General features: G+C 37.1%; 4 protein-coding genes, 1 non-coding gene and 1 pseudogene across 7 annotated transcripts; 2 read left to right on the top strand and 4 right to left on the bottom strand.

Annotated features, from left to right (window-relative positions):
* The first annotated feature begins 70,691 nt into the window (after positions 1-70,691).
* WWP1 (WW domain containing E3 ubiquitin protein ligase 1) lies at positions 70,692-182,839 on the top strand. Of its 2 annotated transcripts, none has more exons than XM_044245365.1 (25): positions 70,692-70,836; positions 92,326-92,421; positions 102,652-102,742; positions 109,719-109,857; positions 110,502-110,626; positions 123,918-124,055; positions 124,153-124,216; positions 127,191-127,375; positions 136,828-137,164; positions 148,108-148,203; positions 149,965-150,139; positions 152,259-152,313; positions 152,399-152,483; positions 152,613-152,741; positions 155,475-155,550; positions 155,657-155,728; positions 157,525-157,613; positions 161,266-161,425; positions 164,410-164,543; positions 164,636-164,776; positions 167,194-167,314; positions 172,157-172,261; positions 175,167-175,263; positions 175,699-175,771; positions 181,251-182,839. In XM_044245365.1, exons 3-25 carry the CDS (start codon positions 102,673-102,675, stop codon positions 181,348-181,350), a joined length of 2,766 nt encoding a protein of 921 aa, XP_044101300.1. In that variant the 5' UTR covers positions 70,692-70,836; positions 92,326-92,421; positions 102,652-102,672; the 3' UTR covers positions 181,351-182,839. The 2 variants fall into 2 exon arrangements, with proteins under 2 accessions (XP_044101300.1, XP_044101299.1); XM_044245364.1 differs by having other exon boundaries at positions 70,693-70,836; positions 124,150-124,216.
* On the bottom strand, positions 96,153-98,968 carry LOC122905319 (annotated as a pseudogene).
* Positions 182,840-185,802: 2,963 nt separating the features above from the next.
* On the bottom strand, positions 185,803-229,171 carry RMDN1 (regulator of microtubule dynamics 1). 2 transcript variants are annotated; one of them, XM_044245367.1, is made up of 10 exons: positions 228,939-229,169; positions 221,676-221,793; positions 212,719-212,815; positions 210,775-210,934; positions 203,361-203,450; positions 194,048-194,103; positions 192,529-192,616; positions 191,006-191,036; positions 188,357-188,490; positions 185,803-187,758 (listed from the first exon to the last, which is right to left on the bottom strand). In XM_044245367.1, the coding sequence occupies exons 1-10, from the start codon at positions 229,065-229,067 to the stop codon at positions 187,708-187,710; spliced, it is 954 nt and encodes a 317-aa protein (XP_044101302.1). In that variant the 5' UTR covers positions 229,068-229,169; the 3' UTR covers positions 185,803-187,707. The 2 variants fall into 2 exon arrangements, with proteins under 2 accessions (XP_044101302.1, XP_044101304.1); XM_044245369.1 differs by lacking the exon at positions 203,361-203,450 and having other exon boundaries at positions 228,939-229,171.
* On the bottom strand, positions 202,299-202,405 carry LOC122905703. The gene has a single exon (XR_006384397.1). It is a non-coding gene; the product is annotated as a U6 spliceosomal RNA (small nuclear RNA).
* Positions 218,092-219,286, bottom strand: LOC122904467 (L-lactate dehydrogenase A-like 6A). The gene is given in 3 exon segments (XM_044245366.1): positions 218,092-218,205; positions 218,208-218,587; positions 218,589-219,286. Coding segments are annotated over 3 exon segments (1,116 nt in total). The 3' UTR covers positions 218,092-218,167.
* A 4,876-nt stretch (positions 229,172-234,047) lies between the features above and the next one.
* On the top strand, positions 234,048-283,418 carry CPNE3 (copine 3). The gene is made up of 16 exons (XM_044245363.1): positions 234,048-234,147; positions 247,425-247,562; positions 247,838-248,017; positions 249,980-250,054; positions 251,668-251,739; positions 257,610-257,693; positions 259,749-259,838; positions 264,127-264,225; positions 266,635-266,721; positions 268,119-268,178; positions 268,657-268,790; positions 274,883-274,937; positions 275,017-275,068; positions 277,263-277,396; positions 278,509-278,745; positions 280,305-283,418. Exons 2-16 carry the CDS (start codon positions 247,431-247,433, stop codon positions 280,413-280,415), a joined length of 1,602 nt encoding a protein of 533 aa, XP_044101298.1. The 5' UTR covers positions 234,048-234,147; positions 247,425-247,430; the 3' UTR covers positions 280,416-283,418.
* The last annotated feature ends 4,940 nt before the right edge of the window (positions 283,419-288,358 follow it).

Genomic DNA, 288,358 nt, shown 5'->3' with positions numbered 1-288,358 from the left:
TACACAGGAAAATAAGCAGTCAATAGAAAATTTCCCTGAAGAAGCCCAGATGTTGGACATATCAGATAAACGTTTTAAATCAGTTTTCTCAAAAACATGTTCAAAGAAATAAAAGAAACTGAATTTTAAAAATGAAAAGAAAGTATAGGGTGCACCGGGGTGGCTCAGTGGGTTAAGCCTCTGCCTTCGACTCAGGTCATGATTTCAGGGTCCTTGGGATCCAGCCCCGCATAGGGCTCTCTGCTCATCAGGGAGCCTGCTTCCCCACCCCACCTCTCTCTGCCTGCCTCTCTGTCTACTTGTGATCTCTGTCAAATAAATAAAATTTTTAAAAAAAGAAAGAAAGAAAGCCATCTTGGGACACAAAATAAATAAATAAAAATCTTAAAAAAAAAAAAGTATGGCAATATTTCAGCAAATAGAAAACATTCATAAGGAGATATAAAGTATTTTTAAAAACCAATAGAAATTCTGTAGTTGAAAAGTAAAATAAGCGAAATGAAAAATTCAGTAGAAAGACTCAAAATCCAACTTGAGCTGACAGGAAAAAAAGAATCAGTGCACTTGAAAATAGATCAGCAGGGTTATACAGCCTAAGGAGAAAAAAAACAATTTAAAAAATGAACAGAGACTCAAAGACCTGTATGATACCAGTAAACACACAAACACATACATATAATGGAAATACTAGAAAGAATGAGGAGAAATGGGAAGAAAACATATTTAAAGAAAAAATGCCTGAAAACTTCCCAAAGTTGAAGAAAAATAAATGAACCCCAAGTAGAATAAACTGAGAGTTTCACACCTAAGCACATCATAGTCAAACTGGAGGAGGACATAGACAAAGAAAGAATTTTGAAAGCATCAAGAGAAAAAAACAACTTATCATGAATAAGAAATTCTCAATGAGATTAATGCTAACTTCTCATCAGAAATGGAGTCCAGAGGCAGTGGGATGAGATATTTAAAGTGCTGGGGGTGTTTGAGAGGAGGACCACTAACCAAGAATTCTACATCCAGCAAAACTATTTTGCAGAACTATGGGAAAAATTAAGATATTCCACTGTAAACAAAAGCTAAAGGAATTCACAACCATCATTTCTGTCCTAATGGAAGGCTTTCGATCTAAAATGAAAAGACACTAGAGGGTATCTGAAATCCACATGAAGAAATGGAGTATCAATAAAGTAACTACATAGATAAACACAAAACACAGTACAAATGAAATTTTGCAGCTTCTTTTTCTCCTGTCTAATTTAGAAGACAACTATATAAACAATTAATATAAACCTGTATTGATGGTCTTATAATATACAAAGACGTAATTTGTATCAATACTATCGCAGAAGAGAAGGAAGGGGATACAGTTGTATTAAAGCAAAGTTTCTGTATACTACTGAAATTAAGCTAATACTAATCTAAGCTAGATTCTGTTTTAAAGAAAGATTTTATTTATTTGAGAGAGAGAAAGAGAGAGCACAAGCTGGGGGAGAGGGAGAAGTAGGCTTCCCACTGAGCAGGGAGCCTGATGTGGGGCTCAATCTCAGGACCCTGGGTTCAAGACCTGAGCCAAAGGCAGATGCTTAACCAACTGAGCCACCCAGGAGCCCCAAGCTAGATCACTTTAAATTAGGATACTAGTTATCAGACTCAGGACAACCACTAAAAAACAGCTTTAAGAAAAGAGTAAAGAGGTAAAATGTGATGCTGGTGGCTGAGCAAGAATAGTGAGGGAAGGTGACCTTGCAGTTTCCTCTGTCCTCATCCCTTGAGACCAGCTTGAGCTCCATCTCCTCTAATGGTCCAGTGAACAGAGAGGCTAGGCCAGGGAGCCCAGGAAAGCAGTAATGGAGCAGAGACCATGGAAGAGATTGTAGGGCACCGCATATTCAGCTCCTGGGCATCTCCATGTCCCAGCCCACCACAGATCCTCCAAGCACACAGCTCTGGCTCTTTCCCAGCACCGGGGACCTCAGCATTGACCCAGAGGGTGGTGGTAACCCAGATGTGCTACAACTCCAAGTGCATGGTGAAATATTTTAAAATACAAAAAGGAATTTAAATGGTACACTGGAAAGTATTTAACACAATAGAAGGAAGTAATGGAGGAACAGAGGGATAAAAAAGAAGTACAGAAAACAAAGAGCAAAATGGCAGGTATAAATTCTACCTTATCAGTAGTACGTTAAATGTAAATAATTGAATGTTCTGATCCAAATTACAGACACTGGTAGAATGGATTAACAAAAAAAAGATCCATAATCCAATTATATGCAGTCTATAAAAGAGCCCTTAAATTTAAAAATAAAAAATAGGTTAAAAGTAAAAAGAAAAAAAAATGTGATACAAATAGTACCCAAAAAGGAGCTGGAGAGGCTATACTAAAAAAGACAAAAAGACTTTAAGAAAAACTTGCTCCTTGATAGGAGAAACATTTTTTGATGATGAAAGGATCTACTTAGCAGAGAGTAACAAATAATTATAAGCTATAAACACCTAACAATCGAGTCCCAAATATATGAAACTAAAATTGAAAGGATTGGAGGTAGAAACAGAAAATTCAACAATAATTGTGGATCTCAATACTCTACTTTCAAATTTGATAGAAAAACTACAAAGAAAATCAGCAAGAATATATACAGCTTAAAAAATATCATGAAACCATTTGACCTAACACCTATTAACAGCAGAATTCTTTTCAAGCACACTTAGAACATTCTCCAGGACAGAGCATACATACGTTAAGCCATGAAATAAGTTAATAAATTAATTATTTAATTAGTTAAAAAGGATTTAAATCATACAAGTGGAGTTAAATTAGAAATCAAAGACAGAAGCTACAGTAATCACAACTGTGTGGTATTGGCAAAAGAATAGACAAATAGATCAAAGAAGCAGAAGAGAGTCCTGAAATACAGACATACAAATATAATCAACAGATATTTGACAAAGAAACAAAAGCAATTCAATAGAGAAAATAGAATCTTTTCAACAAATAAGGTTGAAACAACTAGATATCCAAATGCAAAAAAAAAAAAAAAAAGGAATCCAGAGACTGTACACCTTTCACAACAATTAACTTTAGGAGAAAATATTCGCAAAACACACGTCCAATAAGGAACTTGTATCTAAAATATACAAAGAACTCTTTAAAACACTCCCCGCCAAGAAAACAAACAACCCCTTTAGAAAATGAGAAAAGAACTGATTAGAAATCTTATCAGGTAAGATATACAGATGGCAAATAAGCATATGAAAAGATGCTCCACATCATATGTAATTTGGGAATTGCAAATTAAAACGACACTACATACCTCTTAGAAAATCCAGAGCACTGGCAATAGCAAATGCTGGTGAGGATATGGAGCAACAGGAACTCTCATTCACTGCTGGTGAGAATGCAAAAAAATGGTACAGCCCCCTGGGAAGACAGTTTGACAGCTTGACAGCTTCTTAAAAAACTAAACGTTGGCCTACCATATATGACCCAATAATTGAATTCCAATACCAATTGAATTGGTATTTACCTAAATGAGTTGAACTCTTACCTCCACACAAAACCTATACACAAATCTTTACTCATAACTTACTATAACTTAGGGTGCTTGGGTGGCTCAGTGGGTTAAAGCCTCTGACTTCGGCTCAGGTCATGATCTCAGGGTCCTGGGATTGAGCCCCGCATCGGGCTCTCTGCTCAGGGGGGGCTTGCTTCCTCCTCTCTCTCTGCCTGCCTCTCTGCCTACTTGTGATCTCTGTCTGTCAAACCAATAAAATCTTTAAAAAAAATAAATAACTTACTATAAACTTGGGAGCAACCAATAATCCTTCAATATGTGGAAGAATAAGGAAACTGTAGAATATTAATACAATGGAATATTATCTAGTGACTAAATGGAATAAGACGTGGGGAAGCCGTAAGTGAATACTAAGTGAAAGAAGCCAATCTAAAAAGACTAGAGCTACAACCTAAAAAGGATACATACCGCATGATTCCAACTATATGACTCCTGAGAACTGAAATAAGCTACTCCACAGTATGCTGCCTTGGCATCTATTTTTATTTGGCCAAGGGGCCTTCAGGTGCTTTAAACTGACATTAGCCCCTCATGGAAGCACATGCCCCAGAAAAATATAAGTTCCTGATTGGGCTTCTCCAATACCCCTTGTGATGAAGTCTTCACTGCCTGTCAGGGCCTTCCCCTTGTGTAACCTGAGATGAAAGACCATGTATCCTATCAAAACACTGCTGTTTTGGTGTGAGTTGACCAATCTGACTAGAACCTGGGAACCCCAAAGTACTCCATCTCCGGACCTTAATATGAGCATGTGCCCCAGATTGTTACTCTCTGCCTACACTCTGCCTTGACCACTCCATGTGGCCCCTCAAGGTATGCTGTGTACTTCCTCCAGACCTATGAGTAATGCACTTCTCTATTTGAATTTTTTTTTTTTTACAAAGGTGCCAGAGTAATTCATTGAAAAGAAATGACAGTCTGTTTAGCAAAAAGTGCTGGGACCATTAGATACCCCATACAAAAAAATTGACTTAGACCTTCATCTCAGACCATACACAAAAATTAACTCAAAATAGGCCATATATTCGAATGTAGGAGTTAAAATAATAAAACATTTAGAAGAAAATCTTCAAGACGTTGTGTTAGACAAAGACCAAAAGTGTGGTTCATAAAAGACAAAACTGTTAAAACTGACCTCACCAAAGATTAAACCTTTTGTACTTCAAAGGCATCATTAACAAAATGAAAAGACAAGCAATAGAAAGCAAACAAATATTTTCAAAACACATACCCAGTAAAGGACTTGGCCCCAGAATTTACAAAGAATGCTTACAACTCAATAATAAGACAGTCTATCAAAACTGGACAGACATGTGGACCGAAATTTATAAAAGAAGATACATGAATGGTTAATGTAAAAATGGCACAAAGATACTCAATAATATTAATTATTAGGGAAATGCAAATTAAAATCACAATACGATATTATTTCACACCTCCCAGAATGGCTATAATAAGTCAGGCAGGCAGTAACAAGCATTGACAAGGATGTGGATAAACAGGAATCCTCCTACATTACTCATGGAAATGTAAAATAATGTATTCGTTTTGGAAAACAGTTTAGTCATTTTTCAAAATGTTAAATGTTAAACTACCATTTTACCCAGCAATTCTACTCCTACAGCTATATTTTACTCCTACTCCAATTCTACTCCTACTCCTATATTTTAATGAAAATATATATCTGCGCAAGGACTTGCACAAAAATGTTTATAGCAACATTATTTATAATAACCAAAACTTGGAAACAATTTAAGTGTCCATCAACTGGTATGTAGGGAAAAAATGTGGTATATCCATACAATGAAATACTATTCACCAATAAGGAGGGCAACATACCGACACATCAGGGATGGCCCTTAAAAAATTACGCTAAATGAAATGCTAAACCAAAAAAAACCCACTCCATATGACTCTGTTTCTATGAATTGCCTGAAAAAGACAAATTTGAAGAGATATAGAGTAGATTAGTTGTTTTCTGGGGCTAAGGGTGGGAAAAAGAATGAACTGTAAATAAGCATGAAGGATCTTTTTGGAGAAAAGGAACATGTTCGATAACTTTTATGGGAATGGTAATGCTACTTGGTAAAATGGCTAAAAACCATTGAGTTATACACTTGAAAGGGATGAATTTATGATATGTAAAACATAGCTCAATAAAATAAAAAATAAAAAAGTACGGTAACATGATATGTGAAGTATTAGTTGGTAATTTCCCTTATCTTTCCTGGTTTCCTACTAATCTTCCCAAATATAACTACATGCAGAAATCGTATGTATTTCTACAAGTGATTTCAAAGGCAAAGGGGGAAAATGGATGTCAAATTTATTTCTAAGCTTCAAAGACCCTTTCCAGACAGAAAGTATTTAAAGGAGAAAAAATGATCTGAACCAGCCTCCAATAAATAAGGAATCTTCTGAACAAAAAGGAGGAGACTTCAGAGGGGGAAAAGAGAGTTATACACACTGCAGCAGATATGCCTCCTGTAAGGTGACCAGCTCAGGACCTTCTGTGTTTTCAACCCAAAAGTCCTGCATCCTGGAAACCCTTTACTTCTTGGGAAAATCTGGAAATTTAGTCACCCTACTTTTAGTTCACACCTTCTGAGTCATATCCTGGGGGATTGGTGCAGGGGTGTTAGTGGGAAACCAAGAATAAAAGAAACTTGTGTCCTGGTTTCTACTTGGGATTTCTGAAAAGTCAGGAGCCACTGCACCCTCAAGGAGATAGGAACGTTGGGGAACTAGACATGGTAATGAGGCTTACTTAGAAGTTAAAGAGACATACACACCATCCCAGGACACCTATGGCAACCATAGGGTACGAAACGGGGTCTAAAAGTTCCTTTGGGTCTCGCATGGGGTATGGAAGCTAACTTACGGTTTTCTTTGTGAATGTCCAAAATTAGGATGAAGAGAGGCATATCCAACAGGGTCTATGTTGGCCATCCTCAAAAGAGAGGATAAGAATGGCCTCAAGGAATCACCAGTGCTATGAAGCAGGGTAGATGCCAAGATAAGGGCACATTCTACCTAGGTTGCTGTTTGAGAAAGCATCATACTTAGCTTTTGCCATGAATCCAGTAAGGATCCAGTTTGGGAGTGAACAAATCAAGACCTGGATGAGATGCCCTTAAAACTGAAAAATCCACCCAGGGAAAAGTATAGGAAGAAAAGATGGAATTGACAGGGAGGTAAAGCTCCTGAATATAATTAAATTTCAAAATTAAATACTGAAAAATAACAATTTATTTTTACTTCAAAATGACTAAACTAAGACTTCTGCCTCAGGCAAAATAAGAACTTTGAGACAAAAATCAAAGTGAATTATAGACAATAAAGGAATGGACATTTGAGTTTCTAAAGCAAGAACTCTGCCTTTCACTGAGGTTCTCAAACTTGAACTTTCAGAGAATGTGGCAGAACAGTTGGCCTGTAATTTGCATGAAGATAAGTGCTGGCAGTCATTGAATCCCTGTGTATCCTTTGCAAATAAATCTAGAAGTGCCAACACCATCACTAGTAATGAAGTACCAGAGAGTGAGATGTACCAGGAAATAGCTCATTGTATGTACAAGAAGATTTAATGAGGAGACCTGGGAACTCATTACATACTCATTTTAATAATTTACAGACTGGGAACAAAGGTTTACTTCTACAAACAGTGATTTTAAAATTAGAGATCTTTCAACAGTCTTTCCCCTGAACTTTGGATTCTGGTTAAATAATGTCTGTTCAGGTTTTCAGATTAATGTGGGCAGAGAAACATTGTTTCAATGCATTATTCTAAGTTTTCTTGAATTTAGTGAAAACTGGAAAACGTGTTCTGTTTTGTTTCTCTTATTAATAATACTGTCTAAGTTAACCATTCTCATGCAAGGAAATGGTATAGGCTTGCTTTCAGTATGTTTTACTCAGCATTAAGCATGTTTTCTGATCCTGTTCTGTTTAAAACATTTAAACATACCAAATATCTTTTTTCTCAGACACTGATGGAGTTACATCGTTTAGCCAGTAGGTATAACATTGAAATACACGGTATTTTTGTACACATGAGTGGAAAAATATTGGCAAATAATCCAATGTAATTATCATTTGTGATCTCATATTTTGGCTTAGACAAAAAATCCACGACTGTGATGTAACGGCATGTACTTCAAACAAGGATTGTATTTCTACAGAAATAAAATGGGGGAAAATTATTTGAAACTATTTTAAAAACGTTTTCACTACTGGCTCTGTTGTGTAACATATTGGCAACCCCCCACACACACACAAAATGCATAAGGACAAAATATCTGTCTTGAAGTACATAAATACTAAGAATAATATCTTTATTCTTTGTGAAAAATATATCACATTACACTGGTATTCTAAGAAAGATAGAAACATGGATAATGAGAAGACTAAATAAAGAAAAGCACTGAGAGGAAAGAAAGAGTTGGAGAAAATGAAATAGAGAGGAAAGGATGGGGAAAGAAAGATCTAATTCATCCTTTTGTTATTAATTAAATTTGTACTATTCAAATCTCAAGAGTTCTTTCAAAGTAGAAGTTTTTATATTGATCTATAATGATCTTTAAAGGGAAATGCTAATATATAAAAACCACCACCTGTATAAAATACATACAGTTTCTCCAGATCATATGAGGTGGTACTTGCAATTAGACTTATAAAGACAAAGATGGTAAATGGAAAGGGGAAACTACTAAATGCACTTTTCAGTTTTGAAATTGGTCTTGAAATTTTTTCATTGCTTTGAAAAAAATGGGACCCTGTCCAATTTGGCTTCAATATCACCATCTTCTAAGTCTTTGGTATAACCATATTTGGTATAATTATATTTTATTGTATGAGCTAGGAATACATACACATCAACTTCTAGGAAAGCTGAGTGACTTTTGAAAACAGCCATCTTTTTTCTTGCATCAGAGGAAAACTGAGGTAGACATCAGTTCCATGGCTTACCCCTGTTAAGGTTCCTAACAGTCACAAGATGGCTGCTAGAGCATTGGCGTAGCACCCAAAACCAGGGCAAGAGGAAAAGGAGAGTGGCAGTGCTAGCTCTCATGTTTCTTTTGTGAGAGAATCAAGGAAATTCTTGAAAATTCTCCAACTCCATGGGTAGGAAAAACTGTTGGGTCATCCTACCAACAGTTGTTAGCAATAGTTTTTTAAGATCTGTTTTTAATTCTTTGTCGTAAGATCCTAATTATGAAGTAAATCATGTTCAACAGCTCCATAATAAATTATAAGAAATTTATTTCAAAAGAACTAAATACTCAAGGAAGTAGGTTAATCTTTAGGTTTCTACTTTGTATTATACGCAAAATGTCAATCATACCTAGTGTTACAAACCTCTTTCTAGGAGAACTTGCTTTCCTTCAACATCTGTTCTACCAGGAAAATAGCTATTGGCCAAATAAACAGTGTTAAATTCCAACCAAATCACCTAGAAAATTAAATCCAATCCCATGTTGATTAACAATATTAGAAGATCGAAACCCATGATTTCATAGGAATATACCAAGTTCTACCAGGTGGCAACTTAGAAGTCCCTTTACAGAAAAGAACACTGAAACACTTTTTTTTTTTTCTGGAGCAAAGTAGCATTATTTTTTTAAGTGGAGAATAGTGCCAAAGTGTGGATCCCTAAGTATTTTGTATATTTATTTCTATTTTTATGTCATTTCTTTATCTTGTTTTACAGTATTTCTACATGACTAGCATTCTAGAAAATATCTCAGCATTGCAATCATTTTTCTTCTTCTCCACTGGCTTCACATACAGATGTTGGTCAGAACTGTTCTCAGGGGGAAAGCTCACAAAATAGATTCAGAAACATTGGAAACTATCTTTCCAGGCCTAACAAGAAGGTAGAAAAGCCATTGCATCATATTAATGCTTCTTCCAGGAAATTTTTAGACAAGACAGGTAAAATGAATTAATGAATAATATTAGAGATTCTCAAGTTGTCTATAGACGAATCTTCAAGCCTCTCTCTATGACGGTCTCTGTTTCTGGCTAAATATTCTGATGGAGGCAGGACCTGACCACCAAGGCCTTGTTCTTTACCTTAGAGGCATTTTGTAGAGAGAGGGGTTTTACTGAATTCAGGGAAACCCATGGGCCTCACAGGGCTCTATGCTCACTCCATGTTTGTGATTATACAGATTTTTAAACTATAGCTCATAGTTGAAAAAGTCATGCGTTTGCTCTTGCATCCAGAGAGGGCAAAGGCAGAATAGTCTTTATGGCTCCGTGTCTGTGGCCAGGGAAGGTCACACACATAAACTAGGAAACTATTTTTGATAACTTGGACTTGGAAAGACCAGCTGAGCTCTTTGTAAGCTATTTAAAACCTGCTCTGGATTCTCAGGCAATGCCAGATCTTCTGATTACATGTTTACAAGCCAGTCCTTAAAGATCCGTGTGGCTCTTCACGCCACAGCCAGGACATATAATGCTATTCACCTTTAAAGTGAAATCCAGATACTATTGGAATAATCTCCATAAATAACTGTGCATACAGATGAGTGCAGTTTTAGAGACCAGCCAATAAGCTCTTTGTCTAGTGTCATTAGGAGGACTCACATTCTGAGTTCAAATCTTACATTTTTCCAACTTAGTCAAAATGCTCAGCATAAACTTGATGTCCCAGAAACAAAGTCTTTGAAGAAATATAAGATACACCTTTGGGAGCATGAGAAGGCAGTGGTTAAGTTCATAGACTCCAGAACCAGACCGGCTAGGACCCTTGGCAGTTTCCTTGCTCTTCTGTGCCTTTGTTTCCCCCATTTTATTTTATTTTATTTTTAAAGAATTTATTTATTTATTTAACAGAGAGAGATCACAAGTGGGCAGAGAGGCAGGCAGAGAGAGAGAGAAGAGGAAGCAGGCTCCCCGCCGAGCAGAGAGCTCAATGCGGGACTAGATCCAGGACCTCGAGATCATGACCCAAGCCGAAGGCAGAGGCTTAACCCACTGAGACACCAAGGTGCCTCTTGTTTCCCTATTTTAAATGGGGCTGATGGTAATAAGCACAGAATAGATTTGTTGTTAGTACAGAATGAGTTTAGTATCTGTAAAATGGTGAGAACAACTCTCTGGAACATTGTAAGTACATCATAAGTATTAGCCACCATTAGCAGAAAGCAAGAGATCATGTTCTCCAAAATTACTTATTTCCCCCAAATAATTTCAGATACATATTCTCTCTGAAGAAAGAAAATTGGCATTGCTCTTCTGTGAGAACAATGATCTTTTTCTTTTATCCTGCTCTAAAATAAAGGTGTCCCTATCAATTGTGAAATAGTGGGTGTGAAGTTTTGTAACTAAAAATATTGCAAAAGTCTGCAAATAACTTTTATTTCTCCACAACTGAAATTAATTTTACTCTCAAGCCCTAATTTGCTTCTTTGGTGGAAAGTTCTTTCTTACAAATTCAAGGTCACTTAATCACTTTCAGTTTAAAACTCAGTCTCTTGGGGCACCTAGGTGGCTCAGTGGGTTAAAGCCTCTGCCTTCAGCTCAGGTCATGATCCCAGGGTCCTGGGATGGAGCCCTGCATGGGGTTCTCTGCTTAGCAGGGAGCTTGCTACCCCCTTCCCTCTGCCTGCCTCTCTGCCTGCTTGTGATTTCTCTCTGTCAAATAAATAAATACATAAATAATCTTAAAAAAAACTCAGTCTCTTATGACTCTTAGCTCTCTCTTGTCCTTGTCCCCTATACCCCTGTGTAAAATTTGTTGTTGTTGTTGTTGTTTTAAGATTTATTTATTTATTTGAGAGAGAGAGAGTGGGGGTAGGGGCAGAGGGAGAGGGTGAGAGAATCTCAAACAGACTTCACACAGAGCCTGATGTGGGGCTCAATCCCATGACCCCGAAGTCATGACGTAAATTGAAACCCAAGAGTTGGACATTCAACCAACTGTGCCACCCAAGTGCCCCCGCTGTGTAATGCTTTTGAGATTTTATAAGTTCCTGAGAGATTTATTTTGTGCCTGTGGGAGAGGAAGGGTGTTCTGAGCTCTCTCATGTGTGACTGCAGTCAGGTAAAGCTTGGGCTGCTTGACCTTGGGCTTTGCCTCTGTCTCCACTGTCTTCCATATTGTCCTCAGCTGGTGTAACATGAAGGCTATTGCCTTAGCATGCTAGTCCACCCCACAGACCCTAACATAGGCTCCATAACCTTAGCACTAAGCTCCTCTCTCGAATCTAATTCCTAACCAAAAAGATTTGGGCAGGGGGGTGAACTAGCTCATGCTCTTTTTTGCTCAAACATGCCACACCACCATTTCTATCACAGCCGCCTCTTGTTGGTGCTAGATGACATTAGTCATCATTGCTGCATAACTTATTACCCCAACACTGAGTGGTTTAAAACAACAAATACGTATTTCCTCTTTTTCTGCCACTCAGAATTCAAGAGCAACTTAGCTGCGTGGTTGTTGGTCAGGGTCTCTAATGAGGCTGCCGTCAAGATGTCAGTAGGGCTGCAATTATCTGGAAGTTTGGCTGGGGCTCGTGGACTCACTTCCAAGGTCACTCATGTCACTGTTGGCAGGAGGCCTCAGTCCTCACTGGCTCTTGGCCAAAGACCTCGGTTCTTTACCATGTAGGCTTCTCCCTAGAGATTCTGAAGATCCCTCACGATGTGGCAGCCGGCTCCCCCAGAGCGAGTGATTTGACAGAGAGAAACATGTAAAAGACTAATGCATTTTACTTGTAAAACAATGTTACATGAGACTCCATTGTTTATGAGGCTTCTAAAGCAATTAAGGGAAGTTTGATATCTAGAATGAAAGAGATGATAATCCTGCTCTATGATTATTCTCATTTGTTATTTAAATAGCTGCCAGACATTGTGAATTTGATGCTGTGAGACTGAATCTGCAAAAAGGGGGATAACAACAATAAACTTTAAATTACAAAAATCAAGTTTTGCCATATAATTATGGTACTTGAACAGGAAATTGATATGAGTGTTATTTTAACCCGAGTCACACACAAAATAACATTGTTTCTATAAGGCTTTTCAGATTTTTTTTTTAATGCACACAGGAAGAAAATAGATATAAATATCCTAATGTATCAGCCTTCTCCCAGGAATAAAATAGAGCAAAAATGTTGATTGGGTATATGGCATTACCCTCATCTTCAAAATAGTATCAGTAGAAACGTTCAGGAAAGCTGAAGAGAGCATTTTATTTTATTGTAATTATTTCCTCTTAGTTAAGCATAATTTACAAATTCAATAGTGAAAATAGAAGAAAGGACCGAATATGAACAACTCTTTTATTTAATGGAACAATCATGCAGAACATTATTAAAGAAATACACATTGTTTAAAATAGTATGAACCTATAATAGACAAAGTATGAATTTAGGCACATTTACATAGTATCTCATTTCAGAAATAATGTATTCTAGTATTTTCACCATTATTGATCTAGCAGACATTTAATCTTTATTGGGAACATGGGCCATCCTCACAAAGCTGTGTTGTTGTTGTTTTATAGCTTCCTGCTCTGGTAGCAATTCATCAGCTACATCTGATAAAGAAGCCTTTGATAGCAATTATAAATCAATGATTTTCATCAAAACAAAATGAAATATAATTGAAAGAATGCTGAAAGTAAATGAAACATATCCCGTAGGGAAAATATTATACACGGATCGTATGGAGGCATGATCATTGGTATTTAAAACAAAACAGATGAACAGTTTAGATATGAAAACCCATTAAAAGGTATCTGCATATTTCTCTGATGATACAGAGAACAACATCTGGATTAATGACCTAAAGCAACTTAAACTACCTCTGAGATTCTACAGTGAAATTGATTAAAAGGAGTTGATTTCAGAGGGCATCTTTGTCCAAATTTTGGTTAAAGGGAAGGAGCATTTGTGAGCCATCAAACCCCATGTGTGTGTCACAATTATGGCCACTTACTTGCTCCCCCAACCCAGCATGTGCTTAAGGAGATTTTGTTCAAGGCAACACAAGTCATCAAATCTCGTGCTAGAAAGTGTTTAGGTTGTTAACCTAAAACACATCATCCAGCTGTGTGACAGTCTGAATGTAGCAGGTTACTGGTGTGATTTGAGAGGTGTGTGGTGGGGGTGAAGAATAAAAAGAGATGCTTGCACCGACAATTTCCCTCCGGACAGTTCTGAGCTTTCTTTCTTCCCCTCCCCCAAATTCCTCCACTGCTGGTGCTGCTGTTTCAGCCGCTATCTCAACCATATAATTAAGGACTTAGCCTTCTGGTGTTGAATCATTCTGTGTCAGGCATTTTCTTTAATTCTTAAATATCAGTGTGAAAGGTAAACCTTTCACCTAATACATTAAAATGCAGTCAAAAACAAAGACTAACAAAGAAAGAGGACCAGGCAGAAATAACAAGGACACACAAGACAACCATTAGCTAAATCTCCTTAACTCAGGTTAGCTTTGCTACTTTTAAAATGCAAATGTATGTCAGGAAACAATGATGATCATAAAAGCTCATCTTTATTGAATGTGTACTATGAGCTAGACACTGTACTAAGTGCTTTGCCATCATGTATTCATTTATTTAGTCAGTTACTAAGTGCCCAATACTATTCTTTGTACAAGGGTTATGGTAATGAAGACAATAGATACTATCCAGGCTTTTCTGGATATAAAGTATTTACTAGTGGGGAGAAAGCAAACAAACTGATAAACAATGTATCAATAGGTGATGAAGGCTATGTTGAAAATAACAGGAAAGATGGTTTGAAATCAATGTCACTATCTCATTTAATATTCCGAGCAAACCTAAGAAGTACAAGTGAGAAAACATGAGGTTCTGAGAGGTTAAGTAACTAGAGCAAAGTCACACAGTATTTTTTTGACAATGGTTTAATAAGTTCTTTAGTAAAATTTTACAAAATGAGTATTTAAGAATTTTCTCAGCTTAAATTGTTTTCCTTTTCAACCCCCAAAGAAAATGCAAAATTATCAGCACCTACACACATATACACTCAAACTATAGTCATATTCTCTGCACAGGACTACGTTAGAATTTAAATTGCTGAAAAATCAAGACAATTCCAAGAAATGATTGCAGGGATGATTTTTTTTTTCTTTGAAAAACAGGAGACAGACAGTGAAGCTATTTAGTAAAACTATTTTCTGTGGTTATCAGAGGTTTCTTGAAGGTCACATTTCAACTAAAAAAGGATCCAAATCCAAGTTCTCCCTACCTTCCCCCTACTAACAATCTTTAAGGATACATTTTCTGGGCGCCTGGGTGGCTCAGTGGGTTAAGCCTCTGCCTTCGGCTCAGGTCATGATCTCAGGATTCTGGGATCGAGTCCCACATCGGGCTCTCTGCTCAGCAGGGAGCCTGCTTCCTCCTCTCTCTCTGCCTGCCTCTCTGCCTACTTGTGATTTCTGTCAAATAAATAAATAAAATCTTTAAAAAAAAAAAAAAAAAGGATACATTTTCTTCCTGCTCCTAAAAGAAAAAAATGGGATCGCTTAATATACTCATTTTCTATGAACAGTTGAAACTTGGAGCAAATGTGTCCAAATCAATGTGAACTTGACTTTTTTTTTTTTAAGATTTTATTCATTTATTTATTTGAGAGAGAGAGAGAGAGAGAAGGAGCAGGAGGGAGGGGCAGAGGGAGAAGCAGACACGCCACTGAGCAAAAAGCCTGATTTGGGGAGTGCCTGGGTGGCTCAGTGGGTTAAAGCCTCTGCCTTTGGCTCAGGTCATGATCCCAGGGTCCTGGGATCCAGCCCCGCATGGGCTCTCTGCTCAGCAGGGAGCCTGCTTCCTCCTTTCTCTCTGCCTGCTTGTGATCTCCGTCTGTCAAATAAATAAATAAAATCTTAAAAAAAAAAAAGCCTGATATGGGACTCCATCCCAGGACCCTGAGAACATGACCTGAGCAGAAAGCAGATATTTAACCAACTGAGCCACCCAGGTGTTCTGTGAACTTGACTCTTAACCATTGTATGGCTTTCATGGTCATTTTCATTTAATTATGTTCACTATTTGATGAAAGAGTGGGACAAAGAATAGCAAAGAAGAAAGGGCGAGACAATACTGTACCTCTTAGAATTTCTAAAGAAGGAAGAATCGTAGTGCAGTGCCCCCACTGCCAGTCATAAAAGCCTCCTCAGTGCTAGCTGTAGGGTCCCTAGCACTCCTTGCTTGTCCCTACATCCTCCTTACCATGCTATATTTTCAATTCTTTATTTTCTTTTTTTTTTAATGAAAAATGTGAAGTTTGTTGTCTTGTAATTAACTCCTTTTATCAGTTTCTACAGAAGAATACATAGAAAAACCCAAGATGTTTCATTTTCTAACCATTCCACTGGGCCATGAACTGCTTGCTGGAAGGGATTCACTTCCATTTGTGATAAACACAATATCTCACAATATCTAACACAGTCTCAAGACCAAAGTTGGTGGGCAACAAATAATGGTTGGATGAATAAATTAGCAATTAAGTTAGAATCCAAGATAAAACATTTTTGAAGCAGGCAGCCCAAGTAATCTTTGTTCCAGATGTTCTTTCCTATAGCCCATGATACTCACAGAGCATAGGTTAAGAACTCTGACAGCAGAGTCAGAAATCTAAGGTGAGATTCTCAGTCACAGAACTTGTTAGTTATATGCTCATGTCTCTTTACTCAACTTCTCTAAGCCCCAGCTTCTTTATCTGCAAAACATAGACAATAAAAGCGTCTAACTTTTTGCTGATGCATTAGATATGATAATTTATGTTGCATTCTTAGCAATAGACCTAATACTTTGTAATTGCCTCACACATATTAGCTATTATTATTATTATTATTATCTTAGGTACTTGACACAGCTTATAATTAGAGCATCTTGCCCTGACTAGTTTAAGTCAATAACTTTTTAGCCAATAATTCTCCATAATAAAGCCATTGTTAACTACTCATTCTTTCTGTTGAAATCCTCCTTATCCTTTGAGGTACTGAAGACCAAACAGTTTTTGTTTTGTTTTTTTCAGCATAACAGTATTCCTTGTTTTTGCACCACACCCAGTGCTCCATGCAATCCGTGCCCTCTCCAATACCCACCACCTGGTTCCCCCAACCTCCCACCCCCCTGCCCCTTCAGACCCCTCAGATTGTTTTTCAGAGTCCATAGTCTCTCATGGTTCACAATTTCCCCCAACTCCCTTCTCCTCTCTATCTCCCCATGTCCTCCATGCTATTTGTTATGCTCCACAAATAAGTGAAACCATATGATAATTGACTCTCTCTGCTTGACTTCTTTCACTCAGCATAATCTCTTCCAGTCCTGTCCATGTTGCTACAAAAGTTGGGTATGCGTCCTTTCTGATGGAGGCGTAATACTCCATAGTGTTGCAGACCCTAAGGTAAGAAGGCTAAGATGGAAATTGTAAGTTGATAGGTTGACATTTTGGAGTAGGAGTTCTCAGAGTACCACTTAAGAAGGTACCTACTCTACTTGCTATATGGTTAAGAAGAAATACAGGGAGTTAATTCAAGAGTGATTCCTTCGTGCCATTCAAAGTCTTCTGCGTGACTGGCTGCATAACTGCTCTTCAGAAGCAGAGTTAGATCCTAGGCTACAGAGTGTCCCAGGGGTGTGTTTGCTCTGTCTGGTGCTCTCAGGAACTCAGTAGCCCCAGTTTATCTTTGATGGCATTGACATATTGTCCTCTCATAAAAACATAAAAATTTTCAGCGTGATGAAATTAAAATGACATCATATGGTTCAGACACTCTAATAACGTCACTGAGTTCGGTTTTTAAAGGTTTATGAGGTGTTTTTGTTCTCTTTCGAATGCAGTAGACAGATAGTCTCATTCCTTTTTTTTTTTTTTTCAAATAGTCTCATTCTAACTTAGAGTTTCTTCCTTTCTCACTTATTGTTCATGTCCAATAATGATATTGATGCTGGTTGCTCCTGGATACCCTTCCTTCTACACATTGTCCTTCTATACTTTTCTGCAAAATCATGGTCTATAAAGAATTTTGAAACAAAACAAAATAGTTTCAAAATTGTCTCCCCAACATTTGACTAGTTGAACTAAAAAAAATAAATAAATAAAGCTAGAAACTAAACTAGACAATAAAACAGGTGCCCTCTAATATTGTGTTCTTAACAAAAATGATGAGAAGGAAGAAAAACTCAAGATGCTGAAGCAAAATTGGGCAAACTCATACAGTAAGACTCCTAGCTCTCCTGTTCTGACCATTTCCTATTCATCTCATTAGTAAAAGAGGGATCCTTTGCCCTAACTAGTGTGAGATGGCTGAACACATGACACCTAACCCTGGAGAAATGAGAATGATAGCAGTTCATTAGACATGTAACTCACACCCCAGGAGAGGAGGACTCTACATGCCCTGCGGGGGTCACACAGGGATTACACTCAGGAGCAGAGGGAACCAACATAAGCTGTGGAAGTCAGGCTTTGCAGTAACAAGTAGATGAGGCGTCTTCTGCTTCTCACTGGAGGATGTGACTGGCTTGTTTGAAAAATTTTGCAGACTAATATGGAAGTAAAATTCATTAGGTTGAGGACTAGGTGTAGTGCAGCTGGTCCAGCTGACAGAGGAACTGGTCAGGTGAGAAACCTCTCCCGCTAGGTGGGAGTCATTTCTGTCTGGCAAGAGCAGAACTCCCCGTAAGGCCTTTGGGGCTTGTTGATTGATGTTATGACAGCACTAGACGTTTTATGTCTTACCCTTCTACTACTGAGTCCACAAATCCCTGAGAATTCTCTCTGATACTCCAATACTTAGCTTGTGGAGTAAAGCTAAGTGAGTCATCTTATTTTGTCATAGAAACGAGTGATGGGAGAAACTGGTTCAGTAGGGGAAACTAACCACAATGAGTCACACCGGATTGAAGAATGGATCAGCGGCCTGATGGTACTCACTTTTTACAATGATTTTATGGTTACCAAAGCAGGGAGTAAACCTGTGTTCAACAAATCCATCTACTGTTCCTCTAGAACACACATTTTCTCTCCTTCTCCAAGCCACTTTGCAACTATCTTGGGGCCATGAAACTGAGACTCAGCCAGTGGAATGTGGTAAAAGTTACAAATGCCACTTCCTGACCTATAGCAGATCCTCTATTTTCTCTTCCCTTTCCATAATGACCATAAAAGTCACAGGCTGAGAATGATAACCTCACAGGATAAAAGGATTTTAGTCCCCGAACGACTATGGTCCTTTTCCCCCACAATATCCTCATTGGACTAGAACATAAGTGAACTATTATAAACTTTTATTATATTAAATGTCCAAGGTTGGAGAAATACTTCTTACAGCAGATAACTTATCCTAATAGATAAGCCCAGTACAGAACATTAAGAAAACAAGATATGAGAGCACAGCTTAGGTATTGTTACAAATACTGGATACCATTTCCTCTGAGTAATCCCTTTCTCCCTCCCAGTATGCCTTGTGCTGGAGGAAAAAAAAAAAAAAACCCTCTACATTGTATCACAGAAAAGAAAGTCAACTCCTCTTAGGGACAGTGGAAAGAGAATCAAAAATTAAATAGAGCAAAGATATAGTATCCAAACAAAAGTAAGGTGAAAAGAAATGGGAATACAGTCTACTATGTTAATAAATAAAATAAGAACAACAACAAAATAAACCACCCCAAAATGATAAGAGAAGAATAGGAGAATAAATAAGAGATTATAAGCATTGAATTGAGGGCCAAAACATCATCATTACAGATAAATTAGAAATAGAATAGACAGAGATGAAAATTGGATTACTGAAATAGACAAAAAATTTGAGCAAGTCACCAATAAAATCAATCACCAGATTAAAAAATAAGAAAGGGGTGGTTGGTATTGAAACAATCAAATATAAACAAATAGATAAGGAGCATAAACACCCACAATTCAACAGAAAGCTTCCTGAACCTAGAGAACTTAACAAATGCAACCAAAAGCCTTCAAAGAATTATTACCAACAAGTAACCTTCAAATAAAGAATGATTCCAGCACACTGAATCCATCTGATTACCACTAATTAAGTCATAGCTTAGTACAATCATTATATTTTTAAAATAAAGAACACAGAAGAAAAAAGGGAGGGGATAGAGAAAGAAAAACAAAGAAAGGAAAAGTGAGGAAAAGAGGAAATTCTTCAGGCCTCAGGCAGAAAACAAAAAATCTCTGAAAAGGAAAAAGAAAAAAAAATCGAGGAACAGTGTGATCCAAGCCAAAACATAGGGGAGAAATATATGAAGAAATTTTCTAAAGGAAAAAGAAAAAAACATACACCCTAAGAATATTATACTCAATCAAGATGTCAGAACATCAAACAGACCATACAAATTTGAAGGAATTCTAGGAATATAGGACTCCTAGGCTCTTACTGGACAAAAGAAGGAGAAGAAGAAGGAGGAGAAAGAGAAGAAGAAACACACACACGCACACACACACACACTCACACACCCCAAAATCAAACTACTCATCTCAGAAATGCAAAAGCCATGTAAAAAGACCAGGGATGGGATGAAATCCACCTAACTACAGAATAAATACTAAATAGTATGGTCAAAAAGCAATGGCAGGGGCGCCTGGGTGGCTCAGTGGTTAAGCTGCTGCCTTCGGCTCAAGTCATTATCCCAGGGTCTTGGGATCGAGTCCCGCATCGGGCTCTCTGCTCAGCAGGGAGCCTGCTTCCCTCTCTCTCTCTCTCTCTGCCTGCCTCTCTGTCTACTTGTAATCTCTGTCTGTCAAATAAACAAATAAAATCTTTAAAAAAAAAAAAAAAAGCAATGGCAGGTGAAATGGTAGAAATAATATAGTCTGACTGTGCAAAATAAAAAGTTCCACTGACCTGAGGGGATGCAGGCACTAATGTGAAAGGAGACAAGTAGGAGTTAGGACCCAGGCCTCTGGGCTCAGATCAGAATTCTAGCCTTGCTGCTTTCTTAATAGTGTGGCCCTGGGCAATTATGTGAATTTTCCTTAGCTTTTGTTTTCTCATCTAAAAAACAGGGATGAGGAGTGCCTGGGTGGCTCAGTGGGTTAAAGCCTCTGCCTTCGGCTCAGATCATGATCCCAGAGGCCTGGGATCAAGCCCCGCATCAGGCTCTCCTCTCTGCCTGCCTCTCTGCCGACCTGTGATCTCTTTCTGTCAAATAAATAAATAAAATCTTTTAAATAAATACATAAATAAATATTTTAAAAAATTAAAAACAGGGATGATACCTCCACCTCTTGAGCTTGTTTCAGGGATGATATGGCTTACTACACTTAAGGCATTGTAATCACTCAATAAGTGTTAGCTATTGTTAGAAATTACCTCATTTCCCACTGCAAGGACTTCAATCGATACTGCTTAAAATGGAAATAATTTTTAAGAATGACTCCAACTTCTTAATGTGTTTTATTATCTCTTGCAAGCTTAGAGAAATCTCTTAGAATATCCCAGCATTTTCATTTCTCTTGAACTCAAATTTAAATTAAATATTTTCATTTAGACTATAATCTCATTAAAAAGTTGTTGCCACCAATTTATATTCCTATGTGTCCATATGTATATATATATGTGTGTAGAAAGACATCTGGGGTAAAGCTTTTTTTTTAAGACTTTATTTATTTATTTATTTATTTTTCAGAGAGAGAGAGAAAGAAAGAGTATGAGCACATGAGCAGGGAGGAAGGGCAGAGGTGGAAGGAGAAGCAGGCTCTCCTCTGAGCAGGGACCCCTGTGTGGAACTTGCTCCCAGGGCCCTGGGATTTGCATGCAGGAGGTTCACAGCTGGGTGATCTCAGGAACAGCCCCCGTGGAAGAATAATGGAGACAGACTGGACACAGGGAGAAGTTGAATCCTTTTTTTTTTTTTTTAAATTTTTATTTATTTTTATTTATTTGTCAGAGAGAGAGAGAGCAAGAGAAAGAGCACGAGCAGGGAGAACAGCAGGCAGAGGCAGAAGCAGGCTCCCCGCTAAGCAAGGAGCCTGAAGCCGGACTTAGTCCCAGGACCCTGGGATCATGACCTGAGCCGAAGGCAGACACTTAATCGACTGAGCCACCCAGGTGTCCCGAGAAATTGAATTCTGATGCTAAGAAGATTGGTATCCAGGCCACTCTTGGCAACCACAGTGATTTTACACAAATTGATAGTAGCCTAATTTACCCCGCCCTTGCTACCAGAAGTTACTTACGTATTAGATTAATATTCAAATCCATTAATGAAGTAATGCGTAAACAAAAAGTTCACCGCTCAGATTATGTGCCAGGTATAAAAATCTACAAGAATAATAACCTTGTATCTTTTCTTTTCAATCTTCTCTTTATTTATTACTGTTTTAGATAAGTTGACCAATAAAAACACACTGTGTGTATATTAGTTACTGCTACAGTAACACTATATAACAAACCAAACCAAATTCGATGGCTTACAGAAACAAGCACTTACTCTTTGCCCAAAGATCTACAGGTCAATGGCATTTCATCTGTTTAAACTGGGCTTTTCTGGGTGGCTCTGCTTCTGGCCTGGGTGCAGACTGCAAGAGAAGTTCAGGTTTGTTTTACATGTTTGATCTACCCAAGGCGTGCCAAGGCACCTAACTGGAATATCAGGACCAAGTCAAATTAAGAACCAAGCGCATTTCAAGTTCCACTTACATCATGACTACTAACATTCCATTGGCCAGCAAGTCACATGGCCAAACCCAATATCCTGGGATTGCTGAAGTATATTCTGCCTACAGTGTGAGGGGGAGGGGGGGTGAGTACTTGCTGAACAACTGTACAAATTACTACAGACTAGTTTGCTCAACATTATAGCTGCTCCCCTCAAGGCACCTAACTGGAATATCAGGACCAAGTCAAATTAAGAACCAAGCGCATTTCAAGTTCCACTTACATCATGACTACTAACATTCCATTGGCCAGCAAGTCACATGGCCAAACCCAATATCCTGGGATTGCTGAAGTGTATTCTGCCTACAGTGTGAGGGGGAGGGGGGGTAAGTACTTGCTGAACAACTGTACAAATTACTACAGACTAGTTTGCTCAACATTATAGCTGCCATTCACAGCTCTTTGATGTCATTCGTTGTTTGAAAACATTCACTCCAGCATTTTTTTAAATTTGGGGAAAATCTGATTGGAAATAGCTTTTCCAAAATAAGAAAATGATGTATAAATAATTTAAAAATACAGTATAAATAAAAATTGCCCATAATAACATGAACAACAAATCATTACTCTTACATTTGGTATAATTATATGTCCATAACTAAATCTATTCTATAATTATATTTATATGTTATACAGCATGTCTCAGTTACCATTAAGTTATTAGCATTTTATTAGGTCGTTAAATATTTTACATAAACATGGGATGTGTAATATTCCATCACATGTTGACACTCTAATTTTTTCAATAATACCCATTATTGGGCGTCAATACACATAAATCTTTTGTGCACCTCTGATTTTTTTCTTTAGTACTTACTGCCTTCTCACTCCTTCCTCTCTTTATTTCAGCCACACTTGTCTCCTTGCTTTTCCTCAAAATTTCAGGCACATTCCAGCCTGAGGTACACTGCACTGGTTGTTTTCTAAGTCTGGAATACTCTTCCTCGAGATATCTCACATGACTTCATCTCTTACCTCACTGAAGATTGTTCTCAAAAGTCACTTTCCGGGACGCCTGGGTGGCTCAGTTGGTTAAGCAGCTGCCTTCGGCTCAGGTCATGGTCCCAGGGTCCTGGGATAGAGTCCCACATCGGGCTCCTTGCTCAGCAGGGAGCCTGCTTCCCCCTCTGCCTCTGCCTGCCATTCTGTCTGCCTGTGCTCGCTCTCTCTCCCTCTCTCTCTCTGATAAATAAATAAAATCTTAAAAAAAAAAGTCACTTTCCCTATAAAACCTCTTGTGACCCCTACCCACACTTGAAGCTGTCACCCAAACTTTGTCCTTTTTCTCATTCCCTTCATCCTGCTTTTTTAAAAAAGAATACTTAACATAATCTACTTATTTGCTATATTCACTGTTTGTCTCTTTCTTTCTACTAAGATATAAGTTCTTTGAAAACAAAGATATTAATCTATTTTTTCACTTAAGAGATCCCAGTGCCTAGGAAAGTGTGTAGTGTACAGTTAGTGTTAGCTATAGAGATTATATATTAATAAGCATACAAAAGTAGAATTAAAGACTATATAAGACCCTGGGATCATGACCTGAGCCAAAGGCAGATGCTTAACCAACTGAACCACCCAGGTGCCCTCAAAGACTATACTAAACTTCTAAAAATTTAACTAATTTAACTAAAAATTTAACTATGCCCAAAATTGGTCTAACTCTTGGGTATTTACCCTAAGGATACAAATGTAGTGATCCAAAGGGGCACATGCACCCAAATGTTTATAGCAGCAATGTCCACAATAGCCAAACTATGGAAAGAACCTAGATGTCCATCAACAGATGAATGGATAAAGAAGATGTGGTACATATATACTATGGAATACTATGCAGCCATCAAAAGAAATGAAATCTTGCCATTTGCGACGTCGTGGATGGAACTAGAGGGTATTATGCTTAGAGAAATAAGTCAATCGGAGAAAGACAACTATCATATGATCTCCCTGATATGAGGAAGTGGAGATGCAATGTGGGGGGGTTGGGGGGTAGGAAAAGAATAAATGAAACAAGATGAGATTGGGAGGGAGACAAACCGTAAGAAACTCTTAATCTCACAAAACAAGCTGAGGGTTTCTGGGGGGAAGCGGGTAGGGAGAGGGTGGTGGGGTTATGGACATTGGGGAAGGTATGTGCTATGGTGAGTGCTGTGAAGTGTAAACCTGGCGATTCACAGACCTGTATCCCTGGGGCTAATAATACTTTAGATGTTAATTTAAAAATTTATAAAAATATTTTTTAAAAAGAGTAGGCATTTTAAACAAAAGTAACACAAGTCATATTTTATTCACTATACTTTATACTTTTATTTCCACATCCAAATAAAACTCTTGTACTACATAAAAATTCCTTTCTACTCACTATTCATTCTTCTTGAAAGTTCATTGATAATTATTCATACATAATGTTTTCAAATTTTGTTACCAGAAAAAATCAATCCTGCTTTTGTCTAGTTGAACATGTTCCTAGCATGGCTAGATCATTAAAATCCAACATATTTTACTCTTCACATAATTTAAGAACAGAAATAAAACTAAAAAACCATAATAGAGTGTCATATAAATTTACTCAAACAAATGTTTGAGAACATTTAAGAAACATCAAAATGTTTGTTAAACATTCACTGAAGAGGTAATAGTCACATATTCAAAGAAATTTTCTTTCAGTGTTTATAGTAGAGAAGTAAATGAAGTTTAGAGTTTTATTTAGGAAATTACTAATTTCCTACTTCCTTATCTCTCTCTTTTCCAAATTTCCTTTTCTTCCTCAGATATGTTACTCTTGTTCTTAATATATGTTCTTACCTTTGAGATTTCTGTGTTGTACTTTCTTATTTTTTGTCCATTTTCACTACTTAACAGGGACTCTAAAACACTGCTCTATCCAATTGTCATTACCTTAAAAACTCATTTTCAAACTGACTTTACATTAAATACCCACAAGGATATCAGGAATTACTGATTTTCACATGTGTTTCTATTAATCTTCAGTATATAATCTTTCGAAAGCAAACTTGTAAGAAGAAATAACTTAGAACTATTGTTGATAAAGGGAAAAACATTTTATTTATTTTTAATGTTTATTTTTAATGTTTAAACATTATCATCTATCCTTAAAGCTTAAACCTAAGGGACAATAGAATATAAATTCTTTTCTTTTTTTCTTTTTAATTTCAATCCTAACTGCCTTTACATTATCCTTGTAGAGGAAACATTTTATTTCAAATGAAAAATACCACCCATGCCAGCAGTGAACACTGACATTTTTCCAACTGCAGCTCTCTGACAGATTCATTTCTACTGAAATAACAGTAGTGGGGAACAGACTAGAGGATAATTTGCTTGTTAATAACTTTTCTAAAACGGTCTTTAGGGAAAGTGATGTTGACTTCCATCCTGCCCCATCTAACAGTGGAACAAGAAGAAATTGGCTCTGATTGCAGCCAGAAAGATTTACTGTTATTATGGAAGTTTTCTTCTTTCTGCTCTCCCCTCAAATTACCATCTTATCATGCCTTTCTTTCATCACAAATGTCACAAAAATAACTCCCTCTTTCTACCATGTAATCCATGCAATGTGGCTTCCTTCTCCTTCATTCTCAGAGATCACTAGTAATCTCAGAGCAATCCCAAATGCCCTCTTCCTATTTCAGCCTCTTTAATTTCTGTGTGGCATGTGACTCCTTTGACCTTCCTTCATGGAACTAGACTAGTTCTCTCTGAACATAATTGTCTAGTGTCTCAGCTGGATCTGTATCTTAAGAGTAGGTATTCCCTATGTCATCTTCCCTTTGTCTCCTTCATCGCACACTTTCTTCAGGGTTTTAGTCATTTCCGTGGCGTTTAGATGCCCTATATTATTGTGTGCTTGGGTTAAATGCCAATTTCAGTACATATCCTGTTGTTTTGTTTTGTTTTTTCCTGTTTCCACAGCCTCCCTTCTATTGTTTGCTCTGGCTAAAATGATCTCTTCAAGATCATTTTTCAAAACTCAGCTTAAGTTGCCACCTTCTCCATAAAACCTTCTACAAATGGAAGTGAGCATTCTTTACCATGAACACCCATATTAATTTTTTTCATATATTTTTTAGTGAGAACATGAAAGTTCTCTCTTAGAAAATTTCTCTTGTACAATACAGTATTAACTATGCTTACCATGTTATACATTAGATCCTCAGAACTTAACTGTGAACTGTTACAAAGTGGGCTGGGACCTGAACATCCAAGCTGCTTGCAAGTTTTTTGTTTTCTTTGAGCAATGCTGTCTCAAATCAGGGAATTCCACTACGAGAAAGTGCCCAAAATACAGAAGGAAAAGTGAAATATCACCTGTCTTTCTTCAGAGACTTGGGCAGTCATGGAGGCAAGCAGAAGATGGTAGGGATGGAAAGCTGTATCTCCCTTTCCCTGTTGGCACAGCAAGAAGGCAAAAAGGATGCTGAAAAATGGGATCTAAGCTGTAGGTAAGGCCCATCTGAGCTCTCAGAAGGTCATAGACAGGACTTCTTTCTTTGATAAGGTTAAAGAATATTCCATTGTATGTATACCAAATTTTCTTTATTCATTCATCCGTTGGTGAACAACACTAAGATCGTTCCCTTGGTTGTTGTGAAAATGCTACCATGCATGGGAGTACAGATACCTCTTCAAGACAATGGTTTCATTTCCTTTGGATATATACCCAGAAGTGGGATTACTGGATCATATGGCAGTTTTAATTTCTTGAGGAAACTTCTTACTGCACCAGTTTATATTGGTTGCATGAATGTAGTTGCACCAATTTTCATTCCCACCAGTGTACAAGAGGTCCTTTCTCTCCACCTTTGTTATTGTATTTTTTTATACTAGATATCCTAACAGGTGAGGTTTTTATACTAGATATCCTAACAGGTGAGGTAATAATTCTTTGTGGCTTTGATTCCTATTCTTCTGAAGATCAGTGATATTGAACACCTTTTCATATACTTGTTGGCCATTTGTATGTCTATTCAAATTCTTTGCCCCTTTTTAAAATTGGATATTTGGTTTTTGCTGTAAGTTGTATGATTTCCTTTTATATTTTGGATGTTAACCCCCTTCTTGAATTAGTGCTCTGCAAATATTTTCTCCCACTACACAGATTGTCTTTTCATGTTGTTGCTGGTTTCTTTTTCTGTGCAGAAGATATGTAGACTGAGGTAGTCCTCCTTGTTTATTTTTGCTTTTGTTCCCCTTTGTTTTTGGTATCAAATCTAAAAAAATCATTGCCAAGACCAATGTCAAGGAACTGACTCTCTATGTTTTCTTCTAAAAGTTTTATGAAACAAAATTTTTTTAAAAAATTTATGGTTTCAGGTCTTATATCCAAGTCTTTAATACCTTTTGAATTAATTTTTGTGTATAAGGTGAAATGGAACTCCAATTTCATGATTCTGCATGTGGCTATCCAGTTTTCCAAACACTATTTATTGAAGACATTCTTTCTCCATTACATATACTTAACTCCTTTGTTGAGACGTATTTAACCATATATGTATGGGTTCATTTCTGGGCTCTCTCTTCTGCTCCATTGATCTATATGTCTTTTTTGATTAGAGTACCACACTGTTTTGGTTACTGTAGCTTTGTAGTATAGCCTGAAATCAAGAAATATACCTCAAGCTTTGTTCTTCTTTCTCAGTATTGCTTTGGCTTTTCAGGGTCATTTTAAGATGCATACAAATTTTAGGGTTATTTGTTCTATAGGAATGTCTTTGGAATTTTGCAATGTTTGCAATAATGTCTTTTGTAATTAGATTGCATTTAATGTAGTATGGACATTTTAACAATATTAATTCTTCTGATCCATTAACATGGAATAGATTTGTATTTATTTGTGTCTTCTTCAATTTTTTTCATTGACATTTTACAGTTTTCAGTGTACAGATCTATTACCTCCTTGGTTAAATTTATTTCTATTGTTTCAGCAACCCAAGCTGTGGTACTTTGTTATGGCAGACTAGCAAACCAGCACAGTACCATGGAATTAAAACATAAGGTATTGATATTACATAATTACAGAAAAAAATTTCTATGTGATAAAAGTTAATTACCTTATTTTTTTCTTATCCCTTCCTTTTGGCTGGACTAAAAACTTACAATTGTAGTAGCTAGAATATACTCCAAAAAATTTCATTTTGTCCAGTAGAGATATTAAAAAAAAAGTAGTTAGAAGTTGAAAATCTGGAAATTCTCCTTATATTTCATCTGTTTCATAGCATGCTGGTAAGAGCTCTTAAATCATGAGAGAAAACCTGTCTGGTGCAAAGACCGATAATGTCAGAAAGAAAACACCTGGGGAAAAAACATTTATATATGGAAAAAAGTCACATTGCATCATAGAATGAACCAAGTAAAAGCAAGATTAAAAGTTAGAGGTTAAAATAGAAGAATAAAGGAAAGAAAGAAGGAAGAAAAGGAAAAAGAGAGTGAAGGGAAGGGAAAAAAGAAAAGAGAGGAGAGAGTAGAAAAAAAGAAGAAAGGAGTAGGTTAAGAGTGAGAGAGAAAGTCTATTAAATAATTTTTCTTCTTTCTTTAATGTTACTAATAAAATCTCATGGAGTTCTTCCAGAGTGGAAGTGTTTGTATTGGTTGATAACACTGTTTTGGTGAAAGTGGTCACTGTGCAAAAAAATAATACTGTGAATGTTTATAAAATAACACATTGAGTTTGCTCAGTTTTTTTTGCAGAGATGTTCATAATAGCGATGAAGAGTGGAGAGAAAAAGTAAATGAAGAAGCAGAAGGAGATCTCAAATATGATGATTTTTCAAAAAAATTGTAATGTATAGAAAACCAGAGACGTTTTTCCTCTCTGTAATTGGTTTTAGCAATACTGTGCTATTATGCCTTCCAAGCACTGGTAAATATTGTTGCCAATAACCTTTATATTTTTTGTTACTGGATGATAACAACTAATGGCTGTTTCCTTCTCCAGAATGTCACCCTCAGCCAAAGTAGAACCACCTTGCCTAGAAGGATATTTTTAGAAAGGAGACATGATGACACAATTTCTGCTGTAGAGCTCCCCTAGGGGAGATTGAAGTTGAAACCAGTTTTGCTTAGCTTTTTATACACTGCCCTATTCTGCCTCCTTCCTTCCTTATTCTGAGAATATTCCTGCAGCAAATCACATCAGTAAGATCCTCAGACTCAGGTTCTGTGTTCTAGGATACGATCCTAAGAAGAAGCCTCTAAGGATGAGATTCTGGAGTTGGAACTCTTCCCTGCTAAATGGCAATGAGGACACATCATGGGTTACATGTGAAGCATTCAGAGTCACTGGCTTGCTATAACGCTGCTGTTGTGAAGTTTCATGTTCGGTAAACTGTAAAGACTTCTAAGGGCATATGAAAGCTGGTGCTATGTTTGGGGCATTTGAGAAGCATTAAAGAAACAGCAGATGAAAAAGATTAGAATGAATTGCTAAGTGTTATCAATTGGCTAGAAAGAAAACCTAACAGTCTCAGATTTATTAATCTATAACTTAAAGCAAAACATGAAAGTTAAAGGACCTCCTTGGCTGTAATTTTTTTTTAATTTATTTATTTGTTTTAGGAGGGAGGGGAAGAAGGAGAGAGAGAGGAAAAAAATCTCAAGCAGACTCCTCACAGAGCATGGAGCCCAGCTCAGGGCGTGATCTCACAGTCCTGAGATCAGGACCAGAGCTGAAACCCAGAGCTGGACACTTAACCGACTACACCACTGAGGCACCTCACTGCTTGCCTGTCTTTAGAGATAACTTCACTTCCTGTTGTTGAAACACTGAACAGTAGATACAGGATTTGACTGTAAAGTGGTAGAACCACAGAGAAGTCAAAATTTCTCATTCTGGCAAATCTCCTGTGACAAAGTCTAGGTCCGATGGGGAAGTAGAACCAAAATTTGGGATGGGGATATCTGGGTAGATGCACTTCAGAACCTTAAATCTCTAAATTGACCTGAACCCTTTGGGTCCACAGAATTGACCTACATTCTCCTACTGGACGATAGATCCACTTTCACTTCCTTGCTTGAAGCCTACGTGGAGAACTCCAGAAGCTTTAGACGACCATATTGTCCTCCTCAAGATCTGCCTCCACCTCCCTGGCTACAGACACGTAACTAGGGTCAAATCTCTATATAACCAGACTGGAGAAGTGCAGGGCCTGCTGAGGGTGGAGAGAGGGTATATGCTGAAGTGGCTAGAAGACCTGGCTAATATGTTCAGCACGAACTGAGAAAGTGGGTGTATCTGGAGAGTGTCACATCAAAAGAGATGGAATATTAAACTGAATATGGGTGTTTGTCAATATGGAGACATTCTTTCATAATGCAGAACTAAACATCTTGGTCAGGCAATGGGTAAGTGCTCTAGTATACTACTGGGATAGTTCCTGGGAGCTTAGGAAAAAAAAAAAAGATGTCCCTTATTATTAAACAAACTAAAGGTGCCGTTCTGCTATGTCATTTTAATGGAATAAGAGATCGAAAGGCTTAGAGAAGTGGGCACACTAGAATGGGTTCACTATATAAGGCTGGAAAACCCTCCATGTGACCATGTTCAACTCAGATACTTCTGATTTTAAAGGAAGTAAATTCAAAATTTAATCTTGGCCAGTGCAAGACTCTCAATTTTGCTTTGATTTTATGTCATTCCCAGTAATGGTGTGAAAAAGATCGTGATGGGCCAAGGGGATGTTTTATACAGCTTTATGCAGAAGAGGCATAAGGAGCAGATGTCCCATTCCAATGCCTTCTTCTGGTCCTCAAAGGTCTCCACAGAGGTATTGCTTCAGTAGGTTAGTCTTCAGGCTTTCTGATTATTGTCTCTATTAGCTTTACATAATTTTTCCACAATTAACTAGGAAAGGCTTTAAAAATACTCCTCTGTTTTGGGGCACCTGGGTGGCTCAGGTGTTAAGCATCTGCCTTCAGCTCAGTTCATGATCTCAGGGTCCTGGGATGGAGCCCCGTATCGGGCTCCCTGCTTGGTGGGGAGCCTGCTTCTCCCTCTCTCACTCCCCCTGCCTGTGTTCCTTCTCTCACTGTGTCTCTCTCTGTCAAATGAATAAATGGAATCTTTAAAAAAAGAAAAAAAACTCCTCTTTTTTTTAACTATTTGTGCAAAACCAAACTTTCTTCATATACTTCAACGAAACAGTATACTGCAAAAGATTGAATAGAGAATAGATATGAGAATTCATCTGTCTTCCATCAAGCCAAATATTTCTAGTTTGTTGTTGGGACAATACAGTTGTTTTTCACCAAAGTATGCTATCTATGTTAACATGTAATAAGCCCATAGTGATATTGTAAATAAATTAATAAATGAATTTTTTTAAATGTCTCACTTTTAGCTTATAATACAGTAAATAGAAATGAATATAATCCATATTAACAGAAGTTCTTTGGAGTCCTCAATAATCTGTAAGAGTGTAAAGGGTTCTTAAGAACAAAAAACTTGATAAGCCTCTCTGTTCAGCAGGGAGCCTGCTTCCCCCCCTCTCTCCACCTGCCTTTCTGCCTACTTGTGATCTCTCTCTCTGTGTCAAATAAAATCTTTATAAAAAACAAAAAGAAGAAGAACAAAAAACCTTGAGAACCATCGATCTAGAGGATAGTTATTAGGGTCATACTTCTTCCATAAACAAGTTGAACCAAACAGAATCTTGAACAGAGAATCATAGACTCTAAAAATGAAGAGAATGCATCCCATTGGGTCAATAGCATCCAGAGAAGACAATTCCTGCCATGAGCCCATTGAATATGTGTCCTCAGTTCTTGCCCATTCTCAAGTCCAGTTCTTCAGGATAATATCCCATATCTTTCCAATAAGTTGACTTTCCTTAAGTTAACTAAGGTTAATTTCTGTTGGCTGCCATTAAATCATGATAACAGATAAGAGTGTGTAATAATACTCCTTTATTAGGTCTGAGTCTAAAATCTTTTACTTCGCTTATAGTCCAAACTCTATTGTGTCAATGAGTTTCTGCCTGTGGAGACAAGCATCTGTGACACCAGGGGATCCACAGCAACAAATGTGGAATTTAATTGAAAAACTTGGAAAACCCAATTCTGTTCTCCCCAGACAATTTTAAACCAATACTGAAGCTCACAAGATACCACCTCTTTTTTTTTTTTTTAATTATATGTTGACAAACCAGTCATTAAAGATGTACTTTACCCCAGAGTCAAGGTGTCTGTTACATTTTATCTTCAAAGCATGGTACACAGATCAGTAGAGTAATCTAGACAACAAATATGGGTATTGCTGGAAACGCTATTAGCCCCATCTAGGAAAGTGTAGCAATTAAATCTCTTCCCTCAGGTCCTCAAGGGGATATGTATTTAAAAACCCTGGCTCCAAACCTCACACCACTCAACATAACCATGGCTCCCTGAACAAACATGAATGTTCAGAATCTGTACAGACAGAATTTGAAGACAACGAATTTACTGAACAAATTTTCTGTGAGGGCTTATTTTAAAGTACGATAGGCAATTCATATTGCAAATTTACTTTACTTCCCTCCAAAACTAATTTTATATTTCTCTTTTCTGACATGATTATCTAATTTCTATATTTTTCTGAAAGAAGATATTCCATGGGAGGCCTTATTTGCTAACTTTGATTAATTTAACAATCAGGCTATAGATTTTGTAAAAGATTTATGAAATCTAAGAACCTATACATGAACTGAGGGTCAGAACCCGTATTATCTAGAATTAGCAAAGATACATTCCTGCTCTACACTTCCTTTGTCAGATTGTATCTGAAGAAACTGCATCTGTTCTTGGGCATGACACATTTAAAAAGTGTATAGTATGAAGAAAATTGAGCAGGTTGATAAATCAGATCAAAAGTAGACATTTTGGGGCACCTGGGTAGCTCAGTGGGAAGCCTCTGCCTCTGGCTCAGGTCCTAACTTCTGGGTCCTGGGATCAAGCCCCACATCGGGTTCTCTGCTCAGCAGGGAACCTGCTTCCCCCTCTCTCTTTGCCTGCCTCTCTGCCTACTTATGATCTCTCTCTCTCTCTGTCAAATAAATAAAATAAAATAAAATAAAAAAGGTAGACATTTTACAGAGAAATTTGGAATAACTAGCCTAGAGAAATGTGGACTAAGAAGCATGACGATGATTGCCCTCAACTATTTAAATTAAAAAATCATTAGACCTCACCAATCTGAGAAAACACAAGTAGACAGAGAGGCAGGCAGAGAGAGGAGGAGGGAAGCAGAACCCCTGCTGAGCAGAGAGCCCATGCGGGACTAGATCCCAGGACCCTGATATCATGACCCGAGCCAAAGGCTGAAGCTTAACCCACTGAGCCACCCAGGCACCCTAGACCTCAGCAATTTATCACCAGTTTGAAATGTGATTGTGAAAATAGAGTATTCCCCATCACTGGAACTATACAAGCTAGGCATGCTATAGAATTATAACCGTCCTCCTCATTCTGAGATGTTCTTTCTAACTCTTCTTGTTTGTTATTTCCACGTCTGAATCTGAAACTGATGTTGAATTGATGGGAGCAACTATGTAATTTATATCATACGAAATAATTTGGGGCTTAATGTTAGTAATCTACAAGGATAAAATAGCTCTAAGTATGTATTTATTTATAATTGTATGGGGGGGGCGCCTGGGTGGCTCAGTGGGTTAAAGTTGGTTAAGCCACTGCCTTCATGACTCAGGTCATGATCCCAGAGTCCTGGGATCAAGTCCCATATCAGGTTCCCCCTGCTCTGCAGGAGGTCTGCTGCTCCCTTTTCTTCTGCCTGCTGCTCCCCCTACTTGTGCTCCCTCTCTCTGTCAAACAAATAACATCTTTAAAAAAATTAAAAAAAAAAAAAAGTTACCACCATATGCTTGACACTATATATTGTTAAAACAAAAAAGTACCACAGCCCCAAAATGGAGTCACCTGCTCTAAGCCCCATGTCAGCAAACAAAGAATTAATACCTAACTTAACTGAGTTTCTGCCTGTCCCAGGAATATAACCTTTAACTAGTCAGTCTGGAATTACCTGGTCAGCACTAGTGAGGTAATATGCTGGGTAGACCACTGCTGTCCCCAACAGGAAGGTGACGTTGCCTGAAACAATCAATCCATTTTGTGGGGGAAGCTTCCTTTTCCTACCTTCTTCTGCCTATAAAAAGCCTTCCATTTTGTACAGCTCCTTGGAGTTCCTTTCTATTTGCTAGATGGTATGCTGCCCAATTCATGAATCACTGAATAAATTAGACCTTCAAATTAGATCTATTAGATCTTCAAATGTACTCAATTGAATTTTACTGTTTAACAATGGTTTAGGTATATACATATATGATCTCACTCTTTAAAATAAAAAAGTTTATAGAACTTTCACATCAATGGTTTCACCAAGGATTTATCTTTATGTAAAATTTAGAGAATCCATTTCCAGACACTTCAGAGAGGGAAGCATTCAATAATAACTTTAAATATTAAGTGATTTTTCCAAACTAAGTGGAATAAAATTGAAAACACTTCAAATAAATTTCAAAAAAAAAAACTAGAAAAAGGAAAAAAACAAAGATTAAAATATATCTATGGAGACTTGATCAATAGGCTCAAAGTCAAGCAGAAATAAAGTCATTCTCAACAATAGAATAAAAACAGCTTTTAAAAAATGCTATTTATCAAAACCCAGATATCTTTTTATATATCCTCTCCCAAAGATATGAGAAATAGCAAATGATCTAATGGGTGGGAAAATGAGCTAATATTAAGTTGCTGGCTAATACTAATTTTCAAGGGGACATTATAGGTTATTTTTTAAAGAATATTGGTCCACAGGGTCCTGGCATCGAGTTCCGCATCAGGCTCTCTGCTCAATAGGGAGCCTGCTTCCCCCACCCCCCGCCCCCCGCCTGCCTCTCTGCCTACTTGTGATCTCTGTCAAATAAAGAATATTGGTCCAAATATTAACGTTTAAGAATTAGATTGAAAAAGCAGTGTCCCTTTTTTGGAACTACAACAATCAGGCTAAACATTTTGCTGACCAAAGTAGAATGATCATTTATGGGATTTCCTGTGGAGCCAATATAAGTACCAATACGTTTCCTTGGACGAATCTCAAGGCAGGAAAGCATCAGTGATGAAAAACACAAGTAATATATTTGTGTCTATTGTTACTCACAGTTGAACAAGATCGACACCAAATGGTATAATTTCAGGCCTGTGAAAGGGTAGAGTGTAGAGAGGAGATTTTGGAAATCTGGCCAAAATAATTCTCCTTAAAGCCTGCCAGCAGAAACATAAATCTCCACTATTACCCTCTCTTTGATATGGCGCTTTGAGAATCCTGCACTAAACTGTGAAGTTTGGGGAAAAAAAACAAAGTAGGCATATAATTTGATAAAAGCAAGCCCTCTCCTCTACCCCAAAATATCTCCACGGCTAGTCTCAGATTTTGTACCCCATAATTAGATGTGCATTCTTTCTGTATCCAGAAGGGCTTTTGTGTTTTATTGTCTTATGCAACTGGAAAACATTCCTGGGATGAGTAAATCTGTCAATTAACACTTTAGAGAGAAGTAGTTTCTAAATGAGGGAGTGAGAGGTCTGAAGCAACACTAAAGGAAGGCACTAAGCAGGGTACACCTCAGCCAGATTTCAAATACTTTTCAGCTGTTCCCAAAGCTTTGTAAATTTACATGCGTAATACTATTAGTAACAATAAATAATGCTAACTGAACACATTCTATATGGCAATGAACCAACCCCTCACATGGGGAGCAGATTTGAAATTTTCCAGTCAAAATGCTCTCTGATGCTCCAAAAAAGCTTCATTTCTTTTTCTAGAATTGAATACAAATCAGTCTGTAAGCACCTATGTCCACAAATTGAGGAAAAATTTAAAACATCCCCAAAGTAATTCCAGGCACTTCTAATTTTAAAAGAAGTCAATTCAGAATTTAATCTCAGTCAGTATAAATTTTCAACCTCTCCCTTGATTTTATCCTTTCTCCATTAGTGGTGTGAGATGGGGCAGGCCCAACTCAATGCCTTCCTATGGTGTTCAAAGGCGTCCACTGTGAAAGTACGGTTTCTCCAGCCTGATTTTCTGGCTCTCAGGTTAGTGTCTCTATTATAGATTTTAACTGGCCATTTGGAAACGTAAAGTTAAGCAATACTTTGTAAATCTAGGCTGAATCCTCCATCTCTATATTGACTCTAATGGGGAAGCCCAGGGCCGGTAGGTAAATCCCAGGAAATAGCAAGAACACAGAATGTCTCTGTTAATATTATACAAGGATTCTTCCACAGCACATACATTATTTTACTTAAAACTGTCCATGGTTTTAATGGCTAGTGAGTGAAAAATCTGGGATTTTCCTCAAGTAGAACTGACAGCAGGGTCTGAGACTTACTTAGCCTTATTTATACTCTCACTCAGGGAAGCAACAAAAACACCATCCCCAGGCAACCCTCTTGGGTCCCCTCCTTCCTCAGGAGCTTTGGTACCCTATCATTCAGCAAACTTCACTATCACCCAATTAAAAATTTTTTTAAACCACCATCCATTATTAACACCTCAATTTTTATTTCACTAAGTTTAATGACCAGTTAGGTTTGAAGATCTCACCAAGGTCTAGGGCACAGAAAAGCAAAGCAAAGAGGGGGAGAAAAATACCGTGTGTTACTCTTAAAGAGAGACCCTAGAAATATGCTAAAATGGGGGACCATGAAAACCTTCTTGTCAAAGTTAGGTACTCTTCAGGGATTGTATTTATTCAAGGAGACCATTCTCTAGGGGTCTCTCATATATTTTTTTAAAGCTTTTATTTATTTATTTGACAGAGAGAGAGAGATCACAACTAGGCAGAGAGGCAGGCAGAGAAAGAGGGGGAAGCAGGCTTCCTGCTGAGCAGAGACACCCCCCCCCCGCGCCAATACGGGGCTCAGTCCCAGGACCCTGAGATCATGACCTGAGCCAAAGGCAGAGACTTAACCCACTGAACCACCCAGGCACCCTCGTCTCTCAAACTTTTACACTGGTGTGCAGAGTCACTGATGACTTCTGTTCTGGTTTGTCTTTCAAGAATTTTGTGTAACAGGGAACCTGGGTGGCTCAGTGGGTTAAAATCTCTGCCTTCAGCTCAGGTCATGATCCCAGGGTCCTGGGATCAAGCCCCACATTGGGGCTCAGCGGGGGAGCCTGCTACTCCCCCCCCCTCCCCACCCCTCTCTGCCTGCCTCTCTGCCTACTTGTGATCTTTGTCTGTCAACTAAATAAATAAATATGTTTTAAAAAAAAGAATTTTGTATAACAAACAGCCTTGGAAGATAGAAGTGGTGTCTTCCTCTAGAGACGGCAGGTTTGTTTATTGTCAAGCATAATAAAGATAATGTTTCCCTCAGGGCAAAAGTTGGGGAGGTTTGTTTGCAGTGCATTTAAAAAGATTTAAGTTTCCTTAGCAGTGACAGAAGCTCATTGCCTGTACAATTACCTGGGCTATTCCACTTCCCTTGTGACTTTGGGAACAAGGAAAACCACACATAAACGTGAAGCTTATGCTGCTTTTTTTGCTGTGAGTAATAGTCCTTTGTCTCTGATCCAGGAGTCCCATGTCCTCTGCCAACATCCATGAAATTGGCAGGCTAATCTGTGAGCTTGCAAGAAGGGTAAAATCTCAGATCATTCACAATTCCTGACACACACAAAATCTTATTCTTGTCTTAAGGTAGATCTTACTATAATGTTATTCTATTTTTGGCCTATGAATGAATGTCTACTACAGTTTGTAAACTGTTTGAGAACACAGTATCAGACGACTTAGGCAAAGTTGTGAAGTGGTAACAAACAACCTCAAGTATTAGCAACTAAACATTGGAGTATTGATAAACATTTAACAACAAGCTCTCCAGGAATCAAAGTCTTGATTTGTAGTATTTGGCAATTTCCAAAATGTAAATACTCTCACCTTGGCCAATTTTAAGCTACTAATGTGGTATTACCTAATGCAGAATTGGGAGGAGAAGAGTACAATCATTTCCCACAAGCCAGTACAAGCCAACTCTAGGACACTACTGGCTTTGAACAACAAAGGCTTATTTCTTGCTCATGGTACATACTTTCTGCAGTTTAGCTTCTATTCTGCCTAAGGTCATTTTCATTCCAGGATATAGGCTGAAAGAGGTGCCTTTATTTGGGACAGGCCAATCAGTGGTAGAGATAAAAGAGTAAGAGTGGAACCATGGGATGATTCAATGATTCTGCTTGGAATTGACATAAGTCCCTGCTAGCCACATTTTACCGGCCAAAGCATATCACTTGAGCAAGCATAACATCAGTGGGTTGGGAAGTAGGCTTCCCCCATCAAGACAGATCCAGTAAGAAGGGACAACAAGTATTTTGACACTAATAGAATCAACAAAAATGTGTCTCATGTCTTACTTTTCTTTAAATTCACAACACCCAAGATAGTATTTTGTACATCGTTAGTACTAGGTTAATAATGGTAAGACTAAATAAGCAGTTAGTGATCACTGAGTTTTAATAATAACATGAGAAGGTAGGCTAAAATGTTTGCTGTAATACCAGCTAATACTGTGATTTGAACTTTGTTTTCATTTTCCCCAATATCTTCTCAGAGGATAACACAGCCCTATCCAAGGAATGCAATATAGTACTTAAGACCGTTCTACATTAAAGAAAAATTTCTTGAACTCAAACTTTGTGACAGACATTGTTTGGGAATTGTGAATAGATGGCAATATGAAGAAAACAAATTTCTTACTCTTGTTGAACTTAAAATCTCCAAGGAAACATACCATAAGCAAATAAATACATTTTTCCATTATATTATATATTATACATTATATAATATATGGCATTTATTATATGTCATATATAATATGCCATTCCATGATAAATTCAGTGAAGAAAAATAACAAATATTTATGAACATTTATTCATTTATTTAACCCATTATTTATTTATTTATAACCCATTTATTTATAACCCATTATTTATTTATATAAATAAATAAACATTTATTTATTTAACCCATTATTATTAACATTTATGAAATCATAGCAAGAGTACAAAGGGAGGACCACCTATATTGTCTTTGTTTTAATTAGTAACTAAACCTTCATTTAGCAAAGAATATGAAGATTATGAAGTTGCACAGATTAATGACATGTATAAGTTGTGAATTTGATAAGAATAATTTCCCTATTTGTTTTTATTGTTTTGATCATTAATTAATTCTTTATTAAATAATTTATAATGTGTTTTCATAAATTTTATGTGGGTTTACTTGACTTACTGTTTCTAGTTTTTAAAAATTTAAGCAGTCTGCTTTTTTGGTTTTCCTATTTCATCTTTCTTTTCAGGTTCCTTTTATTTTAGGGGATCAGCTTTGCTTTTTTTTTTTTTTAAGATTTTATTTATTTATTTATTTGACAGACAGAGACCACAAGTAGGCAGAGATGCAGGCAGAGACTGAGAGGGGGAAGCAGGCTCCCCGCTGAGCAGAGAACCCCATGTGGGGCTCAATCCCAGGACTGTGAGATCATGATCTGTGCTGAAGGCTGAGGCTTTCATCCACTGAGCCACCCAGGTGCCCCCAGTTTTGCATTTTTGAATTTCTATCATGCTTTCAACTTGTCCTCATCCTTAAAGACCTAAAGAATAAAAAATACATAATTGTATTCAATGTTCTCATAATTTGAATTTACATTTTATCCAAAAATAAAATAAATATAAAAATTAAAATTATTTTCTTTCATGTTTTTAAAAGTGTTCTATTTTTTCTAAAATGTTTAGAATTACCCATTAACTTTAAAGGGCAAAATTGAAAATTGTGATTAATGAACATAAAATTTTTAACTAATATTACATAAGTAAAGCTAACATTAGAGTTTTATTTTTCAAAGTTTTAATGAAATCTTATTAAATTTTTGTCAAAGAAAAAAACTATTTGCAACTTTACATTTTATGTCTAAAGCCAATGTAAAGAACTAGTATCATGCTTTGTAAATTATATTTAGTTCTCTATACAAATTTAGAATTAATATAAATTATTTAATATTGCAAATATCTCTCAGGCCCCATATGCAATTATTGTTCCTCAGGTCCCACATGTCATTTTTCTGAACCATAAATTGTAACAGGAAAACGATGCAGGGCACTATTGGGAAGTAGTGTTTCATTATGCAAGAATTTATTGTATCCATGCTAGCTGAGAGAAAGGATTTGAGAAGTTAATGAGTCTTAAAATTCTTCCACTGCCTTTTGAAGTCACTTCAGTCTCAGATGTTGGCAACAGCACAATCCGCAAATATTCACAGCACTCTCGGCATACAAGTTGCCTTTTATTTTGAAGACACAGGTTAAAAAATGTGGACAGACATTTCCTTGGGGCCTGAATATGTAAGTTTTAAGAGTGTATGTTTACGATGGGGCTGTGTTGTGCCAGTGGTGAGATCTGGCTCCTCAGAGATAAAGATTGCGTGTGTGTCCCTTCAGAAATCTGTTTTTGTGCTTTTGTAATATAGGGGCACCTATAAAGCATGGAACCATGTAGCAGAGGTTTTAGTAAGAGTTTAGATTTTATTATTATTTTTTAAAGATTTTATTTATTTATTTATTTGACAGAGAGATCACAAATAGGCAGAAAGGCAGGCAGAGAAAGAGGGGGAACCAGGCTCCCCACTGAGCAGAGAGCCTAATCCGGGGCTCTATTCCAGGACCCTGAGATCATGACCCGAGCGAGCGGAAGGCAGAGGCTCAACCCATTGAGCCACCCAGGTGCCCCTATATTTTATTTTAGATGGAAAATCTTTGGGGAGTTTTGAGCAAAATGTGACCTGATCTTATATCAATTTAAAAAATATTTTTCTGAATGCAATGTGAAGAACAGACTATTTGAAAGCTGTTGCAATGGTCAGGTGTTAAATGAAGATGGTTTAGACAACAGTGATGAAGGTGGTAAAAGTGGCCCAATTCTGGAAATGTTTTAAAGGCAAAGCCCAAAGGATTTGTTGGTTCAAACCTCCACACTTCTAAGATTATTTTTCTCCACTTTGAAAGGGGATCATCTTTAAAGGTTGGATTTATATAAAGAGTAAACATGATAGTCCATGTAAAGTTACTCTTGTGAATGTCTGGTATATAATATACATATAACAAATATTAACCATTAAATTACTTCAAGTTATCATCTAATAAAACAACTTTTCCCAACTATCTTTTTCAGGCCTCTAGATTTTTGCACACTTATCTTTTTATAATTAGGAACCCATTGATGCTCTTCTTTTCCTTTCAAATATTCCTATCTACCAGGACTTTGAATACCAAAAAGTTTTCCAGTCTCAAAAGAATGAAGACAAAACACTGAAAATGTTAGGAGATGGGTTTATGTCTACCAGAAAGAAGATCTTAATTTTCACAGGCAGTTATCTATTCTACTAATTATTGTTTAATCTGAAACTGACTATTGCATACTAGAGAATACTATTTCATTAGCAATTCATTAGGTTTTTTTTCTCAATTTCACCTGTATGCATGAATAAATCCACAAAAATAAAAACTAATCTTCTTGTCAAGAGATTCATAATGATCTTTGCCTAACTGCTCCAGGAACCATCTCCCTTCTCATGAGAAAATATTTTGCACTGAATTACAGAGACCTTATATTGAATAAGGCCTATATATGCTATACACCAGTGCACTGGAAAATTAGACCTAGACTACATTATCACAATATGTTTTACAATTAGTTGAATTGCAAATAATTCTTTATATTGAGGTTCTGAATATATTCTTTCAGTATCATAGAACTAAAGTTGTCTTTTCAAACAGAAGACAAGTTATAAAGTCTATTACAACAAAAAACTGGGTCTTTGGTTTTAACAGTCCTGTCACTAATTATGCAGTACAAAGGAGATTTGCAAAGTATAGATAATTTATCAAAGCAAATAAGTGGATATGATAATCAAAATGGTTGCCACCATAGTCATTATGATACAGTCATAGCTAAATAAGAGGGAACTTCATTATTTGTTTATTTATTTTATTTTTTTTTACTGCAGCATTTTTTATTTTAATTTTTAATATTTTATTACTTATCTATTTTTTGGAGAAGAGGGAACTTTAAACTTTGTGAATAATATAAGCAATTGGCCCTTTTTGGTGGCAGTTTAATTCAGTTTTTGTAAGGAAAATACATCAGTCAGAAAGGCACTAAATTCTTAGGCAAAAACATGCAAAAAAATGACCCATGTTATTGAGGGGATAATTCTGTTAGCCCGTGAGACAGACACAGAATTGCAGAGAAGAAAAATATATATTTAAAAAGAATCACTGGGGCGCCTGGGTGCTCACTCGGTTGAGCTTCTGCCTTCGGCTCAGGTCATGATCTCGGGGTCCTGGAATCGAGTCCCACATCAGGAGCCTGCTTCTCCCTCTCTCTGCAGCTCCCCCTGCTTGTGTGCTTTCTCTCTCTCTCTCTCTCTAAGAAACAAATAAAAATCTTAAAAAGAATCACCAGTGATGCACGCTTTAATCTTTTTTTATTTTTTTAAAGATTTTATTTATTTATTTGACAGGCAGAGATCACAAGTAGGCAGAGAGGCAGGCTGGGGGGCAGGGGAAGCCACTGAGCAGAGAGCCCGATGTGGGGCTCAATCCCGGGATCCTAGGATCATGACCTGAGCTGAAGGCAGGGGCTTAAACCACTGAACCACCCAGGTGCCCCTGCTTTAATCTATTTTTAAATTATCAGAGGATATCCTTCCCTGACGAAGAACACTGACTTTCACGTTTCATTGCATTTAGTGCCTTCTTAAACATATATATCTTATGCTTAACTCCATGAAAGCATTAATACTGTTTCATAAATATTGATTTTTATCTATTTCTTCTACTAGATTATGAGCCACTTATTGAAATAAGGAACACTAAAAAAGCTTATAATAAAGATACGAGTGGCTCAGTTCTGGACACATTAAGTTTGAGATGCCAATGAGGTAACGTAGCATCTTATTTTACCACATAGATTTTTCAACTCCCAGACACAGTCATCTTTCTTTGTATGCTGAGTACACATCTCAGACCATTTTATATAGTAGATGTTCAATAAATAACTGTCAATTGACTTAATCACTAATGAAAATTTCATTTCTGAGTTTTAAAGCTCATTATTTCATTATGCAACTTAATAGAATTTATTCTAGCATCCTGCTTTCAAAGAAAGAGATCACATCATGATCATGATATAAAATAGATGCTCTCTTGGTATCAGCAAAACTAACTTTTGTTAACAGAATGCTATTTTCACTTTGATTACACCATCGAAAGAAATGTGTATTTCAAGAGGACGGTGTTCATGCTCATGAACATTGTTACACTACCTGTCAAAAAAGTGCTGGGCCAAGTTGGATGCCTGCAAACAATCTTCTAAGAAAGGAAAAGGAAACAGGGAGAGGAAGGAGGCTGACTCAGTGGGAGGCTGTTTGCTAATTAGTAAATATGGGCTGTACACATATTGAGCCATGCGGCTGTTTTTCAAAAAAGCAAAGTACATGGAGAAATTTCAGCTGTTTCCTGAAAATATGCTCACTCACAGTTCCGCAATACAGAGATTGTTTATGGCCTATTAGAACTGAGGACTTTGTTTTATCGAGAAGAAAGAGAGAAAATGGGGAAGGGGGAAGTAGGTACTGGGGAGTCATCTCAGAAGGAGGCTGAAAAACAGAAAATGTTTGTGGCCAAGGGCTTGTTCAACAGAAACAAGTAGATGTGATTTTTTTTTTTTTTTTAAAGATTTTATTTATTTATTTGACAGAGAGAGAGAGATCACAAGGAGACAGAGAGACAGGCAGAGAGAGGGAAGCAGGCTCCCTGCTGAGCAGAGAGCCCGATGCGGGACCTGATCCCAGGACCCCGAGATCATGACCTGAGCCGAAGGCAGCGGCCTAACCCACTGAGCCGCCCAGGCGCCCCAGATGTGATTTCTTACCAGAATGGCACAGTCACATTTTTTCTTCTCAGAACATTTGCAAAATCAGAGTTGAGGACAGAATTTGGGTGTGGATGCGGTGGGAGGTCGATGACAGTTGTTGGCACTCAGTTAAGTTTTCCAAGTATGTTTAAAATGTAGACAGTTTAATCAAGAACTGTCAGGATCACCAGGACTTGGACTGTTGTCCAGGCCCTTAGCTCATGACCATGTCACCAAGTTCATGGACTTTTGTTTATTTACTTAATAAATATTTACTGAGAACATACCAAGAGCCAAATATTGTTCAAGGTGCTAAGAACACAGCAATGGGTGGCGGGGCGGTGGGTGGGGGGACAGATTAATGTCTCTGCTCTAAAGGAATTTATATTTTCCTAGGGGGAGACGGGACAACAAGCACAGAAACAGGATTTTCTGACGGGTGATAAGTGCTGTCAAGAAACTAAACTAAGGTGATGTAACAGGGAGTGACCTTGACAATCAGTAGAGTAAAATCCTCTTCAAGGTGCCAGACTGGCTTCATTGGGGTGTGACCCATCAGAGCCCCTATGGGGATCACGGACCACTCAAAACCCAAGTCTGCGCAGAAGACAGTGTATTCATCCCTATGGGACAACAGCCCTGAAGGCTCCTAGACCTATACTGGCTACAAAAGGCTCTTCATGATCCAGAAGCAACTGCTGTCCAATAGCTCTGAGCTGCTCTGAAATTATAGGCCTCTTTCAGCAGATGCTCCTGACTAAAATAACTGCTCCCTCCAACCATGCCCTGATTTACCGCCGGCTTAGTTTTCTTGACTGCCTTCGTGTTGTTGATATCAAATTCCACTTAACCTTGAGCCTCACCTCCTTTCTCTACTGCCCTACCTAGACCATCCTGCTTTCTTTCAGCAACATGGCAAGCTTGCCTAATCCTATCCTGGACCTAACTCGGTCTAGTTGTAACTTGGATGAAACTTGCTACTGACATGCTGCACAATGATGACATCCTGGCAGAAGCTGGTCTTTGCTTTCCCTGTGCCAACACCCAGGACTTTTGCCAACCTGCCTATTCTCACAAATGCTCCAGCAAAGCTTTTGAAATCTATACTATCTAGGATATTTTGCCAACTGAGGTTGAGATGTTATGCTTTGAATACCTGGTAGCGGAGGGTCCTGAGTAAGATATCCAAACCAAGATTGCTGATTGGCAGAGAAAAACTCTACCCATCAATACCAAAAATATTGACCGTCTCAGAGGCATACCTCAGGGCACAAGAATTCAAACTAAGTGACAGAAAAGTCTGACTTAGAAAGCAGTAGTGGTAACTAAAGGAGGGCTAGTATATCTGTGCCAAAATGGCTCCAGGGTAGGACAGAGGCTCATGTTAAACTGAAGTTACTCAGGAACAGAAACTAAGAGCCTTTTGAAATAAACCTGGCTGCCTAAAGGAGAAAGAAATGTTGGTACAGATAGAAAGACACAGAGAAGAGAAATGGTGCTGCCTGAGAGAAAAAATTTTTTAAAGGTCGCTTCTCTGAAGTTGTTTTTTCCAGCAGTTATGAGGCCTGGTCGTACTATCTACAGTGGGATTATGTGAGAGTCCCACACAGCATTCAAATAAACTCCCTTTCACCTGGTCTATTGGGAAGTTTTTTCTCAGCACCCTAGGCAAGTATCCTTGGAGTCAGACGCTACATAGGCATTTCAGGGTATCTCAAATTCTTTGGTATAATGATCACCGCCCTGGCCTAATAAATCATCGGGAATTATTCCCATGCTACCTTCACTACTTCTACCTGTGCCCGTAGGTATACCTCTCAGATGGTTGACATTTTTTGGTACTAATGGGTAGTTTCTCTCTGCCAACTAGCAGGCCCAGAGCTTGGATATTGCATTCAAGACTCTACCACTAAGCATTCAAAGCATAACATCTTTGGCCCAAATGTGCTTTGGGTTGTTTTTCTCCAAGTTATCTGTCCAGTCAGCTGTGGTGACACCCTAGAGATAAGGATGTTAAGACCCGTGCTACAAACATGGCAACCATGGGTGTGGTCAGGGGAGAGTTTTTCTTAGATGGAAGGCAGGGTGAGGTAGGCAATGATTAGCCAACAAGTTTAGTGATGCTATAAAGTACAGTCATCACCCACAACTACCAATGAGGTCATACTTTCCAGGCCAATGACTATTCATAAAGAATCTCATGTTTCCAACTTACATGAATGCTTTAAATGTCCGTTGTTAGTGAGAATGTAATTCTAAATATTTCCACTTCCCAAAGGCAAACTGAATTGTAGTCACGCTGAAGACAGACATCTTGTAAATCTTGATCTAACAGAAGAGTCTAGCTAAGCAAGAAGTTGTTAAGTAATGGTGAATAAGAACGTGAATAGAAAATATTTATAAGGGGCTAGAAAATGGTGGCAGGCTTGCTTGCGCTTACTTATGATAGTTCTCCCTGGAATGTCTTTCCTTCCACCATCTTGGCAAAGTCTCACTCATTCTTCAAGACTTAGATTAACCATCATTTCATCTGGAAAGTCTTTCCTCTCTTTGAGGCAAAGATCATCAGTCTCTCCTTTGATCAAGTGCAACATGTATATCATTTTAACTGGTTTTTTAAAAAGATTTTATTTATTTATTTGACAGAGAGAGAGAGATCACAAGTAGGCATTGAGGCAGGCATGGGGGAAGGGGAAGCAGGCTTCCCTCTGAGCAGAGAGCCTGATGCAGGGCTCGATTCCAGGATCCTGAGATCGTGACCTGAGCCGAAGGCAGAGGCTTTAACCCACTGAACCACCCAGGCACTCCATCATCATTTCAGTTTTATTTCAGCACTTCTCATGCTAACTTATGTGTATTGCTTTACAACACGATGTCTGCAATCTACTTTAAGTACCTTAAAGACAGAAGCACTGTCTTATTTGACTGCATATTCCTGGACACCTCCCTTGGTGCCTGAAACAGGTGCCTGAAACACCACAGTATTCAAGAATTGTTGACTGAATGAGGAAGAGTAAAAGAAAGTATATTATTGATTTGGAACAAATGTAGTCGGAAGAATGTTCCAGATAATCGAAGTTTATACCTCCAGCAATGAAAACTTAAAATGGTTTATAAAGACAGAAATCTTAATAAATTGCCTTGCAGATTTTTCTGCCTCATTAAACAAAATGAAACAACATCATGAATACTTTCTAATCTATTCAAATTTCTCATTTTGAATCAATTATACGATTCTCTAATGTACTCTCAAATAAGTTTAGTTTAGGCACCACCTCTACCAGGAAGCCTTCTCTAGCCCTATCCCATCAGACTTCACTAGATATCATCTTATATTATTCATAGAACCCCCTTGTATACTGCTTACAATACTTTATGGAAATTGCTTTCCACTACTTCATATGGTCACACACCTCTATTTTCCCCATTAGACAGTGGGCAACTCTGGACAGAACACCCCATCTAATTCATCTTTCCATTGCCAGGGCCAAGCAGAGCATACTAGGTACCCAACAAATGTCGAACTGAAATGAACATAGTCGTGTTACAAGAGGGTTTTGAAAAGTGTAAAACTTTATCTCTACACTAAATTATTCTCACTTTTTTCTATTTTATAATATTAGAATTTTTATATTGCTCCTGTTTTTTTCCCCAATTATATCATGTTACTCCATCAGAGTACATCTAGAAGGCCCTTTACATCCCTTTTACCAATCCAATGATTTCCAATTTTTTTTATCACATATCTTGATCAGTAGAAAATATTTGAACCCATACCTTTACTAAATGACAGACAGTAAATTTGTGTATACATTTATACACATTTATTTACAAATTTGAATGCATGTATTTTAAACTGATATTTTATGTACACTCACAACCAGAAGGGAAAAAAAGAGAAAGATTAGATGATAATAAAGCAAATATTTTTAAACTAAGTGATATTTTATTATGTTTATCAATAACCTGAAGTTTTTTGCTCTTACTTTGTAAGACCATCTTCTTTTAACCTTGTTATAATATTTAATGATAGAATATTTTGAGGGTTTGGATTCTAGATTCAGTTGATGTAATGCTTAATTTTAATGGCTACCATAGATGAAAAAAATACTTCAAATGGACAAAGTATAACTTAATCTTTAGTTATTTAAGTACAATGCTCATTTTCTTATGCCCAGGCACTAATTACATAAAACTTTTTGTTGAAATTCAAACAGGAAATTCAGTTCTCCTTGAGGTCATCTTGATGTAGGCATTGTGTTTAAAAAAAAAAAAAAAGTAAAAAGATTCAAAACTTCATTTGGACGATGTTTAGATAGGGTAGAAAATTCTATTTCAAAGATTGTATTTGTGACAACATGGATGGACCTAGAGGGTACTATGCTAAGCAAAATAAGTTAGACATATAAAGACAAATACCACATGATTTCACTTACATGTGGAATCTAAAAAATGAAACAAACAAAACAAAACAAAACCCAAACTCATAGTTACAGAAAACAGACTGATAGTTACCAGGAGGAGGGGTGCTCAAGGGGAGAATTTACAACTTCCTGTTGTAAAATAAATAAGTTACAGGAATATATTGTACAGCATGGGGAATATAGTTAATAATATTGTATTAGTATGATGCATGGTAACTGGACTTCCTGTGGTGATCATTTTGTAATGTATACAAATGTCTAATCACTATTATATACCTGAAATTAATATTATATTGTATGTCAATTATACCTCATAATAAAAAAGGTTGTAAAGTTTGCAACCATAAGCATCCTTAGAAGTGACATACTTGCATCATTTTTCAGCCACAATATCACATATTAATAAAAATATATTCAAACACTTGTTTTTCAAATACCTTTTCCATAATACCATTTCCCCCAAAATTGTTTACTTTCTCATTTACTGGAAAAAAAAAGTTTTCTTTATTTTAATAATACTTAAAGAATAGGCATGCTTGTTTTTAAATATTTGTTAAGTAGCATTTTATTGATAAATATTTTGTTATCAGGGAAAGGGTCAGCAAATTTTAAAAACCTTTTTGTAAATTTGTCTTTGAATTCAACAGCAGTTTTAAGTATTTTTCAATAAAATAACCAGTAAACTCTCTATGGTGCAAATATTATTGTTATTTCCTATTTCATTAAGTCATGTAAATATTTGACAATATTTTAAAGGCCCATGTTTTTATGAAATTAAGAACTAATGTTGATGTGCTTCTGGCTTCACTTTCTCTGATGAAAGAAAAGTTTGCTTATCAATGATGCAGTTAAGAGAATTCACATATAAAAACATTACCTAAAATATTTTTGAATTTTCAACTGCAGGCAAAGCATCAGCTCCATCACAATATGTGTTTCCCATAAAACATTTTTAAAAGAAATTCAGTAAGCCTTTTCCAGTAAATTCTTCTTTTTCTTTAAAGTTTTTTCTTTCAATTCCAGTTAGTTAGCATACAATATGGGCTTCAGGCGTACAGTAAATTCTTCTTTTAGAGGCACAAAATTGTGATCAATCGTGAATTTTTTTTTTGAAATACAATCTAGCCAATAGAATCTGAGACAGAATAGAAATGCCAATATATTCACCCAGCTCTATCATGACATAAATTCTAATGCTATATAATTTGTCTTACCTGTTTCTCGAAGTCTTCAGCTTTGGCAGTGTTTTCTATGTATCTTCCAACACTGGTGACAAAGGAAAATGGATGTTAGTGTGCCTTATTGCTTCGTGAATTATTCCAGTCTTATTCACTCTGGAAGGGAAAACAGTTTTCCAAGTGGTCTTTTTTTTTTTTTTTTTCTTTAAGAAAGTATTTATTTTTCATCAGCCTTATTTCCACGTTGTTTGCCTTTGCGAAAGAGCAGCTTAGGACCACTTAGTGCTCGTTCCTACCCTTTCAGAGGCCTGAGCAGTGGGAGAAGCCTTCAGAAGCCGGCTGAGCACTCCAGTTTTCAGTAGGGAACTGCTGAATCAGCACAGAGGGTGCCTGCATGCCCTCACACCAGTCTCGGACTTCAGGTGGAGTACCGGTGAGGACTTCAGGTGGAGTACCGGTGAACTCGTGAGCTGGAGCAGTCTGTTCACCTTGAAATTCCTCCTCGGTCACAATCTCGCCAGCAGCAGCCTGCTTTTCCTTTTCCATCTCTTCAAGATCTCTATAGAACTAGAGATCAGGTTTAACTTCCAAAGAGTGTTCGCGGGAAATGGTGCCACACATGCATAGAACTTCCCAGCCTAGTATCCACCACATCAGACCCACTGAGTGAGCTCCTTTGTTGTTGCAAGGAGCGGCCATGTCCACACAGTGCTGAGGAGAGTCTGTGTTACACAGAGCGACAGTAGGCAGGTTAATGTAAGATGCCTCTGTGAGAGGCTGGTGGGCAGCCCTGGGTAACCACCTGAAGTCTCAGCTCCCAGAGGCTGCCTGGCTCTGCGTAGTGAAGTCTACAGGAACTAAGCGGCCAGCAGGAATAATGGCTCTGGAAGCAGCAGGGCATTTCAGCTCACTGGCCAGTATCCCTGGATGATATGAAATTGACAAGAGCCAGGTTTTCAAGGGCAACGGTGGTACAAGCTGCCAGCAGGAGCTTCTCCCAGCTTCTCTTCAGATTTATGATAGAGATGCCATCACATTTCCTTTTGTAGATGCACTGTTCCATTTGGAAATCAAGGTTGGTGCCAGCTGAGTGGGTTCCTGATGCAAGGAATTTGAGGACATTCTCCTTCTTCATTTACAGGACATCAGGGGCTCCAGATATTGTGAAAGATTCCCTTTAATTTAAGACAATGCCATAGGGAGCCCTCCCTGTGTGGTATGGAAAGCCAAAGTGGTCTTTTTTAATAAGTAAACTTATTTGTTATTGAGTTTAGTAAAGTTTCACTAAATGCCAGATTGAGTAATTCTTGACTTTGAAAACTTCTGGAAAAATTGCAAAAGTTTGTCCTTATGTTTTGGATGCTTAGTTTTTTAATATCTTGCTAATCATGAGCTATCTCAAGGCACAGTATATGACACGAGGATCTTCATTAGCAATAACAAAAAAAAATCCACACTTCAAATAGTTTCATCATAACTTTGAACACGAGGGGAGGTGACTTTTTATTATATCTGAATAAATCTTGTTTAATACTGTAATTGCCAAAAAGCATGTTCACAAAGAAAAGCATCACTGCTAAGATTTTCTTTTTAGTCCAATTGTGCTTATATTATTAATTTTATCTGCTGTTCCTTTGAAGGATTTTTTAAGTCATTTGTCCATTTCATGAATGTTAGTTTAGGTAGAACTTATAACAACCCAGATAACCTCATGATGAAGAAATGGGAGGAGGTGCCCCATTGTTCTGGGGAATGCAATTCCCACTACTTTGCTCCCATGTGATACGAGGTTAAATCCTAACACCAGACATTCACGAGCTACAGACCGTGATGGCCCGTTGTCAATCTTTTTAATTAAGTGTTAGGAAGGACTCGTTTCTTTTAAATTATTTTTAAATAACTAGAAGTTTTAATATTTTTTTCCTAAAGTACAATGGACAGCCTAGTGCTCTCCTGAAATACATATACCTCACTTTGGAGTAACTGTTCTAATGTTTGATTGAGTGAAAAAACATGCTAACACTTTGGACGATTTCCGTCTGCTGAAGCCCTGAGAGTCTTACCTCTTGAGCACCAGAATGTATCATTTACTGTTTGGTATTATTTTCATTGTAAGTATATTTGTCTTGTCTCCTCACCTAAATTATAAGTAACCGGAAGTCATGGTATACTCTTTTCTTTTATTCTTCACATTACCCAGCACAGGCCTTTGTCTAGAAGATACATGATATGTATGTTTTCTTGTGCTAAATGTTTAGCTTCTCATATGCTATTATCTTGTTTGCCCGAATTACAATTTCTGCAAAGGCAGGAGACTTACTGTTCTTCTTTGAATCCCCCACATCTGCCGCATAACTTAAATGAACCTCCAATGAACATTTGTTGACTAAAACCAGATAACAAAATAGATTTGACTAATAACCTCATTTTACACAGAAATTAAACCAGTAAACTATGGATCATGGCTCTAATAAAATTCATTTATTCTTTCACTCATTCATTCCATCAAATAATGTTTACAGTGCGTTTTCTATGTACCACACATTAATTACAACTGTGGCATAGCAATACAGAAAGTGGAGAACACAAACTAAAAATATGATAAACATGCTATATAATCATTATATAATAATCCATATTGAATAGAGGCAAAAAGAAGCTGTTACACACTCTCATAAAACTCTTCAATTTTATATGTAACATCCAATGTGCTTATAAATTATTTATTCAATATTGGTCTGTTTTCCTCACTGGAAAGTAAGTCCCACTGAGGCTCGGACCACAAGTAGACTTGTTACTACTTGTTACTACTCCACCCAGGGGTGTAGCACAATGCTGGCACATAACCAAGTAGTCAGTAAGTCTATCTTGGATGAATACATAGTTGAATGTATGGGGAGAAAACCAATACTGACAGCATATATTTTAAAAATCCAAAAATAGGGAGAATTATAAAACAGAAGATTAAACTTTTGTTGAAGACAACTTGTGACAGACAAATTGTTCAAGAAAAGTACTCTATGAGTAAATTAAAAGGAGTAATTTAAAAGATAAGTTTCTATTGGATTTTGACAATGGCCGCAAGTTCAAGAATTCAGTAATTTGCTTAACAAATACATACTGAATTCATATGAAATTTCAGGCACTGTACTGGGTGCTGGGATGCAGAGGAGTAAGATAAACTTGTTCTCTGTCCACATGGAGTTTACAGATATGTAGAAGGTATTAAAAGGCATAAAGATTATTTTTCCAATATGTAAAATAAAACAAAAATCTCTATTACCAAAAATAATTGCATATTTGATAACACAAGCAAATACCTAACAAGTATTTGATTGTATTTTGGCATACATATGTATTTTGGTTACATTTGTGTAACTTCCAGTTCCCACATTATGTTCTGTGGTTTCCTGCATAACTGAGGCTTTTCTGCACTTTGGATCATTATTCATGCTTTGCTCCTTGCTGGAAGACTTTCCCACTTAAGGCTTTTTTTTTTACTTCTCTAAATCTACTTATCCTGTAACATTTTTGGACAAGCACAGCCCCCACTCACCCTTTGATACCCCCTCAACCACCTTTGTGTGTGTGACCATCATTGTATTTACAATAGCATTTATTTGTCTATCGTGATTTATTTGTCTCTTTTCTGAACTCTAAGTCCTCTAGGGCAGAGGCTAATTTTCACTGATTTTGTATTTATAATGCCTGGTACAGAATAGATGATCAATAAATGTTTGTTAACTGGAGCTGAAACTCCTACTCTTATTTTGAAAGAGCTATCTGTCTAATATAAGAGTAGGACTTCACCTGACCACGTGTATTTCCATCTTTCTTTAAAAGGCATTCTACAATCTGCTCGTCATCAGGAAAAATCATAGCTACAAGCATTCACAAACCTGATTACATTCTCATTTCTTTTCACCAACAACTTAAATTCACATGAGAATTTGAGGCAGAGAATGTAACGTATCTTTACCATCCTGATCGCATGAAATCTATTTATCTTCTTAACACTTCAAGTACTAAAAGACTGCATAATAAGCAAAGTCACACTTCTTTTTTGGCAAGTATCACGTCTAAAATGCTGCTAAAGTGCTACAGGGGAACATTCTCTGTACCATTACCACTCCTGGGGTAATAAATGAATTTTTCCAGAAACACAATACAAAAAGAATTATGAGTGTATGAAAATACCATCTGTGAATATTATCTCTGACTTGGTACATCAGATACATAGTGAGGTATACATAGTGAGGTCCCTTCACTGATTAATTATTACGTTGGTATCTCTGTATTATCTGTTGTCACAATAATGTTTCATAACCAACCACCAAAACCCAGTGTCTTAAAATAATAAACATTTATTTAGTTCACTAAATAAAAAATACAGGTTGTTGATATTGAATAGGTTTAGCTGGAAGTTTCTTCTGATCTCATCTGGATTTCCTGATGTATCTGAGGACTGGCTGGCAATTGAATGAACCAGGATGGCCCAAGCTCAGATGTCTGAAATAACTTAGTCCTATTCCTCATGTCTGCCATATCCTTCCTACAGAGCAGCTGGACATGTGCTCATAGCAAGGCAGAGGGGAAGAGTGACTAGGGCCAATCATGCAAAAAGGCAACAGAAAAGCACATTCATCTTTCTATAAAGCCTCTGTGTCATGTTGGCTAACATCCTATTGGCCAAAACAAGTCACATGCCCAAACATAGAGTCACGGTGAAGTGGAACTTTAAAGTTATAGGAAAAACATTGTGGATTCAAAGAAGTCATTAAGTGGGGTCATTAATACAACCAATCTATGGGCACCTGGATTCCTGAACCTACCATGATATTACATTGAAAAATTGCATGACATTTCCATATAAAGAATTCTGGATACTTCAGAAAGTAGAGTTTTCTAAGAAATATACTACAGTGTTTTATTTATTTATTTATTTAAAAGATTTTCTTTCTTTATTTGAGATAGAGGAAGCAAGAGGATGCACACAAGGCCGGGGGTACAGAGGGAGAAGCAGGCTCCCCGATGAGCAAGGACCCTGACGTGGGGCTCAATCCCAGGACCCCAGGACCATGACCCAAGCCGAAGACAGCCACTTGACTAACTGAGCCACCCAGACCCCCCAACTACAGTGTTTTAAAGTTTTGAATTTTATTTGGCATTTGGCATTCAGTTTCACAAAGCTATAGGTTTTTTAAAATAAATTCTCCATCTGATATACTTTTATCAAATTTAAGGGAAAGGAAAACTATACAATAATAGCAATTATAAACTACAACTGATTTTGTGAAATCCAGCAAAGTAAACCTGTTAAGACAGATAATACAAGGGGTCCACTAAAGAAGGAAATCGATGTAACAGAAAAATATTTATTTAACCTACAAAGAGAGTGTGTACGTGCACGTAACCACATGCACATACACACATGAAATATTAGAGCCAAAGCTTCCAAATGAATACTGGAAAAAAAATTGCTTAAACTAGAAAATTAGACTTTGCAATACTTTAAGAAAACAATGCATGAGTTAGGTTTTTCTGGGAGCAAAAAAGCCTTACGTAGGTAACTTCTGTGGATACGGAAGACCTATGCAAAACAATCTCTCAACAGTCATACGGTCAGGCTTCCTGAAAAACTGAAATGCCTTTCAAGATCCACTGGTGCTCAGTGTCTCTTATAACTACAGTGATCCAGCGGCTGTCTGGTTTACCCTGTTGTCCTTCAGCACCAAGAAAGAAAGTGCTTTCTATTCTAGGTTCTCTCCCGTAGAGCTAAACTTACCTCTCCTTCTGCGATGAGTGTTTCTGTCTCACTGTCACTTCCCTCTACCTGTTTTTACTTTTACCTCTTGACTTCTGATTACTGTGTCTTTCTATGAAGACTCTCTGTTTCCATGTCATCCGGCTACCTGTATCTTTCTCAACAGTGTCTAATTCTGCCATCACTCTTCAGAAGGGTGTTGGCAAAGTCTTTATTCCAGGCCATGTCCTAAGCTACAGGCTAATTTTTAAATGAGTATCTTTGGCTACAGAACCCATCATTGTTCTGCTCAGCTATTGGCCAATGTTAGTGTTATTGGGGGAAAAAAAAAAGGCCCTCAGTTGAGGCCATAATTATTCCATGCACTCTGCAGCCTCTCAGAAGAGGGTAGCCTATATGTCAAGGGATTTCAACGTTGTTTAATATAAAAACACAACAAACAAGAAAAGAAGAATCTAGGAATGCAAAGATATATCACAATAAGGTAACCTATTAATACAATCTTGGTGTGTGTTTTATTTTCAGCACCAAGCAAATCTCCAGTTCTCAGAGGACACTGACAGAGTATCTGACAATTTAACTCAGTTCTGAGATTATTTACCTGGAGATAGCATCAGATCCCATAGTTTATGAGGCGAGCCCTATAAGACTGCCCCCTGCTCCTCTACAGCTGCGGCTCCCAAGTCCAGGTTGTCACCTGTTTTTCTAACCTATTGGCTAGAGATAGGAGGTTCCCAGCATTCCCTCTTTGGGTTTGATTAATATGCTGGAATGGCTCACAGAACTTTGAAAAACACTTTAGCAGTTTATTATAAAAGAATATAACTCATGGGCGCCTGGGTGGCTCAGTGGGTTAAAGCCGCTGCCTTCGGCTCAGGTCATGATCCCAGGGTCCTGGGATCGAGCCCCGCATCGGGATCTCTGCTCAGCAGGGGGCCTGCTTCCCTTCCCCTCTCTCTGCCTGCCTCGCTGTCTACTGTGATCTCTCTCTGTCAAATAAATAAATAAAATCTTTAAAAAAAAAAAAGAATATAACTCAGGAGTTGCCAGATGGAGGAGACGCATAGGGCAAGGTATATGGAAAGGGGTGTGGAGTTTCCACGCCCTCTTCCAATGGACCACTCTCCTCAACTCTTCATGTGTTCACCAACCCCGAAGCTCTCCAATTTTGTTCTTTGGGTTTTTATGGAAACTTTTATGGAAACTGTATAGACAGGATTGACTAAATCATCAGTCATTGGTCATTGATTCAACCTTCAGCCTCCCTGGCCTTCTCAGAGATCAGGAGAATGTTTTTGTTGTTATTGCAATCCCAACTGCAAACCTGATGAGTTTTTTTTTTAATTAGACAAAATGACACATATAACTGATAATAACCATTATGTGAGAAAAAAACTAGAAATTTTGAAAATGAAGAGTAATGACGAACATTTTCCTTAAAGGTAGCCTGTACGTACCCTTATGGTTATGCTTTGTGATCTGTGTCAGCACTCTGTTGTGATTGCTTAGTTCATGTGGTTCATTTTTGTGCTTTACCTGTTGTTAAGCATTTGGTATATTAACCCTGCTTATAGGTAGTAAACTATATACCATAGCTATAGTAATTAAAAGTGTGATATTAATGATTGCAAAAATAGAAAGACAGAAAAAAGGAAGAGAATAGATGGCCCATAAATAGATTATTGTTTAATGAAATGGAAAAAAACTAATTTTAACATTTCACACTAGAATTTCTCTTGGGAAAGAAATCCTTTTGTTGAGAAAGATATCTTAATATATTGCACAAGGGTAAAAGGTGAGAGCCTTGGGGCCTAGGCTGGAAGAAGATAATGGAACAAAAAGAAAGACACATTACTCTGCCCCAAAAATTAAAAATGAAAAACTTTTATGAAAAGAGAGTAAATAGAGGAAAACTCACATGCTTGTGGAGAGAGGTGGTCAGTGAGAAATTTCTGGCTGTAGATTGGCTGAAGCCTTGAAGACAACAGGGAGTTTTTAAGATCAATGTTATTTATTTAACTTTGCTTTTTCAAGTTTTTATTTAAATTCCAGTTAGTTAACGTATAGTGTAATATTAGTGTCAGTAGTAGAATTTTGTGATTCTTAAGATCGATTTTAAATTGTTTGTATTGCTGCATGAAGATCCCCTTTGTCTCCCTCTAACTGTCAATGAAGAATGCTGCACACAGAGGATTACTCTCACAAGTGAGATTTTCTTTTTTAAGGGGGTGGGAGTAGTGAGAAGGAATCCAAAAAAAAAAAAAAACTGGAGATTCATGTCTGGTGGGAAGCAGAGAAGAGGCCAGCCATGTGGGATGAGATGTATGTAAAAGCAGAAGTTAATTAGAAGCTGACTCACAAAGCCAGAAGAGACCATGTAAATAAATTCTTTTGGAGATTCGGAGAATTTGTAAGAGGGAGATTGGATTTCTCATAGGATGTTGACTAAGGGGTTGGAACCAATTTTATTTAAATATCAAAGGGTAGGCCAACCTTAACTGACAACTGGGTTAACTAGTACATGTGGCAATTCAGCCTGTGATAATAATAATTTTTAAAGTTGGCGTTATGAATCAGTGGGAAAAGGAAGTATAAAAAAACCACCTTTTCTTATAGGTTTACCTAGGGAGGGATAAAGTCCTATCTTAGAGTTTAATCAGATAATAATTTGTATAGTCAAGGGATCATCATTAAGAGTTATTCTGCCTAGGACCTACTCTATGCTAGGCTCTGTCTTAGGCACTGAGGATACTGTAGTGAACATAGTAGACAAAACATCAGCTCTTAGAAACTTTTCATTCTAGAGGATGGAGATAGCCATTTTTTAAGCGAGGGGCATACATCTTCGTGATACACTATTTTTGGTATGCTGAAAAATGTATTTGGGACTCAGAGAAAAATGAATGAAGAGAATTTACATGGTCAGCAAAATGACATGAAAAACTACCTCTACCTCAAAGTAGCAGGGGAAATGACCTTGAAATGATGGAATAATTAATTTGTGTATTTTTAAAAGGTTTTATATATTTATTTGTCAAAAAGAGAGAGCACAGTCAGGGGGAGTGGTAGGCAGAGGGAGAAGAAGGCTCCTTGCAAGGAGCAGGACTTGATCGCATGACCCTGGGATCATGACCGGAGCCAAGAGCAGATACTTAACCAACTGAGCCACCCAGGCATCCCTAATTTGTGTTTTAGAACAAGGTCAGCAAACTTATCCTGCCCCGGGTTAGTTAATAAATATTTTAGGCTTTGTATACTATACAGTCTATGTTGCAACTACGCAACTCTATTGTAGCTCAAAAGTAGCCACAGATAATACAAAAGAGAATGAGCATATGCCTGTCTTGGTACAGAACTTTACTTACAAAAATGGGTATCAGTTTGCCCACCATAGTTTACCAACCCCTCCTCTAGAGTTAGGATGCCTGTACTCAAGTTTGACTTCTTCTGTTACTGGATGAAAGGCTTTGTACAAATTACCCAAATTCTCTAATGTTTGTAGTTCATAAGAGGAAAATGAAATAATGCATATAAACTGGTTTGTTGTTGTTGCTATTGTTGTTTTTTTACAGTTCCTGGCTCATAATAAATTCTCAAAAACTGTTAGTCACTATTACTAAATTAATGTTTTAGATATTTATTTATAGCCTCTGATAATACATTTTGTCCACATGTGTGCATACAAGTATTTGGCTGTATATGCATGCATGTATGGAAATGTATGTTTGTGTGAGATTGATCATATCCATATCCATGTCCTGGATTATAAAATGAGTTAAGATTGTATAAATGACACTGGTGAAATAGCCACCACAACAGAAGGTATTGGAGTTTTCATGGCCACAGTAGACTGAGTACCAAGCACACCTCACCTTCTGAGACAATTCTACTAGACTTGGAGGACCAAGACTAACATGAATGGAACTTCTGGGGCCCCAGAACACTGCTCTAGACTGGAAGACTTATGCTTGGGAGTTGCACTGCTTCAGGAGTAGCAGTAGGGAAAGACTGGATATTAAGGTAAAATTAACCCCCTGAGTTGAAGAGAAAGAAAATATATTTTAGGAAGATTACTAGACTTGGTGGGGTAGAGAACTAGAGAGGAGAAAACAACATGAAGAAAAGATATTAAATCCTGCACGGTGACTTGAGACTGTTATTGAATATAATTAACACATGCATAAGAAGAAACTCTCCAAGGCCAGACAAAAAAATGGACCAGAGAACTGTAAAGTGAATAATTCTCAAAGTTCAAAAACAGCTTAGAGGTGTTTGAGTCTGGCCAGCCAGATTCTATGAGCCTTTTTGAATACCCAGATTACAGTCTACATCAGCTCACCAAAAAAAGCTTAAAAACAAGACTCAAAAGAACCTAGCTGATTATGAAGTAACTTATCTAGTATGACAAATTTTGAAATTTAGCATTCTTAAAGAACACACAAAGCAGCACTCAACAAAGCACACACTGACAAGGTCCAGCAGGCAGCTATTACTAGACATGCAAAGAAGCACAAATATGTTTCTCACACCAGAAGAATGATCTGTCATAGAAATAATATAAATAATATATTCATATATTATATGAAATAATATAAATGATGGAATTAGCAGACAAGAATGATAAAAGAGTTATTATAAACATGTACAAGAATTTAAAGGAAAAATAAATATAATGAAGGCAGGGAAGATATTTTTTAAAATACCAAATGTACTTTTCTAGGGTTGAAAAATATAATATCTGAAATAGGAACTATACTAGATGGTCTTAACAGTAGATTAGGTACCACAAAAGAAAAGTTAAACTCAAGACAGAGCAACAGAAACCCAATTTGTGTTTCTGAAGTGCAAAAAGAAAAAAAAAGTCTCTAAAAATGAACAAATCAAAATATCAACAACAAAAGCAGAGCCTCAGTGACCTATGGGGTGGGGGGAAACTGAAAAGTAATGATGTAATACATATTTAATTACAATATATGCAACTGGAGTCCCAGAAGGGAGATCAACAGGAAGTAGAAACAGCATTTGAAAAAATAACAGCCAAAACTTTTCTAAATATGATAAAACATAAAAACCCACAAATCCAAGAAGCCCAGTGAATCTCATGGTGGATTAATCACAGAAAGGTATGTACTAATCAGATTGTTCAAAACCTCTGATTAAAAAAAATTTTTTTAAGGAAACAATAACAACATAAAAGGAGCAGAAAACCTCCAATAACAACAAAAAGGTGTACTACTACAGAGAAACAAAAATGTTAAATTATTTCAGAACTTTCATCAGAAACTGCAGGCCAGAAGACAAAGTACAGTATCTTTAAAAAACTGAAGGAAAAAAAAATAATCAAAGTAGAATTCTTTACTAGCAAAAAAATTCCTTAAAAAATGAAAGTGAAATAAAACGTTTTTTGACAAATAAAATCTGAGATAATTATTATCAGTAGAACTTTACTACCAGAAATATACAAGGAAGACCTTCAGGCTAAAGGAAATTGAATCAACTTGTATACAGACCCACATAAAGAAATGAATATTGTTCAGGGGTGCCTGGGTGGCTCTGTCAGTTAAGCAGCTGCCTTTGGCTCAGGTCATGATCCCAGGGTCCTAGAATCGAACCCCACATTGGCCTCCCCGCTCAGTAGGGAACCTGCTTCTCTCTCTTCCTCTGCTTGCTGCTCTGCCTGCTTGTGCTCTTTCTCTCCATCTCTCTAATAAATAAATAAAATCTTAAAAAAAAAACCTTACTTGAAAAAAAAACTTTTAGAAATGAATATCGTTGGAAAAATATATATGTGCAAAAATATAAAACTTTTTTATTTAAAAAAGTGATTCTTTTAAAGTAAAAAAAAAAGTACTTCAACTTACAACAACAACAGCACTAAGAAAAAGAAGGGAAAAGTTGAAGTACACTGCCATAAAGTTCTTACATTAAATATGAAGTGGTATAATAGCATTCGGAGTTAGACTGTGTAAGATAAAGATGCATTCTATAAGTCCTAAAACAAACCATAAAAAACTACTAAGAGCTCTAGGTAATAAGTCAGTAGTGGAGATACAATGGAATATTAGAAAATACTCATCTAGGGGCACCTGGGTGGGGCAGTCGGTTAAGCTTCAGACTTTTGGTTTCAGCTGGGATCGTGGTCTCAAGGTCATGGAATCAAGCTCCACGTGGAATCCCAAGGGACTCGTGGGGCTCTGTGCTTGTTACAGAGTCTGCTTGGGATTCTCTTTCCCTCCCCTTGTACCCCTTCCACTCTTGTCTCTCTCTTTAAAATGAATAAATAAATCTTTTGGAAAAATCATCTAATCCATTGCAATGCAGAAAAAAAAAAAGAAAAAGAAACAAGAAGAGATGGTATAAAATAAAAGAAGTTTTAAAAGACAAATGTAAAGCTAAATGTATCAATAATCATTACATTTAAATGGTCTGAACACTACAATTAAAAGGCAGAGATTGTCCTGATTGGATAAAAAAATCAAGTTTCAACCAATGCTGTCTACAACAAAACGACTTTGAAATATAAAGATAAGGATACGTTAAAGGTAAAATATGGAAAAAGATATTACTCAAACACTAATCATAAGAAAACTGAAGTGGATAAATCAATATTATTATTAATTCAAAACAAATAATACTAACAGATTATGAAGGAAATTTTGTAATGATAAAGAAGAAAAAATAATCCTAAATAAATATACATCTAATAACAGACCTTTAAAATACATGAATAACTAATAGAACACAAAGGCAAAAATGGTGTTTCCACAATTACAGTGATAGATTTCAATATTCCTCTTAGTAATTGATATTAGCATGTAGATGAAATTCACAAAAGCTATAGGAAGCTTGAAAAATATTATCATTCAACTTGACCTAATAACCATGTATAGAACAATTTTCATTCTCCCCCACAACAGCAGAAAATATACTATTCATGTGCAAATGAAAAATTCACTGAGAAGCTGAGAATAAAACAAGTATCAATAATTTAAAAAGATAGAAATAATAGAGCACGTTCTCTGACCATAATAGAATTAAATTAGAAAACAATGACAAAAAGATATCTGGTAAGTTCTCAAATATTTGAAAATTATGTAACATACCTCCTAATACTTCATGGGTCAAAGAAGGAATCACATAAAATATAAGAAAATATTTAGGACAAACAAAAATAAAATCTATCAAAATTGGGGGGATTAAGCTAAAACAATGTACAGAAGGAAATTTATGCTCTACATGCTAATGCCAGAAAAGAATTAAAGTCCCATGGTGCCTGGTTGGCTTAGTCAGAAGAGCATGCCACACTTGATCTCAGGGTCCTGAGTTTGAACCTCATGTTAGGGGTAGAGATTACTAAAAAAATAAATAAAAACTTTTAAAAAGGTGGGGGAGGGGCACCTAGGTGGCTGGGTGGGTTAAAGCCTCTGCCTTTGGCTCAGGTCAGGATCCCAAGGTGCTGGGATTGAGCCCCGCATCGGGCTCTCTGCTCAGCAGGTTCATTCCTTCCTTCTCTCTCTCTACCTGCTTGTGATCTCTGTATGTCAAATAAATAAAATCTTAAAAAAAAAAAAAAAGGTCAGTTCCCAGGACAAATGTACACTTTAAAAGAAAGAGCAAATAAACCCCAAATAAGTCTAAATATGGCAATAAAAAAGGTGAAAGCTAAAGCAAATGAAACAGAAAATGGACAAATTAATGAAACCAAAGCTTTGTTTTAAAGAGATCAGTTAAACTGAAAGACCTTTATCTAAACTGATAAAGTAAAAAAGAAGACACAAAATACTAATATTAGGAATAAAAGATAAGACACTGCTATATTCCTACAAATATGAAAGAATAATAAGTAATATTATGAAAAAATTTAGGTCAACAAGCTGACAACTTAAATGAAATAGAAAAATATCTTGAAAGACACAAAACACCAAGACCAGTACAAGAAAATATGAAAATTTGAATTGTATTTTATCTACAAACAAATTAAATTCATAATTAAAACTCTCACGGAAAGAAAACTCCTGCCCCAGATAGCTTCACCGGTAAAATCTCTCAAACACTTAAGAAATAAATAATAAAAATTTTACACAATTTCTTTCAAAATTAGATAAGGAGTCTACATTCCCAAGCTTATTTTATTAGGCCAGTCTTACCCTGATAATAAACCTAGACAAAGACATAACAAAAAAAACTACACCAATATGTTTAATGAACTTAGATTGCTTAAAATCTTTTCAAGTTTAGCAAATAAAACCTAGCAACAAATAAAATGTCTAATACACCATGGTCAAGGTAGTTAATTTCAAGAATGTAAGGTTGTTTTAACATTTGAAAAATCAATCAACTTAACCCATCATATCAAGATGGGTTCATACCAAGATGAATCCATCAATAGTTCATCTCAACAGATGCTCCCTCCTAAAGCATATGATAAAACTTAACACTCATTCATCATAAGAACTCTCAGCAAACAGGCAAAGAAGAGAATTTCCTCAACCTGGTAAGGGCATAAATAAATAAATAAATAAATAAGGATAACATAATACTTACTGGTAAAACACTGAATGGTTTTCTTAAAGTCAGGGCAAAGGCAAGGATGTCCTTTCTCACCATTTCTGTTCAGCACCCTGCTGGATGTGCTAGTCAGTGCAATAAAAGCAAGGAAAGGAAATAAAAGCATACAGAATGGGGGTGCCTAGGTGGCTCAGTGGGCTAAAGCCTTGGGCTTCAGCTCAGGTCATGATCCCAGCGTCCTGGGATCAAGTCCCACATCCGGCTCCTTGCTCGGTGGGGAGCCTGCTTCTCCCTCTGCCTCTGTCTGCCACTCTGACTGCCAGTGCTCACTCTCTCTGACAAATAAATAAATAAAATCTTTAAAAAAAATAACAGTTATAATAGCATCAAAAGCGTGAAATACTTAAGGATAAGTGTATGCAATACCAATACTATAAAAAATACAAAATATTGCTAAGAGAATTTAGAGGCCATCTAAATAAACTGAGATCTATGTCTGGGGATTGGAAGACTAAATATTGTTAAGAGGTCAATTCTTCCTAAATTGATCTACATATTCATAATCCCAAGCAAACCCCTCAAGGTATGTTTAAAAAAAAATTAATGAGTTAACTAACAATCATACAGAAATGCAAAGAATCTGGAAGAGTCAAAATTATTGTGAGAAAAAGGAACAAACTTGGACTATTTATACTTCCTGACTTTCAAGACATTCTAAAAATTACAGTTAATCAATATAGTGTGATAATTGCATAAAGACAGACATATAGTTAAATGAAATGGAATAGAGTCCTGAAATAGACAATGCATTTTTACTAAAATTGGCAAAGTTGTTCAATGAGGAAAGAATTATCTTTTCAATAAATGGTGTTGAAACTGTGTACCTATTTGGAAAAGAATTAATATTGGCTCTTACCTCACACCATATGCAAAAATTGATCTTAAATGTATTATAGACTCCAAGATAAAAGCTCAAAGTATAAAATTCAAGAAGAAAGATTAAAAAATCTTCATTATCCTGGAGTGGGTAAAATTTCTTAAATATGTCATAGAAAACATAAGCCACAAAACAAACAACTGATAAATTAAAAACTTCTATCCTTTAAAAGACATAGCTAACAAATGAAAATGCAAATTTATCTGTTTCTGTGTAAAAAATTCTTCAAAAAATAGTGGCTGAAAACAGAAATAAACTATTATCTCTCACAGTGTTTGTGGATCAAGAGTCTGTGACTTGTGTGGCTGGCCATTTCTGGCTTACAGTGTCACAGCTGTGACATGAGAAGGCAAGTTGCTCTTAGCTGTTTATCAACAGGCCTTAGTTCCTCTCTGCATGGGTCTTTCAAAATACTGGCTTTCTCTAGATCAAGCACTTCAGGAGGGCAAGATTGATGCTGCAATCTCTTTTATGACCTAGCCTCAGAAGTTACGTATCATCATCCCAAGGAGGGGAGGGGGCTCTACAAGAGTATTGATACCAGGAGGCCAGGATCAGTGAAGTTCATCTTGGATAGGCATGTGTTTGTATATGTAGTTAGACCACCATAGTAAGACACAATCTGGGAGAAAAGATTTTACACATACATACCTCATGAAGGACTGGTATATAGAATTATACATAGAATAGACAAAAACAATTTGAAATGGGGAAATGATTTGAACAGACACTTCACAAGAGAAAATATACAAATGACCCATAAGTAAATGAAAAGATGCTCAACATCATTAGTTATCAGGGAAATACAAGAGAAAACACAATGACACAATGACCAATACACATCCACTGATGGCTAAGATCAGAAAGGACTAACATTACTAAGTGTTAGAGAGGAAATGGAACAACTAGAACATACACTGCTGGTAAGAATGTAAAATGGTACAACCACTTTAGAAAGCAGGTTGGCAATTTCTTATAAGGCTAAATATGTACTTCCCATGACCCAGCAATTCTACTCCTAGGCATTATTTACTCAAGAAAAAGAAAACATATGTCAACACAAAGACTTTTAACCACATGGTCATGGAATCTTTAGTCATAATAACCAAAAATAAGAAACAAACAAAATGTCCATGAATAGAACAAACATCTTAAAAATTTGGCAAATCCATGCAATAGAATAGTAGTAAACAGTAAAGAAGGAATATTGCTACACACAACAATATGAACAAATCTCTAAAATATGCCTAACTAAAGAAGCAAGACACAGAAAAGTACATAGTAAATTATTTCATTTATACCAAATTCTTGAAAAAGTAAAATTATTATCCAGTGGCAGAAAGCAGAAAGCCTACGACTGGGGATAAAACAAGGTAAAGCAGCACCCAAATGAACAAAGGATATGAAGCAAACCCACCTCTTTCATAAGTACATGTGAGAAAGGGAAATTTTAAGGTGCAGGGAAAACAAGTTAGTGTGAGGTTTCTCACCTTTGGCACTATATTGCGATTTGAGTCTGATAATTCTTCATTGCTGCAGGGGTGTGTGTGGGGGGTGTGTGTGTGTGTGTGTGTGTGTATGTACTGTCTCATGCACTGAAAGAAATGCAGCACTCTCTGGTTTCTACCCACAAGATGGCAATGGAAATCTCTGCCCCCACCTCCCCATCAGTTGTGATAATCAAAAATATCTTATAATATTACCAAATGTCCCCTGGCATGCAAAATTGTCCCCAGTTGAAAACCACTGGGTTAGTGTATTTGTTATCTATTGCTGTATAACAAATTATCCCCCAAATTTGGTGGATCAAAACAATAAACATTTATTATCTGACAGTTACTATGGGGAAGATATTTGAGAGTGACTTAGGCAGGGGATCTGGTTCAACTTTTCTAATGGGGTTGAAATCAAAATGTCCGCATCATCTAAATGCCCTGGGGCTGGAGAAACTGCTTCCAAGATCACTCAATCACATGGAGATTGGCAGGAGGCTCAGATCCTTGTTGTTATTTGGCAGGATATTCTGTTCCTTGCCATGTGGGCATCTGATAAAGTTACCTGACATGTCCTCACGACATGGTAACTGTCTTCTCCAGAACAAGTGATCGGAGAGAGAGTAGGGAGGAGCCACAATACCTTTTTAAGATCTTCTCTTGGAAGTGACAGTCTGTCACTTCTGCTATATTGTACACATTTGAAGCAAGTCACTAAGTACAACTTACATTCACTTGGGAGGAAGTTAGTCTCTACTTTTTAAAGGAGGGAATAGGAATAAATATGTAGACATATTTTAGAATATGTGGAGAAGGATTCTTTAACAAACAAGCTAAGGAAAATCACAGACTACTTAGAGAAAATAAAAAATAGATCATCATTCCAAATGAATCTGAAAGGATTAAATTAATGAAAAATGTGAAATCACCAAATAAATAGAAAAAAATAAAGACAGATAATGATATGATCTCAGAATGAGAAAGGACTTGTGAAGCATTAAATAACAGAAGACAACAAAAATGGAAAAGGCCAATCATTTCATCTGGGATCAATATATTATATATAAGTTGACTTTTTTGACTACTCCAATAAGGAAATGAACAATGGACTAACAGTAGGATGTCATATTTGTACGTTTCAAAATATACCATGATGTCCTGGGCACAGTAAAGGACAATCATATACTCTCAAACAGTGCTGTAGGAAAATTGATAATAACAATATAACAACAGTAATTTATTATGTGTCACGTAATTCTAGATATTTTATTTGTAGCAATTCATTTGCTTTTTGTTTCAACATCATGTGGTAGCATTATACCAATTTTCTGGTTGAGGCACCGTCAGATTAAGGAATTTGGCCAAATCTCATAATTTATAGGTCTGCAGAACTGACTTATCTAATAGTTAGTAGGTTCAGTACCTCAGGCTTATCTTACTTTTAGGGTCCATGAAAATTTTTACGTTTCTTTCAAAATCAGAAGGGAATGGCTGAAGAAAATGTTTTCATGTATAATATTAATATATTTGTTTTTATATCAGTGTAGTTATAAATATAATTTTTAATATTATTTTATGGAGGAAGAGGCCCACAAAGGTAAAGGTATCTGGGACCCATGAAAGTCTGAATGTGGCCTTCCTGAGGGGTAGAGCTGCATTTTGATACCAGGCAATGTGACACCGAAGCCTATTTTCCTTCTGGAAGGCAGCTTGCCAATATGTTTCGAAAGGGCTGAAACTGTTCATACCTCTAATTACTTTAAAGGATTTAAACTCAAGATAACATGTAAGGACACAATGATTTAATAAAAAGATAGTTATTTATAACAGTATTCATTTGAAACCAAAGAAATATTTAAGAATGAAAAGCTGGCTCAACAATGACCGTCAGTTTAGGGGCCTAGGTGACTATTAGGAGCTTCTGAATGGAACAGAACTGTGGGGAAACTGAGGACTCAGGGGACCTGAAAGTGAGCCGGAAGTGGAAGGAGGCCTGTAGGCATTTTGGAGATGGCGTGCAGATCTCTGCGGGGTATGTGTGTGTTCTATTTGAGATTCTTGAATTCATTTTTAAAGGGAGGGGGCAAACAAAACAGTGAGGAGAGGGTTAGAGGAAACAGTATTCATTAAAACAGAGATGAGTGAACACAATCAGGGAACTCTGAAAACAGTTCTGAAAGATGGAGGGACTGAGCCTGCAAGAGTCAAGTGGCCTTGAAGATCATGTTAATCCTTCTCTTGAAAGTTCGGAAGAACCAGTAAAAGATTTTAAGCAGTGAAGTGACATTCTCAGATGTGCATTTTAGAATAATCATAGTGGACATGGTATGCATTGAACCCTGGTCTGAATTGAGTGCAAAAACTGATGGAACAGAGAGTAAGAGAACTTACATTCACTCAAGAGTTATTTATTCAGGGACACCTGGGTGGTTCAGGTTAAGCGTCTGCCTTTGGTTCAGGTCATGATTCTAGAGTTCAGGGATGGGGCCCAGCATCCAGCTCCCTGCTGGGTGGGCAGTGTACTTCTGCCTATGCTTCCTTCCAGTCCCTGTCCCCACTTCCACCCTCTCCACCCTCCATCCCTGCATCTCCACCCACTCCACGCCCCCAACACCCCCACCCCCAGCTGCTGCTCATGCTTTTTTTTTTTTTTTTAAGATTTTATTTATTTATTTGACAGAGAGATCACAAGTAGGCAGAGAGGCAGGCAGAGAGAGAGGAGGAAGCAGGCTCCCTGCTGAGCAGAGAGCCCGATGCAGGACTCGATCCCAGGACCCTGAGATCATGACCTGAGCCGAAGGCAGCGGCTTAACCCACTGAGCCACCCAGGCGCCCTGCTGCTCATGCTTTTTCTCTCCCTCATGGTCACTCTTCCTCTCAAATAAATAAAATGTTTAAAAAAAAGTTATTTATTTAATCTTACAATTATTCATGGGGTGTTGATGCTGTTCTTGGTATGCAATTCTTTCAAGAGCTTAATTAGGATGGAAAAAGAAATAGAAAGGTTTTAAAGTCAAGGAAAAATTTAAGACAGAAAAGAATTAAAACATGATCGTGATGATGGGGGGTACAGGAGGTAATGGACAGTAAAGAGGTTCGCTTTGGAGAGGAGCAGGGACACCCAGTCTTCGAGAGAGAAGGAAAACTAGTAAGCTTGGGTGTGGATGTAGGTAATTTGTGGGGCTTGGGTGAGGCAGTTGGGCTAAAACTGTAGAAAGCTGTGCTTGATGGCGTTTATCATTGCTGAAGTAGAAGACCAGGTCATCTGGTGAGTAATGTGGTCACCACTGATTTCTACCTGCAGCGTGGCCTTCCTTCTAAAAGCGACACACAGAACCAAAAATACTTCTAGAGACTAGTTGACTCGTTTGTATAAATGAGGATAATAGACCCCTTTTAATGGTATTGCCGTATGACTTGTTGCACTGACACATGTACTTGTTTAGTATTAGTTTTAGCATTGTACTCATATAGGAGTAGAGGGAGTGAACGTTTTGATTACTAATAGAAATAAAATGGAAGTCTTCTGGCATGGCCATCTGTTATAGGCAGTATTTACTCTTGCAGTGGGTACTAAGTCAGATACTCAGGTTAAGGACTATTTATTCACAGCCTAATTTTGCTGTAAAGAATTCAAGAAAAGAACGCCAGTGACCGAGGACTTGACTCGCGGTCAAGTCATCCACCGGTTCTGCTCCGAACCAGAAAGTTAAGTCAGCAGCACCCACCTCCGCCTTAGAAATGCCTCTTACCAAATCTCAGCCGCGGCCCCGCCCCTTCCACAGGTTTTGGCCACGCCCCCCTCTCCTATTGGCTGGCCCTCCACCTCTCCTCGACCGCTCCGAAGACCCGGAGGAGCGGAGTTTTCCAAAAGCATCAACCGGGCGCCCTCGCTGCGCATGCTCGCGGGAAGCCGGATTCCGGGTCCGGAGTTGGTTTTACGCGGCCGCGGCACAGCGCGCGGTGCGGGGCCGGCGGGGAGGCGCGCGCTCGCGGCGCGGCGCCGTCGACGGGAGCACGCGGCGCGCTGCTGAGGAGGGAGGTGTGGGGTCTGCTGGGGGTGGCGCGTGGCCGGGGTGGGGGTGGGGGGAGGGTCGGGTGTCGCCGAGCGCGGCAAGCGGGTTCCAAGTGGCTGCAGGCGGCCTGGGTTGCCGGGGCCGACGCCTGGGTGGCTGCTGCTGCCGCCGCCGCCGCCGCCGCGCCTGCTGCGAGATGGCGATCTTGGGCGCGGAAGGGTGAGGGCGCCCGCCGCTGGAGGAGGCGCCGCTGCTGTGGCCGCCCGACCGCCGGGAGCCGACAGCTTTGCGTCGGGTAAGGACGCCGCGGTGGCGGGCGGGGGGCGCGGGGCGCGGGGCGCGGGTGGGGTGGGGGCGCCGGCCCAGAGCCTTAGCGGCGGTGCCGGTAAGTCCGGCACGGTCCGCCCCGGGGCGGGACCCTCTGAGGGTCGGGGACGGTCTGCGCCGCCCTGGCTGCCTTCTCCAGCCCAGGGGCCGGGAGTTTTCTGGGGTGGGGTCACGGGTCTTGCCCCGAGTTGGCCCTGACACAGGCCCGAGATAATGATACTGGAGCGAAGTGTTTCCGTGACTCTGCAGCCGCGGTTCTCAAGCTTCCTTAGCCCTGTCTTAGCGTTCTGTCTACCTTCTCTTCCTTTCCCTAACGCCTCTCCAAAAACACAGCACTGTGTGGACTTACTGCCCGTGCCCTGACTTTCACCGCAATTTCGCCGTCCCAAACCAAAGACTCCCAGCCTTAGAACGTATTTTTCTGACGTGTTTTTGTCACTCCTGCTTCACTGACTCTGCAGTCACCACCCCCCACCCCCGCCACAACCCCCACCTCCACCTTTGTGACCTGGTAGGTCCCAGTGACCTTGCAGTTTTTACTAGTCTTTATCTCATCTGTGACTTGGACCTTCTTTCATCTTTTAAAAAAAAAAAATGTTTTGATTTTGTAGTTTGCCCATTGTTTTTACAGCCTTTAAATGATCAGTCCTTTCTTTACTCCATCGTTTGGAGTTGAGCGTCCTATGCTCCTGTAATTACATGAAACCTTCCTTACCAAAGACGAGTATCTATTATTTTGACATCCTTGCTCTTCCAGGTTAAAATATTTTCCAGGGGCTTGATGTGGCTTTCTTTTTCTGCTTGGTAAGTTTTTATCTTTTTGTGTAGGCTTATGTGCAAAGAGATTTGAGTTTCTGCTTTAAAAAGCTACTGTTAATAGTGGGAAAGAATAATGTCCAAAGTTAGCTTTTTGCCCCCTTTGGTGTTTACCTGAAGTGGCTGGTGTACACTGCATGCAGGTTTGTGCAAGAATTCATCCATATGTATAAATCCACTTTACCTGTCTAAGTAAGGCTCTGTGTACCATACAAGCAAAATGCTCCTTTTGAAAAAATAAAGGCATTCTTTTATTCATGTGATTTGTTTTTGACCATAAAGCAGATAATTAGCTGTGACTGCAAATTAATCACTTTTCATAAGTAGTATTTTTTTTAAGCTGAAAACTTAGTAGCCAAGTGTTGGGAGCTACTCAAATTGAGAAGTGTAAGTTATGTAGACTAGTTATTTGGTATGTAGCTTATTAAGGTTTTCAAATAGTTCTTCCCTTAAAATGCAAAACTGTTTATAAAACATCCAGTACCAGGAATTAAAAAGCAGTAAGTAAGGGTTATGTTTTTTTGGAAGCCTGGGATGATAGAGGTTGTCGCAAAGAAATTCTCTGCCTTAAGAGCAGTCGTAATCTTTGCTGTTTACCCCACGAAGGCTGAAATATCTTTTACTTCCTTTCACAATTATTAAGCATCTACTGCATGACTGTGTGAGGTGTTTGGGGGAATATTAAGGATTATAGCAGTTTCTGCCTTCCCAGAATAGTTAGGTAGGACTATACACAAATGGCTTATTTATCTTTTAATACATAGTTAAGTTTCATATAGAATTCAAATTCAGAAGGGGTTGAGCTCCCATCTTACTTGGCAAGGGGAGGTAAGAAGGGATTCAGAGAGCTGCTGGCTTACGAAACCTTTGTTTTGAAGGATGACCGTGACTTTCTATAAGCTGAGAACGGTAATGCAAGCAAAGATAAGGGACTAAGAGATTAGAGCGTACAGTTTATATATTTGGGAAGAGGCAACTATTATACTTGGATGAAACAAAAAGCATTTGTACTAACAAAGGATGATAAAACTTGAAGTAGAAGTTTGAACCAGTTTATGATTGCTTTTAATGCCAGGCTAATGATCTTGGATTTAGTAGTAGGTGTTGGGGGTTTTACAGATGATTTTTGAGTTGTGACTTACTAAACTTTGGTTTTCAGAGGATTAATTTGGCAGCAATGTGTGGTGTGAATTGAAGTAGAAATCTGGAGGCAGAAAGATTTTTTTAAAGATTATTATTTATTTGACACACAGAGATCACAAGTGGGCAGAGAGGCAGGCAGAGAGAGAGGAGGAAGCAGGCTCCCCACTGAGCGGAGAGCCTAAAGTGGGGCTCAGTCCCAGGACCCCAGGATCATGACCTGAGCTAAAGGCAGAGGCTTTAACCCACCGAGTCACCCAGGTGCCCTCAGAAAGACTTCTTGATTGCTGTGGTCAAAAGTAATGAGGGTTGGAACTGTGGCTATAATACTAGGAAAAGAAAGGAGGAAGGAAATTGAATGGAGAGAATTTGATGATGAGAGAGAAAATGAAGAAAGTAAAAATAACTGAGATTCTAATCCAGGTTGGGAAAAGAATGGTACCATTTTGGGGCGCCTGAGTGGCTCAGTGGGGTTAAAGCCTCTGCCTTCAGCTCAGGTCATGATCCCGAGGTCCTGGGATCGAGCCCCACATCGGGCTCTCTACTCACTGGGGAGTCTGCTTCCCTTCCTCTCTCTCCACCTGCCTCTACTTGTGATCTCTGCCTGTCAAATAAAGTCTTTAAAAACAAACAAAAAAACCTTGGGTTTTTTTAAAAAAAAGAATGGTACCATTTTGAGCAATATCAGTGGAAGCTTTATCTTTCGCACATCAGTGTTACTTTACAGTAGTAGTTCTTAGCCTTTTGGTGTTTACTAATTTTTGGTGAAACTAAAAAAAAAAAAATCTGGCCTGGAAAATTTCCATATGCACCTGTGCTTTCTGGATATAATTTTAGCAAAGTTTGTGAATCCTCTTGAAGCTCGCTCAGGAACCTGTGAGTCAGTGGGTTGGGCTAAGAGCAGGTCTCAGAATTACTGGAGGCTTTTTAAAAAAATAGAATCTTCAAATGGAAATGCTTCCATTTGCTGATATCCCCTACTGTAGAGACATACCTTATATACACTTAGATACAGTATCTCTTTACATTTGTGCTGTGGTGTACAGTTCACAAAGAATTTTGACAATGGTACATTATTTGCTATTATATAACAAACTAGACCAAGAAGTTAAATGATTTGCCCTAAGTATTTCAGTTAGCAAGTGGGTAAAGTGGAATTAAGAGCTAATTGACAAGGATTTTTTTTTTTTTATTAAGAAGGAATATGATTTACCATCTGTTATATATAGTTACTGACTTTAAGTGACCTCATCAGTAAGACTGAATGATCCTGGAGGTTCCTTTCAGTTTTCACATTTTGTGATTCCTGGGTCTTTGATTTTCATTGACTTTCTATACCCTTCTTGTTTTCCATATGCAGGAGAGCTGGTGAGAGGAGACATGAATTGGGTGTATGGAGAGCATATAGCAATAACTATATTTATTTCCTTTGTATTTATTTATATTTCCTTTGTATCTTAGTTTGGGCTTGGGGGAAGGTGGAAAAGTGAAATAAGAAATCTTAAACATTTTTATCTTTATTGTATTTCTGTATTCAAGTATGCCTTCCTTAAGAGTAATCCTTTGACTTCATTTATGAAGCCTTATCAAATAAAAATGGAAACTTCATAAAAGAAATGAAGTACAGGGTCCTAGTCACTGCTTTTCTTCATTGGATTAAGGAGCTTACTCTCCCCAGTATGGTTAAAGCATAATTTGATTAGTAAATAATTGACTTTTCTCCACGTATAAGATTATCTTCCTAGTAGGGAACTTGAGCAAGTTATTACTTAGTATCTTTTATAGCTCTAAAAGCTTTGATTCCATAATTATAAGAAAGACTGGGGTCTTTTTACTCTTTCTATAAAAATATGATGTAATAACAAGTAGTGGAAAAACCAGTAAATTGGCCTGTATAGTAGTGTTGAAGGAACTAGTTGGTAATACTTAATGGTAGAAAAATGTCTAGCAAAAGCACATACACAAATGATTTTTCTACTCGTTGCTGACATTAAGAAGAATATCATATCTTATATTTGTATGGCATTTGACATTTTTCCATAATGTCTGTATAGACTTTATCATCTGATTCTCATGATAGCTGAGAAGTAGGTATGTCAGGAGATAATCATTGCTTTTTAGATGAATATACTGATGCTCTACGAAGTTGGAAAAAATTTCCAAGTATATTACTAGTAAGTGGCTAAAATTAGAACTAGAAGTAAACCCCCTATTTTTGTTCCTAGGTCAGTAAAAATTTTTTTTTTTTTTTTTTTTTTGGCTAACACTTCATCTACATGGGAATTTAACTGAAGGTGATATATGGGGAGTGTGTTAAAATGGTAACCTCATTACAGTGGCTGTTGGTGGATAATTTTGAAATTTTAAGTATTTATCACAAATTAGTTATCCTCCCATTAAGAAAAGAGCAGAAGTTGATTTCTTATCTGAAAAAGTACATGGGTGAAATGTAAGTTTTAATTTCCTTCTGAAAATCTGCTTATAAAAGCCTACTCAATGGAAATTGGTATTTTTGGAACATTTAATCAGGATGTGATTTCCAAAAGTTTGTATCATGGTATTTCATGATTTTTACTATTACATAAAGAGCTTTATCATTAAAAAAATGATTTGCCATTACAAAACTCTTAGTATACACTTCAGATACACGTGATTAAACAACTTCGGAACATATTGTGTAAAACCATATGCCAGATAACTCCCAAGTTATAAGGAGGACTAACATTTGTCTTGACATTCCTTAAACCTATTGTTTGTTCGTAACACCGCTTGCTGTGCCTATTACATGCCAGGTATTGTGCTGGGTGCTGGGGTACAGTGCTGAGAGGACAAACATGAAGCCTGTCTTTTTGAAACTCAAGAGTTTGGTATGGTCACTAACATTTAAAAAGGCTAAGACTTATCTTCTGAGTTTGTATGAATGTTTGGAGTTGTAATTACTTAAATCTCTCCTTTTCTATGAGTTTTGAACAAATTATGCAAAAGCAAAAGGGACCAGGTAAACATTGTTTTGGTCATTTATTGCTGTGTAACAACCTAAAAGTAAGTGACTTAAAACAACTGTCTTATTTGCTTATAGTTTTGCTGTCCTAGGCTGGACTGATTGGAGCAGTTTGGGTTTTGCTGGTGGTCACTCTAAAGGCTGCTTTCAGCTATAGTTCAGCTTGGAGCTGGTCTTCTCTCTTTTTTTCTCTTACTCCATATTTCTTACAGTTTCAGGGTTCTGCCTTCTAAGTGGCCTTTCCAGCAGTGTTGCTGGCCTTGCATAGTGGCTTAGGACTCAACAGGGCAAAAAAAAAAAAGCAACTAGGGCTTCTTTGGGCACAGCATCATTTTCGCCACATTCTGTTGGTGAAAGCAGTTCACAGGTCCATTCCAGATTCAAGAGAAAAGGACTAGAGAAGTATGAGAGTCTGAAGATTAACCCAAACAGCTGCATTACACCAAAAATGGGGCACCTAGAAAACTTTATGAAGCTGAGATTTTAAGCTTCCTAGTACTTTTGGTACTTGGAGCCTAGGCTTGTCAGAGAGAAAGTGGAGTCTGAAATTCAAGTAATAGCGTATTTGGCTTATTACATAGTTGGAAGTAGCTGGCACTGTCCTGTTGGGTAGAAAAGAAAATTTTGGACCTTTGGGTTTAACTTTATATGCTACCTTAATGGGGCAGGATTGACTTGCTCTGCTTGAGGGCATTGGGGTCTAAAAAAAGTGCAGGACCAGGACCTCAGGCTGCTCTGTAGCAGTGATTTATCCAAGTCTCACAGATTGAATGAGACAAATACTGCAGTCAGCACTCTGTGCAGAGTGGGCTGTGGGTGGGCAGAGGCCCATCCCCCTTGTCCTTATGATTATGTGACACTTAGGTAGCAGAGCTCCTTGGCCAGTCACTCTGGCCTTGACAACCCTTGAGCAATCTAGTGCCTCACACTAGTTTCTGTTTGCAGTGTCTTAGAAAAAGATTAGAATGAGCCACTCTTCCTTGGTGAGGAGTCCTAGTGGAAAGAATACCTTTGTGGAGAATGGGATATAACTTCTCTGTCCTTAGGGAAATGTGAGGCATAACATAATGCTCATCCTTACCAGGAACAGGTAGATTCATTGATTGCTTAGCTGGATTTCTCTCACTTTATCTTCATCACTTGATCAGTTTATCTTAGTCTCAGTAGTGGGTGTCCCCCCACCCCACCCCCCGCAAAGTTATCTACTGTGTAATGTTATGGCTAACTGGAATGAAGAAAATGAATGTTACATTATTATTACATTATAGCTTCTGAGTGGAATAATAGATCAATGTATTTCATTTAAAGAATTTAGGTAGTTTTGAAGCATTTCATATATAACTGAGCAATGAACCCCTGCATTCTAGTACAAATATCTTTGCAAATTTCTGGAAATAATATGTTGGCTGTTGTGGGGAGGAGTTTGGTAATTGGATGTACTGAGGAACACGATTTATATATATAAATAGGAAAGGCTAGGGCACAAGGAAGGGGACAGATAGAATTACCGTAAGGTGTTTCTTTATGACTCTTCCCTGCCCAAAGTTATATGGTAGTTACAGGGTAGTTTAAAAATGTACTAGCATTAACAGAATTGTAGGTGTGATGACTTTTTTTTTAATTTCACTAAGTTCTTTTGATAGCTGTTTAGTAAACCCATAATTATGATTAAATAGAATGGGTAGAAACAAACTGTTGATTACTGACTTGAAGTAGGATCCTCTGGCCCTATATTAGCCCCTGCTTGCCAAGTTGTGCTTCGTTAGTGTTGAGAAGAGACCTGGTTAAATGAATGTGTTCTATATAAATCAGGACATACTTTACCATAGAAGTAATAAACTAGATCGCTGTACTCTAAAAGTTCTAGAACTAAAGGCATCCTGGCATGTGTTAAGTGCTGTAGCTTTAAAGTCAGGCAGAGCTTGTCCATGCTGCTTAACACAGTATTACTTCAGTTTCTTCTGTAAAATGTAGAGAATATTTTTCTTTCTGAATTTTTGTAGGATTAATTGAAATGATGTTTGTAAAGCAGGAAGGCTGGTCCTTGGGATGTAAGCAGCTCTTAAATCATTCTTACAGCTTTTCATTATTATTAATAAGTTAAAATTCAAACAAGTAATCCACTTTTTCTGTGAGCCACTCATTTCAGTCAGAGATAGTTGTAGCTTAACTTTGGCATTGTCAGAGTTGCATGTCTAACTTCACCTCCTAACCTAAAAAATAGGTGCTAAAACGTTAGGAATCAATCTGAGAATGATACTGACTCAACGTGGCTGGTAGTCTGTCAGCTAGTAATGGTTTGGCTGTGCAGTTTGGGATCTAGAATTTGCTAACCCCATCACTGGATGAATTAAAGTATAGAACAGTTTGTCAGTGTGCAGTCTCTGCATCACAGTCATCTGGGATATTTGTTAAAAAGCAAGATGCCTGAATGTTTGAGAACTGGTATAGTCCTTGATAGTGTAGCTCAGGAGTCTTCATTTTTAACAAATACCTCAGATGATTTTATACATATTAGTTTGAGAACTGCTGTTGGAAACCGAATCAGTAATTTGGGGTTCTAGTGTTCTCCCAGTCCATTTTTTGATCTACAGTGTTCTGTAAACACACATGTATAGTGTAAACAAAGGGAGCTTAACATCTGAACCTTTCAAATGTTTAAAGAGGCTTAAGATAATTGCCAAGGACTTGATCCAAACAAACTATAGAAACCTGATACAGAGTGATTATATAAGGAGTAGGCAGAAGTAATCCTGCAAAAAGGCATCCATCAGGCTTCCTTGTTAAGAAAATTTCCCCATGCTTCTTCAAAAGAAAATACTCTTTGGAGTGAAGATACTCTTCTAAAAAAAAGTCTGCTGAAACAGTTAAATTAGATACTGTGATCATCAAATAATCTGAATGCTTTTTCACTTAGCTAAATAATCTACTCAAAACAGATTCTGATTAAAGTGCATCTACTTTAGAATTTGGTCTTTTGGGTAGAAAGTAGGTTGGCTGGGGGCCGTAATCTGTCTCTTATGGGGAAAAAGCCATTGCTTAGTTTAAGGGCATTGACTTATGAAAAACATTGTGAGAAAAAATTTAAATTTTAAATCTTAAATTTTAAATTGATTAACCAGGAAAAAAGTTGATGCTTATTTTCTTTAACTTTTGCTTAGAGCCGTGATGGTGACAGCCTGGGTCTATGTCACTTAAGCCTTTCTCAGTCCCTTGACTATATCTGAGAGTGAAACAGCAGATCCTTATGTTTGAGCTATCCTGGAAAACCTTTACCTATGTTTGTAACAATCATATTTATATTGTGTTTAGTATATTGTGGTAAAAATGGTAAAAAAACAAACAAACCAAACACACCAAACACACCAGATCCATGATTCTTTCTAAATTTGATTGGAAAGGATTAGTTGGCATTTGAGGAGCATATTGCTTTTGGGTTTGTTTTCACTGACTTTGTGGCTAGTGCTTTGGGGAGGAAAAACAACAGTAAACTAATCTCTCTTTGTCCTTTGAGCTGTGAAATAAGGTGTCAGTGTTTAGATTTGAATACCCAGGATGGAAAGTGCACATTATACTCAGGAATTTCATTGTTCTAAGTTAAAAGTTTTGGTAATTGTAACTTAAACTTTCTTTGTGATTTAATTTTCCTCTAAAATGTTGGCTTTTTAATTGCTTTAGGCCTTAAAGTGAGATTTACTTAGATTTGAGTTCTCACATTCTTTTTTTTTCCAAGATTTTATTTATTTATTTGACAGAGAGAGAGATCACAAGTAGACAGACAGGCTGAAAGAGATGGGAAGCAGCTCCCCGCTTAGAACCCCATGTGGGACTCGATCCCAGAACCCTGAGATCATGACCTGGGCAGAAGGTAGAGGAGTAACCCACTGAGCCACCTAGGCGTCCTGAGTTTTCAACATTCTTTATTGGCTAAGTGATCTTGGTCAGATTAACCTTGGATTAAGCCCTAGTTTAATAATATGTAAAGTAGGTATTCATATGTAAAGCAGTAGTACTAATACCTAATTGATAGATTTATTGTGTGACTTAAACCTAGCACTTAGAATTAAATGAATATTCACTGGGATGTGTTCACAGTACTTTGTGATGTCAAATGGGTTTCAGAATTTATTTTATTTTTTTAATTTAGAAAGGTAAAGCACTCCATATATTATGTTGGGTAAACCCCCCAGTGAACTCTCTGGCAGCACTCTGTATTGTCTTTGGCAGATGTTAAGGTGTGGATAAATAAGGCAATAAAAAGCTACACATCAGTCAGATTTTGCTGTTAAATGGTCCAGGTCAGTTTAGTTTTTGCCACCAAATGAGTTATGAAGTAACTTGATGTTTTTATAGCTTTCTGGGTTTTGGATTTGTGGATAGATGACCGGTCCTCTATTTTTACCGTATTTTAAACCTGAGAAGAATTACATTATTCTAGGAGTAAAGTTTTAGCTGCTCAGTTGATTTTCTTATTTTGGACAGTTCTGGGTATTTTGGATTCTGATATTTTTCTCTTAAAGAGTGGGGATATGTTGTGAAAGTTTGTATTTAGCAGTCTGCTTAACTTCTTAGGAAGAATATTTGTGAGTAGTAAACTAACATTGTGTATCAGTTACTTGTAGCTTTAAAAACCGGAAGTTGTGTGTATTTATAACAAAACATTTAGCAGTACTATATTCTCAAGTGTTATTTTGATCTGATCCTTACTGCAGGTATGGGGAGGGGTTACTACATAGCATTTTGCAGCATGGCCATGTGACTGAAACCAGCCTTTCTTAACTACTGTCTGGCTTCAACTGCTCTCCTCTACAATTGTGGAAGGATGGTAGAAAAATACTGGAGTTCTTCTGCTTCAGAGTATTGAGAGTGTGGCTAGAATGATGGTGGTGATGGGATGGTGTTAGGAAATGAATACCCATTGCACACCTCTATATTCCAGGTTTTAGAAACAGTTCTAGTTTCCTAGAGTTAATATTAACACTTCCTTTCCCCTTCTCAAAATTCATTTCTGTATCCTCATTTTACAGAAAAGAAAACTGAGACTCAGGTTAATTATAAACAAATCGTAGAGTTGAAGTTTGGACCTAGGTCTGTCTGACGCTAAGATATTCTCTGTATTACATTACTCCAAGATGCTCTTCTCACACTAGGAATTTGGAATTGAAGAATTTGCAAATTTCCATGGCTAGTTAAGTGTTAGTAAATTAGAATCTTTCATGTATTAAAAAACAATCAGGAAATATTTTGGCATGAACTTTGCGTCATAGTATCCTAGTGAGCAATGCAGTGCAGAACACTAGCCTCATCAGCTGGCCTGGGTTTAGCCTGACATTGAGAAGCTTTGGGTCCCTGAGTAAGTCTCTTAATTGCCTCTCAGCTTCCACTCTAAACTTCCATGAGATGTAGCAAATACTGTGTATTTGAAGAATACCAAATGTTAAAAAATTACTGGATTCAAAGGAAACAGGTCTGGAAAGCAAGTATTAATGCTATTAAAATACCATGCTTTGAAACAAACAACCAATTATTTATGGAAATGTTTGTGCCATTTTGAAATCTGAGATTGTACATAATATAATTACATTAAGTTTGATCCTTGCAAAAGTAAGAATGTTATGTACCTTGGATGTTTTTCCCAGAATTTGTGAATCATGATCCCAACAGCTTACCTCTTTAATTGTTAGCGTGTTTATGTTTTATACATTATCTTTTTTAGATTACTTGTTCTTTGTCAATTTTTAGGAAAAGCATTTTTAATGACTAACTTAAAAACCCCACAAACCACCCTATTATGAAGTTGTTTAATCTTTAAGTGATTAACATAAGAGACTAGTACTGTCAGATTGATAGAGTAAAATGCTCAGTTCAAGGCATAGGTTTAGCTTAGCATTTTGTTTTTTAAATTCTGTTTTTGTAGTAAAAAAAATAGTAAAAAGATCTGGGTTCAAAATCCTTTCACTGGTTTTATGGCCCTCAGCAATTTACTTAAATTCTTAAAACCTAATTTTCTTCATTTGTCAGTAGGGATAATTGACTCTAGGATAATTGAAAATATTAAAGATGGGTTTTGTGGTAAAAATTTTGATAAATTATAAATATATTATTTTGATAAATAATAGGAGTCAGATAGATGGTTATGGTATTCTTACTAGTTTTGGACTCAAAGACCTGATTCAGATTCCAGGTGTAAGACTGGCTATATTTCTGCCTCACTGAGACACTCATGTAGTGCAGATGGCCCCAGGTAGTTATACTCTGTCATCTTAGACTTCTGCTTAGTAAGTGTTTACACAGCTCTTTTTATTACTGAACGTTGATTCTGTGAGCGTGGAACTTTAGTTTTAAGATGGCTCGGTGTTACTTTAATTTTATTTTGTTAGTTGAATAAAGCAGCACAGGAGTGGGAGACATGTTTTCTGCTGATATCCACTAAGACATGGGAAAAAAAATTATCAAATACAAAAATGTTGTGTTGGAAAAGTTTTGGTATTTTGCTGTTGTAAACATAATATTGCATATTATGAGAAACAGAAATTATAACACATTTTAGAAAAACTGTCTCATTCTCATTACTGATAACATTCTGGTGTAATTTTCCTTTGTTGATGTAAATAAATATTAATGTCAATTCTTTTAAAACAAAAATAAGAATCATCTCCTGAAACATAGAATAATTATGAAAAATAAATTTAGTAAATGCATAAGCAAAATGTGTATCATTTTTTTATTATGACCTGAGGAGGAAGAGGACAGAGTAAGGAGAGAAGGAAGGATTGATGAGATAAAAGATACAGAAATAGTGCCAGAGTCCTGTGTTTTTGTTTTATTTTTAAGGACCATAACTCTTCAGCTTATTTAGAATAATTCCTGCTAAACTTCATGAATGTTTTTGTCCTCACTATTGTTTTGTAGTAAACAGAGTACAAAGATTTTTTTATATTTCTTACTTCCAGTAGAGGAAAACTGTTAATTTCATTTTTGGGGAAGTGGTTATAATGCATTTAATTATATATTTTTTAAAGGTGCATTTTATGGAGCAATATCCCCATCTTGTGGCCTTCTAGAAAAGTAGCAACACTTTTAACACTTTTTACGATCATAAGCTTTCTCTGAAGTTGGCCAAGGGTTCAATCAAGTTTGTAATTAGGCAGTTCTTACTATAAATGGGGTGGGGAGGAGAAAACAAATGATTTGTATACTTGGATTGTAACTTTGTCAAAAAAAAAAAAAAGAAAAGGGTTTTTGGAGGAAAAGAATACTATTTTAAAAATGAAGACAGTTGTGGGTTGGTTTGGTACAAAGATCATGGATGACTTTACTCTTATGTTTTCATGAAGTATGCAGTGTTTTTAGATAACCATTTGTAAGCTGGAAAAATCTCAATATGTTTTGTGCTCTATCATTTAATAGGATTACCAAACCCCAGAGAAATTTAGGTGGCCTGTCTCACTGTGCCATTTAGTGAGACTGTTGCCTTTGAGCAGTGTTTTTCTAAGCTGGTTACTCTTAGAGGAATATTTTCTTTTCTTTTCTTTTCTTTTTTTTAAGATTTTATTTATTTATTTGACAGAGATCACAAGTAGGCAGAGAGGCAGGCAGAGAGAGAGGAAGGGAAGCAAGCTCCCTGTTGAGCAGAGAGCCTGATGCAGGGCTCCATCCCAGGACCCTGGGATCATCACCTGAAAAAGCAGAGGTTAAAGCAGAGGCTTTAACCCGCTGAGCCACCCAGGCGCCCCTAGAGGAATATTTTCAGCATGAATTTTTATACTTTTTTTTCACTTTGATGATAATATTAAAGGGGAAAAAATAAATCGAGAAGTTCAGTAGTTCACTTAAAAGTGTACCTAAAAACTAAATAAGGCTATTTCATTTTCACCCTGAGGTTATTCAGTTGTTTTTGAGGTTCGGTTGATACTAATTAACCTTCATTAACAAGCAAGTATTAAACACTTGCATTGCAGGCTTTTTGGTAGGCAGGGTAGATACAATGGTGAAGATTTGTCCTGCACTCTTGGAATTTACAATCTAGAATGCAGATGCAGTAAGAAAAATAAAGCTGTTTTGAGGAACACAAAAGGTAGAAAACAAGGATTCTGGATAAAAATAGCTGTAATTTTTTGAGTTTTTACTGTGTGCCAGGCACTACGCAAAATGCTCTCAGTACTTTTTCAGCGTCAGAAATTTATTTTGGAATTTTTGCAGTGATGGTGCATATACACACAAATAATTGTTTGTGGAACCTCAGAAACATCTCTGTGGAACAATAGGTTTCCTTGTACAGTACAAGTGGTTCATCTGTTATGGGTCTGGTAGGCTTTTGTGGCTTGGTCTTGTTATCTTACCACCATTTATAAAATTTCTGTGAGAAAATTTGTACTGTGTTGTAAGCAAACCTCTCCGTAGACTTTTAGGGTCTAACTGGTATATAATTTGGGCATTAGCATATGACTTCTGAATTATTTTGCATGTTTAGTTAGAGCTAGAAGTTTTCAAGTTTAAACCTGAAAGTTGAGCTTTCTCTTGTTTTTATACATTTGGATGTTTAAGTATTTAATAAATCAAATGGGTATTTTAGGTGACATTTATGCTTTATTTTTGTATTGGATATTTTTATATTGTGCTGCTGTTGTGGGCTGTGGCAATGAAATCACATTGGTAAGGTGGACTTGGACTTAGACAAGCCCAGAATTAGAAGGGCAAAGATGGGATAGGGTATAGGTGGTTTATAAGGTCTTACAGGATTTTTCTTTTTCTTTTTTTTTTTTTTAAAAGATTTTATTTATTTATTTGACAGAAAGAGTTCACAAGTAGGCAGAGAGTCAGGCAGAGAGAGAGGAAGGGAAGCAGGGTCCCTGCTGAGCAGAGAGCCCTATGTGGGACTCTATCCCAGGACCCTGAGATCATGACCTGAGCCGAAGGCAGCGACTTAACCCACTGAGCCACCCAGGCACCCACAGGATTTTTCTTTATAGAATGTTAAAGTTTTAATTTTGTGCTATGTGGGTTTTTTTTTTTTTTTTTAAGTCTAACCACCCTAACCAGTTCTATAGGGTTAATGTTTTATTAATTGTGATTCTTCATTGAGTGTTTAGTAAGGGTTGAGCACCAGGCTAGGGGCTGGAATTATAAAGGTGAGTTGTAATAAAGAAATTTATTGTGTAATAAAGGAGATAAAGAAATAAACATGGTTACAGTGCTGTGAAACATGTAGCAGCTAACTAGTCAAAAATTGGAGAGATGACACTTGAGCTGAATCATGATTAGAAATTATGTAGATCAGGGTTGAGAGTACCCAAATGTTTCTGTGAGAATCACCTCAAACCACCAGCAGAGTTCCCCAGATGATTCTTCATGCATCCAGGTTGGGGAAAACTGGTAGTAGATTAGAAATATGTGTCATTAATGAGTTTGGGGTAAAGAGTTTTTCTGGAGAATACCAATTACTTTATTTCCTATAGCTGAATTTTAATGCATGAAGGTGGCAGAAAGCATATGTATACATGATGCATTTAAATAACGAGGAGTTGGGTGCCTGGGTGGCTCAGTGGGTTAAGCCGCTGCCTTCGGCTCAGGTCATGATCTCAGGGTCCTGGGATCGAGTCCCGCATCGGGCTCTCTGCTCAGCAGGGAGCCTGCTTCCTCCTCTCTCTGCCTGCCTCTCTGCCTACTTGTGATCTCTCTCTGTCAAATAAATAAATAAAATCTTTAAAAAAAAAAAAAATAACGAGGAGTAGTTTGATAGTAGCTAGAGTATGCCCTGTTCTCTTCTGGAACCTATGCTCTAAATGGCTCCAATAATTAGTGTCATTGCTTCAATTTTATTTATTTGTCAGAGAGACTACACAAGCACAAGCAGGGGGAGCATCAGGCGGAGAGAGTAGGAAGCTCCTTGCCGAGCAAGGATTCTGACACAGGACTAGTTCTAAATACGAACTATTAAAAATGAAATGGAAAAAAATTCGCGTGTCTGGGATTGTTACTGATACTCCCCTGGACCCAAGTCTCTGCTGTTTTTGTCTCGAATTCCTTATCTAGCCATATGCTGTTATAACAGGTAATGTATTGTATTCCTAGTGTCTCAAAGATTGCCTCCCTCGGTGAGGAAGCTGGTAGGTAAAACCTCCTTCTTAACTTTCTTCTCAGACACTTGTGAGATAATTTGCATTCTCACCCCTTTCTTTTCTCTGTCTAGCCTCAGTGCAGGCTATTTATGTGTATACCTCTGTCAAATCTCAACAGCCCTGCCTTCTCAGAGCTCTTGTCACTTGTTCTGTGACTTCAGCTTCTTCCTGTCTGAAAATATGTTCTAGTCTCTTCCATCTTCCATCAAAAACAAACCTGTGAATACCTCACTTTAACTCTGTCTCTTTTTTTTTCTTTTACAGTTAAACATCTAAATAGAGGTTTCTTAAGCCATTGGCTTTTGGTCCTACCACTCTGTTAAAATTGCCCTAAAAAAATGCCTGCTTAAATCCATATTGTACAGTGGACAGTTTTCTCTTTTTTCCTGAAGTCTTACTGTTACCATCACTCAGAAGCCTTTCCTGACATTTTTTCACCTCTTCCACCAAATCTGATTTAGATGCTCCTCTTCTGTACTTCTGTAGTCCTCTGTACAACCCTGTCAGTGAGCTTAAAGCTGCTGATTTCCTTGTCTATTTCCGCTGCTAAATTATAAACTCACTGAGAGCAAAGAGTGTATCTCAGATGATTTCTGTATTCCTGCTGTTTAACACATTACCTGAAAACATGTCTGGATATATACGCTGAATGACTTAATTCAGAAAAACTGTTAAAAGAAATGCCCAATATGTAGTTTGTTTATTGTGTGCTAAGTACTTTTCTTAGCACTTTGTCAGTATTAACTTATTAACTCATAAGATGGTAGGTATGAATTCATTTTATAGATTTAAAAACTGAGGCACTGTGAGGTAAAGAAGCTTGCCAAAAGTTGAATGTAGTAGTCAAGTGGAGCCAGAATTCGCGTCTAGGCAGTCTGGCTGCAGAATGTACACTCTTAATCACTATCTGCCACTTAGTAAACGTGGGAATAGAAATTAAAATCCAAATTCAAACTAGACGTTGGTAAATGATAGCTTCTTATTTTCAATAGTTTGTTACTTTCCCCACCTCATTAGAAATAACGGGACTATCAGACTGACAGGCGTCTATAAGTGACAGTTCAGTTGTTCACAGGACTTGATTCTGTTTCTTGTAACTTCAAATGTTGCTAGATGTTCAGAGTCAATTAAGTTTGCAATAAGTGTACTTTTTTTTTTTTTTTGGAAGATTTTATTTACTTATTTATTTGAGAAAGTAGAGAAAAGGAGAGAGAGGGAAAACATGAAAGAGGCAGAGGGAGAGGGAGAAGCAGCCTCCCCTGCTGAGCAGGGAGCCCGATGTGGGGCTCAATCCCAGGACTCTGGGATCGTGACCCAAGCCAAAAGCAGATGCTCAATGACCAAGACACCCAGGCGCCCTTGAAATAAGTGTAATTTTTTTTTTAATTGTTAACATCAGACTTGGAAAAGAGTGAAACTGGCACTTCTCTCAGTTTAGAATATTTGCTTTTGATCCTCTGGACTGGCCTTTATTTCGGTGTGTCATCATTATTGTTAGTTGAACCTCTAGTCTACTGCCCAGATTCTATTATTAATTATTTATTACCTTTTTGGGAGGGAATTTGCATTCTGTATAGGCCAACAGACCCTAGGAGTTTTGCTGGCTGGAAGTTTATATGAAACTCCTTTTGCTTGGAAGGATGGGTGGTTAATTTTGCTGTGGATAGGTAACTATTTTGTAACTATTTCTCATCAATTGAAGGCAAGCATCTTGATAAGAAAAGCAGGTTAAGTTACTGTGATCATGTTTGTGCTGTGACTGGAGTCTTGCTGGGTGCAATGCAGGGGTGTTTTGAAGGCAGGGAGGTAGATGGAATTTGAAGTAACCAGAATCAAGAAGTAACTTGATTAGAACTAACTAGAGTGAGAAAAAGAATTAAGGTAAGTAGCTTGACTAGCTATTGGACATGATTTTAATAGAGTAATTTTTGTGTGAAGAACAATGAGGAAGTAAATTGCAGGAATTTAATGGGCAGCAGTTCATTAGGGTGTGTGCAATGGTAATTTGAGGAGGCATAGGTTGGATTTTGCAAGGCTTTTGACTGTCCTCAGTAAGGGAATACAGTAACAGTGTGAATGTTGATAGGAGGAGGGGAAAGAAGTTTGTATTAACTGTATAACCAATGTTTATGTTGGTCATAGAGTAATTTTGAGAGCGGAGAGTTCACATGGTTTGGAAATGGTTAAAATTGGCAATAGACAGGGAATCTGCAGATGGATCAAGATTTAGTGCTTATCAGGAAATTAAAATGGTGGTGTATGGTATTTCAGTGTAAGATTTGTATTTATTTTTGCTTGTTAGCTTGAAGTGTCAGATAACATTAATGAGAGGTAAACTTTTAGATCAGTTTATGGTAAAGCAAGTTTTCTGTGTAACTGCAAGGAGTAACACTTAAAAGATACAGTTGACTGTAACTCACTGTACACAAGAAATTGAGATTTAAAAATAGGGTAAATTTATGAAAGGGAAGATGTGAAATATCTGGAAGAAGAAAGTCAGGAAAAGAGGTCTAGATTTGTTTCTGTTTTTTTTTTGTTTGTTTGTTTGTTTTGTTTTTTTATTTGTTTTTAAAGATTTTATTTGTCAGAGAGAGAGAGCGCGTGAGCATAAGCAGGGGAAATGGCAGATAGAGGGAGAGGGAGAAGTAGGCTCCTCACAGAGGAAGTAGCCTGATAGGGGACTCAATCCCAGGACCCTGGGATCATGACCTGAGCCAAAGGCAGCTGCTTAACCTACTGAGCCATCCAGGTGTCCAAGAAGTCTAGATTTATGTTGCTGAAAAGTAGAGGTAAAAATTGGAGAATGAGTGAAAACAGAACCAAAAAATTGGGGGAAAATTAATGTATTTACCTCATCTGGTTGAAAATCTGAAATTGAGTGGAGATAAATAATAAGAGCTGGAGAGAGTGATTTAGGAAATTTGGCATTTTGATGATAAATACATTTTTTTCATTATTTAAAAAAAAAAAAACCTTACTGTGTTCCTTCTGTGAAGTGCCATAATATAGTTCACTAAAAGGAACTTTAAAATTGACTGAAAGTGCAGAAGGATGGAGGAAAGGTGAGTTTATTAGAGCCTGTGATTAGGTGGGCATTTTTAGAGTAAGATAGATACCCAGACCATAGTCAGAATTTACAAAGTACCTGTGGATGCCCATCTTTATTTGTCCTTTGTCTGATAGATACTGCAGGTGCTTTGTAAGTCACTGGAATGACAAAGTTTAAAAGTGTGGTGTTTTTTTCCCCCCCTCTAACACAGTGGCGTTTGAAAATTATCAGGAGAGTGATGTTGCTCTGTTTTGCGTTTAAGAGGATTAATCAGTGATAACTTAGGTCAGTGTGGATGAGTAAACTTTTAAGAAATCAGCTGACTTCTTTTTTGAAACTGCAAAGAGCTGTGAAAACAGAGTAGTGATGATATTGCCAGTAGGTGCTGGTAGAACAAAGAAGAGCTGGAGAGACTGGAGACTCTGAGTTAAGTGGACAGATTGTAAAGGGAGTGTGCGGTGCTAGAGCTTTTGGGCCAGCTGCTGGCCTATGGAATGAGATTGGTCAGTGGAATACAAGGCCCTGGAGTTGTTGGAATACATGCGGAGACAAGAGTAAGGATGATGGTGTGTGGTGTGGGGAAGAACTATGGGCCTGAGTATTAAGAAGCTATTCAGGAAGTTGGAAATGCTTTTGGATCCTTAGGAGACCACAGTGGTGATTATTTGGAGCGCTAAAAGCCTTGCTCCTTCCTTTTCCCTTCCCCTAACATATAGGCCCAGTGGTGTGATACTGAAGTCTGCTCATGAGTTGTTGTCCCTGTAAAATTGATTTTTCCTTTCTGAATATTTAGGTCATCCAAAAATACAAAATTTAACAGGATGATGCTTTATTATTATAACACGATTCCACAGAAAAATCTCTTTGAGATACATCAGAAAAGCTGCTTACACAGTTAGAGCCATTATACTGTTTACTAAGGTTACCAAATACCATGGTGTGCCCTGAAGTGAGAGGTTTGTGTGGGAACAGAACTAAAACGTGGATGGTTCTGGCAAATCTGTATAAGTCAGTCACCCTCTCATTTACTGTCCCCTTTTATAAATGAATTGAAATGATCAACAATATCTTTTTATAAATGATCTCTATATAGAAGCAACATTCCTGGGTGCCTGGGTGGCTCAGTGGGTTAGGCCGCTGCCTTTGGCTCAGGTCATGATCTCAGGGTCCTGGGATCGAGTCCCACATCGGGCTCTCTGCTCAGCAGGGAGCCTGCTTCCTCCTCTCTCTCTCTCTCTGCCTGCCTCTCTGCCTACTTGTGATCTCTCTCTGTCAAATAAATAAATAAACTCTTAAAAAAAAAAAAAGAAGCAGCATTCCTATATTATTAAAATTAAATCCCCTACTTTGTACTTTCAGGAAATACTTATTTTCTACTTTAGAGTTGCTAAATCTTGGGTATTTTAGGGCAGGAAAGTTGCTTTTTTCATTTGTATTTTGGCCACTTTCATTGAGTTTTAAATTTTGTGCCATTGATACAATAGCTTTGCTTAACTGCAGGCTTTCTAATCCTCCAAGTTCCACATTCATTAGGTGGAACATCTCTAGCACCTGATTCTGTACCATCCTGTCTTGTTTCTAAAATTTTACTATGTATTAATATTGTCTTCAAAACTAGACTAAGTACTGAAGTTGGGATTTTTGTCTTCCACCATTTTTATGTCCTTACCATGCCCACTTTACAAACTAGGCAGTCCATTAAGTGTGAAATTGATTCAGGCAGGTAGATATGTGACAGTATTTTTCTGGCTTTTCCAACTCTTGATCCCATGCATAGCATGCAAAATGGATCAGATTTGTTGGTCTTTTTTCTTAATATTGCTTCTGAAAGTAAAAGTGTTCTTTACTTAAGAAAGCCAGTGGCACCTGGGTGGCTCAGTGGGTTAAGCCTCTGCCTTTGGCTCAGGTCATGATCTCAGGGTCCTGGGATTGAGCCCTGCATTGGGCTCTCTGCTCAGCAGGGAGCCTGCTTACCCCTCTCCCCCTCACCCCCCACTTCTCTCTGCCTGCCTCTCTGTCTGCTTGTGATCTCTGTCAAATAAATAAAATTAAAAAAAGAAAGAAAGAAAGAAAGAAAGCCATCTTGGGACACCTGTGTGGCTCAGTTGGTTAAGTGCCTGCCTTCGGCTCAGGTCATGTTCCTGGGTCTTGGGACTGAGTCCTGCGTCTGGATCCTTGCTCAGCAGGGAGCCTACTTTCCCTCTGTCTCCGCCTGCTATTCCCCCTGCTTGTATGTGCGTGGTCTCTCTCTCTCTCTGACAAATAAGTAAATGAAATCATTTAAAAAAAAAAAAAAAGCCTGACTTGAAGTAAGCAGGCAATTAAGGTACATTTTCTGAGTGGGGATTCAATAGGCCTATAACCTTGGAGGACTGAAACATAGTTAAGTATCTGTATTCAGGACTCCCTGTTCTTTGCGGTTGAATAAGAACTCAGACAATTCTGTGGCATTTTTAAAGGCTTGAGCTGGACAGAATCAGCTTACATATAACTGGCCATATCCTCTGGGCATAGTTTATGGCCTAAATTCATTTGGATGAATAACCACTTTGCTCAAAAGTTCGTTAAAACTCAGACTTTGGCTTTTCCTTTTGCCATAGTTAGTCACACAGTTGTTAAGGGGTAGAATAGGAGATGAAATCAAAATAGTAAGACTGAGGAGTTGGCTTCTAAACTTCGTACTGTATTGTCTCGCACAATTTGCTCCTCTTCTCCCTGCCCTGGTTATGGCACCTTAACCCAGACAATGAAGTGGTAATTTTAGTTGTTCAGAATCCTTTCTAACTCTCAGCTGTCCCAAAACCATCTAGTCAAAGATCTCCCATATTTAGTGAGTTTTTTCCCTCATGCTACCTGCTCTGGTTCAGAGAAACTCGGGAAACTCAGTTATTTTAAATGTAACCCCGCTGCTGCCAAAGTTACTTTCCTGAAATGTGATTCTCGTTGTTGAAACCCATTGTTACCTATCAGATACTTCTATGATAAACTTCAAACTACTATGCTTATTATATTTTGAATGCTGTATAAACTATTCCCATAGGATCCTCTACAATTTAGATTGCTCTGTTAGCCTTATCCCTTGATAATATCCTTTACATTTTTCAGGTATTCCAATAGCTCCCTGAATGCTCCATGCCTTCTGTAGTTTTCTCTTAAAGAATTACACTTGAAGACACAGTTCATTCAAAAATTGGTTATCTTCTGTGAACCCTTTCCTGATTCCTGTAATTTGGATTATCCACTTTTTCTTATGTGCCCCAGATGTACTACTTAACATTTCACATTTGTTTCAGTAACTGTTAACACTGAAAGCTATTTATTTGTTTACAGGTTTGTCTCCTCACTAGACTATGAGCTCCTTGAAAGAAGGAATCGTGTCTTACTCATCTTTATATCCCCAGTGTCTAGCACAGTTCCTGGTACATAGTAAGTGTTGAACAACTTCTTTTTTAACTAAGATTTTAACTAAGATTTAGCTTATTTAGCACTCAGACTCCATATATTGATAGTTAATTCTCTAGACCTACATTGTCATAAAAAATATGACTATAGACTTAAAACACTTTTGAGGCACCATTTCCTCATCTGTAAAGTGAGGGAACAGTGCCTCCCTACTCATACTGCATTATTGTAATGCCAGATTAATGAATATATCTAGCAGTACATTGTATTTTAAGTGTCACACAACTTCATCTTATTAAGTGGAGTATGGGAACTAATTGTATGTTGAATTTGATTATTTTATTTGCTTTGTTCCTTCCCTTTTAGGACAAAAAGGTACCAATTTTGACAATCTCTGTTGTATTTTGCAGTTTAAAGGTGCAGTTACTGATGATCAGTAGCATGTACTCAAAATAACAAACCCTGTGCTTATTTATCTTCTTTATTCTCAAGCAGTTAACCTTTCTAATTCGGTAATAAAGTTACTCAATTTTCTTTAATCTGCCTCCAAGTGAATTAATATCTTTGCCTTTCCTTAGATCCCTCGTCCTTTGTTCAGAGGAAGAATTGTCTTTTTCTTGGATGACTAATCACATCATCTGTGTGAAAGCTATGTCCTTTCCTTCTTTTCCTACATAGGCTATAGACGTATTCCCTTACCATCACACTTGATGAATTAATGATCTGCACTTTATCTACGTCCTTGCCTTCCATGTATTCTTGAAATTCTTAAAAATTCTGTAATTTGAACATGTCGGATTATGTGTAACATACGGAAGTTAATAATAAAAACAAACATTTGGGAGCTAACTACTTAAGAACTAACTGGGTGTACCAATACAGTTGAAGAGCTACCTGTGAGCACCTCTGGAACCGCATGTTCCTATTTTTCCCCAACCCCTGAAGTAACTGCTATTCTGGATTTTTTATATCCTCTTTTTCAAATTATAATACCACAAAGGTTTTTTTTTGTTGTTCTGAGTTTAACAATTGTTTATAGCTTTTGTAAACTTCACACAAATGGTATTTTATTATAGAGGAGGGCCTGTTTTACAAATCTTTATACGTTCCAAAGGAAACACTCAGGTGGTATCATAAAAGAATACATAGAAAAATTTTTAGTGTGCCCATCCTAATTTACAACAAAATAGTGGTGGTGACTTATTTTTGGACTGTGTGGTTATTGCTGTGCCACATACAAAATAAAGTGCTTTATCCACAATGTAGAAATACAGCAGACGTATTTCCATACACTAGATTTCTTAGTTTGTGCAGAAATGTTTCGATGAGATTCACAGTGTACTCCTTGGAAGAGTGACAGCATGTCATTCTATTGCCCTTTGGACCTCAGCATTTCTTTAGTGGGTTTCATTCAGTTGTTTGTTAATTGTGTAAGCATTTGAGATTCAGGATCCACAATGTTTCCATGTATCTGAATTTCTTACTCAGTCATAGAATTGTGGTATTTTCAAAGGAAATGCATAGGAAAAGATGAGGTCATGATGACTGCCAAAATAACTCATTTCTTTCTTCTTTGTGTTTAAGAGTTGGAAACATTTCTTGATGACCTCAGTGTAGAATGTTAAATCTTAGAGGAGGGACTGAGTGAGGGGAAGATGTTAATACTCAGAACTCCATTTGTGTTTGTATTTGTATTTTGTTTCATTCACTATCCTGTTTCTAAGACCCATTCATGTTTCCTATAGCTATAGTTCATTCTCACTGCTGTATGGTGTTCCGTTGTGGAAGTCAGCCTAATTCATTTAACCATTTTTCTACCACTGGACATTTGAGTATTTTTTTTTTTTGTTGCTGTTGTTATTTTTAAGTATGCTTTTATTTGGCACACAATTACAAAATTTCTGTACTATGTACCTAGAATTGTTCATTGAAGGACATACAGATTTTCTAGTTGTTTTCCAGCAACTATACCAATTTTAACACCTGCTAGGAGGATTTTACCAATTTAAATAACTAGTAGCAGTCTGTAAGAACACCTTCTTTGCCCTTTTTTGGGCCATTTTTTGGTACTGTCAACATTTCTAGTTTTTATCATCCTAGTGAGTTTATTTTTCTAGTGAGTTTAAAAATAACATCTCATGTGGTTTTAACTTGTATTTCACTGATTAATAATGTGATTCTCCATCTTTTCATATACTAATTGGACTTAGAAGTTTCCTTGATCTATAAAATTTCTGTTCAAGTTTTTTTGCCCATTTGACTACTTGTGTTGTTTTTATCCTGCCCTTTTTTTTTTTTCTTTTTTAAAGATTTTATTTATTTATTTGACAGACAGAAATCACAAGTAGGCAGAGAGGCAGGCAGAGTGAGAGGAGGAAGCAGGCTCGCCGCTGAGCAGAGAGCCTGATGCAGGGCTTCATCCCAGAACCCTGAGATCATGACCTGAGCTGAAGGCAGAGGCCTTATATCCTGCTTTTGTAGACTTTCTCATGTAATTTAAATACAAGTCTTAGTCAGCTTTGTGTTTTATAAATATCTTCCCGTTTGTAGCTATCTTTTTAATTTGCTTTTATTATGTTTTATGATAAACAGAAGTTCTTGGTTTCCATATAGTCAAAATACTCAAACTTTTCTTTTTTGGTTGGTATACATGTTTAAGAAATCCTTTCCTGGCAGGGCACAAAATTTTTTTTTGAGTTTTCTGGTCAAATTTCTTCTAAAAATTTTGAAGTTTGTCTTTCATATGTACATCACTAATCCATCTTGAATTGATTTTGTGTATGATGTGAGGATCCAATTTAGTTTTTCCATGTAGATAATTTTAGTACTATTTAGTTGTCCCTTTTATTCCTCAGATCTGCATTGTTACATCTGTTACGTGAGGATATCCGTACGTACCTTGGGTCTCTTTTGGGGTCCCTATTTTGTTTTGTTTTACTTACGTTTCATCAGTCTTGTCAGGCATTTATTTGTTTTAGTGTTTCCTAAGAATTCAAACTTTGTTAATTTTTTCATTTTTTTTTTCTTTTTTCTTTTTCTTTTTTTAGATTTTATTTATTTCAGAGCATGTGTGTGAGCAGGGGGAGTGGGAGAGGGAGAGAGAGAAACCTAAGCAGACTGTGCTGAGCACAGAGCCCAAAGCAGAGCTCAATACCTTTACTCCAAGATCACCAACCAAGCTGTAATCAGGAGTCGCATGAGCAACTGACTGAGCCACCCAGGCTCCCTTTTGTTAATCCTTTGTTATCTTTCTTCTACTTCATTAGTTTCATTTCTTTATTATTCTGTACTTTTCTGGGGTTAACTCTGTTGATTTCTTTCTAGCTTAAACAAACTGGCCATTAACTTACCAATTTTCAGCCTTTCTATTCCTAGTGTAAATCTTTAAGGCCATAGATTTGCCTCTAAGTTAACTTTTGTTGTATCCTACAAATTTTTTTGTGATACCTTCAGTTCTTAATATTTAAAAAAATTTTTTCAGCATGGTTTCTTCTGACCCATGAAATATTTAGAAGTTTTATTTTCTATTTGTGTTTTTAAAATTATCTTCCATTATTGCTTTTTTAAAAGATTTTATTTGTTTGAGAGAGAGAGAGAGAGTGAGTGTGTGCGCATGTGCATGCAAGCGGGGGGGGGGGGGGGGCAGAGGGAGGCAGAAAAGTAGACTCCCTGCTGAGCAGGGAGCCCAATGCAGGGTTGGATCCCAGGACCCTGGGATTATGACCTGAGCCAAAGGCAAGCCTTAAACCAACTGAGCCACCCAGGTGCCCCCTATTATTGTGTTTTTTGTTCTGTTTTGTATTTGGTCACATGCCTCAGAACAACATTATACATATTATTTGAATTCAGTGAGATTTTCATTATGTCCCAGTATGTATTCATTTTCTGTATGTTCATTTATGCTTGAAAAGAATGTTTATTTTCTAATAGCTGGGTATAAGGTTATGTATATGTTTGTTAAGTCCTGCTTGTTCTTCATTTTTTTATTTTTATTTTTTGGTTTATTTAACCTATGAAAAATTAGAGTGTATTGAAATCATCCACAACAATGCCAGTTTGTAAATTTCTTTCTGTAGCTACAAAAATCCTTTGAGGCTTTTCTCCCCTCACCGAAATGTTGAATTTGTCTGGATATTTTGTCTTGTTTGGATAGATACTTGATTTGCTCAGGAATGTTTCAGAGTAGCTAGAGAGTAGGAAAAAAGTGCAGGATGTAGAGGTCTATTCTTTATAACCCCCCCCCCCCATTTTAACCTAATCCATCAGCTCGGAGAGTGACATACTTAGAGTACCGAACTTACAGGCTGGGTTCCTCAGTTGTCTTTGGCTCAGGTGCAGATTTGGACCTTTTTTTTTTTTCTTTCTTTCTTTCTCTCTCTCTCTCTTTTTTTTTTTTTTTTTTTGGCGTGGGCTCCAAGCTTATGTGGAGCCCCACACAGGGCTCAAACTTAACAACGATGAGATCAAGACACTTAACTGGGGCTCCTGGGTGGCTCAGTGGGTTAAGCTGCTGCCTTCGGCTCAGGTCATGATCTCAGGGTACTGGCTGGGATCGAGTCCCACATCGGGCTCTCTGCTCAGCAGGGGGCCTGCTTCCCTTCCTCTCTCTCTGCCTGCTTCTCTGTCTACTTGTAATCTCTTGTCTGTCAAATAAATAAATAAAATCTTAAAAAAAAAAAAAAAAGACACTTAACTGATTGAGCTACCCAGGTGCCCCCAGATTTGGAATTTTGATCCTTTTTGCCATGTTTCTTTTCAGACTCCTTCCATTTGTCTTTGTTTCCTTCATATCTGGGGCCCTGATGGACTTCCCGCTTCTACCTTTTTGGACACTCACCCCATCTAGTTTATTTTTACCTTTCCAGGTTGATCTTCCTGAGGTGGTTGAGCTGGAGCTACTTTCCTCTAATCCTTTGTAGGAGATTGTGGTTCGTTTGAGCTCTGAAATCAGGCTTAAGAATTAACACTTCACTTCACCCAAGCATCCACTTGTGATGGAAGGGGCAGCATTACCTTTAGCAGCTGGTTGAGTTTGGGAAGATGAGAAGTTGGAGAGTGGCAGTCTTCTGCTGTACGAGTATTTCATTTTCCAGATTTCTCACTTTCTCTCCTTTGTGCCTCCTGTTCTGACTGCTGATGTAGCTGAGGTCCCAGTTTGAGATGAGAAACTTCCTGCCCTTGACCATTCTTATTCCCGAGTTTTTTCACTTTGCTAGTTCGAGTGTTTCTTCTAAGGCCGTCATTCTAGTTCTGGTTCATCTAGCTGATGCTCCGATTTCTCCTGTTCTTCCTGGAGCTGCTTTTCAACTTGTTGTTCTCTTATAGCTGGGTTAATAGGCCTTGCTGCTCCAAACATAGAAGCTGCTTGACTAGACTGGGAGGTAGTAGCCAAGGAGTCTTCTTCCTTAGGAGTACTCTGAAGCTTTAGATTCAGTTTGGTTCTTTAGGATGACCTCTGTCATCGCATCTTTAATCATCCCCAGAATAATCATCTTTGGAGCTCCTCAGCTGAACATCATGTCTGTCATATTGGTCTTCCTGGTGGTCCCACTTCCTCTGTAGTCATCATCCGTGTCGTACCCACTACCACGTTCACTTCTGCTGCTGTTTTTCCTGGAGTCATACCCTCAATCATAGTCTATGTTAGTAATCATAGCAGTCCTGGCCTCCATAATAATCATGATGTTTGCCTTCAAAGCTATCATCACCTCTTCTAGGTAGATAGTCACCCAGGCTGTCTGTTTGGGTATTTTGTGAGAATCCCGATTCCTTGCTCTGTCAAGAGAATGAGCATTCTTGTCTTTTTTCTTTCTTTCTTTTTTTTTTTTTAAGATTTTATTCATTTCTTTGACACAGAGAAAGATCACAAGTAGGCAGAGCAGCACAGAGAGAGCAAGGGGGAAGCAGGCTCCCTGCTGAGCAGAGAGCCCGATGCGGGGCTCGATCCCAGGACTCTGGGATCATGACCTGAGCTGAAGGCAGAGGCTTAACCCACTGAGCCACCCAGGCGCCCCAGCATCCTTGTCTTTATCTTGAGCTTGGTCAAGAGTGTCCATTGGAATTTTGTTAACCAGAGACACTTGTTTTTGAGTCTCAGGGTACCAAGCAAGGAAGGCAGGTTTTCAAACTCTACACAGTCAGAACCCTTCAACCTCTCTGATTTGCTGGGTTCATATGGTAAATGCACTCTACTGATATTTAATTCTCTTAAGAATTCCTTAATGTGGACTTCCCTCATGTCCTCACAAGTTGTGTTCCCTAGAGAAGCAGCAGTTTGGCAAGATAGCTCTGCTTGATACTAGCTTGCCAGGCAGCCTGTGGAGCAGTGGTCAGTTGGAGGTGCCTTACACATATTGTCATCATTACTGTGCCACGTGGTTGAAACATCTTCCAGATCATTCCGGCTTACTGGTTTGGGGACAGATAGGCTTCCCCCACCAGTGCTGCCATCCTCAGCCAGGAAGACTGTTAGGGAGATAGCCTTCCCCATCTTTCTTGCTGAGGCCACTATGTGAGGAAGCATTTTTTTTAAAGCATGCAAATTTACAGTTTTAGATCTACTTATTTGCATGTTGTATCATTTTCTTTGTTCTCCTTAATAATGCCGTTTGTCTGCTATTATCACTGATCCCAGCTTTCTGTTACATTTGTCTATTTTCCATATTTTGCTTTCTTCTGATCAGTATCTTTACTTGATAGGTATTTCTTTTTTGAATGTATCTGTGTATTTGTTGTGATTATTTCGATATTTGGACTCTCTTACTTTGTGCTTTCTGATAGTTTTGGTTATTTATGCTTTTTTTTCCTGTCTAGACTTTTTGGATGGATTGAGTTGTTAGTTTTTTAAATTTTTCTTCTACACTACTAGCTTGGAAATTATAGTCTATTTCTATAATTTTATGATTACCCTTGGAATTCTTCTGGGAATGCAGTACAGTCTAAAATTAAAGCAGATTGTAATCCTTCTGCTGAACAATTCAAGGATTTACACAGTTAACTCCTATCCTTTTCTCCCCTACCCTGCCCCCTCTTTTATATGCTTCTATTCATTGTTCCATATATTAATGGTTTATACTAGCTTTCTTTAAATACTGTAATAAGAAGTTGCTATTTTATTCAGACAAAATTTTTTAGGTATACTTGTATGCTTACAAGTTTCTTCACTCATCTTTCCCTTTTTGCCTCTTAAAGAATCCTTCTGTGGTAATTTTGTTCTTTTATGAAACATGTTCTTTAGGCTTTCTTAAAGGTCTACTGTTGATAAACTCTATATTGGTTTTTCTGGCAATGTCTTAATGCCTTTCATATTCCCCAAAGAGAATTTTGGTGCTTGAATAATTTTTGACTCAGTTCTTTGTAGATAAGCTTGTTCTCTACCTTCTACACCTTCATTGTTGCTGTTGAGAATTCTGCTATCACACTAGTCGCTTGTTTGGTGTGCAGTGTCTTTTCTCTGACTGCTTTTTATCCTGGTCCTTTTTTGGTGTCCCGCATTTTCCCTGCTCTGTGGCCACCTGTGAATGTCTTTGTTTATCCCACCTTTTATTTATTTATACATATATACGTATATGTGTATATGTATATGTGGGTGCATATATGAATGTATTTATATACATAACATATATATGCTGTATTTCTTCGAATTGTGGATAAATGTCTTTCATTGTTTGTAGGGAATTAAGTCATTTTCTCTCCTAGTGTGGCCTCTTCTTTTTTCATTTCCAAGGATATAAGTAGAAATATATGGCCAATTAGCTTCATGTCTTTTAGCCTTCCTTTGTTTTTTCCATCTCTTTATTTCAGTACTATTTAATAAATGACTTTTTCAGATTCATATTCAGATCTGCTGATTCTCTCAAGTTCTATTTAATCTGAGAAAAACCTGGAATTTAATTAATAATCATATTGACATTGGCTCATTAATTATGACAAATGTGGCATACTAATGTGAGATGTTAATAGTGGGGGAAGCTGGGGTATATGAGAATTCTGTTATCGTCACAACTTCCCTGTAAATCTGAAACTATTTCAAAAATAAAGAGTTAAAACAGGGGTGCCTGGGTGGCTCAGTCTGTTAAGTGTCTGCCTTCAGCTCAGGTCATGATTCCAGGGTGCTGGGCTTCCTGATTGGGGGGGACGCGGGGTATGGAAGGAGTCTGCTTCTCCCTCTACCTCTCCCCGCTGAACATGCTCTCGCTCTCAAATAGATAAATAAAATCTTTAAAAAAGAAGAGTTAAGTTCTGACTCTTTTTCAAATATGCAATGCCATTTTTCTTTTTGCTTGACCATGTTTTATCTTTCATTGCTAAAACTAAATTTTAAAAGTTTATACTTAATAATTATAATACATAAAAATCCATGTAGGGTCAGAAATTATTATTTCTTGTTTCTGCTCAGTCGTGTGGCTTGTTTTCTTTTAAGTTTGATTTTTTTTTTTAACTGTAGGCTCATAATTGGTTGCTCTTTGTTTCAGATAACCCCAGTGGCTGAAATTGGGGTGCTTTCCTACTAGCGTCATCTATATGCTTCTTCTGTGTTACAGGTTACAGCTGATTTGGGCTTTTGCTTCTTGTGGGAATCTCAGCTCCCTTACCTTGGAGCAGGCCCAATGCTTTCTCTCTCCATCCCAGTTCTACTATCAGCTTGCACATTCGGGCAGTACTCTAGTTAAAAAAAAATTTTTTTTTCACTTACCACTACTCACTGTCCTCTTCTTTTTTAACTCAGTTAAAAAAGCATTTTTGCTGCTATTACATGGGGTGGGTATAAGCTTGATACTTTCTTATACTTCTTGAGAACATAGCAGTGTTCAGAAATAAATTACACTGGTTTTAATTTATTCAGGATCTTTTATACTGAAGCAGGAGGACCTTTCAAAATATTTAGTATACCAGCTGCTTGAAATTGAAAACCTTCAGTTTCCATTGATTTTCTTCATTGTCCATTGATCACCTAAAGCTTCTATTCCCATTGCTTTTCTCATATGCACATGACATCTGAGGTATCTGCAGGTGATGTAATCTTTGAGCTGGTTTTCTCATCTGCAGAATGACAGCATTGGTCTGAATGACATTTCACAATCTGTGAATTTGTATTAACTAGAATTACTTGATCAAATATTATGCAACTGTTCATCTTTTTATACACACAAATGCATATATACAGGCACATAATATATGCAACTACAAATAAGAGAGTGTAATGATTTTAAAGTATTAGATTCCTGAACTTGGGGGAAGGATCTAAATGGAGCATAGAAGATACTACAAACAGGGAAAAACAAGACAAATGTTATATTCATTAGTATTTCTCAGTCTTGGGCAGAATGTTCCACTTCATCCTTTAGTGGGTTAAGGGGGGAAAGAAGTTTTAGCTTTAAAATTTTGTCATGAGGAAGAAAGACAAAGTAGCTCAGCTACTTTGTATTTTATCTAAAAAGTAAAAATTGAAGTGGGGGAAGGGAGCAGAACATGAAAACAATTAACGATAAAAAGAAACGTGTAAAATTTACTGGGGACATGACAACTAATGCAGTATATAAATCTGAACTAAAGACTGTGGTGAAAAAGTATGATCAAATGTTTGGAACAGTTGATGAAATTACAGAATGTGGGCTATATAATAGAGAATAGTACCGTACTAGTTAAATTCCTGAATTTGATCATTGTTCTGTTGTTAAAGAGCATATTCTTATTAGGAAGTATACACTGAAGTATTAAAAGATGGAGGGGCAATTTACTTAGGTGGTTCAGGTAAGTAATCTAGCAACCTAATAAATAAATACAGTATATAATATGTAAAAATTGTGTATTTGTAAGTCAACAAGTAGAGAGGGGTTGGGGGTGGGGTAGCTGGGTGCTGAGTATTAAGGAGGGCATGTGTTGTGATGAGCACTGGGTGTTAATATGCAACCAATGAACTGTTTAATGCTACATCAAAAACTAATGATGTACTATGCAGTTGCTAACTGAACATAATAAAAATAAATAAATAAATAAACGAACACGTAATGCAGGATTCTTAGCATCATTATGTATTTTGTTCAAATTGACCCAGATATTTTTCATTGGCCATATTCTTCTGTAATGCTTTAGTACTAAGTTATAATTTTAAATGAAGGACAGCTGTGAATATATCATTTGATGAGTTGAAAATATTATATTAGGTTTGGTTTCTTAATTGACTCAAACAGTTTTAATCCTATTGAAAGTTATACTCTTATCTAACACATGAATAAATTAACTTTTTAATAGGTATAAGCTGAATATTGGGACATGGCCACTGCTTCACCACGGTCTGATACTAGTAATAACGACAGTGGAAGGTTACAGTTACAGGTAACTGGTAAGTTATGTTCGTAATAACTTAAAATAGTGATTCCCCGATAAAACTTTTTTGAGACCTAATTGAGTAAACTTACTCCGCAGTTATCTTTTCTTTTGGATTCATACTGTGATGTATTTGTTGCAACAGGCCTTAAAGATAGAAACTTCCCAAAAGTTTTTTATTTATTCAGTAAATATTTTATTTATTTATTTATTTATTTATTTTAAAGATTTTATTTATTTATTTGACAGAGATCACAAGTAGGCAGAGAGGCAGGCAGAGAGAGAGAGGAGGAAGCAGGCTCCCTGCTGAGCAGAGAGCCCGATGCGGGACTCGATCCCAGGACCCTGAGATCATGACCTGAGCCGAAGGCAGCGGCTTAACCCACTGAGCCACCCAGGCACCCCAGTAAATATTTTATTGTACCTGTGCTGGATGAAGAGAAGATAAATCCTCTTTGGTGGTGGGAGAATTTGGGTATTAGAATAAGCATCTTTGAACTGGTCCTTAAATGGTTATTAGGATGGAGAAGGATGCTGAAGGCCTTTTTGCATCTATTCACGCATCCAATCATTGGGAAATATTTAAGTGGCATTACATGTATGAAAACAAAAGGCTCTAGTTCTCCAGGAATTTACTCTGTAGTGTTGAGACAGTTTGTTTTATGTGGAGAATTGTCATGCAGAGTGACTAATAACTTGATGCAGTGAGAACTGAGAGGAAGGTGTCTTTAGTCTGCTTGGGATCTGGATGGCCTGCAGACACAGGAAAACAGGGGGAGAGAAGAACTCACAGGGCATAACAGTTTTAACTCCTGGAGGAGTCAAAATTCATCTCAATGCAGAAAGTATTAGAGGGAGAAGGAACATTTGCAGAAGATGGGAGAGTCTTGGTTAGGAGATATCAGATAATTCATTCATTTTATATAAACAATATAAATACCTGTAAGATTAAAAAAAAAAAATAACCTGGAGGTAGAGTATATACTGGAGGGGTGGGGGAAGAAAGGGAGAAAGTTTGTAATAGTGAGAGACTGGCAATGGAATCCTAGTTAGACAATGAAATAAAAATATGTGCCCAAAGGAGCCAAGTTCTAAGATAGTATTGTTAAGTCAAAGGTGTAGAGTAGTGTGCATTGTATACAACCATGTGGATTTAAAAAAAAAAAAAAAAAAAAAAAAAAGGAGGGCTGTGTATGCAGCTCTGTGCTTAAAAATACTAGAAATTATATTTGTCTCGAGAGGGGTGGGATTGAAGCCAGAGTGGGAAGACTGTAATTCCTATGGTACTTACTGCTGTGAGGTCTCTAGGAATTTTCAGTGACCAGAGCTAGGAAATGTTTATTGTCTTAGAAAGAAAAAACAAATCCTGAGTTTATGCTAATAGTTCAAAGTCAGAATAGCTGTAGTCTCTAAATACCATGTTCCATTAAAAGGAGAAAAGAGATATATATATATTTTTTCCAATTTATCTATTTTCAGAAAAACATTATTCATTATTTTTTCACCACACCCAGTGCTCCATGCAAGCCGTGCCCTCTATAATACCCATCACCTGGTACCCCAACCTCCCCCCCCCCCCCCCGCCACTTCAAACCCTCAGATTGTTTTTCAGAGTCCATAGTCTCTCATGGTTCACTTCCCCTTCCAATTTACCCAAATTCCCTTCTCCTCTCTAACGCCCCTTGTCCTCCATGCTATTTGTTATGCTCCACAAATAAGTGAAACCATATGATAATTGACTCTCTCTGCTTGACTTATTTCACTCAGCATAATCTGAAAAGAGATATTTTTATCTTATTTGACTTTGTATTTGTTGTTTTTCTCTTAGCCCAGAAATCTTAATTCCAAATGACAATAACATAATTGTATCTGTGTTATCCTGAAACACACACACACATTGGCAATGTTAAAATTACTGAAAACAGCAGGCCCACTCACTGCAGCTTAAGAGTTCTTTGTGAGTCCCCCCCCCGCCTTTACAGGATGTATAACCAGAATCGCACATTTGAAAGTAACTTCTAATGTAATTTTCCATTTGGTTTTACTATCAACTGGATAATCGGTTAGCTTTATTGCTTTCATTTATTTTTATTAAGTTTTGTCTGTTGCATGTAAAGAAAACATTTATATAGCTCTGGAGTTAAAACTGTTAAATCAAGGTACATTTGAAGAGGCCTGGTTACTCCATGCCATCCCTTCCACCTCTCTCCATTACCTAAAAACGTACATAAACATTTTTATTAGTTTCAGTTTATTTTCCCATTTCTTTTTGAAAATATAAGCAGATGTGTACAATATATATATTCATACATCTCCTCCCAGCCTGGCACTTAAGGTACTTTTCTGCACCTGACTTTTCCATGTAACAGTAGTAATCTCCTGAGGTTTGCTGCATAGTAGGGTATATACCTTTTTGTTGCTGCACAATAAATACTCTGTTAAATAGATGTACCAAAGCTAATTCAACCAGTCTTCTGTTGATGGACATCATGGTTCTACTCTTTTGCTGTTACAAATAGTACTACAATAAATAGCTTTATGCAAATGCCATTTCTTGTTTTTGCTCATGTTTCATTAGGATAGAATCCAAGAATGAGATTGCTGAGTCAAGGAGTAAACACATGTAATATTGCCAGTTATTGCCGTATTCCTCTCTATAAGATCTCTACCGTTTTCTGTTCCCAGCTATCTAAGAGAGTGCCTATTTCCCCATAGCCTCATCAAAATATGTTATCAAGCTTTGGTTTGTCAACAGGTAAAAAGTGGTATTTAAGATAGTGTCATTGTAACTGTCTCTTCTCTCATTATGAGTGAGGTTGAGCCAGGTTTAAGGGTTATTGTATTTCATTTTCAGTCAACCGTTGGGATGTATATTTTGAAGTAATTCCCTGGATGATTCTGATATGTACTCCACTTAACCGCTTACATAATTCCAGATATTTCTTCTTTTGTTCGATATAAGAGACTTAGAGCCACATTTTTGGTTTTCAGTGTTATTTGTGCAGGACCTGCCTGCGGCCACCTTACCTGATGTGTAACTTTCTTCCTAGTTTTGACCTTTCTGTGAGTTCTTAGTTGAAGTAACAAAAACCTGATCTGACTGAATTGAGCCAAAAAGAAACTTACTGAGCAGCTACCAGATAGCTCATGGAATCACCAGAAGTCTAGAGAACCAGTTGGTAAATAGGTGTGGACCAGAGAAGTGCAAGTAGTGCCAGTGTATGGTATTTATCTTTTTGAGTATCATTTACTGTTCTTTGAAATACGGTGATGCTCTTGGGAAACTGAACTGGGGCATATGCTAGATGGTACCAGATTTTAGGCTTTTCTCCCTTCTCTTCTTGTCTTTACCTTTCTTTCATTTTGTTGATCTGATTTTTTTAAATACAAAGCACCTTAAAATCCAGTCTTACTAATTTAGCAGTACCTTTTGGAATAAATATTTACTGTTTTTCCAGTTAAGACCAAGAATCAGAGTAAGTTCCTTCTGTTAGTAATAGGAAAGCAACCAAGATTTTTGGACTCCCAAGTTGTTGCTCCTTTTATTAGAGAACAGTGACCTCTGTGTTGATTTATCTTCCTTCCTTCCTTCCTTTCTTTGTATTGATATTTCTTTTACTTTTAGAATAATCAGTACCATGACTAAGGCTCTTCTGCTATTGCAGTCTGGCAGATTATGGTCTGTAAACTGAATTACTCTATTAGCTGATTTATTTTTATTCCTATTTTTAACCCATAACTGATTTGGCAATAATAAGATCATGAATATTGATCATGCAGAGCAGGAAAAGTGTAACAGAAGAAAATAGAAGAGAAAGCTACCTACCATAATACGGTATCAATACTGGAATGAAGCATGCACATAAACATAATAGCACCCAGACGAGTATCAACCTTAGTAGTTGAGATTTCAGGCTTTCTGCAGGAAATGCAAGGCATGTTAAAACAGACTTGAGATTGAAAAATTAATGGGCTCTTATATTCACATTCATGATTTGTTTAGGTATTAGGTCTCCTAGTACCTTACTATCATTTTTTAAATTTAATTGTGCTCATATGTATCATCATATTTTTGTATGAATGTGGTGAATTACGAATTTAACTTTACTCTTCTCAAATGCTTCAACATTTATGGAATAATCTGTCTTTTCCCACTGATGAGAAATGCCACCATTGTCATACACAAATATTCTCTTCTCTTCATTTCTGTCCTTACATCATAGTCAGACTGTTTTAATAACTTCCATTTTATAGTACTTTATTTTTTTCTGTTGTATAGTACTTAAAAAGTATATTGGGAAAAATCTCTCATTACTTGGTAATTTAAAGTATATCTTCATTATTCTTGAATTTTCTTTACCTTTCATTTGAATTTGAGAGTCTCCTTCCCTTTTCCTCTGTTGTGCCCCCCCAAAACCTCCTCAAAACCATGTTAATGTTTTCGTTTAGGTCATTTAAAAATAATTTGTTAAATTAGAGATAATTGAAATATTTCAGTGTAAAACTTCAAATCCAGGAATATATCATGTCGTTCCCTTAAGTCTTTCATGTCCATCAGTGAAGTTTTATAGTTATCTTCATGTAGATCCTATACATTTATTAAGATTATTACTAGGTTTTTTTTTGAGGGCAGGTGTTACTGTGAGTGGGATTCTTAAATTCTCTCTCTTTTCATACACATATACAGGACTCTCTTTCTGATAGATTTTAGGTATTTATATAATGACATTTTGTGTATAACACAAAGGCAACTTAATAAATGAGAAAATGAAGTTTATCCTATTTACTTCACTAACTAGGATTCTTATTTGAATTAATAAGGTTTATCTTTACTTAAAATGGTAGCGTTTGTTACTTATATGTACATTTTTTTGCCATCATATTATACTTTTTTTGTGAAATTAAAAATTTTAATAATCACTTTCCTTACCTTGCCGACGCCTAGTATTATTGAAGACTTTGCCAATAAAAGGTATACAGTGGATATATTTTGAATGTATCTGCAATTAACTCAGAAGAGTTAATACATGTAGTAATTAATAATAAATAGAATAATAGTTGCTAGTTCTTAAATACAGTATTTTCTTTTGAGTCTCTCTTTCTGTTCTTGGGATATTAATTGAAGACTCTAGGGCACTTGGGTAGCTCAGTCAGTTAAGCATCCAGTTCTTGGTTTTGGCTCGGGTCATGATCTCAGGGTTGTGAAATGGATTAAGCCCTGCGTCATGCTCCATTCTGGGCCTGGAGCCTGCTTAGGATATTTTCTCTCTCCCTGTGTGTCCCGTTCTCCCACCCTCTTTTTTCTCTTTCTGAAAAGAAGAAAAATTAATTGAAGACGCTACTGTATTTCAAATACTCTTCTTCTGCTGCAGCATTTATCACTTCGTATTTCAGTGATTTCTTCATGTGACTGTGTTACTGTTCTTTCATCATAGACTAGAAGCCTACATTAGCTTATGTTCCTACTTGAACATGTGATACAGGCATGGCATGGAAGGGGAAGGGTATTCCCCTTTCTCAGACTCACAGTATTCATAAGTAATAAACTGTAGAGGTGATCTTGCTAAGTTGTTACTGCTGCTTGGTAGTCAGTACTTTGCCCTGAAAATTTGTACTCCTCATTTGAATTAGTAGTTGCAAAAATAATATTTAAAAGTAATTGTTGAGCCTAAATTAAACAGGTCTTCCTCCAAATCCGTCAAATCTGATATAAAATTCACTTCATGAATGGTTGGGATTAATTTCTCAAATGATATTTTGAAATTAATGTTTTTATTTGAAAAAGCAAGTACTTCCCCCTTTTTGGAAACGAACTTTCCTGGTAAAGCATTTTTTTGAAATTGCTGAAGTTTATCTAATTTTCAGTAGGCAAGTATGAAACACTACCTGACAGAGAGGTTCATAGGTATGTTGAATCTGAAAATACTTCTTTCTTTTGAGGTTTGATGCAGTTCAGTATTAAATTCAAATTGTTGGCAAGGATGTGGAGAAATTGGCATCCTTCTATCCTGCTGGTGGGAATGTAAAATGGTACCACCATTTTGGAAAACAGTCTGGCATTATTCCACAGAGTTATTATACCCAGCAGTTCCACTCCCAAATGTATGCCAAAAGAAATGAAAATATATGTCCACATAAAAACTTGTGCACTAATGTTGAGCAGTATTACACACAATAGACAAAAAGTAGAAACAACCCAGATCTCTCTCAACTGATGAATCAGTAAATAAAAAGTATACCCATACAGTGGGAATATTATTTGTTAGTAAAAGGATTAAAGTACTGATACATGCTACAACATGGATGAACCTTGAAAGCATACTGAGTGACAGAAGCCAGTAACAGAAGACCATGTGTTGTGTGAATCCATTTCTGTGAAACGTTCCTGTTTAGGCAAATCTAGAGAGAGAGAGAGAGAGAGAGAGTGTGTACCTGTGGGTTGCCTAGGGCTGATGTGGGGACTAGGAAGAAATGTGGTGACTGGGGTTTCTTTTTAGGATAATGAATATGTTTTTAAAGTTGCTTGTGGTAATGGTTGCATAACTGTGAGTATATTAAAACCATTGAATTGTACAAGTTAAATGGGTGAATTACATGGTATATGAATTACATTTCAGTAAAACTGTTAAAAATTCAAGTGGTTCTCAGGCATTATCAATAACCTTTTGTATTGTTTCTTCATTCTCCAATGAAAAGAGTAATTTAAGTTGCTTAAGAAACAGTTCTTTTTTTTTTTTTTTTTTTAAGATTTTATATATTTGAGAGAGAGAGAGCAAGAGAGGGAGAAGCAAACTCCCCCCCCCCCCCCCCGAGCAGGGATCCCGAGATGGGCCTCGATCCCAGGGCTCCAGGATTGTGACCTGAGCCAAAGGCAGACACTCAGTTGACTCAGCCACCCAGGCTCCCCAACAGTTCATTTTTATTGATTGATTCCTACAAAGTACTACTTTTGGTGCACCTATATTCACTAGTGGTTATCATGTTTCTGTTAGTTTCTAGTGCCAAACTAAAAAGAAAAAAGAACTGGTTTGGAACAGCAGTATATACAGAAGTAATTGTAGATGGAGAAATTAAGAAAACAGCAAAATCCAGTAGTTCTTCTAATCCAAAATGGGATGAACAGCTAACCGTGTAAGTACCTTGTATAGAGAATGTAGGATTTCCAAAAGGTGGGGGGCAGCGTATGCTCCCTTAGAATGCTTTTGGTTGTTCTTCTGTTGTAGTTGTAGGATAATCTGGAAGTAAGTAGTGTTATTTTCCAGTGTGAATAGATAATTTTAAGTATGAAAACATTTTTGGTTAGTTTTGTTTTCTTTAGAGAGGAAGCATTGTAATTCTTGCTTTTTGGTTTATTAACTGAATTATTCCATACAGCCATATTTTCTGTTACTGTCTTGTAAAAAAAAAAGACAATCACTGTTAATTTTTGTCCTTTCTAAAAGATAATGTTATAAATTTTATATAGTAAAATTATTAAAAATAACATCATCAGTTCTCTTAAATATTTAGGAATTTGTTCAGATAGAACTAGTGTTACTGTGAAATCTCAACAAGACTCTTACCTGTTCGTGGTGTTTTGGTTTTGTGATTATAGGAATTCTTACCTAATTATTGAAGTCCTAATGCACTTGAAGGGAAATAATTGGTTTTCTTTATAATTCAGATAGTTTGCTGTTTCATACAATATTTTTTCTCAAAACTGAATTCATGGCTTTTTAAAAATTACTGAAATAAATGTGTATTCCTGTATTTTTGTTATAATTTTACCCTTACAGAAATGTGACCCCACAGTCTACATTGGAATTTCGAGTTTGGAGTCATTATACTTTAAAAGCTGATGCTTTATTAGGAAGAGCAACAATAGATCTGAAACAAGCTCTGTTAATACACAATAGAAAATGTAAGTTCTAATCTTTGTTTCTTTAAAAATTTATTTTAGGTACTATTCAAAGTATTCTGAAGTCCAAAAGCAAAAATAGTTTTGTATTTATAAAAGAGAACTTGAGTTATTGCTGTTATTGCTCTTAATAGAGTTTGTGGCTCTGTTTGAAATAGGAAATACATACCTCTGGCCTTTTTCTAACAGATTTTACAAAATGGTCTTAGTCATCCACGAGTACCCTGTTACCAGTGATAAGAATGATTTATTATTTACTAATTTTGTACTTTAAAACTTGAAAAATGATCATAATCTGAGTACTCTAACTTGGTTGATAATTTGTAAAAATAAATTCTAACTCTTAAATTTTCTTACTAATAACTAGTTGATTATAGAAAATATAGAGAATATACAAAATTACAGAGGAAAATAAATTGTTATTCCACTATCCAAGATTAAGCATTCCTAATAACTTAGTCTCTTGTCTCTTTCCTGTTCATAGATATAAACATATTTTTCTTTGTATCTACTCATTTATCCCCTGCTTGTTTTCATCTAATAATTTAATATGAATATGTTTCCAGATAATGACAATTTTCTAGCCTGGGTAAAATGGTTTAAGCTTTACTTATTTGTAAATCTATCATTGTATGCAAAAATTGGGAGGTCTAGATACTTTTATAATTCTGGGGTGAGAGTTTATTGTTTTTAATGATTTAAAAAAAATATTGTGTGATCCAAAGATTAAAAGCCAGAGTTCCAGTTTATGATTCAACTGATCTCATATTTTTTGACATTTAGGCAGTTTCACTCAAACCAATGCCTCTGTTCATCTTATTTTCTTAGAAATTTTCTTATTCCTAAAGGTATGCTGAGTTTCAGGTAAAAATGCTAATGTTTTAAATAATAAGGGGATTAAAAAATTTTTTGTTGTTGTTTTTGGTGTAGTTTTTGGACATAAAGAGTTATGAGTCAAAAAATGTAAAAGCCATACTAATTTTTATATACACAGATTTAAAAAAAAATTCTTTTGAAGCAGTGAAAGTTTAATTCTCTGCTGTGCCATGGCTTCTGTTCATGTAGTTCATCTTGGTTATAGAAATGTCTTAAAGGCATGTAATACCTTTCCTGGTCTTATGGTTGCTGTATATCTATCTATTTTTTTCTTGGCTTTATAGCATTATTGGTGTAAATACACAATACCTCTGTTAACTTCTGTTATTTCAGAATTAAATGTTTGGTTTAGCCAGTTTATATGCTGTTTCTGCCCTGGATTAAGCATTTACATGAGGCTCCCCCCCCTTTTTTTAAACAAGTATAGTTGACACACAATATTATGTTAGTTTTAGGTGTATATATAGTAATGTTAGCAAGTTTGTAATTATGCTATATTCACCACTAGTGTAGCTACCATCTGTCACTATGCAATGCTGTTACAGTACCACTGACTGTATTCCCTGTGCTGTACCTTTTTTTCTGTGCCTTATTCATTTCATAGCTCGGAGCCTGTGCCTCCCGCTATCCTTCACTCAGTTTTGCCTATCCCTTATCCTTCGCCTCTGGCAACTATCAGTTTGTTCTCATATTTATGGCTCTGTTTCTCCTCTTTTGTTTGTTTTTTTTTAGATTCCACTATAAGTGAAGTCATATGGTGTTTGTCTTTCTTTGTCTTGTTTCATTTAGCATACTAACCTATAGGCCTATCCATGTCACATATGGCAAGATCTCATTCTTTTTTATGGCTGAGTAATATTCTGTTGTTTATTACCACATTTTCTTTATCCATTTGTCTGTTGATGGACACAGATGGTTTCTGTATCATGGCTGTTTCAAATAATACTTCAGTAAACATAAGGGTATATATGTATCTTTTTAAATTAGTGTTTTTGTTTTCTTTTTGTAATTGCCATATAGTAGAGTTATTGGATCATACGGTAATTCTATTTTTAATTTTTTGGTGAGTCTCTGTACTGTTTTCCATAGCAGCTGCATCAGTTTACATTCCCACAACAGTGCATAAAGGTTCCTTTTTCTCCACATCCTTATAACACTTGTTACTTCTTGTTTTTAAAGCCATTTGACAAGGCTGAGGTGATATTTCATTGTGGTTTTGCTTTGTATTTCCCTGATGATTAGTGATATTGAGCATCTTTACATGTGTCTGTTAGCTATCTGTACATTTTCTTTGGAAAAATGTCTACTTAGGTCCTCTGACCATTTTAATCAGATTACTTGTTGGGGTTTTTTTTGTTTTTGTTTTTGTTTTTTTTGGTTGTATAAGTTTGTGTATATTGGAATATTGGATATCAGTCCCTCATTGGATATATCATTTCCAAATATCTTCTCCCATTTGGTAGACTGTTTTGTTGATTGTTTGCTGTGCAAAAGCTTTTTATTTTGGTGGTAGTCCCAGTAGTTTGTTTCCCTTGCCTAGAAAAGTGTTGCTAAGGCCAGGGTCAAAGCAGTAATTGCTTATGTTTTCTTCTGGGAGTTCTCAGGCCTCACATTTAGGTCTTTAATTCATTTTGAATTTATTTTTGTGTGTGGTATTAGAAAGTGGTTCAGTTTCATTCTTACGGAAGTAGTTGTCCAGTTTTTCCAGCACCATTTATTGAAAAGACTATCTTTTCCCTAGTATATCTTGCCTCCTTGGTCATAGACTAATTAATTGACCATATAAGAATGGTTTTATTTTTGGGCTTTCAGTTCTGTTTCATTGATCAATGTATCTGTTTTTGTGCCAGAACCATACTGTTTCGATTATAACTTTGTAATATATCTTGAAGTCTGTGATTATGGTACCTCTGCTTTGTTCTTCTTTTTCAAGATTGCTTTGGGTGTTTGAGGTCTTTTATGGTTCCATACAGATTTTAGGAATGTTTGTTTTAGTTCTGTGAAAATACTGTTGGTAAGGACTGCATTAAATCTATAGATTGCATTGGGTAGTATGGATATCTTAACAGTATTCTTCCAATCCATGAGCATGGTATGTCTCTCCATTTGTGTCATCTTCAGTTCTTTCATCAGTGTTTTATAGTTTTCACAATATCAGTCTTTTTACCTTCTTGGTTAAATTTATTCCTAGATACTTTATTATTTTGGTGCAATTGTAAATGGAATTATTTTCCTAATATCTCTTTCTGCTACTTCATTTTTAGTGTATAGAAATGCAACAGATTTCTGTATAATAGTTTTGTGTCCTGAAGCTTTATTGCATTCATTTACTAGTTGTGATAGTTTTTTGGTGGAGTCTTTAGGGTTTTCTGTGTGTAGTATCCTATCATCTGCAAATGGTGACAATTTAGCTGCTTTCTTATCATTACTTTTTTACTTTCTTACCTTTTTTTTTTCCCTTGTCCAATTGCTGTAGCAAGGATTTTAAATATTATGTTGTGGCAAGAGTGGACATCCTTGTCTTGTTCCCGATCTTAGAGGAAAAGCTCTCGGTTTTTCACCTTGGGTATGATGTTAGGTGGGTTTTTCATATATGGCTTTATTATAGTGAGGTATGTTCCCTCTAAACCCACGTTGTTTAGTTTTTATTAATGTGTATTGAATTTTGTCATACGCGTTTTCTACATATATTGAGGTAATCATATGGTTTTTATGTTTCATTTTGTTAATGTGGTATATCATATTGACAGATCTGTGAATATTGAACCATCCCTACCTCCCTGGAGTAAATCCCGCTTGATAGTGGTGAATGATCCTTTTAATGTTTTATTGAATGCTGTTTCCTAGTATTTTGTTGAGGATTTTTGCATCTGTCTTCATCAGGGACATTGACCTTTCTTTTTTCATAGTGTCTTTGGTTTTGGTATTAGGATAATTCTAGCCTTATGGAATGAAATTGGAAGTTTTCCCTCCTCTTCTGTTTTTTTTTGGAGTAGTTTGAGGAGAAGAGGTATTACCTCTTCTCTAAATGTTTGATAGAGTTCACCTATGAATCTGTATGGTTCTTGACCTTGTTTATTGGGAGTTTTTTGATTACCAGTTCAATTTTGTTACTAGAAATTGTTTTGTTCTGATTTTCTGTTTCTTCCTCATTGAGTTTTGGAAGATGGTGTTTCTAGGAATTTATCCATTTTCTTCTAGGTTGTCTGATTTGTTGGCATATAATTTTTTTAGTAGTCTCTCTTAATCCTTTGTATTTTTCTGGAGTTGGTTGTTACTTCTCTTTCATTTGTGATTTTACTCTTTTTTTCCCTAATGAGTCTGGCAGTTTTATCTTTCCAAAGAACCAGCATTTAGTTTTTGCTTTTGTTTTTTTGAAGATTTTATTTATTTCTTTAGTTGACAGAGAGAGAGAGAGAGATCACAAGCAGGCAGAGAGGCAGGCAGAGAGAGAGGGGGGAAGCAGGCTCCCCACTGAGCAGAGAGTCCAGTGTGGGGCTTGATCTCAGGAACTTGAGATCAAGACCTGAGCCAAAGGCAGAGCCTTAACCCACTGAGCCACCCAGGTGCCCCAAGAACCAGCATTTAGATTTATTGATCTTTTCTTTTTGTTGAAGTTGTTTGCTTGGTTTTGTTTTGTTTAGTCTCTATTTTCATGTATTTCTTTAGGTTATGCTTGGCTTTCTTCCTCTCAGTTTTTTGTGTAGCTATTAGTTTTGGGGTTTGTGGTTACTGTGAGGTTCACAATTAAATCCAAAGTACATAGCAGTCTGTATATTAAATTGATGTTCACTTATGTTGAAACACATTCTTTTTTTTTTTTTTTTTAAGATTTTATTTATTTATTTGACAGAGATCACAAGTAGGCAGAGAGGTAGGCAGAGAGAGGAGGAAGCAGGCTCCCCGCTGAGCAGAGAGCCTGATGCGGGGCTCCATCCCAGGACCCTGGGATCATGACCTGAGTGGAAGGCAGAGGCTTTAACCCACTGAGCCATCCAGGTGCCCCATAGAAACACATTCTAAAAGAACTTTTTTTTTAATCCTCCCTTCCAGGTTTTATGTATATATTGTCATATTTTACACCTTTTGCTCATAATTTTCTTACTTGTAATTATAGTCTTGTCTTTTTGATTTAAAGAAGTCTTTGTGACATTTCTTATTAGGCCAGTGTAGTGGTGATAAATTCTTTTAACTTTTGTTTGTCTGGGAAACTCTTCTATTCTGATTAATAACCTTGCCAGGTACAATATTCTTACTTGTAGATTTTTTCCCTTTCAGCACTTTGAATTTAAAAAAAGTAAAATATTATTTATTAATTAATTAATGGTCTGCAAAGTTTCTTCTGAAAAAAAAAAATCAACTGATAGCCTTGTGGCTTTTCTTGTATACATGACTAGTTTGCTTCTCTCTTTCTGCTTTTAAATTTTTTTCTTTATCTTTGATCTTTGATATGTTTTATTTTTCTTTATCTTTGATATGTTTTATTATGTTGTGGTGTGGACCCTTTTGGGTCATCTTCTTTGGAACTCTGTGCTCCCTGAACCTCAGTGTCTTATTTCCGTCCCCAGGTTAGGGAAGTTCTCAGCCATTATTTCTCAAATGAAGTTTTCGGTCTCTTTCTTCCTCTTCTCCTGGGACTTCTCTAATGTAGATGTTTGTTTACCTTATCTAAGAGATCCCATAACTTACCTCATTTGTAAAAAATTCTTTTTTTTTCTTTTTGCTGTTTAGCATGGGTGGTATTACCCGTCCTTCCATATCACTGATTAATTCTTCTGCATTATGTAATTGTTTATTCTCTCTAGTGTATATTTTGTGTTTTGGGGTTTTTTTTGTATTCTTCATCCCAGATTGGTCCTTCTTTATATTTCCTATGTCTTGTTGAAATTTTCAGTAAGTTCATCCACTTTCCTCTCAAGTCCAGTGAACATCTTTATGACCATTATTTTGAACTCTTTATTAGGTGGATTGGTTGTTTCCATTTCATTTAGATTTTTTGTGAGGCTTTGTCTTTTTCTTTTTTAGAGCATATTCCTGTCTTCTCATTTTGCTCGATCTTCTGTGTTTAGAATGTTTTGCTAGACCTTCTCTGTTCATTAATTTCTATGAGTAAATCAGTGTAGCTGTCTCTCCTTAACTTGAAGGAGTGGTCTTGTGTTTAGCTATGCATGGCACCTCTTTTTAGTACACATAATTATTTCTTATAACTCACAACCCAGAGATGATAATTGCTAACAGTTTGATGAATTTTGTTTGTGTGTACATGAGTATAACAATTGGGACTTTATTCAGTTTCATGTTGTGCTTAGCTCTCTTAATATTATGTGCATTTCCCTTATCATTCAGTGGTATTCTTCGCAAAATTATCTTCCTTACAAAGATTATGATATTTATCTGCCAAAGTAATTTTGTAGGAAGGTCAGAATGTCAGTATTCTTTAAAAGGAAACTTTTGTAAATTGTATTAACTTGAAGTTATTTCTTAGAATTTAATTGAGCAGAATATGCTCAGAGGAAAAAAAAAATTTTGTAAACATTCATACATGTCTGAAATTGATGGTTTCAGAAATGCTAGTAGTAGCATCCTATATACCCCTGACAGTCCATCTTTTTTTTTTTTTTTTTTTTAATTATTGAAAGGTATATTAGTTTGCCTGAGCTGTCATACCCAAACACCAAAGACTGCGTGTCTTAAATAACAAGTGTACCTTCTCACAATTCTGGCCATTAGAAGGTTGAAATCAAGATGTCAGCAGTGTTGGTATCTTCAGAGGACTTCTCTCTTTTGGGTTATAGATGGCCATCTTCTTATATCTTCACATTTCCTTCCCTCTGTGCATGTGTCTATATCAGAATTTCTTCCTTGTAAAAGGACACCAGTCATTATTGGAAGAGGCACCTCATTTTAATTACCTTTTCAAAGATGCTATTTCCAAATTGAGTCACCTCTTGAGGTACCAGGGGTTAGGACTTAAACATATGAATTGTGGGGGGGTGGGTAGCAGAACATAACTCAGTCTATAACAGAAGGTAAGTAAATTTAAAGCTTGTGAATCATAGTGCTTTAAAGGTAAAAGAACCCTTTGGGCATTAATCCGAGTGACTCATTTATTAAGTAACTTTTAATGTAAGTGGCTTGCTCAAGAACAGAAGTTTTGACTAGAACACTGGTTTTCTGAACCTTAGCTTTTAATTTTAATTAGAATAAAAGAAAGTTAGTGTAGTTCTAGGTAGCCTTGTAGAATTTAAAAATGCATTCATAATTGATAAAATTCTTGGGTGCCTTTGATTTAGCCTCTTGGTTTGGCACTTAGACATTGTCCCTCTTCAAATTTATGGCCTAATTTCTTCTGTACTTAAAGCCCTGACATTTTCTTCTCACAAATTCATGTTTTTCTATCCCTTCTCCTGATAAATTTGAGGTGAGAGTAGAGGCTTAATTGATTTGAATAGATATATCTCCCAGTTTTGAAGATACTTCTTTGGCCTTCATGGTTGTTTTAAGTTGTTAAAGCCTTAAAACCCACAACTAAACCAACCTAAAATCATCTTATATTTTCCCCAGAAATACCCAGTAGGAGCTTACTAGGGAAGTTCTTTCATTTCTTCACATTTAAATCCGGGCAAGCCTGAACCTTCATATTTTTTTTCTTGTCATAACCTGGTTGGATAATGACCAGAGTTTTTGCTTATGCAGTCCTCTGATACATTGTCTGAGAAGTTATGTAGGTTTAAGCCCTCATTTGCACTCCAACCTTTAGTTATGTTTTTAGATCATGCGGATGCCATTCTAAATTATAGAAGTTTTCTAATTGGCTATGCAGAGGTATGTGGTATGTCATCAGCCGTGGATACTGATATCTGAGATACATTTCTTTCTCTTAATCCCACTATTTCCTAAACTGTGAAGGAAGAATCCCTCCATTATTAAAGGTAAAGCCTGATACTAGTTAAAATGATAAGGACAGATTTTAATCAGTAATACACTGTTGCAATAAGGAAGACGGTCCAGCTTGAACTGAACTAAATTTGTATTTGTATAGCAGTAACGGTAACTGGGATTTCAAAGGGACAATGAGGAAGTGGCAGGGTATGGGTGGAAGCTAAGTAGAGTCAGAGAAGTAAAAAATGATGAAGGGTTTATTGGTATAAATGTGATAGGCCAGTTTTTTTTTCTGCTGGTTGGAATTCTCTTCTCCCACATAGACAGTGAGTCCTAAGCCTTAGCCTTCCTGATGATTACATTCCCGAGGAGTGGCTTTCACATCGTGGACAAAGACACTCCCAAGTTACAGAGGATAACATTACAATTGCCCCTTGAACAACACAGGTTTGGATGGTACGGGTTCCCTTATATTTTTGGATTTTTTACATTACAGTACCATAAACACATTTTCTCTTCTTTACGGTTTTCTTAGTTATATTTTTCTTTTCTCTGGCTTAATTTATTGTAAGAATACAGTATATAATACATATATAGCATTTTAAATATATGTTCACTGACTGTTTCTGTTATCAGTAAGGCATCTGGTTACCTGTAGGCTTTTAATAATTAAATTTGGGGGGAGTCAAAAGTTAAAGGGGGATTTTCAACTGCACCAGGAGTCAGTTCCCCTGAACCCTGCGTTGTTCAGTGGATGAGCTGTAGATCACAAAAGGAGAGTGGAAGAATTCACCATTGTAAGCCCTTTTTAGTAAATGCTCTAAGGTTGGGGTGTCCGAGTCCTCTCACAGGTGTAGACTGGAACAAACATGAAATTTTTTTTAACAGCCCTGAATTTTCTCAGGTAGGCAGTATAAGTGGGGCTACAATCATCCTTGCGTTGTTACAGCTCTGTTAGTGTGTGTTCAGGTTTTTTAATGTGGGGAGAAATGATGGATAAGATCATTTGTGCTGAGCATTTGCAGTTTTTATAGGCCAAGGTTGAGGCCCACTCAAGAAGAGGACTCCGAGGAGTCTGATTGGAGTTTGCTTAAGGAGAGAATCTTTGTCACCATTCGTGGGTGAAAAATGTAAGAGCAGCATAGCTAATATCCAAATCAGAGTGTGTATAGAACTTGGTCCTATATTTCAATTTTGAGTCTGATGGAGCCACTTTAAACACCTGAGGGAGGAGTCAGATAGCTGCCACTCAAATCCTGGGGACTACACTGTGTTAGTTTTCGTTTGTTTGTTTATGGTCTTAGTAGAACCAAGAACTTAGCTTTTGTTGAGGAAAGCATTTCAAAATCCATTAAGTTCACTTTTTTTTTTCCAATTTATTTATTTTCAGAAAAACAGTATTCATTATTTTTTCACCACAACCAGTGCTCCATGCAAGCCGTGCCCTCTATAATACCCACCACCTGGTACCCCAACCTCCCACCCCCCCTATTAAGTTCACTTTTAATTGAATTATGTCCCAAGTGATTTACAGTAATCAGATAATTTGAAAATTACCCCTAAACATTGAATGGTAGGGAGACACAGCAGAAAAATGTGTCATTTATGACAGAGGACAGAGCATAAGTCAAATTTAATTTTATTTAAAAATTTGCTTTCGTCTTACTTAGGTAATACTAATTTGTTTAGTTTGCTAAGTCACGAGTTCTTTTTTTAAATTCACTTCGTACCAGCACAGACTAAAATATGTTAAAACCAAGCTTTTGAACAAACAATATTCTCATGCCCAGTGATATAAATGCATTTCTATTCTTTAGAAAGATTTTTAGGATTGAAATGGCTAGGTCAGAGGGAGTGAGCAGTTTGAAGCTTCCAGCTGTGCATAGCTGTCTCATTGCCTGGTATAGGACCGGGGCTCCTGGGTGGCTCAGTGGGTTAAAGCCTCTGCCTTTGGCTGGGGTCATGATCCCAGGGTCCTGGGATCGAGCCCCACATCCGGCTCTCTGCTCGGCAGGGAGCCTGCTTTCTCCCCTCTCTCTCTGCCGGTCTCTCTGCCTGCCCCCTCTGCCTACTTGAGATTGCGTCTGTCAAATTAATAAATAAAATCTAAAAAAATAAACAACAACAAAAAGTAATGGTAAAGGACCTCCTATGCTTGGTCATAAAAGACATTCCAGTATTTGCCTTGGTCTCTTGGATTATGTACCTAGAAATTACCATTGTGAAGATCCAAGAAGCCGTATAGAAACACCTAAATGGAGAGGAGCTGAGTTCTCTTCTCAGCTCTCAGCACTCAGCTTGTTAGCTATGTGTATGAGCCATCATTTAAGCAGATTTTCTATCCCCTCTCAAAATTCTAGCTTTCAGAAACTGAGCCGTAATAAATGATTGTTGTTATTTTTAGTGACTAAACTTAAGGATAATTTTTTACTTAGTAATAGATAATAGCAGTTTTTAAAAATAGCTTCAGAATATGACTGAGTTAAATCTAAATATGTGAGAGGCCGAGGCAGGGCTGGATCCCAAGACTCTGGGATCATGACCTGAGCCAAAGGCAGAGGCTTTAACCCACTGAGCCACGCGGGTGCCCAAAGTTCTAAAAAATTATTAAGAAAGGACTGTCCTCAGGAAACTTACAATTTTACAATTTTTAATCTATAATCTGACTACCTTAAAAAAGGTATAATTGGGGCGCCTGCTTCCTCCTCTCTCTCTGCCTGTTTGTCTGCTTACTTGTGATCTCCTTCTGTCAAATAAATAAATAAAATCTTAAAAAAAAACCTAACAAACCATTTATTAAGCACCTACCTCTGTCAGGTACTGAGGATAAATCACTAAATTAGATGGACACAGTTTCTGCTCTTTCAGAGACTTCAGTATAGTTGGGGAGGTCAGGTCCTCTCCACCTCCCCCAAAATTCTGGTGATACATCTATTAAAAGAATTAAGTGGAGTAATGGTATGGAGGTTTACTTTAGGCTGGTCAGTGTTTATCCTGCTTTTTCATTATAGTATCTGGTACACATTGGGCATTTATATATTGAATAGATGAGTATGTCTGAATTGGTTTGTTTGTATGTTAGAATAATACTCTTACTCCCCCTGCCAACATACATACATGCACGTGTAGATGGGAATTATTTATGTGATAGTCCTCCCAATTTTATGACTCAGAAATGTTATATCCCATTATTCCAGAATTGTGAATATATCCAGTTGTTAGAATTGTGAAAGCCTAGGTTCTGTAAACAGCCTCCTGCTGCAGAGCAAATACATCCCGGATAGAACAAATTTTTGTGGCATTAACGATTTTTACAAAGAGACAAAGTGTTCTTCAAAGCCCTCTTCTCCCCCCGCCCCCCCAAAAAATAATAATTAATAAATAAAGGCAAGGAAAATCTTACAGACTGGAAATGCTGATAGCAGTTTTCAGGATACTGAGCTTTTGGCTAATCAGATAGGAGAGCTGAGCTTGGACTTCTGTAGTCTAGACCCTTGGGGGTGCCCTCAAACCACTGACAGAATTAGAAACAGACCCTGACAGTACTAAAGCCCAAATATTACTGTTAGTCTAATACCAGAGAATGAACCCACCACCAAAGATTATAAATTTTAAGAAGAAGCCATTATAAGCAGGGGTTGGCAAATACTTTCTTTAAATGGCTAAGATAGTAAGTATTTAAGCCTTGCAGGTAATACAGGCTCTTTGTACATACTCAGCTCTTCCATTGTAGTGGGAAAGCAGGCGTAGAAGATATGTAAATGAATGAACGTGACTGTGTTCAAATAAAACTATTCACAAACATAGGTAGGTGGTCAGATTTGGCCTGCAGCCAGTTTGCTAAGCCCTACAATAGAGGATGGAGTAGAGGAGGTATTTTACGAGTTAATGACTATATTTGAATAGCAGGGAAAAATAAATTCTTCAGTCCATTATATCCAAAGCAAAATGATAAAGAGAAAGTCATGATTTCAGCAAGTGAAATGCATGACCCTAAAGACAAAAAACAGCTTTAGAGAAAGAGATGATTTGGATGGATTTATAAATTAGAATTACAGAATTAGCAGTAAAAGAAGATGATAGTGGTAAAAATTTCCTCAAAAAGTGAGAGATTATCATCAGTATAAAATAGTGTGCTCAACATATCTTTTAAAGATGAGATTCAGATTAAGATAAGAGAGAATTTACCACCAAGAGACGGATGCTAAAGGGATTTTGGAAAGGGTATTCTTTAAGGATCTACTCAAACTTAATATTTTAGGAACAAGAACTAAATCTCCACATTCCAGATACTTTAAATAAAAGTGATGACAAAAATGAAATAGAATGGTGGTCAGAGTAGTTTTCTTCAGATACAGATTATTAGAGTCTAGGTAAAGATGAAATTCATGCTTTTGTAGTTTTTTTTCCCCACACTTTTGTATTTTGTCTAGTCTCTAATCGCCTTTATTATTATTTTTGTGATGTGCAGTGGAAATGAGGTTTATGATGGTATAAAGTTTGAGGTAGGTAATCTAAAAGGTCTTCTTTTATTATATGGTTCTTAAATTTTTTGCAAAGAATTTCTGTCCAGTGATTATAGTGGTTCCAGATTTTTTTTTTTTCTTTTCTGTATTTGGATAATTAGTATGCTTATGCTGGACATTTTGATCAATGTGGGGGGGACTCAAATTTGTTCAATACAGGAAAGAACAAAGTTAAGGGCATAATCTAAGAAGAACTATGTTCCATGGTTCAAGAAGCTGCAGACAGAGCCAGTAAATATCAGACTGAAAAAAAAGAAAAAAATACATACCAGACTGAAGTAATTGGCTTCATTTTGAATAGTAAAGGGATCAGTAAAAACTTATATTTCTGTGGAATAGAAGTCAAAGGAAAATGACCTTGAGTTTAAGTAAGAGCTAGGAATCCTAAAACAGGAAGGAAATATTTGGTCTTATATGAAAAAAAAAAAAAATAAACTATTGTCATAGTATTTTATAATTTATTGGGTGCTTAACATGTATCAGGTGTGGTTGAAGAACTTTGTGTGGTTTTGCATTTAGGCCTTTTGACAGTCCTTTTTAGTTTGATGCCTTTATTATCTCCATTTTATAATGACTGGAACTGAGGCTTTTTTTTAGTTTGACTACTCACTCAAAGTTTCAGGGCTAGAATCAGTAACCAGACTGCCCGACTTCCATGCAGAAATTTTGTCTTAACCACAAGTCTTATGGACTGAAGAGTAAGTTTAGATAATTGTTGTGTGCATTATCTGCATATATTTATATGTTCTCTGTGCTTTATACAGTGTAGAGGAGCAATTAAAGATGACATTGAGAGCATGGGTGAGGGACAAGGAGTTTTTCAACTTGGTGTGAAAGGGAGTGAGCCTGATACCATATAGAAGGGTCTACAGATAAAAGTGGAGTAATTCTTCCCACATGTAGTCATCAAGTACTGAACTAGAGTAATTCTTGATGTGTAGTTTTGATTTCTAACATATCATTTTGTATGTGGCAAAAGCTTTTAACTTAAGATTTTTTTTTCCCCCTAGTGGAAAGTGTGAAAGAACAATTAAAACTTTCTTTGGAAAACAAGAATGGCATAGTGCAAACTGGTGAATTAACAGTTGTGCTCGATGGACTGGTGATTGAGCAAGAAAGTCTAACAAACTGCAGCTCATCTCCAACCAGTAAGATAATTTTATGTGTTCTTAAAATTTGAAGAGGAAAAAACCCCAGCAAGACATATATAAAAACCTGCTTGCTTGCTTTCTTGTTGTTCAGTAGAAATACAGCAAAATGGTGATGCCTTACATGAAAATGGAGACCCTTCAACAAGATCAACCTCCAGGTAGAATATTTTATTTTAGTATTTGTGGCAAGGTAATGTAACATTTTCCATACTATAAAGTTTTACATTTTAACCTTAGTTTAAAGTTTGCCATAGAATTTAAAAATTCTGTCTAAACTTGTCATTTGTTTAAATTGTTGTAAAATTTTTTAAAGAAATGACAGTAGTTTTTAAAGTAGTTTTTTTTTTTTAAAGTAGTTTTTAAAGAAAGAAGAACTTCATTGAGATATAATACATACACCAAAAGGTTTACCCTTTTAAAAATATACTTCAGTAGATTTTGGTACATCACCACTATCTAATTTCAGAAATTCTCATCACCCTCAAAAAGAGACTGTACTCATGTGCTATCTCTCCTCGTTCCTCTCTCCTCTCGTCTCCTGGCACCACTAATCTATTTTCTGTCCCAAGTGGCTTTGACTATTCTGGCCATTTCTTAAGAATAGATTCATACAGTATTTTGCCTTCTCTTACTGGCTGTTCTTAATTAGCATAAGGTTCATCCATGTTATAGTATGTATCAGTCCTTCATTCTTTTTTATTGGTAATGGCTTCTTAAAATCTATATTTAGGCATATTTTTATCAGTAAATAGATAGACTCAGATAATGTGGAAAATGGATATCTTTTTGCTGTCTCAACTGGCAGCTTCCTGCAGATCACTATAAGATACATGCTCCACAGATTACAGTTTTTCCTCAGAACGCACCCTGCCATCTCAGAAACTCCCTTGCATTCACATTTGATGACAGTAAATAAAAAACTTTCTGGAGATGCCTGGGTGGCTCAGTCAGTTAAGCATCTGCCTTTGACTCAGGTCGTGATCCCAGGATCCTGGGATCTAACACGCATTGGGCTCCCTCCTCAGTGGGGAGCCTGCTTCTCCCTCTCCCCTGGCTTGTGTTCTCTCTCTCTCTCAAATAAAATCTTCAAAAAAAAGAAATACTTGAAAAAAAAATACTTTTGTATGACAAAGTGTTGCTTCTATTAATACACAGAATTACTAACATCATTATCCCTAAATTTCTTATAGAGTACTTGAATAGATGAATGTATCTTCTGAAAATATACTTGGCTTAAATAAATATATTTACTTAGCATACGAGAAAATTAAGAACTAAAAGGGTGGAAAATTAGCTAGATTAAAATAATTTTTTTGTGTTTATCTATAATTACATCTGTTTTTATAATTTTTGAAATACAATTTTAGATGGGTAAAGGAGCTTGAATCATCACCGGTCTGAAACCTAATGTTGTTTACTGCATATAGTAAGACATTTTGAAGGAAAGATTAGATCTACAGCACCAGGAGAACTTCACATGCGTTCTTTTAGACTCCTGGATCACTGATTCTTGCTGAGTGGCGGGGAGGGCTGTGCAAATCATAGGAATCCCTTGGGAGCTTCCTTCAGACTTCACCTGTCCAAACTTCCTGAAGACCTCCCTTTCCAGATATATAAGTGACAAAGGAAGGGAGAGTGGCATTTATTCATTTGTTAATTTTTCATCAGATACTTTTCATATATTTGTACTGGCCCTGTTCCTGTGAAATTGCATTCTGGTGGGATAAAGTAGATAGTAAACAAGTGAAGAAATAAATTAACTAATTGGAGATAGTGATAAGAACCGTGAAGTCTTTGAAATAGGACAAGGTGACAGGAATGGAAGGGAGCCTATTTTAAAGAGAGATGTCGGGGGAATTGTCTCTAAAGAAATGTCATTTGAGTTACAATTAAAAAGCCAAAAATGTACTATCCATGCAGAGTTCTGACAGAAGAGCATTATTCTAGGTAGAGGGCATAGCAAGTGCAAAGACCTTGGGTTTATTTTTAGTTAATTTATGCTGTACAAATTCTTCCAGCTCTACAATATAATATTTAACCTTTTTTTGTTTATCCTGTAATCATTATAATATTACTGCCTATGTATAATAATTTTTCATAAATATTTGAAAACTTTATAGCATGTTTTCATAGTCATTAAAATTGATACATAGTCTATCTGTTGCAAGGTGAGCAAGAGGGAACTTTGGAGAGAAATAGATTTGAGATAGATAGGCAGGGCTTACGGACATGATCTGATCTGATCTGATTTTTTATTTATTTAAAAATTTTATTTGATAGAGCACAAGTGCAGGCAGAGAGAAAGGTAAAAGCAGGCTCCCCATAGAGCAGGGAGCCCAGTGCAGGGCGGCTTGATCCTAGGCCCTCAGAACCATGACCTGAGCTGAAGGCAGACATTCAGCCAACCGAGCCACCCAGGTGTTCCTGATTTATGTCTTTTAAAAAAACATTAAGGTTGCTTTGTGGAGGGGGTGCATATAGGGTAGCCTGTGTATTTGGAGAAATGGTTAACTTATGTGATACTGCCCAACTCTCTGTCCACTGCCAATAAGATTTAAAATGTTCGATTTTGTAATTGGAGATTTATTTATTTATTTGCAGTTCATATAGTACTATAGATTCTTTTAATTCTGCAATATAATATTTAGCTTTTCTGATTCTCATGTGCTCATTATTTTAGTGCCAGTACATTGTAATTTTTAATCAATATTTGAAGACCTTTCAGTTTATTTTCCAGGATTCTATAAAATTACAATAGGTTGGAATGGATTTTTTAAAGTTCCATAAGCTTTTTGAAAATACTTTCAGAGCATTTTAAAAAAAAGATTAATCTTAGACTTAAATATTTAAAATGTATGACTTGGTCTTTACTGTGAGGGACTGAATTCATTTTGATTTAGTATATTTGTGTATCTGAGTGTACAGTTAACCTGCCACTGTGGATACACTTGGAACTGAAAGTAATGTAAACTTTAATGTAATAAAAGCATGCTATATCATTTGTTCATTACTCTTGTTACCTTTCACTTTGTTTGAATATTAAGAATTTGGTAAATCTTAATGACAATTCTGATGGAAAGTTATTTAATTTTACTTGTTAAAGAAAGCCTCTTTTTTTTTTTTTTTTTAAAGGTTGGCTGTTGAAGGTACTAATGGAACAGATAATCATGCACCCACAAGCAGTCTAGTTCAAAACTCATGCTGTTCATATGTAGTTAATGGAGACAGCACACCTTCATCTCCGTCTCAGGTTGCTGCCAGACCCAAAACCACACCAGCTCCAAAACCACTCACATCTGAGCCTGCCAATGACACTGGTAAGCATGGTGATTTATGATTCATTGTTTTTGTTTTTGTTTTTGTTTTTTAAGATTTTATTTATTTGACAGAGAGAGAGACAGTGAGAGAGAGAACACAAGCAGGGGGAGTGGGAGAGAGAGAAGCAGGCTTCCCACTGATCAGGGAGCCTGATCAGTCCCAGGACCCTGGGACCATGACACGAGCCAAAGGCAGACATCCAGAGGCTGAGCCACCCAGACTCTCATATGATGTGTTTCTTAAATGAAAACTAAATTAAACTTTATGAACCTGTGCCTACACTTCCTACTGTATATTCTTTCTTAATCTTTAAGTCGATGCTAGGAATTTAAAGATCATAATACCCGAAATATTTTCGAATAATTTGAATTTTTCCAGATTATTTAGGAGGGTATTCCAAATACATACTCAGTTTAGAAGTAGTAGTACATTTCATTAAGCATGCACTTATAATTAGATTCTTGGGCTTATACCACAGATATTTCTGGAAGTAATTAGATAAAGTTACTTACTTACAAGTTCACTCCTGATATATAAGAATGATGAATGCTCATTTCAGAAAGGCTTGTATGACCACTATGTTTCATTCTTGTCATCATCCTCCATTTAAACTCTGTGGAATTTGGTAAGTTAGCTTTTCTTCCTAAAATATTTAGCTATTTGAGAAGATTGGTGAAAATATCTATTGACCACTGGTTAGTTGCATAGTTTAGTGTTTGGGTATATTCAGATGCTGATGCAAAAGGAGGGAATACTTACTGAGGCTCCCCCCGCCCCCCATTGCTATAATATTAGAAGCTGGGGATATTTATATTTCCCCAGAGATATAAGTAAGGATCATTCGTGTGTGTGTGTGTGTGTGTGTGTGTGTGTGTGTGTGTGTATGTATTCATTCCATGGCTTGTCAGGTAATTGTAGGCCCATTCTTCTCTTACTTATCCTTGCCTGAAATTTCAAGGTGAAGTTAAGACACAAAGGAACTAAAGTTGAAGGCTCCATTTTAAGTAATTGCCACAACATTCACATTAAATGCAAGGAAACCCAGGACAATCATGATCTCTAATATTTGTGATATATATGTTCTAAACACTCTATGTCTATTTACTGACTTAATGCTCACCATAATAATTGAAATAGATACTAAAGTCTTTCCCTTTCTCCCAGGAGGAATTGAGGCATAGAGAGGTAACAGTAGGGAGTAGAAGAGCTCTCTAAGCTCTCTGCCCTCTGCTTCACTTTAATGTGTGTGATTCTTATAGTGTCGCAAAGTTGTACTTTCATCTTTCATACTGTGATAGGCTTCAAATAATATTCCCTTATCCAACTTAGTGATTGTGTTTTCACCTCCTCTGATAATTGTTGGTGGCATCTGACAAAACAATCCCATCTGTCATTCTATTGGCCAGTCTACAAAGACTTCCGGAACCTCCTCTGTTGGTAGCAACCATTCTGCCAGTGTGTTTTGTGTGATCAGTCATCTCTTAGGAGGATGATTTCAGGTACTTCTCAAGGAATGGGGTAGTAGTCTTTAAGACATCAGTGCAAAAATTGTATTCCTTTTTTAATCAAGAACTTTAAAATCAGTTTTCATGTTGGAGTGTGGGTATGGAGTAGGAGTGTGCATGTTCTGTGTATAACATGTTACATGTTTTAATCCCTTAGTTACAGTTCGAAGTTCTAAAATCTTTAAAACCAAAAGGATGTTTTGGTAAACTCCTTTGATGGCAATATGAGTAGAAATGTTTTGAAGGTATTCATAGTTTATCATGCGTGGTGTATCTCTCTATTTTGCCACAGAAATATTACAGTGTGATGACAATGTATAGTCCCCAAAATCTGCTCACATAGTAATGTAATATAGAACAAATGTGCCATATTAATTTTCTAAATTCTGAAAACTTTCAGATTCTGGAATACACTCAGCCCCAGGGTTTTCAGATAAGGGATTGTGGGCCTGTGCTAAGGAATTTTAAGACAAATAATTTCATTTTACCGGAGATGGTATTATACAAGAGGACTTTTGGGGGGGATTTTTTTTCCTCCCTCCTGTTCATTTGGGTTTTGATTAATAGGGTCCATTTGTAAGTTTTATTGCTGTAAATATTAGTTATTTTAAGCTAGGAAAGGAAACAGTCATGATTGAAGAGATTAGATTCTCCTTCTAATAGGACTTTGTTCATATCCCAGGTCTATCATTTAATGTGTTATCTGTGTGATCTTGGACAAATTTCATATCAAAATTTAGCTCTTCCATTTATAAAAAGAAGGTAATAATTAACTACCTGGTAGGATTTTTTTCAAATGGCAAATGAGATATTCTAAAATATCTACCATAGTCTTTGAATGGTGGTAGGTACTTAAGAAAAATAGTTTTCTTCTCAACTTCCCACTGTCCCAAAACTTCTAGTGCAAAATGACTTATCCTAATACATAATTATTCTCTTATTAATAAAATAGATTAGTGCTCAGTATGGTAAGTTTCAGGCAGAACTAACTGATTTCATGTTTGTTAAACTTTTGTTTATAGCTTTTGGGATAATTACAGAAAGTTTCCCAAAAATGTACAGGCAGGTCCCATGTTTCTTTCACCAGCCTCCCCCAATGTTAACATATAGTATATAACTATAATACAGTATTAAAATCAGGAAATTGGCATTGACAAAATCTGCATTTCACCAGTTATATTTGCATTGTGTGTGCCTTTAGTTTTGTGCAGTTTATCATGTCTGGCTTCATGGAGCTGCCACTGCAGTCAAGATAAAGAACCACACCATCACTAAAGGCCCCCTCGAACATTTGCGTGAATTGACTTTAAAGAAACGTAAGGTTCATATATAGAAGCAGTTCTTTGTCACACTTTTAAAAGGGACTAAAAATGAACTCAAGTACTCCAGCATTTCTGCCTTTTTCTACTTCACTCGAACAGTTGTAGTAAGGACAGATGCATGGTGCTTTGAGAGGGGCCTATCATAAAAGACAAGGGAAGCTTCTCAAGGATTAAACGGGAAAGTAGGGTGATAAGTCTTGTAAACATAATGTCATAACAGCTGAAAGTAAGGATTGGGATGCATTCATTAAGAAACCAAGTTAGTGGGTGGCACTTGGGTGACTCATTCAGTCGGTTGAACATTCGACTCTTGATTTCTGCTCTGGTGGTGGTCTCAGGGTCCTAGAATCTAGCCCTTGTCTGCACTTAGCCTGTGGTCTGCTTGGGTGTCCCTCTCCCTCTGCCCCCGCTCCCCAGTACTCTCTCTCTCTCTCACTAAATAAACAAATAAAATCTTTTTTAAAAAATGTACAAAAACTTAAAAAAAAAAAAAACCCAAACCACTCAAGTCAGTTGGTATGGTCTTATATCTGTAGAGAAGGAAATGCTTTGCATGAACTTCTGTTCTACCTGTCACACATTTTTAAATACTAGCTTACATAAAATTTTCCACATTCTTTCATGAGCAAAGAGTCTATGATCCTGACTTCCCTCCCTCTGTTTTCTCTCTCTGTCTTCCCTTTCCTTTTTGCCTTTCTGGTAGTTTGTCCTTTCACTCATCCTTTCATCATTTGTTGACAGGTATTTATTTCGCAGCTAGCCTAGACAGATGTTTATTTTGCAGGGCACTGCTTGCTGGCTGTTTACATACACATCACAGTTGCTCAACTTAAGCCCTATTGGGCTTAAGACATCTTGGGCCAGGTAATTCTGTGTTGTGGGTGGCTGTCTAATGTATTGCACATTCCTGATCTGTACCCTCTAGACACTAGTAATATCCTCTCCTTCCCCTAGCTGTGACATTGCTAAAATGTCTTTGGAGTGGTGGACAAATTTGTCTGCAGTCGAGAACCACAGATACATATCAAAAGTAATTTCTCCAATCAAAGATATGCCCACTCAGAATTGTCCCTATTATCATTTTGCATTACTGTGGCATATATGTTATAATTAATGAACCAGTATAAATACATTATTATGAACTATAGCCCATAGTTTACATCAAGGCTCACACTTTGTGTTATGTGGGTTTTGTGACATTTAAGAAATGCATGTTGTTGGGGCTCTTGGGTAGCTCAGTGGGTTAAATGCTCAACTCTTGATTTCACATCAAGTCTTGATATCAGGGTAGTGAGTTCATGCCCTGTGTTGGGCTCCACCCTGGGGCATGGAGCCTACTTTAAAAATAAATAAAGCAAAGAAAAGAAATGGCTGTCATGTACCCACCAGTACAGTATCATACAGAATTGTTTTACCATTCCCCAAATCCCCTTAGTGCCACCTGTTTAATCCCTTTCCCTACACTCCTAGGAACCACTCATCTTTTTAATGTCTCTATAGTTCAGCCTTTTTCAGAATGTCACATAGTTAGGATTCTTCTTTCACTTAGCAATACGCACTTCAGCCTCCTTCATATCTTTTCATTGCTTGATACCTCATTTCTGGGACTGCTGAATAATCCTCTGTTTTGTGGATATACTCTTATTTGCTTATCATCTTGGTTGCTTCTAGGTTTTGGCAATTATATAGAGAGCTGATACAAATATTGATGTGCAGGTTATGGTGTGGACATAAATTTTTTACTTTAACTGCACGGAGGACTGTGTCTGCTGGATTATATAATAAGAGTATGGTTATTTTTGTAAGAAACTGCAAAACTGTCTTCCAAAGTGGCTCTACCTTTTTGTTTTCCCACTAGCAATGATTGAGAATTCCTCTTGCTCTCCTTCCTTACCAGTATTTGCATTTTAAGGAGTTAATTGTTACTAGTTTTTTTTTTTTTTTTTTTTTTTAAACAGTGCTGAATCTTCCCATCCAGGGAAGATTATGTCTCTCTCCATCCATTCTGTGTTTTAAAATGTCTCTTATTACAGTAATGTTTTCTGGTTTTGTTTAGATAGGTCTTGAGTGTAATTTTAATGTTGAACTTGCATAGGGTTATTGTGTTAAAATATTTCGGTCAAATGGTACTAAGAGTTTTCAGTTGATTCTTGTAGTGTTCTAAATAAACTTAACCTCTGTGAATGAGTTTCATCATTTTATTTCCAATATTTTTCCCAGCAGTATTGAAGTGGTGATTATGATCCTCCTTGTTGTTTCTGATTTTGGTTTGTTTCTGACCTTAATGGAAATTCTCCTAATGTCTTAAATTCTCCTAGTGTCATAATATATGATGCTTACTGTGGGTTTCTGATGGATAACCAAAATTACTAATTCTCTTGATTCCTCTTATTCCTCAGCCTTAGAGCTGTATTACTCCCCCATAATAAATTAAGAAACTGAATTTTTCTTTTTCTTCCCTAATGTACTATCTTATTTATTTATTTTTTAAAAAAAGATTTTATTTATTTGACAGGAGAGAGGTCACAAGTAGGCAGAGAGGTAGACGGGGGAGGGGGGAGCAGAGTCCCTGCTGAGCAGAGAGCCCCATGTGGGGCTTGATCCAAGGACTCTGTGATCATGACCTGAGCCAAAGGCAGAGGCTTTAACTCACTGAGCCACCCAGGTGCCCCCCAGTGTACTATTTTAAGTAACATAGGAGTGTTCTCTTCATTGAAGGGTTCATAGAATTTTCTTAGAAAACTCAGGTGAGTCTTGTGCTCTTTGGTGGAGTGATATTAGATGTTACATCACCTTTTTCATTTCTATTGTGATGAGTCCTTTTCTTTTTTCTTTTCTTTTTAAGGATTTTATTTTTAAGTAATCATTGCACCCACTGTGTGGCTCAAGCTCAAACTCTGAGATTGAGTCAACATGCCCCACCAACTGAGCCAGCCAGGTGCCCTATGAGGAGTCTTTTCAGTTTTTCTTTCTTTTGATTCAGTTAATGTATTTCAAAGCTTAGCTTTTTTTTTTTTTTTTAAGATTTTTTTTTTTCTTTTTAAAGCAATGTTTGCACTCAAAGTGGGGCTCAGGCGTCAAGAAGCGCATTCTCTACCAACTGAGCCAGCCAGGTGCCCTGTAGTTTATGTATTTGAGACTTAGTGATATAAAGTGGTTTGTGGCATTCCTAATGTTATTCATACTGTGGTTTTCTTTATAAAACTCAGGTATACTTAATGGTTTCTCCAAATTTACTGGTAAGAATCATCTGAAGCATTTGTTAAAAATAGAGATTCTCAGGGTCACCTGCGTGGCTCAGTGGGTAAAAGCCTCTGCCTTCAGCTCGGGTCGAGAGCTCAGGGTCCTGGGATGGAGCCCAGTATCAGGCTCTCTGCTTAGTGGGGAGCCTGTTTCGCCCTCTCTCTCTGCCTGCTTCTCTGCCTACTTGTGATCTCTCTCTGTCAAATACATAAATAAAATCTTCCAAAAAAAAAAAATAAATAACAGATTCTCAGACCCTTCCTTAGAGGCTTCCCCCAGAAATCCTTTAAGTCTAGAATGGGAACTGAGATCTATAGTTTCAGCAAGGTCTCAACTGATTCTTAGCAGGTAAATTTGGAAATTCTGATATGTTTTACTGTTCTTTTAATTCCTTGTACCACTTTTCCTGCCTGGCTTTGGAATTGACTGTTAAGCTCATTTATTGCCATTCTTTCTTGTATCTTTGAATACTTATTTGGCTTTGTCCACTAGCATTTGATACAAGTGTTTTCATTGCCCTTAATTTCCTTAAAGTTTATAACTTCATTATTATTTCCTCTTTAACTCAGTAGTTTATTGTTTAAGGAAATTGATTCTGGATTGGGGGAGAACTATCATTTTTATGGACATAAAAGTATCAGTTTTCTCAACTAGTAAAATGGGAATAAAGCTGGTATCTGTCTCAGCATTGTTCTTTGAAGACCAAATAAGGTAACCCTTAAAAAGTGTTTAGCAAGTTATGTCAGAGTTTAGGTAAACATTTTAATATGTTGTATTTATATTGTTTATTTCTAGTTTGTTTTAATTTATCAGAGAGAGAGCATGCATAAGCAGGGAGAATGTCAGGCAGAGGGAGAAATAGGCTTCCCGCTGAGCAGACGCCTGACCCACTGAGCCACCCAGGCATCCTACTTGTTTCTAGTGTATTGGTAGTTAGGATGTGTCCTCCTTATTGTGTAATTCAGGATTTTCTTTTGGTCTTCAACATGTCAGTTTTTCTAAAAATTTTTAGTGTTTGGATAGAATATGTATGTAAAAAACATTTTAACTCTAATTTAAGTCAGATATATTGTGTTATTAAATCTTCATGTACTTAACATTTCTACTAACACTATTAATCTGCATAGTTTTGAGGGAGATATGTTCAGTTCATTTCTTCCTTTATGAGTTGTCATTAATTTATTGACTCAACAAATATTTATTGTTTTCATATGCCAGGCCTTTTGTAACAGTTGGGGGATACAGGAGTAAACAAGTCTGATAAAGTTTTCACCCTCTGAATTTAATGAAAAGAAAAAAAAATACATAAAATGATTTCAGAACAAGAGGAACTAAACAGGTTAGGAACAGCATTAAATAAGGTACTCAAGCACTGCCTCCAGTGCTTTCTGAAGATGTAGTTGAGCATTAACTCTAAATGATGAGGAGAAGCCAGTCATGAGATATTTCAGAGACCATGGGAACTGCAAGTGCACATATTCAGAATGGGAAGGGGTTCGTTCTATTCAAGGAACGGGAGGAAGGCCATTGTGAGAAATCAAGGATAGCTGTGGAGCAGATTAATGTAGTCTCTATAGGTTGTGGTTAAAGAGTTCGGAATTCTGGTAGTAGTAGGAATTCACTGGTGCGTTTAAGTAGGGGAGTGAAAAGATCAGTTACATGTTTTGGAAATGATTTCTTTGGGCTGTCATTTGGAGAATGAGTTGTTGTTGGGCAAGAGAAAAAGCAGGCAGACTAAAATTAAGAGGCTGTTGCCGATATTAAAAGCAGAAAATGATGGACCAGGAGGTAGTGGTCCAAATAGAAGAGCTGAGAGCACTTACTGTTGAATTATTATTGTAGGAGAGAAGTTTCTGCCATGAACAACTGAAGGGTGCTATTTAATATTTCATTTTCTTCCTTTGTTGCTAACAGTTTGTGTTTTGTGTGCTGTGTTTTAGTATGCATAAAGGTTTATGACTCTCTTCTTGGGCTGGATTATCTTTTCTCAGTTATTCCTCTTTTTCATTTAGTGTTATTTTGCTTTGAAGAGACTACTGCCAAGCTTTTCCAGTTTTGGAGATTTCTGTACTGTTGATGAGTAAATATTAAATGAAATAATTCTCTTAAGTGAGCATCATATACAGGATACCAGAACTTAGTCTCTCTGTGCACATTCTCTTTTCATTTCTCTGTGTTATCTAACAGTGTTTGATAAGAGTAACTATAAATATTTTATTTGTTGTATTTTTTTTTCCTTCTGAAGCCATTCTCTCCCCCATATTTGGACAGAACTTAATTCATTCTCTTGTTTATTTTGTAATTATAGGTTGATTCCTTTAATATACATTTCCTTTCCAGTGTTTAAATCTTTCTCTTTCTTTAAAGATCTACCTGATGAGTCCAGTACTCTTAATTAGGTCTTCCTCCCCCATTTCAATTAGAATTTTATGTGGAATTTTCTTTCATTTTGGCCAATAATCTATTCTCTTTATAGTTTTAATTTGGCTCACTTTAGTAGTGATACATAATTGAAATTCATCAATCACATTTAAAAAGAATATTAAGAAAATTGTATTAGTGGATCCCAGTACTGAGTCATTTCTTCAGAAAGTATAGAATGAATTCCTGGATCTTTCTGGCAGTCCCCTGTAGTACTAAATTAATGCTGCTGTGTATTTCCCCCATGGCATTTTTGATATCACCTACCTGTTTGATATTCGCTCCATTTGCATATGAAAAGGGAGATTGAAAGGGATCATTTAAAGTTTTTATATAAACCATGCAGACTTCGAAAATTGATCATTTGCAGGAAGAACATGTTATACTCATGTTGGTTTCTCTTTTCCTTAAGTTAAAGCTATTAGTGTATGTATACACACAGTTGACCCTTGAGCAACAAGGGATTTGAAGCACCAACATCACCCAGTCAACCCACCCCTTAACCCCTGCCAACTGAAAGTGTTTGTATAACTTTGGAGTCCCCCCAACAGATTTAGCTACTAAGAGTCTGTTGTTGACTGTCAAGCCTCACCAGTAACATAAACAGTCAATTGACACTTATTTTGTATATATCTTATATACTGTATTCTTACAGTACAGTAAGGTAGAGAAAACGTTAAAATCATGAACAGTTGTATTATATTAATTGGAAAAAATCTGCATATACGTGGACCCACATAGTTCAAACCTGGGTTGTTCCAGGGTCAACTTTATTCTTAAATTTTTATTATTTATATGTTCATCTCTAAAATGTGAGCAAAAAAAAATACAGTCTTATTTTATTTTCATCAGTACCTGATACATTACTCAGAATAAATTAGGTACCAAATAAGTATAAGTGTTAAGTTGTTTGCTTTGTCATTCTTTGATAGTTCATCTTACTGATTTTTCTCTTTTCAGTTAATGGAGAATCATCCTCATCTGCACCAACCGATAATGCTTCCACCACGGGTACTGCAATAGTATCTGAAGAAAATGCCTTGTCTTCAAATTGCACTAATACTACTGTTGAAGATCCTCCAGTTCAAGAAATACTGACTTCCTCAGAAAACAATGAATGTATTCTTTCTAACAGTGCAGCATTTGGATCTGAAACAAGAAGTACTTTGGACCTTGCTGCCTCTAATTCTGGAAATAATTCTGCTTTTGAGGCAGCCAAATTAAGACAGCCAGATGGGTGTGTGGAACCTGTACGGCAGCAGTCTGGAAGTACCAACACAGAAACATTGCCATCAGGGTATGTTAAATACATGTTTTAGAAGTTTGACTTACATTTGAATAGCAGCTTTTTAATAATATGACTGTTGAACATGTATATAAAATTTTTCCACTATTTAGTAATTCGAAATCAAAGTTGGAATTTGATTGATATAATTTACTTGCCACAAACTAAGTACTTTTAAAAATTGAGAACAATTATTAAGTATGTGCAGTATGAAGGGGAAAGAAGAAACCTAATGTTAATGTGCAAGACAACACTTAATCTGATTCTTGGTTTATTTTTACTTCTAGGGAAGAATGACCATAATACTACATAATTACCTCAGTTCTCTAGCTTCCCTTATGGTCTGCTTCCCAGGCCCCAACATAGCCATCCTTTTTTTCACTTAGCACTGAGTGCTGGGAAAAGTCACCTAACTCTGCTGATTACCTCTGTTACAAACTCAGGTTTTCATTGCTGCTTAATAATTCTTAGTTGCCTTTAAATTTTCCCATTGAAAATATCTAGCTTCCCCAAATTTCCTTTAAAGAATTATTCTATGTGTGTATTCCATTTGGTCATCTCTCCTAGATTTACTGAACAGGTTTTTTTGACTCTTTACTTGGCTTTGATGATACTAATATGATTTAATCATTCTTTGTCTCTGACTTCAAAAAGTTTATTTCTCGTGGCTCAGACTTACAACCGTAGATGCAGTACAGTTGGACAGTGCCGTGATAGATGTATGGGTGCAGTGCTTTCCCTCACAGCTCTCAGCAGTCAGCATGGTTCATCTTGGAGCTGGGGAAACTGCACTGCTAGAGGTCTTAATCTTACTATCCTCTGTTTCTCATCATAGTCATTGTGTTCATGGCCCTGTCTTATTTTCTGAACTGTTTTTCTCAGTGTTCTTTGCTGCCGCATCTTATTTTGCCTACTGCCCAATAGTGGTTTTTTAGCCTTTGTTCTTCGGTCTGCATGTTTGTCTTCCTCTGTTGGCGGTCATGCTTTCCCATCAATGTAACTATCAAATCTGTATGTCTGAGCCAGACCTTTTTCAGAGTTCATTTTCAACTGCTTCTGGAAATCCCCCCCCTTTTCCTGCCAGCATTTCAAACCTCTCTCAAAAATCTCTCCTTGTTTTTTGTTCTCAGTCTTTGGCAGCTTAATCATTTATCCTAGTTTCATGTTTCTGCCACTGTGACAGGTACATTTAAGAAGCTGTTAAGAACCTCATGGTCTGATAGGAGGGTAAAGATAAGTAAGCAGCAGCTATACTGTACAGTTGAAGCTGGGCTAGACCTAAGTTTAGCAGGCTGTGGGTGGGAACATACACAGAGAGATCTTTGAGGGGAGTAGCCTACACTATTGAGATCAAAGAATATTTTCTGAAAGAGGTGACGGTTAAGTGGATGTCTAAAAGAGGGTTAGGAGTTAGCAGAGCAATAATGTAAGTGCTGGTGGTAAAAGGCTTCATTCTCAGGAGAGCCAACTCCTGTTCAGATCTCTGGCATCCATAAAAATGTATAAGTAGAATTAAGGAAATAGTATTTTGTTACAGCTTGAGTTCAGCATTTGAGGAAGTTGACATATGCAGTACTAAAGAGTAAGCAGTCCTATGAAGAATTTCATATTCTTTTCTAAGATTGTGGGAGTATTTTCCTGAAAACCATGAATGAACATTATAATGAATTTTAAGCAGGGTCGTGGCATTGTCCTTTTTGCATTTTATTTAGGTAATTTCCTTCTAGCAGTGGTACAGATTTTTAGGAGTCAAGGAGACAAGTTAGGATAGCAGCCAGGCTGGTTTATAAATGAAAGAAGCAGGCATTATGATTTAAAAGGACAATAAGCTCAGAAACTTAATTCTCTGGAGTCCAAATAAATGCTTCAACATGGCCTGTAGCCACCATATGTGGTGTTTGTGTTAGGAGACTTTTGTGGTAACCTAGATAAGTGATTTTCAAGTTGTAGGCTGTACCCCATTAGCAGATTATGGCCAGCATTTGAACACATAATTGAAGTAAATCAGTGTAGACCAGAATAGGAAATACTGAAGTGTTAGTTGTAGTACGAGTAAACATTGTTTCCAGAAAGTTTATTTTTCTGGTGTGGGTTTGTGTGTATAAATTCTGCAAATAAATAGCAGTCTAGTATACACAGAGATATTTATGTAAAACATATTTCTTATTCTGTGAACTGTCATCAAAAAAGTTTAGAAGCCAGGGTGCCTGGGTGGCTCAGTTGGTTAAGAATCTGACTCTTGGTTTCAGCTCAGGTCATGATCTCAGGGTCCTGGGTTTGCATCGGACTCCATGCTAAGCGTAGAGTCTGCTTGTCCCTCTCCCTCTGCCTCTGCTCCTTACCCTTGCTCACGTGCTCTTTCTCTCTCAAATAAATAAATAAAAGCTTTAAAAAAAGAAAAGTGTAGAAACTTCTGATCCAGGTGAAAACTTAAAATAGCTAGCACTAAGGTGGACGCTAGTTTTGTAAGGTGATTAGTTGTGAGGAGGTAGTAGACTCGAGGAGTGGAACCAAAGTTGATTCTTCTGGCTTAGGCAGGTATTTGTGTAATTGTCCAAGTTAGCAGTTTTCAAATTACATCATCTTCTCTCTTTCCTTAGAAATCTTTTAGTTCCTCTGTTTCCTTTCTTTTAACTTACTCAGCTATGTATAGCTAATTACCAGTGGAATCACGAGTGTTCTGAAAGAAGAGTATTTCAGTCTGGAGATGACACTTGAGTTTTAGGCCAAGCATTATCTCACCCAAAGACCTTTGCATTTGCTCAGACTTCTGTGTGGAATGTTACTCCCCTGATACCTGCATGACTTACTCAGGTCTTTGCTCAAATGTTACCTTACTCCAGGGGCCTTTTCTGGTTCCCCCTGGTTAAATCAGGCCCCTCTGCACCCATCCCCTTACCCTGCCTTATTTTTCCCCAACTTTTTGCTAGGAAAATTTATAAACCTGTAGAAAAATTTAAAGAATTTGACAGTGAACACCCCTATGTCTACCAGTAGATTCTGTAATTGACCTTTTACTCTTTGCTTGATATTCTGTGTCTGCATCTCTGTCCATCTAACTTTTAAGAGCCTAGATGTCCATCAGCAGATGAATAATAAAGAAGATGTATTTTTTTACAGTGGGATATTATGCAGCCATAAAACCATGAATTCTTGCCACCTGCAACAGTGTGGATGGAACTGGAGGCTGTTATCCTAAGCGAAATATGTCGGTCAGAGAAAAACAGTTATCATATGACCTCACTGATAGGAGGAATTTGAGAAACAAGACAGAGGATCATAGGGGAAGGGAAGGAAAAGTGAAAGAAGACAAAACCAGAGAGGGAAACAAACCATAAGAGACTCTAAATCTCAGGAGATAGATGAGGGTTGCTGGAGGGGAGGGAGGTGGAGAGGATGGGGTGGCTGAGTGATGGATATTGGGGAGGGTATGTGCTATGATGAGTGCTGCGAATTGTGTAAGACTGATGAATCACAGGCCTGTACCCCTGGATGCAGTTCAGTGATTTGCAGACAGCAGTACATTTTGCCCCTCAGTACTTCAGCTTGTATATCATTAACTCTAGAGTTCAGTATTTTTAAAGATTTTATTTATTTATTTGTCAGAGAGAGAGAGAGCAAGCACACAGGCAGACAGAGTGTCAGAGGGAGAAGCAGCAGGCTCCCCGCTGAGCAAGGAGCCCAGTGTGGGACTAGATCCCAGGACCGTGGGATCATGACCTGAGCCAAAGGCAGCCTCTTTACCAACTGAGCCACCCAGGCATCCCTAGAGTTCAGTATTTTTAAAGTTTTTTTAGGTAGAGTTTACATAGAAGGAAATGCACAAGTCTTAATTATATCATTTTCATGAGTTCTGACGAACACATACATTGGTTAACCCAAACCCTTAGCAAGATACTGAATATTACCATCATCCCAGAAAGTTCTGTAAGTACCTTTTCAACAATCACTGTTCTGATTTTTTTTCCCACTATAGATGGAAGATCAGTTTTCCCTGTTACAGAACTTAATATAGGTGAAATCAGCATGAACACTTTGGAGTAGGGTTATTCTAATCAGCATAACTTTTATTATTTTTCTTTATAACACTTTAATCACCACGGACATATAGTTGTGTCTTGTCCATTTTCTCTCCACTGGACTGGAAGGGGCTTTATTTTGTCCATTTCTGTACTTCTCGTTCCTAAAACCATGCCTGCCACATAGCAAGTACTCAGTAAATTTTGTTAAATACATGCCTGATTAAATGATCTTGAGTGAGTGAGCAACTGGGCAAAGACCCTGGCTTGTAAATGTTTCTGAGGAAATGATTAACAAGGTCAAAAACTACTAAAAATTTCAAGTAAGATAAGAAGTGAAAGGCACCGATTGAATTTAACAACAAAGAGATGATTTATTGTTGACCTTTGATAAAGCAGTTTCTGGGAAATAGAGCTGTATTCAGAGTGCTCTGTGATGGGGTGAATGGGGGGGTTAGAAGTGTGTAGAAAACATTTAAAGAGAGCTAGTATGTAAAGCTTTCACACTAGTGAACACACAGAGTAAGGAATGCTTGGTTGGTGGAAACCTGCAAGAGGAGATAGAGAACTGAGGGTTAGTTTCTGTTTTATAAAATGGGAGAGATTTTAAAGTTTATTTGTTAGATTGGAGAGACTTTAAAGGATAATCAGGTTCTGATGTGAGGAGTCTGTGGACACAGTGGTTAGCAGTAGAGGAGAGAATGAGGTAACTGTCCTTTGTAGTTTATGAGAAAGCAGGTCTTCCATTATCCAAGTTTGAAACCAATAGGTAGTTATTCATTCAGTAACTAAATGGGGTAATTTTTATTATGATACATTTCTCCAAATTCTTCCACATTTACTTTTTTTAAAGCAAGGTCTTAGTTCAGTAGATTTTGAAAATTTATATATAATGTTCTAGTGAGACAGAGAGACTATACCTAAATACTAGAAAGGTGAGTATTACGGTTGAAGAGATGCGTGGCAGTTATAAATTAGCATGTATATCCATAAAATTAAAGAATTTTATTGTGAAGTCTCATTCAGCCAAGTAACTTGTACCTACTGGGAAGTATTCATGAATTTCCACTATTAGGATATTTTTATCTCTTGTCAATTCCAGCCCACCTCTTTTCTAGGACCCATGGGTATAGCTTTAGCAGGCTGTCACTATGAGTCACCCAGACCAATCCAGAGTATCATCCTTTGCTCTGCGCCACCCCTTCCCCTACCAGTACCTTCTTCCATCGTTGCTGCCCAAGGCCTTGTTTACCACCTACACATTGGGGACTCAGTTGTGACAACTGTTGTGCCCCAAGAGGAAGAATCTCACTTTGGGAGTGACAGCTCGGCAAGTTAATCTCTTCTTGGACCAGCTGTTGGAAAAATGAGGTGGGGCATGATAGGAGTTTTTGCTCTTACTATGTAAGGCCTTTTCACCTGCATAGCCTAAAATACTTCCTATCTGGCGCTTTACAGAAAAGGTTTGGGAAAGATAAATTCTGTTAGGAGCAAAACCACTGAAATTTGGAAGTGAACCCCTATTTTGGAAAAATTAAAAACAGTTGGCTAGGGATGCCTGGGTGGCTCAGTCAGTTAAGTGTCCAGCTGTTGATTTCAGCTCAGGTCATGATCTCAGGGTTGTGAGATTGAGCCCAACTTTGGGCTCCAACGTGAGTACTGAATATTTATTGAATGTTAAATTGGAAATATTTGCAGCTTGCCTGAGATAAAACTAGAATAGAGCTTCCTAGCTCATTATATAAATGGAACACTTGGTTATGTTTATTTTTTACCCTTAATAGTATAATGTATTCCTGCTCACAAGCTAAGACATGGACCAAGTTAAATATTTTAAGTCATAAAAAAAAACACTCAGAAAATGGTGTCTATATATTATTCCAGTAGTAAGTATTTAAGAGCTCTTCTGTGTCAGACTTTAGGCCCTGGGTGTTCAGAGGGCCAAGAGAGGCCAAGCCTCTGATGCTGTGAAGTATGTGTAACAGCAGGCTGATCAACCTGGGGCCTTGCATATGCACCCTATTACGTGATGTCATATAGTGACAGGTTCTGTGAGGAGAGATAGAAATAGGTGAAGAGCTTAGTGAGTAGCTATGGTAAATTACTGTTAGTTATATACTTGTATAATTTTAAGAAAATACTCCGCACAGAGTTTTTTACTTGCCTTTTTATTTTTCTCCAAGTTTTTATTTAAATTCCAGTTAGTTAACATACAGGGTAGTATTAGTTTCAGGTATAGAATTTAGTGATTCATCACTTACATGTAACCCTGCACTCATCACAGCAGTCTCCACCTTAATACCCATCAGCCACTTAACCCATTCTCCCCCACCTCCCCTCCAGTAACCCTCAGTTTGTTCTCTGCAATTAAGAGTGTTTTCTGGTTTGCCTCTCCTTTCCCCCACTGTTGTCTGGGGACAGTTGTTTCTTAAGTTCCACATATGAGTGACATCATGTGGTATTTTTCTTTCTCTGACTGACTTATTTCACCCAGCCTAATATCATCTTAACTCCATCCACGCTGTTACAGATGTCAAGATTTCACTCTTTTTGATAGCTGAGTAATAATCCATTGTGTATATTTACTACTTCCTCTTTATTCATTCATCAGTCAGTGGACATTTGGACTTGTTCCATAATTTGGCTATTGTTGATAATGCTGCTATAAACATCAGGATGTATGTATCCCCTCAAGTCTGTTTTTTTTTTTTTTTTTTTTTTTTTTAGAGGAAGTATGAGTGTTGGGTGGGGCAGAGGTAGAGAGAATCCTAAGCCATCTCCATGCCCAATGTAGAGCGAGTGTGGGTCTTGATCTTGGCATCCTGAGGTCATGACCTGAACCAAGATCAGGAGTCAAATGCTTACCGAATGAGCCATTCAGATGCTTTTGTAGCCTGTAGGTAAATACCTGGTAGTGCTTTGTAAAATTTGGTTGTATGTCCATGTCAGTACAACTCACATTTAGCACATATTTAGTAAGTATTTATTAAGCACTTCTGCAGGCACTGTGCTATTTTTACACTGATGAGCAATATAGACTTAAACCTAAACCTTCATGAAGATTGTTGCGCTAAATATGTAGGTTTACCTTAATTCTTTTCAATGTTCTTAATGATTTGTTTTTAAGTAGTTGCACACCAGTGTAGAGCCCAACGTGGGGCCTGAACTCAAGACTAGAGCTGAGATCAAGAGTTGAATGGATTTATAGTATTTCCTTGTGTATTATTGTTTAACAAATTATCCCCAAATTTAGCAGTTTAAAACAACAAAACATACCATCTTAAATAGTTTCTGAGGATTAGGAGTCTGGAAGTGGCTTAGCTGGATGCTTCTATGCAGGTTCTCATGAGGTTGTGGTCACCTGGAAAATGATTAAGTGGAGTTGACCTAGCAAACCCAGGAGAACTGAATTCTGGCCTGCGAGGGGGACAGGCCTGGTCTCTGCATTGGCACCATCAGATATGGTAGAAGTGGTAGTAAAGATGGCACTACAGGGACGCCTGGGTGGCTCAATTGGTTGGACAACTGCCTTCGGCTCAGGTCATGATCTCGGAGTCCCGGGATCGAATTCGGCATCGGGCTCCCAGGTCCACGGGGAGTCTGCTTTTCTCTCTGCCCTTCTCCTCACTCATGTTTTCTCTCCCTGTCTCTCTCTCAAATAAATAAATAAAATCTTGGGGGAAAAAAATGACACACAAAGAGCAAGATTGAAAGTCACTTTGAGAAATAAATCCTTAATTCCCCTCCCTGCAGCCAGGACTAGTATCTTGCCTATAGGTGTTTTCTCTGGAAGTTCTCTACCTTTGGGAACACCAGGCACACTTGAGGGTGCTAAATTGGGACATAAGTGACCTTTAGGAGATTAGTAAGTGAATAAAGTTATAAGTGAGTTTGCAAACCCCAGCATTCTTACCTACTCAAACCCCAGAATATTGACACCAGGATTTTACCTTCTCACCCAGATTGAAATTATCTTCTATTGAAACCCCCCCATCCTAAAAAAACTAAAAATACTGATACCTATTTGTCCTCCAACGAAATAGCCTTGTTCTCTACTTCTTTAGTCAGTCCTACAATCTGCGCCCAGCCACACAAAGGCCCCAGTCAGTTTTCATATTCTCAGAGACATAAGAGTAGATAGAACATATATTTTTTTTTCTTTTTTTTTTCCAATTTATTTATTTTCAGAAAAACAGTATTCATTATTTTTTCACCACACCCAGTGCTCCATGCAAGCTGTGCCCTCTATAATACCCACCACCTGGTACCCCAACCTCCCACCCCCCCGCCACTTCAAACCCCTCGGATTGTTTTTCAGAGTCCATAGTCTCTCATGGTTCATCTCCCCTTCCAATTTACCCAAAAGCACATACCCTCCCCAATGTCCATAACCCTACCCTCCTTCTCCCAACCCCCCTCCCCCCAGCAACCCACAGTTTGTTTCGTGAGATTAAGAGTCACTTATGGTTTGTCTCCCTCCCTATCCCATCTTGTTTCATGGAGTCTTCTCCTTCCCACTTAAGCCCCCGTGTTGCATCACCACTTCCTCATATCAGGGAGATCATATGATATTTGTCTTTCTCCGCTTGACTTATTTCGCTAAGCATGATACGCTCTAGTTCCATCCATGTTGTCGCAAATGGCAAGATTTCATTTCTTTTGATGGCTGCATAGTATTCCATTGTGTATATATACCACATCTTCTTGATCCATTCATCTGTTGATGGACATCTAGGTTCTTTCCATAGTTTGGCTACTGTGGACATTGCTGCTATGATAGAACATATATTAAAGAAGGAGGTGTGGGGGTGCCTGAGTGGCTCAGTGGGTTAAAGCCTCTGCCTTCGGCTCAGGTCGTGATCCCAGGGTCCTGGGATCGAGCCCTGCATTGTGCTCTCTTCTCAGCGGGGAGTCTGCTTCCTCCTCTCTCTCTGCCTGCCTCTCTGTCTACTTGTGATCTCTGAGTGTCAAATAAATAAATAAAATCTTTAAAAAAAAGAAGAAGAAGAAGAAGGAGGAGGAGGTGTTGTAAAAGCAGAATACCTCAAGAACCAAAAGCTCTTAGAAATCTAATTCATTGGAAGATTTGGGTAATAAAGGTAAAGAAATTTTCCAAAAAACAGAACAAAAAGATAGATTTTTAAAATAAAAGAAATAAAATTGAAAATTTAGAGTACCAGTTCAAAGGGTCTGGTAAGAAAAGTTCCAGAAAGAGAGAAAATGGGAGGAAGTCCTTAAAACCCTAACAAATACTTTCTTATTAAAAGGGCCCACCAAAATTCAGTATAATGAGTGAAAATAAATCTGTATTAAGATGCGTTGTTGTGAGAATTTTAGTATGTTGGGGCCAAAGAAAAAAATTTTTTTAATTTCCAGAGATTTTAAAAAGGGACTGGAAGCAGATCTCATACTTATCAGAATGGCATTGGAGTTCTCAGAATCAACACAGGAAGCATTAGGCAACTTATGTTGAGGGAAATTAAACACAATCTAAATTTAATAACTTACATGATCCTGAGTTAGTTTTGAAGCATTTTGTAACTTATGTTTACTGGATGCAGCTTAAGCAAACTATTAATTTTTTTACATGCCTTTTTTACATTAAAGTATGCATACATGTGTGCACCTTGCTTAGGGAATACCTTTAGTATGTATAATTGTTGTGTAAGAAAATAATTTAGGGGTACTTGGGTGGCTCAATTAGTTGAGTGTCTGATTTGAGTTTGGCTAAGGTCATGAGACCCAGCCCTGTGTCAGGCTCCATGCTCAGTGGGGAGTCTGCTTTAGATTCTCTCTCCCTCTGTGCCCCTCCACCTGTTCTGCTGTTTCTCTCTATAAAATAAACATCTTTAAATTAAAAAGGGGGGGGTTAATTATTAAAGACCTCTCCAATCCAAAAAGAATCAAATTAAATTGGGCCCCTGGGTTTAAGAGAAAGAAAAATACTTCCATTTCTTCTACTTTCAGTTGAAAACAAGAATGTTACAATCAGAAATAAGGAGGTTTTTATATTTTATATTTAACATTTTTCTTCTAGGAAACAGGAATCACAGAGGAGAAAACAAGAGTGGGTAAAATAAGAGATTGAGTCTTTGAGATGGAACAGAAAAAGATGAAATTGGGCTGTCCAAAAACTGAGGAGTTTCACCAAAAACAAGAGGGAGATAGTTGTATACAAAAAGACGCTGAATGCATATAGAAGAATTATTGTGGAGCAATTTCACCACATACTTCTTTAATGCAGTTTCTCCTAAAATCTTTTAGATATTTGTTTTTTAAATTACCAGCAAAAGTGGATAATTACCTTATTAACATTTTGTGCTTTTTGAGTGGATACTGGGCTGGAAATTCCTCTACTTTTGATTAAACTTGTCTTTAATTAATTAATTAATTAATTTGAGAGGCAGAGCATGAACAGGAGGAATGGCAGAGGGAGAGGGACAAGTAGACTCCCTGCTGAGCAGGAAGCCCAATGCGACGCTCAGTCCCAGGACCCTGAGATCATTACCTGAGTAGAAGGCAGCCGTTTAAGCTACTGAGCTACTCGGGCGCCCCTACCTACATTCGTCTTTTCTGATGATAAATTTCTGATGATAAATTTTCTGTGATAAATTCTATAAATTAGTAACGTTTTAAAATTTTAGGTAATACTTGATCTTCCTTTCTTGACTATATTTATTGAGTTTCCAATACTGTTAATAGAAAAGGAATAAGAACTTAAAGGGTACTAATAATTGGGAAAAGAAACTTTAATGTGTGTGTGGAGTGTGTGTGTGTGTGTGTGTGTGTGTATATACATACACACTTTTTAAGGTGTGTGTGTATATGTATCCTTTTAAAGTAAGACTTCCTGGTAATTTTCCTGATGATATATAAGGAATGATTTTTCAGATTGTCTCAGTTATCGTATATTTTTGTTCTGCATTTTTGTTAAAGGTGGGAACAGAGAAAAGATCCTCATGGTAGAACTTACTACGTGGATCATAATACTCGAACGACTACATGGGAGAGGCCACAACCTTTACCTCCAGGGTAATGTGACAGCTTTATGCATCTCCAGTTGTGTTTTATCCTACATGTGATTTCTTAAACTTACTTATTAATGATTCTTTCATTGTGCATGTTCTGTTTCCTTCATTTACTTCTGTGAATAATTTCAGTTAATGAGATTTATTATATTGTATCTCTTCTACAGTTAGTCTGAAGGGGCTTCAAGAGATTGTCAAACACTGGCAAGAGTTACTGAGAGTACTTGTCATTTTGATCCAGTTTTAGTGCTTGTCATTAGTTTTTAAGGAATGAAAGGTGTATTTAGGAAAATTTGTATGTATGGTTCTCCAGAGATAGGGATCTAAGGTATGTTACATGACGTTTAATGATACAAGAGATGCGAAAGTGCTTCAAAGTTATCTAAAAGATTACTCTAAGTAAAATTGTATCACATTACGGCTTTAGTTAAATGAATAAAAACATTTCTATTACATGCTAAATAAGTTCATGCTTGTTAGGCTGTCATTCATGATCATTCACAAATAGACCTTTCATTTGTGTTCTTACCTTTTATAACTCCTTATATATATTGTGCTGATAGCTATTTGAATTATATTATTTATATTCTTCTCAGACACTATCTGAGGGGCACCTGGTGGCTCAGTCTGCTGAGCATCTGCCTTTGGCTCAGGTCATGATCCTGGGGTCCTGGAATGGAGCCCTGCATCAGGCTCCCTGCTTAGTAGGGAGCCTGCTTTTTCCCTCTGCCCCTCACCCTCTGCTTGTACTGTCTCTCAAATAAATAAATAAATAAAATCTTTTAAATACATGCATATATATGTACATAGAAAAAAGAAAACCCACTCTGCCTGTTCCTACAGTATCTTCCTTAATGGTCTTTGCTGCTCACTCAGAATATCTGTCCTTCCAGATGTAACTTAAAGTTCACGAATATAGTACACATTCCAAGTCCAGAAAATTCAAAGCATAAATGTTATTTTTGTGCAACTTGTTGCTGAAAGGATTTTTAAATCATTGTATGAGTTAATGGCACATAGAAGAAGTGTTTGCAAGGGAGCTGAGATGGGGCAAGTAGGAGAACTCTCTAGGCTTGCCTTGTCCCTCGAATAAGCTACGTAACAAGATCAATGGCACAAATTGACTTAGAGTTCTCTGAAACTGGGAGGATGGGGGAGAACTTCAGTTGGTGGTGAAATAGGAAAGAGCATTTTGTTTTGAGGGAATATTCAGACAGAGAGATGATAAAGGGAAACATACAATACACTTGGGACCAGCAAGTAGTTGACTCTCATGTAGGTCCCTTGAAAGATCTTAGGGTAGAGGAAACTGAAATGGTGAAGGGTTTCATTTTAATGCCATGTGGGAGAGCTGTGATAGGTGGGATGACATGATTGAATCTGCATTTGTGTTCAGCAGCCGGATAACGGCTGGAAGATGAAAGACCTGTAAGAATCGAGTTACAGCCCTGAACTTGGGCAGGTGCTAAGGGGCAGATTGCTAGGTGTACAGTGAACACTCAGTAGCTTCTTAACCAGAAAAAGAGAGAGGGTAGCCAGATAGATAACTGGCACTTTCAGTCTTTGGCCCCCTTTTTAGACAGTTCTCAGAAATCATATAGTGGTAGAATGAGAAGGCAATTTAGCCCCCAGAAAAGCAGGTTACATATTCAAAATTTTAAAGATATGTTGTGCCTCTGATTTTTAAATTATATGAGTGAAGTATTAACTAAATACTTACCAGTTTCTGTTTAATTTTTATTAATGCTTGTTTTGTTTGTGGCAGTTGGGAAAGAAGAGTTGATGATCGTGGCAGAGTTTATTATGTGGATCATAACACCAGAACAACAACCTGGCAGCGGCCTACCATGGAGTCTGTTCGAAACTTTGAGCAGTGGCAGTCTCAGCGGAACCAATTGCAAGGAGCTATGCAACAGTTCAACCAGAGATACCTCTATTCGGTAATAGCAGATTGTAAGATGTCAGTACAGCTCTTTCCTCCAGGCATTTGCTCTTTTCTACTTTGGTGATTTTTAAATGTTATAGACTGCACTGCAAGGTATTTTTTTATTTACTCTTTAATAAATAATTCTGATATACATACATACTAAGTTTTTTTAAAATTCTGGTTTACTAGCAGTATTACAGCTTTTGTCTTTTTTAAGTGGTAGTTTGTAAGTGAAATTTCTTAATGGAACAATATGGCTTTACCTATTCCCAGTTCTTTGCCTTTACTTATAATCATTTTGTTTGCTCCTGATTTTATTTAAGACCAGTGTTGTCCAGCTGTTCTGATTCCCATTCCACATTGTCAGAAACAGCTTAATGTGTTTGACCTACCAGAGATATTCCTGGGATTGGAGATAGTATTGTCCAAAATATCTAAGCTATTTGAAAATTTGACCTGTTGATGGTTCATTTATTGCCAAAGCAAACATCCACAAGAAGACTTGGGGTAAAGGGAAATCTTCATTAAATAGGTTTGATCACAGGAAGTGGAAAATACAAATTTTAAGTACTGGACAACTCTAGAGAGTGTTTTGAGGCAACTTGAAAACCTGAAACATAGAGGCTAGCAGATAGGGAGGAAATAGGAAAGACACAAAAAGAAAACTTAAATAACTCTTTTCCATTATCTTGCCTCAGGCTGGCTCTTTCAGCTCCATTTTCTTCTCTGGTTAAATAGTAAGTTCTCATTTGACCCATTCTCCTGGTGATCTATAGCCAGCAGAGAGGGAGGGGGCCAACCCAGCTTACATAGTGTTTCCTGCTGCCACCAGCTGGTTCTTTGGTAATTTGTACAGAAATCTGTAGTAAGGTTTCACTGTTTAGCTGTATGTAGTAAACAAGAAATTAGGTACTGTGTGCTTTTGTTCTGGGTCATCTTAGCTGTATACATGAAAGCCTCGGGGAAACAGGGCAGAATCGGGTCATAGGGATGTAGGAAGTGTGTTCTGCAGAGAACATCCTTAAATGGGTTGAGGTGTAATTATCTAAGTATACACAAGTCTGGGATGAAAGTCCCAGCTAATGCATACATTAGCTCAGTAATGTCACCTGTTAACCCAGATTCTTTGTGCATCGTTACCATGCTTCATGCTTACCTCAGTCATACAGAGCTGCTGCCCTTTGGGCTTCATTCCCCAGCGTACAAAAGAAGATGGGGAAAAGGGAGTGGGAAGGGCAGATGGCTTTTATCTTGCAAGCCCTGCCTTTTTACTTGTAAAGGGGTGTCCTTACCAGGGACTTCAACCAATACTCCCTGGCTAGACTTGGTCATTCTTCGAACTCAACTGTGAGGAAGGCTGGGAGTGGAATATTAGATGGACACATTGCTGTCTCGAACAAAACAGTGATTTGAGTGTCATGGACAGAGGTGTGGGAAGTGGATATTAGGTAAAATTAGCATCTATTAAAAGGTTATAAAATATTATGTATAACTGTCATTAAGATGTAATTTTTCAGGTGATGACTTTTACATTTGTCGTTCTTTTAAATTGATAGTGCAATGTTTATATGTTCTTCTGAATATATTTCTGGGCAATAATATATGTAGGCATGAATATTTATAAATATATAAAAGATACTAATACTAAGATAAAAGTTTACTTATACAAAGATGATACTGGATTTTAATGTTGATTTTATTAAAAGGTGTGTCTTAAAGGGAACTGTGATTATTGTTGTAATTTTAAACAAGTAATATTTTTCATTTAAACACCATAATTTTCTGTATGCTCTTCTCATTTCACTTCCAGCAAGTTATTATAGAAGGGCTAAAAAAATTAAAAATTAATTATTAGATTGAAATCTAATTAAAATGTTTAAAGAATTAAAATATTAATCTCAGTATATTATTTCTAAATCATCCTAGAAAAACTAATGATTTTATCAACTGATGGGCCTCTCTTAACTCATGACATTTTTAAATGTACTTTGTATCTTGAAATCACTATATTTACATTCCTTTACTATATTTTTTAGAAAATTACTATAAAATATGGTCCTACAAAGTATTTAGTTTATCTCTGCTTTTATATTAATGTTTTTATTTTTCCCTCCAACCATTTCTCCAATCAGGCTTCAATGTTAGCTGCAGAAAATGACCCATATGGGCCTTTGCCACCAGGCTGGGGTAAGCTGATATGTTGTTGATAAAAATGTCTGAAGGTATATATAGTAAAGAGTGATTAAATGCTGTGCTTACTCTTATTTTTTAGAAAAAAGAGTGGATTCGACCGACAGGGTTTACTTTGTGAATCATAACACAAAAACAACCCAGTGGGAAGATCCCAGAACTCAAGGGTATGTGCGTACTAAGGCCTTCACTAAGTCATCTTACATAGATCTATGGATAAAATCAAGTAAACCTTGATTCTAATGTTTTTAGTACCTAGAAGATACTCACCTTCTGACTATAACATTATCTTTTAGCTTACAGAATGAAGAGCCCCTGCCAGAAGGCTGGGAAATTAGGTATACTCGGGAAGGTGTTAGGTACTTTGTTGATCATAATACAAGAACAACAACATTCAAAGATCCTCGCAATGGGAAATCATCTGTGTAAGTGAAAACCTGAAGTTCTTAAATGCTATTTAATGAGGACATAAAAATTTAGCTTCAAGCGCTCACTTCTGCAGCACATATACTAAAAATTTAGCCTCAGGTTTAGCAACAGATTGTACTTTGTGGATCAAGAAAACCTATGTAAGCAATAGCCTGGTATACCCATTTTTGCTTTACATTACTAGAGAAGGAATTTGTAGCAGGTGATGTGTTAATAGTAACGCTAGCAAATATTTATCTCGTGATTGCTATGTGCCGCATAGTGCTCTACGAGTGTTGTATAAAGTGCTCATTTTATCTCCCAACGACCCCTTGAGAGAGATACTATTATTTCCCCTTTTTCAGTGCCGAAACTGAGGCTTATGGAGCATAACTAACTTGTGCAAAACCAGACAGAAGGGAATGGAGCTGGTTTCAGACCAAGGCAGTCTGTTCACAGTCTGTGCTCTTAACTGCATATTATGGTACTACAATTCATAAAGGAATGAGATGTTAACACATTTGAATTTTCCAGATAAAAATATGTTAAAATAGAGCTCACCTTCATCCTTAAACTCTTAGGTGTGATATCTTTGCATCACGAAGAAAATAGAAGCAACCATAAAAGGGTTTTTTTGTTTGTTTTGCTTATTCCTACTGTCACATCTGCCCACCTCCCAGCATCTGTTTTCCTTCTTGATCCTGTAGATGAACTGTCATTGTTGCTATCAAAGACCAGTCCCTTTGCTGGCACTCTGGATATTTCCCCCTTCTTTCCCATTTAATTGCTCCAGCAGTTACCATCTTGCTATCCTCCATCATCAGTTTTTCTTCTACTGAATTAAATCTCACAACTGGTATTTCTCCTAGATGAAAAAACAAATAAAAACACAACATTTTACCTTCTAAATTAATTCTTTGAAAATTCATTTTATTGCTGGCCTTTAAAGAAAAAGTACCTGAAAGCATTATTTCTACATTGCTGTTTCTAATTTCTCTTTCAAACAGACTATAAGGAAGTTCCACTGACCCTGAATTTGTTAAGGACACCAGTGATCTCCATCACCATTGTTAATTGTTAATTCAGGGGTTGGTTGCGTTCCTGTCTCATTTAATTTAGGAGCATTTGACACAATACATTTCTAGCTACCTCAGCTTGAGAGTATGTCCAAAATCCACGTAGGTCTTACCATATCCACTGCCACCACATGGTCAGCTGGAGTGGTGCCTCTGTCTGTCTGCTTTCTACCACACCTCTTATAATGTAATTCTCCTTACAGCAACAGGATTGACTTTTTTTTTTTCTCCCTCTATTGAGTATAAAGTCATTCCTTCACACAAAAACTTCTCAGTGATTTCCCATCTCGGAGTGAAAAGGAGAGTCCTCACAGTGGCCTCCACAGCCTTATAGAATGTGACCTGTTACCGCTTCAATTTCATCTCTCTTTTCTCCCCTCATTCACTCTCCTTCAGCTTCACGGGCCCCCTAGCTATACTTCAAGTACCTGGGCTTTTACCTCTGGGTCGTAGCTTTTATTCTGCTCTTTCCCCAAATATGTACATGATTTAATACCTTCCCTCTTTTTGCTCAAATATTAATTTGCCCATGAACTCAGCACTGTTCACCATTTCAGAAATTTAAACTTCTCACTGTACCACTCCATATCTTTTTTACACTGCCTGTCTCTCTCTCCCTTCTCTCTCCCTCCCTCCTCCTCTTTGAGGAGCAGGAGTGATAAAACATTTACTCCCTTCTGGGGTGCCTGGGTGGCTTAGAGGGTTGAGCTTCTGCCTTTGGCTCTGGTCATGGTCTCGGGGTCCTGGGATTGAGCCCCGTGTCAGGCTCTCTATTTAGCCAGGAGCCTGCTTCCCTCCCCTCTCTATGCCTGCCTCTCTGCCTGCTTGTTACCTCTTTGTGTCAAATAAATAAAATCTTAAAAAAAAAAATTTATCCTCTTCTAACACACTGCATATATAGTCTACTTCTTATTTTGTATCTTGTCTGTCCCCTTCATTGGTATATAACCTCCACAAAAACAGGTTTTGTTACCGATTTTATTAACAAATAACACTCTCATTGGCTAGAAGAATGTCAGGTAATACTATATATTTCACAGGTATTTGTTCAGTAAATTCACTTGAACCTAACAACATTTCCATCCATTCCAAAATGTTCCCTAAGATCATGAAAGGTCTTTGTGCTTGTATCTTAGGTTCTCCCTCAAAAGGCAGAATACCCAGGCCTTCTCAATGTGAATTGAACCTGTCCCCCCATACCACCCACTCTGCCTCTTCCCTCAGCGATCAGTTGAGCTGTGTGACCTGGATGTCACTTGTTCTTAGAAATTGCTTTTGCTTTGCATACCATGTCAGCAGTGTTTCTTTCAGTTTGAGGTTAGGTATAAGTTATGGTAGAATTTCCTTTCTTGTCTCTCTTCTACCTAGAGCTTCTGTCCTCCTTAGTTTTAAGTATTATCAGAGGGTTGTTTTTTTTTTTTAATAGTCAGTAATAAACTTGAATATTTCATTTAACTGACTTCTTTACAAAAGACCCATACATGCATGTGATCTTGCTCTTTGTGTGTGTCCGAGCTGTGCAAGCCTCTTGGCCCAACAAATGTATCTGCTGTCCCAGCAAGTAACTTTCCTGTGGTCATTTCTAGGATTCTGGTATACTCCAGTTTCATACTGAATATTATATATCCAATTTTATTTCAGATTAATATATGTTTGTTTGTTTTTTTCCTTTAGAACTAAAGGTGGTCCACAGATTGCTTATGAACGCAGCTTTAGGTGGAAACTTGCTCACTTCCGTTATTTGTGCCAGGTACTACAGTGGTAAATAAATCTTATGTTCATAATCATTTAGTCTTATCTTTATACTTACCTTTACTGCACCATACATGATATCATGGTATTATTTTTGTTTTTAGTCTAATGCACTACCCAGTCATGTAAAGATCAATGTATCCCGGCAGACACTATTTGAAGATTCCTTCCAACAGGTAAGGAAGATTTTATCAGAATAAACAATTATATTCTATATATATAAAGGGAGTTAGGGTTTAGAAATTTTAAACCATGACTGCCACTTACTGAGTGTCCCTTATAATAATAGTCGTAATAAACCCCATCATGTAGCAAGTGATTGCCATGTGTTTGGCACTGGCATCTTACGAGTATCATTTCATTTAATTCATCCTCACAACATTCCTTTGAGATAACGCGTACCATTAAGTCCATTTTAAATGAAGCTTAAAAGGCTTCTGGAACAAGTTGACACATTCCGACAGTTACTTTCTAAGACTTCATTAACTCAAACTTAAGTCTTGATAATACTACCAAATTAAAATTAAATCAGTATCCCTTCAGTAATCCTAATGTTCATTGTTACCTCCTATAGGTTTCAGTTTAAAGATTATGATCCCAGAGAGACCTCGTTTGAGCCACACTAGTGAAGATGGGAGTCCCTGCTCACCTCCCATTCTGGGAGTCCCTGCTCACCTCCCATTCTGTTCCTTTTCATAGGAACAGTCCCATTCTGGCCCTTTATGTATTCTTTTCAGTAACACGTAGCACCACATGACCCATTTTGTCTCCCTTACTAGAGCTCCCATGGGAACACCAGCTACTTCATTTATTGCTGTTATGCTCAGTATTTAGAATAGTGCCTTGCACATAGCAGGTATTCAGTAAACATTTGGTGAATGAATTAAATCTAATGTTTCTGCCTTTCCTGAATGATCTGCAGAATATTTAAAGATAAAAAATCAAAACATTAGTTCTTTTTTTCTGATGTGGAGAATTTTCCTAAGTCTCTCATTCTCTGCCCCCCCCCACAAAGTATTACAGTGATGAACTGAAAGTCCCTGTGTATACAGGTACACAGCGATTTTTACATAAACAAGCCAAAATGTAATAGCGGCACTCAAAAATTAGAGATGTTCAAATCTAACTTTACTAGCTGTTGGAATTTGGGCAAGATACGTAATACAGCTGTTACCAAAACTTTTTTGGTTTGAGTTTTAATAAATTCCTAGCTTGTTATAAGCTGTTTGAGCTTTCTTGTAGTAAGTTTGTATCATCCAGATTCATGAAAGATTTTATTTTGCTTTGTTCTCTGGTATGGGGAGAAGCAGGGTCTGTTTGATAAGCGTGACTCCCTATGAGGCGAAGTCCTGCTGGTGAGCTCTGCTGTCTCCCAGACATGGTAGTTTTGGCTTTGGTTTTGACATGTGTGGTGGAAGTAATTTTTATCCAGAAGTAAAGCCTATTTGCTAGAATCATACTGTAAGCTTTTAAGGATTATGAAAATTGGGTTTATGTATTGTATAAATCCTTTGCTTTAGCTGAGTTCCTTTAGTACTGAGAAATGGAATAGTGCTATAAGCAGGGCCCAAAACAAGCTCTTTTGCTTCTCATCAAATGTTGAAAAATTTGCAAATCACTTTTTACAAGATTTTGGTAAAATTTGAGGAGCAACAGGGGAAGGAATATTTTATAAACTTAAAAGCTTTCTGTGTCACTCCTTGCCACTAACCCAAAGTAGAACTACCATTTAATAGTAGAAGAGGGGAAAGAGATTTTAGAAGGTGAATCACAGAAAGCTTAATAGAGTAAGGTATAATATATCTACTAGTTCATGGAACACATCAGCTGATCCCCAGTTGAAGGCATTGTTGTATGAGATAAGGAACTGTGTAACTTTGGAAATGCAGATGAAATTTAAATTGAATTGTTTTGGAAGAAGCTTATGCTGTATATGAGTGTTTTAAGTATCCATGTTTTTGTTTTTAATTAGATTATGGCATTAAAACCCTATGACTTGAGAAGGCGATTATATGTAATATTTAGAGGAGAAGAAGGACTTGATTATGGTGGTCTAGCAAGGTAAAAGAAAAAACATACATCTGCTTTGAAATAAGTATGTCTCCATTGTATGCAATGGATGTATTCTTGAAAACATACATTTTTTCAGTAGCAATCCAAAGTTATTTTTAAAAAACAAAAAATATTAGTGCAATTCTAGAGGTAAGCATTACTATAACTATTGTGGTTATCCTATACATTTTCTGTGCATTTATAAAAATTTGTATGTATGTGTAGTATAATACGTATTTGCTGGTTTTTTTAAACAGAATTGATCATACAATATGCACAATATAGCAACTTCATTTTATTGTTTTGTATTTCATGGACATCTTTTCATATCTTATATGGAGCTAATAATACTACTCCTTTATTTAATGGTGCTAATATTTCTCTGTGTAATATTACATTTTATGTAGATACCGTAACTAATGGATCAGCATACATAAGGTTGTTTCTGAATTTTTACTATGTAACAATGTTTTATGTTTCTGTTTTAATCCAGTCTGAGTCCTTTTGAGAATAGTTTTTCACATTCATTAAATACATTCATTGTTAACAGTAGAAAATGTGAAGCAATATGAGTGGGAAATCCTTTTAATTTTTAATTTTTTTATGAATAACTGTAAAAATTTTTGCTTTGCCCAAATATAATTTGACAACAATTTGTTTTTTAGCAGAACACCCTCATTAAACCTTTTAAAAGTATTAAACCTTTTCATAGGAACAGATCTTTTTAAACTAGTATTTCAGAGGTGTACAGAATTACAAACTCAACAATTTCTATATAGCGGGTAAAAAGAGATAGATGGGAGCATATTTGTGGAATTATCAGAGTTGGTTAATTAGCATATTTTCTTCTCTAGTCCATTATTAAGCTTTTTCAGAAAAGAAACACTACCTGTCATATCACATCTATTGTGATTTATCTCAATTTCAGGAATGTTCAGATATTAAAAAGATCTACCGTAGAAATGAAATACGGTTTTATTTTTTACAGTGTCTGACTTTGTAACATTCATGTGTTTGTCTGTACTTAAAGTCACCTCAGCTGTTTGGGTTTAGTTTCATGTTTCGAGGGTTTTAATGCATATATTCAGTTACTCGGTAACATGATTTTCTTATTCCTGAATTCTTAAATTTGATTCATGTTTTCATTTATTCAGGAGTTCACAAGGGTGATACACTCCTTTAGTTTTGCATGTTTGAAAATGTGTTTTCTGTTGCTTTTGTATATAAACAGCTTCACTAGATACAAATTTCTTATGCAGCAGTAGTTTCTCCACCACTTTGTAGACCTTACTTCCCTGTCTTCTAGCATTGAATGTTACAGCAGGTGAAGTAGAAGGCCAGCCCCTTGTAGGAAACTTTTTTTTTTTCCTTTGGATGCCCACACCGTCCTTTTCCTTGAAGTTCGTTAATTTCATTGTTGATTGTTTTATATCTTTTCTTAGGAACATATTAAGATCTTTCTTAACTTAAGGGAAATTTTCTTCTATTATGTCTTTGAATATTTTTTCTGTTCCATTTGTTCCATTTTTCTTCAGGAACATCAATCATGGGTATGTGGAATCTTCTTTGTCAGTCTTACATGTCTGTCACCTTTTCTCTGATTATTTTTATCTTTCTTTTCAGTTTTGTTTTGATTTTCTCAAACCTGTCCTCATGTCACTGTATGCAGTACTGCCCTACATGTTGTTGCTTCTAATGTGATTTTTCTTCATTAGTGGCTTTACTGTTTTCTTCATTTTCTTCTCTAGGCTCTGCTACCTCATCTGTTGTCTCATAATTTTTTTAACCTCTACTATCTCTTTAGTTTATTTGAGGGTACAGTAAAGGATATGCTGAAAGTGAACTCTTCCACTTCTTGTTACAATTTTTCTTTCTTTTCTTTCAATGTCAGGGTATAAAGGTCAGATACCAAGTACAGGCTTTCTTCTTTTAATATATTCAGTTTTCTCTGGGCTGCTGTTTGCTAAAAGTGATCTGCAGCAACTAGAAAGTTTATTTCTAGGTTTTCATTTTGTTTTTGTTTTTGCGTCTGAACCCATTATCACAGATCTGTCAGTCCTTTCCCCTGGGGGCCTGTTTTAACCTGAGCCTTGTCACAGTGTGAAGTCACTTGGTTCAACTACTACTTTGGGACTGGATTTAGTTTTGTGAATTGGTGTTTATCATTTCTTAGTTGATTTTGTTTAGGAAAAGATTCTCGTCTCTACCAGTCAGGCAGTTTCTGAGATGGTATTTTAAAGCTTTAGAAAAACTTTTGTGAATGGGCTTCCAGGCCAGATTTAGCCTGCCTAATAATGGATCCCATTGTGATTTTAAATTTTTTCCCATTATTTGACAGCATTAAAGAAAATCACTAGATTATGCTTAAGAATGAAGATTTCTGGCTTCTCTTTTTTTTTTTTTTATTAAAGATTTTATTTATTTGTCAGAAAGAGAGAGGGAGCGAGAGCGAGCACAGGCAGACAGAATGGCAGGCAGAGACAGAGGGAGAAGCAGGCTCCCTGCTGAGAAAGGAGCCCGATGCGGGACTCGATCCCAGGACGCTGGGATCATGACCTGAGCTGAAGGCAGCTGCTTAACCAACTGAGCCACTCAGGCGTCCCTCTGGCTTCTCTTTAAAAACCCTAGACCCACGTTCCCACCTTCTCACATGGCATCAGTTGGCTGAATCTGCATAGCTGATTCAGCCCTGTGGGATAGGTACACTTTTTCACTCTGCACACCACGGCACTGTCATCTAAGGGTAGTGATTATCTGCCTAGAAAGAATTTTTCCTTAATGGGGGGGATTGTGGCTAAGTAGAGAATGCGAAGCCCATACAGAGAAAGAAGCCATGTGTACTGATCACTATAAGCATTTGAGCTTGGAACCCTGTTTAGAAGAAATTACTATTGAAAGTCTTGCAGATTGGGTTTATTTTGTGATATAAATTATTAATCTTTTATCTAGTTAGATTTCATTATTAGACTTTGCTAAATAAGGGGAAGTAGGTGGTGATACGTTACAGAATGCTTATCACATTTAAAGATGCCATGTTTTTAGTTTTAGTTCCATTTGTAATTTGTTGGCAATAAAACTAAAACTGTTGCATAGCAGCAGTACTGGATATGTCAGTATCAGCAGCAGATACTTAACTAAAACCGATCTAGGTAGATCCTAGAATGCCTAGGAGTTAAGGATACAAAAATGTATATGAACACATGGCTTTTGCTTTTGAGGAGCTTTTAGTCTAGTTGATGGGCAGGTCATGTACAGGAAAATGAATAATATTGTGATTGTTATCACAGTACCACAAAGCGTTCAGTGATTGATACAAACAAATATGATGAAAGTGGGATGAGTCTCAGTTGGACTGAAAGCAAGTGGGACCTACCGAGGCCGAGTTGACACTGAGGAGACATACCCAAACAAAAGTGTGGCAGAGAAAATAAGCCCGTTACCTGTGAGTAGCACCAAGCTTGTAGTTGGGCATCATAGGAACTGCAGGTAACTGAGTAGAGGGCCAGATCTTAGAAGGACTTAACAGGAGGGCTAAGGAATTGGTCAGCAGAGTTATGAAAGGCTGTTGAGCAGAGAGATGATGTGTGTATGGGTGTATCTAAGATTTGTTTTTAAATTCATGTGTGTATGAATGCTAAAAAATAATACTATTTTCTTTTAGAGAATGGTTTTTCTTGCTTTCACATGAAGTTTTGAACCCCATGTATTGCTTATTTGAGTATGCTGGCAAGAACAACTATTGTCTTCAAATAAATCCAGCATCAACCATTAACCCAGACCATCTTTCATACTTCTGTTTTATTGGTCGCTTTATTGCGATGGTAAGTTCTTATTTTCTTCTATTTATTTATTCATTTATTTATTTAAAACTTATTTCAGAAGTATTTTGGAGAAAACTTAATGATCCATGTTATCCTTGGTTATGTGTATTCACACATTTTGTTACCAAGGAAGTTTGCCTAGAAAGGAGAGTACTGTATTTTTGGAGTACCTGTATGAAATCAAGATTATGAATATAAGGATTATCAATGTAGCCACTTAGTCTTTAAAAGTCCTTTCATGGGGCGCCTGGGTGGCTCAGTGGTTAAATCCTCTGCCTTCGGCTCAGGTCATGATCTCAGGGTCCTGGGATCAAGTCCCGCATCGGGCTCTCTGCTCAGCGGGGAACCTGCTTCCTCCTCTCTCTCTGCCTGCCTCTCTGCCTACTTGTGATCGCTGCCTGTCAAATAAATAAATAAAATCTTTGGGGGGGAAAAAGAGACTTTTAAAAAATAATTAAAAAGTCCTTTCATTTTATAAATTAAAGTTTAATTACGGTGTGACTACTTCTGAATAAAAAGAAAATCTGAGTTGTATTAAAAATTGCACTTGACTGATGTTTTGGGAGTTCTTAGAGCTTTGCAGAAACTCTTGGGGGACTCTTGTCTTTTCAGAAATGTTGTATTTATTTGTACTTTCTGTCTATTCACTTAGCAAATATTTATTAAGCATCGACTATGGTATCATTGTATGACAGAGATGAGACCATGATAAAAAGACACATTCCCTGCTCTCAGGGATCTAAATTCTATCAGAGGGAGACAGAATAACACACAAGTATGTGCAGAGGGAGAAGGAATGTTGCTTTTTTATATGGCCTGATTAGAGGTGGACTCTTGCGGGGGGGTAACACATGAACAGAAACGTGAAAGGAAGGGATTGAATGATGCATATATCTTGGAGAGTAACATTCTAGACATAAAGGAACAGGAAGAAAAAAAAGGTTCCAATGTGGAATTATATATTTCTTTTTGTTTTTTTAAAAGACTTTATTTATTTATTTGACAGCACAGGTAGGCAGAGTGGCAGGCAGAGGGAGAGGGAGAAGGAGGGTCTCTGCTGAGCAGGGAGCCTGATGTGGGACTTGATCCCAGGACTCTGGGATCATGACCTAAGCTGAAGGCAGCCGCTTAATGACTGAGAATTATATTTTTGATTGAAAAATGGCATGTGTGGAGCAGAGTATATGAGAGAGAATTTGGTGGGAGATGGGGTTGAAAGATACTGTGTGAGACTTCTGGAAATTCACAAAAGGGTTTTGAGCAGGGAATGTCATGAGAATAAAATATTTACATGCAGATAATGATAAGTGAGAAGAAAGAATTTGATGAAGTCAAAGGGATAGGGAATATGGGAGCAGTGACAATGAGTAGGAGAGATGAAGAGATCTGTGCACACATAGAAATATGCGATAATAGAGTGTATAGATTCAGATGCTAGTAGTGAGTAGATGTGGTGGAACACAAAAATTCTCTTCTGGTGGCTTCTGTTTCCTCAGTGATACAGAAAGCAAGATCATTAGCTCAGAGTGAGGAGTAGGGAAAAGTATTTGAGGAATAATAGTCCCCTGGGAGAGAGGGTACAGTGGGGAAGTACAGTTAATCAGGCAGCACAAAGTTCTGCTGGAGGTTGTTGGTCATGAACTAGTCAGCATGGTTGTGTTTGCATTTCTAGCATGTTCCAATACCCAGGCATAGGCATGCAGTAGGTTAAGGGTTGTGTTTACCTGGGCTTTGGGTTTTGCCAGAATTTCTTTGAGGAGAGGCTGGGTTTGAAGGTGTACACTGGAGTAGTTTTAGTGATTTGATGATGGAATCGAAACTGAAGGAGATAATAACTTTGTTGAGAAGCTGAGAGATAGTGATAAGGTTGCATGTATTGTTTAGATCTAAGGGGGATCAGAAATTACAAATATCACTACAAAAGGCAGTAAGCTAGGAAATTAGGTGATGGTTAAAATTGAGTTTGTGAAAGAATGCTGTTATTGCTAGTAACAGTATCTGATGTTAAAAATGTTTAGCTAAGAGGACTAAGGTTACTGAAAGGACTAAAAAGGGTATTAATAGCAAATCATCATTGTAGATATTGAAATGTCTAAAATTATGATGGTGGTGTAGAAGAACACAGCATTGAGGGCATAATAAGGAGAAACTCAGAGATCTAGGGTTGATGGCAGCAAAGTGGGTGCAGGGAAGTGGCCATGAGCCACTCAAGGAAGTATGAAGCTATGAACTTTAAGATGGGCAGATTTGGGGAGAAGGAATGAGTAATGAGCAACACCTGCCCTACTTCCAGGCCTGTTGACATGAGGGGGATGGGAAAGAAACAGCACCCCTGTGGGAGAACTTGGGATGGAAGCAAAGTCTTCAGAAAAATGCTAGGTGTTTGTTAAATCAAGATGCTAAAGTATCTTCAGGGAAGGAGTGTGGGGGGGATTTTGTTAATGATGGATCACGAGCTTTAGAAGGCAAGCATAAGAGATGGTTTTGGGAGTTAGGGAGGTGTGAGAAATGGAATTGGATATTGAGATGGATGGGCAGTTGGTGGTGAGAGTCGGGGTGTGAGGAGGAGGTCTGGTGCTTTTTGTGTTGGCTGTTGAGAGCAGGAGGAAGGCAAATGGGGTCGGTTTTGCCAGGTGCATGCACAGGAGCCCTGAGGCTCCATCTGTATTTCTGCATCCATTTAGGCCAATTTAATTTATAAAACATAATAGAAAGAGTGGGGTTTTGGTACTGTTCTTTTACCATTCTCGTTGACAGTTATTGATAGGACATGATAGAGTTAAGTGTTTGAAGTCCTGTAACTGTAATTTGTGTTTCATACTTAGCATTTTGCATAATATTTTGGTTTTCATGATTTATCCTGGTTACTTTTATTAAGTGCTTATTTTGGCTTGTGAAGCCTCATGATTTCTGTTATTGTGCTCTGAATAAGAAAAATACTGTTTTATAAATTTTTAAGCAAAATTTTTTATTTCTCTTGGCAGGCACTTTTTCATGGGAAGTTTATTGATACTGGTTTCTCTTTACCATTCTACAAGCGTATGCTAAGTAAAAAACTGACTATTAAGGATTTGGAATCTATTGATACTGAATTTTACAACTCCCTTATCTGGATAAGGTTTGAAGATTTTTTATCTTTCAATAAAGACATTTTCTTGGAGCCAATTTAGATACCATGTTAATTAGTTGATATACATTTGTATCACCCAGAGATAACAACATTGAAGAATGTGGCTTAGAAATGTACTTTTCTGTTGACATGGAAATTTTGGGAAAGGTTACTTCGCATGACCTGAAGTTAGGAGGTTCCAATATCCTGGTGACTGAGGAGAACAAAGATGAATATATCGGGTAAGGTGATACATCTGATTGACCTTAATCTCTAGAGCTTCTGGAGTATGTTAGAACTAACTCCTCTGTCTGTGCCTTTAATTTGACCCCATATTCACTCCTCTGGGAAGCTGTTGCACATCCATTCCTCCTTCCATTTATCCTTTTTTGTCACTTGCTCTCTACTCTGACAGGACTCAAAAATTCAAACGTACTAAAATAACTTCTTTGCCTTATTTAAGTTCTTCTCGACAGTTTCAGTGTTCTTGAAATAAGACACTTTCTCACTTCTGCTTGCTCTAAGCATTCTAACCTTTGTCCAGATCAAAATTTATGGAACTTTAGGGCTAAAAAGGGCTTTGCAAAGACTGTGCAGTTTCTTTATTTCTAAATGAAGCACCCAGGGTGCTCTGTCAGGTAGTAGCGAAGCCCATTCCTCAGCCAGCCTGTGCCCAGCAGGCTGATGCTCAGTTCCTCTTCCAGCTCACTTTTCCTCTTTAACCTAGTCTTTTCACAGTACCTGCCACAGCCTCTGTCTTGAAACTCTCTGTTCCCTTGAATTCCATGATTGTGCACCATATGGATTTTCTTCACATACTCTGTAATGATGGTTATCTAAATCTCCATTTCCTAAACATGCTCTAATATAAGAGTGACCAAAAACTAACCACAACCAAGATGGGATGATCAGAATGGTTTCTGGAAGGCTTATTCTGGTATCTTTGTGGAGGACAAACTGGGAGGGATAAATGAATGAATGGAAGGAAGTACTCAGAGATCAGAACACAGAGGCTCTTTCATTCTCCTAGAAATTGAGTATCCTAGGCCTGAAACAAGACACTGTAGAGATGAAAGTGAGGGAATTGAGGATATTACAGACATAAAATAGTTCAGATTCCATAACCAGTTACATGTAGTGGGGAAAATACCAGCAAATGATGTATTTAGGGTTTCTGGATTGGTTAATAGTTGGCATGTTTTAGCAGGATATCCAAGGAGAGAGGACTTTAATATCTGAGGAGGAAAGCAGGATTTGGGAATTTAAGAATTATTGGCTTTTCTATGATAGTTAAAACTTAGGTAATTGAGGATGGCATCTTCAAGTAGTAAATAGTGAGAAAAGAAGGCAGAGATCTCAGTGATAAACATTTCTGGAATAGTGAAACCAGTAAAGAAAACAAAGGAGTAGCCTTTACTGACTTAGATCAGATCCATCTGAGTTAGATCAGATCAGGAATGGTGATACTGACCAGGGAAGAACTACATGAGACTTGGGAATGCTGATGCCCAGTGTGCAGGAAGTTCACATGCAGTAGGAATAATTTTGAAGAGGGCATCTCGACAATTTAGAGCTCTTTGGTGACATTTATGAAGAAAGTTGTTTTGTTTTTCCCCCTGGGAAAGATGTTGAAAGTCCCGGACCATTACAGTGGTTTAAAATTTGGGTGAACAGGAGGTTGTAAGTGGAGGCAGTGACATATAGAGTACTCTCTTAATTGGAGTGGTGGTAAAGAGAGGAAGAGAATAATTAAAAAGAAATACTGGGTTGAAGGAAGGGTTTTGGAAAATAATAGTCTGAGCACCCATGTGGGTAAATGGGAAGAGGGCAGGACCGTAGAGTTGAGGGCATGGGCAAAAGAGGACGAGTACTTGATGAACAACAGTTGTGGAGGCGGCAAGGATGAAAGGTTTGCCTTAATAGAGAAGATGATCCAAGAAGCAGAGGAATGTGGATAAGTTGCCTTTCTTTTATCTGCTGGTATCGCTGGCTTCTCCTCATCAGTAGCCTGTGCTGTTCCTCTCAGGGACCTCCAGACCCATTTACTATCAGTGAGAGGCCTCTTGGGGAGGTTCTGCATTGCCATACAGATTCTCTTCCTTCTTGCTTCCTTACATTTCCCTCCTCGACCTCTGCTTTTTATGTCTCCTCAGAATGTTTTATTTTCATCTTCTTTTTTCTGTTCTCTTAGTAGGAAATCTTCATGTTTTCTCTAATAAAATGAGCATGTAGAGAACCAGTTCTCCAGCTTCAAACCTTCTCAAGTCTTCTTGGTGATGGAATGAGAACCTGTTGAATGACTGTAGCCTTTCCCTTACTGTGTCAGCACACACTATTTGGGATTATTTGTTTATACATGTACAGGAAATAAGTGCTCAAATGTGGCTGTTTCACTGACAAAAAACGTACTATTTTGAAGAGCATCCTTTTAAGCTGCTGATGTGCTGGAACTGATTTCCTCATGGGGAAGCATGTGTTAACTCTTAAAACTACTTACATATACAACATCAACATATATATGTATTGTTATATATATATATATATACACACACACACACACACACATATTTGGAAAGAGAGAAGGAATTTCAGAAGTACTTCGTGTTTCTATGCTTTCACCTCACATGACAAATTATTTTTAAATAACTTTTATTTTCAGTTTAATGACAGAGTGGCGTTTTTCTCGAGGAGTGCAGGAACAGACCAAAGCTTTCCTTGATGGTTTCAATGAAGTCGTCCCTCTTCAATGGCTGCAGTACTTTGATGAGAAAGAATTAGAGGTGAAGCTTTTTTATTATGCTATTTAGGAAATGTTACTAGGAGGATGAACTGTTTTTGTGCTTCTGCAGGAGGATGTCCACACATTTTTAAATTATGTGGCATAGTCTTGAATCCTCTTATTCATGCCAGTGTTCAGGGGGGATTGAAATCCTAGCATGGGGTGATGGTCTTAAGTTCTCTGAATCATAATGATGTCATAGGTACAAAAACACTAATCAGTGCCTATTGTTAGGGAGCCTGAAGAGTGTTATTTTATTAATAACTTGAGGAACTTACTGAAATTTTGGTTTTCTGAGGAGTTGCCCCAGAGATTGTTTCTTTAGGTCATAAGTTCTTAGTGGTCTTAATTGTGTTTAGACTTTTTAGAAGTATATCAGAAATTCTTTTCTGGGGGATTCTTTTCTGGGGGATGGGAGAGAGTAAAATACACATAACAGAATTTACCATTTTGAACATTTCTAAGTGTACAATTCCATAATACTAAGATTACTCACATTATTGTGCAGCCAGTCTCAAGGATTTTCATTTTGCAAAACTGCCACTCTATATCCATTAAGCAACTCCCCTTTTCTCTTTTCCTGGCCCCACCATTCTACTTACTGTGAGTTTGACTACTGTTGAGAATCTGTAAGTGATCTCGTGCAGTATTCATCTTACTGTGACTGGCTCATTTCACTTAATGTCATCATAGTTTATTCATGTAGCATGTGTAAGACTTTCTTTCCTTTTTAGGGCTGAGTAATATTCCATTATATGTATATACCACATTTTGTTTATCTACTCATCAGTCACTGGATATTAGGTTTGCATCTACCTTTTGGTTATTGTGAGTAATACTACTATGAACATGGATATTTTACATATCTCTTAAAGACTGTTCTCAGTTGTTTGGGGTATATACCCAGGAGTGGTATTGCTGGATCATAAAGTAATTCTGTATTTATTCTAGGAACTACCCCTGTTTCCCGTGGTGGCTATACCATATATTGCATTCCTACCAAAAGTGTGCAAAGATTCCAATTTTTGCACATCTTTGCCCACATTTGTTATTTTCTGCTTTGCTTTGTTACAGTAGCCAACCCTCATGGATGTAAGGTGATAACCCCATTGTGGTTTTGATTCATATTTCTCTAATGATTAGTTATGGTGAATTCTTTAAGTCTTCTTTTGCCTTATAGATTAGAACATAGGCAGGGCCATTAGGGTATTCCTTGGTATTCTCTGCCTCCTTTGGATGCAATATCTTAACTTTAGCCAACTTCAGTTCTCTGTTAAGAAACTTGTTTTGTTCATATACTCAAATGTGCATATGAAAAATTAGCATTACATATTATATACAGTAATACTATATAGAAACTAGCCTTCTGGAAACCAGCAAGTACATGAAAATCAGGACTCTGAGACTGGATGATAATGTAGACTCTATAAATCTGGTTAATGAACGTCTCTTTCTTTTAATAGCTTGACTGTAAGATTAGCAGAAACACATCAGAAGAATAAAATGGAAGATATTTTTTAGAGTACTATTCATCTTTTTTTAATCACAGAATTAAGAATCTGAAGAAAATAATTTTTGTCTTCAAAATGCATAAAATATTCCATACACCCATTAAAAGCTATTTTAGAGGCCTACCTAGTTAAAGAGCAACCATCATGGCCAGAGTCCAATATTAGAGCACAGATGAAACTAAGACAGTAGACGTAAAAGGATATTAATAGGCATATACTTTTATATAGCCTTTGGTAGAGTTTACAGTTGTCTCACACATAACCCTGTAAAATAGTTGGGCCATATGATAGTTTACTTTTACACATAAAGAAACTAAAGCTCTTGTAGATTACTGATCTGGCGTTAGCTCATAGTACAGAGCTGTGAGAAAATATGGGTGTTTTTGTTGTTTTGCTTTATGTTGATTGTTATTCCTAGTCTGTTGCTCTTTTACTTCCAGTCATCATCTTTCTTAATCATGAAAAATATCACAGTAATGGACATGCATATCATTATTCCAAATAATGGTTATCATAGTTCTGGCTCTTTATAAGTTAAAATCTGTTTAAACTGAGAAGATATAACAATCATTGTTTGTAAAAACTATCATCACACTAGGAATACTAGAAGATAACTTTCTCAGTTTGTTAAAGGGCATCAACAAAAAAAGATACACCCTGACAGCACTCTAATTGGTGACACTGTGAATATTTCATATTGAGGTTGGGAAGAAGGCAACCTAACCTCAACCTTGATATTCCCCATTGTACCAGATGGCGCAGACAGTGCAGTAAGACAATAGTAGAAATAAAAAGCATAGAGACTGGAAAGGAGTAAAAAGTGGCCTTTATTCATGGATGATAACATGATTGTCAACCTAGAAAATCGTAACGAACCTACCAAAAAAAAAACCCCAAAAAACAAACAAAACCACCTACTAGAAATAACAGTGAATTTAGCAAGAGTACAGAATAGAAGGCCAGTAATTTAAAAATCAAGTATATCTTCTGTGTACCAGCAACACTTGGAAATTGAAATCTTAAAGTTTTATGTAATAAAGTATCCAAAAAATAAACAAGTTTAAACAAGAGCATGCAAGAGCTACCTAAAAACACAAAACATTGCTCAGAAAAATTAAAGATGACTTTAATAATGAAGAAATACATCATGTTATGTACTATAAGACTCAATATTATGAAATGTCATTTCTCTCCAAATTGATCTGTATGTTTAGTGCAATCCCAGTCATCATCCTGGAAGAATTTTTTGTAATAATTGACAGGCTGATTCTAAAATTACAAGGAAATATGAAGGTGTTAGATAAGCTGATTTTTTTTTTTTTTTTTTTTTAATTTGTCAGAGAAAGGGCGCACACAGCGGGAGCAGCAGACAGAGAAGCAGGCTCCCTGTTGAGCATGGATTCTCAATGCAGCACTCAGTCCCAGAACCCTGGGATCATGATTTGAGTGGAAGGGAGACGCTTAACCAACTGAGCCACTCAGGCATTCCGCAATTAATTTTGAAAAAGGATAGACTTGGGGGTTTCACTATCTGAATTCAAAAATTGTTATTAAGCCATAGTATTTGAGATAATGTATTTTTGATACACAAATACATCAGTGGAACACGAAGAGAATCCAGAAACAGACCCACATACATATTTATCATATGTGGGTGTATGATTTTCAACACAAATGCTAATATTTTTTAGTGGAGAAAGAGAAAATCTTTTAAACAAATGCTTCTGGATCAACTAGCTGCCCATATATTGGAAAATTCACCTTGGCCCCCTATTTTAGCCCATGGAAGAAAGACTAATTCTTTCTAAAGATAGATTTATTTATTTATTTGACAGAGAGAGAGAGACACACACACACACACACACACACACTGAGAGAGGGAACACTAGCAGGAGAAGTGGGAGAGGGAGAAGCAGGCTTCCCGCTGAGCATGCAGCTCAGTTCAGGGTTCCATCCCAGGATCCCGGGATCATGACCTGAGTCAAAGGCAGATGCCTAACGACTGAGCCACCCAGTCGCCCCAGAAAGATTAATTTAAAACATAAATGTAAATATGAAAGCTGAAAAAAAAGGAGAAAAATCTTAGTATGGGCAGAAGTTTCTTGGGAAGAACACAAAACAGTTAGCCACACATTATATTACATATATTATTACATTAAATATTGAGAGGAATTAAGTATTAGATTTCATTACAAATTAGTTATTTCATATAATTTATTTTTATATATTTCATATATAATATGTATCATATATAATTATATTTTAGATTTAAATATTGTATATAAACATTTTGTAAATAATATATATTCATTATATTACTATATATTTCATATATATTATATATATTTATATATAAAACTTACAACTCAGTTAAAAGATAAAAATTTTCTGGACTGGTCAAAGACTCATTTCACAAAGGAAGCAATGATTGCAAGTAAACATATGAAACATACTCATTTGTTATCGGTGAAATGCGATTTAAAACTAAGTGAAATACCACTTGGGGAGGTCGGAAGTTTCATAATGCTAAACATATATATCAGCCTCTTATGCCCTAGAAGTTCTACTATTAGGTATTTACTCAAGTGAAATAAAACACATAGGGGCACCTGGATGGCTCAGTGGGTTAAACCTCTGCCTTCAGCTCAGGTCATGATCTCAGGGTCCTGGGATCGAGCCCCGCATCGGGCTCTCTGCTCAGTGGGGAGCCTGCTTCCTCCTTTCTCTATCTCTCGCTCTCTCTGCCTGCCTCTCCACCTACATGAGATTGAAATAAATAATATCTTAAAAAAAAAAGAAATAAAACACATATATTCATATGTATGTACATACATACACATACATATATACATACATATATTAGAGCCAAAGATGAAGATGGTGTTTTTGACTGCAAAAAGGGACCTAATGGGTACATTCTGCATCTTATATCTTGATTGTGGTGGTAGTTAAATAGGTGTATGTATCTGTCAAAATGCATCTAACTCTACTAAACACCTGCATATGTTACTGCATATAAATTGTAGCTCAAAGTTAATGAGAAAGGAAATAAGTATCAGATTGTCTCATTATGCTGAAAATAGCTTTCATTCCATATATAATACACTGGGCTTATTTGAAAATTTTACATAGACTATTTTATTCCCAAAGCCTGGAAAAATTAATTTTTAACTTTAAATAGAGAAGATAGTTGCTTACTGTGATCATTAGTTGTCGGGCACCTAGTTGCACATAATTAGGCATGTGCCTAGGCATTCATTAGAAAGTCAGAGTCATACAGTTATTCTCTTCACTAACTGTGTACTTGATCTGCTGCTGTGCTCATTTCCCAGGTTATGTTGTGTGGCATGCAGGAGGTTGATTTGGCAGATTGGCAGAGAAATACTGTGTATCGACATTATACAAGAAACAGCAAGCAAATCATTTGGTTTTGGCAGGTATTTGCTTTTATCTTTTTGAAACAAAGGGTTCAAAGAAAATGTTTTCTCATGAGACAGTGGTTTAAAAAACAGTTCATTTTTTAAATTGAAACTGCCTTTGGACAAGGTTTCTAGTCTCTGAATTATAAATCACAAGTTGAATATGTGAACCTTTGTTAAAGGAATTTCCATTGCTTATTTTGTTTTCTCAATTGGGAGAATGAATGACAGAATCTTCTTTAGTAGTTCAATGGTAATACTTGTAGGTATAGCATATTTTTTCTAATAATATCAAAGTAGTCTATAAATTCTAGTTAATTGTGGAAGTACAGGAGGAAGTACATGGACTCCAGTGTTGGTCTTAAACTTACCATTGGCCCTGAGATCAAGACTTGAGCTGAGATCGAAAGTGAGATGCTTAACCTTCTGAGTCACCCAGGCCTCCCTGTAGTATGTTTTTTTAAAGAGAAAGTCAATGCAGTTACTTGAAGGCGATAATACGCTAGTGAATTAGAATAATCTAGAGGATAATGCCCAAGAATTACTTCTTTTTTTCTTTCTCTCCCTTACTCCCTTTCTCTTTTGTTGGTATTTTAGCTTAAACTATAATAGGGTGGTCTCATCCAAGTTTTGCATACTAATCTTGAAGCACACTTTATTAGATTTTGCATTTTGTGTGTTAAAGAATTTTAAAATCTCTAGGCAGGGATGATACTCACAAAAATCTGCTAATTAAGACTCATTAGAGCAATTCAGTGACTGAACTTCAGGTTTATATATGCTAAACTTTCATTTTCAAGTGAAAACTAAGCCTGGGATTTTATTACTAGAGAAAGACTTTTCCAGAAGTGGAATCTTTTCGTAAGACACTTCTGCACATTTATCTTATAGATATACTTCAATGTATGCAAAATGTCACATACTAGATGGAGTACTTTTTGTACCATTAATGGTATACTAACAGACTTCAAATACCTAAATGTCCACCGGGAGAGGACTGAGTAAATAAATTATAATATACCTGTTCTATAATTCTGTACCTTATAATCATTCTTTCACTTTTTTTTAATGCAAATTAACAAAAATATTGGAGAATGAGACGTTTCTATACAATTTAAAGGGGAAAGGTGTGTATATAATGTGCCATATTCAAAGTATATGCTAGAATAGGTGACCCTTGAGGGTTTGAACTATGCCAGTGTACTTATATGTTGATTTTTTTTTTTTTTTTACAGCACAGTATTGTAAGTGTGTTTTCCTTAGGATTTTCTTAGTAAATTTTCCTCTAGCTTATTTTATTTTAAGAATATAGTATATATATATAAAAAAATGTGTTATTTATGTAATCAGCAAGGCTTCCAGTCAACAATAGGCCATTAATTAAAATTTGGGGAGTCAAAAGTTGTATGTGGGTTTTCCGAAGATTGTAGCTGCACCCGAGGTCAGCTCCTCTAATCCCTGCATTGTTCAAAGTCAGGTGAATACAGTATCTCTGAAAAGGTAGAGAAAAAACTGGCCACGAGGTGTGAAAGGTGCTCTTGATGCTGTTTACCTTTTACTACCTTTGAATTCTGCACTGTGTACTATGTGTGTCTGTTACCTGTTATAAATAAACAAGGAGTGACTGGCTGGCTCAGTGGGTAGAGCATGTGACTTTTGATCTCAAGGTCATGAATTTAAGCCCCACGCTGGGCATAGAGCTTGCAAAAAAAAAATAAGTGAATGAATAAAAAAGGAAAAAGTAGGAATAGATCCATTTTCAGGCCTCAAATACCTGAATTGCATCACATACAGAATGCATGCAGGTGTCAGGTGTCTACAGTTTTCCTTTCTAGGCTCTTTACTAGCTTCTCACTCCTTCGTGTTCCCTGACTTTCCCTTTGGACATCTGTATGTGAACCTGAGGAGCTTGAGCTTAGCGTCATGTAAATCCAAGTGAATAGTTGTGTTTTCCAGGTTGGGTTTGTTTGAGGAGAAGGGTTGGTTTATGTCAGATGTGGTAACAAGCTTTGTTTCTTATGTCTGGATGCAGTGTGTACCTCAGCACAGTTCTATACAGAAATGTTTTTGATCATCATTAGCAATTGTTGTCTTATCCTTAAATTATATTTTACTTTTTGTAATTTTTATTTTTTAAGATACATTTCTACTCTCAGACTGGCCCGTAAACTCACTTGCCTTCTATTACAAGATACTCAGACAAATTCAAATCTATATTCCACTACATTATACATTTAGGTCACTCTTTGAAAAGATAGTAAATTACCAAGTATTTTAACAAGACGCATCGTTTAAGTTTCCAAGTACAAAGAATCCAGAGAATTGAGGAAATAGCATTTGGTGGGAGAAAAGGCCACAGACCATTGAGAATGGCAGTTGGGGTAGTGTTCGTTTTTGGTAACGTATCGGAGAGGAGGGTAGTTGACTCAGGTCAGGATTAATGGGTTAGAGCTCGATGAGACTGGGGTTCACATGTTCTCCCACTTACTAGTAGTTTGAGAAAGACAAAGTTTTATCTCTTGAGGCCTCTGTTAGCTTATTTTTATACAGTAGGGATGCTAATGATCTATCTCCAAATATTACTGGAAGTGCTGAACACACAAAAAGCATAGGTACAGAGCTGGGCAGGAGCCCCAAATAATGGTAAGCTATAATACGATGGCTGATCAACATCTGTTACCTTTTAGTGGTATGACCTTTTGAACCTCCCATTTTCCTCTCCATAAGATGAATGTAAAACTAATAGTAGTGGACAACCAGTGCTATACTTGTGAGGATTAACTCAAGATTCATAGTGTACTTAACATATACCTAACCTTAATAAATTCTCAAAGAAATTTAAGACTAATTTAAATGTCTACTATTTTAAGTACTAGAAATAATTTAGCATTTATATTAAAGTAAGTTTGATTTTGTTACACAGTTTGTGAAGGAGACAGACAATGAAGTAAGGATGCGACTATTACAGTTTGTCACTGGAACCTGCCGTTTACCTCTAGGAGGATTTGCTGAGCTCATGGGTAAATGCAGTTTTATTGCAGTTTCTCTGTAGATAATTTTGTGATAATAATGGCTTTAGACACACAATAGACTTGAAGTTAAGGATATGCATCTCAGCTTTCTATAGAGTATCTACCAGAAGAAAGACTACTTAATGGTTAATATCAACTACATTTATAAGACAAAAATGGATGCTGCTTACCTAGTCTGGTTGGCCATTGCTTTGCTCCTTAGGGTGATTGTGAAGGGAGCAAAATTCTTTAGAGCTACTTCTCTTTCCTCTGATTTCTTATTGCTGGATTTCTGCAGCATTAAGAAGCTTCTCTAGACAGAAGTGATTTACATTGTATTCTGTATTAGTCATAGGATTATGTGACATACTGTGTTATATGCTTGTTGTCAAAACCAAAAACTTTAAAGAACCAGATAAATTTTGTCTTATTTTCCTGGTTTAGGAAGTAATGGGCCTCAAAAATTTTGCATTGAAAAAGTTGGCAAAGACACCTGGTTACCAAGAAGCCACACATGGTAAGTTCATGAATCCTAAATAGGAAGGCAAAGGCCACAGAAACTTTTTTTTTTTTTTTTTAATGTAAGACCCAGTTTAAGTTACTACTCATTAAAGTAGCTAGAATTTCAGTTTTTAGAATAGACTAATATGGGATTCTTTAACTTCGGAATGATTTCTACTTGGTTACTATAGTAAGATAAGTATCCATTGATGAAACAAGTATTCAGAATAACTACTGTGTATAAAATAAGACTGAATAAAGTGCCTTTTATGAAGTCTGTACTCCACTGGGGGAAGGGAACACAGATGACAAGTCAACTATTTGAATACTAAGAAGGTCCTTCAAAGGAAATAAAAAGAACTAGAGGGAACCTCCTAGATTGGGTGGTCAGGGAGAGTTCTCAGGAAGGATAATGCTTGAGTCTGATAAATAACTTGCTGCAGGAATAAACAGGAAAAGTGCATTCCAAAGACCTTGGAGTAAGAAATCATTTTTCAAGGAAATGAAAGATGACTGGTTGAATGCCAGTCAATGAGGGGAGGTAGGGATAAAAAGAATTCAGAAGCGTAGGCAGCGGTTAAATTATGTAGGCTTTATGGGCTATTATAAGGAACTTACATTTCACTCCAGGGGCAATTAGAAGCCTTTGAAGAGGCTTAAATAGCAATTAATGAGATTAAGGAAAAATCACTCTGGCAACAGAGGAGGGAGGAATTAGATTCGAGACTGAAGGCAGGGAGAAAGGTTGACAGAATGGTTAGAGTCATCCAGGCAAAAGATGATGATAGCTTTAGGAGATAAATGGTTCTTTCAGGAGGTCAGAACTATTTTCATACTAAGCATTTACTTGCCTTTTTATTGTTTGACACTTGAACTTAACAGGTACAAAAGCAACAGTGGGTAAAAATGCTAGTGCCTCAGCAAAAATCAAGACAGTGGCACCAAAATGCTGTCTCTGTTCTTCAACACTGCACATTGCACACACTGCACACAAACTGCAGTTTAAAGCAAGGTGTTAGGGGGAGCCAGTTTCTTTCATGATTTTTCTTCTGAAGCAGTAAAAAAAACAACAACAATTAAATCTTGATGCTTGAGTATGTATCTTTTTAATGTACTGTAAGACAGAATGGGAAGCCTGCATAAAGCACTTCTACACATGAGAATTGTGGTTGTCTGGAGGGGAAAGATCTTAGCAGCTGAGTTGAAAGCTGAACCAGCTTGCTGTTTTGGTTGTTTTTTAAAGATTTTATTTATTTATTTATTTGACAGAGAGATAGCACAAGTAGGCAGAGCAGCAGGGAGAGGGAGAAGTAGGCTCTCCGCTGAACAGGGAGCCCTACTTGGGTCTTGATCGCAGGGCCTTGGTATCATGACCTGAGCCGAAGGCAGGTTCTTAACCAACTGAGGCACCCAGGTGCCCCCAGCTTGCTTTTTTAATGGAATGCTCTTTTTGCCAAAACTGTTTACTTGGCAGACATTTTCTTGAAAAGTAATGAAGTAATAAGCTTATCACTTCAAAGAAAACAACAGACAGCATTTGTTGGCAATTATGAAAGCTGAAGTTTTGGGTAAAAAATTAAAATTTGGGAAAACTTGGGGCGCCTGGGTGGCTCAGCGGGTTAAAGCCTCTGCCTTCAGCTCAGGTCGTGATCCCAGAGTCCTGGGATCGAGCCCCGCATCGGACTCTCTGCTCAGCGGGGAGCCTGCTTCCTCCTCTCTCTCTCTCTCTGCCTGCCTCTCTGCCTGCTTATGATCTCTGTCTGTCAAATAAATAAATAAAATCTTTAAAAAAAAATTGGGGGAAAACTCAAAGATATCAACCACCATGAGCTTGAAAGCTTCTCAAAACTCTTCTGATGAGATTGGTGGGATTTAACCAATTTTTAATTACATAATTAACTGTGTCAACATTTGGAAATACTTTATAACTTGGTGAACTGTTCTTTCCAAATGACTGGTGCATGAGTTTAAAAACTCACGCATGGGTAAAAGATGTATTCAGAGTATAAGATAAACCATTGGGTTTTATGGAAGTAGGTAGAAAAAGTTCTTTGGTAGGATTTCAGAACTCGATTATGTGTTACCTTGTCAAATTAATACAGTATCTAAGAATGACAGCCACAATTACCTGAAAAAAATTACTGGAGTACATCTTTATTTTCTAACTGCATATCTATGTGGGATAAAATTTCATATACAGTGCAACAAATGCACATGTAAAGTGTGAAAAGGGATCATAACAACAACAAAGAAAAATTGAGAACAGCCTAGATTAAACTGGTAAATCCAATAAGAGAAACTGTTGAGGCAGGGGCGAGGTCCTTAACCAAAGGAGATAGTTGTTCAAGAAAGATGAAAAGAATTGGGATGCTTAGTATAAGCTAAGGAATTGGACTTTGATAAATATCAAACAGGAACACTTATGTTGTTGTAATAGGAGAGGAAGAAAAGTTTGATGTAAATTATAGTTACCACTGTTGGTTTCTTTTTTCTCAAAGTGTAAGATGAGGTCACTGCTAAGAATGAAGAAAGAAAAACTTTTGAAGAGAAAGAAAGAGCTGTCAGATTTATTAGCAAAATACAACTAAAAATGCTGCACAACATTGGACTGCCTACTTGGAACTTTATAAAGTGACACCATCTGTCTAGTTGTAGGATTCTCCCCTCCAGTAACTTTCAGCTGTTAAGGTCCCAGGAGTGAAAAACTAGAAGGCTGAATTCATATGGTTTTAGGAGTTTTGATTAGTAAGGTCAAAAGACGGACAGACAGATTTAAAAGTATTTGCAAGGTACTGCTTATAAGGCGGGGCTGTGGATTAAGTACGAAGTAAGGATAGAAGAGTCTGAAGACAGGCTAGGACAGTGAGAAAGTAACGGGCGAGTAGGTTGCCATTTTAATTGAAGGAAGCTGTAAAGACAGAACAGAGTTTTTAATTAGACATTTCCTTTAATTAGAAATTTCCTTTACAAGGTTCAGGGTGTTATCTTGAAGTTAGTAACAAATAGAGGAGCAGGTCACTGAAGATGAGAACTGGAAGGCCATGCGTGGCTGTTGCATACCATCCAAGAGAATGAAAGGAGACATGAACCAGGTGCCAAAGCTTTCAGTGAATGAAAGGAATATGACCAAGAAGTTAACAGGGTAGCAAAAGGTTCAGAAAGAAGGTTGCATAGCTAGATTGTGCATGCCTCAGAGGAGAAAAGTTTTGTTGATTGGCTGCAGAAATGTTACGTTTCAGACTAGCTGGATTTTTAGTTAAGGCAAGAGAGGAGTTACTCAGACTGTAGAAAACTGCAAATCATAAAACAGAAGTTTAGAAGGATGGAATATCTGAGTGGAGGACAGGGAAGAGGTGGGAATTTCATTCAGATGGGTGGAATACTGTTGATGATCCAGAGACCCTCGAGTTTTTAGTAGTGACTAAGGTAAGCAGTGCTACAGTCTATGAGAAAAGTAGTCTTGATATTCTCAGATGGAGTTCTGCTGTCACCTCCAATGCTTTGCTGCTTATTGAGGTGGTTGACTTGCAGAGCAGTGGTTCCGTTAGACTATATACAGTGATACAGCAAACCAACAGGGTACTGTTTCCTTAATCCATTAATCCACTGGAAAGGTATTAGTGTCTTCCCTTTTTATAGACAAAGTAAAAATAGCAAATTTGACCCAAAGCTGGAACAAAAAGCTAAACTGAAACTTAAAACAGTATTCTGATAGCCACATAGTAAGTACTCAATAAAAGATGAATAGATTTTAGTCTGTCTCCATCCTGTCACTGATGTCTTAAAACAGAACCCTGTTTTGGATGTTTTCAAGTAATCTACTTTCTTATGTAGTTCAATTCAACATTTACTAAATGGATCAATGTTGGGAGAGTAGGGAAGACTGCCCCTCATGGGTTTTAGAACCTACTGTAAGAAACCAGTCAGTCATCATACAGAGTAAAGTAAGTGCCAAAATAGAAATAAAAAGAATTTATGGAAAGGATAATTCTTGGAAGGAAGTTCTAACATTTGGACTGATTCTTAGTGAGAAAAGGTATCCACATTATGAAAGAGCTGTAGAACATGTCATAAGACAGAAAAGTATGTGTTATGCTTGGAGAACATTAAGTAAGTGGTAGGGGGCTGTACCAAACAGCATGGCAGGCTTCCTTCCCCCATACCTTCAATCCATAGGAATTAGAAGCAGCAAAGCTTTATATATATATATTTTTTTTTAACAGGACACTGCATGAACTTGCATGTCATTCTGGTGCAGGGACCATGCTAACCTCTGTTGTTTTAGTGTATGTGCTGCCAAAGAGAGCACAGCAAAGGTTTTTTTTTAAACTGCCATGTCTTTTGAAGAAAGTATTTCTGGCCATGCTATAAGGCTAGAGATTCAGTAGAAAGAAGGAGTTTGACCAGGCTTTATGTGATGAAAGAATGACAGAATTTGACAAGGCTTTATGTGAAAGATGTAAGAACTAGAAAGTGACAGATTCTTAGCCTAGAACTCTACTGAAAGATATTTTGTTGACCTCTGCTATCATTGTACCTGGAAGCATGAAATGGGGGAAGGGGAGAAAGTACATGGTCTGCTTAATTGCTACCATTTAATTTTCTCATACAAAGAGAATAAAGTGGTCTGAGAAGAACACCATTTTATTTGGCTGCCTTGTTTCAAAAGGCTCTCATCAGGTGTTCTGTCTCTTACAGAGGAGTTGGGGCTGATGGGGTGGTAGGAGGGAACCTGGATAACCTAAAACTTTCTATATGAGAAAATGAAAATAGAGAAAGATTGTAACTACACTAGAGCTATTTCACTGGACACTTAAGAGTGGGAATTGAGGGGTGCCTGGGTGGCTCAGTGGCTTAAGCCGCTGCCTTCGGCTCAGGTCATGATCTCAGGGTCCTGGGATCGAGTCCCGCATCGGGCTCTCTGTTTGGCAGGGAGCCTGCTTCCCTCTCTCTCTCTGCCTGCCTCTCCATCTACTTGTGATTTCTCTCTGTCAAATAAATAAATAAAATCTGAAAAAAAAAAAAAAAAAAAAAAGAGTGGGAATTGAACCCCCTACCCCCACCCCGTCAACCCAAATCCAGTTGAACTCAGCACAGGGAATTCTTTGAGTCTAGCAGGACTGAAAAGACCAAAGTTTATATTTATTGGCACTCTATTACTACACTAGCTCCCAGAAAAATAACTAATAGATTCTTAATAACTGGTAAGTGAATGAAAGAGAAGTTAGGGGGACTTGTGAATTTGTAATTCCAGTGTTCTCTGGGAATTGTTAAAATATTTTTGAGTACATCTTCATTTTAGTAGCTTGCCATAAGAAATCTGTATATGTTAATATTAAATAATATAGTAGTATATTTTTAGAATACTTCCAGCAAAATTTTTGTATCTTCCTCTATCCATTTAGTTTTTCAAATGTGCTTTAAGAAATAATTGTATGAGAAATCTTTCTTGAGTTTGTTTTATTGAAAACACATCTGTTTTTGTTTTTGTTCAGTTTTAATCGCTTGGATCTACCACCATATAAGAGTTATGAACAACTAAAGGAAAAACTTCTTTTTGCAATAGAAGAGACAGAGGGATTTGGACAAGAATGAATGTGGCTTCTTGTCTTGGAGGAGCTCTTGCATTTAAATACCCCAGCCAAGAAAAATTGCACAGATAGTGTATATATAAGCTGTTCATTCTGTACAGTGAATTTTCTGAACCTCTCAAAGTATAAATGTTTTCCGTTCTTCCACAGAAATATGCAAAACAGTTCATCCTTTTCTACTTTATTTATTGTTCCCTTGAAGTGACTGACCAGGAAAAAGATCATCCTTAAATTCTGAAGCAAGCAAGAGACTTTATTAAAAATAAGTATATATCTATATAAGCATATAAGATAGTGGCTCTAGTTTTATAGAGCTCTGAGTATATTAAACATGACAGCCGTTCATTCAAAAAATAATCTGGATTTGCTTTACCTTGTTTCTAGTATCCAGAGGAAAAAGTACAAATTGCTTCATGATCTTCTCCCTTATATAACACCTTTTGAGGGTGTTTAGTTGCATGGCTGTTCAGGAAGGTATTAAGGGCTTAGGCCAAATCTTACTTTGAGTATGTTAAAAAATGCTGCTGGCTTTTCTGAAGACAGGCATTTGAACCTGTCAGCTCATTTTAAATAAATACAATAGTTGAAAATTTTCCCTCTTTGCTACATCACTAATACAGTCAAAGTAATGAATGAAACCATAATGTACATGTAAGTGATACACTATATCTGATGCCATTTAGTTTATTCTAGAAATTGGAAAGAATTCATTAAGCAGCAAAGAGATTTGTTTACATGTTACTTTGGGATGCTAGGTATTTGTGGAGTTAAAAAGAATCAGGTACTTAAGTACTTTTGTTTTTAAATCTGTGATGTTCTTTAAATTTAACTCATATAAATTGATGCAGTTTGATACTTAGGAACATATAATAAGGTAATGTGAACATTTTTGCTTTTGTGTTCAGAGTTTTGGTTTTATAAAACCAGATGGACTGAAGAGTTGTATAAGCATTTGAACACGCAAATGAAAACTATTTTCTATTAGTGTTCATATATCCTCATTCCTCTTAAATTCATGAAAATTTTATGATCTGAATTATATAGGCATATTAAAGACTCTTTTGGTCCCCACCCCCCTTTTTACATAGATCATTATTTTTGTCCTAATAACTTTTTAATTTTTCATTATCAAGGGCATTTGCTGAACTACAAAGATGTATAACAAATTAAAATCTGATGTGAATGATATTAATGCTATTTTAGCAAACTGGGCTTCCTTATTAACAAAAATTGCAATTTCCATTTGTATCATTTCAATATGCAGTGTAAATTTCAGGAAGTTAGAAATTTTTTTATAACCACAAACTGACATCTTAAAATGTTATCTGTAATATATTTAACTGCTAAGTACATATGGAAAATACTAGTATACAATTTAATTTCCCTAAACAGTTTTTGTTTTGCCAAAATTTTATTTTTCTACATACTAGATCGTGTTCTGCACTTCTATTCAAAGTTCATAGTAAAGACGAAATAAAGGCAGTGATTCACTATGTTGAATAGATTCCTTTCCCAAATCCTCATCTGACACTGGGCTATCTTGAAGCATAAAGCATTAAAAACAAATACTAATGTATATGACATTATGTGATAGAGGATGACCAGTCTTCAAAGCAGCTACTTAAATTTTACCGTAGAAAGCACCACTGCTCAATGAATTTTGCATGACATGACAGAAGTTATTGATGAACATCATTCAGTGGAGGTGAGAATGTGAGAATACCATTTACCAGATTTAACTGAAGACAGGAGGTTTTCAGGGTGCTGGTCCCCCCCACACCCTCACTTCAGGTAAGAAATTACTGTACCAGTTGAGGCTACACAGAACTCACAGAGACCAAACCAGCTTTCTGAAGAAGGCTCTTTTGGAGAACTCGGAGCATTCCACCTTTCAAACTCCATAGAAAAGCAGGCCTATGGCAGGATTTTATTATATCTTAATTCATACACTCAAGGGGCGGGGAGAGAAAACCAAGCATGTGGGTTGCCTCTCTCCTTCTCTCTTTTCCCATCCTTGTCCTGTGCTGGGCTGGACAGGCTCACTATGCCTGAAATGAAGAAACAGGCAAAGAATGAGGCTCAGAAACAGATTCATATTGTTACTTCATTTCAGTGACACTCACCACCACCACCACCAAACTGAGCCCAGTGAATGGGTAAGAGGCACAACAGAATTTCTGATTCCATCAATCAGATTAGTTGTCTGTCTTCCTAGGAAAGGAGCTCTAAGTGGCAGTTAAAGCTCAAAGAGTTAATAAACCTTTTAACCTCACAGCCTTCAGTTAATCACCTGCCTCCTATTTTTTTTTTAGATGGCATGGTTATATGTCAAAATACTACTAGGCAGTACTATTTCTATTAAAAATGACCCTGACTGGTAAGTTCATCTGGACTGGAAAATCTACTTGATAATAAATCATACCTTTGGATTTGCCAGAGGAAATAACTGCATGTCCTTCTGAGGTCCCTGAGCTGTGACCTGTTCTTGGAGCTGTGTGAATGCTCTGTTACACAGACTGCTGCTATAAGCTCATCTTCTAAAATGTTAAAGGAGTCCTGACATTGACTTGCTGGTTCGGCTGTGGTTCCTATCTTAAGCCTTCTGAGTAAGACTAGTAGGGACTTTGAGTATTTGTTGAACCCTGGTGGATGATACTGCAGAAGTCAAAAATCATCTCATTTAAATCTGTAGATGAGAGAACAAAGGTTGTCTTGTAAATACTCCCAGTTTATTCTTAATCTTTTGAACTTAAAAGTCAAACTTAAGATAAATGGTCTCAAGGAAAAAGCCCAGACCATATCAGAGAAGCCTTCTACATTAAGGAGGCTCTTTTTTACTGACTTGTTTACTCCTCAAAGGATAAAACAGTTGACTATTCCCAGGGCAGTGCAGTGGGTCAGAACAAGGCATTCATTAAAAGTTCATGGCCCTTGGCAAAGTTATCCACCACTCATTCTATTTCTTCTTACTATTAAACTTAAGGTACAGTAATGCCCAGGTACACACAATCCAAAATAAGTTGTATGGTAAATACCACATGAAGTTTTATTAAAAAAAAAACCCTCAAATAACACAGAAGCAAAAATGAACAACTGAAAAAGTGGCATCTCCTTAATTCCAAATTTTCTCTCCCAAATCTCAACCAAGAAGAATACATTCAGATAACTGCATTTAAATATACTTACTCTTAACAGTATATACTTTATGTATTCTCTTTCATCCTCACAACTCCTAAGGTTTGGTGTGTTTTGCTTTTTCTTCATTGTAATGATGCTTATTTTATAGATAAGTGAGTCATTTTTACAAAATTCAGTTAGTTCACAGTCTCTGATTAAATTCTCAATTGGGAAAATTTTGCTATTAATGGAGAGCTTTCAGATTTTTTGTAGAGTAAATCCAAATTTATTCTCACTCCTCAAAGGAAGTAAACATATCCACAAGGCGAGGTAATTACAATTACCTACAGCCCATGTCTGTAATATGTTTACAAGACCGACGACTACAAACAACGTTCACATCATCCATGTGGGGAAATAAGCATCTCCAGCTAGCAGTCACATCTGGAACACACACAGTTAAGTAGGGACTGCACAGAAGGGAGAATAATGGGGTCCGAGGATTTGTTCCCAGAAATAATAGGTCTCAACTGTCAGTGAGGAAATGCCTATAACCAGTGTAAGACCTGGTGAATCAGACCCCTGGGAAGTCAAAAGGAAGAGACAAAGTGCACACAATCAGACTCTTAGGAATATATGGCATCTTGGTGAAGGGAGCTAGCTATCCCTTAGCTTATAAGGGGGGAAAAGGGAAGATAATCGCTCCATAAATTAGGACCCAGCAACTGTACTCCTGGGTGTTAATATAACCTGTACCCAGTGTTCACAGGAGTCAAAGACTGGAAACAACCTAAATGACCTTCAGTGAATGGCTAAATGTACTCATTTATACCATGAAATATAATAACAGTATAATGGAATCAACTGACTATATGCAGATGGATTTCAAAGAAATTACATCAAATGAAAAAGGCCAGTTCTCACAAGGTCACATAATCTGATTCCATTTATATAACAGTATTGAAATTAGTGGTTGCCAGGGATGGTGGTAAGGAGGAGAAGTGGTGGATGGATGTGACCATAAAGGGCTAGCAGTAGGGATTTCCACAATTTGGTGGAACAGTTCCATATCTTGATTGTAGCCTCAGTTTAAAAAAAAAAAACAAAAATCCACATACTGACAAAATTACATAGAACACATACACAAGTGAGGGCATTTAGAAGTAATATCTGAGTAAGATTTATGGGCTATACTAATTACCTAATTTTCAACTTGGAGGCAGAGGTTTATCTCTGGGACCACTCTTATTTCCCCACTCCCAAACTTCCTATGAATCTATAATGATTACAAAGCAATACAATTTTTTTAAAAGCATTATAAAATATCAGAAGACAGACCCTACCCATAAAAGGCTTTATTACTGAAAGATACCTCATTTCACAAAAACTCCTTCATAGACACTGTTCTTGAACAAATCAAAATCCTTCACCTCCCATTTGATACCTGTATTGCAGGTAACACAAAACACACACACACACACACATCACCAGAAAATACTGAAAGTCGCTCTAGTGAAAAGGAAAAAATTTCAGATGAAGATACTCAAAACAGAAAAAAACATTCTTTAACACAATATACTAATGAATTAAATGTAAGTAACTATCAAAACTAAAAAATCAAAAATTGAAAAATCAAAATCAAATCAGTTAAAAATTAAAAAACTCAGAACTGGACAAACTTCATGAAAATGTGAAATGCCTGCTGATTGAAATCAGGGAAAATAATGGAAGAAAAAGACAAACATCTCAAGTGAAGACAAAAGGTATCTGAGGAAGAAAACAATAGAGACATGGAAGACAGAAATTCAAAGAGCCAAGGAAATGAAACGGAAAGAGGTAAAAGATCAGAGAAGTGATAAATTAGGCAAAGAAGATCAAATTACATAAAGTTAATCAGAGTCGCTGAAAAGATGAAACAGTGGTTCCCAAAGTGGGGTACGGCAAATCTGGAATGAGACTCTAAGATGACTGGCCTGTTCAAAAAAAAAGTCAATGAATGGTGGGATTAAAAAAAAAAAAATGGGAGAATTCTTCTAGAGTTTTAAAAACTAAGGCCGAAAATCAAATACAATGTATGGTTGATTGGATCCTGGTTTTTAAAATTGGTAAGACATTCCTGGGACATTTGAGAAAATACAAATATGGCTGGTATCAATATGGTTTTAAAGAATTACTGTTAACTTTTTGTTGTGCTAATGGGTTGTTTGTTTAGAAGGATGTCATTCTGAGACAATGCATGCTTAAGTACTTAGGGATGAAGTATATTGTCTACAATTTCAAAAGTTTAGAAATACACACACACACACACACAAAACAGTAAAATATAGCTGAAGATTAGCAATTGGAGATGGGTATATAGAGTCCAGGACTTTCATTTTCCTTTTTGTTCGAAAATATGCATGACAACACAAACAGCCCACACCCTCCGGGTTCACTGTTAACTTTACAATATCCAACTCCCTGGGGGGAAAACCTACCTATGCATGCATTCTTGATTTATCTAAGTGATTCAAAGGATTCAAGATAATCCTTTTTATAAAACAGTTCCGCAGCCTCAAGTAATACGGTCCTGCCTATGTAAAACATCTTCATTTCTATTTCACCCTTGAGTTCTATGTTCCTTTCACCACATTAGGGAAGAGAACCTGGGCTTTGTCAAGTAACAAAATCAATCCTTCACCTGTAAGACCATGTCACATTTAAAAAAAAAAACCACAAACAAAACACTCCATTTTCTGTCCTCTCCTGACTTAAAGTTTTTTCCTTACACAGGTTGGTTCCAAGATCCATCATTTAATTACTTTATACCAAGAACCCTCAACATTCTAACCTCATTTTCCCTGCACCTTCTCTGCAAGATCTCAACTTTGCATCAGTCCAATTTGGCAATGCACACCCCCCAATGAAGCCTCTTCCACAAAGCTTTTTCTTTTCTTGATCTCCCATTCTGATGTGATCCATCCTCCTCAGAAATCTATACCACTTTGTATTGCTAGTGCCTAAATGTGCAATAATCTCTGCCTCTGAGCCAGGGAGAAGTCTCTACCAATTTTTTGGTAATTAATTTCTTTTGCCTTGTTGTCTGTGAAGAAACTTAGTATTTTGCTCATTTACTTTAAGTGGTCACATTAAAGGAACCGAGAAAACAGCCATAGAACAGATACAGTTCACATATTATCTTTGTAATTTCATGAAAAGGCAATGTTTCTTAGATACTTCGTTGGCTTTCTTCTCTGAAAAATTCTCAATTCTTGTCACTGAAACCTGTAAGCAACTGAGCAGCTTCTGTCTGTATCTAAAATGGAAAAATATGTGTTATAAATAAACAGTACAGCATAGATACCAACTTGCAAAACCTAGTAAGTTCATAAAGCGGGCTGTGGTTTCTAAGCGTTCCCACCAGGAGATAGCACATTATGAGAATAAAACTGAACAGGAACTGGGTGAGACTCTTAAGAGAATTCGTCCACATTAGTACACATGACGTGCCTTTTATTGTAGAAATCTTACTTGATCTGTCACGCATGTCAAACAGGAATAAGGCAGCAACTAATTTATAATCTCTATGACAGTAAACAATATATAGAAATTGACAGAAATGCTAATGAGTTCAAAATGAACAGTTTTCAACAAGATACATTTAGACAAATTATACTTTTAAAGAAGTTCTTAATTTACCTTTACTTAATAGTCCCTCAGCAGAAACCTATCTGCCTTTATTTATTTATTTATTTTAAAGATTTTATTTATTTGACAGAGATCACAAAGGCAGAGAGGCAGGCCCAATGTGGGGCTCGATCCCAGGACCCTGAGATGACCTGAGCAGAAGGCAGAGGCTTTAACCCACTGAGCCACCCAGGTGCCCCTGCCTTAATTTATTGGAGATACTTTACCTGTTTATCCTCCTCTGTGTGTGCCGGATAGTCCCTGGCTTTCATTAGCCAGAAAGCAGCAAGCTTTTTATTGTGTAACTTCAAATACGTCTTTCCTAAAAGCAGCAAGTTTTTGCTGTAGAAATTTGGATCCACTATACATAAGAAAGAAAAATTTATCTCAGATGAATAGAGTTGTTAATTTCTTCAGTCTAAATTCCAATAATATATTTGTGTGGTCATATAAAATTAGGCTAACTAGAATTCTCTTTTGTTCAACTATTCCAATCTCAAATATTAGTAAAAGTACCATTTATTCAGTGTCTCTTAATGTGCTAGGCATTCTATTACATTTCTCATTTTTATACAATTTTATAAAGTAGATACTGAGAAACTGAAGTACCTGACAGAATGTATCCTCTATAAACAGACAGGGGTTTTCTTTTAATGTCTTTTATCACCTGCTGCATCCTAATTACCTAGGACATAACATGGACCCAATACATACTTGCTGTATGAGAAAATGGAATCATGACATATATGCAGTTGACCCTTGAACAATGCAGTTTTGAATTATGCACGTCTAAATACATGCAGGGTTTTTTCCCCATAAATACAGTAAAGTGCTGCAACTGTATTTTCTCTTACTTTTAACATTCAATTTTCTCTAGCTTACTATACCACAATACAGTCTATAATACATGGAACATACAAAATACATTTTAAACAACTGTTTAAATTTCTGGTCAATGGTAGAATATTTAAGGAGTTAGCTTTGGGGGAGCCAAAAGTTAGTTATATGCAGATTTTCAACTATGAAGGCAGCCATGTACCCCTTACCCATTGTTTAAGGGTCAGGTGTACATACATACATTTGATTAATATTTACTAAATGTGGGTTATACTTAAATACAGATTTAACAAAGACTCTGTTCTTTTGAAATCCATCATGAAGAGGAGAGACAAAAGAGGATTAAAATGTAACAGAAAAATGAAAGGGATGCTTTGACAGATGTAAACATTTTAAAGTGCTGAGAAACCAATAAGAAACTAACTCCCTAAGAAGTTATGTCTAGGCTGCCTGGGCAGCTGAACAGGATTTTAACAGAAAAACAGAGAACATTCTTGGCCCAGGGAAAACTGAACAAAAAGCCTATGAAAGCATGGGACAGTCTCACTAACTTCATTAATTCTTTATACAAATTCCTCTTATCAACTGGGACCTTCTATATTTAATGCATACTTTTCCCTAGATATAATTTATAGTTAACTCCATTTGCTCCTTAACCCAAAATTGTTTTACTTCTTTAATCTGAACATATTTATGAGGTGTTGTGTAGGTTTCCTTAGGGTTCATCAATTCATCTGTTTAATATTGTCATTCAGCAAATTTAATAGCATTATACTAAGCACTGAGGAAAACTGAGCAAAACAACAAAGTCCGCATCATCCCCATATTTAGTCTTCGACATGTAAACAATACAACTCACATACTCATACTACAGTGTGATAAGGGCTATGATGGGAGAAGTAACAGATATTTAAGAGCCTAGGAGGAGCTTCTGAACCAGATACGGTCCATAAAAAAAAAGACCACCTGGAAGAACTGACCTACAGTGTTAAAACCTCAAGGATGACTGGAGTTACTGATCATGTTTTTCTTAACACCCCAAACCCTTAATTCACTAAGGCTCTATTTCTACTTTGCAGTTACGCTTCTAAATCCCTTTGAGGACATTTTATTCCCAGATTCATATTCATGATATAAAAACTACGATCATAAGAGGTTATCAGCAAAAGGTAGTAACAGAACAAACAATATATTACTAACATGGTTTAACATTCAGATACCACTCTTCAGAAGAAATTAAAAAAATAAATGCTTTGCTATCCTAAAAGCATCTGAACAAGTCCATATGAGTAGGCTCTCTAATACACAGGCTTTAATTTTCTTCTAATTTTACAGAAATAGAATTGCAGTGGTTTTTCTGGTGTATTTGGTAACATATGCTTATGTCCTTTACACTTCTAGTTTGTGCTACTAATATTAAAAAGGATGAACTTAGGATGGCTTATGTCAGTTTTGTACACTGGCCATTTCTTCAAAGCCAGAGTGACATGAAACTCCATAAAAGACGACAATATTTGCAACGAAGCAAAACCTGGCTTGGTTTAAAAACAAGATTTCTCATCTAAATGCTCTTTAAAGAGAATTTTTTAGAAAAAAAATTAAACTTTTTGTAATGTGATATTAACTAGACTTGATTTTATAATTTACAACATGTGCAATTATTGAATCCTTACGCTGTACACCTGAAACTAATGTTGTCAATTAAACCTCAAAAAAAATTTTTAACTAAACATTTAAATAAATTAATGATTCTAAATGGCTGTATAATCTTGAATAACACAGTTAACTTGTCAAAGCCTCCTCTCAGAAAGCTGAATCCTATCAAATAAAGGACCATTCCAGAACTGTAGTTCTAAACTCAGTAGCAGTCTACTTCTTACTCTGGTGATCTTTATAAAATAAAGACTAAAAACTGTTTGATGATATTTAGTGCAAAGAGAAGTATATTAGATTAAGTAACATTTTTGTTTTAAAAATGCCTATTATAAAACACTCATACAATTTTAACTATATTAGTATATGAAATAGAAAAATGTTACCTTGCTCTGCCCTGTGAAAGTAGCCTAATGCCTGTTAAAAACATGAAGAGTCCAAACATAATGAAAACAGAATCAATATTTAAAAAAACATTTTTTTCAAAAGTCAGGAAGTAAATTAAAACATATTAAAATAAAGGTCAACTTATCAAGAGTGAAAGTTAACACAGCAAAATTGAACGTTTTTAAATCATCAGAGCACAGATTACAGGAGATGGACAACTTCTAATAATAACTTGATTGCTGTTTAGAACTTGAACCAAACCAGCATCAAGTGAAAAGAAAGAACATTACCATATGCAACTCAGCTATTTTGATCCTTCTTAAGTCTTAACAGTCACTACCCATAAAATCTTAGTAAAATCAAAAGCTAAATTTACTCAGTGATACATAGGTTGTACCAATAAACTTTTAAAAGTCTTAATTATTGACGTTCAAACATAAAATGTTATTGAGTCTGAAACTTTTTTGTCCCATTTAAGCCTTTTTATAAAGTATGTCCTAGAAACATAACTGATTTATTATAGTAGAGCCAACTGTTTCTTTTTTCCTTAGAATACATTATTTTTAATAATACATATTCCCAGCTGTGTTCTGATTATTCAGTTAATATTTTTTTAATTTTTTAAATTAAATCAGATTTAAAGATTTTATTTATTTATTTGACAGACATCACAAGTAGGCAGAGAGGCAGGCAGAGAGAGAGGGGAGGAAGCAGGCTCCCTGCCGAGCAGACAGCCTGATGTGGGATCCCAGGACCCTGGGATCATGACCCGAGCCAAAGGCAGAGGCTTTAACCCACTGAGCCACGCCGGCGCCCATCAGCTAAATATTTTAATATTAAATTCTATACCATAGCGTGCCAGAAGAAAAAATAGCTCCTTATCATGATACAAGTACTAGGAAAGCTCTTTCAGTGGCCTTATTTCCTTACTCTGAACATTTTAGTGGTGTAAGTTAGTGTTTGCCCAGAAATCCCTTTCAAATTTTATTTTCAACAAGAAAAACAAAAGGCCTTAAAAATATGAGTGTATATATCAATGACACTGATGAGGAGAATAAACTAAACGCCTTTGTACCAAAAAAAAAAAAAAAAAAAAAAAATTAGTGTATAAGCCTTGCAACCGTGCTTTCTAAAAAAGTTATAAATTACTCTTCCTTTATCTATACAAATACACAATTTCCCAGGTAAATTACTGTTAATGTGTAAAACACATATCTAAAACTCATGCTGAGTAACAGCTGCTGAATTTTTAGATTTCAAATAGAAAACAATGGTAGATTTTTGCATGAGCTATTACAGCTGATATTAGACCAGAATCATTAGCCACTCACCTAAAAAAAAAAAAAAAAAAACACTCACCAGTCATAGATTATAAGTATTAAGCCTTTGTGATAAGATTGCTGCACTGGATGGTTAGAAACATGCTCAAAGGCCTCACGGCTCAGAGCTGCAGATCTGGACACTGTAGAATGGCACTGTAGTTAAGAAATCAGTACTAACTTAACAAAGGACAGCACACTACCTCCTCATAGGTGGAACTAGGAGGAGTTGCAAACAGCACTTTAGCAATTCTTCTCTGATACCAAGGCATTTCAGCAAATGTATAACACCTATAGAGAAAAAACAGACATCTCAGTTGCATCTTTTTTCCTCTTACAGAAAAACTAAGCATCTTAACAGATATAAAAGATAGTTTCTTCTGTTGGTATATTTAAACAGTTTGCACTTTACATAACATCCAGTAGGTTAATATTCCCAGTGAATTACCCAGAGACTGATTTATACTGATCCATCAATTAGGATGTGTTCGTGATTAAATGTAAGTAAGCAACAGTACTAGTAATGAAAACATAGTATTTGTCGTTCATCACTAAGTGCTGACTCTGTTCTAGGTGCTCGGTGATTATCTCTCATTTACTCCTTTAAAGGAACTAAATAAGTTAGGGTCATTACCCCTATTTTTTTAGGTAAGAAAAACTAACTCAGAGTAGTTAAAAAAAAAAAAACTAAACATGGTATGTATAAATAACAATGGCAAAAACCAATTTAAGTCTGCCTACTGAAAAGAGTGAGACAAATGATTAACATCCAAAGATCTTGACAACTTTCTGATACAGGTAGGGAAAAAAGTACTGCATCTTTGACTAAGGGTCCGAACTCCTAAGGGAGCAACTGTATCTCATTCATGGTTCCTCCCTAGCACTGTCTAGCCATTATCATTAGTTAGTTTAATATTGCCCTTTGTCCTGAAGGATATTTAACTCCTTTTTAAGAATCCTTTTAAGAATCAGATACAGGAGGGTGCCTGGGTGGCTCAGTGGGTTAAGCCTCTGCCTTTGGCTCAGGTCATGATCCCAGGGTCCTGGAATCGAGCCCCCGCATCGGGCTCTCCACTCAGCGGAGAGCCTGCTTCCTCCTCTCTCTCTCTACCTGCCTCTCTGCCTACTTGTGATCTGTCAAATAAATAAAATCTTAAAAAAAAAAATCAGATACAGGGCTGTCTACACCATTTATTTATAAGACAATAAAATACTCAGGTCTGCGAACTACACCCAAAGAAAACAGTGGCAAACCTGTCTCAAGTTTGCTGCTCATACCAGCAAAATAATGCTGTACACTAGACAAATGGAAAGATACTGAAAGTCAGATTATTTTATTCTTTTGATGAATCAGACTGTATTTGACAGACCTTGAAGATGCAAAGACCCTCTTAGGGCATCGAACTGTATTGCTATATAGTTAAATTAATCCAATTTCATTTAGCCTTGTAAGTAAAAAGAGTCTTTCCTAACAAAAGGAATTTCAAAGTCTAGCAAAACTTTTAAAGCCTTTTTCATTTTAACATATATTTCTAAATGAGTTACAATGGTTAACATGATCACAATCAAACAGTGATACATCACAACTAACTAGTTAATATAATGAACTGAACACTCATGAATGCCAAATACTTTTAAATACTTTATAGCTTGGTATTATATACTACAAAATAAGATCATAGTAACTACCACTGAAATATTTATTTAAAGAAATGTTCTTACCAAATACCCATAAGGTGAATTGAGGTAGCATCTTTTGGGTTCAGTTCAATTGCTTTCTAACAAGAAATGAGAAAGTCAATCATATCTGTTTTCTAAACACAAATGAGTACTATGTTTGCTGAAAAAGTCATGATAAAAAAAATTTTTTTGGCAACCCTACATTTCAATTCTTCTATGATAATACCAATTTTTCCCCTCTTCATTCTTCAATGTGATTAAATTCATTTCAATACACTGTTAGTGACTTGTATTAAAGTTAACTTTTACAAAGTTCAGCAACTAACAGGATTTATCAGTATGAGAAAAAACATGAAATTTTTAAATGAATCCGACTTTGAAAACCAATCTATAGTTCTCAATGTTTCTTCTAGATTAGAGGAAAAATAATTTAATTTTGCAAGTTCTGCATGAATATTGGACTAAATGGTATTCTTAAAGGAGAACAAAGTACTTAATACTTTTACAAAGTTTCTTCCTTTATGTACGTTTTGTTCAACTTCATCTATACTCGACAAAGGAAAAATTATTTACAGAATTTATTAGTAAAATAGGTACAATGTAATACACTGATAGTCTTCCTAATTTCAATTTACTATATGAAAGTCCTATGTGAATTAATGTGAAGCATAAACTACGGAACAACTTTAAAGCAACTATTTCTCCTTTTACCCACTATTTTGTTGAAAGTCTCTGAGAAACATATCAGATTAATGTTAATCCTATTAAAAATAAGAGAGCCTTCTAAAAAAAAAAACTGAGACTCCTATCTTGTGTTTTTCTGTAAACCCACGTTTTCATTTCAGTCAGTAATGTGTGAGATACACATTTGTATTGGTTACCAGTAGGGTCTCTGAAGCCAGACTACCAGGGTTCAGATCACAGCTCCAAGTTTTCACCTTAGCAAGTTCTCTCTTCTTGCCATGCCTGAGTTTGCTGTTTTATAGAATTGATAGAGTAATATACCTACATTATAGAGTTGTGCTAAATATTAAATAAGCAACTAACAGGAGGTACTTAACATAGCAATATCTTCTATAACCAGCATAATTTTACTTTTCAAAAGTACCACTTAATTTATTACTGATGCTAATGAATAGTATCAGTAGTAGAGGTAATAGCGAGAATAAGGCTAATAACCAGGTATGACTTAGCAGAAATCTTGCTTCATTAATATGAATAAAGAATCAGCACTGACTTTATTTTACTTTTCCATTAAACAGTGATATGATTCATAGCAAAATATGTCTTAAAATATACACAACTTATACACTAAGAAACCTTTCCTAATCAGAGTTCCACTAGAAAATTAAACCCTACAAAAAACTGTATGAATAACTGTTTTCACCAATCTACCAAGAATGGTATAGAGCTAGTCCCATTCTAGATGCAAGGGAGAGAAGTTAATTCAGAACATGCAGTGGATGCCTAGGGGAATTTAATATTTTTATGGGATGGGTTGAGAGGGACTACTCTCAAGCAAACACTTTCTTTTTTAATTCTTGCCATTAGTTTGTTTTTTAAAGATTTTATTTATTTATTTGACAGAGAGAGATCACAAGTAGACAGAGAGGCAGGCAGAGAGAGAGGGAAGCAGGCTCCCTGCTGAGCAGAGAGCCCGATGCGGGACTCGATCCCAGGACCCTGAGATCATGACCTGAGCCGAAGGCAGCGGCTTAACCCACTGAGCCACCCAGGCGCCCCATTAGTTTGTTTTCAAAACAATCCAAAGATAGGGGCACCTAGCTGGCTCAGTCAGAGGACCATGCTTGAGCCCCATGTTGGATGTAGAGACTACTTAAAATCTTAAAAAAACAACAAAAATAACCCCAAAATAATAATTCCTTATGGTTTTAAATATAATAATGGAATTAGGAATAATAGTATAAATGATCTTTTTAGTATGTAAATACTAGATACTATCATTTTAAAAATATACTTAATACATACATATTTGAGATCTGCAAAACATAGATTTTTTTTTTTTTTTAATTTTATTCTTTATTGACAGAGGGAGAAGCAGACTCCCCATTGAGCAGAGAGCCCAATGTGGAGTTCAATCCCGGGACCCTGGCTCATGAACTGAGCCAAAGGCCGATGCTTAACCAACTGAGCCACCCAGGTGCCCCAAAATACTGGTTTTTAAAAAAATAATCTATAGTCTCTGTTTCCACTAATATATTTTTTGCAGTTTTTTTCATGATTTATATTGGAAGATATTTGTCATATATTCTACACACTATGATAACACACGTGATTTATTTAATGCCACTGAGCAAATTATGACATTTCACAGAATCTAAGATACCATGAAAATTACTACATATCATTTTTTATCTATCACTAAAAAGAAAAAAGCACTGCCTATTAAAAGATACCACTGATTATAATGCACTGTGATTTCAAAAGTCTTACAACGTGAAAAAGTTGCATTATTATTAAACTGAAATATATGTATGTATATGCATACACACACGTACACATATGTCTGTGTATATATACTACTGATGCCAGATAAAAGCTAGATCTCCTGACTCCCAGTCTAATGTTCTTTCCTGTTACCCACTGTGTAAAACAGGAATTGAGACTATTACCATAAAATTAAGAAAAGCTATTAGCTTATCTGCAGTTCTTCCTATTAATGTTTCCATCATATTCTCTTCCTTTGTATATTTTTTTTAATTTATAGAAAATTTATTTTTATAATTTCAAAACCGTGTACTTAATTCTTTTGGCTCTGAACATTACAATTTAAGGGGAAAACTATTATGGCTGTACTTTGTTGTTATACACATTTATGATAATTTCAGCTTTTAATCTTTTTAAATTTCTTTCCAGGGTAACAGTATTCACTGTTTTTTGCACCACACCCAGTGCTCCATGCAATATGTGCCCTCCCTAATACCCACCACCTGGTTCCCCCAACCTCCCACCCCCCCCCTTCAAAACCCTCAGGTTGTTTTTCAGAGTCCATAGTCTCTCATGGCTCATCTCCCCCTCCAATTTCCCTAAACTCCCGTCTCCTCTCTAACTCCCCATGTCCTCCATGTCATTTGTTATGCTCCACAAATTAGTGAAACCATATGATAATTGACTCTCTCTGCTTGACTTAGTTCACTCAGCATCATCTCTTACAGTCCCGTCCATGTTGCTATAAAAGTTGGGTATTCATCCTTTCTGATGGAGGCAAAATACTCCATAGTGTACAGGGACCACATCTTCCTTATCCATTCGTCCATTGAAGGGCATCTTGGTTCTTTCCACAGTTTGGCGACCATGGCCATTGCTGCTATAAACATTGGGGTACAGATGGCCCTTCTTTTCACTATATCTGTATCTTTGGGGTAAATACCCAGTAGTGCAATTGCAGGGTCACAGGGAATCTCCACACTGTTCTCCAAAGTGGCTGCACCAACGTGCATTACCACCAAGAGTGTAAGGGTTCCCCTTTCTCCACAACCTCTCCAACACATGTTGTTTCCTGTCTTGCTAATTTTGGCTGTTCTAACTGGTGTAAGGTGGTATCTCAATGTGGTTTTAATCTGAATCTGCCTATGACGGGAGCCACCTTTGATGGCTAGTGATGATGAACATTTTTTCATGTGTCTGATAGCCATTTGTATGTCCTCATTGGAAAAGTGTCTGTTCATATCTTCTGCCCATTTTTTGATATGATTATCTGTTTTGTGTGTGTTGAACTTGAGGAGTTCTTTATAGATCCTGGATATCAACCTTTTGTCTGTACTGTCATTTGCAAATATCTTCTCCCATTCCATGGATTGCCTCTTTGTTTTGTTGACTGTTTCCTTTGCTGTGCAGAAGCTTTTGATCTTGATGAAGTCCCAAAAGTTCATCTTCGCTTTTATTTCCTTTGCCTTTGGAGACATATCTTGAAAGAAGTTGCTGTGGCTGATATTGAAGAGTTTACTGCTTATGTTCCCCTTTAGGATTCTGATGGATTCCTGTCTCAAGTTGAGGTCTTTTATCCATTTTGAGTTTATCTTTGTGTACGGTGTAAGAGAATGGTCGAGTTTCATTCTTCTGCATATAGCTGTCCAGTTTTCCCAGCACCATTTATTGAAGAGACTGTCTTTTTTCCACTGTATATTTTTTCCTGTTTTGTCGAAGATTATTTGACCACAGAGTTGAGGGTCCATATCTGGGCTCTCTACTCTGTTCCACTGGTCTATGTGTCTGTTTCTATGCCAGTACCATGCTGTCCTGGAGATCACAGCTTTGTAGTAAAGCTTGAAATCAGGTAACGTGATGCCACCAGTTTTGTTTTTGTTTTTCAACATTTCCTTAGCGATTCAGGGTCTCTTCTGATTCCATACATATTTTAGGATTATTTGCTCCAGCTCCTTGAAAAATACCAGTGGAATTTTGATTGGAATGTCATTAAAAGTATAGATGGCTCTAGGCAGTATAGACATTTTAACAATGTTTATTCTTCCGATCCAAGAGCATGGAATGGTCTTCCATCTTTTTGTGTCTTCTTCAATTTCTTTCATGAGTGTTCTGTAGTTCCTCGAGTACAGATCCTTTACCTCTTTGGCTAGGTTTATTCCCAGGCATCTTATGGTTCTTGGTGCTATAGTAAATGAAATCAATTCTCTAATTTCCCTTTCTGTATTTTCATTGTTAGTGTATTAGAAAACCACTGATTTCTGTACATTGACTTTGTATCCTGCCATGTTACTGAATTGCTGTATGAGTTCTAGTAGTTTGGGGGTGGAGTCTTTTGGGTTTTCCACATAAAGAGTCATGTCATCTGCGAAGAGAGAGAGTTTGACTTCTTCATTGCTAATTTGGATACCTTTTATTTCTCTTTGTTGTGTGATTGCTGTTGCTAGGACTTCTAATACTATGTTGAACTAGAGTGGTGAGAGTGGGCATCCTTGTCGTGTTCCTGATCTCAACGGGAAGGCTGCAAGCTTTTTCCCATTGAAGATGATATTTGCTGTGGGTCTTTTATAGATAGATTTTATGAAGTTCAGGAATGTACCTTCTATCCCTATACTTGGAAGCATTTTAATCAGGAACGGATGCTGGATTTTGTCAAATGCCTTTTCTGCATCAATTGAGAGGACCATGTGGTTCTTCTCTCTTTTCTTATTGACTTGTTCTATCACATTGATTGATTTGCAAATGTTGAGCCATCCTTGTAACCCAGGGATGAATCCTACCTGGTCATGGTGGATGATCTTTATAATGTGCTGTTGGATCCTGTTTGCTAGGATCTTATTGAGAATCTTTGCATCCATATTCATCAGTGATATTGATCTGAAATTATCCTTTTTGGTAGGGTCTTTGCCTGGTTTGGGGATCAGGGTAATGCTGGCTTCATAAAAAGAGTCTGGAAGTTTTCCTTCTGCTTCAATTTTTTGAAACAGCTTCAGGAGAATAGGTGTTATTTCTTCTTTGAAAGTTTGATAGAATTCCCCAGGGAATCCGTCAGGTCCTGGGTTCTTGTTTTTTGGGAGGTTTTTGATCACTGCTTCAATCTTGTTACTAGTATCGGTCTATTCAGGTGGTGAATTTCTTCCTGGTTCAATTTTGGGAGTTTATAGTTTTCCAGAAATGCATCCATTTTATCTAGGTTGCTAAGCTTATTGGCATATAACTGTTGATAATAACTTCTGATGATTGTTTCTACTTCCTTGGTGTTAGTTGTGATCTCTCCCTTTTCATTCATAATTTTACTAATTTGGGCTTTCTCTCTTTTCTTTTGGATTATCATGGCCAATGGTTTATCGATCTTATTAATTCTTTCAAAAAACCAGCTTCTAGTTTCACTGATACATTCTACTGTATCTCTGGTTTCTATCTCATCGATCTCTGCTCTAATCTTGATTATTTCCCTTCTTATGTGTGGAGTTGGTTTGATTTGTTGTTGATTCTCCAGTTCTTTAAGGTGTAGAGACAGCTAGTGTATTCTGGACTTTTCAATTTTTTTGACAGAGGCTTGGATGGCTATGTACTTCCCCCTTAGAACTGCCTTTGCTGTATCCCATAGGTTTTGGACCGAAGTGTCTTCATTCTCATTGGTTTCCATGAATTGTTTCAGTTCTTCTTTGATCACCTGGTTGATCCAAACATTCTTAAGCAAGGTGGTCTCTAGCTTCCAGGTGTTTGAGTTCCTTCTGAACTTTTCCTTGTGATTGAGCTCCAGTTTCAAAGCATTGTGATCTGAGAATATGCAGGGAATAATGTCAGTCTTTTGGTATCAGCTGAGTCCTGATTTGTAACCCAGTATGTGGTCTGTTCTGAAGAAGGTTCCAGGTACACTTGAGAAGAATGAGTATTCTGTTGTTTTAGGGTGGAATGTTCTGTATATATCTGTGAGGTCCATCTGCTAATGTGTCATTCAATGCTCTTGTTTCTTTATTGATTTTCTGCTTCGATGATCTATTTCTGAGAGAAATATGTGTATATGAGAATCGCTACTCCAGCCTTCTTTTGAGGCCCATTGGCATGAAAGATGCTTCTCCATCCCTTCACTTGGAGTCTGGGTGTATCTTTAGGTTCAAAATGGGTCTCATATAGACAACATATGGATGGGTCCTGTCGTTTTATCCAATCTGCAACCCTGTGTTGTTTTATGGGCGCATTTAGGCCATTCACATTGAGAGTGATTATTGATAGATACGTTTTTATTGACATCGTGTTACCTTTGAAGTCTTTCTTTCTATAGACTGTCTCTATATTTCTGTTCAATTATATTTTTAGGATTTTTTCTCTTTTATAGAACCCCCCTTAATATTTCCTGCAGTGTCGGCTAGGTGGTTGCATTGTCTTTTAAGCCTTGCCAGTCTTGGAAACTCTTTATCTCTCCATCCATTTTGAATGTCAGTCTTGCTGGATAAAGTATTCTTGGCTGCATGCTCTTCTCATTTAGTGCCTTAAATATATCTTGCCAGCCCTTTCTGGCTTGCCAGGTCTCTGTGGACAGGTCTGATGTTATTCTGATGGGCTTTCCTCTGTATATAAGGAGCTTCTTTGTCCTAGCCGCTTTCAAGAGGGTCTGCCTATAATTATAATTCTTCATTCTTACTATTAGATGTCTCAAGGACTTTCGAGAATCTATAATCTTGGGGGAAAACCTTTCTGCCTCTAGTACATGAACACTGGTTCCATTCGTGAGACTGGGAAAATTTTCATGGACAACTTGTTCCACTATATCTTCTAGACTTCTTTCTTTCTCCTCCCCTTCAGGGATTCCAATAATTCTGATGCTGGAACGTTTCATGGCATCATTTATTTCCCTGATTCTGTTTTCGTGGCTTCTAAGCTGTTTGTTTCAGGCTTCCTCTGATCCTTTCTGTTTGTCCTCCAGATCACTAATTCTATCTTCTGTCTCAGTTACCCTAGCTTTTAGAGAATTTAGATTAGATTGGAACTCATTGAGAGCATTTTGAACATCATCCCTGGTGGTTTTCAGTTCTGCCCTAATCAATTCCGTTTGGTCATCCATGGCTTTCTCCAACCTAGCTACTGCCTGGATAATTGTTAGCCTGAATTCCCTTTCCGATATATTGTCTATGTTGATAGCCATTAGCTCTGTTGTAGAAGGCCCATCCTCTGTATTTTTCTTCTGTTGGGCATTCCTCCTCCTAGTCATTTTGGTGAGAGATGACTGATCGGATGTAGCTGCATGTATCGAAAGTGGTGCAGTCAAGGCGCACCCTGGAATGCTTTTGAGCAATCAGGATTCCCCACCCAAATGAGAGAAAAAAGAAAAGAAAAAGAAAAACAAGACAGAGAGACAGGAAAAAAGGGAAGATAAGAGAGAAGGCTCAGCCCAAATGGGCCCCAAGGTAAGATTTATGAAGTATACAAACAAAAACAGACAAACAAAAAGATGGATAAAAGTATATGACAAGAGAAAAAAGTATATATATATATATATATAAAAGCAAAGAAAGGAAGAACCTCATCAAAAAGATCCCCAAGTATAAGATTTATATACTTTCAGGAGAAACACAAATACACAGAAACACTGGCAGAAGAAAAAGATGGGAGAATGGTTATAAATTCTCAGTGTGGGCGAGGAAGGTTATTTTGATTCTTCCTGGATGTATCTTGATATCTTTGTTAAAGAACTCAACTTTCCTAAGATAAAGGGGGATTAAGAATTTGTATACGTATAGGGGTAGCATTGATTGGGGAAAGGGGATTACCTTGAAGTTTAACTCTATATGAATATTAGAAAATAAAAATTAAAAAAGAATAGACTAAACTAAACTAAAAAAAAAAATATATGGAACATTTCACGAATTTGTGTGTCATCCTTGTGCAGGGGCCATCCTAATCTTCTCTATATCATTCCAATTTTAGTATATGTGCTGCCGAAGCGAGCACTCTTGCTTTGTATTTTTGAAGTTGTCTAATATATCAAAAGAGAAATAAATAAGCTGAATTTTTAGTAGCAGTTTTTCCAGAGTTTTTGTTTAGTTTTGTTTAGGACAATAAGGTAGTGTATACGGCACATCATGAAATACACAAACTCCTGGAGAATATGTGACATCTAAGGACGAACTTACTATAAAGAAGTAACTTCAGGGGAAATATTAAAACATAAAATAGGGGTGTCGGGGTGGCTCAGTGGTTTAAAGCATCTGCCTTCGGCTCAGGTCATGATCTCAGTGTCCTGGGATCAAGCCCCACAACGGGCTCTCTGCTCAGTGGGGAGCCTGCTTTCTCCTCTCTCTCTGCCTACTTGTGATCTCTTAAAAAAAAAAAATAAAAAACGTAAAATACACAGAGATAATGATCGTAAACAGTACTACTACTATTGGGAGTGGTTTGTCAGTTGGGTTTGATTTTATACCAGACCACACCTTGGGGTATTCAGGACCTCATATGGTTCCCTCCCATATACTCTGGTCTTGGCCACATGACTTGTTTGGGTTCACAGGATATTACCAAGTGTGATGCAAAACAGAAGCTTGATAAAAGTTTGCACATTGGAATTTTATCTTGGAATGCTCATTCTTGGAAGCTAGCTACCATGCTGTAACGAAGCTGGGGCTAAACTACTAAATAATGCAATGGAAAATGGAGAGAGAGAACCCATCATCTAAGAGACCATCTCGTACATTCTGTCCAGCTGAAGACTGAGGTGAAGGCAGCCGTCTGAATGACCTCAGCTACACCAAACAGACCAGAAGTACCACTACAGAGTTAACACAAAAAATATTGAGAAATAAGCTGTCACTGCATTAGACCTCTAAATTTTAGGTGGTTTGCTATACAGCAATAGATAAGTAAAACAAATTTATTTAAAAAGCTAATTACTTTTAAAATTCATCAGTACCTCAAAATGCTCCTTGATAATGTAGGCATTTGCAATTTTAGCCTTGATGCCTTCATAATCTCCAACATCACTAATACAGATTGCATACCACTAAAAACAGAAGAAAAAAACATGTAAGAATAAGAATATAATATAATAATAATATTAGATAAAATAAATTCTGATGTCACAATAAAAGCTAGGTCTCCTGATAATAAAAAAATAAATAAAATAGATAAAATAATATAAGAATATAATCTACTGGGGCACCTGGGTGGCTCAGTGGGTTAAGCCGCTGCCTTCAGCTCAGGTCATGATCTCAGGGTCCTGGGATCGAGTCCCGCATCGGGCTCTCTGCTCAGCAGGGAGCCTGCTTCCCTCTCTCTCTCTCTGCCTGCCTTTCCGTCTACTTGTGATTTCTCTCTGTCAAATAAATAAATAAAATCTTTAAAAAAAAAAAAAGAATATAATCTACTAATATTCCATTCAATACAAGGTAAAACTGAATATTTATTCCTCAGTAGTCATTCTCATTAAGCAAAAACTTACAACCTTGAGATCAAGGTTGGGAATATATTAGGCTGTAAAAAAGTCTCAAGTTTTAAAAGATAGAAACCAGAGTATGTTCTCTGACCACAGTGAAATGAAAATATTTTAATAAAAGAAGGAAATCTGGATAATTCACAATTATGTGGAAATTTAAAAATTCCTAGGATAGCTTAGTTGGCTAAGTGTCCTACTCTTGGTTTTGGCTCAGGTCATGATAACCGGGTCATGAGACCAGATGAAGCCCTGTGTCCGGCTCTGTGCTCAACAGGGAGTCTGCTAGAGAGTCTCTCTCTCCCTCACCCTTTGCCCCTTCCCTATCTCTCTCACTTGCTCTCTAATAAACAAATCGTTAAAAAAAAAAAAAAACCCACATTCCTAAATAACCAATGAGTCAAATAAATCACAAGGAAAATTTAAAAATCCCTTGAAAAGAACAAAAAACAATACGACATAACAAAACTTAAAGGATTCAGCAAAGCTGTATTCAGAAGGAAACTTATGGCTATAAGCTACCTTAAAGAAAGTTATCAGTCAGTAACTTCACCTTAAGAAACTAGGAAAAGGGGGCACCTGGGTGGCTCAGTGGGTCAAGCCTCTGCCTTCAGCTCAGGTCATGATCTCAGGGTCCTGGGGATCAAGCCCTGCATCAGGCTCTCTGCTCAGTGGGGAGCCTGCTTTCCCCTCTCTCTCTGCCTGCTTCTCTGCCTACTTGTGATGTGTCAGATAAATAAAATCTTCAAAAAAAAAAAAAAAACACTAAGAAAAGAGCAAACTAACCCAAAGTAAGCAGAAAGAATGGAATAATAAAGATTAGAGTGGAAATAAATAAAATATGGGAAAAATGGGGAAAGGAGCAAAACCAAATTAATTCTCCGAAAGGATCAACAAAATTTACAAGCCTTTAGCTAAACATAAAAAGAAAAAAGAAAAGTTAATAAAATGAGGACTCAAAGAATACATCTATTATTACTAACCTCAGTAATAAATCTAGGGATAAAAAAGATTAAAAGGGAGTAGTAGCAACAACTGTACGGGAACACATTAAGTGATCCACCAAACATGAAGAAATTCCTAGAAACAAGAAACAATCCAACTGAATTAAGAATAAACAAAAAATCTGACAAACAAATAATAAGTACTACTACAGAGTTAGTAATCAAACGAATTTCCAACAAAGCAAACGCCAGGATCAAATGGCTTCACTAACAAATTCTACCAAATGTTTAAAGAAAATTAACACCAAGCTCCTCTAAACTCTTCCAAAAAATAGGAAAACAATGAACATTTCTTAAGTATTCTCTGACACCAGTGCTACTGAAACCAAAACTCTCAATAAAATACTAATTGAATTCAGCAGAACATTAAAAAAATCACTCACCACAATGAAGTGGGATTTATCCCTGGAATGCAAGAATAATTCAACATACACAAACCAATTAATGTGATCCATCACATTAATAGAAAAAAATAATCTTATGGTCATTTTGATACAGAAAAAACATTAAGACAAAACTTGACATCCATTCATGGTAGGAACTCCCAATAAATTGAATTAGAAACAGAAGGAACATATCTAAACAAAATAAAGACCATATATGATAAATCCACAACTACCATCACACTCGATGAAAGACCAAGAATAAGACAAGGGTGTTGGTAACCAACACCCTTACCACTCTCTTACCACTCTCATTCAACACAGTACTTTAAGTCCACCTGGAGTAATCAGGCAAGAAAAAAATTAAAAGGTAACAAATTTGGAAAGGAAGAGGTAAAAATGCCTCTATTTGCACATGACATGATTTTATACATAAGAAGTCCAAGAGACTCAACAAAAAAAAGCCTTTTAATCAATAAATTCAATAAAGCTGCAGGATATAAAATTAACATGCAAATATCAGTAGCAATTCTATAACCTAACAACAAATTTTCTGAAAAAGAAATAGTTCACATTTATAAGAGGATCAAAATCAAATAGGAATAAATTTATATAAGAAGATGAAAGATCTCTACTCTAAAAACTTCAGCATGATATTGAAAGAAATCAGATATAAATAAATGGAAAGGTAACCCACGTTCATGTACTGTAAGAATTAATATTGTTAAAATAGCAGTACTACCAAAGCCATCTATAGACTCAATGCAATCCCTATCAAGATATCAATGACACTTTTTACAGTCAGAAAAAAACACCTAAAACTTATAGAGAATCACAAAAAACCCAGAATAGCCAAAGAAACCCTGAGAAAAAAGAACAAGCTAAACTACAAAGCTACACTCATTGGAACAGCATAGTATTGGCATAAAAACAAACAGACAAATGGAACAGAACTGAGAACCCAGAAATAAATCCAAGAATATATAGTCAGCTAATATTTGACAAGGGAGCTAAGAATATTCAATTGAGAAAGGGCAGACTACAAAAATAGCACTGGATTATTGGATATTCACATGTAAAGGAATAAACTAGACACATCTTATACCACTCACAAAAAGTAACTCAAAATGAGATACAGTCTTAAATTTAAGACCTGAAATTATGAAACTCCTGGAAGAAAACAGGAATAAAGCCTCTTGACATGGGTCTTGGTAATGATTTTTTGGATATGTTATCTAAAGCACAGGCAACCAAATAAAAAACAAGTGGGACTACATCAAGCTAAAAAGCTTCAGCGAGGGAAAAGAAACCATCAACAAAATGAAAAGGCCTATCGAATGGGAGAAAATATTTGCAAACAATATATCTAATACAGGTTTAATACCTGAATTATAATTCATACAATTACATACAATTCAATAGCAAAAAACCAACAATTTAAAAATGGGCAGAGAAATGTCCTAATAGACATTTCCCCAAAGAAGATATTAGAAAGGCCAACAGAAGATACACAACATCAATAGTCATTAAGGAAATGCAAATTAAAATAGCAATGAGGTATCACCTCACCCCTGTTAGAATGTCCACCATCAAGAGACAAATGCTGGCGTGGATGTGGAGAAAGGGGAACCCTTATGCACTGTTCAGATTCTAAACTGGGATACTCAATCCTCAAAAATTAAAAATACAATTACCATATGATCTAGCAATTCTATTTGGAATTTATAAAAAACAAAAAATGAAAACACCTACTTGAAAAAATATCTGCATCTCTATGTTCATAGCTTGTTTGCAACAGCTAAAATGGAAACAACTTAAGTACAGATCAACAAAATGGATAAATTAGTTGTGCTGTATGTATACACACACATACACACACAATGAAATATTATTCAACCATAAAAAATAAGGAAATCCTGCCATTTGCAACAACATGGAGGGACTCTGAAGGCATTATACTAAGTGAAATAAAAATACTGTATGATCCCATTTACATGTAGAATCTTAAAAAAAAAATTGTAAGACTTGTGGTTATCAGAGGTAGAGAGCTGGGGGAGGAGGAATTGGAGGAAGGTACAAACTTCCAGTTATAAGATAAATACAGTTGAACAACACAAATTTAAACCATGCAAGAGCCACTTATACACAGATTTCTTGTGAGAAATATAGTAATGTAAATCTATGGTCCTTTTCATTTCCTTTGGAGTAGTCTCTTTTTTGTAACTTTATTGTAAGAATACAGTATGTAAGACATACAAAATATGTACTGACTATTTGTTATAATAGCTTCCAGTCAACAGGTTATTATAGTTGTGTTTTTTGGAGAGTCAAAAGTTCTATGTGGATTTTCAACTGCACAGGAATCAGCGCCCTTCTCCCCATGTTGTTCAAGGGTGAATAGTATTATGGATGTAATGTACAATGTGAAAACTACAGCTAATACTGAAATATGATATAATAGGAAAGTTCATAAGAGAATAAACCCTAAGAGTTCTCATCATGAGGGAAAAAATTTTTTTTCTTTCTTTCCTTTTTATCACATCTATATTAGAAGATAGGCATCAGCTGAGCCTACTGTAGTAATCATTTCACAATATGCGCAAACCAAACCATCATGCTGTATGCCTTAAACTTATAATAATGTATGTCAATTCTTTCCCAATAAAATCAGAGGAAAAAAAAAAAGAACTGAAGAGTAGTATCTCTTATGATGCAGAATTCAACAAAATAATGGCAATTTGAATTCAGCAGCAAATGAAAAAGATTACACAACATGACCACATGGGATTTATCCCAAAATACAAGGGTGGATTACCATATGAAAATTAATTAATGCAAGATACCACATTAATAGAATGAAGGGGGGAAAAACCAACATGATCATCTCAGCAAACAGAAAAAAGCATCTGACAAAAATCCATTTCATGATAAAAACACTCAACAACTACGAATGAAAGGGAACTTTCTCAATCGATAAAGAGCATTTATGGAAAACCCACAGCTAACATCATAGCAAATGGTGAAAGCCTAATAGCTACCCTCCTATAATCAGGGACAAGACAAAGATATTCACTCTTGTCACTTCTACTCAACACTGTACTGAAGTTCTAGCCAGGGAAATTCAGCAAGATAAAGAAATATCAGGTGTCCAGGTTGGAAAAGAAAAAAAACTATGGATAATTTATAAACAGGTTGATAATATAGAAAAAAACTAAGTAATCTACATAACAACCAATAGAACCAATAAAGGAGTTAAGCAAAGCTATAGGACATAAAATTAATATACATTAATATACAAGTATTAGTTACGCTTCTATATGCTAGCAATAAATAATCTGAAAATGATATCAAGAATTCCAATAGCATCAAAAAGAATACTTAAAGAATAAATTTAAATCCAAAGAAGTACAAGACTTGAAGACTGAAAATTACAAAACAGTGTTGAAAGAAGAAAAAGATCTAAATAAATGAACAGACAACATGTATCTGTGGAGGAAGACACAATGCTGTTAGGATGGCAATACTCCTCAAACTAACCTACGGATTCAATAAAATCCCTATCAAAAACTCAACTGGCTGGGCGCCTGGGTGGCTCAGTGGGTTAAGCCGCTGCCTTCGGCTCAGGTCATGATCTCAGGATCCTGGGATCGAGTCCCGTATCGGGCTCTCTGCTCAGCAGGGAGCCTGCTTGCTCCTCTCTCTCTCTCTCTGCCTGCCTCTCTGCCTACCTGTGATTTCTCTCTGTCAAATAAATAAATAAATAATCTTTAAAAAAAAAAAAAAACCAAAACACCTCAACTGGCTTTTCTGCAGAAATTTACAAGCTGATCCTAAAATATGTATGGAAACTGAAGGAACTCAGAATGGTCAAAACAATCTTGAAAAAGAAGAGCTAGAAGACTCACAGCTCCTTATTTCAAAACTTATCACAAAGCTATAGTAATCAAGACACTGTGATACTGGCACAAAAACAACCAGGTCTACACTCAGACAAATGAAATTGAATTGAGAATTCAAACTGTCTGCAAAGAAACAGACAAACTTACAATTATACTTGGACATTTCAATGTGTCTCTAAATAATTTACAGAACAAGTAGATAGAAAATCATAAAGGATACAAAAGGATACAAATGGTACAAAAGAACAACACCATTAACGAAACTGACCTGAATGAGATTTATAAAATACTCCCAACAATAGTTGAATAAACATTCCTTTCATGTGTACAAAGAACACTTAACAAGATGGACCATATTCTGGGCTATAAAACAAATCTCAACAAATTTAAAGAATCCTTATCTATTTTATTTTTAATAAAAACCAGTATTAGTGGGGTGTTGAGGGAGACCGGCCCCTAAAGGGAGCATTTGGAAATGGGTGGAGATGAAATTTGCTTGTCACAATGACTTGGTAGATCTACTGAGGACAGTCCAACATCATAAAGTATGTCCTAATAACAAAATACCAATAATGTCCCATGTGTCTCCAGAGTGCCAATTGAAAAGCATCATTCTAAGTCAGTTAGGAAATTCAAGAACTAGCAGAGTTAGTTCTTAGCTGTCCAACTGCTCTATTCTCACCTCTATATAAAAATATAATGTACTATATAATGTAATAAAATAGCGTGCATTTTATTTAAAACCAAACAAGCGCTGATAAAAATATGTATCACTGCAGCTGTGACTCCACATCAAACCTTGACAGTAAGAACTGGGCACTGAATTCATTCTTCACATGTGCTGGGCCTGGCAGAGGATGCCCACCTCCACCAGAGCCCCAGAGGAAGAATGAGCCCCTGGTGGAGAGGGCTCAGGTGACAGGCACCCTGCCTGTCTTAGAGCTTGGGAGGGGAAGGGACCATGTGTGCAGCTCTGGTTTGTCTGCCCTGAACTCCCCCTGGGCCACTGGAGTGAGCGGTTCCTGAGTGGCAGTGAGTGGAGGAAGAAAGGTGGAGAACTGTCTAGAGCGGTGCAGACAAGAGTCCTCCTCCTTCCTCCTTCAGGGTCTCTGAAATCCCCACAGGGGATCTGATGGCCACTGCAGGGTCCTACTTGCAGCCACAAGCCTATGAAGCAGTCACCTTTTGCTCTGGCTGAAGGGGAATCAAGGTTCCTAGAGGGACAACTCTCTTCTTGACACATTGTATATTTGTATATAAAATATACAAAATATATAATGTAAGGAAATATATAATGTAAGGAAAATGAGTAAACATTTGTCAAATCCTTATAGTACTAGGAATAAAGACATAGGCAATTCATGAAACAACTAACATTTTCGTTTAAAAATAAGCATTCACAAAAGAAATTTATCAACACACTAATGAAGATATAATAAATGTTCAAGAATACAAAGAAAAAAAACTACATCCTTTTGAAAAAATGTTATAAAGATAAATTTCTTTAAAATAGATTTTCTTTCCTCTGTAAATTAGGAATAATAAGTAAGTATAGACCAATGTACCTACCTCTCACATGGTAACAGTTGCATTACTTTAAGCCCCTCACCTTATGAGCTGCAAAACTGGATTCATTTTTTTCTAGTGCTCTTTTTGCATACTCTAGGGCTTCATATATCAGGAGTTTTTTCTCCTCTTCTGAGGTCCCACTAAGCTGAGCTATATCACGTGATGCCCGTGCCAATCGCCACAGTAACTCTGCATCTTCACTAATTTGAAATAAATATACAATAACCATTTTAGCTCATATTTAGAAACTGTTAAAAGTCACATCACTAATGAATACATGAATAATAATAATGAATGCATAACGGTCTTTCAGGTCAGTGAAGATATAGCAGTATCAAAAGCCATTATTCATAATGTTGTATTTTCACATAAAAACTTTATTTGCTAAAATTTCCTACAAAATATCCGGTATTATACATAAATATTAACTCTCCTATATCATCTAAAATACTAACTTCCTGGGGCACCCGGGTGGCTCAGTCAGTTAAACGTCTGCCTTTGGCTCAGATCATAATCCCAGGGTCCTGGGATGCAGGCTTCCTGCTTCTCCCTCTTCTGCTGCTGCTCCCCAACCCCTACTTGTGCTCTCTCACTCTCTCTCAAATGAATAAATAAAATCTCTAAATAAATAAATAAAATACTAACTTCCTTAGAATGAATTCTTTAAATATTTGCACTACAAAATTCAACATATAACTTAAGGCTTGAGATACTTCAGACAATTCACTAACTGGCTCAGATAGTACCATAAAATCCACAAACTTTGGAGAGCAGGTCATGCTCTACAAAACAAAACTGCTAAATCCCTAGCCCCAAATATAGTAACTGGCACATAATAGGTGTACGGTAATTATGTGTTAATAAATAAATGATTGAATATAACAGAATCTCAAAATAAATCTTGTATTTGAATGTGTCATCCATGCCATGATGCATGGAAATATTTGAAGGGCACTAGACTCCTTGAAGAATTTCCATAGGAATATACTTATATAAGATAAGAAATGGTTAATAAATAAAATAGTAATCACAATTAAGAGTTAGAAATATTTTTAAAAACATTAAAACTCCTTTTTATCCTTTTTATTAAAGGTTTGCCTTTAAGCCCATTATATATTTAACAAAAAACGGTATTCACATAAAATTTTGAAACTAAAGGTAGCAATAGTGTATTTATAATTAAATAAAGATGGAGTAACTATCTTACAACTCACTTTTCAAGTAATTACTGAATTGTCTATAAAATGCCAAACATGACACTACAAGTAACTAAGGGGAAAATGGAGAAGAAAAGGTGGATCTATAGACATTTAAGAAGCAAAACTGATGGGTCATGAAGAGAGAACTGATCTTAGGAATCTAAGAAAGGTGAAAATGACAACATTTTTAGTTTAGGATTAGGTAGATTTGTGCTCTGGAAATGCCAATTTAGCCTTATTAAACCTATTTTATCGGGCAGAATCTCCTTCCACCTACATTTTCCCAAAAACTGACTGCACACTGATACTCTGGACTAATGTAATCTATATACTAAATCTATATACCATGTAATCTAATACTAAAAATAGAAAAAGAAGGTATTTTTAGTTTCTCTAAAAACCTGCTTCTAAAGTGATACACATACAATGATGCCACACAAACATCCTAATTCATTTACATCTTCTGTCAATAAGAAATTCACTTAAAAAAATGAGAAATATACAATATAGATAACCATATATTCAACAACTACCTCATATGATCCAAAGCAAAATAACAAAATGGAAAAAATGAGTAAGGAGAGTCACTTTTCCTAAATCGATGAGATACATGTGGCACTTGTGAATCATTTACTATAAGAAACATACTATAAATTAAACTCTAAAAACTTTGCAGTAAAAACTTCAAAAATTATAAAAATTTCAAGCATCAGGAATCATTTTAATTGTTAAATAACATAGATTTTGAGGAAACTGCAAGCCCAGGCTTATCATACATTGCCTACCTTTCCTTGTATTGGGTCAGCAACTGATAAAGTTTTTCTGTTTCTCCACTCTCATATAGGTAGTCTGCTTGCTCAAGAATTTCTTCAACTCTGAAGACTAAAAATGAAACAAAGACACAATAAAGTAGGCTTTCCCAAGCCAAACGGCAACAAATCTAAGAAACATTTTCATATATAAGCAAAAGAAATTAGATACAAAAATTACCTAAAAATAAGGATCAGAAATTCTGAAGAATCTAGATGTAAGTGTAGTAGAGATAAAGATGAAGCGGTCACAATAAGTGACTTATTGAAACCACAAAAATTAAAAAAATTAGAAAACTTATTGTGGGACAAATCAAATATGATATGTTTTCAAAAATGAAGACGGAATTTCTTGTGAGGAATTTATGGTACCCTTACCCTCCACACAACCTCTTTGTTGTTGTTGCTAACTGTCCTCCATTGCAGAAAATAACGAGATATAACATCCATTTCCAGCACTGAAAATTATTAATTTGCAGGGACTGCACCATACTATTTCATTAGATTTCTCTTTATGACCTAACTTATCAGTATTATGGAAAAAGAGTCAAATTTATCATTGAGAGGTGCCTGCGTGGTTCAGTTGGTTAAGTGGCTGCCTTTGGCTCAGGTCATGATCTCAGGGTCCTGGGATCAGGCCCCATGTTGTCATGGTTGGGTTCCCTGCTCAGTGGGGATTCTGCTTCTCCCCTCTCCCTCAATTCCCTTCCCCCCTCCCCACTCATGCAGGCACTCTCCCACTCTCTCACTCAAATAAGTAAAATCTTTAAAGAAAAATTTGTCATCAAAAACTTAGGTTAATTTAATTACACAGAGCATCTGAAATTACCTCACTAGCACTCTGCTCCAACCAACTAATTAACTTATTTATACATTACTACAAAATATATAAAACATTTTTTTAAGACAATGTAATGCTCTAACAGCATATTTCAGGTTGAATTTAATTTTTGAAAAATTAAAGCTAGATCAGAAAAAAAAATCTTCTGAATTTTAAACAACTATGTAAAATGAAGTACTTTTTACTAAGTTAACATCATAATGTAATTATAAAACTAGTTTAAAAAAATTAAATGACAGGGCACCAGGATGGCTGTCAGTTAGGCATCTGCCTTCGGCTCAGGTCATGATCCCAGGGTCCTAAGACTGAGTCCAGCATTGGGCTTCCTGATCTGCAGGGAGTCTGCTTCTCCCTCCACCTCTCTTTCTCTCATGAATAAATAAATAAAATCTTTTTTTTTTTTTAAGATTTTTATTTATTTATTTGACAGAGAGAGATCACAAGTAGGTGGAGAGGCAGGCAGAGAGAGAGAGAGAGAGAGAGAGAGAGAAGCAGGCTCCCCACTGAGCAGAGGACCCGACATGGGACTCGATCCCAGGACCCTGAGATCATGACCTGAGCCGAAGGCAGCGGCTTAACCCACTGAGCCACCCAGGTGCCCCTAAATAAATAAAATCTTAAAAAAATAAAAATAAAATGACAACAGCAAATTCTTCTTTAATCCTACTTCAATCTGGTTAGGTGTCATAGTTCAATATTCATATGGCTGGTTTATTTTCTTAGGTTTGCTTCCATTTCATTTTACATTTTTATCAGTGGCTGATTCTCCAAATTAAGGTTATTAACAACCCAAAGTTTTCTTTTTTTTTTTTAAGATTTTATTTTTTTAAGTTATCGCTACACTCAACCTGGGGCCAAACTTACAACCCAGAGATCAAGAATTGCATGCTCTACACCAACTGAGCCAGCCAGATGCCCCATAAACCCAAAGATTCTTAAAAAGAGAAAACAGTAATCTTAGCATTCTTCATCAGTATTTGTGGTAGGTAGAATAATGGCCCTAAAATGTCTACATCTTAACCCCTAGAACCTGTGAAAGCATACAGGTTACATGGGAAAGGGGAATTAAGTTTGTAACTAGAATTAAGGCTATTCAACCTTAAAACAGGAAATGATCCTGGATTAGCCAGGGGGCCTAATATAATCACAAGAGGCCTTCTAAGTGGAAGAGGAAGGCAGAAGAAGGAAGTCAGAGGAGGTATAACAATGAAAACAAGGCCAGAGTGAAATGATTACTGGCCTGGAATATGGAGGAAATGGGTCTTCAGCTAAGCAATGTGGAAAACCTCTAGAAACTGAAAACAAGGAAAAAGATTCTCCCCTACAGCCTGCAACACAGCCTTGCCAACTTGTGGATTTTAATCCAGTGGGACCCACTTTGGACTTTTGAACTATAGAACTGTAAGATAATAAATTTATGTTGTTCTAAGTTATTAAGTTTGTGGTAATTTATGACAGCTGCTGTGACAGAAAGCTTATACAATATTAAATATATTGATGTGGCATATTTGAATGTATACATGGTATGTGTAAATAACAAAGTTACATTTAATTCTATTCATTGACTCTTCTCTGACTTTCTGAGAAGAGTGATAGAGATTACTGTCCTTAACATGAAGGAATGCTACATCTCATCACCCACGTAATTAAAAGAAAAATATAGAAATTAAGTCAATAATTTAAAATAGTTTAAATCCTTTTCGTATATACTATTCCTTCTTAACATCTTAAATCACTTATCTATTTTTTATTATACAGCATAGTACCATAAGCTGTAATATCTATGCTTTAAATATGTGGCTTTTTCCTTGATTCTTAAATAGAAATTTCAAAAACCATACAGTGTGCAACTTACCAGGAAAAAATGCACTTGCTCTGATACTACAAACTCACATAGGTACTAGATGGGAGCATGTAGACCACTCATATCTGCAAATCAGCTGTATGGGGTTTTTTTACTTGTTTAATGCTCTGTACTTTTCCTGAAAATATTTAAAAATAAGCTATGTTACTGACATAAAGAGACCATACTGTTAAAATGGACTAAACTTTTAAAGTAAATGTAATAATGAATATCCCAAGATGAACTGAGACATTAATTCATCTGTACAAAATCTAAATTTAGCCTAAAATGAATATGCCCAAGATCGTAATTATCAGAATTTTTTTAAATGTCATTGATATGACATCAGTTAGTAAACTTTGGTCTACTTGTTTTCTTGCTCTATGTACTCTCAGCCATGTGAGATGTATCTGGACAAAAAAAAAATACTCCTCAAAGTAAGCAAAATTGTTCTACTTCTGGAAATTTCTCCCTATAGAAATTATAAAGTAGAAAATGAGCATCTAGATTCTTCAGATACTTGAGGATTTTTCTCTGATGCTAGAAGGCTCTAAGTAGCAACAACATAATCAAAATTTACGGCAAATTTTCAGACCAACAATACTGTGTCTCAGGAGCATTAGAAGCAGCACCTCTTGATACGCCCTGTAGTAGTTATAAAGGAATACAGAAGAAGGAGCACTCACCCCAGGTCTGTAGACTGATCAAAGCAGAATCAATGAAAGCGTACGAAAAGAGTCAACTGAAGTGATTATATGAAGAACCTTTACTTAAGATGGGCCACTTGATTTATCTTTTAGGCATTTTACAAGTGAACTTTCACACACACACACAAGTACTGTGACTGTAGTGGCATACCTTGAAGTGCTTTGAATTTTGTCTATTTTAAAGAAATAATGAAAAACTTCCTACTGGAGTTTTTCAATTATGGCTGATAAGTAGGTATATGCCCTATCCTTGGTAAATATAGACATTACCATTTTAAAAGAGTCCCACAACACCAACCAATTGAAATGTCAAACATACATATGTCCTTGAGGCGCCTGGGTGGCTCAGTCAGTTAAGTGGGTGCCTTTGGCTCAGGTCATGATCTCTGGGTCCTGGGATGGAGCCCCACACCAGGCTCCCTGCTCAGCAGGAGAGTTTGCTTCTCCCCTCCTCTCCTTCTGCCTGCCACTCCCCCTACTTGTGTTCACTCTATCAAAAAAACAAATGATTACCCCCCCCCAAAAAAAATCCTAAGACATAGTTTGCCTTGAATCCAGCAACCTTGCTGAACTTAGCTAAAAATAAAAATATGTATATGCCCGGGCGTCTGGGTGGCTCAGTGGGTTAAACCTCTGCCTTCAGCCCAGGTTATCTCAGGGTCCTGGGATGGAGCCCCACATGGGGGCTCTCTGCTCCGCGGGGAGCCTGCTTCCTCCTCTCTCTCTCTGCCTACTTGTGATCTCTGTCTGTCAAATAAATAAATAAAATCTTTTAAAAAAAAGTATTTGCCCTTAATTGTTAAAAATGATTCAGAATATGATTGTATCCCAATAAATGAAGAAGGAAAAAATGTTTTAATTGGCCTCAATGATAATGAAACAGCCCTAAAGAGAAGTAAGCAGTTTTTTGTTGTTTTGTTTTATTTTTTAATTTTTTTTCAGGATCATGACTTGAGCCAAAGGCAGAGGCTTCAATCCACTGAGCCACCCAGGCGCCCTGAGAAGTAAGCAGTTTTGATGAGCGAAATTATCTGAAGACCATTTCCTAAAAAATATGAAAAATAAAGATCACAGTATAGCAAATAGGAGACAAGATATATGCCAAAGTAAAACTTGTAAGGATTGATGAAATTATAGTTTTATAAACATGGATCATTTTCTAAGTTTAAAAAAATCTGATCTCTATATTACATCAATAACTAATGTTTTTTCAAGGGCTTTGGCCTAGTCGCACAAATTATAATGGACATGCCCATCAACTAATTATAAAGTGACATTTTATTTAAGAAAACAAAGCTAAAGAAAAATCAAAGCAAGATAAATCAAAATCCATACTCTGTTCTTTGTATCTATTTTCTAAGTGCTCAAAATATGCTTGAAAACACAGGAAGGATTTTGTAATATAAGACAATTTTCCTTAAAATCTATAATAAAGCCAGTTTAGTTTTCAGAATAAGTTATACCTTGGAATATTAAAATTTTATTTTTTTAAGGTCAAATCACGTTTTCATCTGGAGTTAGGACTGGAACTAAAATTTAGAATTGTTTGTATAAACTTTTATTTTTACATTTGTAGAGGAAGTTGTAACTTTTTTTTAAAAAGCATATAAATGAATATATATATGCCAGCCAGAATGAAAGAATTAGCATATACTGGCTGAAAAGAACCAGAATTTCTGTAACACACTAAACACATACATCATTCTTGTAGACCAAATAGCAACCACACACACACACGAATTCAAGTTTATTCAGAAGTTTGATATACAGGGGCACTTGGGTGACTTGGTGGGTTGAAGCCTCTGCCTTCAGCTCAGGTCATGATCTCAGGGTCCTGGGGATCAAGCCCCACATTGGGCTTTCTGCTAAGCAGGGAGTCTGCTCCCCGCCCCCCCCCCGCCTCTCTGCTTACTTGTGATCTCTGTCTGTCAAATCAATCAATCAATCAAAAGTTTGATATACAATCCTACAACCACTATCTCTCCTTTAATAACTTCAGGATGGTTCTAAATAACTTTAAAGCTTGTTCTCTTTCTAAATTTCCCAAAGTTTTTCTGCACTCTTTCTCAAACAGATTCCTCTTCAGGGGTCAGCTTTATCTTAATATGGTTTGCAATACCATTCCCTCCCAGGATACAAGGAACACTAACAAACACTTCTTCATTTATTTCATAGAGGCCTTTCGTTATAGTGGAAACTGTATGCACTCTCCTAAGATTCTTCAAAATGTTTCCTGTTAAGTCAGCTACAGAGAGGCAAACAGCCCAATTAGTATAACCTTTCATTTTAATCATCTCACAACCACAGGTTATCACTTCTCTGTGGACATTTTCCCAGTCATCAGGATCTTTATCTGTTCCTATATCTGAATTCAGATCCTTCAAGGGGATACCAGCAATGTTCACTCCACTCCACACATGTACACCCGAGTCTCCATGTTCTCCAAGGATCCATGCTTTCGGAGTGGAAACTAAGTCTTTGCCCAATAAAGAAATGGAAACGGACAGTGTCCAGATTACGGCCACTTCCAATAACATGGTTTTGGGGAATTGCACTCAATTTCCAAGATACATAAGTTAAGATATCCACTGGATTGGAAACAACTATCATTTTACACTGGGGACTAAACCAGGTAATGTTGGAAATCATTAATTTAAAGATGGACACATTTCTCTTAACTACATCAAAGCATGTTTCTCCTTTTCCTGGGTGTACAACTGCTGTCATAATCACTAGGTTGGAGTTTGCAGTGACATGGTAATCTATGCTGCAAACAATATATGGCATTTTAATGAAAGAGCTGCCATGTTGAAGATCCACTGTCTCACCCTTCATTTTCCCTTCATCAGCATCCACAAAGGCAAGTTCATCACTCAAGCCTTTTAGTAAGATGCTGATAGCACATGCTATGCCAACTGATCCAGTTCCTATAGTAGAGATCTTACTGTGATAAATGGTCTCCTCTGAAGTTAAATTCTTAGTAAATTCACACCTGACAGTTCCCATTTTGGAGACCGGGATGAAGGACCTACTGTCCCTTAGGGGGGTGCATGCCACCTGGCAGGAACGCAAAACCATCCCTAGGCAAAAGACATTCGCTCCTACAGGGTCTAGTCTCCTGCTTGCCCGTAGGACTCTCCCAGCCCAGCTCATAGCAGCTGGCTCAAGAGGTGAAGGAAGGGAATGGAGGAAAGCCACAACAAAGTTCTCTGAAATGCAAAGTAAGAAAACAGCTGAAAGTTTAATGCACTACCTCCCCACCCCAGCTCAGACTGCTGCACCCAGCACGAACTGCTGCACCCAGTGGGAATGCCACTGTGGGATCACACCCAGTTCTCAAGCCCACTCCCAGTTCGTGCAGTGCCCCCCAAGGGTCCAGCACCTTAAAATGTTTTTTTAACTTACTGAAACTGCAGTGATTTTAAATAAAAGCACTTCTGAAGAAATGGACTATCACCATTAAAAGCTAAAGTTGATTTCAGCATTGCTTTTCAAAGTGCCATATTTTACATCTTTGCACTCATTTCTGTACGGAAAGGGTGTTAAAGCACACTGAAACTAAGTGTGCAGACAAAAAAAAAAAAAAGATTAGAGTACTAATCTCTGCTCTGACACTTTGACTCTAAAGAAGTTAAACTGCGGACTTCTTTTTCAAAAGTTAATACTATAGGGGCACCTGGGTGGCTCAATGGGTTAAGCCTCTGTCTTCAGTTCAGGTCATGGTCTCAGGGTCTTCAGATCGAGCTCCGCATCAGGCTCTCTGCTCACTGGGGAGCCTCCTTCCCCCTCTCTCTCCCCCTGCCTCTCTGCCTACTTGTGATCTCTCTGTCAAATAAATAAATAAAATCTTAAAAAAAAATTATTAAAAAAAAGTTAATACTATAATGCGTGGAGCCTGGCTAGCTCAGACAGTAGAGGTCCTGACTCTTGATCTCCAGGTCCTGAGTTCCAGCCCATGTTGGGTACAGAATTAATAAAAAAATTAAAAAATAAAAAATAGACAGAAAAACAAAAATAAAACAACTCAAAAACACCTAAGATGGAAGACACACAAACACAATGAGAAAAATATTATAACAGCAACCACTGGGCACATCTCTCAGGGATACATTTTTAAAAATTATTATCACGTCATAATACAGTTTGTCCCTACTGTTTTACAAGGTTGCTGTGAGAACTGAAGTTAGGTGAAAACTCCAGGGAACCAAGTTCTCTACTTTATCCATCATAAAAATTATATGTTAAAAAAAAGGAAAGATAAAACAAAAACAATTGTTAATTATCTGCTTTTTTTTTTTTAAGATTTTATTTTATTTTTTTATTCATGAGAAACAGAAAGAGGCAGAGGGAGAAGTACGCTCTCTGCAGAGTAGGGAGCCTGATACGGAACTTGATCTGGGATCATGACCTAAACTAAAAGCAGTCACTTAACGGAATGAGCCATCTAGGCACCCCTTATCTACTCTTTTAAAGACAAGAATAAACATGAGAAATTGAAATCAATGACTAGCAGTTTTTACCCAATATTCTCATATTCATCTATTACAGCTTTAATAAGAACATCTATTCAAAATAAAATCTCTGCTTCTTTCCCCAATCACTTCTTAATGACTAAAAGGTGGGGACTATAAAAAACAAAAAAAGCTTGACACATAAATTAAAAATTTTTCTCTAATACACTAAAATTTTGCCTCTGTCACACACAACTGGTTTAGTTAATGTCTTTTAAATATGGCAAGTCTTGTTATGTACTTACCTAAAGTATATCAAGTAAGAAATCTGATAGAGTTTTACTATTTTAAAATCAGTTACTTGATATTTAATACTAAACTGCATTTTGTTTGTAAAAAAAAAAAATAATAAGAATACTAGAAAATACTTTTACCTCAAAGTAATTGGGCGTTTCTTAACTATATCAAGAAGAGTGTAATACCTTGGAATTAAGGAAACAAAAGAATTATTATGTCATAAGGGCCAGATATAGATATAATCTGTGTTATATCCCTCTCTCCCAATCCCTCAACCCCTTATAAATATAAAAAACATTCTTAGTCCAAAGGTCCCATAAAACTACAAAGTACTAAAAGAGTATTTCCGGGGCGCCTGGGTGGCTCAGTCGTTAAGCGTCTGCCTTTGGCTCAGGTCATGACCCCAGGGTCCTGGGATCCAGCCCTGCATCGGGCTCCCTCTCCCACTCCCGCTGCTGCTGCTTCTGTTCCCTCTCTTGCTGTCTTTCTCTGTCAAATAAATAAAATCTTTAAAAATAAATAAATAAATAAATAAATAAAAGAGTATTTCCCACTGAAGGAGCTATAGTTGCTGGAAGAAATTACAAATACACACATATATATATTCACACAGAGATATAAACATACAGATATAATATATATAATACATATATATAAAATCAGACTCGATGAATAGAGAGAAAAGCAGAAATATTAGAACAAAGTTTCATTATTCAAAAATAACTCAAAGTTACTAACAAAATATAACAAACATAATTATCTCTAAGTAGTACACATACTTAGCTTAGGCTTACCTTTGGCTGTGGCATGAACCATAGCAGCCTGGGAAAATACTTGGTATGCTTCAAAACCCAAATAAGGTAAAGCTGAGAATAAAAGGCTTCTTTTGAAAGCTCCTAGATTTCCCATCACCTGTGAAAACAATTATGGTCAGAAATAAATCAAAAGCAAACTATTGAAGGAATAGCTACCCTAAGCAAAAATTACATCAATTAAAAAAAAAAATTACAACTTCTACCCCTAAAGCAATCAATCCTAAATAGAATATTGGAAGCTCAAAATGTACTTCATCAAATTCTTCAGTAAAACTATTTCACAAATCTTGCCATTTGCAACGATGTGGATGGAACTAGACGGTATTATGCTGAGTGAAATAAGTCAATCAGAGAAAAACAATTATCATATGATCTCTCTGATAAGAGGAATTTGAGAGGCAGGGTGGGAGGTTGTGGGGGGTAGGGAAGGAGAAAATGAAACAAGATGGGATCAGGAGGGAGACAAACCATAAGAGACTCTTAATCTCACAAAACAAACTGAGGGTTGCTGGGCGGAGGGGGCATATGGAGAGGGTAGTTGGGTTATGGACATTGGGGAGGGTATGTGCTATGGTGAGTGCTGTGAAGTGTGTAAGCCTGACGATTCACAGACCTGTACCCCTGGGGCAAATAATACATTATATGTTAATAAAAATAATATAAAAAACAAAAAAACTATTTCACATAGTTACATTAGAGGGAGAGCATACTCTGAAGAAAAGATTCTTAACAATGGCTAAGGCTAACAATAGTAATTTATCTAAAAATAACAGTCATGCTAAGTGCTGGACTACAAGATCTACGTTTTATTTGAGGAGGCATGGATATTATAACTATGAAATAAAATATGAGATACTAATATACAATAAGTACCAATCCTAAGACTAGACAAGATGAAAAATATCAAATATGGTGATTACTACATATAAAAATGTACATGGATTTAAAGATATCTTCAAAAGTGATCTACAAAACCCACAGTTTTGAAATAAACAATGAATAAAATAAAGAGCATATCCAAACAGATTCTTAAATTAATTTTCAGTATTATGGCCAGAATTCTCAAGACCAATGGCAAAGGAATATACAGATATCACTCTACCAATTCTTTCCTACAACAGTTTGTTCTCTTTCACAAGATAGTAACCTTTTCTCCCTTTCTGTTGATTCATTCCCACTGATATAAAAACAAGCTATACTATTTTCGTAAGTCATTATTTCTCCCTTAAAAACAAAGAGCTTCCTCTTGAATTCACTCCTCCCTTTAGTCTCATGTCTAACTTCTCTTTTCAGCAAACTTTTAAAAAGTTATCAGTACCCTGTCTCCACTTTCTCTCTTGGACTCACACAAACCACTTTTATCCCAACACCCACTCATGGTATTCCAGTTAAGGTAATCAAGGACTCCTATAGTCAATTCTGAATTTTCAGCTTCCTTGACCTATCAACAGTATTTGACAGCTAATCACTTCCTTTTTTTTTTTAAATTATGAATGGAAGTTTAATTTTTTTTAAGATTTTATTTACTTATGTTAGAGACAGTAAGAGAGAACATGAACAGGGGAAGGGACAGAGGGAGAAGCTGGAAGCATGATAAACAGCTCCATGCAGGGACTCCAGGATCATGACCTGAAGGCAGATGCTTAACTGAATGAGCCACCAAATCGCCCTGTTTAATTTTTTAAAACATCTTTATGGAGGGGCATTTGGGTGGTTGTCGGTTAAGCCTCTGCCTCTGCCTTTGACTCAGGTCATGATCCCAGGGTGCTGGGATCCAGCACCGCATTGGACTCCCTGCTCAGCAGGGGTGTCTGCTTCCCCCATGCCCTCTGCCCCTCCCCCCCACCTGTGCACCCCTCTCTCTCTTTTTCAAATAAAATAAAATCTTTTAAAAAAATAAAAGTTTTATTGACATATAAGGACATACTATAAATTGTATATACATAACATGTACAATTCATTAAAGCATGCATATAAACCCATGAAACCATCACTATCACCACAATCAAGATAAAAGATATTTGTAAACCCCTCCCCCCTCATCCTCAAGCTTTTCTGTAATACATCCAGCCCCTTTCCTCAGCACTTGCTGGTTGTCTCACTCTTGAAACACTTTTCACTTGGCTTTTGGAACACTACTATCATTCATTTTCTCTGGTTTCAACAGCTGCTGCTTTTCTTTGGTTGGTTCCTCCTTAGCCAGGTATGTTTTGGGCTTTGTCCCCAGACCTTCTTTCTTCTATTTCTATCATTTTGGTGATTTTGTCTTTAAATAGCATCAATGTGCCAAAAACTGACAAATGTAATATGAAGCCTGGGTGACTCCTCTAAACTTCAGAATCATATATCCAGCAGCTTAATCAACATCTATCTCCACATGAAGCACAAGTATCTCACATTTATTAGCCAAAACAAGTACTATTTCCCTCAACTTTACCCACCTCACAACTCTCCCTTTCATGTTAAAAAGAAACTCTTTCCTCTCTTAGGTTAAAAAAACAAAGAAGCAAACTAAAAACCTTGTAGCCATTCTTGACTCTCTTGCAGGACTTATATCTGACCCATATTTTAACTTCTCATAAGGATCGAGGATAGGAATGAGGAATCCCACATATTCCAATTTGCTGAGTGCGTTACTTTCTTGTGTATGAATATTCAAGATATTACACACAACTGGATTCAAAACAAATCAACAGCAAAATAGGAAAACTGAATTTGACATAATCACAATTTTAACATTTAATTTTTTTAGTTTATTCATATTTACCAAAGAGAAACAAGATGGGTTTAGGAGCAGAGGGTTTGGGGATGTGGATCTATGGTGCTAGTACATAAAAGAAAAAGACTAAAGATATCATCAGTAAGTTTCCTGATTCCCTACTTTTTTAAAGATTTTATTTATTTATTTGACAGAGGGAGAGAGATCACAAGTAGGCAGAGCAGCAGACAGAGAGAGGAGGAAGCAGGCTCCCTGCTGAGCAAAGAACAATGAGGGTTGGATCCCAGGACCCTGAGATCTGACCTGGGCTGAAGGCAGAGGCTTAACCCACTGAGCCACCCAGATGCCCCTGGTTCCCTATTTTTATGGCAGGTATATCACATGTATGAAAAGTTTACATAGACTATTATAGCTTGAGAAAACTACACATTCAAGGTGTTCAAGTCCCTTGCTGGTATCATGCTCAACAATATTGTGGCTTTCTGAGAGTGGAGAAAATTCGCTGTTGGGCAGCTGACATTTGTATTTCTTACTGTAAATTAATAAAGTGACAGTTTTCCAGTGGAGCTCTGACTAATTTAGTTATGTAAAGCAGCTTCCTGCTCATCTGTGAGAAAATAGATAAAGATCATGTTTTGGGGGGCGCCTGGGTGGCTCAGTGGTTTAAGCCGCTGCCTTTGGCTCGGGTCATGATCTCAGGGTCCTGGGATCGAGTCCCGCATCGGGCTCTCTGCTCAGCAGGGAGCCTGCTTCCCTCTCTCTCTCTGCCTGCCTCTCCGTCTACTTGTGATTTCTCTCTGTCAAATAAATAAATAAAATCTTTAAAAAAAAAATAAAAAAAAAAGATCATGTTTTGGAACTAAAAAACCAATTAAAATAATCAGGATTCAGTGACCCCTGAAGATACTAACAACTTAACAACTTGTGAAACTGTCTGAGACAGCTTGAATGTGCCATTTTACTTTGTATCTTCAATACCTGACAATGCCTTTCACATTAAAATTCTCAAAAAATATTTGTTAAACCAAAGAGGCTATCTCTTAGATAAGACTTTTCTTCAACACCAATTATACTAAGTTCAAGTTAGAAGGAATTCCAAAATACAAACTTATCACTAGATGGAAAGGAATGTGTCCTTACCATCTCCCAGTTTTCCTCCTAATTTTCTGTCAGCTCCTCCTTCTCTTAAATATTGGAATTCTCCCATGGTAGGTACTTGGCTTTCTTCTAGTCTTACTATAAAGTACTTTTAACATCTACCATGTTTTCATGGGGCGCCTGGGTGGCTCAGTGGTTTAAACCTCTGCCTTCAGCTCAGGTCAGATCTGAGGGTCCTGGGATCGAGCCCCACATCAGGCTCTCTGCTCAGCGGGGAGCCTGCTTCCCCCCCCCCACCCCGCCTGCCTTCTGCCTACTTGTGATCTCTATCAAATAAATAAATAAAAATCTTAAAAAAAAAAAAAAAGATTTTATTTATTTATTTGACAGAGAGAGATCACAAGTAAGCAGAGAGGCAGGCAGAGAGAGGAGGAAGCAGGCTCCTGAGCAGAGCAGAGAGCCTGATGCAGGGCTTGATCCCAGGACCCTGGGATCATGACCTGAGCCGAAGGCAGAGGCATTAACCCACTGAGCCACCCAGGCTCCCCTAAGAGAGTAAATCTTAGAAGTTTTCTTCAAGAGAAAAAAACTTGCAGAGACAGATGTTAACTTTACTTACTGTGGGGATCATCTGGCAATATGTACAAATGTTGTATCATTGTGTCATACACCTGAAACTAATGTTACATGTCAATTATATCTCAATTTAAAAATATACAGAAATACTAATTAAAATGACCCCAAATAATCCCTGCCTTTTGTCAGGGCCCAGGGTAGGCTACCCCAAAATGTACCACAATGGTTTACTGATTATTCCTAATTGAAGGTAGTTGGGAAACTGCTGGTCCAAGAATACTGAGACCGTCCTCTGATCCGCTGAAAAAGGAAATAAATCTCCCATATGAAAAATACCCTCCTGGTACTAAGAGGTACTAAGTAAAAAGACACCCTCATCATCAGAGATAGGTACGTTAAAACCTAGAAAGCAGTAGAAGAAACAAGCCATGTTACAAATCTACTACCTCAACCTAAATTCTGCTTAAAATTCCTTACTGATTAAAGCTCCCAAACATGTTTTCTTTCTGCCAATTACTCACAAATTTATTAAGTCTAAGATGTATAAAAACTGCCTGCCTTGGTCATTTCTTTGGGTTTCAATTTCACTACTGGACCTCCATGTACACATAATAAAACTTTGGTTTTTGTTCCTTTTGTCCCATGTCAATTTAATTCCGAAACCAGCTGGAAGAATCCTGGGAAGAAAGATTTCTCCCTTCTGTACTTCTAATATTCACTCCTTTCTGTAATTCCCTTCCCTTAAATGTAGGCTGGACTTACTGGCTCTCTTTAAAGAAACAGAATATGCAAAGTGAGGGGATATTACTTCAAGATTAGGTTATAAAAAAACTGCAACTTCCATCTTTGACACTCATTCTCTCCTGTGTTTTCTTTGATTGCTTGCCTGCGTGGGGGAAGCTGCTGTGTCTTAAGGCAGCCCTTTCGAGAAGCCTTCCAAGTGAGTACAAAGGCATGCCTCCAACTACATGAGTGAGGTTACAGGCATAACTTTCCCTCTACCTCTAAATGGAGCCCTCAAATGAAACCTCAGCAGCTGAACACTGATTCAATCCTTCATTGAGAAACCTTCCGCCAGAGGCACCCAGCTAAGCCTCACCTGGATTTGATAACCAAAGAAACTGTGAGATTATGTTTGCTGTTTTAAACCATTAAGCTGTGCAATAATTTGCTATGCAGTAATAGATAACTAATAAACTGGCACTCGCCTGATTTTTCAGCCTCGGTTTTTATCTGTTTATTCTCCTATTTCAGGTTCCAGTCCTAATTTCTGGTACTCAAAAATACCATTTTTTCTTACCTCAGGGCCTATATCATGCTACTCTCTTCACTGGAATATTCTTTTCTCCTCATCTTCCATTACTCATTAATCTCCAATCATTCTTTAGAGCTTATCTCTAATTGTTCACACTTTCCCCCTTCCTCCCTTCAAGATCAGGTTAAATATAACTTTGCTTCTCTTTTCCAAACACTTTGCACTAATTACATTTACTCAACTACCTTTCCTTCTAACCTGTAAGATCAATGAGGAAAGGTGTTTCTGTTTTTCATGTTCAATGTACCTCCACAGCTTAGAACAGAGCCTTATTCATAGTAAGCACTCAGTCAAGTCTGCTGAAAAATAAACGTTCAGAGAAGTGTTTTGTAACACAGATTACATACAGAAAAGGACAGAAAAATTAAATCTCAGCCACTCAGCATTACCTCCCAATCTCAACAAACTCCTGGAACGTATCTCCAACTCAACTTATTAACATTATGCTGAGAGAAAGATTTAGGAAAAAGAAAAACAAATGAAAAGGGCTCCAAAAACTCACGAAAAACTAGAAAGCTGTAATATGAGTTTCAACTCCCCCAAAATTCAATTTATTTAGGGAAGAATGGTTTTTGTTTGTTTTTTAGATTTTATTTATTTATTTGACAGACAGAGATCACAAGTAGGCAGAGAGGGAGGAGGAAGCAGGCTCCCTGCTGAGCAGAGAGCCCGATGCGGACTGGATCCCTGGGATCATGACCCGAGCGGGAATGCAGAGGCTTTAACCCACTGAGCCAACCTGGTGCCCCAAGGAAGAATGTTTTTTATTGCCTTTGGCTCAGAGTGGAGTTTTATTACTTAAAAATTTTTCTAGTCTCTCTTGATTTTTTTCTATCTTCTCTAGTTGTTTTTTTTTTTTTTAGCACAGTGACTATATGCAATACATGTAGGTATCTTACCAGCCATCAAATCCAAGATATTTCTAGCTGTTTGACTTGGATACATCATTTAGCCTGACTTCAGTTTCCTCTTCTAAAAAGTGGTTAAAATAACACTTCTCACTGACAGGATGACAATAATCCGACATCCTTTCCTTAACATTATGCAGATAAAACAAAGGACTCAAACGAAACATTTTAAACCTAAATTGTACAAAATCTCTTCTTCTAAGTCGAAGTAATTTTCAAAATCACACCACAAACTTTTCAAAGTCTGGGAGACTAAGAGCCTTAGGCTCTGTAGAGCATCGCCAAAAGTAAACATTTTCACGGCGGTCAAGTTCCACCCCCGCCCCCCGCCCCCCGCCAAGTTCTCTGTTTTCACTCAGGAAAGACCAGCAGGATTCCCGGACTGTCGGGGAAGAAGGGGCTGGGGGCCTCATTCCTCCTCCGACCCCAGTTTTCAGAGAAGTAGCCTTGCGAAAGGGAGAGGACCTGTCCGTCGCAGCCACCTGGGGAGCTCCAGGAACACCTGGCACGAGTACTACCTTCCTCAGTTCACCACATTCCCCATGGCGATGCGGCGCAGCCAAGCAGAACAAGAGAGTGCCGGAGCCCAGCCAGTAGTGAGGGGAGCGGGAGGGCGGCGGGGATACCTCAGAGCCGCGGAGTCGCCTAGTACAGCACAGCCCGCGGCTGCCAGCAACACCCCTCGAGAGCCAAGGTCCCGGAAAGACGCGACGTCCCCAAGGCAGAAAGCGCCAGAGGCGAGCGGCCAGCGCCATGACCTGCAACACACGGACTGACCCTTCAACCCTTTGCTCCGCTGTGGAGCGCAGCGGAAAGTAATTCTCCCCAGTCCTCCCAGAAAAAACGCGACTTCCCCCTTCCAGGCCGCCTCTTCCGCTAAACGATTTCCGGTCCACAGGTTCACGGGGAGGGAAATACCGGATTGGGTGGGACTTTGCTGCCCTTTCGCGCCTGCGCCTTGAGACCGTTCCCTTTTGCATGCTATATGGTTTCTGCCCATACATACCTTCTGGGGCCTGTCCTGGCTTTGGAATAGGATTAACACCAGAAGAGAATTGGAAATTCTCTGGTAGCCCCGATAATTTAAATATGCAAGAAAAAAAAACCCGATCTATTATTTATAATTCTCTGCTGCCTTCAAAGATAGAGTAATAGGCAGTCCTTTTTGGAAATAAATACTTGGAAGAATTAAACTGTTCCACATAACGAAAGTGAAGAAGAGATTGACAGTTAGGAGGAGGAGTTCTTGAGGGGATAGAGAAGCCAGAGAAGATAAAGAATGTGAAGCCCAAGCTGGTCTTAGTAGAAAACGATGTGGAGAACAGAAAGAAAAGAAAAAAAAATTAAATGTCCATACAACTTACAGCCCATTGACAAGTACCTCCCTCAAGGAGCTTAGCTACCTCAGGCAACCTTTGACATTAGCCTAACCTCTAAGACACTATAAAAATCCCTTTGGAAATTTCCTTTATCTATACCTTCCCCCTCCCCCAAGATATATGTATATATGTTAGCAATCATCCTCAAAACATGCAGCACACTAATATACATCTGAAGGATCTCATGACTACGGTTTTATTAGACAGTATTAAATGACCTTTTCCTAAGAGCTAGCCCTTCAAGGTCCTGGAAAATTTGCTTCCAAATTCCTTGGAGACTTACCCTATCCCTAAACACCCCCCCCCCCAACTTGAAAGTATGTAATCAGCCTCTCCTTACAACCCCAGAGAGCTTTGTCTGCCCCTAGGTCCTGTCCATGTGCTTTAGTAAAACCACTCTTTTTGCACTGAAGTTGTCTCAATAATTCTTTCTTGACTGCTCCCAAACCACAACATTTCACATCAGAAAAGACTAGGGAGAGGAGGCCTCTTGAGAGAAAGTTGATGACCTTGTTTGCTGTGGGATGTGTGGTGCAAGCCCTTGGTTTCTCCTCAAAATATTTAACAAGATTAATACGTCTCGGGCGCCTGGGTGGCTCAGTGGATTGGGCCTCTGCCTGCTTCCCCCCTCTCTCTGCTGCTTCTCTGCCTACTTGTGATCTCTGTGTGTGTGTGTGTGTGTGTGTGTGTGTGTCAAATAAATAAATAAATAAAAATCTTAAAAAAAAAAAAAAAAAAGCTTAATACCCCTCACCAGGGTGGAATATTTTGGGAAGGATCAAAGAGTTTTAAATCTTACTTCAAGACTGATGTGGGTGAAAACATGAGCTGCAAATGGAGTACATACTATCCGGATTATGTAAGTGTTTTTTTTTTATGGGCAATAAGGGAAGATAATCATAGTTTCTTTAGAATTAGATTACATTTATGTATTACCTATGTAGTATTACATAGTACAATAGCACATACTTATTTCATGTTCTTTCCAACTACCTTGTGAAATAATGGGTATGTCAAATTAATTAACAAAAGAACTATAGCTCAAATAGATTAACCAAGGATATATAGGTAATAGATGTTGTTGGAAGACTAGAAGACTATAATCCATGTCTTTGAACTCCAAGTCCAATGCTTTTATATGATTGCTGCCTCCACATCTTCCCATTAAATCTCCCACATTTCTTTATGATTGCATTAGTAATATCCTTATTTTCTTTGTTTTTAAAGTATATTTTAAAAAACATATAGAGTCTCTTCTTAACTTTTTTCTGAACCTTAGTCTTTTTATCCAGAGGGAACCATTTTTACATATTTCTACTGATAGTTACCTCAATATTCCTAAATAATATGTTCATATAACTGGATGCCATGAGAATCCTGAAATTGAGTTTCTGATATCTTAGCCAGAGTAAATTTTTTCAAAGATTTTATTTTTAAGTAATCTCTACACCTAACATGGGGCTCAGACATACAACCCTGAGATCAAGAGTCACATACTTTACCTACTGTGCCAGCCAGGCATCCCAACAGAGTGAAATGTTAATGAAATTTTCTATTTTGAAAAAAAATTTTAGATCCTTAGGAAAATTGCAGGAACTCACATTTCTTCACCTAGATTCAGCCATTGTTAACATTTTGTCAAATTTTATTTATCTTCCTTTATATATATTACATGTAACATTTATATTATCTTCCAATTATTATTTTTTGTTGCTGAATCTTTTGAGAGTAGATTATAGATATCATGATGCTTTGTGCCTAGAAACAAAGATATTCTCTCATTTAGTCCCAGTACAACTATCAAATTCAGGAAATTGAAATTGACTGAACACTATTATTTAATAAATAAATTTTGTTTATTGCCCCCAAGCGGTCCTAGATAGCAACCACTTTTTCCCAAATTAAGATCAAATCCTGATTATATTTTTATGTGCTGCATTTAACTGTCATGTTTCTTTAGTTTCTGTAAGTCTGTAATATTTCTCTCTTGACTCCAGGCACACTATCTTTTCTTTTCTACAATGAGCTTCAGACCTCCCTACATGATATTCTCTCTGTCAGGATTCCTTCCCATTACACTTGTCACCCTCCCCCTTGTTCCCATCCCACTCTACTCTTTCTTACTTCGTTAATTTCTATTCATCTTTCTTTTCTTTATTTTATTTTTTTCAATGATTTTATTTATTTATTTGAGAGAGAAAGAGAGTGTGTGAGAATGGAGGGAGGGGCAAAGGGAGATGGAGAAGTAGACTCCCCACTGAGCAAAGAGCCCCAACATGGGACTCCATCTCAAGACCCTGAGATCATGACCTAAGCTGAAGCCATAGTGGGTACTAAAACTATAAAAATATAAAAAAATGTAAAACCACTCTCGTCTCTATTTCTTTCCCTATTTTAGTAGAGCCAAAAGTCAGGAAGTTTAGGTATGGATATGGATATGTATTTTTGAAATTTTGAAACTTTCACCTAAATTTCACCTAAAAATCGGAGGACTTTCACTTAAATGTAAAATCAGAACCAAAAGTAAAACAAATTTGTCTTTATAACCTTCAGTAAAAACAAAATAAAGCAATTCTCTTCCTTTTCCCTACTGTCCTCCAACCACGAAAGTCTTGTTTCTGTCCCTGCAATTGGCTAAGTCTTTTTCTGTCTTTGTCTATCATTCCTCTGATCTCAGATCTTTGAATGACTTGCTCTTTCTTGTTTTTCAGGTTTCAATCAAATATCACTGCCTCAGAGAGACTTTCCCTCATACTCAATCCAAAAAAGTTCCCATGTGAGACACCTAGCTGGCTCAGTCATTAGAGCATGCGACTTTTGATTTGCAGGTTGTGAGTTCGAGCCTCATGGTGAGAATAGAGATTACTTAAAAATAAAATCTTCAAAACAAAACAAAAGCCTTCCATTATCCCCAATGTCCTCCCTATCACTTTACCCTCTATTACTTCCCTCATGGTACTTATGACTATCTGAAATCATCTCATTTGTTTTTAATAACTTATTTGTTCTTCTAGTTTAGAAAATTCTGTATGTCACTAGTTAATCACAAGACTAGAACAATGATTGGCCTATAGTAGGCACCCAATAGGTGTTCAATAAATAAATGAATGAATCTTCACTTGCAATGATATAATTATTTAAAAGTGATTTTTTTGCATTTTTTGGATTAAAAGTCTTTTTTTTTAACTTAGGAAAGTACTCATTTGTTTCATTTTCCATAGTCTTCTGCAATTTTTCTTTTTAAGATTTTATTTATTTATTTGAGAGAGAGAGAAAGAGAGAGAGTGACAGAAAGCAGGAGCAGGGGGTAAAGGGAGAAGCATGTTTCCTGCTGTGGAGCTCCATCCCAGGACCCCAGGATCAGGACCTGATCCAAAGGCAAACACTTGAGGGACCAAGCTACTCAGGTACCCCTGTCTTCTGCAGTTACAAAAAATATATCTTTTGCTCATTTTTCTATTTTTTGAAAAGATTTTATTTTTTTATTTGTCAGAAAGAGAAAATGAGAGTGTGAGCACAAGCAGGGAGAACAGCAGGCAGACGAAGAAGCAGGCTCCCTGCTGAGCAAGGAGACCAAAGCAGGACTTGATCCCAAGACCCCGGGATCATGATGTGAAGGCAGATGCTTAACCGACTGAGCCACCCCATTTTCCTTTTTTTTTTTTTAATCAGTTTATACTTTAGATACTAATCCTTCCTTTAATATCAGGTTTGTAGCAAATATTTTTCTCACGTGTTTGCTGAATGATTTTGTCCCTGTTTTCCTTCGGCAGACGTTCTCAATTTCTAGTAGTCAAATGTAGCAGTATTTTCCGTGGTAGTTTGTTTAGGCAGCATCAAGTAGCAGTCAAGCAGAATGCTTTGAAATTAGTTTACTTAGAATCTGTGACTTCAGGCGAGTAGACCAGTTACTCAGCTATCATATTTCAAGTTACTCAATCACAGTTTTCTCTTTTGTGAAACGGGGTTAATGGCACTAACTACGTCACAAAATTGTGAGAATTAAATGAGATTCAGATGCAAAATGACTCGGATAGTGCGTACATTGAAAAGTTGTAAATAAGAATGTTTAGGAGTTCGCATTTGTGATTTTTTTCCTTGTTTTTCAGATAGTATAAATTTTCTCAAATATTTTAATTCGTTTATCCTTCTGAAAAATTTTTTTGTGCACCAAGCAACTCATTTTTGTGTCTAAAATCAGCTGGGGCCTTCCATAAGCAAGACACCTCCTAAAAGACCTGGAAGCACCGGTCTACTCCCTAGGTACAGGGAAGAGTCAGTAGTGGGCGGTCCGAGGCCACAGTGGGCGGGGCTTCACCTTAGCCCCTCCCCGCCCCGCCCCGCCCCCCTGCCCATTCGGCCTCGGGTTCCTGTGAATCCCTGTGCCCCGGATACCTAGTGGATTCTGCCTGCCTGGTCTCCACCCCTGCCTGATTTACCCCACTGAGAGCCGGATGTGAGTGCGGGCCTCTGTCTGCTTCGGGGCTGGTGTAGCGGGGCCCCAACAATCCACAGATCCCGTGGGGGAGAAAGAGAGCCCGCTCGGGGAGAAACCCGGCCCGCAGGCTCCGCGCGGTGGGGCCCACACGGCCCTCGCGCTGGAAGTGCACCCTGGGCTCGGTGCGGCGAGGGATCGGCCGGAGCGCGCAGGGGACTCTCGAGCCTCAGCGTACGAGCCTGGGGAGGCTTGGGGCTGGCTGACGCCTTCCGGAGAAGCCAGAGTTCGGGGCTAAGCTGTGGGCCGCGAGAAGCCTCCTGGGCCTGGCTTTCGTGCACCTGGGCGGGCGGTGTCCAGCTCGCCAGCTTACCCCAGCAGGGAGGGTCGGGCCTGAGGCCCAGGGGAGGTGACACGTTTGGAAAAATCCGCAGCGCCCAGTGGGGCGAGGGGCTGGGTCAGGGTTCCTCGCTTAGAATCGAATGCTCGGAGGAACAGGCACGCTTCGGAGCCGCTGAGGGTTCCAGGAGAAGCAGCTAGGTGGGGCGGGAAAAGGTAACTCTTTGATATCATAGCGGAGCAGAAGTTGTGAGACAGGGTTTCCTAAGAGCTCCTGTTCCGGCTCTGGCTCCCACATTCTTCTCTCTAGGGCTTTGGACTCACTACAACCAGGGACGTGGAGGAAATGCAGTTGCATTGGTTTTGCAGTGCCAGAACCTCTGGGAGACAGAGGATACAGACCATTAACGTTGCACTTGGTTGATGACCCACAGTTTCTGCTTAATCTTTTTGTGGCTGCCTCAATAAATCAAATAGAGAAACAGAAGCAATACGGGGTTGAATATAGCGATTTTTGGTTAGTGATCCATAAACACTGTCCTAGAAAATATTTGTATTTGTTAGTTCATTTAATGGTCACAGACTTAGGTGGTATTGTTACTCTGTTTCATACTCGGGACTCGGATTAAATAATTTACCAAACTACAGAAGTGCTAAACAGTACGACTAGGGGTGGGTTTCAGGTCTCTGTATGATTTCAGGGCACAGGCCTAATGGCTTAATGTAAAGAACATTTCTGCTTGGGATAAGACAGTTAGTTAGCTGGGTTTCAAGTGTATGCTTTGACGTTTGTTAGCTGTGTGACCTTGGGCAGGTTACTTAACCTTTTAGAGCCTGTTTCTGCGCTTGTAAAATAGAGATAAAATACATCCTATGTCATACGGATTTTTAAGTGAATTAAATAAAATCGTATTTGTAATACACTTAACAAAACACCTGCCACATATATAGCTACATGTACCTTGCTGTTGTCATTAACTTGGGGTCTGCAAACTCCAGTTCTGAGTGCTGCCGGCCAGAGCCAAACAAAACAAAACATAGAGCATGGGTAGAGAGAAGCAAGGAAGGATAAGAAAGGAGAACTAAGAACAGATGACATATATGACGGCAATTCTAGTGAGACCAGTAGATTAATCTTTGGTACCGGGGCCACTTTTTTGCCTTTCTGAGATATTTTTTTAAAGGCAGTTGCTTTTGGCTGATGGTTTGGAAAAATGCATCCCAGTCTGGGCTGAAAATATTCAAATAAAGCAAGTTTTGGGGACTGGACCATGTTGAGACTCTCTGGATGTAAGAGGGAGCTGAATTTCAGCACTCCCCACAATTTCTGGCACGATGACACGATGAAGTGTGCAGTTGGTTCTCCTTCAGGATTTCTTCTGTCAGATCTAGCTCCTGGAGAATGGAGAGGGAGAGGAGTTTTCAGGATGGGGGAAACAAAAGGATTCTTTGTCTTTTTAGGGCTGTGTAATGACTGGACACCTCTCCTACTTTCACTTCTAACTGTAAACACTTTATAGACAGTGGTCTTGATTTCCACATAAATTTAAGGCACCCTAAGTTTACACATATTCAGGTATTTTTTGTATACTCTTTCCAATGCTATCACTGTAGTCCTGAATATTTCCTTTGCAGCATCTGTTCAGAAAACCAGTTCACACTGTATCCTACCTCCTAGCAATTCTTGGTATAGCTTTTGACATAGTTTTCCTCATCTTCCTCCTCTCTCAGTACTATTGCTGTGCTGTGCTTTTTTCCCTACAATTGTTAGAGTTTTCTTTTCTCCTTTTTCTTTTTTTTTTTTTTTCAGTCAGTGAGTTATTATGTGAGAAAGTATGCCTGTCAGCAAAACTGAGAAAGTTAGTGTTGGATATGAAATACAACTCAATGACATTTGACCTTCAAAGATCTGTAATGAGCCACCACTGATCACCAAAAACATAATCTCTGAGGTGGATCTTTTAGTAAGGATCAATGATACCATCTGTTGGTGGTACTCAACAAGTTTGAGGACCCCAGACTTGGGCATTCCTTTAATGTACCCACTATTACCTTTACCCTACAGGTTAGCTTCCTTCCTTCCCACCAATGTTTTTCCTTCGTGTTCTTACATATATTATAAGGATCGCTAGGCAGGTTAAAGGCCAACAATTAGGTAGAATAGGTGGTTGAAGATTTGTTGAAAGATAGACTGAGAAGGTGGTTTAAATGAGCCCCTATAAGTATCATAGATTTTATTTAACTACATTACTTGAGTGTCTGATGTAATCAAAGCCAGTTGCTATATATACTTTGGTAAGATGATGATAACTGCATTTAGGTTGATTATGCTGGCTTACATTTGAAGAGGCTTGTGGAAGAATATTGGGATTCTTTTGAAGAAGCTGTATTTTTTTAGCGTTTAACAGCTTATCAGTGGGCAATCATTGTTTTTCCAATCATATTTTTAAAAAAATTAAAATCAGTATATTACCCGTCGAATTTACCAACATAAGTTAGATGGATAGCATATTAATACAGTTTTCCCATGAAAAGTAGAAGGAAACACTACTCATTTTAGCAAATCATTTTGAAATGTCCTGTTGCCAGGGGGTGTATTATGTCTGGTTCCTGTGAAAATTACCAAAGCACAGCATGGTTGCAATACGCATTTTCATCAGGCTACTTCAGGTTTCTGAGCTTTAGCTCACTGTTCCTCTAACATGGTAGTACACATTAAAATCGATATCTGCAACTGTAAAGAGGAACTTGTTGGTCACATTTTCATCTGTTTAAGGATCAGGATTATTTGAAAAGAAGTGAAAATCAGAACAAGTATTCCCCAATTGTGTTGTCAACTTAAGGTTATAAAATATCTAGAGTTGTACCCCGCCTTCAGTACTTCTTAGTCCTCCCCTGCTTCGTTTTTTCTTTAGCACTTTAACACCTGGCATACTGTATATTTTACTAACTTACCTTTTTAAAACATTTTTAGTGATATATTTTATTTAAACAAATGTATTTAAAAATCGTTTCAGTATGTGATTAATCTAAAAAGTTATTGAGAGTTCTCACATTTCTTTTTCATTTCAGTCTTTGAAATCATGCTCCGTCATCTCAGAGGCACCACATTTCAAATGCTCAGTAGCCTCATGTCACTAGTGGCTACCATACTGGTCAACTAAGGGCTAGAACTCCTTGACTCATGTCCAGACCATCTACATGATTCTAACATGTAAGGACTGAAGCTCTATACTTCTAACACTCTGAGGCTCGAGGGTGGCTTTCCAGAATCCTGTGATTCAGACAGTAACTAATGCTGTAGGACCCTTGGGTCAAATAGCCTATGATTCCAATGTTCTAAGAGTCTGTGATTCCAACACTTCAGAGTCTTTGACGTAAGGATCAGCAAATTCCAGACTGTGGGCCAAATCAAGGCCATGGCTTGTTTTTGTAAATAAAGTTTTATTGGAATACAGCTATGTCTGTTCAGTCTGTGGCCACTTTCATTCTACCAGGGCAGATTGAGTAGTTGTGACAGAGACCATGAGTGACCTCTTGACCAGCCAAAACTACAATATTTACTTTTTGTTCCTTTACTGAAAAAGTTTACTGGCCCTTGATGTAGAGGTGCAAAAGACTCTAAGATGGGTAGTGGTTTTACTGTTCACTTTATAACCATACATATGTTACATAAACTCTTTCTGTGAATCAAATATCACATAACATATGTTGTTCAGAAGAGACTGGTTTCCCCATTTTAGGTATTCACCATTTCAGGCTTATATAATTCCATTAGGTTGATTATTTGCCTTTTTTTTTTTTTTTTTTTTTTTTTTTTTTTTTTTTTGAGAAGTAGTTCCACGCCTAACATGGGGCTTGAACTCATGACCCTGAGGTCAAGAGTCCGGTGCTTTACTGACTGATCCAGCCAGGTGTCCCTCCCCCACCCCCTTTTACTTATCTTTTTTATTGTCTTTCTCCCTATAGTGTAACCTCAGGAGGGCAGGTTACTTGTTTTGTTCATTGTTCTTCCAACACCTCAGAACATGACCTGACCCACAGTAGATACTCTATATAAATATGCGTTTAGTGATTGAATAGTATTATTAAACTGTTCATGTTTGGGAAATAGAAAGAGGGTTGCCAGAAAGTTAAAACCAGTTGACATTTATGTGCCAAGTAACCATAAACGGAATATTCTTAAAATCAGGAAATATATAAACATTTCAACAGTCCTTGCTCAAAATTCAAAACTATTATTTTTTAAAAATATTTTATTTTTAGGTAATTTCTGTAACTAAGGTGGGGCGTGAACTTACAACCCCAAGATCAAGAGTCCCATGCTCTATCAACTAAGCCTGCCAGGTGCCGCTGTTCAATGTATAAACTTAAATCTCAAGAATGAAGTAGTTGTAGTTGCTCCAGCTTTAAACTGAAAGAATTATTTTGTGTCGTTGTTCACCATGAACTGGAAAGAAGCACAAGGTGACAAAATGTGAAATGCCTGTCTTGCCCAGTTAAATATTGTATGGCCCAGCTAGGAAGAGAAGGAAGGGAGCCGAGTTTTAGGAAGCGTGCTTTTAGAGTTGGGCATAGTTAGATTGTAGGGACAGGTGAGAAGTTCTGATGGCTGGCCCAACATCTAGGAGATTTCAGAAGGTGGGGAATTCTTAAATAGCTCTGAACACCAAGGGACAGCAATCTCAGCAGGTCGATGTGCCTTTTTATAGTATCCAAACTGCCAGCAGCTTTACTGAGCCCTTGGAATTTTAACATTTTCAACTGAGCATCCTGGAATTTCTGCTAGGGGATACAGCTCTGATTTTTATCAATGCCATTTTTGGTAAAAGATGATTCACTTTGTAGATACTTACTTTGTAGCTAATTTTGCCAAGATGCATGCTTCCTAAAGTGAGGCAACATTGTGATGTTGCAACTGCTTCTAACTTTTTTTTTTTTTTTTTAAGATTTTATTTGTTTGTCAGAGAGAGAGAGGGAGAGCGAGCGAGCACAGGCAGAGTGGCAGGCATAGGCAGAGGGAGAAGCAGGCTCCCGGCTGAGCAAGGAGCCTGATGTGGGACTCTATCCCAGGACGCTGGGATCATGACCTGAGCCGAAGGCAGCTGCTTAACCAACTGAGCCACCCAGGCATCCCTGCTTCTAACTTTTATTAACAGTGCATATACTATGAACTTTTCATTAGATAAGCTTGACAATATAATCAGTGACATTTCTAAAGTGTGTATAAATCAGCCGTTGGGATTAGTAAAGCAGTCTAACCAGAAAATGCATGTGAAATAAGCTCTATAGCCTGCTATGAGTCATAGAACAGATCAGTACAATCTTAGGAATTTTCTAGAGAAATCAAGGAAGGGGCCTTAGTTAATTGCTCACTTTGTAACAGTAAGGACAGGGTAAAACTGCACATGCTTTCTGTGTTTAAAGTAAGAGTAAGGGACACCTGGGTGGCTCAGTTGGTTAAGCATCTGCTTTCTGCTCAGGTCATGATCCCAGGGTCCTGGGATTGAGTCCTGCACCTGCTCAGCGGGGGCCTGCTTTCCCTCTGCCTGTTGCTTCCCCTGCTTGTGCGCTCTCTCTGACATATAAATAAAATCTTTTATTTTTTTTTTTTAAATAATAAAATAAGAGTAATACAAAAATATATCTTTTCCCAATTCTGCATGTTCAGATATCAGCAATAGCATTGCTATCCAGATTTTATTCAGGATTATTCAAGAATCTGGAAATTCATTTTAAAAATGGTGGTCAAATGCTGGTTCCTTCCGCTGCTGTAATACGAGCTGGGAGTTTAATAATGTGAGATTCCATAGATGGTAGTAAAACTCACTTCCTCATTATGCTGTATGTACCTAATAGATTGGGGCTGGTGTTTTGTTTTGGTATACTATACTTTTTCAAGTCATCCAGGGATAGAGAATTTAAGAATTTCAAGCAAAGGTACCTAACTGGTGGGCAAGTATCTAAATATATATTTTTTCAGGTATAGCTTTTTTGGTGGTGGGAGATGGAAGCTGAATTTGGGAAATGTTATTTTTTTCCTTACATTTCTCTTTTTGGTTCTTACAAATTTTCTGCTATTTTCTACTTTTTAAATTTTTCTACTCTTTTAGTACCACTTCCTAAACAGGTTCATATTCACTGTAATTAGTCAGGGAATAGTAACTAGAAGAGGCTTTAAAGTTACTTAAAGTGATTGACTCAACTCTTAGAATTGACAGTTGAAAAACCAGAGGCCTAGAGCAGTTATAGCCCTTGGGGCACGTGTGGTAGGGCTGATGGAGAAGTATACTCCATTTTTTCACACTCCGGGTCCAGTGACCCTTCCCATTGGTCCCTTTTTAGCATTTAAAAAGAAAACTTGCCCTTTTCACTGTTTATGTGCTTTTTTTTTTTTTTTTAAAGATTTTATTTATTTATTTGACAGAGAGAGATCACAAGCAGGCAGAGAGGCAGGCAGAGAGAGAGAGAAGGAAGCAGGCTCCCAGCTGAGCAGAGAGCCCGATGCGGGGCTCGATCCCACGACCCTGGGACCATGACCTGAGCCGAAGGCAGTGGCTTAACCCACTGAGCCACCCAGGCGCCCCTGTTTATGTGCTTTAATGCTTGGCGTAATTTTAATTATGTATCCCCATGGCTAGTATTCCATTGCAGGTATTTTTTAAAAATGTGGGCATCTCTTTCCCTCTTCCTTCCTTTCTTTCTTTCTTTCTTTTTTTCTTCCTTCCTTCTTTCCTTTCTTTCAGATTTTATTTATTTTCTGACAGAGAGAGAGAGTGAGAGAGCACAAGCAGGGGGAGCGGCAGCGGGAGTGGCAGAGGGAGAAGAGGCAGGCTCCCTGCTCAGGAAGCTAGATGCAGGGCTAAATCCCAGGACCCCCAAGACAGACACAGACATTTAACCACCTGAGCCACCCACGTGTCCCTGGGCATCACTTTCTTTCTTTCTTTTTTTTTTAATTTATTTGACAGACAGATCACAAGTAGGCAGAGAGGCAGGCAGGCTCCCTGCTGAGCAGAGAGCCCGATGCAGGGCTGGATCCCAGGAACCTGGGATCATGACCTGAGCCGAAAGCAGAGGCTTTAACCCACTGAGCCACCCAGGCGCCCCTGGGCATCACTTTCTTAATAAATGCAGGGCAGGCTCACTGTACATTCCTTTAATATAAGTTTTTCTCTGGCTATTAAGTGTGGTATATTCCTGAGAATTAATGCTGCTGCCTTCAGAAAGCACGGAGATTCTGTGTCCCCCACGTAGATCTGTGTTTGTAGAGACTCTAGCAAGAAGAAAATGCTTTCTTAGCCCTAAGTAATTCACAGTGTAATGTGCTGTCTTGAGGAGGAACTGCTGTGTTGTAAATGCACACCATTCCAGTTCTTCCATTGTTTGGCCATTACTGTTTATTCTGGTTATTTTTGTTTAAGAAAGATAATCGTAATTGTAGCCTAAAAATTAATCTTCTAATATTGTAAGATCGTATTCGTTAATTTGTATCAGGCTGAATATTTACATTTGTTATACTAACTAGAAAGCTATAGGGAAATTAATTAGAGAATATTGCTGTTATACTAAGTAATGATTAATTACAGGCCTTAGTGCTCTCAGGGCATTCTGGCATGATAGGAAACAAATCTGGGTTCTTGTCCTGGCCCTGCTACTTATTAGCTTGTTTTTCTTGGGCAAGTAATTTAAATGTTTGGGCAAATTATTATTATTTTTCTAATAGACACGATGTGTTGTTTTAAAAAGTTAACAATTATTATTATGAATGTTATTAATGTTCTGGGACAATCCAGATATTATAGCCTTAGCTCTGGTGTATTGATCTCTTGCTGTATAGTACTTATTCCTTGTCTTGCCCAATTTACTAGGGTTTTTTTGTTTGTTTGTTTGGTTGTTGTTGTTGTTTTTTGTAAAGTTCAGAAGATAATATATTATTTGGAAGCATTTTGATAATTTTGTAGAAAACAAAAACCAGAAATTATCTAGCCACGTGTATTTACTAACTCTTTACATTTTCCCCTCTCCCACTCTCTGTTTTTAAGGGAAAAAAATGATCCAGTAGCAAGTGGCAAGTGGCAAGTGGCAAGAATATAAATTATTTTATAATGGAGTGTAGTTTTAATCCTCAGTAAAAATAGAAATCTGTAGATTTCTTCTCCAGCTCTGAGGGCACTTTGATTGCTTCCTCTCTGCACCACACTGTTTTATATTGTTTGTGTTCTTTCTGTGTATATGTAGATAGCTAGGTATTTTGCTTTTGCTTTGCATTTTTTCCCCACCGCATGCCGGAACACACTGAAGATACTCAGTAAATAATTGTTGAATGAATGGAACTCCCCAATAGAATTATAATGAGTTCCAAGGTCTTCTGTTGCTGTATCAGGTCCCCACTGTCCTTAGCATGATAATGGGTACACAATAATCTCTCTTTTAAAAGATTTTACTTATTTATTTGACAGAGAGAAGCACAGTGAGAGAGAGAGAGAGCACAAGGGGGAGGATATGGGAGAGGGAGAAGCAGGCCTCCCGCTGAGTAGGGAGCCCAACGACAATGGGGCTTGACCTGAGCCCAAGGCAGATGCCCAACGACTGAGCCACCCAGGTGTTCCACACAGTAACCTCTTAATGTAAACACTTGTTGGTTTGACTTAGACCTCCAAGTAGTGGCGGCTTTTAAACTGACTGCCATATTACCCTTCCCCAACTTTTTTAGGAAGATCGAGGAAAACACTTTTACTGTTCTGAGCCACACAGTTTGAGAAACACTGCATGGGGTGTGTCCTGCTGATGTTGCTGGGCCCCATTCCAGCTGCCCCAAGGTTACCCTGCTGGCTTTCAGTGGAGGTCATGCAGGATGCAGTATGGATAGCAGTTAGTGAATCATGGTATTAGAACCAGAAGGAACCTTTGAGAGCTTTGTAATGTTGCCAGCCTCCTCATTTAGTAGCTAAAGAGTGAAATTTCCTAGAGACATTTGTGGCTGGGCACTGACTTCTTCCTCCCAATTGTTCTACAACAAATAATGAGTCACTGACACTGGCTCTGTCCCCCCTCCCCCATGCACCAACCGGCGGTAGCTCAGGTAAACAAACTCTTCTGAGAGGATTTAGGAAAATTAGCACTTATCTATAAGAAAGGCTGCCTGCCTGGCAAATTAATTTTGTGTAAATCCCAGGCATTCTTTTATTATTTTTCTAAGAAGTTCTTTATAAACAAGGATGAGAAAGTTTCATTATGTCTTACTATTGAATAATAAGCCATTGATGGCTAGACTATTAGTTAATTTGAATAGTTTATAAAATAATTGCAACAATTCATAGAATATCTAAAAATGTGAGTGCCCTATAAACCTACAATTGTCAGGTAATTTTTTTATCCCCATTTATAGATGCGGAAACTGAGGTTCCGACAGACAATTTGGTAAAGCTGACACACCCAAATAAATGATGGGAAGGAAATTTGAACCAAGCCTACTGACTCCAAAGTCACTGGTATTTCAGCCATGAAAAACCTGTGTCAAACATCAGACAGCATGCTTCAGGATGCAGAGGAAGCAGTAAAAAACAAGTCCTTGTCCTCAGCACACAGTAGACAGAGTGTGGGCCATGCATACAAGTAACAATAGTGGTAAGAAAATAGCATCAGTACCATAACTGCCCTACAGGGGAATCAGCAACAGCTTGATGGAGAAAATGTCATTTGAAATGGATCTTGACGAGTTTAGATGACAGGCTGGGGGCAGATGTAGACAGAGCCATGAATTCCAGATGTACCTAATTGGACTAGGGTAGACTCTGGATAGCCAGTAATGATTTTTTAAAAATTTATTTTTTTTTTAAGATTTTATTTATTTATTTATTTGAGAGAGAGCACAAGCGGGGTGGGCGGGGGTGGAGAGGCGCAGAAGGAGTGGGAGAAGGAGACTCCTTGCTGAGCAGGGAGCCTAATGCAGGGCTTGATCCTAGACCCCAGGATCATGACCTGAGTGAAAGGCAGATGCTTAACCACTGAGCCACCCAGGCATCAGATTTTTTTTTTTTTAATCAGAAGTGATAAAATCATGATATGAATGGAAAGAAGATGGCAGTGGGAGTGCCTGTCTTCAGAAGACCTGAAGAGGGGCGCCTAGGTGGCTCAGTGGGTTAAAGCCTCTGCCTTCGGCTCAGGTCATGATCCCAGGGTTCTGGGATCGAGGCCCACATCGGGCTCTCTGCTTGGTGGGGAGCCTGCTTCCTCCTCTCTCTCTGCCTGCCTCTCTGCCTACTTGTGATCTCTGTCAAATAAATAAAATCTTAAAAAAAAAAAAAAAAAAGACCTGAAGAAGTTGTAACCAAATTCTTAGAAAGACCTAAGAATTTTCAGCTAGACCTCAGAAATTTCAGGCATAGGAGTGACCATATGCTTTAAATTTCATACATCCAGCCCAAATTCAATTATTAGGTCTTATTTTTAATTCCTTTGAACTGTCTGTGTTATATAATGTTGATTCAGGAAAATTAGGGTTACTGGGAAGAATGGTTGATAGGGTTAGTATTTCCAGATGTTATTTGCATTTTAGACACTAGACAATTCTCCAATAACTAATCTGTGCTGTAAGAAGCTATTGTCCACTCCTGGAGGGAGGGTCTTTCTGTCTTTTCTATCATCCTGCATTTTGGGTAGTAAAACCCATAGAATCACTCTTTAGTTGTAGACACACATTCCTCTGCCTGGTCACTTGTACCAGCCAAATCTTCTATTCTCCATACTCAAAGAGTACAAAACATTTGCCTTATTTTCCTCCATCATAAAAGAACGCCCTATTGCTTTTTTTAAAAATTGTGTATCATGTACTGGTTGATGACACTGAAAGGAACTGAGAAAAGCATCATCGGGGATGTTGCTTTTAACAAGGTTCTAGACCTGATTGTTTATGTAATTCCTTCCATTTGTCATTCAGCTATAATGAATTTCTAGAAAAAAATGAGGCTGCATTCAGAGTCATTTTCATGGGGGAATGCTGTTAATAGAGGAAATTTGTGTCCTAACAGCAATATAGTAATGTAATAACAATGATTTACTAAATAATCAGGTGTGTCTGGCATATTGTTTTTGTGGCTCTTGTATGATCATTGTTAGGGGGGAAAAATGCTCCTCTGATGTATTCTTTTTGTTCTGAGGCTGACTAAATACATAGATACAATACATTTTCTGTTGAATTCTCTCAATTTTTGGAATTTGAGGGCTTTCTGCTTGCTGGTAGACAATTCTTTACATGTTCTTCAGGAGCTTTAGAAATCCTTACTCATTCTAAATCTGTCCACAGGGTACTGCATTATCCTGGGTACAGCTGACATACAATTTATAAGACTTAAACTACCTTAAGAAAAAAATTATACAACTAAGCATTTATTCCACAGATTCTATGTTAGATATGAAAGCAAGATGCACAGCACATGCCCGATTTGTAAGTTTACTTACATATCTCCATTTTCACTGATGAGAAAATCTAGGCTCAAAAAGTAATTTATTTGAGGTCACACAGGTCTCACCAGATGCAGGATTTCACCGAAGTATTACTCTAAATGTACTCCACATTTGATCTTGTTCCTATACTGTAGTTATCTGTTACTATTGCAGCAGGAATTCAAATGACTTGATGTAGTTTGGAATCATTAGAGAAATCATCATGGAATAGACTAGCTTAAAAAAAAAAAAAAAGGAAAAAAAAAGAAACATGGGATATATGGGAGAAGATCAAGTAGTCCTAAAATAATATAATAGTAATAAACAACTTTGGAACACTTACCATGTACTAGGCACTATTTAAATATATTCACTCATTTAATCCTTGCAACAACTGTATGAGAAATATTATTTTCATTTTGCAGATGAGGAAGACGAGGGGCTATAAGGAGGTTGAGACTCTCACCTGAGGTGACACATTAAGTCAGTGTGGGATCCAGATGAGAACTCATCTGTCTGATTCCAGAGCTTATCATATGGGGTGATGAAGAGGAAGGAGCAAAGACCTGAGCTGAGGTCGAGAGTCGGACCCTTAGCTAACTGAGCCACCTAGGTGCCCCGACACAAGTGACATTTAAAAATAAACCATTTCATTCTATTATCCTCAATGAGAGAACTTTCAGTAGTACCTCCTATCCACCCCTCCAACCCCAGTACTTCAGCCTAGTTCTCAGGACACCAAACTTGACCCTCTTCTTGTCCAGCTTGGTTTCCCCCAACATGGATGCTTACTTACTTCTGTGACATGTGATGAGGAGGTGTCCTCACTGTGCCTTCTAATGTCTTGATTCTTTTCTACCCTGTGCTGTCTCTCTCTTCACCTATTGGAATCCTTCAAAGCCCAGGGAATGTCAGTCTGACCCACATTCGTGGCACTGTCAGTTATTCTCTGTCTGCTTCAGAGACTTCTTTATATCTTTGGCACATATTGTCAGCACTGTGTATTTTGGCACTTAATAATTTTGACAATGTAAGATGACAAAATAAAGAAATCTGAATTTAGATTCAGATTTAGATTTAGTTTTACAAAATACCTGGGTTGGGTATTTAGTAGGCAAATTGGGAATTTGTGAATTTTGTTTCTTATTAAGGATTATTTCTGCCTTTTTTTTTTAAGATATTATTTATTTATTTGACAGAGACACAGCAAGAGAGGGAACACAAATGGGGATGGTGGTGGGAGAGGGAGAAGCAGGCTTCCCTCTGAGCAGAGCGCCCCATGCGGGGTTCAATCCCAGGACCCTGAGATCATGACCTGAGCCAAAGGCAGAGGCTTAACCCACAGAGACACCCTGGTGCCCCACATATTAACAGTCTTATTCCAGCGAGTTTACTCCGGGATCCTATTTTGACAGCTTTTCCTAAGAATTCAGCTGTTTCATTGGGAATGCATGGGCTTATTATTAAAGGCACCATTTCATTAGCATCCTGTTTCTTTGGTTTTCTCACAGTTCAAGATGGCTGCCCAATGCGTTACGAAGGTGGAGCTGAATGTTTCCTGTGACAATCTTTTGGATATGGATGTAGGGTCAAAGTCGGACCCTTTATGTGTGTTATTTTTAAATACGAGTGGTCAACAGTGGTATGAGGTAATGTTAAATACTGTAGGTGAAAAGGATTCTGAATTGCTCTTTTGATAATGTGAAGTGCTTATTACAACTGTTAAAAATAATGAAAACAGCTCATATGTTAATGCAGTTTTGGGGGGGCAAGTTTGTCCTTGATTGTGGAATTTTTCATCTACATATGGAAACTTTCTTTAGCTATCTGTTATGCTTATATTTAGTTACCTATAGTACATAAAGATGCTAAAATGTAAGTGCATTTTAATCTGACGAAACTTTTTGTTTTGGGGTGAGTATAGGTTGATCGCACAGAAAGGATTAAGAATTGCTTGAATCCCACATTTTCCAAGACATTTGTTATTGATTACTACTTTGAAGTGGTTCAAAAATTGAAATTTGGGATTTATGATATTGACAACAAAACCATCCAGCTGAATGATGATGACTTCTTAGGAGAATTTGAATGTACCCTTGGACAAGTGAGTATAATTAGCTACTGCAATATATTGTGTCTAAATTTTAACCAGAGAATTGGGCGTTTTTATAAGTGTTCATTAGTTTAATTTTTAGAGTTGAGACATATGTAATCACTTTACAGACCTGTTTCAGATATTAGTATGTTTGGTTTGAACATTATAGAATTTATCTTATTTTTCATAAGGGCAGGGACTATGTGTTTTTGGCAAAACCCATTAGTTCTTTTGAGTTGGGGTGTTTCGTTTAACATTGCAGTAAATAATACCATTGCTCTAGCTGCTTTGTGTACTATTGGTTTTTCTTTAAAAAAAAATTTTTTTTTAAAGATTTTATTTATCTACTTTTTTGAGAAGGAGGGTGTCAGAAGGGGCAGATGGGGAGGGAGAGGGACAAGCAGATTTTGCACTGAGCACGTGAGATTCTGAGATTCTGAGATCATGACCTGAGGTTAAAACGAGTCAGAGGGTTAACAGACTGAGCCACGCAAGCACCCCTACAATTTTGTTCCTATGCTTAAGTCATAAATGTTTTCAAAGTAATAGCACTGTCCCTTTTCCTGACCTGATCTTCCTCAACCTTAGGTGTACTAGTGTAAGCCTTCCTCTCCAATAAGCCTCCTCTGATCCCCTTGAGTAGTTTGGCACGCCACCCTGTGCTCACCCCAGTACTCTCTACTGCTTCTACCCGATCATCAACCATCCATCCATAGTTACTTAATTATCTGCCTTTCCTAGGTGACAGATTTGATCAGGGTAGAGGTGTGCCTGTAGGCTCACCGTTTTGTTTCTTTCTCAGAGTCTGAGTTCTAAAGAGAAATCAGGGCGCCTGAGTGGCTTAGTGGGTTGTAAAACTCTTAATTTCAGCTCACGTTGTGATCTCAGGGTCTTGAGATCCTGCTCAGCAGGGAATCTGCTTGTCCCTCTCTGTGTGCTTACCCTCCCCCTGTCCCCGCCCTGCCACAGGCTCCTCTCTCAAATAAATAAATAAATAAACAAAATCTTTAAAAAAAAAAAAAAAGAAGAGAGATCTTGACTATTTGTAATAGAGCTGGGAAGGCCTCAGGAGGGAAGACTCATTGTTTTTCAGTGGGTGACATTATTGCCTAGATTTGTTTATTTTTCCATGTATTGTTTGGGGATCTTGGTATTTCCTATGTCTCAAAGACAATATGAAACTGAAGCTGATCAGTTTTCTAAACCTTTGATGAAGAGTGTCAAAAAGAAATTAAAGTATTGATTTTTTCGGAAAAAACCACATTGTAGCTAAATTTTAATGAATTTGATAGATGCATCTATTTGAGAGTACCTAGGTCTACTATATTATTTTATTATTTTTTGTAAGATTTTTTTTTTTTTTTTTGACAGACAGAGATCACAAGTAGGCAGAGAGAGAGGAGAAAGCAGGCTCCCTGCGGAGCAGAGAGCCCGATGTGGGGCTCAATCCCAGGACCCTGGGATCATGACCTGAGCCGAAGACAGAGGCTTTAGCCCACTGAGCCACCCAAGCACCTCTACTATATTATTTTAATCAAAAATGATATTTTGTGGGGGTTATATATTCAAGTTATGCATCAGTTGAAAAGTTGAATCTCATTTATTGAGTGTTCTGAGGCCCACCTCTCATCTATAGGGTTTTCAGCTCAGTGATTAGTATATATGAAGAGAACCCATTCCTCTTTTTCCATTACAGGGAGGAAGTTAAACTTTGAGGTAATTGATAAAGAAACTAGTGGTTGGGGAGATCGTATCTGCCAGGACTGGCTCCTTGGAAATCTTTTCCAGTTGGTTTTAAATATGTAGATGTGTTTTATAATCTCTAAATCTTTAAGGCATGGACTTAATGTTTCCATTTCTAATGACTTAAGCTGACTTAACTTTATACTCAACTTTTTTGGAAATCATTCAGTTTAAAAATTCACATACTGAAGTGAAATAGCTCTTTGTATCACTTTCCAATTTTAACAGATTGTTTCCAGTAAGAAGCTAACTCGACCCCTGGTGCTTAAAAATGGCAGACCTGCAGGGAAAGGGAGCATTACGGTAACAATAAGATGTTTGTCTTTTGCCTGAAAAGATTTAACATGATAGGACATGCTGAAACTGTACATATCAGACAAATACTCTATAGCCATGCTTTATCATTTCATCCTGAATGTTGTCCTTCATCCTTACTTGCCTTACAATGATCAAAAATGGAAAATACGCTGGGTCCAAAAGAAGGAGAAAATGCAGTATGGGAATTCCTTCTTTGAGTCTTTTAAGTTGCTCATGGAATCAGATGTAGCTTGGTGATGCTTGTCTCTCCCTCATGGAAGTATAAATCCCCAAGTTAGAGAGAAATGACTTAATCATCTGAATGGATTAATTTGACCCTCTACAAAGTTCCCCCAATAGGACAGAAACTGTATAATGGATTTAATTCCAAATGAATCTTATATTATGCCATGACCATTGAACCTCTCAACCCCCTTTTTTAAAAGTTTTTATTTCATTATTTAAGTAGTCTCTGTACCCAGCATGGGGCTTGAACTCATGATGCTGAGATCAAGAGTCACATGCTCTTCTGACTGAGCCAGTCAGGCACCCATGAGCCTCTCAACTCTTAACTGTCTTTTCTGTGCCCGTTCCCTCCTGCCCATCCTCCCACTCAGATTTTTCCATTGCTAATTACTGGTCCTAGGCAAATGAATATATGCTTTATACTGTTGTATATTTCAAATTACATAATGCCACACTTTAAATAAGTATCTTTAAATAACAGGATAAAATAATTACCTTCTAGAGTTTCTGTCCAGGTTATCACTGCCTGGAGCAATATTTTCTAACTTTAGCTCTGAGAATGGAGGACTGGCTCCCTCCTGTTTGAGGGTTGTTGTCATTATGAGGGCATTTCCCTAAGCAACTGTTTTGCCCTAGTTTAAATCTCCTGAGGCACAAGAATTTTAAGTGTCTTTGGGATGTTGACTTTTGTGAGACAGAACATTACAGTAGTTAGCTCTATTGCTCTTGGGGTTATGATAGCCTGGAATTTGTTTTTAACTAGAATAAGTTTTTCAATGACATTGGATGAAAAACGTTGATCTGATACTTCAACTTAAAGTGTCTTCTAGGTATGATTTGCTCACACTTTAAATAGGGTCATGCAGTTTTTCAGGGCTTTGATTTTTCTTCTACTTTTTAAAAATTTTATTTATTTATTTGAGAGAGAGGGAGAGAGCAAGCACAAGTGGGGTGGTGTGGGCAGAGGGGAAGACAGAGAAGCAGAGTCCCCAAGTGGGGAGCCTGACATGGGGCTTGATCCCAGGACTGAGATCATGACATAAGCTGAAGGCAGATGCTTAACCTACTGAGCCACCCAGGTGCCCCAGGGGCTTTGATTTTTCACTGGAATGGGGAAGATCTAGTTTGGGCAACAGCATTTGAAAAATAAGTTGTGTAATACAGATTTGGCATATTTGGGGAAAATATTTTATACACATTAAAGAAATAATGATCAATCTTTCTGAATGGTACTTTTTCTTATAAAAGATTTAAAAATTCATTTATATTAGTAGAGATTATATCTATTATCAGATAACAGAATAAATCAGTACTTCTGAGTTTATCAGAATCCCTAAAACATATTGTCTTTCACTTACCATATCTCCTCATAGATTTCAGCTGAAGAAATAAAGGATAACAGAGTGGTATTGTTTGAAATGGAGGCAAGAAAACTGGACAATAAGGTGGGTAGTTGATGCACATTTCTACAAGGATATCATGTTTTGCCTCACATTGATTCCTTTTTGAAAAAAAATGATGCAATTAGTATTATGAATTCTATCATCTGAGCATCACTTAGAGTATTTAGTTACTTCTAGATTCTGCTTTCCTATGTATGTTTAAGCAGAAGCCATTTTCTTTTACCTCTTTCTTCTAGGTGTTATCAAAGGGCTTGTCTAGCTTAAAAGAAGAGTTATTAAGGTTCTTGTAAAAGTCATTTGAGACAGTGTTGTTGGATTACCTTAAGTAAAGAAATAGAAATTCCATGCTGTATTGGATTTTTCTCTTTGTTTCCAAAAGTCAATGTTTATTTTTAATCAAGAATGAGTGCAGTACATAATAACACAATTCAGTATATAGCATGAATTAGAATAATTCTTCGAGTAATTTTTAAAAAATTTTTTTTAAGATTTTATTTATTTATTTGACAGACAGAGATCACAAGCAGGCAGAGAGGCAGGCAGAGAGAGAGAGGAGGAAGCAGGCTCCCTGCTGAGCAGAGAGCCCGATGCGGGGCTCAATCCCAAGACCCTGGGATCATGACCTGAGCTGAAGGCAGAGGCTTTAACCCACTGAGCCACCCAGGCGCCCCCTCTTCGAGTGATTTTATACTTAATCACATAAACCAATCAATTTTTAAGAAATCATTTTTATTTGCCTTAAAATTTAGTTTGCAAACATCTTAGACTAGTAGCCAGGGACAACTTTTATTTTGGAAAAATTTAAATAGAACAGTCTTTAAAAACTCTGCATGTCCCCATCATCCATCTTCAACACATAACTCATGGCCAGTTTTGTTTCCTATCTACCTTCTCCTCTCAGGCATCATGTTATTTCATCCCTATAAATATTCTGGTGTATCTCCAAAGATTCTTTTAACAGTATAATTGGTTGGTATGTTTCCAGTCTTTTTTTTTTTTTTTTTAAGATTTTATTTATTTGACAGAGATCACAAGTAGGCAGAGAAAGGAAGGCAGAGAGAGAGAGAAGGGAATTAGGCTCCCTGCTGAGCAGAGAACCTGATGTGGGGCTCAATCCCAGGACCCTGAGATCATGACCTGAGCTGAAAGCAGAGGCTTAACCCACTGAGTCACTCAGGCCCCAGTTTCCAGTCTTTTTTAATCCATAAATTTCCCCCTTTCTTTTACTTTCTTCCTGTATCTCTCTTTCCTTTATTCCCTCTCATTTTCTTCCTTCATCCCATCCATCCATCTGTTCATCATGGAACTTACTCAATAAAGAAATGGACTCCTCTGTCCTATAGAAGTTGTAACACTGCTTATAACTGATTAAATGCTTATGGTGTCATTTAACATGTTCTTCTGTCCACCTTCATTTCCTGATTTCTGTAAGCTGGTAACTGAATCTAGAGGAATGATCTGATGGTATTTTGAATTGTTGGTAGGGCAGCTTTATAGGTAGTGACATGTCATTTCATCAGGAGGCTCCCATTGTTGAGTCCTGTCTTTTTGGGATGTCTGAACATTGATGATAATTATACTGCCTAGATATATTATTTTATTAAGAGCCTGTTAAATAGTGAGATTCTCTTGCTATCATTGATTCTTCATTTATTAATGAGGATACTTCTATAGAGAAAAGTATTCTTATCCATGTTACGTATCTATTTATTCTGAGATATGATTGTACAGGAAGCAAATTAAAATGTTTGATTTTTTTTCCTCATATATACCATTTCACAGATTAAGTTGGTTCCCTATTATCCTCTAAATGTCACAATGAGGGTTTTGTCTTTGTTTTTGTTTGTTGTTTTTTATTTTTAGTATTGCTATGAACCCTTTATCAGTGAACTCCTATAGATGCTTAAATTATCTTAACTTTGGCCTGTGAAAACCTCTTGAAGTTTGTTCCTGAAATCAGTTGGCACATCTCCAGGAGTCTTTGGATAGCTTCCTTGCTGTGTGGCATGACAAGATGTTCCAGGCTTATTTTTATCTAATTTCTGCCCCAGACTGCAGATTAAAAAGAGCCTGATTATATTTTAGTGGAAATTGTTATTTAGAGACCAGTCTGGTGCTAGGGGTGCTTATTGTCGATTATTGCTACTTACTGTTTCTAAGGCTTTTTAGTAGACAATTAGAGGAAAGACTGTTTTGTTTTGTTTTTTAAAGAAAAACTAAATCATAAATTTATACAAATATTTCCAGTTCAGATATAGAATTACAGGGCCTTACTTTTTTAATTCTATATTTGTGCCTGCCTTCGCTTATGCTGAAAATCTCAGTTCCTAAGGATGTTAACATAATTGCTTCTGTTTGCCTTTTGTAATATCTAATACTTTCAGAATAAAAATATCCATATTATAATTAACAATATTTTTACTGAAAACAGACTGAGCTTTTTTTGAAATTTTTTTTTTTTAACTTTATTTGTTCATTCATGTTATCTCTACACCCAGTGTGGAGTTTGAACTTACTACCCTGAAATCAAGAGTCATGTGCTCTGCTGACTGAGCAAACTAGGCACTCCTCTTTGAAATTCTTTTTGTCTTTAGGGTTATATATTCTATGTGGGCTGTATATTCAAATTCTTGTGTTTTAAAGAAATCTTTTAGTTATTGTTCTGTCACAATGACACATTTGAATTTTGCTTTTGATATTTAGGGTTGTTTTCAATTTTTAAAAATTTAACTTTGTTTTATAATTATATAAGAGATTTGTATGGTTCCAAAGCCAAATCTATAAAACAAGATATTTTCAAGTAATGTAGCTTCTTTCCCTGTCTGCTATGTTTTTTCTTCCTTTGTTCCTATAGTAATAATGTTTTAAAATTTATATGTCATGGTTTAATTTTTCAATTTCCTAAAAGAAAACTAAGGCTTTTTTGTGTGTGTATGTGTTTGTATGCCTCTGTATATATACATATATGTATGTATATTGATATGTATATGTAAATAGATATGTAGGTGTGTGTTTATTTATGTATTTGTATTTATATTCTCTACCCTCAGCCCTTGGGTAGCTGTAGCATACTACATACATATACCATTTTTTCTTTTAGTGAGGTAGAGAGAATGAGAGCATGTGTATGTGTGTACGTGTGAGTTGGGGATGGGGAGTAGACAGGGTAGGTGCAGAAGATTCTTTTTTTTTTTTATTTGACAGAAATCACAAGTAGGCAGAGAGGCAGGCAGAGGGTGGCGGGGGAGCAGCTCCCCACAGAGAGCCCGACTCGGGGCTCGATCCCAAGACCCTGAGATCATGACCTGAGCCGAAGGCAGAGGCTTTAACCCCCTGAGCCACCCAGGCGCCCCGGTGCAGAAGAGTCTAAGGAGAATCGTAGACAGGCTCCACTCGATGGGGATACTGACTTGGAGCTCCATCTCACAACTCTGACATCATGACCTGAGCCGAAGGCGACAGTCTGTCACTTAACCAACTAAGCCACCCACGTTCCCCCACACTTGAGCATTCAGACACACATATGGATATATATTCTCTAGATATGCATATATACACTTTTCTCCACCTTGGTTTTTTTCACTTAACATGTTCTGGAGATCTGAGTCAGGAACTGTTAATTCTTACTTTAGTTCTACTACTGACATCTTAATGAACTTTCAAAGGTTTGTTGTCTGACTTTCAAAATGGTAATAATGATATTCTGCCTTTCTCTTTGGTTTATTTCTAAGATAGGTCAGGCAAGGTACATTAATGTGTTTTTAGAAAGTTAACTTCTCTGTGTATAGTGCTGCTATTAGTTTTATTAAATGGTTTACAGAGAGGCTAATTACATTGATTCTTAATATTCTTATTAGAGGGATGCCTGGGTGGCTCAGTTGGTTGGACGACTGCTTTCGGCTCAGGTCATGATCCCAGAGTCCTGGGATCGAGTCCCGCATCGGGCTTCCAGCTCCACGGGGAGTCTGCTTCTCCCTCTGACCTTCTCCTCGCTCATGCTCTCTCTCAAATAAATAAATAAAATATTTTTAAAAAAGATTCTTATTAGATAAGGTTAAATTTAAAAGTTCTGGGGTGCTTGGATGGCTCTGTCAGTTAACTGTCTGCCTTCGGCTCAGGTCATAATCTCAGGGTCCTGGGGTCAAGCCCTGAGTTGGGCTCTCTGCTCAGCAGGGAGTCTGCCTCTCCCTCTACTGAGCTGTCTCTCCCTCTCAAAGAAATAAATAAAATCTTTATTTTTTTTTAGAGTTCTGGATAACTTTTGTGTGTGTGTGTGTGTGTGTGTGTGTATGTATCTATATTTATATCTGTATTTTAAAAGTTTACTTACTTAAGTAATCTTCCACACCCAAATGGAGTTCAAACTCATGACACAAGAACAAGAGTCACATCTTCTTCGGACTAAGCCAACCAGTCCCCCCTGTGTTTATATATATTTTTAAATATTTTATTTACTTATTTTTGAGAGAGAGTATGAGAAGGGCAAAGGACACAGGGAGAAGGAGAAGCAGACTTCCTGCTGAGTAGGGAACCCAACATGGGGCTCAGTCCCAAGATCCTGAGATCATGAGTCAGACCCTTAACCAACTGAGCCTCCCAGGTCCTTCCTGTCCCCCTACCCAACCCCGTGTTTATATTTTTGACTGTACCATATATATTACTTGCTTGACATTGAAATGCTGAGGAAGGAAATAATATTATCTTAGTTCTGAATTTAATACTGAGTTTAATTTAGGACTCAAGAAATCTTCAATTCAGGGACATAGCTGCATATATTACTGTGGAATTAACATGTGTCCCTTCATTTTAACAAATAATAAGTTGTATATTCTAAAGAGTATGGCAGTGTCAAAATAAAGGCAAACAAAAATGAGAAAACTTACTTGAGTTTGACCTCTGAAAGTGATTTGGTCAATCTTCCAGAATTTTATCTCTGTGTATGTGCGTGTATGTGTATTTGTGTGTGTGTGTATGTGTGTGTTTGTATTGAGGCTAGTGATAAGGGTATTTTTGAGCACTCACTGTGCTTCAGCATTATACAGGGGTTCTGTGGTGAACTACAGAGGAAAAAGAAGATGTACTTTGTACCGTTGGAATAATTCCATTATGCACTTCACATATTTACCTCTGCTCCCTTCTGTGTGTAAAGAAATGTGTGGAATTGGTGGAAGAGTGTTGGAAATAGAAGAATAAGATATAAAGTCAAGACTCAGATCCATGAATTTACTAGATGTATGATCTTGCCAAAGTCATTTAACCCCTGTGAATCCATTTTATTGCTGATAACTGCAATCCCTCATGGTGTCAGTATGGCTAATGTTTGGGATGTCATTTATATAAAACTATTCAGTGCTATGTGAGTGAATACTCTTACTAATGAAAACAAGCCCCGAACATATCTTACTGATTATGGGTCTTATTTTTTTTTTTTAAAGATTTTATTTATTTATTTGACAGAGAGAAATCACAAGTAGACAGAGAGGCAGGCAGAGAGAGAGAGAGAGGGAAGCAGGCTCCCTGCTGAGCAGAGAGCCCGATGCGGGACTCGATCCCAGGACTCTGAGATCATGACCTGAGCCGAAGACAGCGGCTTAACCCACTGAGCCACCCAGGCGCCCCTGATTATGGGTCTTATTGTTCACCATATTTTAAAGCCATGTTCTCATGTTTTTTTGAGAAGTGAAGGTGTGAGACACAGGATTATGAGCGTTTATCACAAATGCCTTAGTAGTTCTCCTTGTAGGCATCAGCAGGTTGCTAAGTTCTTGAGGAAGACTGGGATTTGTATTTATTACTGTACTGTATATACCTGTACTATGGAGTTAGACTTCAGGTACTGCTAACATGTAACATGTATAAAGTGTGGTTTCACATGGTTTCAGAGGAGAATAATTGACTTTTTTTAAACGTAGGATCTATTTGGAAAGTCAGATCCATACCTGGAATTCCACAAGCAGACATCTGATGGAAACTGGCTCATGGTTCATCGAACAGAGGTGAATATCTGAATTTGAAAAAGTAGAGTTGAGGTTTCCATTGGAATTGTAGTAATCTAAGTTTTTAAAAATTATGTACTTTAAAAATATCAATCTGAGTTCAGACATCTAGAGCCAGGGATACAAGATCAACATACTCATTTCTTTTTTTTTTTCATGTGGAGGTACTACCATGCTGAACTGTCAGTAAAATTTTTATCTTGAAAAATTTAAGACCCTGTAAAAAGCACTAAAATGTATACCTGTGTATCCTTCACTTTGATTTGCCACCTGGTCATATCTGCATGTGTGTTCTTTCTCATTCACTCACTTTCACACACAGACACACATATACATATACACAGACATGTACACATATACTTCCCATTCACAGAACCATTTTAATGCAGGCTACAGACATCACCTTATTACCACAGCAGGCTTTTATTGAGAAGAAGGGCATTCTTCTATACAATCACACCTGGAAGTTTAGGACTCAAAATTTAAAATTTATAACATCAGTGTATCATATAACTTTGAATTTCTGCAGTTGATTAATATACACACACACACATGGAGGTATATATATATCTACATATATACCTCCACATATTTTTGTCTAGGATTGATTCAAGGTTCACATTTTGCATTTCACATTTTGCATTTGGTTCTTATGTTCCCAATATATAAGATTCTTCTCCCTATCTGTCTTAGGTCTTAATGCCTTGGAATCTCCTGAATAATCAAGACCAGTGTGTCCAACATTCTAAGTCTTCTGTTTCCTTACAGTTATATCCAAATCAAACAAATCCATCCAGAACATTATTTCTGTATACCTTACTCTGTATCATCAGAGGACTCATGGTCTCAAGCTGTCCAGTATTGATGTTGCCAACCTTGTCTACTTGATTAAGCTAGTGACCACCAGATCTTGCCATGATAAAGTCCCATTTTTTCCCTTTTGTAATTAATAAGTGATCTGTGGTGTGACACTTTGAGAATGCACGATTAAACTGTTCTTTTGCATATCATCCATCTACGGATGATCCATACCTAAGGATGGGTTATATTAGGGGTTTATATTAGGGGTTATAAAGTAGTGATTTTTTTCTAAAATTTTCATCCCTTTACATATACTAGCAGATACACCACTTTCATCTCTCCTCTCACTTCCTTTTTTATTTTTGGTATCATTGTAGACTCATGACTGTTATAACATGGTATATTCATTATATTATAATTCATTACTGTCATTTTAGCTGTTCCAGTTAATCCAGATTTGACCAGTGAGAGTGATGTTGAAAGGCTTTTGGGTTCCTTTAACATAACCCCATTAGTCTTTAAGCATTCTTTTATTTATTTGTTTATTTTTTTATTTAATTATTTGTTTTTTAAAGTAATCTCTACACCAAATCTGGGGCTCGAATTCACCACCCCGAGATCAAGAGTCTTATGTTCCTCTGCCTGAGCCAGCCAGGTGCCCTGCATTCTCTTACTTTGCATTAAACTGTTTTCTCAGGTCACATTATGCTCACTCTCTCCCAGGTCTGGAATGAGCCCTTTCTCTTGGAACCCTGTTCCTCTAATGAGAGTAGTCTTAGATGTACTCCTTGCTACTGAGATGTCATTTCACTTATGCCTTTTCAAAGGACATAGCTGGGAAACATGTGTATTTGTATATATGTTTATTATGTGTATGTATATTTACAAAAATTTTAAATCATGAATTTAGACTATTTCTTCAATTCAAGCCCAACCCAGCAAGGTTCTTTCTCATCCTTGCTTATTCCAAATTTGAATCTTCTGTGTCCTGCAATGAAAACCCTGGTTTCCCACAAAATCAATAATCTGTAGTTTCTAAGCGTACATCGTGATGGGTGAAATATATTTTCCAAGTAGTTTCTCTTCTTTTCTCAGAATGTATCTATCACGTTTTTCTTCTAACACTTGTATAATATTGTCCTAGATAGTTTTTCATTGAAAAAATTGACTGGGTGAAAAGGTGGAGGGTGATTAGTGAGAGTGTAGCAAGAACTGAATGTTTTTCTAACTAGTCTTTGTATCTTCATTTTATAGGTTATTAAAAATAACTTGAATCCTGTTTGGAAGCCTTTTAAAATCTCTCTTAACTCCCTATGCTATGGAGATATGGACAAAACGATCAAGGTAATTTAAAGTTACATTTATATATATCTTTATATTATATATATATTTTATATTATATTTATATTATATATTTATATATAATATATTATATATAATTTTTATTTTTAAATGTATGATTATAATTATATAATTTATATTATATATATTATATATATATGTTATGTATACACACACAGTAGTTGATTAGATAGTATTTAATAGAAGTAAGTGATCTAATAGATACCTGTAAGGATTATATTTTATTTGTATTTAGGAGTATTAAAATAGAAATGTCTCTGATAAGTAAATTGAAGGGTAGATACGTTTGACTGATCTGTTGGCCTAATGCTTAATCAAAAATTGTGATTTTCATTTTACTCTTCATTTAAAAAAAATAAAATGTCCAATTTAAATCTTTCCTCCTTTTAATAAGATTCCTTTTTTCTGCAAATAGGAAACTTTAACTGCTTTCTTTGCCTTTGGCATGTCCCTTGCAAATAGAAGCAGATGTTACTTTGACTAAAAACCCAGAGCTACCCTTCTGCCATTAGCAGCAGAGGAGAATAGTGGTGGCATTTTCCATTGCTTATTTTCAGAGTAAGATATTCATTGAAAACTTCTAGATGGCTTTACTATAAAGTACTAGAAAAGCAGAGTGGGACCAGGAAGTATCAGGCATCTAAGAATTTTTTTAATGTTTTAATTTATAGCCATTTATTAGAAAATATTTATTATTTTTAAGACACATAATAAAAATATTTATTATTTTTAAGACACATTTAAGACACATTATCCTGGAGTCTCATAAGAGTCCAGATAGAAGCCTCTTCTTGTGTTTAGTTGTCAGCAAACCAAAGTGGAGTTTGTTGTTTTTGTTTTAGTTTTTTTTCCTTTGGTAATAAATACGGTAAAAACAGGAAAAGTGATGACACGGAGCATAAGATTTCGTCTCAGGCTATAGTCCAAGTCTTGACTTAGGCCTTCAACCGGATAAGGGATCTTGGGCAGGTCATCTAATTTCTTCACTTTCTACCCAATAGAGAAAATAATGTCTATATTACAAAAAAGGGAAGGATTAAATTAATGAAAGTGAAAGTTTTCTAAACCATTATATAAAGCACAGATGCTGTTACATTAAAATGACTTAATTCCTTAGATCCAAAAAAATTTGTCCTCAGAGAACTTGGCAGAGAACTTTAAAAATCAATATAAGTACAATTTATTTGTTATTTCAAATAACAGTGAAAATTTAGGTAAAAAATAAATAGTAGAACAGTAGTTTTAAAAATTACTTTCTATAATTATACTACCTCTATAACTTTTGCTTTTCACATTAAAAATAATAAGCTAAAACTTTATTAGACCTGAGAAACAGGGAAAGGCTGGTGAAAAGAAATGCCTAAACCATAACTGATTGCTTGCAATAATATGTTAACAATGAAACAATGTTTTTTAAACTTTTTTTTTCACACAGTGGCATGCTTACAGGGCTATTTTATTATAGTAAGTAAACTGATTTTCTGAGTTTTCTCTGATGAATGTCTTCTGTTCTTAAAACTTCCTCAGTTTGTGTTAACTTTACACAATTTGTTTTCCCACATCATGACTGTCTTTACATTTTTTAGTGCTGTATTTCTTTGCAATATTAAGAAATCATCCATCTGTGAGTCTCTTGGTGTTTGGAAATCGTTTAGAGGTGTGGTAAAGGGTTTTAGAGCAGAGGATAGAGTCAGAATCATCCATAGTTTCTTTGCTGCTGTGTGAATGTGCCAGTGTTATCACTCCAGCATGTATTATTATTCTCATGAGATCAAGTGAATAAAAGAAATAATCCTGCATGCTGCCCCCCTGCCTAAAATGGGAATGCTTTAGTGAATGTAGTATTTTGTGGTGCGTGCATTCTCTTACATATATACATAGGTGCATATGTATATATGCATGTATTTCAATGTCACAAGCACTGCTAATACTGTATCAGTATTTGAAACAGCCAGTAGTACTAGTTTTTGAATTTTTGAGAAGAAAAATTAAAAGATACAAATCATTACATCATTTATCTGAAATTATATCTGAACATAGGCCTGCATTATAAATGTCACATCTTTCTTTAGCACCAAATATTTGCCTTCAATGGGGAAACAGTGAATTTTTCCTGTATAGTTTTCCTATATAATTTTCCTATGTAGGTATTATAGTGAGCTCTCAGAAATTCCAGCTTACAAATCTTTTTACATTCCCTGAAGTCTCAGGCTTATGAAGAGTTTTAGATGTTCATATACTTTCTTTAAAAATAAAATTGAAAAAAAAAATTGGCCTTATCAAGGCTTGATGTTAACCTAGATAGAAGTTGGAGTTTCCTGAATGCAAATCTAAAATGCAAAGTTCTGGGGCACCTGGCTGGCTCAGTCAGTAGAGCATGCTACTCTTGATCCCAGAGTGGTGAGTTCAAGCCCCACATGGGGTATAGAGCTTACTTAGGAAAAAAAAATCAAGTTCTACTTTCCATATATATAAAAAAATCTATTAAAAAGTAAAACCGTGGTAATACTAAGATTGCTTTTGTCTTTATCTTAATTTTACTTTCTCTGGAAAAAATTAGTAAGACCATTCATTTTCTTTTCCCCTCACAGTTTAAATAAAGAGTCAGGTAAAGGGACTTCAGTTTAAAAATTACATATCTGATATTTGTAAGGCAAGAATCAAACTCTAATAATTGGTAAAAGACCAAACTGTTTACAACAAATAAAAATCCTTTACAGTTAATCAAAATTGCAATTCTATTTTTTTTAAGAGTTTATTTATTTATTTGTCAGAGAGAGATGAGCGAGAGCAAGCACAGGCAGACGGAATGGCAGGCTGAGGCAGAGGGAGAATCTGGCTCCCTGCCGAGCAAGGAGCCGGAAGTGGGACTCGATCCCAGGACGCTGGGATCATGACCTGAGCTGAAAGCAGCCGCTCAACCAACTGAGCCACCCAGGCGTCCCAAGAATTACAATTCTAGACCTTGTCTTTATTGATTGATTTATAGTCTCCCTGGAATAATAATCAAAATATTAGTAAGGAAGGAAACACTTCCTGTTATAATAGGCAGACAGTTCACTTTTCACAGAACTGAGAAGAAAATAATTCACTTTTCTTGGTAAACACATAAATCCTAAGCATTTTAACTTAGTAATTAATAAAACTTTGTAAAGGATACTCTCTTGGCAAGTACTCTCAGTTACAGGCTTTTATTTTCAATCCCTAGAAACATTCGGAAGTGTCCTTAGCACAGCTTCATATTACCTATGTTGGTTACCAAATAAAACATATCATCTTCTAACACTATTTAATTCCTCTGCCTACTTCACAAGCCTGTGTAGATAATGTGTGCAGTGCACATAATAAATGCAGAAATGAGATAATCTGTTCTGAAATTACAAAGCACTATAGAAAATTGGTTATTCCATGATCACAATGAACACCTCTGTTTGCTAGCAGTTCACACCATCTTAATATTCTCATTGCAATGAGTAATCAGGTATTCTTGTGAATATTTACCCTCTGGCTATGCTGTCAACTTGGCACAAAGCTGCATGCACATCAGGTACTCTGAGTTCTCTTCCGTCTGCTTTAAGAAAGAACATGCATTTGGTGAGAGCCATAGATAGGAAAAGAATTCACCCTGTTTTACATGGAAGTAAGAGTTAACATGACCCAGTCTAGATACTTCCTCAGTGGTTAACATACTCTTTTCCTTGAATTCTCTTTTTTATTCTAAGAATTGTGATTTTCAGAAGGATGCAAATCTGACTTCATCATGTCTAACTCTGAATACAACCCTAGCCTTACCAGATGCAGCTAATGAAATATATTTGCCATATTTCTAAATCACCTAGGATTTAATTATATAAGTTTTAGTTGTCTAGGATACTGACTTCCTTTCCTCCTGCAGTTGATGGCTTTAGTCACTGTGTAGTGATAACGAAGTAAAGAAGTGGATGAGAAAGAAGGTGTAATTCCATTTTGATTTTATCAGCTCTTATAAAGGGCATGATAGGTGAACTGGAAACTGTTTAATGTGGAATTTAGACAGTATCTGTATTTTTCATCTGCCTATGATCTATCCTAGATCCCCATTGCAAGAATAGCTGGGGTTTGAAAGTGGTTCACTAACTTCCTCCAGGAAATTAGTTCCTACTTCTCCTATTAAACATTTTCACTTTTTTACATCAATAGGACACTTCTTGGTAAGTCCCGTTTATTGCAGGCAATCCTTTTAAACAAAATGAGGTTGATTTTTATAGATGTTTATTGTACTTAATTCTAGGTAGAGTGTTATGATTATGATAATGATGGGTCACATGATCTCATTGGAACATTTCAAACCACCATGACAAAACTGAAAGAAGCCTCCAGAAATTCACCTGTAAGTTGCATCTTTGTTACTTGAATGTACTTTACTGTTTGGCCATGTATTTATTATTTCTTTCTTTCTTTCTTTTTTTTTTGTTTTTGGTATGGCAAACTGTTTGCCATGTTTTTGCTGTGTTCTAAAATGTTCTGAAATCTGTGGATTTTATTTGTGTAGTAATTGGATGATCCAAGATCCATACTTGGGAGTATAAGTTTATATTTATAGTTAGAGGTTTGGTTTCCTTTAGCTTCAGATAATATATTTGGTTTGATTGAAAATCCCTAGTTTTATTTATTTATTTTTAAAGATTTTATTTATTTGACAGACAGAGATCAGAAGTAGGCAAAGAGGCAGGCAGACAGAGAGGGGGAAACAGGCTCCCTGCTGAGCAGAGAGCCTGATGCAGGGCTCTGTCCCAGGACCCTGAGATCATGACCTGAGCCAAAGGCAGAGGCTTAACCCACTGAGCCACCCAGATGCCCCTGTAAATACCTATTCAAATAACTTTTTTTTTAAAGCAGAACTAATGGAAAATGCTTAAAGTCTGAACAGTTCAAATAAAACAAGCTACCTAAAAGAACTAAAGAGGAGTGGTCTGGATTGTTGTTTTAGTAATTTCACTTTGTCTCTATCTTGCAGAATCAGTAAATGACCTACTTTTAGAAGATAATGAACAAGTAACTCTATAATACTTTATGGGTCATCTAAAGTTTTTCTAAATCTAGCTATCTTGATCCTTCCCTTCTCCACGACAGAATGCAGCTTTTAATATTGCTGCAATGACAACGTCTACCCGCTCTTGTTTTTCAAAGGCAGAGCCATATCTTATCATCTGTGTTTTCAGTGCCTAGAATAGTACCTGCCACTTGGTAGACATTCTGTCAAAGTGGGAATAAATGAAATGAAGTAACACAGTTTTTAACCAATGAGAATTCTCTTTAGAACTTTCCCACATCTCAAATATTCAATAGTTAATAATCATGATGACTGAGAAGTTTGGCAGGATCCTGAACTATGAAAGAATTTATTTAACATAATTTTGTTTTTTATTGTTGTATCTACTGTACCTTTTAATATTGATTCCTAGAAAATTAGCAGTGACTGTCTAAAGTATATAAGTTACTTTCTGTTCATCAGAAAAGGTGACTCATCAAGTGTTCATTGAGTTGATCAAGATAGAGAAAATTTGAAGGTATAATTTGGAGGTGATTATAACCTGGATATGAAACAAAATTAATGAAAATTAATTGAAATGAAAAATTAATGAAATGAAACAATTAAGAATAACACAAAGTATGTAACTAAATTTTACAGGGTTGTAGAAGTTTATAGAGATGTTTACAGAGATGAATGGAGATAGAAAACTGGAATAGGAGTTGATGTTATAGAGGAGGGCAGCTGGAGCCAAGCCTTATGGATGGATAGGTGGCTAGAAGGTGGAAAAGAAGATCCTTCTGTTTGGGGAAAGGAGCTACAGGAAAGAAGATGTAAGATATTAGTTCTAGCCCTAAAAGTATCCCCAGGGGAAAAAGATGATCTTTGCATATTTTACCATACAGTTAGGCCCCATATATTTCTGTTTTCTGATGGTAGGTTTTTTCCCTTCTTTTTCTAAGCAGCATATTTTTCTTCTTTCTGAAAATAATGAGTCAAAGTAATAGTTTATTTCCCTTATTTTAAAAAATAAAGAATGTTACTTGAAGCATTTGCAAGGAAATCATCTATAGAGGCAAAATTTATACTAAGGAACCATTTTATTTTTATTTATTTATTTATTTTTTCCCTTAGGAACCATTTTAAAAGGTATACAATCTTAGGAATGCCATTTACAAATTTCAGTTAAAAATATTTCACATATTTTATTATGTAATTATTTCAAAATTGTTTTTTGCAGCAGACCTATATCAGCGGATGGTTCGATTCCAAGTGAAAAAAAGCCATTCATTTAAATTCACATTGGCATTTTTAAAAACATTTTATTTATTTATTTCAGAGAGGCAGAGAGCGCACGTGTGGGGGCACACACATGCAAGAATGAACAGGGGGAGGGGCAGAGGGAGAAGCAGGCTCCATCTCAGAACCCTGGGATCATAACCTGAGCCAAAGGCAGACCCTTAACTGACTGAGCCACGCAGGCGCCCTAACTTTGGCATTTTTTTTTAAGATTTTATTTATTTATTTGTTAGAGAGAGAGAGAGAGTGAGCGATCGAGCACAGGCAGACAGAGTGGTAGGCAGAGGCAGAGGGAGAAGCAGGCTCCCCGCCAAGCAAGGAGCCTGATGTGGGACTCGATCCCAGGACGTTGGGATCATGACCTAAGCCAAAGGCAGCTGCTTAACCAACCGAGCCACCCAGGCGTCCCAACATTAGCATTTTTTATATCACTAGTAAGAACTAATATTTTGTCTTTTCTTCCTACAGGTGGAATTTGAATGCATAAATGAAAAAAAGAGGCAAAAGAAGAAAAGCTACAAGAATTCAGGTGTTATCAGTGTGAAACAGTGTGAGGTTAGTTGATGTTTACCATTTATAGTATAATGAGATCACAATTCAAGTTCTTTTTTCAATATGGTGTATATTAAACCAGACCAAGAATATTAAAATTTTTCTTTATCTTAGGAAATGTGAATTGAATTTTGGGCAATTGAAAATCACATGATCATCTGGACACCCTTAGGGAAAAGAAGAGAGTAGGAAATAATATAGAAATCTTTCAAATAACTTTGTTTCTAAGGTTTGATAACTTTTTGGCAAAAGACAAAGAATATTGAAGGGTTTTATTCCTTATTTAATTTTTTTTTCAAAGATTTTATTTATTTGACAGAGATCACAAGTAGGCAGAGAGATAGAGAGGAAGCGAAGCAGGCTCCCTGCTGAGCAGAGAGCCTGATGTGGGGCTCGATCCCAGGACCCTGAGATCATGACCTGAGCCGAAGGCAGAGGCTTTAACCTGCTGAGCCACCCAGGCACCCCTTTTTTCCTTATTATTAGGAAATGTGAAACATCACGGTATTTTCCCAGGGTATTAGTAGAAATGATCTAACCCAGTGCATCTATCCTGGTCATAATTTCGAGTTGAGATATTAAAAATAGAGCGAAAAATTCACGAGATTTCTTGCAACAAACAAATGTTTTTTTTGGTTTTGTTTTTTTTTTTTTTTTTTTTAAATCTTGATTATTATCAAGCTCTCAACATATTAGAATCATTACTAGTTTCTTAAAACTTGAAGTGAGTGTATTTCATCTTTGGCCATTAATATTCTAATCTCAGATGCATTTGGGTAGTTTACTTGGTTCAGTGTTGGACTCTTAATTTTAGCTCAGGTCATGATATCGGGGTCATGAGATTGAGCCCCAATTTGGGTTCCCATTTCAGCAGGGAGTCGGCTTCTCTCTGTCTGTCCCTAATACCCCCAGCCCCCTCCCCCTGTTCTTGCTCTCTATCTCTTTCTCTAAAATAAATAAATCTTAAAAAAAAAAATCTAATCTTAACATTGCTTTAATTATCTCAAAGTAAGATCTTACAGATTTATGACAAGCAGGGACAGGGATACTTAAACTCAAATACCAGTGTGGATTCCATCTGCTCACATCATGGTTCTGTTCAGTTTCTAAACTGTTAAAAATATATGCCAGAGAGCTCTTTGTATCTCTTATATAGTAAGAGATTTTTCAAATTAAAGATATATTTATTTATTTTTATGGGGGGTGGTGGGACAGAAGGAAAGGAAAAGAGAATCCCAAGCAGACGCTTCACTGAGTGCAGAGCCTGTTGTGGGGCTAGATCCCATGACCCAGATATCATGACCTGAGCCAAAACCAAGCATTGGATGCTCAATTTATTCAGCCCCCCAGGAACCCCAGTAAGAGATTTTTGGTTTTGAGAGTTTGCTCTTTGTTTTTAGATGACAGTGGAGTGCACATTCCTTGACTATATCATGGGAGGATGTCAGCTGAATTTTACTGTAAGTAACACTGACTTGCTCAAAGTAGGCTGAAACATGTTACTTTTTCCTACAGTTTTTGCGCTGTTCTTTTATTTTCTTGTAAAACCGACTTTGGAATTTTCCCAAGCCGTTTAGTATGGTCTCCTCAGACAGGTTGTCTAAGTTCATCAGGAAGCCTTCAACTTTGTTGATAAGATCTGTTCCTTCTGATGTAATTTAAATTACAGAAAGCGTTAGTGAAACAACCTACAAAACAAGCCCTATGTCTAAACTCCTGGGTATAACAATTCATGGATTTGAGTCATATGGAAAAAATATGAATAACAGGTTGTTTCAGGCTGAAGCTTTAATTGTTTAATTGTCTGTGGAAATACTGGTAGGCCCAGGCATTTGTTAGGAGATGGCAGTAGCAGGCTCTGGGACGAATGTCTGTCTGTCTCCTGGACATTGAACATGCAGCTTCTCCTTAGTAAGGGCTGTGATTGTTATTTGGCAGGTGGGAGTGGACTTCACTGGCTCTAATGGCGACCCAAGGTCTCCTGACTCCCTTCATTACATTAGCCCCAATGGTGTTAATGAGTATTTGACTGCTATCTGGTCTGTGGGACTGGTCATTCAAGATTATGATACGTGAGTATGACTAAAATACTTGTTTTCATAGCTCTCCAGAAAGAGCAGTTTCTGTTTCATCTGCTAGTACTTTGATATACTTGGTGGTGATAGGGCTGCTGGGGTTGACTGGGGATAGGAAAGGGGGTGTGGTGGGAATAACTTTCTCCCTAAAATCTTTTGTGTTCTCTTCTCTAGTTTTCTCTTTGTGACAGTCTTAGGGTTTACTTTTGACCTCTTTTCTCTAGCTGTGATCAGTTATAATGTACTATATATAGCTTATTTATTTAACAGCTGACTGGAGTCAACTGTTTCCTTGGGGTTTATTTATTAAGGATAAGTTATCTGTGTAATTGAAGTCCATATGACATATTTTGTAAACATTTATAGACACTGTTTATTAACATGACTATTTTTTGGCAGTCACTGTCAAATTATTTTCCTTTTCCTTTTTTTTAGTTTTATTTATCTGAGAGAGAGACAGCATGCAAGTGGGGGGAAAGGGGCAGAAGGAGAGGGAGAGAATCCTAAGCAGACACCCTGCTGAGTGCAGAGTACCACTTGGGACTGGATCTCATGACCCTGAGATCATGACCTGAACCAAAACCAAGAGTTGGATGCTTAACTAACTAAGCCACCCAGGAGCCCCTCATATTATTTTCTTAATGGCAACTTTGAACATGTGCCAAAAGAAAACTTGACCTGATTGCTCTAAAAATTTGAATAGATTCTCAATGTATAGATTTTTGAATAGATTGAATAGGCCCTCTTGAAGGTTTACCAAACAATAGAAAAGAAACTCCCCCTTAATAATTTTTTGTTCTGGATCTCTTAGGGCACTGTATAAATTTTCACTTACCTTCGCCTATTATTTTATAATTAAAGCCCTTACATATATTGATGGAGCTTTTCATTAATCTGCTATGATATTTAAAGAAGTAAATTTTCAGGCAAATGCAAATAAATCTAAAGCAAAGGTGACAATTCTGATATCAGCCTAGTAGAATCTAAGACAAAAGTCATTAAATATAATAGAAAAACTATTTTGTAGAAAACTTCGTTACATAATCCAAAATAAAAATATAACCATGGAGGGGCGCCTGGGTGGCTCAGTGGGTTAAGCCGCCGCCTTCGGCTCAGGTCATGATCTCAGGGTCCTGGGATCGAGTCCCGCGTCGGGCTCTCTGCTCAGCAGGGAGCCTGCTTCCTCCTCTCTCTCTCTGCCTGCCTCTCTGCCTACTTGTGATCTCTCTCTGTCAAATAAATAAATAATAAAAAATCCTTTGAAGAAAAGAAAAAAAAAATATAACCATGGACATGTTTGTTAAGAGTATCAAAGTATTTCAACTGAAAGTAGTTAGAAGTACAATAAAAATTTTAAGGTAACATAATTATAGTGGTGGTTATATAAAAAATAAAAAGTTTACAGAGTTACTTTATCAGACTGCCACCTAGAAGTTAATAACAAAAGGATAACTAAAATAAAATTTACCATATGGAAATAAAAAAATCTTAACAAGTTCTTAGATCAAAGAGGAAACTGAGGGCACCTGGGTCATTCAGTTGGTTGAGCGACTACCTTCCCATCAGGTCATGATCCTGGAGTCCGGGGATTGAGTCCTAAGGGCTCCCTGCTCAGCGGGTGCTCTGCTTCTCCCTCTGACCTTCCTCTCTCTCATTTTCTCTCTCTCAAATAAATAAAATCTTTAAAAACAAAAACAAAGAGGAAACTGAAGTATAAAAACAGACTATCCTAGAAATAGGGGCACCAAGAAGACTATACATAGTCCTATCTTTTTTTTTAATATTTTTTCCAAAGACTTGATTTATTTACTTGACAGAGAGAAACAGCCAGAGAGGGAACACAAGCAGGGGGAATGAGAGAGAGAGAAAAAGGCTTCCCACTGAGCAGGTAGCCTGATGTGGGGCTTGATCCCAGGAACCTGGGATCACGACCTGAGCTGAAGACAGACACTTAATGACTGAGCCACCCAGGAGCACCCCCCGCTTTTTTTTTAAATTTAAGTTTTAGGTAGTTAATATACAGTGTGGTCCTGTCTTTACAGAGGAAAATTTCTGGCTTTACATGATTTTATTTTTAAACAAGAAAAATTGAATATAAATGAACTAGGTTTTCAATGAAATAAAATTAAAGAATAGGAGAAAAAATAAAGATATAGCAATAATAGCAGATTCTCTCTATAAATTAGCTATGACATGTCAAGCACAATTTAATATTGTTTCTACATGATATTCACCTAATCCTCATATTTGCTGTGACATAGGTACTATTATCATCCATTATCATCTACAGTGTACAGATGAGAAAACTGAGACATAAGAGGTTAACTTGTCCAAAGTCACTCAACGGTAACTGGCAGAGATAGAACTGAGCCTGGGCTGTCTGCTCCAGAGACATGCTTTCCAAACTGTATATTATGTACTGTGATGTATTTCTTCTAAGCACTGAAAGTAAAGACTTGGAAAGTTAAAAACAAAACAAAACAAAACAGGGCACCTGGGTGGCTCAGTGGGTTAAGCCTCTGCCTTCAGCTCAGGTCATGATCTCAGGGTCCTGGGATCGAGTCCCACATTGGGCTCTCTGCTCAGTGGAGAGCCTGCTTCACCTCTCTCTCTGCCTTCCTCTCTGCCTACTTGCGATTTCTCTCTCTGTGTGTCAAATAAAGAAATAAAATCTTAAAAAAAAAAAAAAAGAAAACAAAAAAAAAAACACCCCTCACTAAATGAATAAATTAAATGAAGAGATGATTCTTTGCAAGTTCAACAAAACTCAGGCAAATCTGTCTACGCTGACCGCCAAGAAAGAGAAAACGTGCATAGAATATTAATGAGACAGAGAGTATAAGCATAAATTCAAGAAAAAACCATTAAAAATTAGAAGTTAATACTATATAAAACTTTGTTATTACATTGGAAAATCTGGATTAAAGGATTTTACGGGGATGGGGGAGGGGGAGAAAAGCTTTAAATTACCAAAATTGATTTAAACAGCCTGAGTAGACCTGGAATCATGGAAGGAATGGGATAGCTGGTCACAGAGCCGCTCCTCACAAGGGCACGAGGCCAAGACAATTTCATACATAAATTCTAGCAAACCTGTAAGGAATGAATTTAAACCTAAAATAATCAAGTAAAAAAAATATTAGAAAGTAGAGAGAGTTCAGAAAGGTAGTCAGATATAACGTAAAATTTAAAAACCAGCAATTTCTCACTAGCCAACTCAAGAGATTATAGCAGATACAAGATCACAATTCATAATGTAATAAAAAATAAGAATGAATTCAGTACGAGGTCTAGGCTCTTTAGTGAGGGAAAACTACAAAGTTGTACTAAAGGTCAAAGAAGTAAACTTGTTTAAATGGAGAGATACACTGTGATTCTAGATAGCAGACGTCATAATGATGTAAGAGATAAAATTTCTCCCAGAATTAATCAGTTCTAATCAAAATTGCAGTCGAACCATGCTAAAATGATTTTTAAAACTTCCTGGAGGGAAAAATGAATCACAATAGCCAAGAAATTTTTTAGGGGAAAAAAATGAGGGGAATTTATTTTAGCAGATATTTAAACTCATTTTAGGGACACCTGGGTGGCTCAGTCGGTTAAGCTCCTGCCTTCGGCTCAGGTCATGGTCCCAGGGTCCTGAGATTGTATCCCGAATTGGGCTCCTTGCTCAGAGGGGAGCCTGCTTCTCCCTCTGCCTACTGTTCTGCCTGCTTATGCTCTCTCTCTCTCAGTCTGCCAAATAAATAAGGTCTTTAAAGAAACCCTCATGTTAAAGCTATATTATTAATATTACAGAACTAGCACATGACCAGTGGAACCAGTGTGTGAACTTAGTATGTGACAGAGATGATGTTTTAGGGGAAAGGATTTGTCACAGCTGCTAAACTAGACAAGAAGTGAATTTAGATCCCTAACTCATACTGGTATATGTTAAGGTACTTTTTTTTTTTTTTTAAAGATTTTATGTTTAAGTAATCGCTACACGCAACGTGGGGTTCCAGCTCACAACTCGGAGATCAAGAGTCACATGTTCTACCAACTGAGCTAGCCAGGTGCCCCTGTTAGGATACTATTTGGTATAGACAAACTGCTAGAGTGGACACTCCCAAAACAAAGTGCATTTACCCAAACAGAAGTTTATTTCCCTTTCATGTTGCAAGTCTAGAGATAGTATAGGATTGATAGGGCAGTTCTACCATTGTCGAGTCCTAGATTCTACCCCTGGGTCCAAGGCAGCTGCTGTGCTTCTAATCTTGTCTAGTCAATGGGAGGAGGAGATGGGCAACTGGGAGGGAGTACAGGTGACTTCCCTCCGAGGGGCATCCTGATTCAGAAGTAACTGATGACCACTTCTACTCATATTTTCTTAACTAGCATCTATCCACCCCCCGGCCACATGCAGCCCAGAGAAGCTGCAGCAGAGCTAGTGTGGTCTCTAGCACAGGTGTTCCGTTATTAAGAAGGGAGAGAGTGGCAGTTTCTGTTTCATATCCTACCCCGTAAGACTTTCTGGGTAAATTAGAAGTTTAATATCAAAATCAAACCTTGGACATTCTAGGAATAAATATGTGTGAATTGTTTATAATTTTGCAGTGAGGAAGGCTAAGCAAGACAGCAGAGGCAGAAATCGTGAAAGAAATTTTATTTGTTCACATTCGTTAATACTGAAAACTATAAAAGGAAGTATATTTTAAACAAAGTTAAAGGCAGACTACAAACTGGGAAAAATACTCCTATTGTGTCTGACTCAGGTTCTATCTTCAACACAAAAAGAGCCATTAAAAACTATTTTAAAAGGAGGATCCTCGCTGGGACGCCTGGGTGGCTCAGTTGGTGAAGTGCCTGCCTTCGGCTCGGGTCATGATCCCAGGATCCTGGGATCACGTCACATCAGGATCCTTGCTCAGCAGGGATCCTGCTTCTCCCTCTGCTTGTGTTTTCTCTCTGTGACACATAAATAAATAAATAAAATCTTAAAAAAATATATCCTTTTGGGACGCCTGGTTGGTTCAGTCAGGCATCTGCCTTTGGCTCAGGTCATGATTCTAGGGTCCTGAGGTTCAGTCCCACTTTGGGATCCTTGCTCAGCAGGGAGCCTGCTTCTCCCTCAGCCTGCTTGTCCTCCTGCTGTGTGCTCTCTCTCTCTCCGATGAGTAAATTAAAATATATATTCATATATATTTTAATGAATGAATATACCATAATGAACATAATGAGCATACTAATTTTTCTGCTAGGAGATATATATATATATATATATATATATATCTCCTCAGGTACCTCCTCAGTGGCAGGTAAGAGGAAATCTTATTTTAAGTATTTGCCTCCCACAAAAGCATATATATATATATATATATATATATATGAGATAATATACATTTATATCCTAGTAGAAAGATTAGTATGTTCATTACAGTGTTTTGTGAGTTTTGTGAAAGCAAAACATTGGATCTTTATTAGTTGGGGGAGAATATCCATAAAGTGGTGGAATACATGGCAGCCATTCACATGATGTTATATATTCAGGTGCATAATCCCTTATCCCTAAACAATTGGGACCAAATGTTCATACATTTTGCTACAAAAAATGTGAGAATTTTATATGTGGCATTTGCACCATGTTTCTGTGGCCAAATGTTTGAATATTCATAATCAGTGGCATGAATAAAAGCTATAAATAACGTCGTGTCAGTTGAGGTCAGGTTTTGCTGCCAAATGCATTTGCTATAAGTCAATGAACTTGTGGTTTTCAGAGCTTTATGGATTTATCTACATATTTATTCAACAAAATGATATATAGTATTTAAGTAGAAAATAGCATGTTATAAAATGAATACAAACTCCATTTTTAGAAATATATAGAGAGAAACATTTTTCTCCCTCAGTGCACAGAAAAATACTTAGAATGATTGTTGCCAGATGTTAACATTGGTTCTTTCTGCTGGTTACTATGGGTTTAATCTTTATATTTTCCTAAGATTTTGAATTAAAAAAATAAAAAACTATTGGTTTTATTAAGAGCAAAGATAAAATTTTCTATTTTGAAAAAAAATGATCTTTTAGTTTTTTACAAATTTTCTTTTTAGTGATAAAATGTTTCCAGCTTTTGGTTTTGGAGCTCAGATACCTCCTCAGTGGCAGGTAAGAGGAAATCTTATTTTAAGTACTTGCCTCCCACAAAAGCAAAACGGGTTTCATCAATCCTTTCCTCTTTTGGCAGGTTTCACATGAATTTCCAATGAACTTTAATCCATCCAATCCTTATTGCAACGGTAAGCTAAAAAACAGGAAGATTTTATACTGAATACCTTAATACTTTGTTACTTGTTTTTTTCTTACTTGTCTTTTTGTTACTTGTCTTGTTCCTTGTCTTTTTTCTTCAAACTTGTTACTAGTTTGTTACTTGTGATTTACTTAAATTCCCTACCTAGTTTTCTTTTTGTGACTCTTTCTCTCTCTCCCTAAACAATAAATAAAATCTTAAAAAAAAAGCAAACAAACCCTAATACAAATTATTCCAACAAAATGTTCCCTTAATGCAGGAAGGATTTTGGCATAACTTAATTTTAGTGGAGGAACTGAAGGCAATTGATATTTGTGAAGAAATTTAATTAATAGTTTATGTATCTTCAGATTGAAAAGCAAGCTGAGATGATAAAAATGAAAGAGTATTATTGCTCTGGGTACCCAAATATTCTGCAGTACATATCATTGTGGTAAGATCCTACTGCTGGCCTATGTTAATACTATTTTTGTTAGTACTGGACTGACTTCTTCCTAAGTTCAAAGTGACTTAGAGGAGTGAATTAGAACTCTTAAATGTTAAGAGAGTTGGTCTTGTGAAAGTTTTAAGTCAAGTATCTACTTCTTTTCCTTCTTGATCTCTGCTCTGTTGGGGATCTTTTAAGCAACAGACCTGTTTTGGTTTGCATTAAAAATCTTTTTTTTTTTTTTCTGTAACGTTTATTTTTTATTTTTTTAAAGATTTTATTTATTTGACAGACAGAGATCACAAGCAGGCAGAGCAGCAGGCAGAGAGAGAGGGGAAGCAGGCTCCCTGCTGAGCAGAGAGCCCGATGTGGGGCTCGATCCCAGGATCCTGGGATCATGATCTGAGCCGAAGGCAGAGGCTTAACCCACTGAGCCAACCCAGGTGCCCCTTCATTAAAAATCTTTTTAGGCAGATTTCCTTGATGATCTCGACAAGTATGGGGGAAGTTCTTGAGGATTTCTAGTATCTTACCTGCATCCTGGACACTCTGACATAAGGGCTGGATTCCACAGGCGTGTATGTTGCATTTAAGCTTCACTAACAATGCTTTTACCAGGAATGCCACTTAGCTTCCACTAAATTGTGCTGTTGTAATAAACAATCTAACCCTCAGTGATTTATAATAGCAATGGTTTCTATTTCTATTTATAATAGCAATAGTTTATTTTATAAAGCATGTGTTAGCTTTATTATAAAACTTATTTCCATTCTAGATTTAAATGACCCAAAAGATAGTTCCAATTTTATGTATGTAATATTTTACCAACCTCTAAAAATGTTTATCAGAAATGAGAGAATTGAGAGAGTCTGCCCCCAAATAGTTTATTTATATATAAATAAAATAGTTTATTTATATATCTCTTTACATGTAGCTAGTCTGCTCTATGTTTCTTCTTACTCTGGGACTCAGGACTGTATCTGGGATGTGTTACTCCCTTTGCGGAGGGAAAGAGCCAGATCGCTGGTGAAAACAGGCAGTGACTCTTAAAATGTCTACTTAGATATGAATGGCATGTCCATTTACATGCTTGGTTAAAGCTAGTTGAATGGCCCTGCCCGATCTTCACTATACAGCATCCCAGCAGGCCCAGGAAGTACAGCATAAACAAACACACACATTGGTATTTCTGCAGCAAAATGTAATACATAACCTCAAAATGAATTTTTATGACTATACAATTTCCCATACCATGCTTAACATTTAAGTTATTGACTACTAACTCTTGACTACAATTAGCAGTTAGGTTTATAACCATTCAACTTTGCAGAATCTTTGGCCACATGTGCAAAAGTTTTTCCGTTTATTCAATATGTTTTTCTTACCTCTTGTTGTCAGTTGTGAGAGGCAGCAACTTTTTCATGATTCTTTTCCCATTAAAGTCTTATTCCTAAAATACAAAAATTATGCAATATAACAATCCCACTGTAGATTAATGAATAATTTGGCTGAGATGAAAATAAATCTCTTTTATTGGAGGATGGTAATGTTTATAGGTTTTTGCAATGGAGCATAGCTATGAAGTTTTATAATACATGGTTTAAGAGGAACTTTTGAATAGTTTTTAACTAAAGCAATAGATATGTACACACACACACACACACACACACACATAAAATTAAATTAGCCAGTATGGTAAACAATGAACAATTAAATTGTGTTTGAGAATTTTTAATTCTGCTTTTTTTTTGCTTAGGAATCCAAGGCATTGTAGAGGCATATCGGGCTTGCCTTCCTCAGATAAAACTCTATGGACCAACTAATTTTTCTCCAATCATAAACCATGTGGCTAGGTTTGCTGCTGCAGCCACCCAACAACAGACAGCTTCTGTAAGTGCTATAGTACCAGGGGACAAGGAGAATTTGGATTGGTAGTTGCTTCTGGTGCCATTTTTCCATTTATGTGGCCCATTGATATACAAAGAATGAAGTAATAACATATGGCTATCCTTGGTTTGGGAGTAACAACTGTTGTTATATTAGTGATCATTAAGTACAAGACACAAAAAAATAACTCTTATACTCGTGAATCTTTTCTCTGCCATTTGAATTAATTTTTGTAAATAGGTTTTACTAAAAAGAAATTACTAAAATCTGCCTTTTCAAAGGTAGACTTAACAAATTAACAAATTGAGAAAATTTATAATTTCAGTTGCTGATGAAAAATCATTAACTGTATTCAAAGGGTTTGGATTAGATAACCATTATCTGTGGGACCTGGATACCAAATCTCTCTTAGCTTCATAACTTTTTATATTTAAAAGTAGAGTAGAGATAACTACCTCATATGACTGCTGAAATGTGAACTAAGATAATTCCTATAAAGTGCACAGTGCCTGGGGCAGAGTAAACACCCAGCTTGTGTTAGCTTTATTATAAAACTTATTTCCATTCTAGATTTAAATGACCCAAAAGGTGGAGTTACAATTTTATGTAATATTTTACCAACCTCTAAAAATGTTTATCAGAAATGAGAGAATTGAAAGATTCCACTCCCCAGACCTATTTGTTTTTTTTTTTTAATGCACTTTAGTTTGACAAACAATTCTACTTCCATACTTGACCTTTTAGAAACAGAGTCACCACTTACTCCCTTGATCAGTACTTTAACATTTTTAATACTTATGTTAACGTATTTATTCCTATGCTCACTAAAAGTTTAATCTTTGACATTTAGATGTCTTACTCCTTTATATTTATGCTAACCCTATTTTGTGGTCTGTTTCATTTTTAATAAACCTGTAATTTTTGTATGAATACATTTCCTTGTCATTAGAGAATGTTAGAATATTTTATGTAGCTGGTATCCTGGGTAGAGACTGGCAAGGAAAATGAGCAAGAAAGAGACTTGAATGACTTACCAAGCTGGAGACGTTTTTAACCATTGCTTTTATTGTTTGGGAGCTCAACCCGCTCAGTGGATATAATTTTCTTTCTGGCAGCAATATTATGTGCTCTTAATCATTACTGATGGTGTGATAACAGACCTTGATGAGACCAGACAAGCTATAGTTAATGCTGCCAAGCTGCCTATGTCCATCATCATTGTCGGAGTAGGAGGTGCTGACTTCAGTGCCATGGAGTTTCTGGATGGTGATGGTGGAAGTCTCCGCTCCCCATCAGGCGAGGTAGCCATCCGAGATATCGTCCAGTTTGTGCCTTTCAGACAATTCCAGAACGTGAGTACCACTCCTCCTTATTCTTCCTGCACAGTAAGGAGTTTGAACACAGACCTTCACCAGTCCATCACCACGTAGTGAAGTAGGTGTCTGGGGTTAGAGGATGCATGGAGTTTTGGTTTAAAGAGCCCTGATTTGATTTTGCAGTTTTGCTTTAAGTTGTATACTTGCACGCCTCTTGCCGTCTATATGATGAATTGTTATAAGTGGTGTTGCTGCGAATGTTTTAGAATGTATTTTATCTTTACCTATGTATGTAACAACAGAAAAACTCTATACAAGTATATGATGAATTTGCCAGACTGGAAGTTAATCTGACGAAAATCTCTCAGGACTTTGCTTTACCCAGTTCACTCCAGTGGTAACATCTTGTAAAACTACAGCACAGAATCTATGACCAGGGTATACACATTGATAAACAATGAAGGTCCATCCTCTCAAGACTCCTCAAGTTGCCCTTTTATAGCCACACCCACTCCTCTTGCACCTCCACCCCCCTGTGACCCCTGGCAACCACTAATCTGTTCTCCACTTCCATAATTTTGTCATTTCAAAAACGTTATAGAAATGTTAGGATTGGCTTTTTTTTTTTTTTTTTTTCCCCACTCAGCATGATTTTCTGCAGGGTTGTTTCTGCATATGTTCCTTTTTATTGCTGAGGAATATTCCACGGTGTAGGTATTAACCATTCATCCACTGAAGGACATCTTTAATTGTTTTCAGTTTCTGTCTGTTATATGCAAAGCTGCTATAAACATTCATATACAGGTTTTTGTGTGGGCATAAATTTTTATTTCTCTATTATACCCAGAAGTGCAGTTTCTGGGTCGTATGACTATTGCCTGTTTAATTATTAAAGAAAATGTTGAACTTTTCCAGAATGGTTATGCTTTTTTACGTTCCCAGGAGCCAATGTATGAGCGTGAGGGAAGGTGATTAAAAGTGTTAATGTTCGGGATCCTTGTGATGATGAAACTGTTCTATATCTTGATTGTGGTGATGGTTATACAGATCTATCCAGGTGATAAAATTATATAGAATACTACATCCACACATGCAAATAAGTGCATGTAAAATAAAACTGGTAAAATCTGAATAAGGCCCGTGAACTGTACCATTGTCAGTGTTTTTGGTTTTGATATTCTGCTATAGTTATAAAAGATACTACCTTTGAAAGGTAGTATCTTCACTGGGTGAATATTGTTTTTGCAACTTCCTATGAATCTGTAACTATTTCAAAATAAAAAGTTAAAAAAATTAATACCACGTGAATAAAAAACCCACCTTTAAAAGTTAAAGAAAAAACTAATTATCAAATGCCAAAATGCTGGCACCAAAAAAGGACTTGATAAATATTACTGGGTAATATAGCACTCCTAAGTAACATTGGTTACTTAGCTCATTCTGTGTTTTACAGACTGTTCCTAAGACAGGATATAAGCCTAGGAATTGGGAAGTACTGCTTTTTACTGACAGGTGAGGTATTCCTAGTCTGTTATCAAAATGCCAGTAAGAATTTGGTTACTAATAAAGTCACTCTGATTTTGTTTTTTCATAAGGCTCCGAAAGAAGCGCTCGCTCAGTGTGTCTTGGCAGAGATCCCCCAGCAGGTGGTGGGCTACTTCAACACATATAAACTCCTTCCTCCCAAGAACCCAGCTAAGAAATGAAAAGAGCTTTGGCCGCCTGAGCAGAATTCTTTTGTGCTGTGTGGAGCAATGGATTCCTCTCCCAGCCCGAATCATGAATCTATTATTTTACATGCTTTTCATCTCCAGCATTTATGATGTAAAAAGCATTCTTTTTATACCTTTTTTTTTTTTTTTTTTTGGAGGGAAGTGCTAAGTTAATCTTCACTCAATAATGCAGTGATTGCTAGTGGCTTGCAGTGACACTGTGGGGATTAGAAACTCGTGTGAGAAAAGTTGATTTGGTGGTTGTGGTTGTTTACTTTCATATGGTGAAAATACGGTTTCTGAGTGTTTGTCAATAGAAAGAATGAAAATTGCTGGGTTGTGTGATTTGCAGGTTGGTGTACTTTGTTCTAGGCATATATGTTTCACAAATCAACATAACCATACCTGATGATAAGAACTTCTTCAATTAGATGATACTGAATTTGTTCCTATAACTGTATTTACTGCTTTTCCATGGGATAAAACTACATTCACTTTGCCTGAATTTTGCTGCAGTTTTGACAATGCAGTTTACAAAACAGTATGCATTCACTTAGGACTTCTTAAAAAATACTGGATGAGAAGGGAAGGCATATATCCAATTCTTAAAATGTACAATCAACAAATAAAAAGAACCTCATGTAAGTAAGCCATTTTTATTTGCCTTCCTGGATTTTTTATTTTCGTTTTAGAATACTGTAAACATAGTCAGATTTGACCTTTTCATTTACTGTATGTGACATTCAGAATTTTATATCTGTGTAGATGATAGGTTAGCCTAGATTCAACATTATTAGAGTATTTTAATTGGAGCTTATTAAAATGGTTAGGACTGCTTTATACAGGAAAGCTATGAGGACCAAATATATAACGGAAAATTCAGAATTCCATTTCCTAATGAAATATTTATTAAAAAAAGACAATTTTTATATTTTCCTTGCTAAGCTTTCACACATTGATTTGTACATTTGTGCAGATTCATTTAGACATTTTCTCCCTTTTATTAGTAACATTTTTAGTCTGATTTTTAAACTCATGATAGTGGTTATATATTAATCAAAATCAAATTTTGCTTTTTAATTATGTTATTTCCCAAGCCCAAAATGTATGTATTAAGCCTAAAAACCTTTCATAACTTAAAAAAAAAAAAAAAATTCCCCACTGCTACGTTAGGATAGAGTGGACTTTACATCCTTTTTTTGTTTTTCTTTTTAGAGCAGAATCTTTTTCCTGATTTTTACCCTTTAGAACATATTACTTAGCAAACATGACATTTTCAGAATAGATTCAGTAACATTTTATTAAAGGACCTATGTGCCAAGTACTATGCATATTTGTAGGTTGGCCAGTCATCTCTAACAATTTAATGTTAAGAGTTATGTGTTTATCCTCTGTCCTTAAGTGGATGCACCAGTGCCTTGCTGACATGCCTTTCAGTCTTATTGAAAACTTGTACCACAGCTCGTACAGCTTGTTCTCTGAAATGTCTAAAGGAGATGAGCTCTCAGCCATGAAGAACTTTGGCTTCTCAGAAACAGCTTGTTGCCAAGGTCAGGCCAAAGAGGAGACCTGCTTGTTGTTGTGATTGTCTAGCTCATGTGAGCAGTTCCTCCTTTCCCACTTAGCTAGCTTGCCTCTGCATATGTGCTATTAGCTGAAGGTACCTAATGCGTAGTCTGTTACCCTGTGACATATCTCAGTTGACAAGTCACTTTAACATTAGTTAAGTCAGAAGAAAACTGATCATTCTTCCAGAATTTTAGAGCCTTTTTGTCTCATATGTCCTGATTTCAATTCTCTTTGTGTGCTGGGGAATAGCATATATATATTACTGTGGTTTTCAGGATTTTTTTTTTAACAAATTGAAGCCTTAAAATATATATATACACACGCACACATTCTCATTGTACGGTAAAACAGAGAAGTAGAGCTTCTCTAGGTCCAGAGCAGGTCCAGAGCCCTACTCTTGGGGCCTCCTTCTCAGTCTCCTTAACCAGCTCCTGGTTGTAGCCAAGTGACTCCGAAAACCACTGGTCAGGAGCATTCGCTGTTTTCATGAGCCAAATAACCTCCAAATACTTCTGCCACCACTGTCAAATGGATTTGGTCTTCATAATTTTGTATTCTGGTCTTAACCAGAATTATTCCAATTTTAATTTTATTTTTCATTCTAATTTTTAAATTATTTTTTTACTCATTCTTGATCAGGTTCATTAGTAGATGTTATTATTCATAAGAACTGTGATTCCAGCAAATGAGAATAATTGATTCCTCTTTTGCAGTTCTGAATGAAAGCATTTAAAGTTTCTAAATTACCATTTTGTAAAATTCTTACAATCTCACCAATTCACCTCCTCACATGCTGATTTAGTATTGTTTTATGTAAAAATAGTCCTTTTCCCTATTGTGCCACCGTTCATTCAAGTGTCATTAGTTCTTAAAATGCATTAAAAGAATAACCAAGTTGATTTTCACACCTTATATAAACACCTGTATTACAAACACATATTGGGGTAACAGTGACCTGGACAGACATAATATTTTTCAAATATGCCTTTACTGAGAAAATAACATACCAATTAGTATGGTCATGTCATCTTGTGCTTCAAACTGAAATTTTTAAGATCATAACATTTCAAAGTCAGATCAGGGATTTACAACTGTTTTTTTGGTAGTGCCTTAGGCAGCCTTTCTAGAGTAAATTCTGGGCCCCATTGCTGTTTATGCTTTATTTGACATACTTTGCCTTTTTGATTTTATGAATTTCCAGGAAAACCATCTCCAATAAATTTTCCCTAGTCTCTTTATGTGTGTGGTTGGTAGTCATGGGAGTGACACATAAGGGAGGCCAGAAGTTTGGTTGGGATTGCAAGAGACTATTTTGTGCTTTAATGATGTCATACTTAATAATAAGTATATAAGTTACTAATATATGAGTTGATGTTAAATATATCTTCCATTTGAATTCTCGTTGGATAAAATTATTTCTTGATGTGATACAGTAGTGCCTTGTTTTCATTTATTCTTTCTCTAAATGTTATCAAAACCAGTAGAAAAATTAGAAATAAAGTGAATATAGTATTTTAGGTGGCCTGTATTCTCTTATTGAATTGAACATTTGGGTTTTTTAAAAAAAATTATTTTATGGGATTTATTCATTTAAAAGATACTGAATGTGGGCGCCTGGGTGGCTCAGTGGGTTAAGCCGCTGCCTTCGGCTCAGGTCATGATCTCAGGGTCCTGGGATCAAGTCCCGCATCGGGCTCCCTGCTTGGCGGGGAGCCTGCTTCCTCCTCTCTCTCTCTCTGCCTGCCTCTCTGCCTACTTGTGATCTCTGTCTGTCAAATAAATGAATAAAATCCTAAAATATACTGAATGTATTCAAGATACATTTCTTTTTTACTTTTTAAAAAAGATTTTATTTATTTATTTTTCAGAGAGAGAGAGAGAGAGAGCACAAGCAGGTGAACAGTAGGCAGAGGGAGAAGCAGTCTCCTCACTAAGCAAGGTGCCCGATGAGGGACTCGATCCCAGGACCCTAGGATCATGACCTGAGCCGAAGGCAGATGCTTAACCAACCACGCCATCCAGGCATCCCTGAAGATAGATTTCTGGGTGCAGTAAGGGAAAGGTTCTCAGCTTATAGCTGGGTAGCCTGAAAAATATGGCACTCACAATCAGTTGTGTTAAGCAGGACAGCAGAACAGTATACCTACCTTACTTTTTTGTTTGTTTTTTAAATTGTGTCTGTGATATTGCAGTCATTGGACAAGGACTTGGGGATACAATGGTAACTGAAGTAGCCACAGCTGCTGCCTTCGTAGAAATAATGGACTGGGGGGAGAGAAAACATTAAATGAGTAATTACAGAGACATGAGATCAATGTATGATGTAAAATATTGTAGCAGGAGACTTGACCCATCTAGTGGGCAAGAGCACTTTTCTGAGCATGTGATGTGCCATGTATGCTAAGACCTTAAAGTTAGCTGAGTGAAGAGGGTTAAAAGCATTTAGAAGGTGTTAGGTCAACAGCAAGTATAAAATTGAATGTTTTAGGAATGGAAAGAACTTAAAGTTGCTGGAATATGAAGTGTGGGAGGAAAAGTGGTAGAAGAGAGGAGAGATGAAATGGACTGATTGGTAGAGTTTACAACCTGCAGGACTTCTGGGGCATGTAAGGGAGTTCAGGCTTAGGCTAAAGGTAATGGGATGCCACGGAATCAACTTAAACAAAAGAACGTTATAATCAGGTTTTATGTTCTTGAAAAACTGGAGAGCCTTCCATTTTAGGTCAGACGGATGCCTGTCGCCAAACTTGGGCCTGGCCACAGGGGCTTTGCCTTGGTGAGGCCCTGATGAGACAGTTAGTGGTGGTCACCTTATGGTAGAGACTCAGCTGTTTGGTCACATACTTGTAAAGTGTCTGATTCTAGGTCAGTTTCTGAATTCTCTGCTTTTCCTGCCACAACCCTGTCTCCACATCAAATCATCCGTTAGGCCCTTATCTTATCAACTCCTTAGTAGTTCAGAGGCTGGCTTGTACCTCATGGTGATGTAGATGTCCAGAATTGCCAGATCCTTTCTTGTAACAAGACCATGACATTTATCATTTGTCGCCAAGCATGGCCATGTGAGGATTGGCTAGATTCCCCAGAAAACTCACAATAGGTTGTAGTGTCCTTGGAGAATTTTACTGTGGCTTGGCTTTTGATTCTCTCCCCCTGAAGAAGAAGTGATCAGTGAGGGAAGCTTGGATGGCTCAGCTGGTTAAGCATCTGCCTTTGGCCCAGGTCATGATCCCTGGGTCCTGGGATCAAGTCCTGTGTTGGGCTCTCTGCTCAATAGGGAGCCTGCTTTTGCCTGCTGCTCCCCTTGCTCTGTGCACACTCTCTCATTGTCAAATAAATAAATAGACATATTAAAAAAAAAAAAAAGAAGTGATCAGTGAGAGAAATACCATTATAAGCAGAATTTTTACTTCTTACCATAGGGAAAGGGAGGCCATGATATCTTTGGCCTTTTCACAAGCAGATTGGGCACAACAGGTTTTGTAACAGCACCTGTCTTCTAGGACTAGACTCAGAAGAATATCAGGAATTGGGGAGCCCTAGAGAGTTCTTAGAAGACTGAGTAGGAAATACTTCGACTTTTTCAACCAGTCCTTCCATCCAGTAAGAAGTATGACTTGTTTTTGAGCATATATTTATTGAGTAGCTTAGTACTGGCAATCATTAAGCAACATCAAGATGAGTAAAATTTCTTAGTCACTTCAAAGAGCTTATGATCTAATATGGAAAAGGAGACAGTATGTGATGCTAAAGTAAAAGAAGAACAAGCAAGGTGAGGTGGCCCCTTGTGCTTCAAGTAAGACTCTTTCTTCTCATGCCTTTAGGCATCCGTTGTCAAGACTACAGAGGAGACTTCTGGCTGGCCAGATGCTCCTCCCTCCCCTCCTCCCAGCACTTGTTTCTCTCTCCTGCTGTCCTACGACTGTTAGGACTGATCCTGCCAGTCCTCACAAGAAGCTCAGATCATAAATTCCTCACTCCAGCCCATCTCGGGCTCCTCTGTACAATCCACATCCTCATCACAACCCAATGCCCTACAACTGCTCAAACTCTGCTGCTCTGCCCTTAGGAACTGCCATTCATTAGCATAATCCCTTCTATCAGTGCTTTTTCTGAACAATCCCTTCGCGTTTTTACTCTAATTAAAACCTATTGCTCTTGAAGAACCTAACTTCCTCTGCAGTCCTCTCAAGTAGTTATTTTCTCTTCCTGATCTAGTTGGGTTTGGAGGCAGGGTTAAGTGTCCTCCTTGGCCCTTCCTTCTGCATTAGATAACCCCTCCCTCCTCTTTAAAACCTCCAGCTTTGAATCTCTTACCATTAGTTTAGATCACTTTCTATTCGTTTGTGATAATCTTGTCCTCCACTTTACCTCAGTCCTCACTCTAGACTTTATTATTACCCACAACAAACTCTTTCCTAATCTCAAGTATCCCATTTTCCATTAACAACCCACTTTACAGCTCATTCCCTGTAGTACCACAACTTCAACAAATCATTCTCCATCACTACCTTCACGTTACTAATCCTACCAACTTTTCAAAGGCTCCTGCTCCTTTTCTAGACTTTTTTTTTAAGACTTTATTTATTTTGAAAGATAGAGAGAGAACCCAACTAGGCAGAGTGGCAGGCAGAGGGAGAGGGAGAAACAGGCTTCCTACTAAGCAAGGATCCTGATGCGGGTCTTGATCCTAGGATCCTGGGATCATGACCTGAGATGAAGGCAGACACTTAACTGACTGAGCCACCCAGGTGCCCCTCTAGACTTCTTTTCTACTGATCTTTGCCTTGGCCACTCTGTTCCAAGCATTTGGGCTTTCTTTCTCTTAAATGAATGTGCCTGACATATCCCTGGTTTAGGTCTTTTGCACCTGCTGTTGCCCCTTCCTGAAGAACTCTCCCTAGTCACTTGTGAGCTTTGCTCCCTCACCTCCTTCAGGTTTTCATTCAATTATACCCGGTAAGGCGTTTGCTGATCACTTTGTTTAAAATTATACCTCTTTCTCCAATACCATCTATCCTCGTCTCTGCTTAGTTTTGTCATTTTGTTTCTTGTCCTCTTCACCCACTATCATGTCAGTTCCAAGAATCAGGGTTTTGTTTGTTTGTTTGTTTGTTTGTTATTTTGTTCATTGCTGCATCATGAGCCTGGAGGAGAACTTGACATTTAGTAGACATGGGGGAAAAAATGAATGAATAAGGTATGTGTTAGAGTATATGCACGGATGGAAATTAGTTTATATGAGAAAATGTTGAAGTTTAGAGTGGGGAGATTTCCTTCTCATTGTGGGGAGCAGCTAGAACACTGGGGAGATCTTGGAGGGCTTCACAGGTGGCTCAGTATTTCATCTGATATTTGAATGTTACTTGGGGTTTTCTAATGTAAAGAAAGCAAATGAAACTTCAAACAAAGAAATTGACATTGTCTATGGCTTGGAGTCAAAAAACAGTGTGGTTTGCAAACATTGTTGGTACCGGGAGAAGAATATGTGTCATAACTCTTCTATTTCATAACAGAATCTCTTCACCCACTTTTACAAATGGGATGTCAAATTCCAGTTCTGTTAATTTTTCATATTCCTGTTTTAGTGAAATCTGTGGTTGGTCCCTTTCTGAAGTGCAAGTTAAGTCTGAAACTTTCCTCTCAGATTTAGAATATAAGTATGGTCCTTACATGGCAGCCTTTACTATCATTTTGCCCATGAAAATTTTTTTTAAAAAATATCTTCTTTATCTGTTTGACACAGAGAGAGACAGCGAGAGAGGGGACACAAGCAGGGGGAGTGGGAGAGGGAGAAACAGGCTTCTTATAGAGCAAGGAGCCAGATGTGAGGCTCAATCCCAGTATCCTGGGATCATGACCTGAGCTGAAGGCAGACGCTTAACAACTAAACCACCCAGGCACCCAATGACTGAGTCATCCAGGGGCCCCATGCCCCATGAAATTTTGAGAAATATACTTGTTTATTTGAAAAACTCCTTCTTCAGGTGGATGCTACTTTTATCAAGTTAGGCCATGATCTTTACATTTGAAAAACAATGTATCTTTGTCCTTGGGTTCTGCCATACTGTGGTATGGTCCTGGGCACAGAATTTTGTTTCCGTGTTCTGTATAATGGGGCCTTGCTGTAGTAATCTCTAAATTCCCTTTCAAGTCTAAGATTCTGGCGTAAACAACAGAGCTTGATTTATTTAAAGCTGGATGCGAGAAACCGCATCACAAGCCTGGTTAATAACCCTTAGCATGCACCGTGTGCTGAATTTCATATTACTGAAGAGTTTCCAGCAGATAGGGTCCTCGTAAATTTGTATCAGAATCATTGTGTGCAGTAGGCAGAGACGACCAGGACTACACAGGGACAGTAAGAG

This window comes from Neovison vison, chromosome 4 (genome assembly GCF_020171115.1).
Source record: "Neovison vison isolate M4711 chromosome 4, ASM_NN_V1, whole genome shotgun sequence".
In the NCBI taxonomy this organism is placed as follows: Eukaryota; Metazoa; Chordata; class Mammalia; order Carnivora; family Mustelidae; genus Neogale; species Neogale vison.
Note: the sequence above shows the minus strand (reverse complement) of the source record. Positions and strands in the feature narration are given on the sequence as shown.

What these genes read in the sequence shown, in the direction of transcription:
- CPNE3 (XM_044245363.1), top strand. Translation starts at nt 247,431, where the DNA reads ATGGCTGCCCAATGCGTTACGAAGGTGGAGCTGAATGTTTCCTGTGAC. An exon ending in TCAGTGTGAAACAGTGTGAG is followed by an intron (nt 266,722 to 268,118) that starts GTTAGTTGATGT and finishes CTTTGTTTTTAG; the next exon opens with ATGACAGTGGAGTGCACATT. An exon ending in ATCCAATCCTTATTGCAACG is followed by an intron (nt 275,069 to 277,262) that starts GTAAGCTAAAAA and finishes TTTTTTGCTTAG; the next exon opens with GAATCCAAGGCATTGTAGAG.
- WWP1 (XM_044245364.1), top strand. Translation starts at nt 102,673, where the DNA reads ATGGCCACTGCTTCACCACGGTCTGATACTAGTAATAACGACAGTGGA. An exon ending in ACTTCCGTTATTTGTGCCAG is followed by an intron (nt 155,551 to 155,656) that starts GTACTACAGTGG and finishes TTTTGTTTTTAG; the next exon opens with TCTAATGCACTACCCAGTCA. An exon ending in AGGATTTGCTGAGCTCATGG is followed by an intron (nt 175,264 to 175,698) that starts GTAAATGCAGTT and finishes TTCCTGGTTTAG; the next exon opens with GAAGTAATGGGCCTCAAAAA.
- RMDN1 (XM_044245367.1), bottom strand. Translation starts at nt 229,067, where the DNA reads ATGGCGCTGGCCGCTCGCCTCTGGCGCTTTCTGCCTTGGGGACGTCGC. An exon ending in CCAGTTTTGCAGCTCATAAG is followed by an intron (nt 203,451 to 210,774) that starts GTGAGGGGCTTA and finishes TTCTGTTTTTAG; the next exon opens with TGGTATGCAATCTGTATTAG. An exon ending in CTTTCACAGGGCAGAGCAAG is followed by an intron (nt 188,491 to 191,005) that starts GTAACATTTTTC and finishes TCTTATGTATAG; the next exon opens with TGGATCCAAATTTCTACAGC.